The sequence below is a fragment of the Prunus persica genome, chromosome G8 (assembly GCF_000346465.2).
Source record: "Prunus persica cultivar Lovell chromosome G8, Prunus_persica_NCBIv2, whole genome shotgun sequence".
Taxonomy (NCBI): domain Eukaryota; kingdom Viridiplantae; phylum Streptophyta; class Magnoliopsida; order Rosales; family Rosaceae; genus Prunus; species Prunus persica.
In genome coordinates this window covers 19798785-20039957 of record NC_034016.1, presented here as the reverse complement: position 1 = coordinate 20039957, position 241173 = coordinate 19798785, and the positions used below count along the sequence as shown (strand labels likewise).

The following is a 241173-nucleotide window of genomic DNA, read 5'->3' as shown; positions in this document are numbered from 1 at the left end:
TAAATCATGAATGTTAGACTCTGCCAAGTATCTCTTGCTTTTTTGATCCTTGTAATTTCTACCATCAGCTAAAATTGTTTCTTCAATTTTAATTCCATGGTAGTTGTCAAACGGCTTCTAGAATTATAACTTGGTCTTTCGCACTTAGTTATTTCTTAATGCGTGGATGAAGATTGCATCCTAGCTCATGCATACAAAGAGCATGAATCTTTAACACAAAGTAGATAATTAAACTTTTAAAATTTTGATCTGATAACCTTTTTTTTTTTGGTCTCAGTGTTGACTTTGTGAGCTGGTATAACTAATTAATAATTATGCTTTGTTTTTGTGTTTGTGCAGAGGGCGGGAATCATCAGGCAGGAGCTAACGAAACTCAAAAAGGAGAGTGCAGCCTGAGTCTTGAATCTGTACTCTTTTAGTTTTTGCAGCCTTGTTGCAATATTTTTGAGTTGTCTCTTTATGTTTTGATTCGTAGTGGTGGCAGTAACTTGATATTTGGTTAGGTCATAGTTATTATGAGTGGGAACCAGCCACAAGTGATTATCTCTATAAACCTTGTATGGATTTTCTTTGAAATGAAATGGAGCCAAGGAACTTTCCTTCTCAATTTTATCAATATCATGTTGAATCATATATTTGTGGGCAATTTGATAGCCTTCGTATTCCACGTCTTCGTTTTTCGCTCTGGTTTGTAGACGGAGAATTCAACTCCTCTTGTGTAAAGCCTTTGAGGGGCGTGCCAGGGGGTGATGGTAATGTTGTGAAACTTGTTAAAGGTGCTGTTATGCCCACATTGGCTGAGAGAAATTGTCTTTAAAATAAGTTAGAACTGTCAAATTCCGCAGATTTTAAGCGGGACTATTTCTGGACAAGTTGAAAGCACTTTTAAAAGCATTTGGCAAAAAATTTAAATGCACTTTTATGCCAAATCACTGTATAAGTGTTTATGGAGGACACGCTTCCAAGTACTTTTTCAAGAAGTTCTTTGATAAAATTTACAACGGGCTTCAAATAAAAGCATTTCTAAAAAAAAATTGCTTATGAGCGAAAGTGCGTTATATAAAACCTAGAAAGTCCGTAAATCAAATAATCTCCCCCAATGTTCGACTCGTAAGTCGTGACCAATCAGAACAAGAATTTTTATTTTTATTTTTTTGAAGAAAAAAACAACTGAACTTATAAGCGGGTTACCAAGGCTTTGTCCAATTGAACAGAGCATGGCAAAGACAACGAAGCCTCAAACTCCTGCACATTTTCCTTTTCTTCATTCTTTCAATTAAAAAAATCCAATAAAATAAGCTATGGACAAGGTATAAAGCTAGAGAAAGCAACGAGAATAAAATGGTTTGGGGGGCTGTTGGACCAAAATAGAACATCTGAGCAAAATTACAAGGCACTTGAAGTTTACAAAGACATACTTGCCAGCCACCTTGCCTTGACCTACAAGGAGGCACCAGAAGAAAAGCAACCAGATGGTGAGCTGCTTTTGGAAACAATCTCACTCCTGCGATAACAGCATGGACTACTGTTACCTTGTCGATGATTAATTGCACTCTCTGCCGTTGCAAACGAGCGATTCACTGTAGAATTCCAGTTTGTACCTCCTTGAATTTCATGAAAGGGCAAGCTCATTGCCTATCACACAAAATGAGTGCCAAGGTTGCTTGAATACGGTTGATGAAGGTTACATGACCAAGCTTGAGATTTAATGTTGAACAGGACTACAGCCGCTGATGTGTGCCATGGAGCATTTTGACGTAACAAATTATTCTTCATTGAAAATGAGCAACTTTGACGAGGCATCTGAAGCTATCTCATAGGCAACTGCAGAAACAGAAAAACATCAAAGAACTCAGTTAACTAACACACATGATTTTGCTGCTGTGTACAACCTAAACCTAAGAAATACTAACTTCTACAAGGATCATTCATCATCTCTAAGAAAAGAGATGCATAGATTCTACACAACCTTACTAAATGTTTGAATTTAGCAAGTTGCTATGGCACATTCACATTAGGCTCTAAGATCTACGAGACAAGCAAGTGCTGATTAAAAAATAACATATAGCTAACAATTTTTCTTTCTCAATTTTCCACTCTTCATCTCTACAATTGAAATGAATAATTCAAGCCTCTGAATTCACAACAGAATTAGAACAATTTACCAAATTAAGGGGTTGTTTAAGTCTCCCAATGAAATTGCAAGCAATGAGGTCCATCTATTGGATCCTCTGCTCGAGAATTAGGGTAATGACTCCAATTGAGATGCTGGAGAAACTTGTTTAGGCTCAGGAACAAAATATTTTCCGTTATTTCACCACAAAATCTCAAAGTAAAAGCTCACCTTCTTGAACTTAAAAAGGAGCCTCGAGTGATTCATCCCATACTTCTACACTTCCATTAGAGGCATTCTCACCATCTTCTTCCATTGACAGCCTTATATATTCTCTGTGTGCAAAGCGGTCCCACTCTGTCAAAGTTGGATCCTCACGCTCCTGTTCAATCCAAAATGCCAGTGCACCATTATTGTTCCAGAAAATTAAAACAGTATTTTATTTTATTTTAACTTTCTAATGTGTAGTCATTAGTCACTCAATAGTTTAAAACGCCAATTATTGCAAAAATACCTGGCGAATAAGAAATGGATCACGACTTTCAAAAGCTATAAACTTATTAAGGTTGAAAAGGATATTGAAGACATTTCCTGAAAGTTTGCATCCTTTCAAGTCAGCTAGTGTGAGATAATCTTCCCTCTGCAAGTAAGATTTCAAAAGTAGTCCTGTCTAGTGAGTAACTGAAAGCAAGATCTGGCATTCAGTAACATAATAACAATATCAATGATGACGATGATGATGATGATATTTGACCTCTGGTGCAATCATGTCAACTATTTGGCACAAAATATCCTCGAATAGAACAGGTTCTTGGGCCATGCATTCCATACGATGCAGCTGCTCCTCATAAAAGAACTGCAACTCATTGGGTGTAAGGACTCCATTTCCATCCAAATCTATACATTTGAACCTACAAAATAAGATTGGACTAAATAAAAGTGGAAAAAAGCAGACATAGTAAAAGACCAATTACTGGGAGCATAGCATCAGAAAACCAGGTTGGTGAATCAAGGCTTGTAATCACAGCAATGTTTATGGTATATGCATGACTTATCTCCGAGACTTTACGCATGCTAAAATCTCATATTTAAAGAATACTAGCACCCCAACACGCACTTCAGGTATATAAGATTGCTCCTTACATACTGAGTTTTTTTTTTTTTTTTAACGGAAGGTGAGAAAGTTATTTATAATATTTGAATTCAAATGCCTCTGATAATTTCCACGGAAAGTGGGAATAAAATTTAAAACTCATGAGAAGTTCACAGGAAAAGGGAAGTTAGTTTTCCATTTTACAATTTTAATCTGTAAAATACTGAAAATTTATTTTAAACATATTGCAAAAGATTACATTTCAGGGATTTAGAATATTACACCAACTTCCAAGATTTGGATTAACGTATTAAAACATGGATTCACTCTTTTCTTTGTTAGATACCTACTATTTTCACTTAAAAACAGGAACCTTGACTCTGCTTCTAAAATATCAAGACTTCCACGCCATATGAAATTACCAAACGGAAAAAGAACAAAGAAACAAGAAACATATACCAATACTCAAGGCTAGGCTCACACGACTTATCCTCCTCTGACAGCATGAAGTAAACAAAATCCTCATAACCCATCTTCCCTTCAACCTTGCTAGTAAACTTTCTTGGAATCTGGAATGGAATTGAGCAAATACACAATCAACATGGAAACCTCATTTAGGTAAATAATTTGTTCCAGAAGTATGTGGAGGAAGCTAAGTATATATACACCAACCTGCGAAAATACTCTATCAACAATCCTGTAGGTAAGGGCATGGTTACCATATCTAATGAGGTTCTCTTTGTCAATCAAGAAATCATGGTCCGTGTCCAGCTCCCAAAATTTGCAGTATATAACATAAAAATGTTCATAAGAGAAGTACCTGAAATTTGACAAAAAATAAAAACATGGTTTAGTATTTTTGTTATCACAATTTAGTACCTGAAATCTTATATATAAAAATTTGTTGTTCTTAAGTTCCTCCAAAATATCTTTCAGCCACAATTAACTTCTTCCAGGTAAAAAAGGGTCAAACTATTAAGGGACATTCTCTAATAAGTATTTAAGTTAAGAATTGGTTACATACTTCTAATCTCAGCCGTTGGATTGCATCTAAGAGACTACCAACACATTTAATGAATGCAATCCAACGGCCAAGATTAAAAGTATGTAACCAATCCTTAACATAAAATACTTATTGGAGAATCTCCCAACTATTAAAACACTACAAAATCCAAAATAAAAACTTTCAAAAATACTCATTACACCACCGCCCCGAGGGTGGCAAAAGCACACAGCTCACAGGTCATATATATCAACTGTAATTTGTACTTGAAATTTCAAGTTGATAAACAAACCTCAGAACTTTGTTAATGTCCTCTTCCTCATCTGCATGTTGCATGGCAGCAATTAGATTTCCTCGTTTCAGCTCCCTGAGGGTAAGGCGACCGTTTCCTGATCTATTTATGTAGTAAAATATTCTGTATATTACAGTTTCAGCTGGGGTATTGAAAATGAAGCTTATGTAAGAAAATATTAGTATGAAAAAACAAAAAGTAATCTTAAATAGAAAAAAGTGAACCTAATGTAACAATACATGCATTTTATGGCAGTTCAAAGTACCTCCAATCAATCCTATATTACATCTATAATTTGCAATATTTGTTTAAAGCTAAAAACTACTGACGTCAACCAGATTGTTTGCAACAGATTCTGATAAAACTCTTTTATTTCTTTTCAAATTTTGATCTTAACAAATAATTATACCTGAAAAGGGCAAGAGATCTTAACCGGATATAACTATGCATTCAAAAACAGTCTCTATTCTATAATCAACAGAACCATGCAACCAGTTCTGATAAGTGAATTATAAACCTTACTCAGGCATGGAATACATAAAAACAATCAATCATTATTGCACTTACGTAGAAGTACGAAATACATACCATATCTTTCTTGAAATTCAGGAGTTCCATGTAAAAATTCCAACCCTGGATGGGTTGCCACAAGCTCTAGAAGAATGGGTTTGAAGTCTACCTGCATTGACAATACAGACAAATATTTGTAAAAGATACAAATTACGCTGCAAAACCAAAAGGTCCGAAATCAAAGTCACATAACTGACATAAATGGTCATTTAACAGCGCAGAAAACCAAAGTTCCATGTTCCTATACCAAATAGATAATAGTTTTAAATCATACCTGAGTAAGGTAATTGCTATCAGACTGCTTTAGAATTTTAAATATTTGAGTTGCTGTATCCATTGTCAGCATATTGCCATCAACCCAATATCTGACGAATGCATCCCTACAAACAAATTATGCAAATCAGCAAATAATTATATATATATATAAATATAACAAGAAGAAGAAAAGTAAAACATAGAAACAATATAGGGGACTTGTATAGTCGTGGTTCTATAAGTAAGAGAAGCCTGTCTATTAACGAATAAAAAAATTACAACAAAAGGTAGAAGGATTAGAAATAATATTTACAATGGGAATATGTAGGATCAAGCTGGGGTCAAATAAAAATTACAATTGTTTATAATCAAATATAAACAATAGGAAGTGAGCTACAAATATCAGGACTTCATGTTTCTATATTCTTGTCTCCTAGGAGGCTCTATACTTACACCCTTTTCTTTATTCATATCTTCAGGGAGAGAGACAGAGACACAGAGACACAGAGACACAGAGAGCAAGCTGCAGGACATAATCGCCCAACAACAAACACATGAGAAGAAGCATTACATAGATCTTTTCTTCCACAGAGTCAAATTGAGGTCCCATCAACACTAGGTCTAATTGTTTCTGGTAAGCTTAATTATATTTTCTGCATACCTGGTCACTATCCCGCTGCAGCTAGTATCTATCTTTTTAAAGATAGCAGAAGAGAAAAATGTTGGTAGCTTGCATAACTCCTTCGTAACCAACTTAAACTCTGCATAACCATGAAAATAACATCAACTCCTTGCTTTCAATGGTTTCAGTTTCACGAATCTCTAAGAAGTGGAATCACTAGGGGGCAGAAAAAATCGTTAATTCTAAAAGGTGAATTTCTATATCAGATACACATCTCACCGTGAAGTTGCAATCCATCCATATGACCACCGAAAAGGTCATTAATTCTAGAAAGACAATGCTCCTGAAGTTCCTTTGGTGGTGGACGGCCATTTTGAAAATAGAACTGCAAGCATATTAAATCATAAAACATTATGAGCATTAATTCTTCAATCTTGACATCATAAAAAGACCCCAGCATTCAAGTTCACAACTAAATTTCAACCTCACAATATTTACAAAAATAAAATAATAATAATAATAATAATAATAATAATAATAATAATAGAGCAATTAGAACTGAGTTCGACCTGAGGAATGGCTTCTCGAACTGGTTCACTAACCACTTTTAGCGGAGATCGCAGAGAAGAAGGACTAGTTTTCAGCTTTGAAAAGCGAGGAGAACCAGAGGAACTTCTCGGTGAAAGTGGGGGTGTACTTCCAGCCTGAAACATGGAAGGTAATGAATTGCTCCCGGCAGCATTTGCACTTGAAGAGTTCCCAAGGGCATTGATGGGAATGCCTGCGGTTGCATCGTCAATTAGAGATTTCACCTGTCAAATCAAACCGCAAAACACCATCAGATAACATCAACTATTATTACGTCTACCATAATCATACATAAAAAAGAGAGAAAAATACAAACCCTGTACTTTAGTGACAAAAACTATTATTTGTAAAAAGGAAAGTAATGACATCCCTGAGGCAATTACCAACAGCGAAGTACTAAGCTAACAATGGAAACCCTGTACTTATCCAAACAAGAACAACAAGCTATAGCTTTGAGGACCAGAAATGCACATTGATAACAAAAATTGTACATAAAAACAAAAAGTAAGCAATTTACCAATCGACCGGTTTGAGGAAGCGAAAGCCACTGTGCGTACAAATCCTCGGCAATTTGGGGACTAGCTTTAAGCGCAAACGGAGACAATTCCGGGAGCTGTAAAAGCTCAGGATCGAAAGAACCAACATCCCCTACAACCGCGTCTATATCCATTGAGAATTCAACTCTTCAATTCCTAAAATCATCACAATCGGTGACTCTTCAACACTTATCACAATCCTAACCCAGTCGCTTTCTCTGGGGCTCAATTCTCAACACAAAAATTCAGAAACCCTAGGTCGAAAACGAAAAGGCTGAAACAAGAACGGAGCTTTGCTTTGAATTAAAACGAAAAACCCTAGGTTCCCCCCAACAGAATAAGATTCTAAAACCAGTTACCAGTTCTCTTCTCCGATGCTCTGTGCGAGCGAGCACTTTCTTCAATTCTGATTCTCACCACGAATGCTCTGCTGCCGCAAGACTCAGAACCCGCCAAGAAACCTTGTGGTTTCAAGCGGACATTTGCGTCCAGGAAATCGGAGAACCGCGCCCTGAGAGTTCGTGTCTGAAGTGAAGACTTGGGAAGACTGAGAGGGTCTTTTTTGGGCAGAGAGAGAAAGAGGAGAGAGAGAGAGAGAGAGAAATTGTAAGAAGAAGTGAAGAATAAATATTTGAAGGCTAAAATAGAGGGGGCGGCGAGCCTGAGGATGAGCGCCACGTGGGCCTTTATATAACGGAAACTGCCGCCCGGACCCGGAGACTTGCTCGTCAAGGTCTGACTATTAATCTGTTGTTGTGTGAATTGAATGAGTGGGCATGGTGAGACCAAACCTCTCTTCCATCAACTCAAAGAAAGACAAATTTATTTGTTCATGGATTCAATTTTTTGAGTGGTTAAACACATAAATTACATTATTTTATTAGCGTATTCTAAAGAAATGCTAATACAGTAGAAAACATGACAGAGAAAAAACGAGCAGAAAAAAACGAGGAGAAGAGTATAGGAGGATTGTGACACGACAAGCATGAGGAGAGTCACGATTTGAGGTTTGCAGGGAGCCATAAGCTGAATTTTGATCATTTTTCCTTAGCATCTTTCATATGATACACAATACTACATGGAGGAAAACAAAAATGGAGGGCCTATGCCTCCCTCCACCCAGACGATAGGAATAGGGTAGTCAATCTCTTTTAAAAATACAACGTCATATCTAACAGAATAATATAATTAGATTCTCGTATCAATATGAAATAATCATATTTTCCATGAAGGCGTTGCATGTTAGACACGTGGACAACAAATACAAATTGTATCTAAGTATAACGTGTATTTCTATGAACATCGTGAAATACGTGATTGAAGAAGTTAATAGTGGAGTTATGATCTTTCCAACTATACTTGAGATTTTCTATACTACGCATTGGATAGATATAGATAATAATAATTTGTATTCATTGTATCGTGATTGCAATGGCGGTTTAGTAAGTAATTGATATCTCTTGTGCATATATAGAATGATAGGTACAATAGGAAAAACCTAATTACAATGGTTCTTATCCTCAAATAGAATTCGGTTCATGACAATTTTAATATGACATTATTTTTTTCAAATATACAAGGAAGGTTAGCTACTAACGGAAAGAGAGACGTCTTCTTGAAACACTTTTCAACAAATTTCTTTCAAATATATGATCAAATCTTTGTTATGAGTCCACTAACTGAAATGATTAGTAAAGTTAGTCTATTTTCCAATCATTATCATTTGTCATAATAAGTCCCCATTTGAGTCATTACGGTTTTGTAAAATAACAAAAAGATCCCAATATTTTTGGAAGAAAAACAATCCCAATATTTAAATAAATAAATAAAAAAGTCCCCCATCCAAATCCAGGGATATGATTGAAATTTCACAAATCATGAAGGGTCTGCTTGGATATTTACCGCCAAGTCCCTACCTATATAAATAAATAGGAAAGGACCGCAGAAATCTCCACCTTGGTTTGGTCCTCTCTGTCTCTCTGTCCCTCAAAGCTTCACAGCTTGAAGAAGATATCTCCGCGAGTCTCCGTGTGCTTTGCTTTCGTTGCGACCAATCTAACTGGTACCATGAACATCTTCAGTAAGAAACCCACCGCCAAAGGTTTGTGCTTTCTTAATCTTCCGCCTTTTTTTTTCTCTTCCCTGTGTACGATTAAACTTAAATTCAAGCGTTCTTATTTGCATACTAGATCTGAATTATGGGTATAATTTATATTTTCGTAATTTGTTTATATGGGTTTGCATTTTTATCGCAGAGGCTCTTCGGGAGAGCAAGAGAGAAATGGCTAATGCTACTAGAGGTAATATAAATATATATGTTTTTTGGTTTTCATTTCTCAATGTTTGTGATTATAATGATCATTTTCATCATTCATTTTGTGGTAACTGATTTATGACCCTCTTGGACTAATTGAGGCATTGGGCAGATATCGCACTGCTTTAATAGACATTATAGGCTGGATTAGATTTGTGATTAGATGGGTTACTGTTCAAGCTTAAATTATATCTTAATTTGTCCAGCTGACCTGTAATTTTACACCTGATGTGTATATCTTATCATGCTATGAATGGGGCATTTCCTTGATTTTAATTTTGCTCATTTGATATATTTATTTTCTTCCCCATTTTGCTTCAGGAATAGAGAAGGAAATTGGAGCATTGCAATTAGAAGTATGTCAAGAGATTCCTGTTGGTGATCCCATTTTGTTCTTGCATTTTTATCTACAGTTTCATTTAATATATTTTACTATCATGTCAGGAAAAAAAGCTTGTTGCTGAGATAAAGAGAACGGCAAAAACAGGAAATGAGGTATTTTCTGTGTTGTATTTGACTGTTTTCATCTGTCCAGGAATACTTGAGTGACCGTGGCAATTGAATCTTATCAGAAGTAGTCAATTTATATTCTCTCAGGCCTTTGTTTTGCATTCTGCAGGCTGCAACTAAAATACTAGCCAGGCAGCTAGTCAGGCTTAGGCAACAGATATCTAACTTACAAGGAAGTCGAGCTCAAATGAGAGGAATAGCAACTCATACGCAGGTGGACTGTGAAATCATCATATTCTGATTCAACTTTATATGTCGCATTTGTGAGTTGTGCTCTTAGTAAATTCTATTCCATCATGCAGGCAATGCATGCTCAGTCATCAGTTGCTGTTGGCATGAAAGGTGCTAGTAAGGCGATGGCAGCTATGAATAAGGTTTGATTGTAACAATGAAACAAATATTTCATGTAGTTTTCATACTGTAAATTAGACATTAAGATTGCATCTGATGATGAGATTTAGTTTAAGAGAAGCCCTGCCTAGTGTTGTGTTTAGTTTGAAATGTAAATAAAATCCTAGAGAATTGTTCTTTATTATATTGCTTCCTAGTAATTCAAGCTCTTTTTAGTAACTGAATTTGTGCGACATTGCAGCAAATGGCTCCTGCAAAGCAGGCACAGGTGATACGCGAATTTCAGAAGCAATCTGCACAGATGGATATGACTGTAAGATTGGTTCTATCCTTGAATTATTGGCATAGAATTATGTTAATCTCGGCTTTTGGTTACATAAGTGGATCATAATTTAGAGCTTTGAACATGCAGACTGAAATGATGTCCGACGCAATAGATGATGCCTTGGATGATGATGAGGCAGAAGAGGAAACTGACGAGCTGACAAACCAGGTAAGTCCTAATTGCATTGTATACTAATTTTTCATTTAGATGAATATATTCATAGACGATACCCAAGAACAGGAAAAGAAAGCATGCTATTCCTCCGAGATTACATTAATTCCTATTGTTACCTAGGATGTTCCGTATACCTTTCTGAACAAGTTGTTAGTTGAAGTTTGTTTGCCATCTTGTGATTATTTGGTTTATCTGGTAATGAGACAAGAAAGATTGAGAAGGGTTGTGTTAAATGATGTGGAAAGTGTTCATATGAGACTGAGAAGCAGTCTCATTCTTTATAGATGTTTCTCAGTCTCATTCTTTATAGATGTCGTTAACTATTGGTCTGGGTACCAGGAATTGACAGAATTTTTTTTGGTTAAATTGTTTTGAACAGGTGCTGGATGAAATTGGCGTTGATGTCGCCTCACAGGTTGGTATCACTGATTATGCCTTTTTGATTTTTTGTTAGCATCTACTGTACTATTCCCAGTCATTTAAACTGATGTGCTTTGTACATGATCTATTGACAGCTGTCAGCAGCTCCCAAAGGAAGAATTGCAGCGAAGAACACTGAGGGTGTTGGCAGGTACAACCTCCAATCCCTTTGTTATTGTAATAAGTTAAACTGCCTGAAGATTTTTACAGTACAACTTAAAAGTTATAGTCTTTCTGCAAAGTAATTGATGGTTTGGCATACTTTGCGTTTAAGTATCTCATGACCACATATACGCTGGCAGAACAAGAAATTTCTTGTGGAAAGAGCACCTCAAACAAATTAATGTGCCATTTGTAATATGCATTTATCATTGCAGTGGATCTTTTAAACTTCTAATGCTTTTCTTCTTTCCCCTCTTCTTTTCTGTTTTTAATTTGGTTATTTGCTATAACTAACAAACTTTCAACTTCTTACAGTTCTGGCACTGATGAACTTGAGAAAAGATTGGCAGCTCTTCGAAATCCATGAGTCAGAGATCAGAAAGCAGAGATTTTTTTTTTCTCCCCAGAGTTTGATATTAAATTCTTGCTAGGTTGCACATTGTAAATATTTTGTTGCTTATCGCAATTATCCATTTCAGCGCCACTACATACAATGAAGCTAGTACACTTGGGATGTTTTCTGATGTCGATAGATTTGAATTGCTCCTCCTTGTATCGAAAAATGCAGAGCTAATACACTTGGGATATTTGCTATCAAAGTTTATTTGAGTGGACTACTAGACTAGTCAGTTCTTGTATTGTATCTAGCGAATGTAACTTATTTTTTTTCACTTGGGATGTTTGCTGATGTCGATAGATTTGAATTGCTCCTCCTTGTATCGTAAAATGCAGAGCTAATACACTTGGGATATTTGCTATCAAAGTTTATTTGAGTGGACTACTAGACTAGTCAGTTCTTGTATTGTATCTAGCGAATGTAACTTATTTTTTTTCTTTTCAAAGCATTTTTTTTCGGGTCAAGTTTCAAAGCATCTTATTTCTTAACCAATTGGAAAAGACGTTCATTTGAAAATCACAGTTGTCTAGAATTCAGCTTAGCTAATTACTTAACTAGAATCGCTAAATTGTCCCTGCAATGAGCTCGCATCCGTGCATTTAATTTTAATTTGCCATTTACCAACACAAAGTGGAAAAGTTTGTGGATGGATTTTAGAAGACTGCAAGGGTTTGAAAATTTCCAACGGGCCAAGCTCAAGCTAGCACTAGTGAGGAAGTTCTTGAAAAGATGACCATTACAAACAACACAAACTGGTCTCAATTCAAAGTGGGTGTATAATAAAGAAATAGTAATTATTACAGCTAAGAAAAATGTATGTTTCTAATACAGTTACAATGGCCGGAAAGGAAACTCTTGGGAGAGAAAAAAGTGGGAGGAAGAAAAGCCTGGAAATGCTGTCATTAGACATGCAATAAGATCGGAAAACGCAGTGCTTAGGTGATATCCCATGTACAAAGCAAGCGAGTTTTGTCTTGGTTTTTTGTTTTTCTTTTTTCAGTACTCATCAAATAGTACGAGGATTTTTCCATTAGATGACTGGCAAATATCTATAAGGAAATACTCTCCATTACTTCCTGATTGAAAGGAGCTCAAAGCTCCGGAGAGGATCATCACGTGTGCCTCTTGCAGCTGCAGAGCGCTTGGGTTCATACCCCAAATGACCTCTCTGTGTGGTAGAAGGGCGGCTACTGCTTGAGACTAATCGGCTTGTGCGGCCATCACTGTGACTTTGATCACCAGCTGAGGAACTTGGCTTACTGTTTATAATAGCTTTTCTTGAAGTGCTGCCATATCGAGAGGAACTGCGTCCCCTTTCAGAATCATGGTGCTGAAAATACAGCAATAGCATTCCATAAGGATTTTTTCCATAAACAATTGAGAAACAATTGCACCACTTCAACTTGAATACGAGGATAAGTAAGGAGATGGCTTCAATAAACAAAGTACTAACGTTAAAAGTTTGCAACTCTTCCTTTCTTTGACTTTACCCCTAATTTCCAATTCTAGTCTTGTTTTCCCTAAGGAAATTGAGTTGAGACCCCCTACTGCAATTGCTTAGACTTAATAACTTGGCCAGGATTCAACTTTGCTTTCATTGAAATTTTATAACATAGAAAGGAGGTAACTATAAGACCATAGAAAATTGGTCAAAAGAAGTGCACTGATTATAATTATCAAAACAAAGAATAGCAACTTTTAAGTTTAGACTTGAAATTAGTAAAATTTCCAATTGGGTGCTTGAAATTCTTTTACTTGGTGACTTCTCTACACCCAATTTCAGAGAGAGAACAAATCCACAAGATTAACTTCATGTAGAACAAGCACTCACAAACTGTGCGGGCCCAAAGAAACAAGAAAATAATTAACAATACAAAATATTTTGTCAGATATCAAAACTTTACCACATCTTTGGATGAAGGTGCATCCTCAAAAGACCTGTGTTTCAAATGATCCTGACGTGGACTAGAACCTGAAGTATTTCTCCTTGAAAATGCTTCAACTGCACCTGAGAATCTTTCTCGAATCTCTTTCCCTACTGGATAAAACAATTGCATAAGGGTTTAATAATTGTGGGAAACCAAAAAGGAAAATGCTGAGAGTAAAATTGTAGTTTAAAGTTAAATAATGAGCTGAAGAAAGGCTAAAAAATTTTAAAGAGGACCAAGTTCTCAGATACTAAATAAATCTTCAAAAATAAGGGAGTAACTGGCTCCTAGCCCAAAACTTATTTATGAAATCAGCAAGGGTCAATAATCCTTATCGGCATTTAATTCAAATATATTTTTTCAAGAGAGAGAGAAACACCTGAGACTCTTTCTGTTCTTTCCATAGATGGCCCGGCACTTAAACCTGCTTTTCCATTGGCATGCTTAAAACACAGAAATGAACTAAATAAGTAATGTTCTTATGAGGTCAAAATTTGAACATAAAATTTCCAAACACTAACCCATCCTCTAGAGCTGCCACCAATCTGAGGGTACTTCAATACAGTCCAGTCAAATACATAGTCAAATTGATAACCTGCAAGTAATCATAATATTAGCATCCTAACCCCAAAGGGGAAAAAAAAAAGGTAAAACACTCAGCAAGCTTGACTTCTAACAAAACTAACAAAAGAATTAGGAATCTATAAGAAGATAACCAAATTTGTGGCCATTACCTTCTCGAATAAATAAGTCTCGGAAAAGCCTCTTCAAATAAGAATAATCTGGCTTGTCTTCAAACCGCAATGATCGGCAATAATGAAAGTAGGATACAAACTCAGATGGATGTGATCTGCACAGCACCTGTTAAACATATCTGTGGCTATATTACCCATGTTGTAACTAACAAGAATTCCCAGCACAGAATGAAGATCATTAATAGCAGCATGGTGAGTATGTGTGTGCGCGTGTGCATGAATACATATGAACAAACATGATGACATGAACTATCAGGCTAGGCTTGGTTCAAACAACCTCTATAACGTGTTCATGTCCAAACGCAAATATTGAGCCAGCCAAGCAGCTGATCAAAATCAGCGAAAGTGGGTCATCCTAGCTGAGACTTATTTTTGTTCATCGTACAAGCAATGGCAAAGGGGGAGGGACTGGGTTTGCCATCCCTAGCAATCTACATCTGCCCAATTCAAATCTCAGTCCAGTCCCGCCCAATACCAACAGACACACACATACACGTATATATAGAGTTATCTTCTACAATGATGAACACCACAGTAAAAACATAATACAACACACATCAGGTTCATTTATGCGGTACATATGCAGTTGCTAGTAGTAAGCATGCATGCAGGAAGTTGTTACCTCTATAGGAGTTGACATTTTTTTTTCACTGATTTTATCGTACTTTTGCTTTTTTGTGCCAGCTTTTAAACCTTGCCAGGGAAGGCTGATTGGAGGAAAAGAAAAAAGAAAAAACGAAAAAGGAAAGGCGTCAAAAATAGAATAAAATACAATGTTGCATACCCAACATCAGGTAGCAAATGCCCAAAAAATATGAAGAACACAACTACAAGGACTTTATTTTAACCTTCCTCTTAGGAAATACATTAGAACATAACCAAGAGATTCCAGATCATCTCTTCTGCTTTGCTCTGTACGTGCAATAAAACACAATGAGAATTAGAAATGGAGCATAGTAAGTTGGATCCGTTATTATACATTTACTATTAAAAGTTAGAAACCAACACATAACAACATATAATATCTCTCACCAATTCCAAGGTGAGTGTTAACACTTGCATATCGAGCAGTGCCTGTGAGGTTCTTGTTCTCCCTAACAAATGGAAAAAAAAAGGTAATGAACTTTCACAACAACCAAATAAAAACCAAGGCTGGCACAAAGGAATCAAACTTACAAGACTTGAAAAAAAAAAAAAAAAAAAAAAAAAAAGGTCAACAACGATTTTCTATTAACTATAGGTAAATAGAAAAACAATGGTGACAAGGTAGAATATGTATTAGAACTGTTAAAAGCTTCTTTACTTTTTTTATAATGAAAAATATATACTTTTGTTTAAAGAAATAGTTCATGCTCAGAAAATTTATTTATTTTCTTTACAACTAGGTCAAAAGGTTATAGTTTCCAGTGCATTCTTCTTCAAACAAGACATATGATAAGCCGATGCTTTCTTCTTAAAATAAGACAAAACATAAGCCAATGGTTTCTTCTTCAAACAAGACAAATCATAAGCAATTCCTAGAATCCAAATCCCTCCCCCTCCCCCCTTCTTTTCCCCAGTTGAGGCAATACCTAGGCAATAAAAAGTATATCTGTAAGTAGATTCTTGAACCACAAGACAAGTACAACTGTACACAACCCAAAAGCAAATTTATCATAAGTTGTAACTCTACAAAATAATTATAATTCACCTGTATGGTATGTGCCTATGAGTCTGAAGATCCCTATACTTCTTTGCTAGACCAAAATCAATAGCATATACCTGTGACAAGTAATGGCAGATATATTACATTTCCAGAGAAAAAAGTGATAATGGAGTGTTTCTCAATGAAAGATTTGAAATCCCACTTCTAATACCATAGGATATCCCCAATAGCATGTTTTTCAACAATAAATGTTTAAAAAAAATGCATGAATTGCTATAATTTGCTTGCACTAACCACAATTACACAAGAAAAAGATACCTGATTGGCTTTACGCCCTAGGCCCATTAAAAAGTTGTCAGGCTTTATATCACGGTGAAGAAAACCTCTTGAGTGCATGTATTCAACTCTGTTAATCTGAAAAGATGAAATTGAAGGAAAAAATTATTATCCTGGCCATTTTAGACCATATTTGGGGAAGTATAAGTACTAGTACTTACTAATTGATCTGCAAGCATCAACACTGTTTTCAATGTGAACTTCCTATTACAGTAGTTGAACAAATCTTCCAAACTTGGTCCAAGAAGATCAATAACCATGATGTTGTAGTCACCCTCAACTCCAAACCACTTGAGGTGGGGTATGCCCGCTTCATCACAAAATGACAACAGTTGATCAATTACTATATGTAAATATATCTGTTGGGAGAGAGAGAGAGAGAGAGAGAGAGAGAGAGAGAGAGAGAGAGAGAGAGAGTTACTTCCTCCTTGAAGAAGCATATACAATTTTGACTCATAGTGAAGCTGGGGATGCTTGGTCTTCCCAGGTTCCTGAAATTTGGAAAATAAACTATCCCATCAAATGCAAAATGATTGTAGACTAATGAGTTGAATGCAGACAAATTCCAATGAGGGAATATAACAAGGTTGTAATAGAATGGAAGTTCATGAGCTCGAAATGCATCCATAACCATAATAAAGAGAGATTTAAAAAAAGATATGGCTTTGTGTCTCTTTTCATTGATAATAAATGAAACGGAAGATATATAACATGAAGCTTCAGTTGTAACTCGAATAGAGTTTGTCAACTAGAAAATCTAATGTACCATTCTTACTCTTATTCACAAAGATTCAAAAGAGAGAGTATTTGATTTATTCTTTGATCTACTCTAGTGACACCAGTGTGTTCTGAACCTCTTGAACGGAAAAATGACTTGATGAAACATGAAATTAACTTCAATATCCCGTCAGGTATCACATTGAATAATATGTTAGAAAACTTAAGAACGCTTAGAAAATATTTACCCACAAACTAAACATCAGAACAGACTCTACTATTTAAACGTTAATCACATACCAGCTTAACAGCCACCTCCTCTCCAGTTTGCACATTTACACCTGACACCACGACATGAATTTCATTAGAAAAATACCTAAATAAATAAAAAACCAGAATGATTTTACAGAAGAACACTGATTACCATACCTAAATAGAGTTCCCCAAAAGAGCCACTCCCAATCTTCCTCCCCAACTTAAACTTCCCAGCAATCACATGCTCCATGATGCAACAATCTTCAATACAGCTCAACCCAAGAGCTCAAAATGGCTATTTTACAAGGATTTGTGCTAATTTCAGCCTTTATTGTGTGCATAACCCCAAACCCACCAAACAATAAACCCCCAAATCTCGAAAATTTCCCAATTGACACCTCTCCGCAGATCAAAACCTTAACTTTTCCCCAATAACTCGGCCTAAGAACCACACGATCACAATCTAAGCATTAAATTAGCATCAGACAGGATAAATACCGAATCTCAGAAAATCCAATTGGAAAAATCCGACTTTTTCTACAATAATTACAAAATCGTCAAAATTGAGGGTAACTTTTTCCGAAAATCAAGAACCCCCTTTCTCCAACTACATATCCAAAACGCCCCAAATCCGAAATCCTTGATTGCAGACAGCGAATTGAAACCTCAATTACAAGAACATTGACCTACATTGACCCTGAAGCCCTCGAATCATTCTCCAAACTTTTTTTTTTTTTTTTAAAGTAAAAGTACCAAATCAAATGAGGATCAAGGAGAGGTTTTTGTATTGGGATCGGACACAGAAAGAGACAAATCGATTTTAAAATATAGACAGAAAATAGGGAAATTGGCGGAGGAAAAGAAACTGCAGAGAGAGAGAAAATAATAAGGGGGGCAGAAGAAGGGAAATGAGTTTGGGGAGATAATTAGAGTTGTTTTTTGTTTTTGTTTTAATTTTATTGTTTTTGGAAATATTTTTTTGTAATTTAAAAAAGAAATTAGGAAATTATAAGATAAGAACAATAATAATAAAATATGAGGGGTAAAGCGCTACCTTCTCAGATTCTGAGCTGCAGCCTAACACGTTTGGGCTGTCTGTGAGTCTGTCAGGTCCGTCAGGTCAAGGCAAGCTTGGAAAAAATAAATAAATAAATAAACTTTGCTTTGGTTTCAATTTAAAAAAAAAACGTGTTCAACCCAAAAAAAGAAAAGAAAAAAACGTGCCTGGCCTTCTCTTCTTCTTCTCTATCTGTGTTGGCTGGCTCTCTCAGATTTAGTTATTTAATAGATATGTAAGGATCTTCCTGGTCCTAATTAGGGATATTCTCAATCTCTCTCTGTCTGTCTTTTTTCTGATGTGGAAGTAGTGGGCCAGTTTGGTCTGGTTACTATTTTCTTGTTAGAAAATCGAACTTTGTCTCAGCCTCTCTCTCATCTTTGTGTGGTCGAATTCATAGCCCAATTTGGTGTTGGATTTCTCCAGGTTTGTGTGCTGCAGTTTTTGCTTTCGTTTCATGTCTCCAAGAGAACAAATAAAAATAAAAATACCAAAGAGAACTTTATAGCACATTATGGGAGTTTGGGTTGCTCTCTTGGGAAATATGTACTTGGAGAGAGAGAAGTTGCCTTGAATCAATTACCCAATTTTACTGAAATTAATTTTAATTGGGAATATAACAAATTTTAAGAATCCAAAAAGAAAGCAAAAGGATCCAGCCCATCATCTGGTCATAGGTATAGTGGGCTTAGTTGAGTTGGGTTCCGATATCAATTTAGACATTGAGAAATTTTTTGGTGTGTCCGTTAGGTGGTGGCATTACCAAACCCTAATATTTAATGCACGTAAAAATTCAATTTTTTGATTTCCGTCACTCAAGTGGACTTGAAAATATGGGATGTCAGTTGGATATAGCTTAGTTGGTTAAATTATTCTATATCTGCCCACATCCTCTATCCATGCAGACAGAGGTTCGAAACTCTCAAACACCCAATGAATATTTATGTAAGTCTCCTCTCTCAATTGCCTGTCTTAAAAAAAATTAGGATGTCAATGCAAATTATCAACTTTACAATTAGAAATTAAGAGAACCCATCTCACAATTTCCATTTGCTTTGCTTAAGTTAACATAATTTACCTGTTTATGTTGACATGTCGTAGATCTCACGACGACAACTGTTTTTCCCCCCCTTGATGGCCTACGATAACCGTTTTAACACCACAATGTACCGGGAAAAGAAATAACGGCCACATCATCTTTAAATCAACAACACTTAGAATTCACATAACTGATTTTCGGATCTTCACGACGTTTGTCTGTTGTTTTCAAGGTTTGTGTCCATTACCATTTTACGTTTTTCTTGTTCTGTTTTTTTTCTTATCATCCTTGTCCATCTCCAGTTTCGTTGGACGGTGAGGCTTATAGCTTTAATGGTAGAGCATTTTTTTTAATCCCTACACATAGGGTGACATTTTTTAATTCAAATTTCTTCTCTACTAATTTTTAAAAAAATTGAAGTTATGCATCAATCATGGTATTGCATGATTTAAAAATTTGGCTAGTTCTTAACTTGCACGCATCGAATTATGAAGGGAACACCAATATATATTGATTGCCTGATTAGTTGCCAAGTATGACTTATGATGTTTATGCAGAAAATTGAACACAAGAATGGCAGGATCAGGAACTGTTTTCACTTCTGCTTTGGAAGGGACGAACCATGTTAAATCCGAAACGGGAGAGATGCTCACCAAGCCTTTCTTGGATGTATGCAAACACTTGCTGCCCGTTTTAGGTACGAAATTTTTTTGATTCTTACCCTAAAACAGATTGAACTCGATGCATTTTCATGTTGAGAAAACAATTTTTTTCTTCATTCAATTGATTCTTCAATGCACATGCATGAGGACCTGTTTATGTTATGGCAGATAAGTTTGGAGCTGCCTTTGCGCCTGTGAAATCTGATATTGGTAACAACATATCGGTAAGGTGCTTTTTAAAAAAATTTATGGAGAAAACAATGTGAATTTTGTAAGAAGCAACATGTTCCAGTTTTTTAATGTTAGAAATATTTTTCCATGTTCTTCCCCACATTGCAGAGATTGGATTCTAAGTATTCGTCGAACCCGTCAGAATTCAACCTCTTGTACAGTCTAGTCCAGGTTGAGATTGAAGCCAAAAATGCAAAATCCTCATCCAGTTGCACAAATGCTCTACTCTGGCTAACAAGGTATGTCATGTTCATGTTGGATGTTTTTTATCAGCAAGCCAATCCTTATGTTTTTGAGAATTCTCATGTCTCCGTAGGGCCATGGACTACTTGGTGGAGCTGTTCCGGAATCTGCATGATAATCCAGACTGGCCAATGTCCAAGGCTTGTTCCGAGGCCTACGGCAAGACCTTGAAAAAATGGCATAACTGGCTAGCTAGCTCAAGTTTTAGTGTAAGAACTCTCATTTGCTGATGTTTATCTGCACAATGCCATAGCCTCTTCTTCTAGCCTTTTAAAAGATTGTACTTGATGGGTTTTAGTTTAGGCATTGAGGCAGATCAAAGTAGAATATGCATGCTATTTTGCCTCAGCAACAAACAAAAGAAAGGAAAATCTTTTCTTGATGCAATCCAAATGTGATTTGACCAATTTCTCCATTTAGGAAGACCATCTAGCATCTGATTTGAAGCACACTGGTTTTTCTTAGATAATATATGCTTCTACTTTTGGTTTCATGATCATCCACTGAGAAAAAGGAAATGAAATTGTTCTGATTCTCTCCGGTCGAAATGCAGGTTGGAATTAAGCTTGCACCAGATAGGAAGAAATTTATGGACATATTAGGTGGTGAAACACCTGATTTGAATTCTGACATTGGTAAATTCTGCACAAACTTCTCTCCACTGCTCCAAGAGAATCATAAGTTCTTGGTAAGTTTTTCTCATGTTCATACAATATTTCCACTTTTGGTTCAAATTTGCATAATTGGGTTCTAATTAAGTTTTGTGTTTCTAATGTTTCAGGACTCTGTTGGAATGGACAATGTGAAAGCTTGATACATCTAAATGCTTGTTCATTACAAGTTGTATGTGTATTTTAATATACCAAAAAATATATATATATATATATATAATTCCATTGGTTTTCTGTAAGCATTGTTTGATTTGCTACTAAATACAGTTTCATTTTCTTTACCACTTGCCTCAATTGTATAAATCAGTCCTCAAAAACAGAGAGAGAAAGAAATTACAAGTTTAACCTGGATCTCTGGCTAACAAAGCTGTAAGAATCTTAAACCAATTGAGTTACTGATGATTCTGTCAAGTAAAAACTAGAGGTGCAACTCGGGTTGTGTCAGATCAATCCAAATTCGCTCAAATCCAGCCTGAGTTTTTACCGCACGCTAGATGTTATTTACTCTATTTACAATGATGGTAACTTGCAATGGGACATCAGAAATGTCAGTGTTAAGGTATTGAAGTAGACCAATTTTCACTGCTAAGTAAGGCCAACAATGATGAACCAAAGGAACAAGGGGTGTTTAACTTTTACCTAAATTAAGCAATGACTGCATAATTAGCCGTAAATATGGCAATTTTGGTTCACATCAATGATGCTTCATGATCTTGACTGGAGAAACACAAAGCATATCCGTTTGGTAGAGAGCGTTTCTGCTCATAATTGCTTTTTGAAGAAGTGCCCTCATTCAAAGAACATTAAAAAAATTATTTATTAAAAATTCATGTGTTTGTACTGAATAAGCACTTTGACTTTCATGTTTTTCGCATAAGTACTTTTGATGGTCAGAAAGTGATTTTAACCAATCTAGAAGGCGTTCTAAACCGCCAAAATTTACCCTTGCATTCATAACTAGAGTGTGATTTCAAAGAAAAAGTTAATAATCATAACATAACAATAATGGTCAACAGACAAACCTAGAGCAAAATGTAGTTGACCAGTTATGAAAGCAGAAGAAATCCATTGTCTGTTTCATTTTAGTTTATCAATTCTAGTTCCCTATCAGTTGTGTCTAGATCTATCCATTTTCTCCCATGCAATTTGCAACCAAGGAAATAGCCAACAAACCATGGAAAATTCATATGCATCTAACAAAACCATTCATTACAGCCTCTAAAATGACCCGTTAAAACCTTCCCCTATATTTAGCATGTCAAAGATTTTCTTTCTTTCTCCTATATTTTCACACCGAAAAATTCGATTTACTTCTGGTTATGAATCATAAAAAAACAATGCCCTGCCATCAAATGCACGAGATAAACGATAGCTTTACTTTAATTAAGCATACTTTCTTTGTCAGTTTTCATCCCTTTTCTCATCACTGCAACCCTCCATGGCCACATTTGTCAAAAGCTGTTGCTAGTTTTTGAACACCTTTTTCCCTTTCTTCAAAAGTTTTCCCCATCTTGTGCAAAATCAACACAAGAAATTGAATGCATATATGCCCACTTCAAATTTCTGGGCATTCTTTTTATTATTTTGTTTCTTATTTAGGAAATATATAGTTTGAATTAATGCAACCCTCTCATGGGGGCCTCTGTAAATTTTAGCCTTGCAGCAAGGTTTTCCTTCTGAGGTATCATTGGATGAAATGTTTGACTTTTTTTTTAATTTCAATTGTTTTGATCATTGACTTTCTTCTTGCTACCAATATTTGCAGAATTGGGGGGCAAATTTTGGATCCCACTTCAACTAGAGACTTTCCAGGAGCAGCTTAATTGGTTCTTCATTGATAGAGCCAGTATATATCTTCCACAAGAATGGCAAACACTGCAAATAACACAAAGATGAAGGGCCTCTTGAAAGGCCTAAGATACATTTCTCAAATTTTTGGTATGTACAATTTGTGTTCCAAGTAGAAGCAGGCTTCAGAATTAGAGTATTTTTTATCATACACACATTTTATAATGTGGCCTGACGGATTTGCCCTCTGCTTTGGCAGATGATAACAAAGGCCAAGAAATGCAGATTGGGTTTCCTACAGATGTAAAGCATGTGGCTCATATAGGATGGGAGGGTCCATCAACTGCTGCTGGTTCTCCAAGCTGGGTAATTAACCTTTTTTTGTTTGTTAATTTTTGCTTAAATGGTTAATTAGAAGCCTCATGAAAGCCATGTTTGTGGATGATGCTGCATGCAGATGAATGAGTTTCAAGCTCCACCTGGATATTCATCAGGACCTTTAAGCAATGGAGAGACAAAAGAGGATCCTGGGGTCAAATGGGTCTCTCAAGGTATTTCATTTTTGTTTTTGTACCCTAAAATTGTAAATATCCATGCAAATGTGAATGGTTTTGGTTGGATCACATCACCTTATTTACGTATTAACAAGTTAATGTGTTGGATTTTCCAAATGACTATTCAATTTTTGTGTATGTATGTAGATTCAAGCCGGAAGGGTAGTTCAAGGGGTGCTAGGTCTCCGGCACATGACACGCCGGATTTGCCAAGGGCGTCGCCACAGCAAACATCAAGTGGGCATGGAGATGGTGGAATCGACTCCCCTAAGAGGGAAAGATCAGATAAACCGAAGCAAACAAGGCGGTCTTCTAAGAATAGGGACACAACAGATAGTATTACTAGAGGTATCCGGCAATCCATGGAGTCAATTCATGGCAGTGAATCGCCGCAAAACCCGCCAGACATCCCTAAGAAAACGCGGCGAAAGAAATCCAAAGATTCCTCTGTTGGGGGGGCATCAAGAAAGGCTAAACCCCATGCTAGTTCAGAAACATGCACAGATCCTGGACACCAACCTGCAACTACTTATAAATGTAATAGCAAAGACCATCTATCTCAGAATTCTTTTCAAGAGGGGGAAGACAAGGGATTTACATGAATTTCTTCACAAAATTGATTATTGGTGTAGCTAGAATAAAATGTATCAGGGAAGTGAAGCCAAACAATTGTAACTTCAGTGTAATAACATCATTTCAATTTTTGAACATTTTGCTTCCTATGTTTTGCAATTTTTCAAATACAATGCTGTCCAGCCAGTGTATGTGCGCCAATTTCAAAGTACTTACCCTAATTGTCTACAGCTATCCATCCTTGTCCAACAGTAGAAAGACGATTTTCTTGTCTCTCTCTTCATGATTTGTGATCAATTATGCCTTCAATTAGATAAGAGCCAAAACATGCTCGAGACTGAACAGCAACCATTCTGGGAAACTTTCAGATTCTCTCTCCTTTTACCATATCAAATGCCAAAATAGTTGCTTGATCCCCACTCAAAAATCCCACTTCAAAATAAACATTTGCAGAATAGATAGTTGTTTACATACCAAAAAGTTGAGATCATGTCCAACTTTTTCACTGATGGGCAGAATCTCAGGAAATTTGGGAAAATGTGATAAAACTAAACTAAAATGAAATCTAAAATAAAAGAAACCAAAAGCACCAATATTAGAGAGAGAGAGAGAGAGAGAGAGAGAGAGAGAGAGCCATGCTTAAAGATAATGCTATAATTGTTGAAATATAAGTGTGTGAGCTGATATAAATGATGTTAGGCCTCTGATCTGAGATTGTGTATTCACTTAGTCACTAAGATAGGCAAGTGTTAGGCGTCAGTTAAATGGTAAGTGGCTATAGACACGTGTAATGATCTTAGATATCAGTTTTGAATGTAAGGCTGTGATTCTCTAATGATGTAAGAGAATCCAGCTGTGCTTCTAACAGTTAAATTGCTCACACTGAGCTTGCCCAAAAAGAAGCAGAGAATACAATACAAAAATACAGAAGAATTGTTTAGCTGGTCTCTTGGTTTTTCCCTGCATATTGTTTTCTTTTCTTCTCCAAAATCTGTTCAAAACTCTAACATGGCCTCAGAGCCAGGTTGGGTCTCTTGATCTGGGCGTGAAAACTGTGAAGTTTACTGAGCTCAATCGAAGCTCAGCTGAACATCTGAGAAGAGAAGCTGCTGTGATTCAGACCAAACAATGGCTGGATCTGGAAGTTCAGAAGTAAGAACTCCAATCTTCTCCGGTGAGAACTACGAGTTCTGGAGGATCAAGATGGTGACAATCTTCAAGTCTCTTGGGCTGTGGAGTCTGGTAGAAAAGGGGATTTCAGTCTCTGATTCGAAGATGAAGACCAAGAAAGTTGAAGCATCATCGGAGGAAGAAGCTGAAGCAGAGATGTGTGCTGTGCTCATGAAGGATGCAAAGGCACTGGGCATCATACAAAACGCTGTCTCTGACCAGATCTTCCCTCGGATTGCAAATGCCGATTCTGCAAAAATGGCTTGGACTTTGCTCTACAGTGAATATCATGGAGGTGATCAGGTTAGATCTGTAAAACTTCAGAATCTTAGACGAGAATTTGAGTATATGAGGATGCGTGAAGGTGAACAACTTACTGCATATCTTACTCGATTAAATGAATTGATAAATCAAATGAAAACATTTGGAGAGGTGTTATCAAACGAGAGGCTGGTTCAAAAGGTGTTAATCAGTCTTAGTCGAGTTTATGATCCCATCTGTTTGGTGATTGAAAATACAAAGAGTTTGGAGACCATTGAATTGCAGGAGGTTATTGCAATCTTGAAGAGTCAAGAGCAACGTTTTGACATGCATACTGTGGACATAGCTGAGAAAGCATTTGGTTCTTTCTCAATCGATCAAAAGGGGCAGAACAAGAATAATGCTCAGTCTGGTACTGCCAAGTCTCAGAAGAGTTGGAAGCCTAACAACAAACCATGGGAGTCTAGACAGAAGCCACAGCAAGCTGGCACTGGACAGACTTCAAATGGAGCACATTCTGTGCAGCAAGATGGGGTGAAGCCTCAATGCAAAGTCTGCTCTAAATTTCACTATGGAGAATGTAGATTTAAGGGACAACCTAAGTGCTACAAGTGTGAAAGATTTGGGCATTTGGCAAGAGAGTGCACAACAAACAAAAGTGTGCAGAAAGCTAATAACGCAAGCCAAGTGGAAGTAGGAGGAAACCTGTTTTATGCAAATTGTGCTATTTCAAAAGGGAGTGCAAATGAAGAATGGTATGTGGATAGCGGCTGCAGCAACCATATGACTGGGAACAAGGAGCTGCTGATTGATATGAACACAAGTGTGACAGGTAAGGTGCAGATGCCAACAGGGGAACTTATAAACATAACTGGTATGGGTACTTTAGTGCTTAACACAAGCACTGGTACAAAGCATATCAGAGAAGTCATGTACTTACCCGGATTGAAAGAAAATCTGTTGAGTGTGGGTCAAATGGATGAGCATGGTTATCACTTGGTGTTTGGAAGCAATATGTGCAGTATTTTTGATGACTCTTCACTGGAGAAGCTCATCATGAAAGTGGAAATGAAAAGAAACAGATGCTATCCTTTGACATTGTCTCCAACCGACTATGTTGCCTTAAGAGCTGGTGTGTCTCACTCCACGTGGATTTGGCACAAAAGAATGGGGCATTTACATTTAAATGGACTAAACCAACTCAAGGAAAAGGAGATGGTGCACGGCCTGCCACATCTAGAAGCTGTAAATGGAGTCTGTGAAGGCTGCCAGTTTGGGAAACAACATAGAGAATGGTTTCCTAAGAACCAAGCATGGAGGGCAAGTACTCCTCTTGAGTTGATACACATGGACTTGTGTGGGCCTATGCAAAACGAGTCTATTTCAGGTAACAAATACTTCATGCTCCTCATAGATGACTGTACAAGAATGATTTGGGTCTATTTTCTTAGATACAAGTCTGATGCACTAAACTGTTTTAGAAAGTTTAAGTCTATGGTAGAGCTGCAGAGTGGTTTTAAAGTGCAATGTGTAAGAAGTGATAAAGGGGGAGAGTTCACATCTTGTGAATTCAATAAGTTGTGTGAAGAAACAGGTATTCAAAGGCAGTTTTCTATGGCATATACTCCACAACAAAATGGAGTGGTAGAAAGGAAGAATAGGACAGTTGCAGAAATGGCAAAAGCTATGTTGCATGAGAAGGATCTGCCTTATTATCTGTGGGCAGAAGCTGTACACACTGCTGTGTATATACTGAATAGATGTCCTACCAAGGCACTCAAACACAGAACTCCTTTTGAGGCCTATAGTACAAGGAAACCAGGTGTTGCTCACTTCAAAGTGTTTGGGAGCGTTTGTTTTGTACATAAACCAGCTGAAGGGAGACAGAAGCTGGATGCCAAGAGCACAAAGGGAGTATTTGTTGGTTATGCAACTTGTGAAAAGGGTTATAGGGTATTTGATCCTGTTACTAGGAAGCTTTTGTTGTCAAGAGATGTTATATTTGATGAGGAAGCAACCTGGAATTGGAAAGAAGTGACTGAGAACCAAATGCAAGTGCTGAACTATGAAGAGCAGCCTAGAAATCCTGCAACAACACCATTTGAAACACCTGTAGGGAATCAGACTCATGATCTCATGTCAGGGGGTCGTGTTTCACAAGGAGAATCAAGCAAACAAAGCAGCAGGGTAGAGGATACTCAACAGTTTGATCACACTCCATTGAAATGGAGAAAGTTGGATGATATTCTAGCACAATGCAATCTGTACATTGTGGAACCCGAGAAGTTTGATGAAGCTGTCAAGGATGAATCATGGATAAAGGCAATGAAGGATGAGTTGTCAATGATAGAAAAAAATGCTACATGGGAGCTTGTTGACAGACCTTCATCAAAACCAATTATTGGAGTTAAATGGGTGTTTAAAACCAAGTTAAATCTGGATGGTTCAGTGCAGAAAAATAAAGCAAGGTTAGTGGCTAAAGGATACTCTCAGAAACCAGGGGTGGACTACAATGAAACATTTGCACCTGTGGCTAGATTAGACACAATCCGAACTCTAATTGCATTAGCTGCACAGAAGGGTTGGCAGCTGTACCAATTAGATGTTAAGTCAGCTTTTCTAAATGGTGTTTTGGAAGAAGAAGTGTATGTAGACCAGCCGGAGGGATTTGTGGTGAAGGGGAGTGAAAGCAAAGTTTACAAGCTAAACAAAGCTCTATATGGTTTGAAACAGGCGCCAAGAGCTTGGTATAGTGAAATTGATAGTTATTTTGCTAAGTGTGGGTTCACAAAGAGTCAAAGTGAGGCTACTCTTTATGTCAAAACTAGAGGTGAAGCAAGCATCTTGATAGTGTCTATCTATGTAGATGACATAGTATACACTGGAAACTGTCACACCATGATAGAAGAATTTAAGCAAGATATGATGGAGAAATATGAGATGACGGATTTGGGACTCTTGCATCATTTCTTAGGGATGGGAGTAATTCAGACACCAACGAGCATCTTCCTTCATCAAAGGAAGTATGCATCAACTCTGTTGAGCAGATTCGGTCTGAGTGACTGTAAACCTGTGGTTATTCCTCTGGTTCCAACTGAAAAATTAAGTAAGGATGATGGGAGTGGCTCTGCAAGTGAGGAGCAATATAGAAAGATAGTTGGAAGTTTGCTGTATCTCACAGCTACAAGACCTGATATCATGTTTGCAGCTAGCTTGCTTGCAAGGTTTATGCACTGCCCCACAAACAAACATCTTGGAACAGCTAAACGAGTTCTTAGATATGTGAAAGGAACACTTGACTATGGTCTGGAGTATGTGAAGGGAAAAGGGGCAGTTCTAATTGGCTATTGTGATAGTGATTGGAGTGGTTTAGTGGATGATAGCAAGAGCACCTCTGGATATGCATTTTCTTTCGGTAGTGGAGTGTTTGCTTGGGCTTCAGTCAAACAGCACTGTGTTGCTCTCTCTACTGCAGAGGCAGAGTACATTAGTGCCTCTGAAGCAACAACACAAGCTGTTTGGTTGAGATTTGTATTGGAAGATTTCGGAGAGTTCCAAACAGAGGCCACACCACTACACTGTGATAACACCTCTGCTATTGCCATTACAAAGAACCCTGTGTTTCACCAGAAAACCAAGCATATTGATCGAAGGTATCACTTTATTAAGGATGCTTTGCAAGAAGGAATTGTAGATTTGATCTATTGTCCTACGAATGAGCAGCTGGCAGATATTTTTACAAAGGCTTTGGCCAAGGATCGTTTCAGCTATCTACGCGAGAAGCTTGGTGTGAAATCAGCTCACAACTTAAAGGGGAGTGTTGAAATATAAGTGTGTGAGCTGATATAAATGATGTTAGGCCTCTGATCTGAGATTGTGTATTCACTTAGTCACTAAGATAGGCAAGTGTTAGGCGTCAGTTAAATGGTAAGTGGCTATAGACACGTGTAATGATCTTAGATATCAGTTTTGAATGTAAGGCTGTGATTCTCTAATGATGTAAGAGAATCCAGCTGTGCTTCTAACAGTTAAATTGCTCACACTGAGCTTGCCCAAAAAGAAGCAGAGAATACAATACAAAAATACAGAAGAATTGTTTAGCTGGTCTCTTGGTTTTTCCCTGCATATTGTTTTCTTTTCTTCTCCAAAATCTGTTCAAAACTCTAACAATAATTTATATGCACTTTCCATTAAAAAAAAGTCCACAATTACATTAGTTTTTTCCACAGTATCACCACATTGACTGCACATCCAAAATTCATCTCCATGTCAGTATAAAACCTGTTCCTTTCTTAATCTGTTAGATGACCTAATCCCAAGCTCTCTCAAGGAAAAACAAAAAAAACTCAATTAAGTCTAATCCCAGTTATTAAGCAAAGATAAGCATAAACAAAACCCAAGTGGCAAACAGAAGCTTAGAAGGAACAACAACCTGCACTGAAGAAGAAACCACGCTGAGAAGCGCAGGATTAGGTTTATGCGGTTTTCTGCAAACCTTCAATTGCTCCAAACCAGCAGCACTCTTAGTCTTGGAGAAGAAGATGAAGCCATCAACACAGAGTTGTGGGTTTCCAGCCAACTTCAGCTTGTGCCCAAATTTGGCAGAAAAACTGCGAGATAATGAAACCCTACCACTCAGACTATTGTTCTCCAAATTAATCTCATTCACAGATTCCAAGAATCCAAACTCCTCAGGCACTGTCCCTTCAAGCTTGTTATTGTCAAGCCCAAGGTATCTCAGATTCTTCAAATGCACACCCATTGAAGATGGAATTTCCCCAACCAGTCCCATATCTGAGAGTCCTATTCCCAAAAGACCTCCCAGGTTTTTCCATATTTCCGGAATCTTCCCTCCCAGTAAGTTCCCACTCAAATGCACTTGTTTCAGCTGAGGCATCTCAGCCAAAAACAGAGGAACCCCAGAGTTACTAAACTGGTTGAGGCTGAGGTCCAAAAGCTCTAGCCTTTGCATGTTCTTTAAGCTCTCTGGGATTTGACCAGAAAACCCGTTGGAGGTCAAGTCCAGCTTCAACAGCTCCGAGAGATTACCGACCGATTCAGGGACATTTCCGGCAAAATCATTATCACCCAGATCAAGAACCTTCAGTTTCTTCAACTTGGCAAAACTCAGAGAAATTTCGCCGCCGAGTTGATTCCGAGACAGAGTCAACTCTTCCAGGTTGACCAAGTGGGCAACCTCGTCTGGGATGTTCCCATTAAACCCATTTCCGGTCAGAACTACCCTCCTCAAGTTGGTGAAATTACCCAGTATGCCACCGATGGAGCCCACCAGAGACGGGTTGTCCACGAACACGAGCTCCTCCAAACTTGAACCGAAACTCGGCGGAATTTCGGGGACCGAGACCCGCGTTTCGGTGAAGCATTGGTAGAAGAAGAGCTTGCGGAGGTATTTGAAGGACGTGAAGAGAAGTGGGTCGATGGTGGAATTGGAAGAGCAAGGCGGGTTGGGCGTGTAGTCCGAAACGTAACCGAAACTCAGCTCGGTGACGTGAGCCGTTTCGGGGGAAGAAACGTCGGGGTTGGAGAATAAGTCGCAAACGACGCCGTGTGGGGCGGAGGAGCAGAGGTCGTCGGGGAAGAGGGAGCGCCAGGGGATGGCGGAGTTGATGGAGTCGAGGACTTGGTAGACGGCGTCTTGCTCGGTGGAGCTGAGGAGGGGTTGCTGCTGGTGCGAAAGGACGACTGTGGACAGGAGGGTTGCGAGGAAGAGGAGGGCAAATTTGGAAAATGGATGGAACAGAGGAAACTGAGCCATTGAAGAGAGAAGGGAAGTTGGAGAGGTTTTTTGGAGTCTGTGAATAAGTGGGTTTGAGAGAAGGAGGTGGAGACTGGTGGATATAAGGAGAAAAAAGGGAGGGTGTGGTAGGGTGTAGGAATGTTAAGGTGAGGTCTCTTCAATCTCTCATTCTCTCTGAGGAAGAGAAGTGGTTGGATCATGGTGTTTAAATGAGGAGGAGGCTGGCTTTTTTCTGATGCTGCTGCTGGTTCTGCAAATTTTAGTGAATTTACCAACGTGGCCTTGGTTTTGGACTGGAGTAGAAGACCAAACAATTACCAACTTTTCTTTTAAATTAAATATTTCCATTTTGATATAAGTAAAGTTAGGGGAATTTCTTCTTATATACATTTTTAGATTTGCATACAGTATTTATTGCAAGATAATTTTTGCCTTCTTGGTTTTACAAAAATTGCTTTAAGGTTAAGGACCGAAATGCAACAATTGGATGAAGTGAAAAATCGATAAGTGAAAATGCTTGAAATTGTCACATAATTTAATATTAATTACTCATGCATAGTACGTTCAAGTAAAATTTGTATATCACTGTATATAAACGGGACATGACATTGATATGTGTCCAAAAAAAAAATCGACAATCACCATGACTATTACATTTTTGTTCCAAGTTATTTTATTATAAAGAATAAAATTATTCTCACAAATTTTTTAAACTAGATGACCAGAATTAAATTAACCTCCTTTACCCAAATCTCATTTTATTTTCAAAAATAAAATTACACCAACACCCAATAATCATAGAAACTTCGGTCCAGAAAACAATATATCATAGGGATTTTTTGGGGGGTCAAAAAGGGATTGATAAATTTGAAATGACATAAATACAGAATGCAGTTCGCCCAAAAGGATAAAAACTGACAGGGGTACTGCAGACATTTACAACATGGACCGTATAGCTCTCCACCAACCTTCTGCAAATTATGTAAAGCAGAAGACATCGGGGCCAGAAGTCAGAAGACCACTAAGATTTGAACCGGATAAAAACCTCGACCACATCAACCCCGTACCCCAAAGTGCTTCAACGGACACATTCCCGCCCTCGCCGCTAAAAGGCGTTCGACCTTTAACCGGCAGAAAGGCTGGGCTCGGAGGAGTTAGCCGGCGGAGGAGCCGACAGGAACCTGCGCGGACATTGGCAACCGCGAAGCGACAGAGCTGCGCCGCACCCGCCGACTTACTGTCTTGTGTCAGCTGCTGTACCATGAAAGCGACGCCTAACCGATCAAAACGAGGCGCATCAGGGGCACGGCTTGGACCGTGTCGACACGTGGAAGTTGTACGGAGGATCCGTTTGCGGAAATGTAAGAGGCATGCGAATTCCATGTTGGAGACGGGGTCGTTTTGCTCCAATCGCAGCTGTAAGGTCGCGGGAGGGACCATTGGGACCCACATGTTCAAAATGCGTTTTTGCTGTTATTGCTTTTGGGCTTTTGACCTTTTTGCTGCGTCTTGGAGTGGAAGGAAAGCAAACAGAGCCTAGAGGAGGTGGGGCTCTGATTTCTGAAACTAGGGAAAAGAGGGATAGAGAGTGGTCCACATACAATATGCAAAATAACGCTAAAATGGAATCATTGGGATTCATAGGAAAACACTGACTCCATTTGCATACCTTTAGCTTAGGGTTTGTTTTGTTCGCATAATTTTGAGTAAAGAATTCAATGGTAGATCCCAAAATTTAGATATCAAGCGATGGATGATATGACAGTGTTTTATCTGCTCAAAATAGATGATGTTGTTTTTTTTATTTTATAAATTGATTATTATTATTTTAATTTTTAAAAGTTTGACAAATTTAACACATAAAATCAATTTTACAATTGTCGCATCATTTGGTGTTTACGATTACGGAATTGTTTTAACCGGTACTAGTATTTTTCTTTGGTACTCATACTTGTTTTTGTTGGTACTAGATTACAATAACATTGTTTCGTGAACCCGTGAAGTATTTTATACCATTATGATAACGCTACTTGTTTTTATTATTAATTAAAAAAGATGAATATATTTGAACTTAAAACCTCTTTTAACTAGTCGGAATTTTTTAGTACTCTAGGCCTACGATGATCGGCACTTAGGTTTTCTTGTTCGGTTTCGACCCTCCTCCATGCATGAAAAATAAAAAAATATAAGGAAATCTAGCGTTTTACATTTGGGCCTCTTTTTTAATTTTTATCATTTATTCATATATACAAACTTCTGGCCCATTTGATTGGGCTTAAAGGCCTCTGTGTATCACAGGCCAACTTGGGCCTGGGCTAAAAAAGATATACCAAATCGAGGACGGAAGAGTACTTTCCTCGTTTTTTCCCTCCCAGATGTTCATTGACCAGAATCAAACTTCCCTCTTTTCTTCATTCCTTGTTGACTTGAACAAGCAAATCAACATCTTTTGTTTCCTTTCTTATCCACTCAAATAACTGAGATTTTGCTTGGAACAGAACAAATTAAATTATTTAAATAAATAAAAACACACCAGATGAAGAGCAAATAAAACAGAGATTAACTAAGTAATTATCTGCTTATTTATTTGACCACATTGTCCAAAACAATAATGAATCAAACGTGGTGTACTTTAAGCACTGATTGGAAAAGTCCTAATACTTTCGTCTCATGTTGTCTTCCTCTTAAATTGTGCAGCCACTTGAAAGAACTCAACTTCTCTTCCTCTGTTTTTTTTCTCTCTACTTGTGATTTCCCATCAAAATTTTCCCAAGCAAAGCATTCTCACAGAAACACCATGGTGGAGCAAGACCAGAAACCTAAGAAAGTTTCCATGTCTGCTGGGTTTTACAAACGACCTCTTCCTTCTCCTCCTGCAATTGAGTTTGCTTCTTCTCATGGCAAGGTTTGTGGCTTTGTGATTTTAATGTTGTCTTTTAAGTTAGCTTGAATATTGGAGATGTTGGTGTCTCAAAAACACATTGGTGTTAGGTTGGTTCATCGTTTTTAAATGATCTTTTTATGATTCAAGGGGTGTTTAGCATGAAAGTTTAGCTAGGGCTTCACGTAATTACTATAACAATTATTAGATAAAAGCAAATTAGTTTGTCTTAACAAAACGTAAGACTTATCGAGTTTGTATTATTTAGTGAGCTAGAGTTTCATTGTTCTGTTCATCGTATAAAAGCAAATTTTCAAAAGGGTTTGTAGCTCAAAGGTCTTGTGTTTCGAATCTCTCCTTACTTCAACCTCAATTGTGTGTATATATATATATATAAACTTATTTAGTTCGTGTATTATTTAATGAGCTAGAGTTTTATTGTTTTGTTCATCGTATCAAAGTAATTATGAAAGAGCTTGCAGCTCAAAAATTTTGCGTTTCGAATTTTGCAGCTCAATTTCATATAATTTTAAAAAAAATAATAATATGGTTAGTTTTTCAAGTTGTTATATTAGAAGTACGAGAAATATAAAAATGTGATAATCACACTGTTAACTCGTGTTATACTATTAGCCAAAGATAAAATTTGATATGTTTAATCTAAGTTACAGTATCATATAATGGATTTGATAACACCAACATCTTAAGGTTAATGCTTATTTAATAACACACTTAATTTTCCAAATAAGTCCAAATTTGAAAAACAAACAAAATCTTCAATCCACCCACGTTACGTAATCCCCACCTCGTCATCATAGCCATCGCCATCCCATCGCCATCGCCAACGCCAAGTTTGCAGCCCCCTTGCAGCAAAATGACAATCTTATCCTATTCGTTGATTATTCTTCGAAGGGTTTTATTTTTGGACTCATTTGTTGTTTTCTACCACATTTTTGACTAAAACTCTCGCTTTTTGAAACAGTTAATTACGCGGGTTCCTTCCTATTCGCCCAAACAGAGAATTTTCCTACCAAAACCCTAGCAAGCATTCTGCCTCCCACATACAGAAAGAAACCCTTTTGACTTGGACATCTCAATAATTCACATTTCTCAGTCCTACCAAATCATACTCTTATTTGTTTCTTTCTTTTTTTGCTTTTTCTCGGTTTAAATTTTGAAAAAAATAAAAAGAAATAATTAAAAATGGCTATGGCTGGGCTGTATAGGCGAATCCTTCCTTCTCCCCCTGCAGTCGAATTTGCCTCTTTACAAGGAAAGGTACAAGCTTTAGTTGCTTCGTCACTCACTCCCTTATATATCCTTCAAAATCATATTTTCTTTTATGATCCCAATTATTTTATTTTATTTTTTATTTGTTGGTTTGCGATTCTGTTATGCTTTAGAATTAAAGCTTGCAACTTTGTTCTGTAAAATGCTTTTGTTTTTACAAAGAACTCACAGGATTTTGATACTGCAGTCTGAATTTCTTTTTTCGTATATTTTGTGTGTGTGTGTAAAATTTTGGTACAATGTGTTCGTGTCGTACTTACAGTTGATGTAATGTTAGTTGTAGAATGGAGGAGAGGTAAATATGTAGCTAAGCAAAATCTGATAAGAATTTTTCAGTTCACTGTAAGAGTAAGGCTGTGTTTTGGACTGTACTAGTTTGTTAGTCACATTATGTGGGCCTTATGTTTTTCTAGGCAGTGAGTGATTTTTCTGCTTATTATTCCTAACTTTGTTGTTTTTTGAATTGCAGCAACTTTTTCTCGAAGCCATTCATAATGGAACTATGGAAAACTTCTATAGGTTAATTTCTAATTTTCAGACACAATCGGAGCCGGCTTATTGTGGATTGGCGAGCCTCTCCATGGTCTTGAATGCCCTTGCTATTGATCCTGGAAGGAAATGGAAAGGTAAGATTCATCATCTAATGGGTTTGAAAATATCATTTTGTTTTCCATCTGGTGAATGGCATAAGTTTTATTGTATAAGCCATAGATATTTGGCCAATTTTTGTTAATCACATCCTTTAGTTTTATTTGACAACTTAAGCTTACATGGATTTTGAAATTGTCCATGTTGATATGATTTGAACTGTTGATACTCAAACTGTGTTAACTGTTATAATCAGCGTCATTACCTAATTAGTTGAGGGTTTGATGCTTAATATTCAATTGATATGCTACTAATCATCAGCATTTGAGCTTTTGTTGCTCCTAAACTTCTGATACAATATTGGTATTCTTTACATAGTATAAACACATTGTCACAATATAGTAGATGTTGTCTCTCATTATTGACTCCATCATGGTTTGCAAATGTCTTGAATGTAGTAAACTTTTCTGGTCCATGATTTTCCATCCATTTAGATCCTATAATGCAAATGTATTATACACTTAAACTTATCCCACAGGACCCTGGAGATGGTTTGATGAATCTATGTTAGACTGCTGCGAACCGTTGGAGACAGTCAAAGCTAGAGGCATCTCATTTGGGAAGCTTGTATGCTTGGCTCACTGTGCTGGAGCAAAAGTTGAAGCCTTCCGCACAAATCATAGCACCATTGAGGAGTTTCGTAAATATGTCATGAGATGTTCTAGTTCTGATGATTGTCATGTGATCTCATCATATGATAGATCAGTTCTCAAACAGGTATTATTAATTGCCATACTACTGTGCATTTCCTTTGGTGGAACCATTATTTTAAGTTAGCTGTAGATATGCTTGGTATTCTCAGCCTTATGAATTACTATACTGCTATACTGATGATTATCTCATCTAAGGATTCTGCTTAAATTTCCCTCTGTCACACTCTCCAATTCTTTGAAAATTGATCAGGTATTGACTAGTAAGAATCAAATTTTTATTGCAGACGGGTACTGGTCATTTTTCACCTATTGGTGGCTATCATGCTGGAAATGACATGGCGCTTATTTTGGATGTTGCACGTTTTAAGTATCCTCCTCATTGGGTGCCCCTGAAAATTCTTTGGGACGCCATGAATAATGTTGACTTATCTACTGGACAACGCAGAGGGTATGCATTCTTGTGTGCCAGTGAATATTACAGCTAATGGCAATTAAATCGGATATGCATGTTGGAAGCAATTTCTGTATAATTTCGCTAAATTATGAGATGCATTGAATGTAAATTACATTCTCACTTCTTAAGTTCCATTTTCTGCCCAGGTTCATGCTTATATCTAGGCCTCACAGGGAGCCAGGACAACTTTATACCCTGGTATGATTGAATTTGGCAATTTTATGACTTCAAAACCCAAACCCAACTCCCCCTTACACTAACACACAGTACATTCTGGTTGTCTTGATGTGCATGTGTTATTCCCTTTCTTTGAGGCTTATTAATTTGTTTATATGCGTTTTCCTGTCTAGTAGTCAATATGAGTTTTACCTACATTGTGCATTTTTTCTTTCTTTTGTCTTGATGTGCATGTCTTATTCCCTTTCTTTTAGGGTTAGTAATTTGTTTATATGCGTTTTCCTGTCTAGTAGTCAATATGAGTTTTACCTACGTTGTGCATTTTTTCTTTCGTTCAGAATTATAAGAGATGAGTATAATTGAGAAGCAAGGTTGATGTTTTCACTTCCGTATCCTCTTCTTAAGAGCTAATTTTGTTGCTTTAACTGATAGTGAAGATAGTTCCTTGATGAGTGCCTCAATTTCTGATTTTGGACATATCAGAGAGATGAACAGAAGTCTGTCTCTTGATCTCTTGAATTGTCATTATTGTATTCCGTCTCTCCTATATGTTGTGTGTTAGTATGTGTTTGGAAGTATGTTTGTGTACTAGAGTAATCTGAAATCTTGGAATTTCTTACATATTGTATGCTTGCTGAAGATATTTGTCTATGGGGCTTCTTGCAGAGCTGTAAACATGAGAGTTGGGTTGGTATTGCTAAATACTTAATGGATGATGTTCCTCTTCTCTTAAAGTCAGAGGAGGTGGAAGACATTCAGGAAGTCCTCTCTGTTGTTTTCATGTCTCTCCCATCCAATTTTGGGCAGTTCATCAAGTGGGTTGCAGAAGTTCGGAGACGAGAAGATGGTGACCAAAGCTTAAGCCCAGAGGAAAAAGCTAGGCTTGCCCTCAAGGTAATCTAGTCTTCTACAGCTTCTCATTTATTTTTCCGTTTCTTCTTTTCCCCTGTTTTCTGCAGAGAATTGTCTCTGTTTTTACCTTTATGAACGCCATACTATTTTTCTAGTTTATTGCACCTCAAAATCTCAATGCCCAAATTTTTATTTGCAGGAGGAGGTACTGAGACAAGTGCAGGAAACTGGCCTTTTTAAACATGTGGCAGAATTATTATCTTTAGCAAATTCATGCTGCAGAAACTTAATTTCTGGTCATGAAGAAAACTTGCCAAACATTGCTGCGAGTGTTTGCTGCCAAGGGGCACAAATTTTGTCTGGGAAGTCTGCCTCCTCAGAGATGTACTGCTGTCAGGAAACATGTGTGAAATGCTTGAAGGCTAATGGTGAGAAGCCAGTCACAGTGGTGAGTGGGACAGTGGTAAACGGTGAAACTGAGGAGCGGATGGACATGCTAGTTCCTTCATCCCGAAAAAATTCAGGTTGCTCTTGTGGAGGCTCAATAAATCACATTGGCATGCACCCAGCTAGCAGTGATGTTCTAACAGCACTTCTACTATCCCTACCTCCGGAGACATGGTCTGGGATTAAGGAGGAGAAGCTTTTGAAAGAAATAAATAACCTTGTTTCCACTAATAATCTTCCTACTTTGCTTCAAGAAGAGGTAAAATTTAAACTTGTGTATTTTGATCCTTTCTGCAACTTCTCACTTCATTGGTACTTTTCAGTTAGCTTTCTCATTTGTTAGTGTCGTTATTCAGATAAGTTGTTAATTAATTCTACTGTTTATGTACGTTTTTGAAGTTTGGATATCTTCACCCTATATTTCCTGAAGGAAAGTTTGCGTATTTTTCTGCAAAGTTGGTCAATGTATATGATTTCCAATATTTTTTCATGCCCAAATTAATCTTTCTGCTGCTAATTTCACAGACACTTTACTTTCATTTCAAAGATTTCATAACATTAACTACTGGCTTGGCACAGGTTTTGCACCTACGGCGTCAGCTCCAACTTCTCAAGAAATGCCAAGAGGATAGGGTAGATGAGGATCTTGGCGCTCCTTTTCCTTAGAATTCTTTACTAACCCGTTTTGCAATTCCCGTTTCGGATGTACTTATTAATTTGTTACAGAAAGAGAGGCATTGTGGAGGGGCTATATTGTAGAGTTGAATACTTCATGATGATGCAGAAGAGTCATGGTGAAGAGACGATTGTTTCCCCTTGATAAAGCTGCTGACCGGGTCATGTGCGAACTTAAATACTGATGTTAGGACACATACAATGTTAATTTTTTACAGACGAAATTCTTGATCATTACAATTTACATCTATCTGTATGTATTTTTGACTCTGTTGTAGAGAGAGTTTTTATCAAAATTCAAACCATGAATTATTTATTTATTATGTATATCTATGAAAGTTCGAACCTGTGACTGTTCTTCAAGTCAAGGGCGTTTGAATTGAGTTTTTGCAAGGTCCCATTCATAAATGACATATGGTCTCATCTCATTAACAATGAGACTTTTTCTTTAAAAAAAAAAAAAAAATTTATTTATGTATAATATGACCACCCATCACCCAATCAGCTCAAAGCATTGGGCTGACCGCCAAGCAGAGCACTCTTTTTGTCGTATTGTGTATTGTAACAACCTGTGGTATCAAAACGACATGTCGCTTGTAAACATGACTTCCTTAGGTTTCAGTTTTGAATTCTAAAAGGCCAAAATGGAATGGTCGGTACCCTACCCGCCACAAATAAAAAGGAAAAAACGGTCAACCAATTCCGTTTGTCAAATTTTAAAATAACAAAAAAAGAGAATTTATTTGCTGAATTTCTAAGCAGAAGCCCAAAGCAGAGACCTTTGCTCAAGAAATCAGTCTCACTTTCAGTTTTCTCATTCTGATTTTTCAATTAACCTCAAAGCCTCTGAAATCCGAGCGAGAAGGAAAATTTGAATCCCAGAACAACAAAAGGCAGCAGATTCGATGGCAGTGGCTGGTCTCTATCGCAGAGAGCTTCCTTCTCCTCCTGCAATTGAATTTGCTTCCCCAGATGGAAAGGTACGATACAACACACACAACAATTCCCCCCCCCTCCTCCTCTCTCTGTCTGTCTGTGTGTGTGTGGAATTGAACGAGGGGTTTGGTGGGTCTGTCAATGTAAATTTCATTGTTATGCAGAAGCTCTTTACTGAAGCTCTAGGAAATGGAACCATGGAAGGGTTTTTCAAGCTGATCTCTTACTACCAAACGCAATCAGAGCCCGCGTATTGTGGGCTGGGCACCCTTGCCGTCGTCCTTAATGCCCTCGCTATCGATCCCGGGAGAAAATGGAAAGGTAATTAATTTTCTCAGTTTTACTTTATTTTATTTTTGCTTTTTGAGCTAAATTAGGAACTGGATTTTGGGTTTTCTTCAGTTGGTTTTACTCAAATGCACTTGGGTTATAAAGCCATATACTTGTTTATTTTCATGATGTGCCCTGTGACTTTCTGTGAGCTCAGGCCCATGGAGATGGTTTGATGACTCAATGCTGGATTGCTGCGAACCTTTGGAAAAAATCAAAGCCGAAATTACAGTATTGATTTCGGAGTCTGTATATTTTGTGGTAATTGCGTTGAGTATTATTCTATGTATATCCTTTCAATTCCGTTCATGATTTTCGTAACCATGTTATTTCGTGTACTTCTTCAGAGGATTGTCATGTCATCACATCATACCACAGAGGTGTATTTAGCCAGGTTTTGTAACACCGTTCTTTCTGTCACACATTTGTCTCAATATTGGATTTATTTTCCTTTTTATATCTAAGAATTTAAGTTAGATTTATCTGATGTCTTTGAGTTCTATTTATAATCATTAGTGACTTACTGGCATTGTACTGTCTGGTTACAGACTGGAACTGGCCATTTTTCACCGATTGGGGGTTATCATGCTGGAAGAGATATGGTTCTCATTTTGGATGTTGCTCGATTTAAATATCCTCCTCATTGGGTTCCACTTTCACTTCTTTGGAAGGGAATGGATACTATTGATGCAGCCACTGGACATCGTCGAGGGTATGCCCTTCACTTTAAACCTTCCACGTATTGAAGTATGAAATTCAAAGCTTTAGTAGCCAGTTAGGCTTTTTTCCTTCTTCTTTATTTCATAGAATTTTGTTGTTCAAACTGCAGTAGTATTTCTTGCTCACTTTTTGTTCTTTGCATTATGTCCTCCTGGGGTTCATAGTTGTTAATTTAATATGAGTCATTGGCTGCAGGCTCTTTTATACTGACAAATGTCACTTACAATCCGTTTGCATTCTGTAATTTGGCTCTTTCAGGTACATGATTATTTCAAGGCTTAACAGAAGTCCATCTATTCTTTACACTGTGGTATTGCTCTTGTTGGCATATCTGTTTTACGTAACCTAGTTTCTGTTAGCCTTCATGCGAAATTTCAGTATTACACTTGTATCCTTGTGGAAAAACTTAGATATAACTAAATTTGGATCAACTTCATAGGCTTGAGCAAAATTAACTATGATAATTTGACACGAAAACCCTGTCGTTTAATAAATTCATGCATTTTACATTCTATTCTGAACTTCTTTGGCTTTTTATGATTTGAAACTGAGATGTTTAAATTAGAGACTGGAAGGTAAAAGTAAAATCCACATTATTTGGTTCCTTATACATATAAAGGTGGCAGGCTTTGTTTCCCTACACATCTCTATTGCTCACTTTCTCCGTGGTAGTCTGCTAGATATTTGTTATTTTTTGTGGTTGGCACATTTTTGTTTTACTATTCTATTTCCACTTGCCATAAAACATTTAGATCTTGATGTAACTGTGAATTTTCCCCAGAGTTGCAGACATGAAGGTTGGAATAGTATTGCGAAGTACTTAATAGAAGATGTTCCTCTCCTGTTGAAGTCAGAAGATGTAAAAGACGTCCAGAATGTGATCTCAGTTGTATTCAAATCACCACCTGCTGACTTGAGAGAGTTCATTAAATGGGTTGCCGAAGTTCGGAGACAAGAGGATGGGAATCCGATCGTAAACAAAGAGGAAAAAGGAAGGCTAGCTATCAAGGTTTTATTACAGCCTTTTCCTATTTTAATTCATGCATTCTGATTTTCTGCTTTTGCTTTGTAATCCTCAAGGGGGGCAAAGTTTGAAGCACACCTTTTTATCATATAATTCTTTTCCTTCCTTTTTCTTCTTATACTTGAAATGAAAAGTAATATATAGGTGGGGGATCTCTGATTTTGAATTTCTAAAATTGGGATTTCAGGAAGAGGTATTGAAACAAGTAAAAGAAATGGAACTCTTCAAGCATGTAACCAAATGGTTGGCTGCTAAAAATTCACTTTGTAAGGATACCGTATCACTGGGTGGTAAAGATACCTTGCCTGAAATTGCAGCAAATGTGTGTTGCCAAGGAGCTAAAGTTTTGGCTGGGAAAGTCAGTTCATTAGATGGAATGTGTTGTAGAAAAACTGACATGAAAGTCTTAAAATCCAATGGTGAAAAGCCCGTAACAGTGGTCTCAGGAACTGTAACAACTAATGGCATGGAACAAGCAGTTGATATGCTGGTTCCCTCATGTCAAACAGATCCAAGCAGTCTGTGTTCTTTTTATCATGGCAGCTGCGTAGGGATGCATCCATCTACGGGCGATATTCTAACAGTACTTCTGTTGGCTCTGCCTCAACACACATGGTCTGGCATTAAAGAAGAGAAGCTACTTGCAGAAATTAATAGTCTCATATCAACTGATTGTCTGCCCACTTTGCTTCAAGGGGAGGTAAATTCTCTTTCTTTGGAGCCTCGACTCTTTACTACAACTCCAATTTTTCTCCATTGTCTGATCAGTTTAGAACCCAACACCTAATTTTGCCCAACCCATCCTACTACTAGTACTATAATAAGCACTTTCTTATGGAGAACCCTTGAATCCTTTAACACACTTATTTTAAGACATACACACACACGCTGAGAAGCACAGACCTTATCTCTAGTAACTCATGGATTGAATGCCTGTGGCAGGTTCAGTACTTGCGACGGCAAATCCACTTCCTCATGACTGATAATGTAGCAGGTTCTCTTTCATAACATATGTTTTCTTCTTTTGCTTAAGTTCTTAAAGCATAAAACATGGAAACACCCAAAAACAAACCCAAAAAAGTGACAATTTTGGTAAGATTTGGTGAAATTCATATTTTGGTTTTATCATGTAATTTCATTTCAAATTACGATTGCTTTCTAGTCTGTAGATGTACTCATAAGCTATGCATGCCTGTAATACTAATATTCAGTAGAAAAATTAGTTTTATCAATTGGCATTCAGTAGAAAAAATCATTGGAAATATCCAGAAAAGCCTTATTTATTTATTTTTTAAAACAAACAATATTGGGAGAGGGGAGATTGAAACCTATTCTGGAAACGAAAGCCATTAAATCAAATAAACTAGAGAAGCCATGCATTTTTTTTTGAGTTTCTGCTACCAGTAGCCTACATGTACAAAGAAATGCTAGTCAGCAGTGCAATGCTTTGCATGAAGGCCAAAAGAATGACCAAGAACTACCACACACAAAACTTCCACCTTAGAGGAGTGCCTCGTACTTCCTTAAGTAACTGCTCCTTATAAAAGAGTTTCTGGCTGCTACATGGGATCCCTCCCATCTTCTCACACATATAGCGCTTAATGCCCTCTATGGAGTTAAGCCTGATTGTTTCGACAATTTCGAATAAGAACCAAATACCCAAATCGTTGATCTCTTTTTTACATGATAAAACCCTAGGGGTTTCTCATCATCGTCACTATTATATAAGCTCTAGTTTGTCAAGTTGCACTTGAGCAAAATTTTCAAATTAAGGGGGAAATCTTTATTGATATTGCCCTCACTTATGCTCTCATGGACTCCTCTATAAGCTTCTCACCATGGCTTACCACGTAATCATCCAAATCAAACCCTACCGTGCTCTCCATCAATGCCTTCATTTCCCGGCAATATGCCACAGTTTTACTTCCATCAAGATTGGTCCCCAGCCAGGTACCTGGGAAGCATATTCATACCATGTCCACCTTGGGATTGATTTCTTCAGGACCAAAAAAATTACATGAACCGCAGACCAGCTGTCCACGTTGGATGTTGCTAGGGTTTCCTCGTCTTGATCTAGCACCTTGCCACTGTAAACTAGGGTTTGTCGCTCTCCTGAGACACCTTCCTTGAATTGGATCATGTTCATGGCCTTAAGATTCCTGAAAGAATCTGAACTCTTTTATTTGAACAAGGTGATATCTTTCTTGGATGTTGTTTCGACCAACATTTCCTTCTAAGTCAAATTTCAGAAGCTCATAATTTGGTCTTCTCATTATAGGCTTAACATATAGCCTATAGGGTCGATCCTTTTAAAGCCGTAAGGCCCAGTGGCAAACGTTTTCAGCCACCGTCAACAGTAACAAAAAGTAAAAACAATGGCATAGATAGTGAGCAAATTTTCGGTGTTCGTTCCCCCCCAAAACAGGTCTGAGGTGTGAGTTGTCTTGTGACCACAAATGGTGGGGTCACTGGACATTGCCTGACGATCTTCAATCAAATCCATCTGTATGGACTCTCTGTATTGATGGCAGTCTTGCTCATACATAATGGAGACATCACAAACGAATCAGGTTTATACATATGCAAAACAAACTCATTAAAATTACCAACTGCACACATATTATATGCAATGAGTCAAATATTTTCCATACATAATACTGATTTAATTTTGAAACTCAGGCAGGTTGACTTGGTGGTGGTTGTTGAATTTGAATCCTTCTAAAGTAAAGATGTGGAGGCAATCCATAAATAAAAGAAATGTTTGATATGGGTGGGATATTATGCATGCATGGCCCTATTCAGCCATAAGTGCTTCACCAAAACCAGTAGTTGTTCAAACTGTAGCTACACTCAGAAATGGCTAACAACTATTCACAGATCGGAGGCCCATAAAATTTAGCAGTGTGGGGGGGGGGTATGCATCACCATAATAGGTTTTTATTTTTTATTTTTTATTTTTTTTTTAACATTGAATGGGCGATTGACAGAGATCGACCATAACATCTGTCTTCTTAAAAGGCAAAGATATTAATGTTAGATTTTTAAGGCACCTACCTATCAACATATTATCTATATATATAAAGTAAAAGGCAGAGAATGGTAAAACATTCAAAATACCAGAAAATACTCTTGGTTAATGCAAATATTAAGAATTGAAATTATTAATTAAATGAGGATAATATGGTAAATTCACACTCAGATAATGAATCCTATTTTTATGAAACACAACTATCTATTATTATTTTTATTATTTAAGAATTTTACTATAATAAGAGAAATTATAGAATAATACGAATGTACGTAATAATATTTTCTAATTTTCTTTTTAAAAACTGGGAAGAGGGTTTTATTTTTCTGGTATGATCTCCATTTTCAATGCCACTTGTTAGACAAAATATGAGTACACCACCTTTTTTTTAATGAATAAAAGTTAACTTGAAAACTCATATATCAGTTATCTGATCTTTGAATCCATCCTATGAAATCTATAGAAACATTTTTTTCTCTTTTTTGTTTTGTTTTAGACTATGACTTATATTTATATATATATATATATATAAATACAATGATGTTTAAAAGATTTACGCAAAATGAGTATATTATATCTAATAATTTGAACTATACCTCTTGACTATAGGCCCATTTAATGTGCAACTATTTGGTTTATATACAAATCCTAAAATGTTTAAATGAGTGAAGTGTTTGGTTTCAACGTTCTAATTTGTTCTAGACGATGACAAATTAATAATTGTTATCTGTTTGTTTCCGCACGGCACACCATCTCTCTTCTCCTGTTTTTATATAAATTTGGCAATGCTTGTTCTTTATAGAACATACACGAAGCCAAATACACACCCCTACAAGAACAAAGCATCTTCTTAGAGAGAGATGGAGGGAAGAGAGAGCAGTTGCCATCTTCTGTTGAGAGGAGGAAGGAAGGAAAGCAAATTCAGCCATGGTTTCTCTCCAGCTCAAATCCAATCTCTGGCTGCCATCTGTGAAGCTCTGGTACCTCCTTTGTCACTGGAAGACACCATAAACAACAACAATAACAACAAGGAGGAAAGCCCAGATGACCAAGCCCTTCATTCCATCTACAGAGCTTCTGGGTCTCAGCCTCCTATACCAGATGAGGTGAATTTCATGTTGGTTTCTATTGACGTTTATAGGAAAGCTCTTCTGTTCAGTTTTTTATTTTTTTATTTTTATAAATTTTATAAATCTTTTTAGTACAGCTGTAGCGTGTAAGAAACCCTTAAGGTGTCGCAATGGTTCGAACTTGAGAGTTTGCAAGTCAATGCCCTTTATTTTTTTAGTTTAGGAAATATTCAACTTGTTCTGTTTCTTTTTTGCATCAATTTGGTAAACAAACAGGTAGCAGAATTGATGCTGAAGAGGGCTCTACCAGAAGTTATGGAGGGAATGAAGCTATTTCTGAAGATGCTGTCATTCAGATTAGGAACATTATTACTATGTGGGCATCGTTGCCTTAGTTGGAAATGGCCATTCATCCACAGCTTCTCTGAAATGTCTTTGGAGAAAAGAGAAGAAGTCCTCAAGAAATGGTCAAAGGAAAAGCTTGTGCTCACACTCAGATTGATGTTCTTGGTGGTCAAAATCTTCTGCTTCTACACCTTCTTCTCCAGGGTAATCTTGCATCTGATTTTAACCCCCCTCTCCCCACAATGAGTCATACTTCACTTTCCCCGTTTCATTATCCGCTCTCTCTGTCTCTATGCCGGAGACAATGAAACGGACAATAAAACGGGAATAGAGAAGTTAGTTTTTCTCCTCCACTATTACATAATGCAAGTCTTGTCAGACTTGTCAGCTGGCCCTTGTCCTTTCTTTTTGCCTTTTTTCTTTATAATTTATGTTATCTGTTCCTTTCTTAACTCATGGCTCGTTGCTTTGATAATGGTAAGGCAAAGCAAAAGGACAAATATTCTTTAACTCCTACTGACCTCCGTGACACTTTCCAAGTAAAAGAAGAAGAAAAAACTCTTTAAACTAGAAAGAAAAATCAAAGAGACAGATTAGTGCTGTATTTAATAATTTATGACAAGAGGGTCTGAGAATGTCGGTCAGTTTTAAAAAAATAAATTATAAATTCAAAGTGCGGATTTTAGTATATATTTCTGTTTGTTTCTCTTGTGACAAAAATGTGTGACGGTTTGTAGTGAACAGGAGACCGTCTATAATATCTTGTAGCATTCATCTGCAACGTCTATGATGTCTTCAATAATATCTTTATTTAAGGCCCTAACTTTATATGCATTATATATTAGAAATATAATTATTATTTTTATGCTAATCCTTAAATAAGATTATGTTTTCTGAGTAGATGCACGTAAACTCATTCTGCATCTCAACTATTTATATATAATTGCTCAAAACATGATGTAAAATTGCTGGAAAATGTGGATCTAAATAACAAAATCCTACAAGAAATGTCTGATAGAAAGATATATAGCAGAATATATATGTGTTCATCTTTCAATTATAGGAATTGAAGTTTAATATCACTTTGTCTGGTTGGTTGCAGCTTGATGAAAATTCAAGAAACCCAGCATGGAAAGCAGTTGGATACGATTTGAACACCAATAAAAAGTTGATAAAAACTCCAAAGGAGAGACCTCTTGAACAGGGAATCATAGAAACCCTGAATGAGAGTGATTCTACATTTGTTCAATCTCTCACTAAGAGAGGCCTTCAGGTCTCGGATGATACGACTCACAACATCCACAAGATCAAATGTGATGTTGTCATTGTTGGCTCTGGTTGTGGTGGAGGAGTTGCAGCTGCAGTTCTTGCACAGTCTGGCCAAAAAGTGATGGTTGTCGAGAAAGGAAACTATTTTCTGCCCAAAGATTACTCTTCTCTAGAAGGCCCCTCAATGAATGAACTATATGAATCAGGTGGAATTATGTCATCAGTTGATGGGATGATAATGATATTAGCTGGCTCAACAGTTGGAGGAGGTTCTGCTATAAACTGGTCTGCATCGATCAGAACACCGGATACGGTTCTGCATGAGTGGTCTGTGGATCATAAGGTTCCACTTTATGCAAGCTCTGATTACAAATATGCCATGGATGTTGTGTGTAAGAGGATTAGTGTCACGGATAGTTGTACTGAAGAAAACTTTCAGAATCAGATTCTGCGAAAAGGGTGCGACACTCTTGGTCTGAAAGTTGATTTGGTTCCTAGGAATTCCCCGGGAGATCATTACTGTGGTTCTTGCAACTATGGCTGTCCAACAGGAGAAAAGCAAGGGACTGATTCTACTTGGCTAGTTGATGCTGTGAAATGTGGTGCAGTGATTTTGACTGGATGCAAAGCTGAGAAGTTCATATTGGAGAATGACAGTCAAGGAGGAGGTACAAGAAAAAGATGCCTTGGTGTGGAAGCAACATCTTTGAGCAAGAATATGAAAAAGAAGCTGCAAATTGAGGCCAAGGTGACAATTTCAGCATGTGGATCCCTCTTGACGCCTCCTCTGATGATCTCCAGTGGACTCAAGAACCCAAATATCGGCAGGAACCTCCACCTTCACCCTGTTCTGTTGTCCTGGGGATACTTTCCGGAACACGAATCAGAATTTAGAGGCAGAACTTATGAGGGAGGGATCATCACTTCACTCCATAAGGTGGTTTCCGATACCACAAACGTCCGGGCAATCATAGAAACTCCTGCACTAGGGCCTGCCTCATTTGCTACACTGTCTCCATGGATTTCAAGGCTTGACATGAAGGACAGGATGGAGAAGTATGCAAGAACAGCTCACCTGTTTGCATTGGTCAGAGATAAGGGTTCAGGGGTGGTGAAGAGAGAGGGTAGGATCCACTACACACTAGACCAGTTGGATAAAGAGAATCTTCAAGTTGGGCTTAGGCAGGCTTTGAGAATCTTGATTGCTGCAGGAGCTGTTGAAGTGGGAACATATAGAAATGATGGGCAGAGAATAAAATGCAAGGGGACAAAGCATGAGGATTTGGAAGAGTTTTTGGACAGTGTGGTTGCAGCTGCAGGGCCAAGCTCAAGGGAAGAGCTTTGGACCACATACTCTTCTGCACATCAGATGGGAAGTTGCAGAATGAGTGCAAGTGAGGAGGAAGGAGGAGTTGATGAGAATGGTGAGAGCTGGGAGGCAAAAGGGTTGTTTGTTTGTGATGGGAGTTTGCTTCCAACTGCAATTGGTGTAAATCCCATGATTACCATCCAATCCACTGCTTATTGCATTTCCAAGAAGATTGCTGAGTCCTTGGAAAAAGAAAAATACATTTGTTAATAATCCTAATAATATTAGCTATTAGCTTTATCTTGTTCTTCTGCAGCTCATAAGCTCTGAAAAATCATCTCAACACATTGGTATTGTAACTCAGAAATTTTAAAATTGCAACATGAACCCGATTTCCTCGTATAGCATATAATAATATAGGCTGATTTATATATATATACATATATTTGTTTGGGTTTACAATTCTAGAGTTGAATGAAAAAACAGAAAAAGAAAGAGGCAAATATTCCTTATGCAGAAAAAAACGATTATCTTCTTCTTTTCAACTTTCTCTGCATTAATTTCTGCAAACTTTAACCTGACTTCCTCCCAAAATCTTCATCTTTGCAGCATCAATAGAAAATGTTGTATCAAACACTTGTCCATGACACATGAGGAAATTCTATTGCCAGATTTTCTCAGCTCTCAAACTTGTTCCCTTCCAAGACAGAAACTATACTATTCACATAAACAACAGGTCCCTTATATTCTTCATAATATGGAAATGGAAAATCAATTGAATCATCAAAAAGTTTTCAAAAAAGATTGGCATGTGGCAGTATCCTATTGGTTTGGGATAATGAGGTGGAAAACTGACCTGGCATTCAAAGTTTTTTCACAATTACTTCACAAATCTCACACAACAAATTAAAACAACCAATTTAATCCAAGGAAATTAACAAATAAATAAGTAAACCCATTGGAAGCACTTTGTGGTCAGGGGCAAGCCGAACCCTGAATGGGGATTAATCCAACCCTTCGGGTGTGGGGACACCTCGTGGTATTTACCAAAAAGAGAGACATAAAATATATATAAAATATTGACTTATCAAATACCCCCAAGCTTATCTTTTGCTATTCCTCAAGCAAAATTGAAAATAAAAAATAATTTGAAACAAACAGATATACAATGGAAAGAAACAAAATTTAAGGTAAGGTTTGATCATGGAATGAGAGAGAGAAATACAGCATTGAATTCGGATATGTTCTTCCCAAAATCGATGTCTGCCTATCTTTGCATGACATGTGTCTTCAACCTATAATGGAGGTTTACTTATAGAGTGCAGCTAAACGAACTTTAAAATTAACCTAGTACACCATAATACCAAACTATTTATTGAATTACTAATTTACCTTAATATAAAATGACCAAAAAAGATATATTGAATTGTGAAACAAATGTAATTTTAATAAGCATATTCTACGAACGCGGATCCTCTACTTGTTTTTTCTTCTCGATCTGCTTGACTTTTCTTTTAACCATGCCACATCATTTAAAAACTATCTAAAACATGACACCACATATTTTTTTCCCACACTTCTCTTCTTCTAAATCTTAGCATTTGGACAGCCAAACTCTTTTTCCTCTCTTAAAACCAAGCCCACCAGAACCTATTCTCCTTTCAATCACTCTTCTTCTTAAAACGTGTAATTTTTTTTTAATTTTTCTCATCTTTCAATTTAGGAAATTTCCAAAAATATTTGAAGCCCCTTGTTTTCTCCAATTTCCCTCCACAAAAGTAGCCACATGAATTATATTGGGACATATATCAGCTAGCAAGGCAATCAGAGTTTTTTTTTGGTTTTAGATATGGGATTCAAAAAAAAAAAAAAATCAGAAAGAGAAAAATGAAAACAGACAGCATAAAATACTGTGTTTCTTGGGAAATATTTAAAAACCCCAAAGCTGCAAAATTAAGTATTTTAATAAGAGTGATTCCCTTACTGAGTATTACTCATTGTTTGATTTAGGATCAATATCTAAGAATTCAGTTGAACGCTTTTGCATCATTAGTTAGATTTAGGATATATCAATAAGAATAATTTGTCCAGATTGTACGGTTAAAAACTTTGAGAATATAAGTATGGAGAAAAAAGGATCGTGGGGAGATCAATGCATTTTATTATTAGCTGTTAGAAGTAAAAGCATAGATCAGATTCTTTTAACAAGTTCCTTATTGGAAAAATATTGTTGTATTAAACTCGTGTACAACAGTACATGAAACACTAGGAAATTCTATTGCCAGAATTTCTCATCTCTCAAGCTTTGTTGCCTCCCAGGACCTATTGAAACTATACAATTCACATAAACAATCGGCGGATTCCACATAAAAATTTGAAAAGTAGGAAGAGAGACCTTAGGTTTTTGGTACGGAGGTTATAGCAGACTGTACATCCATGTATGTCAAACACAAGAAGCTCATCGCTTTTCCAGAGTGCCAATGCCCATCCGTCCTCCATGAGGTCCATTATGGGGATCGATGTGAGCTCAAAACCCGCGTGTTTTGTCCAAACACAAACACCAAAATCATCATCCATCAGCCACATTCCAAAATATGTAATAACATCACAACTGCTATGCCAACCACAGAGCAATGGAAGATTCATTCCACACTGTAAGCCGCATGAAAAGCTCAAAAAAAGTAGTATCATGGTCTAGCAGCTCATCTGGTAATGCTACCTCATCACTCATGTCAAACGAAACCATCACTTGCCTAATCTTCATATCGAGTTTCCTTGTCATCCACGAATTCCTTTTGTTGTTCAGTTCCCAACCAATAACACATCCCCTTCAAGTATATCTCGAAATGTTCAGGCCAAAGGAAAGTAGTTTATGTTTCCAAAGAGTAAGTCTTGATCTCTCTCCAAGAAGAAGATTCTTCACTACTTCCCAACTTGTACACTTGTACTCTCAGAGGATAAATAACCACAGAATATTTTGTATGAGCATGCCTTTGCGAACCATAAAATATGACGCTACCAACCTTGTAAGCTTTAGATATAGGATCATAGCCAAATCCCGTGGCACTTGCGAGCCGATTATTTAATGGTAGATAAGGGGCACGCTGCTGAACTAGGGACTACCAATCCGTAAAGTATGTCTTCTCCCTCTCATGCCTAAATGGGGCATGAGGCAATGATGCTTCTTACTCCTCCCCCTCTACGGAGTTTTTTTTTGGGACTCACAGGGGGAAGAGAGCGGCTAGAGTTTTTCCCAAAATTTTCCTCAACAAGTGTTAATTAGATAACAAAGTATGTTTAAAAGCTTTTTCCTCTTTTTATGCTTTATAAAAGCTTTCCTAGTTTTCCTGTCCATGCTAGTCTTGTTGTTATGGATGTTCAGTACATGGAGCGGAGAGAGAGGGGACATAGATTTATGCCATCCTTCGGATCTGCGGTCCCCCAACCTCAACACAACACTACATGTGAATTTTATGTTGTTTCTGTTTCTTGCTTTCTTTTATGTCAACAACATTCCATGTGAGTGTAAATTAGTCTAAATTGGACCCATTGATGCTGATTGTGACTTTAGGTTATATATATATATATATATATATATCCTTGGGATGGATCACCCTTCTCCATCGATAGAGATCTTCCTTAATATCTCCCTCCCTCCCTTTCTTAATTAGCATAAATTGTTGAAATATACTTAAAATCGAACATGAAATTCTTGGAGACCATAGTTTTCATGGTTTTAGGTATTGCTCTTTCCTTCAACATTGGGGGAAACATGAGCTGCAATGCTCCTGGACAGTATGACTACTTCCAGTTTGTTCAGGAGTCTCCTTTTCTATTTTGCAAAAATATTAATGGAAAGGGATGCAACATCCTACCTCTGCCACGGATATTTACTATTCATGGCTTGTGGCCAAGCAACTTCACACATCGTCATAAACCTTGCGTTGGTGCACAATTTAGTAGAGATGTGAAATATCTATCATACATAAATACACATACTGAGAATAATGCATGCAACTTTTGTTATGTTTCTCGTGTTTTGTTTAGTTTACTTCTGGTTTTAGTTTTTTGATGTTTTTTTTGGCATGAATGCACGAAATGATATTTAATTTTTCTTTGCCATTGTTATTAGATAAATGAAGCCTCCAATGATGAATTGCGAGCTGATCTGGAGTTGTCATGGCGAAGCTTCATCAGTGGGCGGTCAAATATGGACTTCTGGGAATATGAATACAACAAACACGGCAAGTGCTCCGACGACAAGTTTTCGCAGACGCAATACTTCGACCGTGCCAGGAGTTTGTGGAAGCAATACAAACCTCATGCTCTATTTTCTAATCGCTCGCTTGAACCAGGCAAGTCATATAGTTTTACTGGCCTTGAACAAGCCATCCGATCATTTATAGGCGGGAGCAGACCTCTTCTCCTTTGCGAGCAATCTAAGAGGAAGAAGAACAAGAAGAAGACAAAATAATATTTGCTGGAAGTCGTAATTTGCTTTGATGACAGAGCAATTAATCCAGTGAATTGTCCCAAGAGGATGTCAAAAGAATGTCTTCCACAATCACCTGTATGGTATATGCTATAGCCTATAGGTAGAAGGGTGAATTAAGCTATATTGATATAAATCTAATAAGGATGGAATATATAATCTATGAATTAATGGGTACGTAGCTATGTGACGCAATGAAATAATCATGATCATGATTGTAATGCTTAATTTGCAGTCTGTGTTATATATAATCTATGTTTTGATTTCTTAATGCACATCCCTATGTAGTTTTGCAACAGGCATAGTCATCATGTTTGTCTGGAAATGGAAAATCTTATATGAGTTGCATGCAAATGTCAATCAACTACAAGTTTAATTATATCTCTTTTGGTCATCAACTAGAATGTACATACGTACAGTGAGAAAAAGATGAGAATTTTCTTTCTTAAAAAATCAGTGCTTTTTATTAGTTGTTTGAAATTAGAAGCTTGGATCATAATTGTTAAGATTTTAGAGGGACGGACTCTTGGCCCACCACTAGCAACATCGATATTGTCCCCAACTTAACCATCTGTTTAACAGGTGTGGGGTTTTATACAAAAGGCCTCGATTTTATTAGGAGTGAAACCATTTATTATACGAGACTTTCTATTTTGTTAAGTTTCCGATGTGGAACTTGTGTATTCTTCAACAATAATGTTGTATCAAACTCGTGTACATGACACACTAAGAAATTCTATATTGCCAGATTTTCTCATCTCTCAAGTTTGATGTCTCCCAAGACCTATCGAAACTATACTATTCACATAAACAATTGGCGAATCCATATTCGTCATACAAACTTGTATAGTAGGAAGAGACATTCGGTTTTCGGTGCAGAGGTTATAGCAGATTGTGCATCCATCTTCGTCAACCACAAGAAGGTCATCGCTTTTCCAGAGTGCCAATACACATCCGCCCTCCCTGAGGTCCATTATGGGGATTGATGTGAGCTCAAAACCTGCGTGTTTTGTCCAAACACAAGCACCAAAATCATTATCCAACAGCCACATTCCAAAGTATGGACTAACATCACAACTGTTATGCCAAACACAAAGAGCAATGGAAGATTCATTCCACACTGTAAGCAGCATGAAAAGCCCTAAAAAAGTTCTTTCATGGTCTAGCAGCTCATCTGGTAACGTTACCTCATCAAACACCTCATCGCTCATGTCAAACGAAACCATCACTTGCCTAATCCTTTCTTCATATCGAATTTCCTCCTCATGCACGAATTCCTTTTGTTGCTCAGTTCCCAACCAATAACACATCCCCTTCAAGTATATCTCGAAACCTTCAGGCCAAAGGAAAGTAGTTTCTGTTTCCAAAGAGTAAGTCTTGATGTCTCTCCAAGAAGAAGATTCTTCACTACTTCCCAGCGTGTACACTTGTACTCTCAGAGGATAAATTACCACAGAATATAATGTATGAGCATGCCTTTGCGAACCATAAAACATAATGCTAACAACTTTATAAGCTTTAGATATGGGATCATAGCCAAATCCCATGGCCCATCCGAGCCGATCACCTAATGATAGGTACGGGGCACGCGGATAAACTTGGGACTCCCAATCCGTTAAGTATTTCTCTGAGGGAAGAAGCTTGAATTCCTGAATTGCCGGATTCCACAAAAACACCTTACTATAATTATCTACGTGTACACAAATGATTCCATGACAATGGCCTACAATCTTAAGTTCTTCACCACCAATCATTACACTCATAGAAACTGGAACATTGATGTCCTCCACCCTAGACAACAGAAACCTATGCGCACCACCATCTGCATCCTCGCAAAAAGTAAGCACTGAGAACACATATTCGGTCTCGCTAGCATTCGGGTCCTTATTAGGGACTAATCGCTTCAAAAAGATTGATTGATTGTTGTGCAAGCAATTGGAGAGCTGATTGCCTACGAACCTGGGATTGTTGATCAGCGCATACCACCATTTGGCCGCGCACTTGAATCGCATAAGGGATTTTGGAGGTAGACTTGTTAGAATTTTTACCAATAAATCTTCCCCAATTTTGCAACTGTGTGCCATTAATTTCAGCTATATATATATGTCTCAACCCTTTCCGTCTTCTACCTCTTTTGCACACACAAACAGGAAATAACAAAACAACACCCAGGTTAAAACATAAGGAAAAATTATCATATCTGTATTATATATAAATCAAAGAGTAAAAACAACGTAAGACTTTCTAAAGTGTAATCCACAGAGAAAGTTCGATAACATCGTATTCAGAATAACAAATATTGAAAGGGATTAAAGTATACCAAAACATATTAAACATTACAAAGAAAAATAGGTATATATAGTTACCTTATAATGAGTGGGAAGAGGAACATAGCAAATATACAATGGAAAGAAGCAAATTTAAGGTTTGATCATGGGATGAGAGAGAGAAATGCAGCAGTGATTCCGGATCTGTTCTCTCCAAAATTGGCGTTCCCCTGTGTCTCTGCTTGACATATGTCCCTCAACCTACCGCGCGCTGGAATTTGTTATTCAAAAAAGAAATTACCTGACAAAATTAAACATTAAAAACAAAAAAAAACAAAAAAACTAGGGAAAAGGAACATGGCAAATATACAATGGGAAGAAGCAAAATTAAGGCCTGATCAAAGGATGAGAGAGAGAGAGAGAGAGAGAGAGAGAGAGAGAGAGAGAGATGCAATACTAAGTCTGTATATGTTGTTCTCAAATTGAACTAACAATTTTGATAACAATTTCAATATTAGTTTTTATATTTTTTGTGTTGAAATCTATAGAGAAAAGGGAGAATGGAAGTGAGAATAAGAGTAGAGATGGGATTGAGAGAGAAGATGAGATGAAATTTTTTTTCACTTTTGTTACTCCTCCCTCTCATCCTCTTTCTCAATGTCATCCTCACTTCCATTCTCACTCTCTTTTTCGTCTATACTCTAGCACAAAAAGTAAAAACTAAAAACTAAAATTGAAATAGTTATCAAACGGGCCCTAATATATTAGTCCTTTTTTTAGAATTTAATGTATTAATCTATGTGTGATATCAATTGATATATCACTAATATCATTAAAAACCTTGAACTTTTCCTACATTTCCATTGCTATAGCCTATTGTTGTTCTGGCTGTTCAGAAAGTGGAGCCATAAAAAGCCTTAAAAAAAATAGATTATGAAAAAATATCATCTAAATTTAATTTACAACATTATTTTTGCACGATTGTATCACAGTTCAATGGTGCCATATATTTTATGGTGTGTCTATGTTTTTTTGTTTGTTTTATTCAATTGATATTAGGAGAGGTAACTCGAATCTAGGACATCAAATGCAAGAGTAAATACACTTGAACTACAATACTAGCCCGTTATGGGCATACACATTTTTTAAGCTTGATTTTTTTTAAAAAAAAATTGATAAATATTACTAGGTGTCCCCACATCCGAAGAGTGAGATTATCTCCGATCGTGTTTTGACTTGTTTCTGACCACAAAGTGCTTCCAATGAGTTTCAAACTCTTGTCATTGAGACACTAAATAACTCGCTAATTGAAAATAACAGTTTACCAATCGCACAACCCTTGTGATTTTTAAGCTTGAAATTTTACCAACAAGTAAATGGGACATTGGGATCAAACTGAGAACCGGTTCATTCATAGTAACAGGTTTTGAAAGTCTGAAAAAAAAAAAAAAAACAGGAACCGGAGATCTATGACGCGGCGCCGATCTATTGGCTCACATAAAATAAGAAAAGAAAAACAAAATGAAAATCATAAAATGCCTAAAACGGGTCAAAAGAATATTAAAAAAGAAAATGCACTAGGGTAGGGGTTCTTTCGCATTCTCAGACCCAATCGCCTCTGCGTCCAAAAAAGAAAAATCGCCTCTGCGTCCGGCAAACGCAGTCTCTCTCTCTCTCTCTCTCTCTCTCTCTCTCTCTCTCTCTCTCTCGCTCGCTGTGTGCGTCTCTCTCTCTAGTTGTTGCTTTAGGGTTTGAGAGCTTTAAACAATGGTGAGAGGATTACTGAAGCAGCTTACCTCTCGTTCTCTCTCTATCGCCGGAAAATGGCAGCAGCAACAGCTCCGCCGCCTCAACATCCACGAATATCAGGTCTCTCTCTCTGCATATTTCGCTCACACTTACAATCAAATTCGAACTTTCATATGTAGCTGATCTGTTTCTCTTTTAATTCTCCAGAAACTCTGGAGGGTCAAGAACACAATTTTTCGTTTTATGATTTGTTTATATGTTTCATAGTTATTTTGTTGTCTTTGATTAATTTAATACATTTGTTTAAAGTTAATAGTAGTGATCAGTGAAAATTTTCATCCCTCAAAAATTGTCTTCCTGTGCAACAAAAAAAAAAACTTCAAAATTTTGAAATATACATGTATAGAATTATGTGCCAAATGTCTGTTTTTTTTTTTTTTCATTTATGAGAATGGTGTACATCTTCGAGTCACATTACATCATTCTAGTTGTTGGTTATACTTCTGTGCGAGAGTGAGAATGTTGTTTGAATTTTGAGGATGAATGCCTTGCACTTTGGCTGAAACCAGGGGGCTGATTTGATGAGCAAATATGGGGTTAATGTTCCGAAAGGTGCTGCCGTTGCATCCGTCGATGAAGTCAAAAGGGCAATTCAGGATGTATTCCCCAAGGAAAGTGAGGTAATTATTGGAAATCATGGTCTTTTCATATTCAGGTTTATTTTGACAAGAAGACAAGCACTATTCTATGTTGCTGATCAAACCGAGAAAAAAGAATTATTCATAGCAATATTCGTTTTCTTTTCCAGGACAAAACTTTATGTCTGATTTGAGGATAATTTATCTTCATATTTCAATGGCTGAAAAAGTAAAAGTTGGAATACTGTTATATCTTTTTTTTTTTTAGCAAACTAGCTTAGTGTTCAAAAAGGGGCAATCCTAACTTGGATTTTGGTGCAGTTGGTAGTTAAAAGCCAAGTTTTGGCTGGTGGAAGAGGCTTGGGAACCTTTAAAAATGGTCTTAAGGGTGGTGTTCACATTGTCCCGGCTGACCAAGTTGAAGATATCGCTGGTACTAAAAACCATCTTTATTATATGAGAATGTTTCCCTGGCGTTTTTGTTTTCTTAAAGTTATCTCTGGGCATACCAACATTGGCTCTCATAGAAATAACTCTATCACACCCCAGCTTGATACGTTTGATTACAATGCCTCTAGCAATGCATGCATGTTAGTTTACAATAGTATGTTGTGGTAGTCTTTTGTACATTTATTGTTCTGTATGATTCTGGAAGTTGCTGCTTTCTAAGATGTGATGCTGCTTTCTCCTTTTGGTGCTCTTCTTTATTTCAATTTTGTACTTCTCTTGCAGGCAAGATGCTTGGTCAGATTCTTGTTACCAAGCAAACAGGTCCTCAGGGAAAAATTGTCAGCAAGGTTGGCATTGCACTTTGTTTCATATTGTACATTTATATTAACTTGTAGCATTCAATACATGTTAGTTCCCAAACTTTCATTTTTATGTTAAAGTTTGGAATCCTTGTTGCTGAGGATTCCAAATTTTCATTTTTATTTTATATTTAATAAAACTTGGTGCTAAGGAGTTCCAAGCCTCAAACTTTCTTGAACATACACATCAGCACTATAAATTTTTTACTTATAATTTGGTTTCTAACTTTTGCCTGTACAGGTTTATTTGTGCCAAAAGTTGTCGCTTGTCAATGAGATGTACTTTGCTATCACTCTGGATCGCAAAACTGCTGGCCCAGTATGTTCTCAAACTGACTTCATTATCTTTGTCTGGTGCAAATTACCTATTTTATTTTCCTATGTCTTTGTTAATGTAAGTTTTCTTCAAAGTGAGCTTCCTGAATTAAGATGCATATTTTGATATCCATTTTTCAGCTTATAATTGCCTGTGCAAAGGGAGGAACAAGCATTGAAGACCTTGCTGAGAAATTCCCTGATCAGATAATAAAGGTACTTAGCCTTATCTTTTATTTTTCTGTTTTAGCAACTACTCTTTCCTCTTTGGTATTGTGATTTAACTAGTATCTTCTTACTTTTGTTTTCTTATTCTATGGTCGATAGGTACCTGTCGATGTTTTCACTGGAATTACAGATGAAGATGCCGCAAAGGTTGTTGATGGTTTGGCTCCTAAAGTGGCCGATAGAAGTAGTTCAATCGATCAAGTGAAGAAATTATATAAGCTATTCAGTGAGACTGACTGCACACTTCTGGAAGTGAGCATAATTTTTAGGTTAAAGTAATTGTACTGTTTAGCCACTTCCCCTCCTTCCATTTTACCTATCTGACCCTTGATTTTTGGACAGATCAATCCACTTGCAGAGACTTCTGATAACCAGCTAGTAGCTGCTGATGCCAAGTTGAACTTTGATGATAACGCTGCTTTTCGTCAGAAAGAGATATTTGCTCTTCGTGATCCAACACAAGAGGATCCTCGAGAGGTTTGGTTAATTATCCTTGTGTTTGACCACTTTTACAGCTGATTAGTACCATTCGTTGCAGTTCTGTTGCCACTTACCACCCCATCTTCCTTTGTAGACTTGAATTTCATTTCTAATTGTTTAGGGTTTTTGGGCTCTACCTTTTAATGTATTTCAATTTTTATTTTTTTTCTTTCCTTTTCCCGCCTTCCTGTACAGATTTAAATTTTTTTTGGTTTATATGTATGTGCAACATGTGCATTCCAAATTTGGTGAGGATTTTTGCTACAAGCAGCTATTCTCACACATCTTATGTTGATCTGTAACGGAATTTTTTGTTTAAAATCATGATCTGGGTTGGGCAGGTTTAGACCTGCCCTTTATAGGGGTGGAGGAAGGTGGGGCCCCGAGATACCTAGCGAACCTTTGTCAGCTTTTAATAGGCGTTCCTGATCCCCACTCCCAACAGGAATGGAGGAATAACGGGGCCAATGAAAGTTCCCATATTGTCTACTGGGTATAATATTTCATTGTTATAGTAAAGCCCAGCTGCCACCCATGAGTTTGTTTGTTGGAGATGCTTTATCTAGGTAGTTGAATGTTATCTGATACATTTACAACAGGACGCGCTGTGTCTAAAGTTAAGCGTGCACAACTTGAATGTGAAGTTCTTTGTGGTAGATAACAATCTTTTTTGGTGTTTACTTATTTGCTCTGGTGCCTTTTACCTACTGACAGGTGGCTGCTGCCAAAGTAGATTTGAATTATATTGGATTAGATGGGGAAATTGGTTGCATGGTGAATGGTGCAGGATTAGCTATGGCTACAATGGATATCATTAAATTACACGGGGGAACTCCTGCCAATTTTCTCGATGTAGGCGGAAATGCTTCCGAAAACCAGGTAATGATGGAGTGATAGGAAATGAATGAACTGCTTGTTGGACTTTTTTTCCCCGCTGTTGTCATCGAGTCTTTTTCTTTTTCAGCTTTATTCTTTACTTCTTTGATATCAGGATCCGTTTTATATCTCAATTTGAATGTGGCTTTGGGTTTAAGATGGTTCACTAGTTTGTTAAAAAATTGAGGATGCTCTTTGCGCAATGTGCACATGCATGTCTGAGTGCTAAAGCCGAATCCCAGTTTTTGTTATTGGTTGTACACTTCTCTGTTAAAGAATATGACTGATTTATAGCACATAAGAAACTCAAATTTCTTTCTGTTTCTCTAATTTTAAATTATGTGAAACAGGTTGTTGAGGCATTTAAGATTCTGACTTCTGATGAGAAAGTGAAAGCCATTTTGGTGAATATCTTTGGTGGAATAATGAAATGTGATGTGATTGCAAGTGGAATCGTCAATGCTGCTAAACAGGTGATTCTCCAATTAATTGCCATGTTTTGGCAAATTATTTCCTGGTGGTTTCATTTTACTTGATATCACTTTGGATTGTGCTTAAGAAGGAGATTGAAATAATTTGGTTAATTACTGCTGGGAGATGAATTTTGGGAAAAAAAAAATTCCACTAAGGAAGGAGCATTAACTTTTGTTCATCCATGTTCAAGGTTAAACTAGAAGTGCCCGTGGTCGTTCGTCTCGAAGGCACCAATGTTGACCAAGGAAAGAGAATTCTGAAGGTAACAATTAGAAATTTGGGATCCTAATACATGAAAGTAAAGAAAAAAAAAAGTCATTCATGGAAAATATATTCAGAATGTATATTAGAAACTTTACAGTTCGTTAATGGCTGTGCAGGAAAGTGGAATGGCTTTAATTACAGCAGAAGATCTGGATGATGCTGCCGAGAAAGCGGTTAAAGCACTGAAGAAATAGATCCCTTGATTCTCTTTATAATTACATTATGAATATAATTCTTATTTTATATTTTCCTTTTTCTCTTATGGTGACACTGATGTACTCTGTTGGTGTTTTGTGTATGTCATTACATAACACACCACCTGCATAGTTCGATCCTAATTGAAATTGTTTGAAAGCAAGTTTAGAGGCTATAGTTGTTGTCAACGAATTTTGAATATTGCAGATAATTAGAAAAGAAAATTGTTCCAAAGGGGATCGAGTTCTACTACATATTCAGTATAAGATTGAGTATTTTTAGATATTTTCTTTTTTATCAATGAGGTTAAGGAATTCGATGGGTGAGTATTTCAGGTTGGGGATATATAGGTTGATCTCTTCACACAAGAACGCTAGAAAGCCAAAAACACACTATCAACATGCAAATATGCAATGGTTACTCCCCATTCTCTGGTAATTTGCCAACCCCAACAAAGACTATCCCTCCCCACTTCTCTCTCTCTCTCTGATGTGGGATCACATCACATCACGAGGAGAGAGAAGGAGCAGAGGGTGCCGGTTATCGGGGTTGAGTGACTGTCGAGTGGGGTTCGGCAGCTGCTAGGGTTTTTTTCTTCTTTATTCAAACTCTTCCTTTTTTGTATTTTCTTTATACAGTTAAAATATATGACGAAAGAGGGGATTGCTGGGATGAAATTCTTTATGGTGGATCAAGTCAGCAGGAGGGGGTTATATTTAGACCTTCCCATAAAGACAAAATCCCTCCTACAAAACACCTTACAGACAAAAGAGACATTCGCCTCTCTGCCCCCTCCACAGCTCAAGCTCTCTCACTCGCAGCGCAGCATTTCTCTCCCTCATGCCATGATCGAACCTTAATTTCGCGTCTTCCCACTTATCCTAGTTGACATTTTCTTTGTAAAGATGAACAAGGAGGGTTTTCTATATTGTAGTTGTTGATGATCAAGATATATATAGTTAAACTTGCATTAATATAAGATGCAAAACATATATTTAGATTTTCCATTTCCAGACATGACTTTCTCCTGTTAGGTTGAAGTGAATATAGTCAGCTGATTATAGTAAGGTGGAATGATTGCATTGGTCTTTGTGGCTTGCGTGCGTAGGAATGATAGTAATGGTTTTGAATCATTTGGAATGTGGCTGATGGATGATGTTGCCGTTGCCGTTGCCGTTGCCATTGCCAAGCGTGTTTGGAGAAAACACTTGGATTTTGAACTGAGCCCCATAATGGACCTCAGGCGGTTGGATTGGGCATTGGCATTGTGTGGTTCACGGAGATGGATGTACAATTTGCTATAACCTGCGTACCAAAAACCGTACGTGTCTTCCTATTCGAAGAGTTCCACCCTATTATGATCCATTAAAAAAATCTAATTACTGAAGAATATAATGGACCTGTGAATACATAGTTTCTGTCTTGGGAGGAAGGCAACAAGCTTGGGAGATGAGAAAATCTGGTAATATTTTTTCCTATTGTGCCATGGACAATTGATTGAATTCTTTCAATAAGAATATCGAAATTATTATATTTTATTGTTGAAAATATTAGCGATGTGATGTGCAAGTTATGTATCTATTTCATGCTATTAACCGTAAATATCATACACACATTCATATATATACAATCAAAGTGAAGAACACATGTCAAGCAGAGACAAATGATGAGGACACCAATTTTGGGGAGAACAGATCCGGATTTACTGCCGCATTTCTCTCTCTCTCTCTCTCTCTCTCTCTCTCTCTCTCTCTCTCTCTCTCTCTCTCTCATCCCATGATCAAACCTTAAATTTGCTTCTTTCCATTGTATATTTGCTATGTTCCTCTTCCCACTCATTATAAGGTAACTATATATACCTATTTTTCTTTGTAATGTTTAATATGGTTTGGTATACTTTAATCCCTTTTAATATTTGTTATTCTGAATACGATGTTAATCGAACTTTCTCTGTGGATTACACTTTAGAAAGTCTTACGTTGTTTTTACTCTTTGATTTATATATAATACAGATATGATAATTTTTCCTCATGTTTCACCTGGGTGTTGTTTTGTTATTTCCTGTTTGTGTGCGCAAAAGAAGAAGAGGTAAAAGACGGAAAGGGTTGAGACATATATGTAGCTGAAATAATGGCACACAGTTGCAAAATTGGGGAAGATTTATTGGTAAAAATTCTATCAAGTCTACCTCCGAAATCCCTTATGCGATTCAAGTGTGCGGCCAAATGGGTATGCGTTGATCAACAATCCCAGGTTCGTAGGCAACCAGCTCTCCAATTGCTTGCACAACAATCAATCAATCTTTTTGAAGCGATTAGTCCCTAATAAGGATCCGAATGCTAGCGAGACCGAATCTGTGTTCTCAGTGCTTACTTTTTGCGAGGATGTAGATGGTGGTGCGCATAGTTTTCTATTGTCTAGGGTGGAGGACATCAATGTTCCAGTTTCTATGAGTGTAATGAGTGGTGGTGAAGAACTTAGGATTGTAGGCCATTGTCATGGAATCATTTGTGTACACGTAGATAATTATAGTAAGGTGTTTTTGTGGAATCCGGCAATTCAGGAATTCAAGCTTCTTCCCTAGGAGAAATACTTTACGGATTGGGAGTCCCTAGATCAGCAGCGTGCCCCGTATCTACCATTAGATTATCGGCTCGAATGGGCCATGGGATTTGGGTATGATCCTATATCTAAAGCTTATAAAGTTGTTAACATTATATTTTATGGTTCGCAAAGGCATGCTCATACATTATATTCTGTGGTTATTTATCCTCTGAGAGTACAAGTATACACGCTGGGAAGTAGTGAAGAATCTTCTTCTTGGAGAGAGATCAAGACTTACTCTTTGGAAACAGAAACTACTTTCCTTTGGCCTGAAAGGTTCCAGATACACTTGAAGGGGATGTGTTATTGGTTGGGATCTGAGCAACAAAAGGAATTCGTGGATGTGGAGGAAATGCGATATGAAGAAAAGATTAGGCAAGTGATGGTTTCGTTTGACATGAGTGATGAGGTAGCGTTACCAAATGAGCTGCTAGACCATGATACAACTTTTTTTGGGCTTTTCGTGCGGCTTACAGTGTGGAATGAATCTTCCATAGCTCTTTGTGTTTGGCATTACAGTTATGATGTTAGTCCATACTTTGGAATGTGGCTGATGGATGATGATTTTGGTGCTTGTGTTTGGACAAAACACGCAGGTTTTGAGCTCGCATCGATCCCCATAATGGACCTCAGGGAGGGCGGATGGGCATTGGCACTCTGGAAAAGCGATGAGCTTCTTGTGGTTGACAAAGATGGATGCACAATCTGCTATAACCTCCGCACCGAAAACCGAATGTCTCTTCCTACTATACAAATTTGTATGTCGAATCTGGATCCGCCAATTGTTTATGTGAATAGTATAGTTTCGATAGGTCTTGGGAGGCAACAAACTTGAGAGATGAGAAAATCTGGCAATATAGAATTTCTTAGTGTGTCATGTACACGAGTTTGATACAACATTATGATCCAAGCTTCTAATTTCTAACAACTAATGAAAAGCACTGATTTTTTAGAAAGAAAATTCTCATCTTTTTCTCACTGTACGTACAAGAGTTTTCATTTTTTGTATGTATTAATTGATATATGCATGAAATTCATATATGATTTTCCATTTCCAGATAAACATGATGACTATGCCTGTTGCAAAACTATATGGGGATGTGCATTAAGAAATCAAAACATAGATTATATATAACACAGACTGCAAATTAAGCATTACGATCATGGTCACGATTAGTTCATCGCGTCACATAGCTACGTACACAGGTGATTGTGGATCACATTCACTGGATTAATTGCTCTGTTATCAAAGCAAATTACGACTTCCAGCAAATAGTGTTCCCCCCGACTGGATTGCTTGCAAAGGAGAAGAGGTCTGCTCCCGCCTATAAATGATCGGATGGCTTGTTCAAGGCCAGTAAAACTATATGACTTGCCTGGTTCAAGCAAGCGATTAGAAAATAGAGCATGAGGTTTGTATTGCTTCTACAAACTCCTGGCGCGTCTGCCAAAACTTGTGGTCGGAGCACTTGCCGTGTGTGTTGTATTCATATTCCCAGAAGTCCATATTTGACCGCCCACTGATGAAGCTTCGCCATGACAACTCCAGATCAGCTCGCAATTCATCATTGGAGGCTTCATTCATCTATTAACAATGGCAAAGAAAAATTCAATATCATTTCGCGCATTCATGCCAAAAAAGCACCAAAAAACTAAAACCAAAAGTAAACTAAACAAAACACGAGAAACATAACAAAAGTTGCATGCATTATTCTCAATATGTGTATTTATGTATGATAGATATTCCACATCTCTACTAAATTGTGCACCAACGCAAGGTTCATGACGATGTGTGAAGTTGCTTGGCCACAAGCCATGAATGGTAAATATCCGTGGCAGAGGTAGGATGTTGCATCCCTTTCCATTAATATTTTTGCAAAATAGAAAAGGAGACTCCTGAACAAACTGAAAGTAGTCATACTGTCCAGCAGCATTGCAGCTCATGTTTCCCCCAATGTTGAAGGAAAGAGCAATACCTAAAACCATCGCAACTATGGTCTCCGAGAATTTCATGTTTGATTTTCGCAACTATGGTCTCCGAGAATTTCATGTTTGATTTTAAGTATATTTCAACAATTTATGCTAATTAAGAAAGGGAGGGAGGGAGATATTAAGGAAGATCTCTATCGATGGAGAAGGGCGATCCATCCCAAGGATATATATATATATATATATATAACCTAAAGTCACAATCAGCATCAATGGGTCCAATTTAGACTAATTTACACTCACATGGAATGTTGTTGACATAAAAGAAAGCAAGAAACAGAAACAACATGAAATTCACATGTAGTGTTGTGTTGAGGTTGGGGGACCGCAGATCCGAAGGATAGCATAAATCTATGTCCCCTCTCTCTCTTCTCCATGTACTGAACATCCATAATAACAAGACTAGCATAGACAGGAAAACTAGGAAAGCTTTTATAAAGCATAAAAAGAGGAAAAAGCTTTTAAACGTACTTTGTTATCTAATTAACACTTGTTGAGGAAAATTTTGGGAAAAACTCTAGCCACTCTCTTCCCTCTGTGAGTCCCAATGTTAACGCAGCTTTCCTTTTCTAGCACACACGGAAGTCAACTTCACAATCTCCTCCTAGCAATTAGTTTTTCTTGCTGTAAATCGGATTGTATTCATGTCTATATTATTTCCTACCTTAAGTAGATTTTATGTATCAGTATAAATAAGGACTTTGTATAATCAGTTTAATACAAGGAAATATATTCTCTACCTAACCTAGGGTTTTCTCCCTCTCCCTTATTCGATCATCTTCTCATTTAGGTCCACCTCATGGCTTCGTCTGAATCCACCATCTCCCTCCCTAGCCCCAACTCTTCTCATTTTACCAAGCTTATTGACTCCAACTATCTCCTTTGGCTCCGCCAGCTCAAACCCTTTTTAGTCGATCATGACCTCTGGAAATTTATCGATGGCACTTATTGTCACGCCCTGGATCCGGGGGTCTGTGGAAACCCTGCGCCCAGTGCGTGAGAAAATAAAAACTAAAATAAAATAAAAAGATGCTGAAACAGGATTTAAAATAAACTTCTCTTAAAAAAATACATCTGAAATCTTACAACTTTACAAGAAATAAATAAAGCTCTACTACTCTCATCTAATTCCACCTCAATCGATTTAGTCCTCGTCTAGCCCACTAATTCATCTGAAAAATTAAACAGGATAAAGGATGAGCAACCACTGCTCAGTAAGGAATGAGACCTTACCACAATAGATTGATATAACTAAATTAAGTGACATGCAATCACATAGCGAAATAAAAAAAATTGAATGTCAAGTCAACAACAATTCATGCTTGACAACTTGCCCATGCGTCCATTCCACTTGCCCAGGCTTGACAACAGATGGCGTCCAAGATGTGTTCTTTCCCTTCTATTCTTATTTTAATTTTTCTTAAGTATTGTCCTTTATTTTCACACGCATATTTTTTATGTTTTATTTTAGGTTTTACTATTTTTATTAACTTCTTTATTTTCTTTTCCACACTTTGAGGACAATGTGTGATTTAAGTTTGGGAGTGGGATAGTAAATTTGAGATTTGAGTTTTTTTTTTTTTTTTTTTTTTTAGTCTTGTTAAAAATTTTCATTTTTAAGTTAATATCCATAGATTATTTTAAATGTTAGAACAAATGGACATGGTGAAGATCAATCTCACATTGGAGTCTTTTCTATTTATCGTTGCTTATACGTTAATTCATGAATTATACTTTGAAATTTGCACATCACACCAACATGGTTTGTGGAGAGTGAGATTGAAATACTTACTTTTTGTCCCAGTGTATTTTATTTTTTGTTCCAAAAACCAAAAAAAAAACAAAAAGAGTTAGTATGTGTTATAAAGTAATAATTGCCTTACCCAAAGCTTTTTGTTAGTAACCGGGCCAATCCTGCCTAATCAACATTGATTCTTGAGTCAAACGGTAGAGTTTTGGCATGAGGCAGGGTGGTTGGTTTCGTAGCCTTTTCAGCTTAGAGTTAATAAGTCCTTAGGGCCTAGTGCCCTAAAGTCTTAGTGATTTGGGAGTCATTGACCTAAAGCTCGCTACATGGGTTGAATCGAAAGCTTAAGGGAACCAACATTGCACAACCACCACTATTACTGGAAAAAAATAATAATAAAAATAAAAATAAGAAGAAGAAGAATGATTCTATAAGTGTGTGAAGTATGAATAAAAGGGATGAAGGGTAAAGGTTTTACTTGAGTCTCCTTAACTATGATGGTTCACTTTACACCGAAGGAAGTTTGTGAATTCTTTTCTAATCGATTCTAAATAGCTTAGAATCTATGGTGGGATTAGTTGGATCTAGTGAACAGATGTTCTAATTTTTAAAATTTGCTATGGATTGCAAATTGAATGGAAATTTTGTTTAGCTAGGTTTTATTTAAAGTTTTTAGTTCGTTAATTTTTGTGTTTGTTTTCTAGATTTGTTTCGCTTGAGGACAAGCAAAAAGCAAGTTTGGGGGTATTTTGATGGGTATATTTTATATTATATATTTAACCCCATTCTTAGTATATTTTGGTTAACATTTTGGAAGAATTTTGATACTTTGAATTATATTTTCAATATAGGACTTTCGATTTCATCTGGAGCAAAACATAATCAAATGGATGAATTTTGGAGTGATTCCAGTTATAGGACGTTCGTGAGTCACTTAGCTTGATCGTATCAAAATTTCATATTTTTTACTAAGCAGTTTTTTCCTGGTGAATAAATAAAGGAGCGATGCGCAGTGCTAGAATAATGACATTTTGGGCTTTTATTGCGTTTTTGGAGCCCAAGATGACCTCGGATGGGTTCGTGGCCTTCTGGAGAAGTGTTCAGAATATTTTTTTGTCTTGAAAACAAGCTATCTTGGTTGGATTTGGAGGAGATTTGAGGCCAAAACGTGGCTGGGCAGATTGTGGTCAGATTCTCCTAATCCAATTTGGATTTTATATCATAGTATTATTTTATTTTAACTTAGTTTCCTTGTGGGGATTGGGCAACTAGGTTTTAGGAAGTATTTAATGGTTTTCACAGCAACTTTGGGAGACTTCTTTTTGGCTTTTGAACGTGACATTGTGGAGAGCAATTACTAGGGTTTTGGAGTTCTTGTGACTTTCAGGTGTTTTCATTCTTATTCATTCGAATGATATTTTCTTGGATTTCAATTATGAATATGCTTAACTAATTTTCTTTTACTAGGGTGAAGCCTTGAACCTTAGCATGAATATGTAATTTTTATTTAATTGCTTATGAGTGTGCGCATGCATACTTTGAATTGTTAATCACTGTTTTAAATTATCTAATTGTCTTAATGCCTGATCACCATTAGGATCTTTAGAAAAATAATTTGATGCAATTTTGGTCGGAAGGTTCCCCAAAATTGACGATGGCTTCTTGTGATTAATAATTGTAATTTCACTTAAGATGAACACCACGTCTTAAGGGTTGCATAGTTTTTCAAAGGGTTTTCACAAAACTTAAGGCCATCTCCAACCATAGGGCTAAATGTAGTCCAGGGCTAAAAATTTAGCCCCCCAAAATATTAATTTTTTAAAGAATAGTGCATTGCTAAATTTTTCCATCTCCAGCCATGCAGAGCTATATTTTATGGTCATTCATATTTTATTATTTTCAGAAAGAGGAGTGGGGAGTGCTTTAATGATTGGTTGTTGAAAAGCACATGGATGGGGCCCACTATAAATTTGGCCTAGGCCAAAGCTGGGCTACATTTGGCCCGGTTGGAGGGCTAAAGGGCCAAATTTGGCCCATGGCTGGAGATGAGTTTTGCATTAATTTGGGGTTATATTTGGGATATAGTCCATGGCTGGAGATAGCCTAATGAGTCTTTCATGTTCAGATTTGATTCGAACGTCCGAACGAGTTGCATGTTGAATATACGTTCTATGTTGGAGGTTACAAGTATAATATAAATCAGGAAAACCTAACCTTCAAAGTGGCATGCGCAAATCATAAGTAATTGGTAAAAATTCATAGGATTGCTAGGTGATGGTGAAACCCTAGTGCTGTTATAAATTGGTATTTAAAACTCTTTCCTTCAATTGTAATTGTTTTTGTTTAAAATTTGTTTTTAGTATCAAACAATTTCATAATCATCTTTCTCAACTTTTAATTTTAGGTAGTTAATTGGAACTTGATTTTACATAAATTACTAAATAGTCATTGAGGAGAACGACCTTGCATGAGCATCTATACTACAATAGCCTTGTAGTATTTTATGTGATTTTAATCATATTTGCACAAGTACTAAAATATCCCATCCCATATACAGACAGACGGGATGTGAGGTTTTATTTACACGTATGTATGTATGTTAATTTATAGGCAGATAGGGCGATGGAGGAGGGCGTGGGCAGTCATAGGTGCACCATGCACAAGCAAACTTTGTGAGGAGGCTCTGAAGTTACGCAGGATCCATAGCTACTGGCATAGTGCGAGCATTCTTGCTTGCAAGCTTGGACACTGGTGCAGTCCCACGTGGTTATGCACCGAAGAGGCTCGCCTTCGTCTGATCCTTCTTCTTCACCTGCCACCACTCCCACCACTCCACTAGCTTCAACTACAAAACAACACACAACACAGCAAAAACCCAACACAAATCAAACTCCATTATAAGTATATATGGACCTCCTGCTGCTGCTGCTGCTAGGAGGACTAGGAGGAGGAGGAAGAAGCAAGCCGTGGTGGTGACGGTATGAATATGAAGAAGCTTTGCCATTTATTTCCTTCACAAAAATATATAGGTGGCTTCTTATTCTAATTCTAATTCTGACTCTAAGCATATTTATGGAGTCGTATCAACCTCAATTAGCTTCTATATGTGCCATATGCTGCTGCTGCTGCTGCTGCATTCCTTACTTGATTCCAAACCAATACATATCCAATTTTAGATATATATACATTTTTTTTTTCAAAATTTACTTGGTAAATTAAAAAAAGGAAGAGATTGTGAAGGTTTGATTCTGCCAAGAGGGATGGACAGTACAATTAACTGGAAATTGTTTCATGTATATTACATGATTTTCCCAAATACCAGGACAAAAACACTGCAGTCACCACAAGATTCACATGAGCAGGTAAAAAGAAGTTTATTTATTGCCTTTTTTTCTTTGTTATCTTATTTAAGACTTGTTTATATAGTGCCTAATCCTCTTTTATTTTTCTTTTTATTTAATTTTTTTTCCTTAAACGATCTGAATTTGATATTAACTGTAAGTTTAAAAGGACACTAGATTTAAGAAAATTAATCTCTATTTCTGAGCTCTTTCTGAAAAGTTGCGTGTATTGGTTGAATAAAAATGTACATAGTCAACAAGTAATTATATATTAAATAATGCAAAAACCATACGAAAGGGGATAACGATCTTATTGCGTTTAGTGTATCTTAAACACTTGACATACATACTTAAATTTTATCATGTCTAGCAAGCAAACCATAGCCGCACCAGCAAAAATCTTATCATGTCTAGCAAGCAAACCATAGCTGCAGATTCCACAACCTTTCAACTTTTTCCTGCAAGCTACATTTGCCCTCTTCACCATTAAAACAGTCCCATGATGCCACACACAGAGGCTGCTCACCTGGTTCTCGCATACTCTGTTTCAGCTTCCACAACGCATACAAACACACATGCAGCAATAATCAGTATCGCTTATGAGAGTCACACGTCCTAAGAGGGGAATAAAATGCGTTTGCTTAGGAAGTGAGAGAGAATACAAAAACCAAATTATAACAGTTTTATACAGCCTAGCCTATACATTACAATTGGTATAAGAATGTTACGAAAACAAAGCGTTTAGGCATATCCCAATCGTGAATACGCATGTATTTATCAGCTACCCTATGATAATATGAGTGAATAATAGGAAATTATATATGGACCTGCAGTTGCCAGGAGAACGAGGAAGAAGAAGAAACATGCGGTATGAACTTTGACATTCCTTTGACAAGAATGCATCTTTTCTAATGTAACTTTTTGGGATCTATTGTTCTCTAATTCTGAGCCTATTAATAGAGTGCCTTCACTGCCTTGCCTTGTTTGCAATTTACAAGCCGTGAATTAGTGTAATGATATATCATATCCATGACATTTGCTTCTAGTACAATTGGTCCATATTCCACAAGAAGCTCATGAGTGAAGAATGCATTGAAATTACAGCTAACCAATTCCCACTCTGTACCTAATTCTTTTTATTGTGCAAATTTAGCATCTTGTATAATCACTGACATTGTAGGAGTGAGCTCCATTAGGTTCGTTTCATATAAAAAATTATATCAGTATGGTCAAAGAAAGATATCATCAAACACAAATGACAATAATTCATTACCTAATTAACACCCATTCAAAATCAATACCCAGGGATCATCAGCTTATACCTGCAAATGCAACCTGCTCTCGATTTTGCTCCATGCTTCCAAGCTCTGAATTAACCAATGCTTTCACCAGCGCATAATCTGAAGCCTGGAGGGCAAAAAAACATTAAAACAGATGTTGAAGCCATCAGGAAGAACTCATAATCAAGCTTCAAGCATAAAGAAACAAAAGAAAAAACAAACATTACTGCATTCAGATTCTTAAGTACCAGATTGCCACTAGTAAGGTGGAGATAGCTCCTTGACATCAATCCAGGAAGGCCTCTTTGCATTGTAGTAGAAATGCGCTATCATTGGAACCAATTCTTCTGCTGTTCGAATCTCTACAAAAACAAAACAAACTTAATATCATAGGAACAACTTGCAAAAGTATATGATCCATGCTTTGGTTCTAGCTAAAAAAAAGCACTGATTTTTTAAGGAAAATAACTTCTCACCTTTCTCTCTGTACAAGATCCTGTTTCCTCGTAGAAACAAAATCTGAGGACATTCTTTAACTTTGAGAGCATAAGCCAAATCTCTCTCAATATTAATGTCTATCTTAATCGACTGTTGAATACAAAAACAGAAATTGGAGGTAAAGTTACAATCTTTAACAACAATCATCCAAAAATCATTGCAAAAAATGAAAATGACGAGTCTGATAAAACACACATACCCGAGGAGGCAAGCGATCTTTGGCATCCCAATAGACCTTGACCGCCTTTTCGAGCTCTTTCAAAGCCTTCCAGTTATCGCTTGCTCTGTTGTACCTCTCAAAAACAAGAACCAGAAGCGGACTTGGATGAAATGCAAAGCTTTCCCATTCCAAGCAATTAATCTCCTTCACCCAATTATCTTCAACCTCACCTTCCCAATCAAGCTCAACCCCATTGTCACCCACCACGTTCCTTATCGGGTGATTCTCAAAGTACTCCGAAGCCCTAATCCCCCACCCCACGTCAGCATCCAAAGGCCAATCCCTACTCTCCTCTTCAACCACCATGCTCTTCTCTCTTCCAAAACCCTCATCTTCTTCATCGTCGTCAACTTTCCTCTTCATCACTTCTTCTTTCTTCTCAACAATTTCTGGGTTCTGCTCTCTGATCGATGCAAATGTTCGATCAAGTGACTCCCGCACGTAATCTTCCACCGCCGCCGCCTCGCTTCTACGCCCACGCCGAGGCTTCCTCGGAATCGTCGTCGGGAACGTCTCGCCTTGCTCTTCATCTTCGTCTTCAGAAGTTTCAATTTTTCGGCGGCGAGGTTTCGGTTTTGCGTTGGAGCTCGGTTTAGGATGGGGCTCCGAATCGGATTTTTTCGAGATTGCCAAGCAAGAAAGAGAGTTTAGAGCGCGGGTACGGTGCACAGAGGCGGGAGGCAGTATGGGCGGGAGGCAAGTTTGAAAGCTCAGCATTTTTTGGTGCTTTTTTTCAGTGGTGAATCAGACTCTGCACCCCAAGTGTTTGTGAAAATGCCACACCTAATTCAGCTGTGAATTCCGTTTTTGTTTTTCCTCCCTCGTTTTTCTCTTCTTCCCTCTTCTCCTGTAAAGTCTTGATGACGCCTCAGATGTTGAAGTAGTTACCTGAAAACGGCCGTGTTTTGTTAACCAATTTCAATTTCAAGTACTTGCAATTTGGTTTGCCTGCACCACATGAGCAGATGGGACCCACATCCTTGTTGAATAAAGTTGTGAGTCTCATTTATGCCAACGTCGGCTTTTTTAACATATTATTTGACGGATTCGACCGCGAGGGATAATGCGAAACACAAAATATTGATTTTTATTTTTTTTTGGGTCAAGACACAAAATATTGATATACAGTGTAAAATGAGTCACTTTGTAAGGAGATTAATCATGCTTTCAAAAGGCACTAGAGCAATTAAGCTTATCATAATTTACAACCTTCAATGAAACTCATTTAAATTCGTAACCTAACAAATAAAGTTAGATGTACAAATCGAAACTCAATACATACACATTATATGAAAAATATTACTGTCAGTCGTATACATAGCCACATATGAATTCTTTTCTATTGACGAGGCGCCCACGCATGAATGAAAACTTGATTTTAGCGTTGATGAGTGAGTAAATGATTAATTTGCTTCCGATTGACATCTCACTTGATAATGATAATGTAACTTAAGTGTGATTAGATGTAAATGTTATTTAGGTGTGGCATCTCTATTATTGGTTAAGGTCAATTTCAATATTTACAGATGTTCTAAATATGATGTTATAGCAAAATAATCAAAGAGTAATTGCTCAGAAAATTTCCCATTTCTATTTTAAATTGAAAAGCGATTTTATCAAACATTCATAATGCATGCCTACCTACAACCCCTGCGAGCACATACATACATTCATACATTTTTGCCCGCTACAAGAAAGAAAAAAAAAAGGGAAAAAAAAATGTAATTTCCATATTTGAAAGCCAAAATGCCCAAATGGGTTTCTGCCCTTTTTAGCTCCCATCTGCCTCACAACTGTAAAACGCGAGCGAGCTGAGTTGGGTTGACAATGCCAGCTAAGTGGGCCCCATCCGTCTTCAGCAAATCAGCAACTTCCACGTATCTCTCCAAGTTCTCAAGATTCGGCTCGGCTCCCGAACTCGGCTCGGCTTCATCACCCGGAGGCCCTGGGGCCGGCTCGGCTTTGTATGTGTCCCACGACTGCCCTAGGAGGGTGCCCTTGGTTAGGAACTCGTGCGCCAAATAGCCGGCGAGGAGTTGGTCGGACGAAGCCGGCTCCGGTGGACTGTTGGAGCCGGCTTGAGGCGGTGGGGCCAGCTTGAGCATCTTTGTTGTTGTTGACTGGTGGAGCGCGTCGAAGCCACTCTCCTTCTCTTTGCGCTTGTTGTTATTTGACGCATTGGTCGTCGAAATCCGACGAGGTGGCAAACGCATCGTTTTGGTGTTCATGATGGCTATCTGGGTGCATGCCACGTGTGCAGCAGCAGTTCATGAAACCCACCACAAATCCAACCCAGAAGGAAATTTTTTATGAAAAAAAGGATAAATCTGATAAAACTTGTTTGGTAAGTAGGGGAAAAAAACAAAACAAAACGTCCAAATGGAGGGGTAAAACGGTAAATTAACAGTAAAAAAAAATTAGAAACTGACTGTAGGATGAAAAATCCTAAAAACAAAAGCAGATTTAGGAAAAATCAGGACCCACCCAAAAAAATAAAAAAGAAAAAGAGAACGGGAGGGCAAAGGTTTTGGTGGGAGAGAAGAGACCGTACGGACAATTAACCGGAATCTGGAGAAAGATTGTTGCAAACAAAGAGACAAGAGAGAAAAAGAGAAAGAGGGAGAGAGAGAGAGAGAGAGGGAGAGGGAGAAAGAGAGGAGGAAAAAAATATGGTATAGAGGAATGGGAGGAGGGGTTGAGTTCTCTGTATTTATAGATGTGGAATTGAACGATTGCCCCTTGTTCTCTCACGAAACTACGAGAATACCCTGATAGATAGAATGACAAATATACCCCTAGGTTCTTCGGAGGTTAGGGGTTGGCTAGTCCAAAACTAATTAGATTCCTGTTTAGTCACAATTAATGTTAGTTTGCGTGCCACACCAAAGTTTGTTCATTGTGGCAAATCGATGTGGCAAAAATTCACTTCATCCTTGATAATTCGGATGTAATATAAAATGGGATGAATTTTCTAAAATTTAACATTAAACTCATATTTTTTTCACCATTTATATTGGGTTAGGTTTCACCTAACCTAAGGGTAAGTCTGCACTCAAATCCTAATCAGTTTGGGATAATAATAGGTTTCCTATTAGTAATTAAGATAATTTATCATAGTTATAGTCCAAATGGGATATGGACTTGAGATATGTTAGCATAAATAACACAAATATTGAATGAAATGAATGACTATAAAAAGAAGAATAGACTTATTTTGTCAATGAGGATTGGTTGAGTTGGTAAGGATCATTCTCTTCGCTACCAAGACATAGATTCGAGTTTCACTAACGACAATCCATCTTAGTAGATAATCTATAAAAACTAAAAAAAAAAAGACTTATTTTGAGATTAAAAACATATTTAATTAGAATTATATGAAGATTTTCTTTTAGTTTTAAGTTTCCTGACTTGTTATTGTATGTGTGGTTTTCAAATTGTAGTTTTTTTTTTTTTTATTCCAACCTTTTTGTCATAGACTTATGTAACACGTTTAACTAATACCTCTACCATCAATCATTTGGAACAACTAATCATAGTTTGTGGTAAAAGGATGTAAATGTTTTCAACTTTAATGGCATATGACATGAACCCCGAAAATTCTTGATATAATATCAGTGGTAATATTGTAGAATCAATCAATTCTAAATTGCGAAAAACGAAGGTCGAGTTAACACTTGGGTCAAATTAACCTCACGTTCAATAAAACTACTCAAAAGTCAAATTAACCTTGTGTTTAAGAATATATTCGTGTTGTATTCCTATTGTTCAATACTTGAAAACCTTGACAATTAAATTATTTTCTAAGTAATCTATGTTGCTTTACGACGATTCTTTTTGGCATGTGAAACAACTTTGTCGTTGGAGCGCAAAATTTTGGGTCATCTAATTAATGTTGAGAAGCAAGACATCATCTTTTGCTTGTGACCAATGAAGGAGGAGGTACTTGCGAAAAAATACAATGATGGTAGGAATTCAAGAAATTGCAGGAGAATTTAGAAATAATATTGTACATTCTTTTTTTCCTATTGGGATACTACGTTAATTGGCCATTTTTTTATTTTTTATGTTTATAAGCAATGGAATCCTGGGCTGCAAATTCTATGTTTCATGGCTTTTTTCATGAGCCACAATCACTCCATCATGGGCATGATAGTGGGTGATCATGCGGGCTTTGCCATGTGGCATGAAACATGCTAGCTTTTGATCTTGGATACATGACATGTTTACCCTAATAGGCCTTGGCCATCAAGTCCCACTAATTCCATGATTTCATTCATGTAGTCATTGAGAGAAGATAGAAAATATGTATCTTGATTGCAGCAACTTTCTCAAGGTTAGGATGCTAGTGGATTGATTTCTTGGGAGTAATTTTTGCTCCCACATTTACAAACATACAAAGACATGCTAATTAATCTTAGCACTATGAAGTTTTCCACAAAATATATATCAAGAACGGACAACTTTTAAGACATTTTGGATATAAATGAACTTTTATTTCGTTAATAGATATGGTGATTCAAACTTTTAATATGTTCTAATTTTAAAAAAAAAAGAAGTACCACTTTATCAACAACTCGTTATTGAATATATATGATTTTCAAGTGAATTTATTTAATTCAATTCAATTAAATTGTCTTATTCCTTCTTATTTTCCTTCTTTTAAAATTTCCACATTGTTTTTTTGAAGCCACATTATTATTTGTGGCCGGTGAACTTGAAAAGTTTAGATAACATAAGACAAATATGTGGAAGAAATCTGTCCGTTGTATGCCAAAACAAAAGTTAAGGTTGGGGAACAAGTCAGCGCCACTAGATAACTGAGGCGACAATGTATAAAATCTATCTGCACTTGAAAACCATAACTAGATATATCAGAAGACGGTTAGCAACCACATCTTCATGTTTGATTAGTTAATGATCCGTGATTGTTGATAGTATTATGAAAAGATATTTGGTGGGCAGGATTTGTTCCCCGTTGTATATTTCGTACTCTTATTTAATCATTTGAGTATAAATTTGATTAGAGGTATGAATTTGCAAACTAATAGTCTCAAATTCGAACTCCATGACATCTTAATAACGTGTGTGAGAAAACTCTCTCCCAATTCATAACTTTGGCAAAATAAAAAGGTACTAATTTCACCCACTTTTTAATACCCCATAAATGGCAAGTGTATAATTTATTGTCGCATAAATGGGGTTGATTTAGTCTTTATGTTTGGTTATTGGAAAAAGTCACTTTGACTCATGTAGTTTGTTTAGTTTTCTACTTTGGTCTATGTAATTTTAACTTTGGCATATAGTTTAATTATATCACAATTTAAAACACATACAAATTTTTATAAAATTCCATAAAAAAGTTCGTCCCAAATATCATTCCATGTATGTGCTTATTCCGTCGAAAAATTGAACATGTCTTTGAATTGCAACGTATATTAAATTATAAGAGTCAAATTACTAAATATGCAGCAAACTATAGAGATGAAGAGTGATTTTTTGTCTTTATTTACTTAGAAAAAGGAATATATATATTTTTTAAAATTTAAAATTGTGGTAAACCGGAAATATAAGTGCTTGTTTGATAACCATTTCAATTTAGTTTTTAGTTTTCATTTGTTATGCTAGTAATATAGAAGAAAAAGAAGAAGAATGAGAGTGGAGATGAGATTGAGAGGGAAGATGAGAGGAGAGGATGAGAGCAGGGGCGTCTTTGAGATATTAAGGGCCCTGTGTAAAATGAGTAATGGAGCCTCTTAAAACAAAATCTTCAACAAAAATATTAGAATTGGACCATATATATTGATAGCAAATTTGCAACTAAAACTCACCAAAAGATAGTCACATTAAATAAAAATTATCCGACAAATAATTAATGAATTTTCTTGGATCAATAACTATACTATCAAAGTTTTACCTCAATTTGTCTTGATCTTATAATGATGAACTCGTTGATTTGGGAAATTTCTTCAATTATGATTTAGAAAAAGGCAGGGAAAACTCTAAGTATTTGAGAGAGAGAATTGAGCTTGATTCATGAAACTTTCAAAAAAAGGCCACATGGCTTATGACAGTTGGGGGAAAAGAAAAATAAACTTGAATGCTATATAAGGGTTGGGCTATGTTATATATTATATTAATATATTCTGTATTCAAAGTTTTTGTTTTTTGTTTTGTTAATGTGACTAGTATGGAATTTTTTTTTTCGGCCTGCAAAGTTAGTGGCATATTTTAATGTAGTATATGTTATATTATTAATATTATATTAGTATATTAAACTAATCCCAATATGATATTTTTTTTATTTAAAAGAAAAATCTAGCCTCAATAAAATAATAATATTTCATGCAGTAATATAATGTTTTTGGGGCCCTCTTGGAAGGGGTCCTGTGCATGTGCTCACTTTGCACGCCCCAAAAATCGTCACTGAATGGGAGGAGGAGTAACAAAAGTGAAAATAAAAAATAAAAAATGAAATTTACTTCAAATTGTTTTCACTTTTGTTATTCATTTTTTTCATTCTACCCTCTCATCATTTCTCTTAATCTTCTTCTTACTCACATTCTCACTCATATTTTTCTCTATATTCTAACATCAAAAAATAAAAAATAAAAAATAAAAATAAAATTGTTATCAAACGACTCAAATTAATGAAAAACGGCTCAAACTAATGGAAATATGGTAAAGAAAAGGAGAAATAACTGTTGACTTTCGTACAGTGTAGTTAAATACCGTTAATGCCAACGAAGCGTCTTAAAACGCATTCCACGTGGCGAACAATCAGCCTCAGCCACGGTGGTAAAAGTAAATGAGATGCTACACGCGGCGGGACCCAAAAAGGAATTTCCCAATTCCCGAAAACCCCAACTTTTTATTTTGTTTATTCTGAGTTCCTCAATTTCTTAACCCCTAGAAAATCTTCAAGCTTACGCTTCAATTCAAAATTCCATGCCCTCTTCTCACCCAAATCACCTACTGAAGAAGCAAACAAGGAAAAGAGAAGAAAAGGAAGATTCAAAAGAACCCATCAAAGGAGGGTTTTGTTGGAAATAAAATTGAAGTGATGAGTAATGCATTGCTGTTCATGTCATGTGAGCTCTTAGCCTCTGCTTTTCTGCTTTGCACAAACAAAAGGTGATTGCTTTTCTTTTTCATTGGTTATTTATACAATTTAAGGTTGTTCTGTCAGTTTCTAGGGTTCGGAATTTCCATTTGGCTCTAGTAATTTGTCATGGTTTGTCTTTCTAATTGATGCCATTTGAGGGTTATATGTGGGTGAGGCTGAAATTTGATGATGCTGTTGGACTTTATCAAGTGTGACTGATGGGTTTTTGGGTTTGATAGTTATTGTTTTCTGTGAGTGATAAAGTTAGGGTCTTGGCCTTGAATTTTGGTAAATTTATATCTTTATTATTGAAGAAAGTTTCTTCATGTTAATTTTCATTTGTATTCTCTTTTCCAGTGTTAAAATTATGGTTCCCGAAATTTTTTGTTCCATCATATGTAGGATTAGTTAGTTGTTGGGTTCTCATAATTACTTCTTTTTTAATGCAAAAGTTTGAGCGATTGCCTGATTGATCTTTATCTTAATCTGATCATGGTCTAAAAGTTATCACTTAACTGTTGTAATGAGCATGTTCCAATTTCACTCACAAAGGTTCTGAATTACTGTTGGTGGTTGGTTGAAGATTTTGGACCACTGTGAAGCATTATGAGGAGGAGTAGAACTGAAAAGGGGAGGAGGGGTAAATCTACGCGGAACTTTGGAAAGGTAATGAAGTGCCTCTGCTCTGGAGAGCAATTAAGAGCAGCAGATGAAATGGTTCCTTCAGAAAATGAATCCCTTGCAACCAAGGATCGTACAACAAGTGAGTCTTCATCTCGAGCTGTCGAGGTTACAAAGAAACCACACACTGGCAATATAGAAGAAGCTGAGTCATCTCTGCGTGAGAGTGGATGCTTGAACTATGAGGTTTGTTTGCTTTAAAAATTGCTTATCCGTTGAACCACCTGTTTTCTTCTTTTCAATTTCAATTTCAATTTTTTTATATATTTTTTTTAACTCCCCGGAGGTAAACTAATAAAACTGAAAGGATTTTGATAAATAGACATTAAACTGATTGTTGTCAAACCCAGTTTCCGTTGCCTTTTCATTCTATTATCCTCAAATATATGAGTATTTGGTCATAATGATCAGGATTTCCACATAGACCCTTACAAATCGTTCATCTCCATCATGAACAGAGAGGTGAAGTCATTGCAACTTTTGACAAACCTTCCTGGATCAATGTGTCACTCTGCATAGATTAAGGCTGTTGTTCGGTTCATAAAATAGTCCTACTTTTAGGCCCTTCGCATACTAAAGGCTGTCCGTTGACCTTTTAGGGAGAAAACTAGGTATCCCAGGAGGAGGCTATCGAGGATAATTAAATGCAGCCAATTGTGGTTTTGCATGCCAAAGCATGTCAGTCAGACTCTCACAATGAAAAGCAGAGTTCTTTGCCTTAGGAGCCTGTCTGAAACAATGCAGTCTTTGTATTGGTGACCCTGGAAGTTGTTTGTGTATTTTAAAGCTTAACATTTGAATTTTCAGGAAGCAAGAGCGTTATTAGGAAGATACGAATATCAGAAAGGAAACATAGAAGCTGCTTTACATGTATTTGAAGGAATAGATATTGCTGCATTGACTCCGAAGATAAAAAATACCCTTGCCAGAGTAGGTGAGCGGCGTAGGAGGCGTTCTCAAAGTTTTTCTACCCCGCCAATGTCTATAAATGCTGTAACTTTACTTCTGGAAGCAATACTTCTCAAAGCAAAATCATTGCAGGATCTTGGGAGGTTTAAAGGTACTGTTAATATGCTGGTTTACATATTTTTCATTCTTGCTTGTAGAATCTTGGATTATGTGAGACTGTACATAATTGTAACCTGCACTCATTTATTTTAGTGAGGCGGTTTAGTTTTTGGTCAGTTTACCTTTACTGATAAAAAATTAGTACGCATTAATTTTGTAAGAATATAATAGGCTTTTAAGACATTTTGTAATGATGCCACCGTCAAACAATTTCAATTTAAAATAATGCTCTGTTATGCTTCTTCACCATAATATTGAGTGTTTTACTTGGGATGGGTAAAGAAAAAGAAGGAATTTGTGAGCTTTACCTGATAATCAGAGCATCATCGTGTGGCTTATGTATATCTTCAATCATTCTTGCAGAAGGTGCTCAATCTTGCCAGGTTATTCTGGATGTTGTTGAATCTTCATTACCAGACGGCTTGCCTCAAAACTTTGTTGCTGACTGTAAATTGCAGGAGATTGTAAGTAAGAGTGTTGAGTTGCTCCCAGAATTATGGAAACTTGCTGATTGTCCGCATGAAGCTATCTTGTCCTACCGACGGGCTTTACTCCATCATTGGAACCTTGAGGTAGAAACTACTGCAAAGATTCAGAAGGAGTTTGCTGTTTTTCTTCTTTATAGTGGAGCTGAAGCAAGCCCCCCAAACTTCCGCTCCCAAATGGACAGTTCATTTGTACCCAGAAACAGTTTAGAAGAGGCTATTCTTCTGCTAATGATTCTACTTAGAAAAGTGTGTCTTAAAAGAATTCAGTGGGATCCATCAATCTTGGATCATCTTTCGTTTGCTCTATCTGTATCAGGGGATACCAGGGCTTTAGCTAGTCAAGTTGAAGAATTGTTACCTGGGTTTATGGATCGGAAAGAAATATTCTACAAACTAGCTCTCTGCTACTACGGAGCAGGTGAGCATTCAGTTGCTTTAAATCTACTGAGGAGATTGTTGAGTAAAAGCGAGGATCCAATGTGCTTTCCAGCTTTGTTATTGGCATTGAAGATATGTGGGGAAAACCCCAGTCATGCAGAAGAAGGGGTAGGTTTTGCCCTTAGAGCCATGCAAAGTGTGGATGGTAAGTGTGATCATTTGAAAAGTACCGCCGCTTGTTTATTGGGCATATCACTTTCAGTGCATTCTAAATCAGCGGTTGCTGATTATGAGAGAGTGAAAAGACAGGCTGAGGCACTTCAGGCCCTGGAAACTGCTGGGAGAATGACAACAATGAGTGACCCTATTATTCTTTACCATCTCAGTCTAGAATATGCTGAGCAGAGAAAGTTGGATGCTGCACTTGATTGTGCTAAGCAAATGTTAAAGCTGGAAGGTGGGTCTAATATTAAAAGTTGGTTATTGTTGAGCAGAATACTGTCAGCTCAGAAACGGTTTGTGGATGCTGAAACAATCATAGAGGCTGCTTTGGATCAGTCAGGGAAATGGGAACAAGGTGAATTACTGAGAACCAAAGCGAAACTTCAAACTGCACAGGGTCAGTTTAAAAATGCCATTGCAACATACACTCAACTTCTCGCTTTTCTTCATGTTCAGAGTAAAAGCTATGGTTATGGGAACAAGCTTCTAAAGGTGCATTATTTGATTACTTTTCCCATTTATTAAGAACTATTTGAAAAACAAGTTGTGAATGGATGTCTCTTTCATATACCTTTGATACTTGAATTGTTCCACTGCAAGTAATCTTCTGTTGTTTTATTAAATGACAGAGTAATGGAAATTTTTCTGGAAGGTTGGAATTGGAAATATGGCATGATCTGGCATATGTCTACATAAATCTTTCACAATGGAGTGATGCTGAGATTTGTCTTTCCAAAGCTAAAGCCATAAATGCTTACTCTGCTAATAGATGTCATGCCACAGGTAAATTCAGACACTCACTTGGTTTGTGTGTGTGTCTGTGTGTTTTTTCTTATATCTTTCAATCAGTTCTTTCGTGAACTGCTCTGGTTCCCTGTGTACTAACTATTAGATCACTCACCAATTAATAATTGAGAACGAAATATATGTATCCCTCTACATTTGTGTTTGTGGAAACTTCTCCTGGCATAGTGTGTAGTGCTAAAGATGTGGACCTTTATCGATTTTGCAGGTGTGCTTTATGAAACGAAGGGCCTCTATAAAGAAGCTCTAAGAGCTTTTTCAGAAGCTTTGGATATTGACCCTTCCCATGTACCGAGCTTAATCTCTACAGCTGTTGTCCTCAGACGGCTTGGTGATCGCTCAAACCATTTGTACACTGTTGTCCGAAGCTTTCTGATGAATGCATTAAGTCTTGATAGAACGAACCATTCTGCATGGTATAACCTTGGCCTACTCTACGAATCCCAGGGCACCCCATCTTCTTCATTAGAGGCTGCGGAATGCTTTGAGGCTGCAGTCTTTCTTGAAGAGTCTGCTCCTGTTGAACCCTTCAGATAGCCACACATACGTTCATGCAAACCTTTCTCAACTTCAAAACCATTTCCTGCATACAAAAAGATCCATTTTCTGATTTGGTTGAGTTACCATTCTCAGGCTGCGTCATACGGTCGGGATAAAAGTATAGATATATCGAATCCGGCTACACAGTGATGACTGCATCACCCCAATATAGTAACTATTTTATACAATGCCTTTGCTTGTATGGAGATCTTTGTTCTCCAATGTAGTCTTAAACTATATTGTTGTAACTTTCTTTATTTTTTTAATACCACTTTTTCATATTTATATTTTTTTATACAAGGCTATGGTGCCTGCGGAGAAACCTTGGTTGTAATGTAAAGCTATCTATACGGATACCCAGTGGGTTACTAGTACTTTGATGCCAACAAACAAAAGTACAAGTGAAAAAAAGAAGACACTTGGGTTGTATAAAAGTAACTTGTATCAAAGTTGTATCTTTTCTTTACGTATGCTTATTCACAATGACTATATGATCATATAATTACAACAGAGAAACAATTATTTATGTGCTATTGGGTACAAGAATACATGATTTACAGTCCACAAACCTAATTTCATAATCCCTTTTTTAATTTACTAATCCCCAAGAACATCGAGGAGAGACAGCGCCTTTGTACGCAGGTTTAACATTGTTGCATTTGGCTCTTGCATTTTGCAGTTGAATATTTTGAAGCACAATGCCTTGACATGGAACACTTTGGCTGCAATTAAATGTTATGGCATCAGTTGAAGCACTTGTCCCTCTTATGTTCTGGTACAACACATTTTTCACTTGAACTGCCGACCTCTGCAATATATTACAAATCAAACAAGGAGGGTCGATTAAGTTTCCAGTGTAGGACAAATTAATGAAGGGATTAGATACCAATTAATGAAATTAATTACCTGTCGTGTACAATCCTTGTTTTTGTGGTCACAATAATTTTGGTCTATGATGATAGGGTTAGTCACATCATTCATTTCCACATTCTGGAAAACAATATTGCTTGCACTGCCTGAACCTCCCTGCCATGTCTTGATCCTAACTCCATTTGAGGTACCAGAAATCTTAGCCCCATTCACAAATACTCCTGAAACATGGTCATTTGCATTGTCTTCTCCCAAGCTACCAATACTAATCACATCCCATGGAATCAAAATAATAAAAAATAAAAACCATTAACATTATGTTGATAATATTTAAAATGACAATTTCAATTTTGGGTCTTGAAGAAGTTGGAGTTTAGAGTTGGAAATTAACCTGATTCCATGGCCTGGTCCACAAGTTATGTCTGTAGCTTGCACTCTTTGGGACCCACTTACAATAGAGATGCAATCATCACCTTCAATTCAAACAACATGGTTTAATTAGTTTCAATTGATAATCATATCTGTGTATGTGTGTATATATACAAAAATTCTCTTATGCGGACGTTCTTCGGACATTATTATGTGCGGATGAGAGAATAATTGTATATATTTATATATATATATGTACCTGTTCCTATAACAGAGCTTGAGATGGTAATGTTCTTGGTATTTGTGATATGAATTCCATCAGTATTAGGACTATCTTCTGGTGCAGTTACTGTAAGATGGGAAGCTTCAACATTTTTACAATTTTGAAATCTAACATGCATTTGCTGTGCGTCTTGGATCTTCAGATTCTTCACCACCAAGTTATTGCACTTGTTGAAGGTCACAGCCTGCACCCAAGGCATGGACATGAACAATTTTTAACTTCAAACTTCATTAATGGCACTAATTATAATTAGAAAAAAGCGCATAAATTTTTTAATTAGAGGATTGTATACGTACCGTGGGGGCCTGTTCGTTGCAGGGGGGCTGTGAATCAATTGAAGAGATTCTAATTAGTACGTAAGTTAATTTTACAAGTTTTCATAGTTGAATAGAGCAAATTAATCTAGGGTTTAATTAGTACCTGAGGCTTTCTTTTGCATGAGTTTTCCCACCATCTATTTCCATTGCCATTGATGGTTCCAGGACCTACAACTAACAAGCTTTGGACGTTGTCAAAGATAAGCCAATGCGTGACATCTTTGTAGACTGACCGATCATCTGATGCTTCTATGGTTCCATATATCTGAAATTTTCCAAACAAGCAACATTATGCTTATGGAAACATCCAAAATTAATTAAACACATTAATCTCAATTACCTGCATTGTTAGATGAGATTTGCAGGGGCCCGAGAATTCGATCGGCCTAACAAGATAGGTCTTTTGTGGCACCACAAGAACTATGGCTCCATTGGAAGAACAAGCTGCCTTCCACGCCTTCTCAAATGCCTGAATGAACTCAGTATGTACATGAAGAAACAAATTAAACATTACCTTCAACACAAATTCTATTAAAACAAGCGCATAATTATTTGTACCACGTTTACTAATCATATTTACTCACGAACTCATGTAAAGAAACAACATATTATCTTAATGGGTTGGATATGAAACTATCAACTTTTACAATAATTTCTACGAACATTATTGGTTACATCATTCGCAAAACCAAACAGAAATTGTGACCGCCAAGGTTGTTATTAGTTAATGTGGTCATATATTTATCTATATATATAAGTGTGTGTGCGGCATTAATTACTATATGAATATTCTAATATTAACAAGCCTATAAGCCCATCATCTATTATATTTATACCCGTGTGTCATCGGCACCATTTCCTTTAGCTCCAAAATTAGCAACACTAATCGTTTTGACCGAGCTTGATGACTTGCTGCCGGCCGCTCTTTCGAGCTTCCTCGAACTGAAGAGCTGAGCTCTTGGCTTGATGAATTCCATGAACTTGACACCTTCAATGGTGTTCATGTTTGAAGGATGAGCTCTAGAATTATAGCCAGACTCTTTTTCATGGTCAACAAAACTATGAAGTGAGTTGACCTCTTGGAAACCACTACTGTAACATGAAGCAGCACAGAAAGAGACAACAACATAGAACAAGACCAAATGTTTTTGCAGAGCCATTGTTTGATGCATCCTCTTTTGTGTGTGTGTGTGTGTTTTTTTTCGTGTGTAAAAGAGGGGCAAAACAATCCAAAAGGCTGGTTTTTTAAGCAAATGCTATGTGATGGGATGTCAGAACGTAGGTTTGTAGGCTATGAATGAATATTGATGTTCAAAGTGATGATTTGAATGTCATAAGGAGGTTTAGGTATTTATAGACAACGAGAGAGAGAGAGAGAGAGAGAGAGAGAGAGAGAGAATATTGGCTATGGGTTGAGAGGTATGGGGTCTTGGACATTGAGAGATTGAGACGAAATGATCTCTTCGGGCGGACTATGACTTTTGCTCCATGCAGGCCTCATATAACATAAGGTGAAAAATAATAATATGTTTGGCACCAGTGCCAAATTAGTGTCGATATTTGGTCTACGGATAATATTTGAATAAATGTCGACAATATATAATATACTGTAAATTGGTACTCAGTACTAGTTAATTATTTTTTTTAAAATTTATATTAGATCAGTATAATTAAATAAACAAAAAAAAAAAAATCACAATTTTAGGGTTTAAAGTTGGGGATTTGTGGTTTAAGATACACATCTTAATCCTAACTTTTCCTTCCCAACTTACAAGACATTTACTCATGCATGTAAAACCATGCAAACGCATGCATGCTTCATCATGCAAAAAGATGTGATAGATTGAGCATTCTAGAGCTTGATTGGCTAATGGGTCACGTATCACACATCCATTTGAAACATTAAATAAAAGATGGACATCCACAATTATATCATGCAGCTGAGGATTGAATTACCAATATTATATACTATATATGTTTGTTCGTGACCTCAACAAAACTTGGTTCCCTGTATATGTTAGGGATTTTTGCCCTCTTTTTAAGGTGTTAATCCATAAGTTTAACAGGCACTTTTGCATCTACGTGTTCTCCTCTGCACCTAAAAAGCGTGTGGCTTTAGCATTGCTAGCCTCACAATAGAGCCTTTGAGTTGTCGTCAGATGTTTACTGGCTTGTTGGAATGTTGAGGGATGGGTTTGGATTAATTTGGAATAGAAGACATATTTGCCACAAATTCTTGGCACTTCTTGTTCTGCTTTGAGCTTCAAAGTTTGTAGTTCTAAGTGGTACATATTTAATCTGTATTCGAGGTCTTAAGTTCGATTCCCTCTTTCTTAATAGGGTTTGTATAAAAAGAAGAAAATTTTTTGGTCTTACTCTTCACAGAATTTTGTGACTCTTTTTAATTCCGCCACATGTCATGATTAGTATTGTGATCAAAATGCAAAAGATTTCCAACCAGGGTTTTATTTGGTTTGTACATTTTAGCATCCCACGTACCATTGCCACGTGTCTTGTGTTAGGTTACAAATTAACAAGCACTAGTAAATATACTTTTAGAAGCGTACTAAAATGGTTATCTTTGAATTGAATTTACTCTTCTTGGCCACACATCATAGGTATGAATGAAGCAGAAGAGGATATTTGATTAGGTATTTAACTATCATAAGTGTTAGCATAACTATCAGGTACGTATGTATTTGGCAACTAAATAAGAAAGAAATTACGTACCGCAGACGATAATTATGCATTTTGTGAATCGTTTGTGAGCGTACATTCTTCAAAAGTTAGGCCACATTAAGATTTGGCTTATCGTTAATGAACACTTCAACTGTTATGTTGTTCCAGAATTGTAGCCAAAGAAGATAAATGTTCATTATGTGTTCAAACTTTGATTTATGACGCAAAATTTGTGAGTATTAGGTTGACAAATCCTTTAACGTGAGTCGACCACGTGTCGAAATTTGGCTTCTGTATATAACTAACTGACTTTGCTTTTATATGGAACCCACTCTCTTAGCCCGACCCGGAACAGGTGTAATTTGGGCCCTTCCCATACATGGGTTGGGGAGGTTTAGGGCAAAAAAATATACAAAAATGGGCTTAGAACCCTTGAGTCGGAGTTGGGCCAAAAATGGGTTTGAAATCTTTTTCTTCTTTTCGGGTCTGATGTTGATTTGAAAATTTTCGTTTTTTTTTTTGACAAAAAAGATCCAGTTTATAATATGCAGAGGTGGATCAAACTTTTTTTTGGAAAAGTGGCAATAGTTTAAATTATATGTGGAGGAGATTTCTCGTATATACACTATCAATGAATTATAAGAGTTCGAATTTGATATTATTGATCTGTAAATTAAAGTCCTTTTTTATTGAAGTAGAACCCCATAAAAAAAATTAAACTTAAATATAAAATAATCGATATATTGCCTTGATCAACCGGCCTAATTTACACATTCATTGAGTTTGAAATTTAATAGGGTAAAAAGAAAAGAAAAAGACATTATGTATTATTCAGTTTTATTTACGAATTGACCCCACGGTGGTTTTGTCTCATTGGAAAAGTATTGGAAAATTGCAAATTGGTCCTTTTGCAGTTGAGGATATATTTAAATACAGTGAGCTGCTTCGTAAATGGTCCAGTGAACAGTGGACAGACAGTATAGCCGACAGAGTCACACACAGCAGAGATAGGTATAAAGGGCTCTAGAAGACGACAAAAGTCAGCAGACAAACAAACAGCGTAAGTGTATAAAACAGAGAGATTATACGTTACTTTATACGTATTTTTTTGGCCCTCTTTGAATTGAAACACTTCTTTTGTTCTTTGAGTTCTTGTCCCAACAAATTTCAAGGGGCTTGTTTGACTCTCTGTGTGTGCCTTTTCTACTGTTTGTTGAGAGAGAGAGAGAGAGGGAGGGAGATGGAGCCAGGGTCATCATCAGGAGGGTCTTCAGCTCGTGGTGTTGTGAGTGATCAGGGAAGAGAAGAAAAGCAAAAGGAAATGAGAGAAAAGCTAAGTGAGGTTTGTGGAGTTGGAGAAGAAGAAGAAGAAGAAGATGATGATAAGAGCAATGGGATTGCTTCTGGTTTTGTACCTGGGCCTTTGGTTTCTCTTAAGGAACAGATTGATAAAGACAAGGTTCTCTTTGTTCTTCTCTCACCCCCACAATTCTATTTCAGTCTTTTCATCTATGTTGATTTGAGTCTATTTTACTTTTTCTTAGTTAATGATAGTTTTGTTTGATTGAATATATTTAGGCTTTTTCTTGAACCCAAAAGATGGTGTCTTTGGTAGCTCAGAAAATGCAGGAAAAGAAAGAAAAAGCCTTTTTTCTGGTCTCATTTTATTAGCTGTCTGAATGTGTGGTGTGGCCCCTGCCATTGCCCGAACATTCGAGATTTTAATCTCAGTTATGTTCAGTTGGGTGATGGTAATGTGTTATGCATCTGAAATCATTCGACTACAACCTTTTAGTTTTGATATCACAATCAGATCAATCTTATTATATTGATCTAATTCCGGCCAAATTGAAGTTGCATCTATTTAGATTGGTCAGTTTGTGTGAAATTGGAAATCAAACTGTTTGGAGCCTACCAATTTGATTTTGAAGCTACCTGTGCTTAACAGGATGATGAAAGCTTAAGGAGGTGGAAAGAGAAGCTGCTTGGTTGCTTGGAAAACGATTTAAATGGTTTGTCTTCTTCGTCACACTTTTATGCTTGGGTCTTTATTTGACACCTAGTTTGTGATGGTTTTTGCATCCGTTGTCTTATTCTTGCTAAGAGTCTTTCCATTTGATTAGGCCAAATGGAACCTGAAGTCAAATTCCACTCCATCGGAATCATCTCCGATGATTTCGAGGAAATCAGTACTCCCTTGCCTGTTGATGAAAATCAGATTGACCGTGTCCTGTTTACACTCAAGGAGGGATCTCGATATCAGCTTAAGCTAACATTTAGTGTTCTGCACAACATTGTTTCAGGCCTCACCTACTCCAACACAGTATGGAAAGGAGGGCTCCAAGGTACTAAGACTGTTTGATTGTCTTCTCTAGATGTTTTAAATGCAGTACAGATGGTTGAAAGCTTTTTGAAATATGTTAACAACTTGTTAACCTGTTAGCATAAATACATACTGATTTTGCGGAACCAGTTTACTTTTTTCGTTCAACCCACTGGACTAACAAGAGAGAAAGATTGATCCTTTCAATCTATCTTGTTCTAAGTTTAGGTTGTGTAGTCTTAACAATTATACCAATTTTTTCCCTTCCCTTATGTTTCAGTTGATCAGAGCAAAGGAATGTTGGGTACGTTTGCTCCTAACAAAGAACCATATGTGCACACCTTGGAAGAGGAGACAACTCCATCTGGGTTGCTGGCAAGGGGCATTTATTCAGCAAAGCTTAAGGTGCGTGGAAGCTAGTACATATTTGCAAGCAGCAAGCTCAATTTTTAATTTTTCAATGGTAACATCTGTAGTAATTGCTTGTGGTCGAAGAGACTATTTGTAGCCATTGCTTCATGTTTGCAAAATGGCTTTCGTCCAGAATTGTTTTCATCTCTGTGGTAATTACATAATGGGCCTAGCATTGTTTTCATCTCTGTGGTAATTACATAATGGGTAGTAACTTGTAAATTTTGTTCGTGTATGTACAGAATTATGTAGATTTTTCTGATTGGTTTCTATTTTACAGTTCGAAGATGATGACCGGAGAAGTCACATGGAACTACAATACGCCTTCGAGATCAAAAAGACAGTTAGCTGACTTTTTTCTGGAAGATCCTGCATTCTTAAATACATTTCTTCCATTTGATCCCCCTATTTTCTTTTATCAGTGAACCACACATCTTTGTTATAGGAACAATTAAGCTTTGCCTTGTAGGTATGATACAAATGTAGATTTGGATTCTCATTGCTTGTTTCCTTGATTTGTACAATCACATGCTAATCACATGTGTCATGTAAACCTGGTTGTGTTTGTGCCTCTACTTCACTTAAGCTTTTGTCAACTCAGCAAATTTCCACAAGGGTTTCTCAGAATTACATCAATTTAAAAGGCTTCCAGATAGAGTTTGCAGATTTAAAGATACAAAAGATAAATTATTAGTAATAACTTACATACAAAATCTACAAGAACATATTTCAGTGAATCTTGAAGATATAGCCTCTGTAGTTGAATGCATCTTTTATCCGTTTGTGGCACTAAAGCCTTTACAAGCTATACTTCTCAAGTAAATGAAATACACTTATTGGCAAGAATCTGATAGCAGGCCATGTTAACAATGCATACGCGAAATACTTTCGTGGTGCGTCGAAAAGCTACAGCTTGACAGAGTTTGGGAAGGCTAATCAGGGCTAGAAGTGTGTCTTCCAGTGGCAAAATCAAGCAAAGACAAGGCTGAGGCACCAAGTTAGAGTTCAACCGTCAACAAAATCATCAAGCATTCTGTAGATCTGAGATGCTGTCCCGATTCTGCTTGATACAAAAGGGAATTGCTTAGCTGCTAAAGTTTTACAGGAGACAAAAGTGAGACCACTTGTATGTGAATGGTCTGTGCCTCCAACTATCTCAAATATCGGCAAGGGACCTGAAATATCATCAAAATTGCATAGACTATAGTTAAAAAGCCATTTCTATGGATATTGGAATGTTTAATCAATGAAAACCTTACATGTATCAGTATCACTTTCTTGTGTGATCCCATTGTTTCCACAAAATCACAAGGCCATGTAAGGTAAAGCCCAACAAGGGCAGTAGTATTAAGCTTTCAGTAAGAGATGGAGAAGAAAGGAATACCTCCTAATCTACAAATAATGCGAAAGAAGATTTGCTGAAGAATTCTTCAACCTACAGCTCTGTCCTAAATGAACATCTCCGAAAAGGTATCTGCATCATCAAGGTAAGGTTTTTCTGTTTCTATTTCCTTGAAAAAAAATAAGGGGGGAGGGGTGAAGGAAAATTTAAAACTTTCAGCTAGGATTTATCAGTTGTTTTAAAAGAACAAACCTGTATTCACAGTATTCAGCCCATGCACATCGAGCTTTTCCATAATCCCAATAACAGTCCTCATCCCTCAGAGGTCCGCGCTTGGCTGTTGCAGATTTTATATGTCAGCGACACTGCTTAAAGGAGGAAGTGGAGGAGGAGATAGAAGAAGAGAAGAAACATTCACCTTTAGTAACAAATTTTGATGTTGCATCGGGATGGATATCATGCCACATTTGAAGCCACAACTCTCTCATTAGAACTGGGGATCTAACAATGTTCCTATGATTCGCTACATTAAGACAGTGTCAACGTATTGTCTGTTTATTTAGAATCTGCTATCATTAACTGTTAATATATAAAAAAAATTGTAAAAATGAGAATTGAAGTCTAAGTGAAACAAACCATCGTGTTTAGCTACATAGAATTATATTGTAATAGTCAACATGATTTATCTAGTCATACTTTAAAGTTATTTCCATGCAGAGAAGTTATGCGTTTGTGAGCACTGGTTGAGACCCACACCTTTGTCTATCTCCCAGACTGCTGTCCTTTTTCCTGGTATACTTTCAGAATCTTCATAGTAAGTTATGTACTTGACCCTTGGCAACCTTGTCATGTTGGGCAAAATATCTTCTTCATGATGATGTTCCACATTCAATTCCACTTGTACATCAGAACCATCATGCTCTGACTGCAATTTCAAGAAGAAAAGAAAAATCAAAACTCATATACAATGCCACTTTACTGGGGAAGAAACACATCAAACTTAATGATGATCCTTCCATTTTTGTAAAGAGACTGTTGAAATGAGTCATTGTAGACGAGGTCGCGTGCTATATACTAAACTGAGAGCCAATACCTGAGGAGCCCTAGTTATGTTGACTTTTGGTCCAAGCCAGTTCTTGCACCAAGAAAGAGAATGGTACGGTACCTGTTAATGATTTGTTTATTAAATGCTGAGTATGATACTCATAATAATACTGAAGCAGGAGAATCTAAACATATTCTATTCTTGAAACCATGCTGGCATGTAATAATTTTGAACTCACAGTCTCATCCCCACTTGAAGCTCCTGGATTTCCTTCAACAAGATTTCCTGACCTGCAAGAATATTATGAACTTATCTACTACAGTTAGCGGTAACATCTCTCTTCTTAGCTTACACGAAATCAACACCTCGTGATTTTTTACCAATTAAGCAAAAATAAGATCTCATAATACATTCCACGCTTGCACATAAACCCACACTCATGCATGCACAGGGTTTACTGATGTAGTCTGGAAATATGAAGAAAACTTACCTTGAGAACAAGGAACCTTCAATCTCATAAATCACATCGGTAATGATCCAATTATCAGGGTAGGGCTTGCCACTCGGTGCAAAATAGTAACCAACCTGTTTTTCCATTGCCAAGATACCAAAACTATCATTCACCACAACACCGTTACCAGCTAAATGTAGAACAGGCACCAACAAATCCCTAGTCATAAGAAAGAGATATCTTAGGATGAATATAATCTAGCAGCTGTTCTTATTGTCACTAAAACTGATTGATAAGTTATTCATAGAGAAATTAACCAAAAATAACATAAATGTTATTGAACTCGTGACATATATATGAAGTAAAATAAATTAGTGTATTTAAAAAAGAATCATGTCTGATTCTGAAGAGTAGTTTTACTTATATTACTCCTTTGAAATTGTTATCACTTACAAACTTCAAGTGACAACAACAAAGTGAACCATGAATTCTAGCACCAAGTGCATTTAATAAGCAAATACCATTTAGTAATAATAAACTAGAATTTTTCAAGTATGGGAAAATACTAAGAAATAAAGCACACAAACATTAAATTTCCAAATTCACCACTGTGACACAGAAACCAAAAAAAAAAAAAAAAAAAACCAAGCAATACTAATGACACATAGAAATATTCTATACACTACAAGAATGCAAATATACCTCAGTTTTCAAGTCTGTTCCATAGATACAAAATATATTTTTCAGAGGCGGCCTGTCCCATGGTGAAAGTGGATTTAAAACTGGATCATCATGATATAACCTGAAATACACAGCATCGCAAACACAATCTAGTTGGAAATCTGAATCAGACACAACTTCATCTATTATGCTTGCAAAAAAATTCAAATTATCGAAATAGAAGTACAAAGTTAAGGGGCAACATGCATAACACAACAACTACCATTAAAGCATCTTTATCCATACAAAATTAGGTAACTACAGTCAAGATGGCTTAATCTTGGATGTCCACCCTGTAAAAGAATTGAAAGAGAAAACTAAAGCAATATATACACTGGAAAAAGAACAACAATTTTTTATAGGAGAAAATGTCCTTAACCACTAGCATTAAAAGGTGTAATTTAACCTGGGTGATTGGAACACTAACGCAACAAACTTAGGAAAGTAAAACGGCCATTGAAGGCAGCATTGATTTGTTGACACAAAGATAATGAAGTCTGGAAACTAAGTTCAAAACTAACAGCACAGACAACAGAAGTTGTAATAAAAAGGCATCCAATGTCAGGAAAAAAAACACACAAAATGGTGTTCTTCATGATTATAAACAAACTACCCACGTCTTTAATTGGTGCAAAATCCTCTTGATGTCCGGGTCATAATCCTCTATTGCTTTGAAAAAGGTCCCATCTGATATTTCGCGAGCAGAGAAAGACAATTGGGTAGGGAGTCCACATTCTATGCTAGACAAGTTAGCCTCAGCTATTTCAGTAACTGATGGATAGGCTCCAAATCCTGCCAATATCAGAAGCAAAGAGTACATATGAGCATAATAACAACATCTTAACCACAAAATTTGCATGAGGGTTAAGAATTTACCACGGATTGAAGGAATTTCAATATTGATAATATTTGTTGGCCATCCGGAAAAGTTTAACTGAAATTCCCGCTCATCACAGTGATACATGTTATGACCCCTCTTGTCCATGTTTCCCCCAGAGAAATGTTTCCAGTATGTATTCTCTGCCCTACAGTACTTTGAAAATGGCATCATCCATAACGAAGATGCAAATGAATTGACCATCAACCGAGCTGTCCCCTGATAATGTCAAACATTTAAAATATGCACATGTTAGAAATGTCAAACATTTATCATATGCACATGTTAGAACATGAATTCATATCTAAAAGAAACTATCATGAATCTCCACTATTTCAAAAAAGCTAGTGAAAGCCACATTGCTAGCTCAGTTAGTTCAGAGAAGGTCCAAGTAACCAATGCAATTTAGGTATGAACAATGATATTAACCGATTACCATACCAATTTATATTCTTTGAGTTTTCTGAGCATGATCAAGACAATATCAATTCGAATTTCTAAGTGTATCTGGATATAATGACTGAAAAGATAAAAAGATCGCTTTGCCCTCTTTTTCCATAAGAACAAATGGTTAAATACATAAAAAGAAGAACAAAACATATGTTGAACAGTTAAAAGTTAATAAGAAAAAGAAATGAACTATTGTTGAGGAGAGTAATTGAATAAGAAAAAGGAGGTCACCTCAGAAATAGGAAGGCCAAATGTTAAACCAGAAAGTGTTCCTTTGACTGTCTCGATTGCACCAAGAAGTGGAGCTCCTGGATTCAACTCAACAAAATAACTAGATAAATAACATGCACTATTGTAAGCGACAAAACATTCAAGGTAAACAGACTTTGATGCAAACCAATCATACCAACGGCAAAATAGGCATGAATGTGTTCATCCAGCCATTGGATATAATGTTTCGGTGCAATTTCCTGCTTCAACCACTCCAGAAAGTAGCGGAAGACATGATTACCCAGTGAATGGGCAAACACTACTGAGGGGCCTCCACGAAGTTTTAGTGCCGTTTCAAATGTCAATCTGTATTAACACATCAGTATATGAACATAATTGTGACAATAACTCTTCTGGTACAGAATGTATGCTCAATTTGATTGTTGGTTTAGTTCATTATCAACAAAATATTAATTCTCAGTTTGCCAAATGGAAGCTGACTGGTAAGGCAAATGTGGTAGTAAATAAGCCATGAGAATTAGATAAAAATACGAACTTTAGCTTGTGAAAGTAAAGGTCTCGCTCCTCGAGCATAGACGGTGACAGCCTCCAGTCATATGGCACAGCAATGATAGCATTCGCCTCAATACCGAATTCGATACACCATTTCACCCATTCTTTCCATACCGAAGAGAGAGGACCTGTTGGAAATGGTTCAAAAGAAAGCAAGAAACTTGAAAAATAACAAAAACCTGAAAAATCAAATTCAAAAGACACACATGAAATTCAGAGACCATGGAAAGTTACCAGTAATGTAGCCAGGATCGAGTTCCGTGATCGCCGAAAGACCGCTATCGGGCCGTGACTTGCACTCAGGGTGATCTGTTTGGTTGTACGGGTCCAGAAGCATGCATTTGAGCCAACAGTTCACAGCAGAGAGAAGCTGCGACGCAAAAACGATCATTAGAAACGCAGACAAAACTCTTATTATGCGAAAATCAAAAGCAGAACCAAGCAAAGAGAAGAGAATAGAAGAGACGTACTTTGGTGCTGTCGAGCCAGACCAAATCGAGAGGGTTGAAATCGAGAGGAGAGTAAGGGCAGTCGAGGATCGACCAAGCGCGAAGCTGCGTGGAGGCCAAGCCAGGGATTATGATTCCCGAGAGCTTGGAATAGTCGCCGCTCCAGTCTCCTCCGACGCCATGGCCATGGAAGAGCGGTAGAAGAAGGAGGAGGAGGAGAATCGCCGTGACGTGGTGGTTGTACGACGGACCTCGCATTGCCGTTTGGCGGTTTGAAGAGGAAAATGCAAAAGCTACTGTCGTTTTTATGACACCATTTTTTGGTTGGGAGTTAGAAAGGAAAGACTCTTTTCGGCTATTGGTCCAAAGTCTCTTTCTGTTTCACACCGTTATTCCCTAAACGACGCCGTCCAACCAACTCCGCATCACCAACACGTCGCCGTATCATCTGGTACTGCAACAGAGCCGTTTGCTGAGAGAGAGGAACGAAGAAACCAAAGCGCGCAAATACGAAACGACAAGGAGAGAGCTCCAAAGGCTTGAATTTTCAGAAGCTAACAAAATGACTTCGTTTAAATCCTGCATTGGAGCTTACGTTGTCGTTCGGGCAGTGGAAGACCAGTTTCCATGGAGTCTTCGTCCTCCAGATTCCGATTCAGAGACCTTCCCGAAATGGAGAACTGCACGCAGTCCGATTCCGATTCCGCCTCCGACTTGTCCTCCGTCTCCAGCGACCGAGACGATGAGTCTGATCTTCAATCCATGACTGGAAAGGTCAGTTCTTTTCGTTAATTTCATCAGTTGATTAATTAGTTACCTTCTGTTTAGTTTCCGAGAAAGCTCTGAGAAAAAGAAAGGGACAGAGTATTATTAAGTTCTTTGTTTGCTGTTGATTATGTAGGGAATTAAGCATCTTTGTTCAGAGCTCCTCGAGCTAAAGGCTGCATCCAGTGAAGAATTTCACAAACACATATTTTCCAATTATTCGGCCTTTGTTAGGTACTATACTACGTTTTTTTAAGCATAATTAAAATGTTATCTTTGATTATATACAACATTTTTTTCATAAAATTTGAAGTAAATTTAGTTACTTGACCCTAGGGAATTGAGGTGATGGTTTTGTTTTGTAGAATATTTGAAGAAGTAGGGCATGTGGAAAGTGAGCTGATGCAACTGAAAAACCATGTAGTGACCCAAAAGAGGCTAGTGAGTGACCTTGTAGATGGAATATATTTTAAGGTTTTATCAAAGGAGACTATAGACTTGGTTATCGAAGAATCTGGATGCGAGGAGCTGCTTCCCATCAGCAAGTTAGAAGCTCATGCAAATGATGTTTTAGAAACCTTGGACACTCTCTTGTCTGAGAACAGGATAGATGAGGCACTGTCCCTCATAGAATTGGAGGATGAGAATCTTCAAAGGTTGCGGTTCGAAGAGGATTGTCTGGTGGATGAGTTGAGATTGTTTAGCTCTGCAGTTTCTGAGAGGAAGGCCATGCTTATACTACAGTTGACAATGGTGGCTGAAAATCCAAGAATAGCTGCCCCGGAGCTTCAAAAGGCACTGGTAGGGCTCTGCAGGCTAGGTGACAGTCACCTTGCAACTCAATTGTTGATCAAGTACTACCATTCACGCATTGCGTCTGGGATACATAATTTTCAGGCTTCAAAATCATTCTTACATAAGGTATATATCAGGGAACTCTCTAAGTTTGTATTCTCTATGATTTCTCAAGCAGCAAGAAGTTTTGTGATGTTATATGGGGAAACTTCTCCTTATGCATTGGAACTTATCCAGTGGGCCCGTCAAGAAACAAAAGTGTTTGGTGCTTGTTTTGATAAATATGTTAAGACCATCTCAGAAATAAGTGGTGGATTGTCCACAGCAGTGGAAGCTGTACAGTTTGCAATGTCATTTTGTTCTCTGTTGGAAACTCAGAGATTAGTGCTGCGGCCATACTTGATCAAGCGTATTCGCCCTTGCATGGAAGAGGTTCTAGATAAACACCTAGACCACTTTAAGAAAGTAATTGATATCTTTACAGCGACTGATGCTTGGGTTTTGGGTAGATATCTTGTATCAGGAATTATGAATGAAGGTTGTTCTTCCATGGTTGTCGGGCAACAACCAGAATATTGCTTGCTCACTAACAGCGGCCGGAAGTTTGTAACACTGCTGCAGGTATGTATAATTTTGTCTTTGTATTGATTTTAGACAAAAACCCAGCAAAACTGCTGGGTGATAGACATGCATTGGGTTTTTGTTTATGAGACTAAAGCTCTTGAATGAGAGACCAAATGAGTATAAAGCGTCATGATAGTTTTTGATATGTGTAGATATAAACTATTAATCTTTCTGTTGTGAGGCTGCTATTCTTACTTATAACTTGTTTTTTCCCTTCCAGTCTATCACTGTAGATGTCACCCCATTATTTTCCCTTCAAATTGAAGGATCAATCGTTAGTGGACTTATGAACCTCTTCAAAAAGTATATAGACATCCTTGAAAGAGCCATCAACTGTGAAATAGCTGTTGCAGAAACAAATAATTCGAGACTCTATTTGGCCAATTCAGTGCAACAACAGGTTTCTATCTTAGCCAATCTGTCAGCACTAGAGCAACTCTTCTCCAGCATGGTTAGAAGCATCTTCAAGGGTGTTAGTGATGTCAACTCTGAATTAATGAAAATCCATCCAGTTGAGGTTCAAGTGAAGGAACTTGACAGTTGTATTTCGTTCATTCAAGAGGCTTCTTGTCGGCTCAGAGCTCTTTTCTGTGAGCAATTTATATTGAAAATTATGTCTGTCAAAACTAGCTACAAACTCACTCCTGCAAGTAGCGTTGACGGGCCTGGTGAGTCTTCTATGTTTCATGGAGTGATGCCTTCCCTTGCCTTTCAGGTATTTTTACCAACATAAATGGTAGTTGTAGATGGTTTTTCATGTCACTGCCTCGTTCAGCAGTTTTTCTTTTAATTTTCCTCATGCATTAGTCAATAGACTCGCATTGGTTGATAAAATCTGTAGTTTGTGGACTAGATTTTATGCTGCTTATATGTTGTGATTCTGATGTCTCATCAGGTACTGTTTTTAGAGCTGAGAAAACTGGAAAAACTTTCTGAAGACAATATTTTTGAAGTTGATTGGTTATTGGAGCTATTGAGGGAGCTTATAGAGGCCGTCTTTGTTTGGGTTTCAAATAACAAAGAGAACTGGGATATAGATGGGGAGAATATGACAGTAGAGCTTCCTCTCAATTTCAAGCAGGTCTGTGGCTCATTTTTTCTTTCTTTTGCCTTTTGCTTAGATAAGTGCTAGCAGCCTCATTGTAATCCATTTTATTACGATGCCTGTTCATTTAATATATATAATTTTGTTTATGTTTCCTGGAGCAGTTTGTTTTGGATGTGCAATTTCTGGTGGAAATCTCAAAGTATGGAGGATACTTCTCCAATAACCCCTTGTTTCTACTAAATCTCATGAAATCAGCCTTACTTTCAACTGAACTAGATCCAAGAAGGTATCTCTCTCTCTCGCGCGCGCGTACTCCATCCTTTTTCCTTAAAGGTGGTCCTTTTTTTTCATTTTGTTCTAGCTGTAAGTTCAACATTTAGCATGTGCATCTACTGCCATGCTCAAAAGATTGAGTTTTATATTGATCCCTTAGACGTTACAGTTTCTTGAATCCTTTTGCGCAGAGATGTCAATGATGATATATGGGCTATAGACTTTGCTGCTGAAACAATCCAAAAGCTGCTGGAGAGTGAGAAAACACTGTTGCCTCTGGACCAAGAGCCTGTCAGTGAACAAGAATCAGAGGACCAATCCAAGTATGCAGCTGACTCTTTTCCGGATGATGCTAGTTCTTCAGAGGAGGATGCAGTGGCCACAGACGAGCCAGAAGTTGCCTCTAATGCTGAATCAGAATCATTGAATGCAAAATCATGTGTGAACCAATCCAAGAATTCGGCTGGCTCTTTAGAGGAAAACGTTAGAAGCTCTTTAGAAGATTATGTGGAGCCAGAGGAGGATGCAGTAGCCACACATGATCCAAAAGTTGCCTACAATGCAAAAACAGCATCAGTGGATGCAGGACCATGCATGGACCGATCGAAGATTTCAGCTGACTCTTTTCAAGAAGATGTTAGAAACTCATTAGAAGATTATGTGGAGCCAGAGGTGGATGCAGCAGCCACATATGATCCAGAAGTTGCCTATAATGCTAAATCAGCCTCACTGAATGCAGAACCATGCATGGACCAGTCCAAGAATGCAGCTGACTCTTTTCGGGAAGATGTTAGAAATTCTTTAGAGGATGCAGTAGCCACATATGATCCAGAACTTGCCTTAAATGCTGAACCGTGCAATGGAGAATCAAAGTATGCAACTGACTCTTTTGAGGATGATGTTGTAAGTCCTTCAGATGATTATACGCAATCGAAGGAGGATGTGAAAGCCGTAGACAATGCAGAAGTTGCCCTTAATGAAGAAACAGCATCATTGATTACAGAATCTTGTCCTCAAGGAGGGTCTTGTGGTGTCCTAGAATTGGATTGGAATTCCAGTGACAGAGGTGCTATCGACTTGACGGACACTTCCATAGAATCTCAAACTACTGGTTCTGAAAATTTGTCCAACAAGGCAGTTGATATATCACATATCATTGAAGAAACTAATGTACCATCAACATAGTTGGCGGTAAATAACATTGGTGAGGCCGTGGAGATGGTCTCTGTTGAGGAGGGGAATGACAGTCCATCTGGCGTCCCAAGTTTGTGATGAACAGTCTATAGAGATGGTGAAACTGTGGATTTTACAGGGATTGAATTTAATTCTGAGGAAAACTCTGTTAGACTGCAATAGCAAAATGAAAGAGGTGACATGATGATCATGGCTCCTTCAGTTTAAAATCTGAGGAAATATGAAAATTAAATAAGAACTAATGCACCAATGAGATTATTTCACGAACCTCGAAGAACATGCATTTTGTTTTTTATTTTATCACTTTTTAACAATTGTAATTTTCTTTTGCAATTTTTTATATTTGAATTGAAGAGAGTTTAATATAAAAAATACAATCGTAAAAGGCCTTATGCCTTTATTATATTAACCCACAATCTTTAAATTTGGAAATAACCCATCAAATGAAAAAGCCAAGAAAGGGAAAATAAAAAATAAGAGGGAGACGCAGGCGGGAGTCTCTAAAACCGAAAATGGAAAATGCGCGCGAGTGGGAACGTCAGCGTTCTAATCAAAACAATCACCCGCCCATTTCTTATTTCGCAGAACAAATCACGGTGTCCACGTGTCCCTCACACTCCAACACACCAAGCGAAAAGACCCCCTTATTAATACTCCATGCCCTCCTCCTCCACCGCTGAAACCTTTATGCACTCTTTGTTCTCTTCATCTGTTCGGTTTCAAGAGCCAAGCTTCAATGGCGGATTCTAAGTGTAGTGACAGTTCTACCAGGTCAATGATGAATCCGTGGGTTCTTCATTTTCAGAAACTGGGTCTTGAGCTCAAGTGTTCGCTCTGGTTTGTTTCGCTTGCTAAATTTATCTTCTTTTTATTTTATTTTTTCGATATTTTTTGTTTTGGTTTTATGAGAAACAAACAGGGTTTATCTGACATGGGTTTTTCTGCTTTCGTGTTGTTCTTGTTGTCTGCAGCTTGAGTTTGCTTCATCAGCCAACATTGCTTCCATGCAATCACATTTTCTGCAAGTGCGTCTTCTTCTTCAACTTTTTCCTTTTCCTAATCTCCTTGTTCGGTTACTCTGTATCTCAAGATTCTTAATTTGACGTTGTATTTTGAATTAATTGCAGTTCCTGCATACCCAATTCGACGCATTTTGGAAAAGAGTGCCCTTTGTGTAAAGTTCAAGTTGCGGATCGAGGTAATTAGGGTTTTATGATGGGAGATGGTACTTTTAGTGAAAAAGTTAGTTTCTTTGGCTGAAAAAATTATTGTATAAACTCTAAAAATAATCTATCTAATTAATTTTCTATCTGATGCAATGGTTTTGTGGGCTGGCAGATCTCAGGCCTGCGCCTTTCATGGAAAACATAGTAGCAATCTACAAAAGCTTGGATGCGTCTTTCTGTGCCAACTTGTTGCAGCCCATTTCTTCTGGTACAACCTTTATGTAAAAATACACTTATTTAGATACTACTTTGGAGCTTCTCACCCACTGCTCTTTGTTTTAAAGCTTTGTCAGGCGATAATATTTTAGCTGTACGTGTCAATTGCTGCAGATGTTAGGACAGTTTCGCCTAATATCAGTTTTGCTGGGAAAATGGCTAAAGAATCATTTGACAATGGCCAAGGGGGTAATTCAAACAGTGGGCAATCCATCTATTCATCAGGTGCTAATGAACGAGTTTGGGTTCCATGTAGTCTGAATCGTTCTGTTGCAGATGTAATTGACACGAATTGCAAAGTAGATAAGTGTGTCATGCCAATAGATGGATTTAATGGAGTGGGAAATCCCAATTTGCCTCCAAGCTCTCAAATAAGAGCTGGGGGACTTGAAGAATGTATGACCATAGAAAGAGACATGAATCAGGTAGCGCAGTCATTGCCAGACAGTCCTCCTTCATTTGGTGATACCAAATGTTCAGATAATGATAGCTCTGATCGTCACCGTGAGCAAGTAAGATTTTTATAGTTTCTTGATTTACTAATGCCTTTTGTTGTTTTCTTCAAGTTACAAAAGTGCAAAATTAGCATTCACCTTTGGTATCTTACCCATGTCATGCAAGCTCGATGAAATAAAATCATGTGTGAGAAATCTATGAATTAATATAAATATTTTATTTTGACAGAAATTTGAAAATTCCATGGTTGAATAGAAATTGTGCGATGCATGAGTGTCTACGCGTATATGAACTCTTTTTTATTTTTTTCATTTCAAAGCTAGTTTTATTGATATATTATTTTGTTCTACAGTTATACTACTGTCTTATGATTGTGATTATTTATATCCTCTACTTTTATGTGATTCTTTTTTCAGATTTCAGAAAGTTCTTTGGTCAGGAAATCTATCAGTGAAATTGATGATAGTAGAACAGGTCTGAAGAGGCATGATAGTTCTGCAACTGAAAATGATGGTCATTTGAGGGACCTCAAAAGACAAAAGAATCTGAACTTTGAGCCAGTTTCAACTACTAATTCTGAGCTGGAACATGGATTCAGGACATCTTCTAATACCATTTGTGCATTTTGCCAGTCTTCCACAATCTCAGAGGTTAGTTACTCGTACATGGTTTAATTAATCTTAGTGCCATTTTGTATACATGGTAAAGTGTAATTCAATTGAATTGATGAAATCTTTCAGGTTACAGGGCCAATCCTGCATTATGCTAATGAGAAATTGGTAGTGGGAGATGAGGCAGCTGTTTCAAATGCCATACCTGTTCACAGAATATGCATTGATTGGTATGTTCAAGCAGTAATGTGTCAATTATTTTTTGTCCACCATAGTTAGTAAATATGTGTAAAAACGTGTATGTTTTCTTTTTCTGAAAACATAATAATGTCTTCTATACACTTTCGGTTATACACAAAAGTGTATATATTTCTAAAGATGAATATATAGTGAACATATTTTGGATTTTAAATTGCAGGGCACCACAAGTGTATTTTGTTGGTGAATCTGTTAAGAAGTTGAAAGCAGAAGTGGCAAGGGGTGCAAAGCTTAAATGCAGCAAATGTGGGCTAAAGGGAGCAGCATTGGGATGCTTTGTGAAGTCATGCCGGAGAAGCTATCATGTTACCTGTGCGATTGGAATTTCTAAATGTCGTTGGGACAGGGTATATATCATTTGCTTTTTTATGGAGTAGCATGTTCAATGTGTTAACTGTGGTCCTTTTGTTTAGTATCGTCTTAAGATTTTATTTTTATCTTTACATTTTTGCCGAAGTCCATTAAGCCTTAAATAATAGTTAATGGTTTTTTGACTTCTTACAGGAAAACTTTCTGCTGCTCTGTCCAGCTCATTGTTCTGTTAAATTTCCCAGTGAGAAGTCAAATTCTGAGATTCCCAAGTATGACATCGTTCTTTTTGCTCTTTTGATGCCCAGATGATTAGTTGAAGCAGAATTCTTATGTTTTGGTCCCTTTTATTTTTTAATTATTAGCTCTTCAAGATGCTTAATTTACTTATAAACCCTAAGTCCTTACAAAAGGCTTGTAAAATGTTTCTTTCTTAGTTACATTGTCAATGTTTAATCGAATATCAAATTTTCTGCCACGCAGAATATGTCCACTGTCCAACAGTTGGGTAGCTTCAAATGGAGCAAAAGAATGGATTTTATGCCCTTCTGGTTTGTCTTCTGAAGAGAAGGTTAGTTTGAAAGGAATTGCTCATGTTATTGGCCACTTGGCTCCATGTTGTTATTAAGACATGATGGAAAGTAATCTCAAGTGTCTCAAATCTTGGTAGAGCTCATCTCTGCAATGATATTGATCCTTTCTTTGTTTACCTTGCAAGGACCTGTTGTGGTCAAATTACTAATTTGATAACATTATGTTTTGCAATCTATTTAGACTTATCCTTGGATAAAATTTATAATAATGTTATAAGGTGAATTGTGAATTCTACCGATAGTAATCAATCTGCAATGCCAATTTTCTTTTTATGTGATCTGGAAGATCATGTTCTATTGTATAAACTAAATGTCTTGGTTGCTGTATGAGCAATTTGTATGTTTTCTCTGAATGGTGCAGCTTCTTTTGATCAAGTTTGCCAAGATGAATGGTGGAACTGTGTCCAAGATCTGGAGACCAGAGGTTACACATGTAATTGCAGCTGTGGATGAGGATGGTGCATATGTCCGGACTTTAAAAACCTGCATGGCCATTTTGGCTGGAAGATGGATTCTGAAAATTGACTGTAAGCTTCAATTGCATTTTCTATGGATGTGCTTGAAAGATCTTTCGTGCATTTTTCTGACAGGTCTTTTAGTTAATGTGTTATTTATCATATGGTGTGCGCTTTTTATTCATTTTAAATGTCTAATTACATAGAAAATGGGTGCAGGGGTAAAAGCATGCATGGAAGCCATGCATCATGTAGATGAAGAACCTTATGAAGTTAGTCTTGATAACTATGGGTGTCATGATGGCCCGAAAACTGGCAGGCTTCGGGCATTAAACAAGGTAAGTTCCTCCAAGAAAACTTTGTGAAAATGCATAAACTCTAGTTTACTTTCCAATAATTGCCCTCCCAACTGAAATATCTGCCAATAACTTTAGAACCAATTATGCAAATCTTCTTAAACCTCTATTTTGATTTGAGTTATTGGATTATTTCCTTTGCAGGATCCAAAGCTCTTCAATGGTTTGAGTTTCTATTTTGCTGGTGATTTTGTACTGGATAGACAGGAAGATCTTGAAGATTTGATCATAGCCGCAGGAGGCACTGTTTTTGACAGCACAGAAGAAGCGCTGGAACAAAGTTCTCTTGGACAGGCAGCTTCAAGGACGCTAGTTGTTTACAACCTTGACCCCCAAGAAGGATGCAAGTTGGGGGAAGAAGTTTCAATCCTTTGGCAAAGGTCAAATGATGCCCAGGATATAGCCGCAAAAATTGGATCCCAAATCGTTGGCCACACCTGGCTCTTGGAATCAATTGCTAGATGTGAGTTACAGCCTCTTGTCTGTTGACAAAGCATGCAATGCCAGGGATTTTTCTGTTCATGCCAAGAATATCCATCTAGCAAAAGAAAAAGAATGGGAGCTATTTGATCATATAGATTTTATTTTCAGACTGAATCCCACATTAGATTTCAGTTTGTGGCTAGGTTTTTCATATAAATTTTTTTTCCTTGTTCATATTTAGTTTTGTTTTCAAGCTTGTTTATTTCCAAAAGTCAAATTAAAATTTGAAATTTCTGATACTCTTTTTGTCTGTTCATGTTTAGTTTTATTTCCCCACTCCCCTTATTTTTTATTTTTTTATTTTTTAGTCATGAGTTCTAAGGCAGCCCGCCTTTCAAAGGCACATGTAATATCTTAAATGTATAAAAGTTGAAATATCAATCCAAAATTCTGCAAATAATTATTCAAAATAAGAATACCCCAATATGCATCAAATTAATCCCAACGGCCGCTAGTAATTTTCGTATTACTTTTCAACACATGAAAGGTATATAGTATCAGAAATTTTACCCCCTAAATGATGACTCTAATCGAACTAAACACCCTAAACTAACTTTTCAATCGATTTAGCATCTTAACTTTTATAAATAGTCAATTTAGCCCTTATCGTCAACTTTTTCAAATTTCATTCATTATTTCGTTTAAAGAGTCACATGGCACATGACTTACTAATTTATTTTTAAAAATAAATTTTTACTTTAATTAGTAGTTATGTTTAAATTATTATTTACTTGTGAAGAATTAGTATTTAAATATTTTATTAAATAAAAAAATAAAAAAATTTAATTACTATTTATTAAGTAAATTAAAATATTTAATCCTAATTATTCGCTAGAGAAATAATAGTTAGAACATAATTACTAATTAAAGTAATTAAATCAAGCTAAGTAATGGATAATGCTCAAGACTAGCCTTATCGATAAACAAAAATTAGGGGAAAATAAATTATTATTTTTTTAAAGGAACCCATTAAATTTAAAGCATATCACCGCGTGGCTATACTACTTATTTCAAAAGATTTAAGAGTACTGTCCCCCAGTATAGCTTAGCACTATACTATTTATTTATTTATTTTATTTACAAGGACCCGCATAGAGCCTAGGAGGTCCAATTTATTCATTTATTTTTAAAGAATATAGCCGAGCAACTATACATTACAAATAGAACGTTTAAAGAGTACAGCCGCGCTATAAAAACCATAATATGAATTTCTCTTTTTTAATTACATTAATTATTAATTATGTTTTCATTATTGTTCACTTAGTGAATAATTAGTATTTAAGAATTTTATCAAATTCAAAATTTTTAACAACTAAATACTATTTATTAAGTAATATCACTTATGATGTTAATTAAAATATTTAATACTAATTATTCACTAGAGAAATAATTGTTAGATTATAATTACTAATGAATGTAATTAAATCAAGCTAAGATATTATTTAATTATGAAAAAAAAAACCTCTCGTAAATTACTTGGTAAATAGTAATTAATTGTTTTGAATTAAATAATCATTAAAATACGTGCGTACGTGTACAATACGTTTGCTTTCATTATACCGAAATTTTGTCGGCATAGATATTTTCGTCGGGAGAGGTCTATGCACTTGTGCCGACGAAATTTCGTCGGGAGAGGTTGTGTTCCTTTTTTTTTTTTTTTAAATAAATTTAATTTTTTTTTTTTTTTTTTTTTTTTAAAAAAAAAAATTTGTTTCTTTGCTCTTGCTTTTGGGCCAACTTCTTCAATTCAATACATGTGATTAGGTATACCTTAGCCCTTTTTTAATTACTTTAATTAGTGATTATGTTCTAATTATTATTTCTTTAGTGAATATTTAAATATTTTACTCAATTACTTGGTAAATAGTAATTAATTGTTTTGAATTAAATAATCATTAAAATTCGTTTGCTTTCATTATACCGAGTATTTAAGACGTATACGGAGGTACTATTGAAAAATACGTACGTACGCGTATAATATGGGTATTAAGAATTTTATCAAATTCAAAAATTTTAACAACTAAATACTATTTATTAAGTAATATCACTTATGATGTTAATTAAAATATTTAATACTAATTATTCACTAGAGAAATAATTGTTAGAACATAATTACTAATGAATGTAATTATGAAAAGAAAAAATAATAATAATTTTCAAAAAAATTTTAATATAAATAAAAAATAAAAATAAAAACCTCTCGCGACAAAATTTCGTCGGCATAGGTCTATGCCGACGAAATTCGCCGGATTAGGTTTCCCCCGACGAAATTTCGTCGGCATAGATATTTTCGTCGGGAGAGGTCTATGCACTTGTGCCGACGAAATTTCGTCGGGAGAGGTTGTGTTCCTTTTTTTTTTTTTTTAAATAAATTTAAATTTTTTTTTTTTTTTTTTTTTTAAAAAAAAAAATTTGTTTCTTTGCTCTTGCTTTTGGGCCAACTTCTTCAATTCAATACATGTGATTAGGTATACCTTAGCCCTTTTTTAATTACTTTAATTAGTGATTATGTTCTAATTATTATTTCTTTAGTGAATATTTAAATATTTTACTCAATTACTTGGTAAATAGTAATTAATTGTTTTGAATTAAATAATCATTAAAATTCGTTTGCTTTCATTATACCGAGTATTTAAGACGTATACGGAGGTACTATTGAAAAATACGTACGTACGCGTATAATATGGGTATTAAGAATTTTATCAAATTCAAAAATTTTAACAACTAAATACTATTTATTAAGTAATATCACTTATGATGTTAATTAAAATATTTAATACTAATTATTCACTAGAGAAATAATTGTTAGAACATAATTACTAATGAATGTAATTATGAAAAGAAAAAATAATAATAATTTTCAAAAAAATTTTAATATAAATAAAAAATAAAAATAAAAACCTCTCGCGACAAAATTTCGTCGGCATAGGTCTATGCCGACGAAATTCGCCGGATTAGGTTTCCCCCGACGAAATTTCGTCGGCATAGATATTTTCGTCGGGAGAGGTCTATGCACTTGTGCCGACGAAATTTCGTCGGGAGAGGTTGTGTTCCTTTTTTTTTTTTTTTAAATAAATTTAAATTTTTTTTTTTTTTTTTTTTAAAAAAAAAAAATTTGTTTCTTTGCTCTTGCTTTTGGGCCAACTTCTTCAATTCAATACATGTGATTAGGTATACCTTAGCCCTTTTTTAATTACTTTAATTAGTGATTATGTTCTAATTATTATTTCTTTAGTGAATATTTAAATATTTTACTCAATTACTTGGTAAATAGTAATTAATTGTTTTGAATTAAATAATCATTAAAATTCGTTTGCTTTCATTATACCGAGTATTTAAGACGTATACGGAGGTACTATTGAAAAATACGTACGTACGCGTATAATATGGGTATTAAGAATTTTATCAAATTCAAAAATTTTAACAACTAAATACTATTTATTAAGTAATATCACTTATGATGTTAATTAAAATATTTAATACTAATTATTCACTAGAGAAATAATTGTTAGAACATAATTACTAATGAATGTAATTATGAAAAGAAAAAATAATAATAATTTTCAAAAAAATTTTAATATAAATAAAAAATAAAAATAAAAACCTCTCGCGACAAAATTTCGTCGGCATAGGTCTATGCCGACGAAATTCGCCGGATTAGGTTTCCCCCGACGAAATTTCGTCGGCATAGATATTTTCGTCGGGAGAGGTTATGTTTTTTAAATAACGTAATATGAAATTCTCTTTTTTAATTACTTTAATTAGTAGTTAGTAGTTATATTTTTATTAGTGATAAATATGCGTGTGATGTGTGATTCAATCAAGAACTTGACCGGTTGTGCAATTGTAGCTGTTTTTTTATATACATAAAAAAAAAATTATTAGGGTTAGGTTGGGTAAGGAGAAAGGAAAAGAGGAAAGTGGAAGGAGTCGAGATAAGGGTAGTTTGGGAATAATAGAGAGTCAATGGAGAGTGAAACAACACCAGAAGAGGGAAACAAAAATCTCAAATTGGATAACTGATAAAGTTCATGAGTACATACATTGGAAGGCTGCTTCCATTGGAAGTTTGGCAAATGTTTGACTCACAAGAATGAAGCTTGAGTTGAAATTAGTCCCACATTGGAAAACTAGAGTTCCTTGAAGGTCTTTATAAGACTTACTCTTACAAATTGAGTAGTTTGGATTGTGCTATGCAAGTGGCCCAATTGGGTGGCTTGTAGGTTGGCCTTTGGATCAATGGCTAATTAATTGAGCCAATGATTAATTAATATATATATATATATATATTTAATTAATCAAAAGATGGGCCTTGGGCCTTGGGCCTTGGGCCTCTTGGGCTCTATGATTAAATTAAAGGACACTACAACCCTTTTATTTTACTGTCTTTGTTTAATTTCGTTAATGATTGTTGTTCTTCCAACAGAATGAAGCCTGTTTAGGTTTCAAACCTGGTCTTCCTTTGTGCAAACACAGTAAACATTTTATCAGCTTACAAGTAGAGCATTTGAGGCTTCGGTTTGAGCTTGAGCCGGAGGTTTGTTTGCCAAAGTTTCCATGGCAAAGTCTCCTTTCGGTTCTGTCGTGTCTGCATTGTAAACAAAGTACTTCGCCACGAAGAGGAAGAAGAGCAGGTTGAGAGAGCTCAAGACAGCCAAGAACAAATAGTAGTAGTCGAAATGAGAGATGTTTAGGTTGTCCAAAATCCAACCCCTGCCATGTTGCTTGGTGATGTTTGAAACTGTTGAGAGAAGAAAACTACTAAGAAAGCTTCCAATTCCCAAGCTGGTTGTGAAGTATGAGGTCCCAAGGCTCTTCATGGCTTGGGGTGCTTGGTCATAGAACAACTCTATCTTGGCTGTTTCCACAAAAGAATCGGCAATCCCCAACAAAGCAAACTGAGGAAAAAGAATGAAAATTGTGAGAGGAAGTGTGTCTTTTTCCCCAAACAATTGATGTTCTCTTACGACACTCAGCCTTTTTCTTTCAGCCAACCAAGCTGTGACCATAATCATGACATGTAACACAAGGCCAATGCCTAATCTCTGCAGCAATGTGATCCCTCTAGGGTTCTTCGTGTAGCGCCGGATCCATGGGACGAAGAGGCGGTCGTAGACTACAAGGCTTATCAGCATGAAGATTGTTATGAATGCTGAGAGACATGCTGGAGGGATCTCAAAGTTGGGACCTATGCTTCTATCTAGTGTTGTGCCCTGTTTGATGAACAGTGTTCCTCCTTGAGCTAACATCATGCTTGACACAAATGTTGCTACCAGAATCGGAACCAGTTTGATCATTTGCTTGGTTTCTTCGACTTGCGTCACGGGACATAGCATCCACGGTGAGGTTGGCCCGCTCTTTACAGCTGCTTTGTCAAGAAATCTGCAGGTAATCAAATGCTAGCGATATTGAGGCTTATCAAAATAAAACTATCTATATCGCATTAATTGACTACATTATATAGACCGCATCACAATCCTATTAAAAATGTGGTATATATAGGGTCATTTGGATCTACCTTAATGAAGGGGAGTGGTCAATTCTGAATTTCCCAGACTTTGTGTACGCTTCCAAGCTCAGCTCATGAAGCTCTTTTTGGTCATCTGGGATTGTTACCCTCCACTTTCTTAGAGCAGCCACAATCACATGAGCTATCCTGCTGAAAGGGCTCTCAGAAGGCAATTTGTGCCTATAAAATTTAGTGCCCAACAAAAACACCAAAATAGAGAGAGCAAGCCCAAGTGTTGGAAGCCCATAGCCAAGAGCCCAGCCCACATTGTCTTGTAGGTAAATCAAGAATGTGTTTGAGAAAAGGGTCCCAAAGAAAATGCTGAACATCCACCAGTTGAAAAAGGAGAGCTTTTGGGTCTTCTCCTTGGGCTCAAACTCATCAAATTGATCCGCTCCCATGGTTGAGATGTTGGGTTTGGTCCCTCCTGTTCCAATTGCAATTATGTACAATGCACCATAGAATATGCCTACTTGGAATGGTGAGGCTCTTTTGTCACAATCTTCACTTTTGATTCCATGGCCACATGATGGTGGCCTTAGGGCAGGTAATGACACTGCTAGGGTTAATAGGGACATGCCCTAATTGGTAACCAAGAGGAGCATTATGAGTTTCTTGTATAGATGCAGTGAAAAAATTATGTAATGCATAGATTGTTAAAGCCAGATAGGGACCAAATGGCCCAAAAGCCAAAATTTTCAGCTTCATTTTTCTTAATTATTAGGCATATTGGTGAAATTGTGAATCTGCTTCATATTTAAAATTTTAATGATCAACTAATCTCTTATCTACTTGAGAGCAGTTATTTGATAACTGGATATAGGAAAAGTTGAAGAGGCAGGCAAGTGCATGAGGAGGCTTGTGAAGTGTGATCAAACTACCAATTATATCCCAAAATATACAATGAGAAATACATTGTCTTGGAAAAACATAGCAAAAAGGCCACCATGAATGAGAAATACATATAATGCTTGTGGTTTGTTCAACAATTAATGATCCATATATACTTGTGCATGTATATTGGCATGCAAGTTCTATCATGAGAAATGATAAATTATGTATATGCATGTGGATATAATTTATTAAGTGCTTGGAATTGAGTTAATTCGTACCGCAAGATATATGGCAGAAGCAATAACAAACGTCCAGTAGCGGCCGAGATGAGCATCTGCAATATAAGCTCCCAACAGAGGTGTCATCCACACAGTCCCAACCCAGTTGGTAACGTTGTTGGCAGAGGTTACAGTGCCTTCATGGAGCTTCGTTGTCAAATAAATCACCAAGTTTGATACAATTCCATAGTATGCCATCCTCTCAAACACTTCATACCCTACAAATTAATCAAACACACCCAACAGCAACAAAAAATTCATACATATTGATTCGTCATACTGAGACGGAGGATTGTTTTGACCACGAGACTTGTACTTTTTAACACATGCTCAATCTAGTATCTCCTTTACGCGACAAGTCACGTGAAAAGAGAAATAAACTTACAAACAGATGTATACTTCCGGGATATGTAAGTTCTGCTCCCAGCTAAGGGGCCCTTACAATATTTGAAGAACAAAAACCAGGGAGTTCATTACATACCTACAATGAAGGAACAAGCTCTCCATCTCCCAGTCTTTGATCGTAAAATTGGTCTACCTTTCAGATCCACAGTTCCATCTTGTGTGTGATCTTCTCTTCCATCTGCAGAGCCTTTCTCTTCTACACTTGCCATCATGTGTTTAATCAAATGACTAGGAACTTGGGGCCTTGAAAGTCATGTGATTAGCTCATAGCTTTTTATAAAGTCTTCGGACAGGTAATTAATTAGTTGGTTGGCTCCAACATTTTAGATTTATTTCCTGTCACCTTGTTGGTCACATTTTTTGTTTTTCACCTATAAGCTTTATTAACGGTATAGTGTCTTGTGGGTGATTACTAGTAACTATTAATAAATATAAAATTCATATTAATCAACGGTTGTTAATTATTCACGAAATTATGAACTAGTCGATTTTATTTCAACTCTAATTTGTTCGCCTTCTTTTAAATTAGTAAATGTTTAACAAAAAACAAGAAGAAAAAAAAGCCGACTTAGGATCTTTGTGTTATTTTCTAATATATATTTTTTCTGTTGAGTAATTGGAAAAATTATATTTACTAATATAATTCAGCAATAATTGAAACTATTAATGACCAGAGATAGATGAGTGATGTCGACAAGTACTAGAAGAACAAGCCCTGAACTACAACAAACCATCGAAGGATTTGGATCCTCTCTCTTTTTTTTAAATAAAAATATTTCAGAAAACGATCCTAAAGTTTGATAATACCCATGTCACATCAAAATTAACCAAAAAATTAGGTGGCGAAAAACGAAAGATTATGATCTGCTGTCACCTTTAATTTGACATGTGTCTTTAATTTCATCCTTCTTTTGGTAGGCCACATGTGATTAATCATATTCTAACATTTTGAAATTAACCTCATGCCACTGTAAAGTGTTTGTTTTGTATGGAAAGTCACTTTCATGGAATCAAAATTAGCCGGTCGTGAATATGCGAAATCCAAAAATAATTTTCTTTCTTCATTTTGTTTATTTATTTATATCAATCAATCTACATCAACTTGCTATAAAAAAATGAAATGCATCATAAGAAAAAGACAGACGTATGCATTAGCCATGGTGAAGAATCTGAAGATTTTAAGGAGGCTGGATGCCTTGGCCATTTTTGTATCTAATGCAATTCTAACTCAAATAAGACGTTTTGCATAGATGAGTTTTATATGGGTCTCACTTCTATAAGAGATGTAAACGGTCTCAAAATACTAAGACTTTTCTTAAGAGAAATCGGTTTCATCTTGTACCATGGAAATCTTTGATTGGGTTTACGGAGACCAAAAGAAATTAGTTGGATTTTATTTGATCTTAATTAACTGAGAAGCAAGGAACATATTCGTAAAAAAAAGCTTCTAATCCATGATCAGCTTAACTAGTCCAATCTTCAAGTCTTTACATCTTAAGATTCCACAGCTACCTTGGCTTGAGAGATGTCAGCATTATAAACAAAGAACTTGGCAACAACCAGAAAGAATAGGAAGTTAAGGAAGACTAAGCCAGCCAACAATGCATAGTAATAGTCCAAATGTGAGGCATTCAAATTGTCCAAGACCCAGCCGCCTTTGTGTCCATGTCTTTTGGTCACATCAGAAACTGTTTTTAGAAGAAAACTACTTAGAAAATTCCCAACCGCAAAACTTGTAGTGAAATATGAAGACCCCATGCTCTTCATGCCTTGTGGTGCTTGGTCATAGAAAAACTCAATCTTTGCAACTTCCACAAAGGTATCAGCTACACCCATCAGAGCAAACTGTGGCAGCAGAACGAAAATTGTGAGAGGTACTTTTTCTCCTTTGCCAAAGATGCCATTTTCTCTTGCAACGCTGAGTCTTTTTCTTTCAGCCAAACAGGCAATGACCATGATTATGATTTGCATCACAAACCCAATTCCCATTCTCTTCAGCAGTGTGATTCCTCTGGGGTTATTCGTGTAACGCCTGATTGCCGGCACGAAGAGACGGTCATAGATTGGGAGGCTGACCAACATGGAAAGTGTTATGAATGATCCAAGAGATGCAGGGGGGATTTTGAAATGGGGACCCATGGAAGCATCTAATGTGGTGCCTTGCTTGATGAAAAGGGTGTGTGTCTCAGCTATGATGATTGCAGGTATAAATGTTGTGAGCAAAACTGGAATCATCTTCATCATTTGTTTGGTTTCTTCAACCTGGGTTACTGGACATAGAGTCCATGGTGTGTTTGGTCCGCTCTTCACAGCAGCTCTGTCAAGTGATCTGCAGGAGCTTAATGCAGATCAAGTAAGGTGGGACATCCACTTAGGGGTAAAGGTTAGAAATTGAAAGCACTTGGTTTGAAGACTATGATGAACATTATATATGTTTAGTATTGTCTAAAACTAAGAGATTGTGATATAAAAAATGGTTTTAAGTTACTTAATTTGTTACCATTATTAAAACAAGAATTCACTCAATTAGTAGTTCAAATTGATAATATGATAACATAATATTTCAGACTGTTTGACAAGAGAACATTTTCTCATTCATAAGAGATAGACTTTATTCGAGGCTCATAAATTGTTCAAATTTATAATATAATAATATAATATGTTGGACTGTCTGACAAAAGAACATTTCCTCAATAATAAGAGATGTATGAATTTCGAGACTAAGAATTGAACATAGACATTAAGAACAAGTACCTCAAAGATGAGGTGTGGTCAATTTTGAGTTTGCTTTTGTCTGCATAATATTCCAAGCTCAACTCATAAAGCTCTTTTGGGTCATTTGGGACAGGAACTTTCCACTTCCTAACTGCTGCTACTAGTACCTGAGCAATACTAGTGATAGGACTTCCTGAAGGCAATTTGTGCCTGTAAAATGGGGTTCCCACCAAGAACACCACCACTGAAATCACAAGCCCAACTGTTGGGATGCCATAGCCAAGAGTCCAACCAACATTGTCTTGTATGTACACCAAGAAAGTGCTTGAGAAAAGGTTGCCAAAGAAAATGGCAAACATCCACCAATTGAAGAAGGAGAGCTTGTGGGCCTTCTCCTTGGGCTCAAAATCATCAAATTGGTCTGCTCCCATGGTTGAGATGTTGGGCTTGGTTCCACCAGTTCCAACTGCTATCATGTACAATGCGCAATAGAAGATGCCCACTTGAAAAGGTGAAGCTTTTGTGCAGTCCTCTGCTTGAATGCCATGGTTACAAGCTGGTGGCTTCAAAGCTGGCACTGATACAGCTAGTGTTAAAAGTGACATGCCCTGTTAAGAGAAACCCATATTTTTGTTACTGCGGTTATTATATGAGCTACCTAAGACAATTCATCTGAAAAAAGAAAAAAGTTGTGTCCAAGAATTTACCATGAGATAAATGGAAACTGCTAGAACAAAGGTCCTATATCTACCAAGATATGTATCTGCAATGCAAGCACCTAAAATAGGTGTGAGCCAAAGGGTGCCAGACCAGTTGGTGACATTGTTTGAAGATTGTACAGTGCCTTCATGGAGCTTCCTTGTCAAATACACCACTAAGTTTGCTGAAATCCCATGATTTGCCATCCTTTCAAATATTTCATACCCTAAAAAACACAACAATATATATATGTAAATGTATATATAATGTTATAATTAAGCTATATACATACATACCTACAATGAAGGAGCAAGCTCTCCATCTCCCAGTCTTAGATCTTAAAATTGGTCTGCCTTTGAGATCCACAGTCCCATCTTGTGTGAAATCTTGTCCTCCATATGCAGGGCCTTTCTCCTCTGGATTTTCCATAATGTCAGAGCTACAGAGAGCAAGGAAGACAGATTTGGAGTCTAGTTAGTTTTTTTTCGGTCATGGGAGTCTAGTTAGCTACTTGGTCTTTCAGCTTCCAAACAAAACTATGAATAGAAAATAAAATAAAATAAAATAAAATAATTATATTTTTAGATCTCATTCACTTGTTTCTTTTTGTTTAGGAATCTTATCATAGAGATGGTATTATGGTCATGCAAATTACTTCCACATTGCTTGAAATAAGTACTACATTTAATTATTGGACTTAGGACGTTTGATGGTGGTGGAGACTGGCAGTGGAAAACGTGGTGTCAACTCATGGATTCCATTGACACTCACTGAAAGTGAGTGAAAAGGTATAATTCAATCCAATCTCGCATATAATGCATATGTCATAAGTAATTATGTACGTGTATATATAAAAATATGAGAGATTCTTCAATAAGTATTTTATGTGAGGGATTGATTATATAATTTTAATCTCGACTGTTGGATTGCATGTATATTACATATTAAATTTATTAACACATATAATAAATACAATTAAACGGCCGAAATTAGAAATATGTAACAAATCCTTAACTTAAAATACTTATTAAAGAATTCTCCATAAGGATATACTCATCACTAAACAACAACAAAAAAATGAATTGTAAAGTAAAAGAATATGAAGAACAGTGCAAGCACCAAAGATTAAGGACACACACCCATAATGCAACCAGAACAGACAAATCGAAGCTAAATTCAACGAAGGCAAAGACTCACTCAAACAAACAGCAAGCAAGCAAAAAACAAAACATGAAACAGCAAAGCATTCAAGACAAACACTAAAGTTGAAAACCACCACCAATACCGAACATAAAGATCACAAGCAAATAATATTTGGTAAACTTTCAATGTCTGTAGACCCCATATTACAATAATTGTATGCAATCCGTCTATGGGCAAAGCTCAAAGCTCAACGTCACACTCAAAATAGACTGAGACCGAAGCCCAAAATAATTAAAAGAAATATTTAGAAAGTGATTCCAAGAAACTTAAGTAGGAAGATGGAAAAGATGAGGGAATAAACAGGGGGTGGTCGATGGTGAGCATGCGAGAAAGGAAACAGCTATGGCTTGGCTGGGCTTCTCTTCGTTCAAAATGCTGTGCATATGGAGCTTACTGTTCCCATGACTAACTAAACCCACGTTCATAGGCCCACACAAAAACCCACTGGAAAAAGAAACATCCAGTGCATATGGAGCTAAACTGCTACTGATGATAGATACACATGCATATGGCAATACAAACAGGTGCATATATTCTGACAATGCCATCCAAAAACGATCACCAAGCTCACTTGGTTGTGTTGGGTGACTGTCATCCTTCGATGGACGTAGACCTCACACCTTACATTGGGATTCACATTCTTCAATTGATGACAGTCACCCAAGCATGCGCCAAATGGTGTGGATTCTATGGTGGAGTCCACATATCTATGATTAATAGCATCCAGTCGCGTATTTTAGCCTCACTCACCTTTTGGGCTCGCTTGAAAATTATTTAGAGAGGTTTGGAATTAATTCTTGGATGAGTATATGTAAGGTGTAGTAGCCGGAATTGCAGTTTGGCAATCCCACCGCCGATTCTCTCCGTAACACAAACGAAGTTTTGTTTTTTCAAACAGAAAAAAGGGAAGAAAAAAAAAAGAAAAGAAAGAAAGCCAGTTTTTTGCTAAATTTTGTAAAATGGATCACCAGTGAGTAGTAACGTTCCTGAAAAACATTTAAAAAATCTGTACCAAAAGGAAATCTATATATATAATAAAAGGCAAAGAATTGTAAAACATTCAAAATATAGAAATTGTCATTGATTAATGAATTTAGGGTAATTTTTATTTTAGTACTGCGCGGAAGTTTACTGCGTTTCAGTCTTTGCATCAAGTTTTTTTCATCTCAGTCGCATACATATGAAAATTATCCATGAATTTATTGAGTATTGGAACTTTTCATTAAATAAAAATAATATAGTAAATTAATATTTTTTAACATTACAAAAATTTAAAATAAAAACAGAAATAAGAACTTGGGTTCTATTTTCATGAAACACAATTTCAATATTTTTTTGGTTGGATTATCTTCGTAGTTTAAAATAAAAATCAATTGGCACTTGGGGCTGGTAAATAAATAAAAGAGAACATGAAAGTTCTTAAGCCAAACATTACATATTACGTTTGTTGCCCAAACTGGCGTATTGATTTTTATTTTATTTTATTGAATGGCTTTTTTTCTTGTTGCAATTTATTGAAAGGCTTTGCTACTTCAACAAAAAGCAATCGGTTTGCACAAAAAATTTTTTTTAAATAAAAATGCAAAGTCGGTCTTCTCTCCACCCTAAAAACGATTGTCTACGCTTGTCTCAACCCATCTCTCACTCGCTCGCTCCAAGAAACGAGGATGAAAAACTCGTTGGAAAGCTGTGAACCGGAGGACAACAGTAATGCTGGCCGAAGTGATACTGTATGCATGCGTCTCTCTCTCTCTCTCTCTCTCTCTCTCCTTTTTTTTTCTTTTTCAATATTTAAAGTTATTTTAGTTAAGTGTACGATGTAGTTTGGTTAATTGGGACTTGTCCTGCGTGACTTGTCTTCCTTGGCGGTTTTTGTTTGCTCCCTTGGTTGGTCAACAGCTGCTTTGTTTCTCTTGGCGAAACCCTAAACCTTTTTGTTTCTCTTGGCTGCTTTGTTTCTCAGTTGGTGACTATTTGGGCTCTATTCTTCTAATTCTTAACGTGTCGTCTTCATATAAAAAATCGCAAAGTTCGTCTTCTCAAACCTAAAAAATATTTTTTCTCCACCCATCCATCGTTCCAAGAAACAAGAATGAAAAACTCGTTGGAAAGCTCTGAACCGGAGGAGAACAACAGCAATGCTCTTTCTGGCCGAAGTGATGATACTGTATCTGTATGCATGAAATTTCTCTCTCTCTCTCTCTCTCTCTCTCTCTCTCTCTCTCTCTCTCTCCTTTTTTCACTATTTAAGGTTATTTTAGTTGAGTCTGCGATGTAGTTTGGTTGGAACTTGTCCTGCGTGACTTGTCTTCCTTGGTCGTTTTTTGTTTGCTCCCTTGGTTGGTCAAGGCTTGTCTTGTTTCTCTTGGCCAAACCCTAAATGAAATCACTATTGACCACACACAAAAAAAAAGGTTTTATTTTAGTGGAGGCTTGCCATGAGATATATATGATTAAAGTTACTTTTCATTAGTTCAATTTAGTTGTGAATTCGAATATTTTTATGAATTTGGTTGCCTCTTCTCTTAATTTGAACCAACTTTCCATTTAGTTAAATCTCAGTTTGTCAAATTCCGAGATAGAGAAGAAAATGGAAGAAGTTCCTGAACAGCAGCAGGAGGGAAAGCAGGATTCGAGCCTGTAAAAATCCTCACCCATTTTATTTGGCCTCTATTATTCTTGTAATTTTTAACGTGTACGTCCTCATGTATGATGTGACTATTCCCCCCTTTTTCCCAATTTGAAATGGTTCAACTGCCAATCTGCAGGCCTCTCGATTTTAATCTTGATGATATTGCAAAGTTAAGGAAGTTAGTGCGCCCAACGCGTGATGATCCTAATAGGTTTCCAAGGTTCATCTTCTGAATGATGATGAGCCATCTTGAAAACAAAGATAGTGTATGTTCCTTTTTATTGCTCTAGACACATCTGGGTTCACATGCTATAGCTTGTTTATAGATCTTGTAATCACTTTGGAACTTTGTATTTATATATATGTATATATATTTCAGTTAAGTTGTTGATACATATGTATTTATATATATATATATATAATTTTTTTTTTATTGTTATTTTTACTTTTGTTTCTATTTCTATTATTATAATCTTATATATATATAATTTAAGCGAATAATATACAAATTGATTCATGAATTAGAGGGAGTTTAGTGTATGGCTTATTTATATTCAGTATATGACTGTTTCGAGTATTGGGAAGCTGCAAAATATTATTTTAGAGTTGTGAATATGATTGAGAACATCACGCGCATGAGCACATCACGCGCATGAGCACTTGATTTGATTTGCAAAACACATGGAAATATGATATGATGAATGAATAAGATATTCAAGTACATTATTAAAGGAAAAGAACTACGTGTGGCTTGATCATTCAATAAGGGTATATAGGCAACCTCATGTTACAATATACAGCCGCGAGTTAGTGTGTTTGAAATTGCTAATGTATTAGTAATGATATGAAAGTTGAGATGAATTTTCGATGACATAACATTTATTTGGATCAGAGAGGCCCGAGGCCATAATAAGTTGATGTTGGTCGCTTGAATGGTATTATCATGCATGCTGAACGTTGGGATTATAAAAATTATGTTTTTTTTACAGGTAAAAATTTTGGGAGGGGGGAACCGTCGAATTTTCGGCAGAAGTCAAATTGGTAGAAAATTTGGTTTCTAGTTAGAAGGGTATTTTGGTCTTTTGTGCCTGGCGCCTGCCGAGTGTCGAATACGCACAGGGTTCGGCTCAGATTCCAAAGTGGAATTTGGGTCGGGTCCTGTCACAAATCGTCTCTTTTTCAAGTCTTTATTCTTAGAGATCATCGTTACAAAAAAATAAATAAATAAAAAATAAAAAAAATAAATTGAAAATCATTAAGGCATCTGGTTGGGATCTATAAAATAGACGAACATGATGCTTCACGAAAAGACTATATTAACAACCATCTAATTGAGTGGTGAAATAATTTCGTATTCAAGTTATTTTTTTTACAAAAATGGTTTTTTGAGGAAATATCTACAAATTAGACGGTTGGAATCATTAATATACAATACATATGAAATATTCTTCAACAAAGGAGAATCTTCATGCATCTCTAATCAAAATTGGGGCCTCTTGAAAAGTTAGCCAACCCGATATACTACACAAATCAAGAATGACTCAGATTTCGAATGACTCGAACTGTCAAAGCTATTTTAAAGTTGTCTACTTTCGTGTTTGTTTCCTATTGGGCAACTCTCCCATGAACCAGGAAATACATAAAAGCCGAGTAATGTAACATCACACATCGAGCAACGGAGAGGGGGTGATGTGCCTTATATGTACATGCCCACCTCCATTTAGCATGAGGCCTTTTGAGAGCTCACTCGCTTCGAAGTCATGGGAACTCTGAAGTTAAGCGAGCTTGGGCTAGAGCAATCCTAGGATTGGTGACCCACTAGGAAGTTGCTCCTGAGTTCCCAGAAACAAAATCATAAGGGCAGGGGGCTCAAAGTAGACAATATCATGCTATGGCGGAGTCGATCCCGGGATGTGACAATTTAGTATAAGAGCCACTCTACCGTGTGGTGCGAGTGTGTCGACGAGGACGTTTGGCCCCTAAGGGGGGTTGTCTCTTGGGAGGTGCCGTTCGGCATGTCTTGACACCGTAAGGGATAAGTGTTTCTAGAAGGTGCCGTTCGGCAGGTGGCCTTGGAGCCGTGAGGTTAGAGCTACAGTAAGCATTAGAGCTGCTGTAAGTTGGAACTAGAAGTTGATGCCGTAAGCATGAGAGATGATGTCGTAAGCTTGGAGTTATTGCAGTAAGCTTGGGAGCTGATGTCGTAACGTTATGAGCTACTGCCGTAAGCTTTGAGAGCTATTGTATGGAAGCTGATGCTGTAATTCTTCATGAGGTGCCGTTTGTAACTTTGGATGTGAAGGCACCGTACGCACCGAATGATGTAAGTGTGCTGAAGGCAAATGCCGAATCGTTGGGGGATGTGAAGACATCGCACGCCGAATAATGTAAGGGTGCCGAAGGTAGATGCGGAATCATTTAGGGGGATGTGAAGACATCGTATGCACTGAATGATGTAACTGTGCCGAAGGCAAACGTCGAATCATTGGGGGATGTGAAGACATCGCACGCCGAATGATGTAAGGGTGCCAAAGGCAGAATCATTGGGGGATGTGAAGACATCGCACGCCGAATGATGTAAGGGTGCCAAAGGCAGAATCATTGGGGGATGTGAAGACATCGCACACCGAATGATGTAAGGGTGCCAAAGGCAGATGCTGAATCATTGGGGGGATGTGAAGACATCGCATTCACCGAATGATGTATGATCGAGTGCCGAAGGTAGCTCGCTCGTCAGATGGTGGATGTCTTTGTAGACCCCGGTGCCGAATGCCGATTGTAGGAAGTGCCAAGGGCAGCGCTCACATGGGTGCCAAGGGCACTGAATGTAAGGATGAGAAGGGGTACTTGTTGTAAGGTGCCGAGGGAACTCGAGAAGGAGAACAACATAGCCTTTTGTATCATTTCAAGCTTCTTATCAAATATATCTTTTAAGCCTTAACTCCTAAGTTTTCAATGAAATATAATATATAAATTAAATGCCAAAATATTAAATCTTCAAACTATATAATTTAATAAATACAGAGTTTCACAATATTACTCTATTTGAATTCAAATAAAAATACTAGAAAATTAAATTCCTACCAAATCAAATATGAAAAATCGATTTTTGTGCAAAATACGATTTATGCTAAAAATGATGGCTCATTAAGTCAATATATACTTCATACTAAAATTCCATAAAATCAAGTTTTCTTATTTGATGTGTAAGGAATAAAGGCCGCCAAAAATTATATTGAGAAATGGATTATTCCGAAAAACCATTTTTCATACTTTGCTAGTATTTTTATATAAAACAAATTTTCATGTATGATATGAATGCATGAAGGAACCTAAGGTCAATCTAGGTAAAAAGCCTTAGATGTTTAATCCACAAAGAGTTCTACAAGAATAACTCTTACGTATTGAAGAAATATTTACTTGAATAAGCTCCCCCTAAGACAGTTCTCATAAGGGTCTGAAGTTTGAGAGCTACAGTCCAAAAGAAATGCAGATAAAGTCCAAAATCAAAACGACAACGGACCTGAAAAATGACGTAAAATGCCCTAAAATGAACAGGATTGTGCTAATATATGTCAGCTCTTACGTCAAATAGGACAAGACGCCTTGGGAGGCAAAGAGGATTACGCTAATTTTTTGTTATCACTTTCTTAGAAATATTTCTGATTTGTCTTTTTTTTGGAAGTTGATGCAATTCTCTTTGAAAATAAACATGAGTATTTTGTATGGTTTTATCTATTAACTATGAATTAAAATATTATTATTGTTTCATTTCGATGAGTCTATTTTGTATAGAATATTTTTTAGTTTTTTACATGTTAACCTCCAGAATGAAAATTCATGGATCCGCCACTGATCACGTTCCCATAAAACATTTTAAAAACAAATCAGGAAAGTTCTTAAGCCAAAGCCTATACATTACGTTTGTTGCCCAAACTGACATATGTATAGTAGTTGAAATTAAATAAGAAATATCTTCAATAAAACGCTATACGTCGGTTTGCGAAAATATAAAAAAAGAAAGAAAAAGAAAATTGCAGAGGTCGGTCTTTTTCGAACCCTAAAAAAGATTGTCTTCTCTGGTCTCCACCCATCCGTCGCACGCTCGCTCGCTGGCTCCAAGAAACAAGGATGAAAAACTCGTTGGAAAGCTCTGAACCGGAGGAGAACATCACCAACGCTCTTTCTGGCCCAAGTGAAAATACTGTATCTGTACGCATGCGTTTCTCTCTCTCTCTTTTCAATATTTAAGGTTATTATTTTAGTGGGAGTCTCGAACTCTGATGGATTATCCTCCCTGCCCCCCATCCCATTGGAACTAGTCTGCGATGTAGTTTCGTTGTCTGTCTTGGTTGGGACTTGTCTTCCGTGGTCGTTTTTGTTTGCTTCCTTGGTTGGTTAAGGGTTGTTTTGTTTCTCATGGCCAAACCCTAAACCCTTTTAATGAAATCACTACTGACAAACAAAAAGAAAAAGGTTTTATTTTAGTGGAGGCTTCCCATATAATATATATGATTAAAGTTATTAATTTTCATTAGTTCAATATTTTTTTTTTAATTCGCATATTTTTATGAATTTGGGAATCAATTCGGTTGTCTCTTCTCTTGTGGGCTGCTAATCATACATGGTTTGGCTTTGGTTTTATTCAAGACTGATATAACAAACTAAAAAATTCTATTTGTCTCTTATGTACCTATTTGTTATCTGTATATACATTATATATATATATATATATATATATATATAATTCTATCCAATTTGCCATTCAGCTAAATCCCGAGATAGAGAACAAAATGGAAGAAGCTCCTGAACTGAACAGCAACATGAGGGAAAGCAGGATTCGAGCCTGTAAAAATCCTTACCCATTTAATTTGTCCTCTATTATTCTTGTAATTTTTAACGTGTCCTCGAGTATGATGTGACTATTCCCCCCTCTTTCCCAATTTGAAATGGTTCAACAGCCAATCTGCAGGCCTCTCGATTTTATTCTTGATGATATTGCAAAGTTAAGGAAGTTAGTGCCCCCAACGCGTGATGATCCTAATAGGTTTCCAAAGTTCATCTTCAAAATGATGATGAGCCATCTTGAAAACAAAGATAGTGTATGTTCCTCTTTATTGCTCTAGACACATCCGGGTTCACATGCTATCGCTTGTTTATAAATCTTGTCATCACTTTGGAACTTTGTATCTATGATTGTTGTAGGATGCTGGTGGTGAAGATGTCGGGACATCGATCTGTGAGGAGGTAATGAAATGGATTCTCGTAAGTCCAAGTTTACCTGGTGTTCTTTCGAAGATTTTGCTCTTCGAATTTCGATTGTTTCGAGTATTAGACATATGCTGTTTTAGGCACATAAAATGTCGTTTGCTCGTGAACCATCATTAGGTTCCACTAATCAAATCTGAGAGGAAAGAAAGTGATACGAGTTTGATGCAAAGTGGGAATAGAATAGTTCCCTGAGTCTGAAAATTTGATCTTTCTAGTCCGGTCAGGTGGATACGCTGATTTGAAATGCATGTTATAGTTTGTACTGAAATTTTTCAGGAGCAGTCGGAGGTGGATGTTATGGATCTGGATGAGGATCCTCAATTATGGCCAGAAGAGGTGAGGAAATAAAATCTATGTATTTGATAAACTTTATTAGCTTGTTTTTGTAAATGTAGCAATCACTTTTTTTTTTTTTTTTTGGGTGATGCTCCTTATTCTAATTGGATGATATGTTTATGGAGTAAAAAAGAAAATTGATAAATGCCAAATTGAAAAAATCGAAAATCAAAATAATGCTATGTACTGAAACAGTTTTGTACTGGAATTTTGCAGCTGTATAGAGAGGAACAGGAGAAGATGCGGAAGGGGTTAGAGAGGGTGAGGAAGTAAAATTTGGTTAAATGTATATAGGTGGATTGTTCCAAGAGTCGACGAATACGGTCATCTCTGACTGTTTGGAAATTAATGTTGTAATTCACTTTTGATCTCTGATTGTTTTACTACAGTTGGCTTCGCAGATGGGGAAGCGAGTGGACGAAATTTGGCGGTGAAGACAAGTAAAAGAGACGTCAAGTGGCTGGGCTTCAATATTTCTAGTATTTTTCATGTTCTGAATAAATTAATTAATGCTGACTCACAAATGGAATTGGTTTCCCATTCCATCTGTTCTAGATATGTTTTTTTGTTGTCGCATTTTAATTAAAGTCTTGGAAACGAATAGAGCACCAAGGGCTAGTCTGAGTGTCTGTTCCGTTCATTCACAAGTAATGCAAAAGGAAGTCCTTTTTTACTAACTTGTTATTCTGTTGCAAAAAAGCTCGTTTGGAAGTGATTCTAAATAGGCCAGAATTATTTCGTGGCCAGATGCTTCTACATAGAATCACATAAAACCACTTAAAGTGATCATATAGAGAAGTCATTCTCCAAAGAAGCGCTTTTTGGCTCCCACACAATGATGCGAAAGAGACCACTAATGATGGCTAAGTATCAGGCCAAGGAAACAATTTAATGCATAAACCGGCGCAACCATGGGTGACTATCAACTTTTGATGGATGTAGACCTCACAATCAACCAAGCACGCAACGGTGTTCCTATTAAAACTCTTGTTCCCTTCTATTTTTTGCCTAAAAATTGTGGAGTTTTGCAAGCCGCCAATTGCTGTGAGTTTCATAATAAAATTCACACTGATCTACGCTTAAGCCAAGCCAGCACTATGTTTGTTGCCCAAACTGGCATATGTAGTTGAAATTACGTATGAATTATTCTTCAACTACCATTAATATTCCCAATCATGCAACAAAAGAAGAAAGTATTGTCTTCATGGATCTCTAATCAAAATTGGGGCCTCTTGAAAAGTTAGCCAACCCTATATACTATATAAATCAAGAATGACTCCGATTCCAAATTACTCGAACTGTCAAAACTATTCTGAAGATTTCTACTTTCATGTTTGTTTCTCTTGTTATCCTTTTCCCCTCTTCAATCCTAAAAGAACACTACCGACATCTATAATCAAGGAAAACACATAAACAGGTACTTATATAATCCCATATTAAATGAAACTGAGCACCTAAAACTACCCACATAAACTTTTAGGTAACATACCACCACAAAGACTGGCTTGGACAACTCTGAAACCAAGGCAATGCATCGAGCAACTCCAACCTGAAAATCATGTCCATGCTACAAATCCCATTTATAAAATTATTGCATCCCAGAATTGAAAAGTAGGTTCTCCTGCACAAGAAGTGCAAATCCAGGAGGAAAGTTATTACACATTTCACGAAGAGTGTAGAGTAATCCTATCATGCGGTGCACATATTACTCAGTTGTACTTAAGTTTTACTATATCTACCCTTCAATCACTAGAAATGCAGCAGCCCAGTTGCTTAAATGGACCAGACATAATAAACTCAAAGCATGAGTAACCTATCATGCGGCGCACATATTACCCAGTGCTGCTTAAGTTTTACTAGATCTACCCTTCAATCAATAGAAATGCAGCAGCCCAGTTGCTTAAATGGACCAGACATAATAAACTCAAAGCATGAGTAATCCAGGCAGTAACATCTAGCGCACAGAAACTGAATTAAACTAATCCAGTACCAGGAACAATGAACTATCATGATTACCCACCGGATAAATAAGTTCAATGAGTCTGATCAAGGAAAAAAATGTTCAATGAGCATGAATAATGAAGACAGTAACATCAAATTTCTAGCACATCACAACTGATAAAACTAATGCAGCACCAGAAACAATAACTATCATCATTACCCACAGTGATAAGTAAGTTCAATAGAAACTATCTAGGTCAAACAGAAATGAGAGAGAGAGAGAGAGAGAGAGGGTTGAGTGGAAAGGGGAAGAGGGGAGCTCCAAAATCATAAAGCACGCACAATATAAGCAACCTAGATATTAAATTCTGAAAATTTCAATAAGAATTACTACTACTAGAATGTATTGGTTGTAACTTCTAGCAGAACTGCCAACTACCACCAAGAATTAAGCAATCCAACCAGTCTCTGGATTTAATTTCAACTCTTCTCACGCATAAACTGTCAGACTGGAGAAATGATCACTTGCACAAGGATTCCTGTGAAACAAATTTCAAAATCTGTTGGATCTCCAATGTTAGGCCTGCCTGGACTGAGAACCACCATAGCCACCAGTGGCCTGTGAAGGATCAGATCTCCATGATGCATTAGAGTACCCTGAATTTCCATTGGTGTCGCCATAGCCACTCCCCATGTAGCCACCACGGGTCCCTTGTTGCTCTCCACCGCTAGCACTACCACCAGAGTTGCTAGTTGGGGTACTTCCACCACGCCCACCAGAGCTCCCGTATCCACCAGGATAAGAAGCGTAACTCCCGCCATAATTTCCATACCCATAACCTTGATTTCCGTAACCAGAGGCCCCACTTGGGGATTGACCCCTTGGAGCAGAAGGAGCACCACTTCCACCAGGAGCACTCCAAGGAGCTGCAGCCCCATAACCAGAAGCACCATACCCAGAAGGAGTCTGGTTGCTCCAAGTACTTTTCAATGCAGCAGGTGCCCCACTAACATAGCCAGCATTAGGGGCATTTGGATTTCCATATGATCCTGCAGGACCACCAAAACCAGTATTGGCACTTCCATAACCACCAAGACCATAACTTCCATAACCTCCATAACCAACCCCTGTATTTGCCGCCCCATAACCATACCCTGGCGCACCATAACCAGAATACGGAGGGAAACCACCTGCTGTAGTTTGTGGCTGCATGTACCTATTGCCATCCATGCGGCCATCAAATGCATTTGTACTGGCACCAGAGGCATTGTAACCTTGAAAACCCCCACCACGGCCCCCACCACCAGGATTTGCGTCTTTAGGAAGTGCTCGCTTTACCTCTACAAGTTTACCATTCAACTCATGGTAGTTCTTGTGTAGTACTCTATCAACTGCATCTTCAGTATCAAATGTTATGAAACCAAAACCACGGGGTCGTTGAGTATTCTGGTCATACATTATTACTACATCAGTGACAGTGCCATAATTTTCAAAGAATTGACGAAATCCATCTTCTGTCAGTGTGGAAGGCAATCCTCCAACAAATATTTTCTTGGTCTTAAAATTTCCTCCCCCTCCAGAGCTTCTGGTGGTATTAAAATTTCCACTTCTATTGGATGTCTGCTGTTCTTCTCTTGATAAGGCCTTTTTTGCTTCCACCTGTGTAGTCAAAGTAGAACATTCAAATGATGAAGGGACAAACATATGTACAGACGAAGCAAAGAAATATATTAAACTAGTATACGCCTATCCATAAGGGGCAAGAAACAACCCAATAAAATGAAAGTGGTAGATTTATGTCATTCCTGAAAAGTTGTTCCATACACAAATCAGCTCAGAATCTTTTGTAAGGAGACACAGAAAAGTAGTAATTGAATCTTAAAAACTAGAAGTCAATCATTTTGAGACTCAAAGCTAAAAATTTGTATTTGGACAATTTCACAATTGAAGGCCATGACAGAAATTTATAAAATAAAAGAAAATAATCCAACCTCCCTATGTGTGCATTTGTACGAACTTTTTAACCAGTACCATTAAGCCATGCTTAGAAGAAATAAATTCAGCCATTTAAATCAAGAGTAAGTTGGTGTTGTCATACAACAAAATTTTCTGTAAATTACTGACAGTTTTGGGATTGAATAGTCAAGTTTTTTAATGTTGACAACTTATCTTGTGCTTCCATGAAGCACCCTATGCGTATAATTTCACATCAATGGGCACCCAGAATATAAAATCATAGACAAATCTTCACTAACGAATAAGAAGTAGATAATAATACGAAACCCCCATTAAAAATCATTGCTTGCACACACTTTACATCTTAGAAAAGATGTCACATAAACAAAATTATTTCTAACAGACTAAGTAAGCAATGACAATGGAATTCTCGCCCTAATGAACTTGGTTTTCATCAGTCAAAGACCACAATGAACCCAATAATCACATAACTGCAAGTACTTCTGTAAAGTTCCCCACGAGGAGCTTAACAACCAACAAAATCAGTAGAAAGTCAAAAGATACAATAAAGATACTCTTTAAAAAAAAAAAAAAAAAAAAACTCAATATAAAGATAGATATTATAAGCCAAATAATTGATTCTTTCGCTAACTCTTATAGGTCTTCAGCAAGCAGATGCAAGCCCAACTCAAAATTAGCATTACCCAGTACACATTACCACATAATAAGAGACTCCAGAAAGCAATAACACTAAAAGACAGCTAAAGCATGTAAAAGCCTATCAAAATTAACATCAAAATAGCCAAACCCATTAACACATTACAGCAAAATAACGAAATCCCAGAACGCAGAACACTCACAAGAAGCTAAAAAAACAATTAAACCCAATAAAATTAGCATAAACAAGAAAAGCATTAAGCAATCCCAATCGATGAGCCAATGCAGCTAAAATAGAAGAGGGACAGAGACTGACCAGTCGGCCATCAATGGTGTGCTTGTCGTTGAGGACCCTATCGAGCACAGAGGGATCAGAGAAGACAACGAAGCCGAAGCCCCTGGGCCGGCCAGTGGTCTTGTCGCGCATGATGACGGTCTGGGTGACGTCACCGTACTGGTTGAAGTAGTCGGTGAGCTTGTCCTCTGTGGTGTCCCAGGCCAGCCCTCCTATGAACAGCTTACCTTCGTCTGAGTCCATGGCTGGCTCTCTGTGTGTGTTTTGTGTCTTGGTCTTGTTTCTGCTCTCTGAAACGAGAGAGAGAGAGAGAGAGAGAGAGAAGGAGACACAGGGTTTAGAAAGGGAGGAGGAGGAAGTGTCGAGGAGGGAAGGGCTACTGCCTAGGGTTTGTTTGAAAACGACACCGAATTGGGCACGTGGGAACTGGAAGATAGCCGCGAGGTTTGCCCAACCAATGGCGAGAATGTTATACATTAAATAGGCTTACTGTAGAAGCTAAAACAACAACGGGGTGGTGGCGCAGTTGGCTAGCGCGTAGGTCTCATAGCTTCTGAGTTATCCTGAGGTCGAGAGTTCGAGCCTCTCTCACCCCACTATAGTTTTTCCTTTTTATCATTTTGATAAATTATTTCTTTTGAATAAAGTCCTTCATTTTTAAAGGAAGACCCTTATTTATTTTTTTGATTGTCTATTAGTAATGATGGGGCACTTACCTCCAATTGTGGATTGAGATAACATGAACAAAGAATTTATCATTCCTCGCCTGAAATTGTTTCTAGACACATGAATTTTTTTATTAGTATCATAGTTTAATTTATGATTTTCTAGAAGATGGGACAATTTAGTGGACCAATTACTTCAAAATTGTAGAACTAGGGTAAGTAAAGTAAATTGGTGTGTAATTGGTCAAGCTTTCAATTCCTCTGTCATGCCCATGAAGAAAAACTCTTCGACCCAACACTTCTTACTCACATATTGTGATGATCATAGTTCAAATTTTGCCTTCTTTTTTCTTTCTCGAAGAAAAGAAATACTACATTAATTCATATAATTGCAATTGTAACTAAGTTGCTTCGTGGTTCAACCTATCCTAAACTATTTTAATTAAATTTAACTAATGCCCTTATTATTGTTTGATGAATTCATAAATTTGTGCTTTACAATCTCATTTAGAGAAGTGAGATGCATGATAATTGGCTCGGACTCAATTCTAATACAATTCAAGCCAAACGAGCAACACAAAGTCTATCAAAAATTTCCTTTTTCTATCACCGTATCAGTAAATCATAATAAATTATACAATTTTTTTTAAAAAAAATGACAGGAGGGTGATATAACTGGATAGTAAATATAGAGGCCCTATGATCCCATCCCACTCACTGTAGGGATGCAAGCAATATGGGGATGCTCTAGGATATTAAAACTTCGCAAAACTGAATGAACTCAGAATCAAGTATTCTTATTTCCAATATCCCTCCAACCTTGCAAGAGTCGGTTTCTCATTTCATGAGTATTCTAAACCTTTGGCCCATCGCCCATGGGACCAGCGGAGCGGGTACGAAGGGTCCAGATAAAACATGAGGTAGATGTAGGGCCCACAGGCTACCAATGTTTTCAGTGATCAGTGATGAACGGTGCAGATTAAATAAAGACAGAGTCTGCAACACAGCTTGGCGTTAGAAAAATCCCCAATTTACAGGCTGTGATCAACACACTCATGAATCCCTAACGGTCACTTCCCTTTTCTCGAAATTTAAAGAACCCTAGGGGCGCCCTCTCTCTGTCTCTGTCTCTCTCTCTCTACTGGTAGGGTCCCCAAGCCCCAAATCCTTCAAAGTTTATGACCGTTTTGTCCTTTCCTTCCCTTCCTTTACCTTTCCAAAACTTTCTAATTCTTTACCTACCAACCCAACGGCCACTGCTCTCTCTCTCTCTCTCTCTCTCTCTCTCTCTTCCAGTGGGAAAGATGGATTTGAAACTATGAAAACCCAGAACCCAATTCCTTCTTTTACAGAAAGACGCAATCTTTGAGAGACCCAGAGGAAAGAGATCAATAATGGGTTGCTTTCTTGCATGTTTTGGTTCTTCCAAAGACAAAAAACGCAGGATACAGAGGTACAGGGTTCAGCACCGTGACCATGTAAGTCAGAGTTTCTAAGCTTGCTTTATGGTCATGTTTCCGCCTGTTTGGTTCCTGAGAAAACTGTAGAAAGAAAGACTAGAAACAAGCAAAGTTTTAAACTTTGATTCCTTATTGTTTCCTTTTTTGGGGTTCTAAGTTTGTAAACAGACCAGTCAGTTCTGAGTAGGCCATATTTTGTTGAATTAGGCTCAATTAGTAAGCTTTTCTCTATCTTTTAATTGTTCTATTCAGAAAACTCTTAAAGTTCAGGACTTTGTTTTTTGACTTTCTGTGGATTTATCACCAGCCAAACAGAGCTTTGTATTTAATCTCAACTAATCTCTCTTTCTCTAAATTTGTTTTTGGCAGAGATATACAAGTTTCGAGCCTGTTCAATCTGCAGTCTCTTTTGTATCGGAGGTTCAGGAAACTCCTATTAGCCCCGTATTGGAAGAAGTCCGGTGAGCGATTGAATTTCATGGTTTTTTCAGTTCAATTGCTTCTTAATAATTTTTTTTTTTCCCACTTAGTGGTTTTTTCCATAATTGCATCTGTTTGCTTTTAGATTACACTTATTTTTTTGGTGTTTTTTATATTAAAGTTATGAGTTATGGTCTGCAGGGATAAGCCAGTGGAGCAACTGAGCTTAAATGCTAGAAAGAAAGTAACTTTTGATTCTAATGTCAAAACCTACGAGCATGTCCCAAGCAACGAGACCTCGGATCCTTTATTGGATACTGAAGAGAGTAGGAAGAAGGAAGAGGGGAAGATTTTGGAAAAACCATGCCAATCCAAGTCTTCCTCTGACGATAGTTCGATCACTTCGAGCTCAGGGTCATACCCTCCTAATCATAGGTACCAGAATTGCAGGGATAGTGATGATGAAGATGAACCATTAGACTCTGAAGACAGTGATCTTGATGATGAAGATGAGGATGATTACTATGACGATGATGGGGAACTAGAGTACGAAGATGAAATTGTAGAATCGAATAAAGGGGTTTCTATACCTCAGATAAGTACCGAGGATTTTGATAGTCCAATGCCAATAAAACCAACTGGTTTGAACCACAATGCACGTGATAGGAGTGGTTATGTTCATTCCGTGCTAAACCCTGTTGAAAATCTTACACAGTGGAAAGCTGTCAAAGCCAAAGGGACATCACTAATGAAGCCTCAGAAAGAGAATTTCACACTGGATCAAGAGCCCCGGATTTCATTCAGTTCGGAACCAAGTTTGAGCTTCAAATCCAAAGCTGATCAACACAAGAAGCATTCGAAGAATCCTCACCAAGAAGTGGCAGTTGATGCTAGCCTCTCAAACTGGTTGGTTTCATCAGAACATACACCTGTTAACAAGACTAGCACAATTGCTTTGGACACTGGCACACCCGAGAAAAGCATGTCCCACGGATCAAACTCAGCGAGAAGCCAAGAAGATAGACCAATTTTAGGTGCATTAACTGTTGAAGAGCTCAGACAGTTTTCAGCTTCCTCTTCACCAAGGAAGTCGCCAACTAGAAGTCCCAACGAGATGCCCATAATAGGGACTGTTGGAACCTACTGGAATCACTCAGCTCCTCCTGCCAAGGGTTCTTCTGGTGCTTCTTCTTACAAAGGAATACCAAATACCACCAGCAAATACAGAGAGGTACATTGGAAGTAAGATTTGTGAGACTCTTTTCCATTAGGTCTTGGTGGGTTCTGATAAAAATTCATGGGTTTGCAGGATAAAAGAGTGAATTGGCATTCTACCCCATTTGAGACAAGGTTGGAAAGGGCTTTGAATAGAGGGGGTGCTGCTGAAGCTTAGTGTTTGTATGAGATTGTTTTTCTTTTTTTGGAGGAAACAAGATTGGTTTGTGATTATGTTCATGATGTCCATTTTTTTAATTCTTTTGTGAATTATGTATTTATTTCTGTGTGACGCTTGGCTGTTGTAAAATTTAGTGGTTGAATGAAATAGACTTCTTGCTTACCCATATTTCTTTCTCCAATGCTGAAAAATGGAGATTCCATATTTGGTCGGTTGCCAAGTTCACTAGTAGGTTCTCTTCTCTGGTAGTTTTTAGTACGCATACCCAGAAATATTCTCTATCATCCACATTTTAAAAGATTTTAGGGACTAATTGTCCCCTTTTAAAATAACTTCGAAGTACTTGCCTTAAATAATAAAATACTTACAAAAAATAATCGAAGGAATATCCGTAGTCTTAGTTGTTTTTGGGCTTTTGGGGAGAAAAAAAGAAGAAAAAACAGCATTTTGGGGTGTGAAGAAAAGAGATTCATCTCAAACTCTTGAATCAAGTGACTTTTCTAGTAGTATGTCCATGAAGTAGGTAACAAGCTTATAATAAAAGTTATATTTTACTACAACATATCCATCAAGTTCCTTAATGTGAGCGTATGGAAAGATGCAGGTGGAGACATATGTGTGGATGCTGCTGAGAGTTGAGCAGCCACTTGATGCATGGTGGGTCGAGAAATGGGATTTTCATGAATGCAAGCCAATGAGAGGCTGGTAGCTAAGACCAGACTCTGTTCAAATGGACCAGCAGGTGGTGCAGGCCTCTTGTCAAGGACATCAGTTAAGAGCATGTCTATGTCTTCTCCAGATTGCAGACTTAGGAGGAGTTCCTGAGGGTGCTTCCCCATGAGTAGCTCTAAAGAAACTACGCCGAAACTGTACACGTCACACTTCTCTGTCACCTTCATTGTAGAAGCAAGCTCTGCAACAAAAACAAAGGAACAAGTACAAGAATTTAATGAGATTATATATCCTTTTGGACTTGGGACTTTTTTTTCTTCATTTAAATGGGAAGTTTGAGTTCGTGGTTTCAACTATATAATGGTTGAATTTTGTTGCCTTTTAAGGACAGAAGTGTTGCTCAGTTGTGGGTGAATTTGAGAAATACCTGGTGCCATGTAACCGTATGAGCCAACAGGAACTGTCCAGTTAGACTCATTCTCTCCCAGCAACCTTGCTGTTCCAAAATCCGATATCTTGGGCTCCAAGTCTATGTCTAATAGTATGTTATTTCCTGTTATGTCTCGGTGCACGATTCTTGGGGAACAGTCGTGGTGCAGGTAAGAAAGTGCATGTGCCACTCCTCTGATAATCTTTAACCGGATTTCCCAGTTCGAAATCTGTCCCTCCTTCTCCTCCTGAATTACCTTGTTCAAGCTACCCCTTTCTACATACTCGTACACGAAATACATGGAGCCATTGTAGGAGCTGAATCCATACAGTTTGATAATATTTCGGTGTCGGATTTCAGTGAGTGCATGCATTTCAGCCATGAAGTTCTTCATCTGGTTTTCCTTGGGATTTTCACTTTCATCAAATGGTTGAAAACGCTTCACAGCAAAGATGTCACCTGTAGGTAGCGTTGCTTTGTACACGCTTCCTTGTCCACCCCTTCCTATGCAATAATTGTCATTGAAATTCTCTGTAACAGCAACTATGTCTTTAAAATCAACTCTCTTCATGTAATTCCATACAGAAAATGTGGATCTTCCTTCTATATTATTGTCCTTTTTATGTTGATTAGCCCTTGATCGACGACATAACATAATGTAAACCCCAACCAAAGTTAATAGAAGGGCTAAAGCAGCCACTGACGTAGCTATGGCAATAATCAATTTCCTTCTGTTGTTTTTGTCTTGGTTTTTTGTTGAAGACTCTGCATTGCAGGGGCTCAGTCCTTGTCTCTTCTCTCCACACAGACCAGGGTTGCCTGCCACTGACTTTGCTGGAGCTTTTCGAAATGCCTGATTCTCGGGGAGAGGACCTTCAAGATTATTATATGACACGTCAACATCTTGAAGACTTTGTAGATACTGAAGACCATTAGGTATTGAACCAGAGAGATGATTGTGAGAAAGATTCAATATTTCTAATTTTATTAAATTCCCAATTTGTGGGGTTATCTTTCCTGTGATTGAATTTTGACTGAGGTCTAGGAGATACTGCAACGCCAAAAGATTTCCTAGCTGAAATGGCATTGTGCCATTTAGTCTATTTCTACTCAGCTGCAAGTATAAAAGTTCCTGGCAGTTCCCAAGCTCTTCTGGTATTGGTCCACTTAAATTGTTTGCTGAAAAATCCAAGTACTGCAGCTTTACCAATGCTCCAATTTTTGCTGGTATCCCATCTGAAAGCTGATTGTTGCTCACATTAAGTTTGAGTAGAAGCGAAGAGGGACCGAATAGCTCCACGGGGATTCTCCCAGTAAGTTGATTATCAGAAAGGTCGAGATTTTGCATATTTGGCAGTTTTCCCAGCCCTGGTGGGATGTTACCTGATATCATGTTGGAAGGTATCCGGAAGTCTGAGAGATTTGTACATTTTTCCCAGTTGGATGACAAAACACCATAGAGTTGGTTATATCCCAAGTCAATAAATTCCAGATTCGGGTATACGCCAAATGCATCTGTGACATTTCCATTGAGAAGGTTCTGCTCCAGCCGGACTCGGTTCAATCCTGTACAGTTCCTAAGACTTCCTGGAATAGGTCCCACTAGTTTGTTATAGTTGGCTGCTATGTAAACAAGGTTCCCTCCATTACAAATTCCAGGAGGAAGCTTTCCTGAGAAATTGTTTGTGGAGAAACTCACATTTCTCAAAAGAGTGGGACCAAAATCTTGAGGAATGCTTCCTGACAAGTTGTTAGATGTAACATAGAATATGGTAATTTTTTGCAAGCTGGTTATTGATGAAGGCAAAGATCCCTCCAACTTGTTGAAGCTGAAGTCCAGTTCTTCTAAGTTTTCCATCCTTCCTATTTCAGGAGGAAGGTTTCCACTGAGCTGGTTTCCATAAAGGCCTAATTTGACAAGCTTGGATAAATTTCCAATGGTTGAAGGGATGGTACCGGTGAAAGAATTGGTGGACATTTGAAGCTCTAACAAATTTGACAAATTTCCTATTTCTGGAGGCAAGAGACCTGAAAACTGGTTTTCATAAAGATAGAGATAATTGAGCTTTTGGAGTGAACCAATTTCATGAGGAATGACTCCAGACAGTTTGTTATTTGGGAGTTGCAACGAAACGAGTTCTGTCCAATTCAATAAAAGGGATGAATGGAGTTCACCAGATAACTGATTATCTGAAATTGCCAGCTGTTTGATCATTGTTAAGAAGGCCATGGAAAGAGGCAAAGAACCAGTAAGGTTGTTTTTGGATAGATCAAGAAAAGTAAGGTTCACACAGGAACTAAGTTCTTTCGGGATGCTGGAATTCAGGCCTGCACTATGAAGATTCAAATTCTGAAGCATCTGCAGATTTCCTATTGAGGATGGTATTGGTCCCTGGAACAAATTTTCTTGCAGTTCAAGCACTTCGAGGTTCAACAAGAACCCAATTTCATCTGGTATAGTACCATTCAGCATGTTTATTCCCAACCTCAGGTGTCGAAGTTTAGAAAAATTCTTAATACCTGCAGGAATTTGTCCCTCAAATGAATTCTGGGTCAGGTTTAGGTACTCAAGGTTCTTAAGACCTGTCAGTAGTTGCACTGGAACCTGACCTGTGATCAGATTGAGGGACAAATCTAGAGATATTAGCTTTGGACATTCTGACACAAATGAGGGAACCTCCACCAAATTGTTATAGTAGAGCCAAAGGTCTGTTAAAGATGCCATCCCCTTAAACTGAACATTATCAGGATTCTCTAAATAGTTTGCTCCTAAACTGAGATTCCAAACTTTTTGTAGGTTGCTAAGTTGATATGGGATTTGACCTGTGAATGAATTGTTGTAGAGAAGAAGAACTTGGAGTTCTGAGAGGTTCCCGATCTCCGGGGGAATCGGGTTTGTGAAGTTGTTACTTCCCAGATCAAGTAAAGTGAGCTTTGTTGCATTCCCAATCCCAACTGGGATTTCTCCCACAAGATTGTTGTAATTGAGATTGAGGGAAGAGAGATTAGGAAAGGCAGAGAAGTCGAACCTGTTGAGTGTTCCATCAAGGCCTGAATCCACCAAATTTATTTCAACAATGCTGCCAGCTTCATTGCACTGAATTCCAGTCCAGTTGCAAGGACTGCTTCTGCTGCTAGTGAGAGTCCATGATGTTAAAGAAGAAGACCTTAAACTGATTTTCCAGTTTAGCAGAGCTTCTGCTTCAGTTTGTGCATGGATTGCTTCAAGAAGACAGAACAGAAGAACAAAACAAATAAGTCTCTCTGATTTCTTCATGCTCTTGGAACAGAACTAATTGAATTCAGAGCTTTTTTTTTGTTCTCTGAACAAGATTTGAAGGAAACAATGGCATGCAGAAAATGCATTAAAGAATATATTGAATTGGTTATTATCTCTTCTTTGACCGTTTACTATTTTGCTTAATGTGCGAACATCTTTTCAAGCTTCCCCACCAAAGGTTGGGTGGGGTGTTTGAAAAGTCCAGCCTTTCCTTGTAGGTCCTGTGGATGGAGGTTGGGTGGGGCGTCTTCTTGCAGTATCCAAACTGAGAAAATATACAGGGATATATTTCCCCACTCTACCTTTCTTCATTTACACTCCCTTTTGCTTTTTAATACTTTTTAATTAATTTTGGCCATTCTCTTTCCTATTCTACCCTAACTCTACATTAATTTCTTTTTACTTCACTTTTATATTAGTTCTTTTTCTTTATACTTAATTTTCCAACTTGTACTCCATTTAAAGTTATTTTTTTCTTTTAATTCAGTAAGAAATTAAGTTTTTTTTTTTCCATTTAATACTGAAAATGGAGCGTAAGTTAGAAAATTAAGTATAAAAAAAAATATAAAAGTGAAGTAAAAAAGAAATTAATGTAGGGTAAGGATAGAATAGGAAAGAAAAAGAACAAAATTGATTAAAAAATATTAAAAAGCGAAAGAGAATATAAATGGAGAAAATGAAAGTGAGGAAATTAGCTCCCATTATATATTATGAGTGAGCTGAGGAAGTTAAGCATGGCCCAGCCATTATTCCAAACTGAATAAAAGTCTAGCCCGTATGTGAAGACTCAGAAAAATATTCACAATTGTTATCAAGCAGTCAACTTCAAATCTACAAATGAAAGAGAAATTGCCTTAGTCATTTCTAATCACCATAGTCAACGTCAGCAAATCTTAGGAAATTGCCTAAGTTAACCAAATATTGTACCCACATATAGTCATATACCAATATCTTCTACTTATGAATTCAAGCACCCATCATATGCAACAATTATTAGACAGTAAATTAGAACATTTCCAAGGTGCCTAAGTAACCAAAAATATTTAAAAAAGGGGTTTTTAACTTCAGTGGTCCTTAAACTTGTATCCGAGTTTCAATTAAGTCCCAAAACATTTTTTTAAAGGAAATTAAATTATCCAACTTTCTAATTCGTTCCAATTGAGTCGTTCCTCACATTTTGACCATCAATTTAATTTTTACTTACCAAGGATGGGAGACGTCATGAATCAGGGAATTTAGATGGGGTAATCAAGGTATGAGAATCGGATCAACTACTCCCTCCTAGTTGATTTCATTTCCAATTTTGAGGGCATTCGATTATGAATTTTAATGTGGAACCCACATAATCTTTTATTCCTTATGTGTTAGTAAACGCATGGGAAGTCATGAATTGAAATCATTCCATGTGTTAGTAAACACAAAAAAAGTAGGAATTTGAATCATTCCAATACCCATTCTTTATAAGTAAACATGCCATAAGGGTTAAAGCAATTCATTTCAACTAAAATGTCAAGAAGACAGAACAGAAGAGCTTAAACTGATTTTCCAGTTTAGCAGAGCTTCTGCTTCAGTTTGTGCATGGATTGCTTCAAGAAGACAGAACAGAAGAACAAAACAAATAAGTCTCTCTGATTTCTTCATGCTCTTGGAACAGAACTAATTGAATTCAGAGCTTTTTTTTAGTTCTCTGAAAAAGTTTTGAAGAGAAACAATGGCATGCAGAAAATGCATTAAAGAATATATTGAATTGGTTATAATCTCTCCTTTGACCGTGTACTATTTTGCTTAGTGGGTGAACATCTTTTCAAGCTTCCCCACCAAAGGTTGGGTGGGGTGTTTGAAAAGTCCAACCTTTCCTTGTAGGTCCTGTGGATGGAGGGTTTTTTTTATTTTTATTTTTGTAATTTGTATTAAATATGGGTGTAATAGGCTTATAGAGTTCAATTTTCTTATGAAGTATTAATGATTTATTTTTGTTACAATTGAAAGATGGAGATGCTTATTGTTTTTAATGAATATATTATCTTCCAATTGCTAGTCTATCTATATCACAAGTCTCATTTCAATACTTGAAGTTGAAAAATATTGTCTTCAATTAATTTCCTTGATTTGATATCTTCACGCTGGAGAAAATTAGAAAAACCCTATTGACTTTATAAAAATATGTATTCTTTTTCTTGTAAAATATTTTACACATACACAGTTAGAGCAGCCTTTTTTTGACTAGATTCCTCAGCATTAAGATATTTTTTTTAGTGAGAAATTGAAAGCTGGTACAACAGGTTTGATGAGAGAAGATTCATAGCAAATGGAAGGAAATGGATGGATGCCTAATGAGATGGGAAAATTGTACACCATCTTCTACATATGCTTCTCGTACAAGTAAACTTCAAAAATTCTAGCATTCTCTAGCTGCACGTATTGACTCGCGATCGACATTTTATTAATGCTGCAAGAGACGATAAGTAATAAACATCACACAATTTTATGGACTCTGCAATTTTATCACTTGGGCCAGCATTGCTGTTGTTCTCTGGTTCAGAGCTTTCCGACAAGTTTTTCATCCTTGTTTCTTGAGCGATGGGGAGAGAAGAGAAGACAATCTTTTTTAGGGTTTAAGAAAAAAAACTGTGCCTTTTATAGAGAGTTCAATAATCTCTCTGGCATTAATTATTATTTTTTGTTTGTTTTGATTTAAATATGGGGTATAATAGGCTTGAAGTTAACTTGTAATCGAAGTTACCTTTTATTTTGAGCAAAGAAGAACATTATCTTTTAGGATCCATATAAAAAGGCTTCAATTATTTGCCTCATTTGATATCTTCCCTTCACGGTGGACAAGAAAAGTAAAAAACCCTGTAGGCTTGAAGTTGACTAGAGATGAGAGTACACATTTTTGTATGTTGCTTAGAGATTTCAGCATTATTTCAAACGACACAGAAAACTAAAAACGACAGGAAGGAAAGAAATAGATATTTATACAATCTTGTTGGTAAATAACATTCTTGGAGAAGGCCTTCGTTCTACCTACATGATTATGCCACCCAGATGTCCTTTACATCAACAATAATAAACCAACACTAAGATGCCCAATGAAATGGGAAAATTGTACAACATCTCTAAATATGCTTCTCGTACAACTTCAAAAATTCTAGCATTCTCTAGCTCACTTTGCTTCCTCAAGCCTTGCACGTATGGACTCGGGATCTGACATTTTATTAATGCTGCAAGAGACCATAAGTAATGACATCAGACAATTTTATCAAGTGTTTATCCTTTTAATAGAAGATAAATACATCTGCACTAGAAGCGCATGATTTGTACTTCTAACTATAGAGAAAACTCACTGGATCATAATCAAATCAGCTTCAGATGATAACTGTTTCTCAGAAATCCAATCAGGAACCAGCTCTAGCAACAATTTTAGCTGCTCTTGAACTTCCTCTGTGAAAAGAAGAAAGAAAGAGTTAGGCTTACCATGAGCTTTCATAGAAATATTACAGGCTTTTATTCAAAGACTTACTTCTGTCAACAATATCAAAATTGGTCCAGATTAGCTTGTGAACAAGCTCCTCTTTTGTGATAACGGAACGGTTCATAGACTGCAATAGGAAATGAATCATATTGAAGAGCTTAGGCAGGCTGGAAATCATCTGGCGCCGCCTCTTCGCTTCTGAGATGGCTGGATTTTGCTCCTCTATTGCCTTCCTCTCCTTTTCTCTAATCTGCAGAAAGATATATTCTTCTCAGAATTACAGTTCATTATGTTCAAGTTCAGGTAGTACATGTAAAGACATGGAATAAGCAGGATTGAAGATTGAGACTGAAGTACATTTCCAACCACATAAGAGTTTCAACTATAACATGGTTCCCAATAACTTTCAGGACTAAATTGAGCAAAATTAAATGCATCTGTGTTAAACACAAACAGTGAGCACAAGAACACATTGTGGGCTGGATTCAGGAAATATTTGTTTAAATATGCTACACCATTTTGGCAGAAGTAAGAAAGCTTTCTTGCAATGTATGCACATTGTTCCGAACACATGCTGCCATAATTAATGGTAAAAGCACCAAATGATGATGGCATACGTCCAGTCTACATTTAAATGTAATCTGCTCCTTTTGGACATTTCATTTGAGACTAAAAAAAAAAAAAAAAAAAAGATGAAACTTTTATGCAGGTGGATTAAGGTACGATGGAATTAGTAAGCTCCAACAGCTTTCACAGAATTCTAGACATAGAAGGCATGCTCAATAAGGGAAATTTTTTTGGAGAATTCATGATAGACATACCGATTGCAAAAGATCCTCTGGAAGAATATCGTGGCTGTCAGTATCAATTGATGCACCGCCCATATCAGGAATTTCATCCTCAACATTTTTATTCTTCACAGGAGTGTCAAATTTCAAAGACCTGGAGCGTGGAGGACGCCTAACCAACTTGTTTGGTGAGCTAGTAGAATTATCATCAGGGCTCATATAACATCGCTTTGGTCGGTGCAATGCAGGCGTGTCAGCCATCAACCTAGCTGGAGTTGAAGCAAGCTTTGCTGGAGTTGACTGAATGCTATCACTTTGTGTGGGCAACCTATCGTCATTTTCTATGGGGTCTATGCCTTTGGTTGGAGTTACAGGCACTTGGCCATACAATGAAGCACAAGTACTCCTTTCCCCAACAGAGCAAACTGTATTGAGGTTTGATTCTGGAACTTCATCACCCTGAAGGCAGCTTGTTGACACTGCTGGCTGCTCAACTGTGTGTACATCAGTCAATATGTCACCAGGAGATGATGAAAAGGGAAGCTTGCCTGTATCTGATTGCATATCTTGCTTCCTAATATCGAATGGCTGAGGCAAAGTTTCTTCTGGAATTTCATAATCCTGAAAGCATGTTAAGCACTTTTAGACTACATGCTATTAATAGTTCAAAAAATAAATTGTTAAATTAATAAAAATAAAACGTTGAAGTCCCAAGTACAGGACCATAATCTAACTTGATATTCATAAAACCTTTTTGAATACAGGAACCCAACTGCAAGAATACCTTTTTGAAAAAACTAAATAAACGAAACCATGTGCATATAGTTATTTCTGTTACATCAATTAATACAGTATTATATTCTAAATCCTCGTGTCCTTTAAAGCCTCTGCACGCTCAAAGTCATGCCAGAACACCAATAACTTTCCAGATTCCAGATCAATTTAATAACAAAGAATACTTTAGAAATTAAACCATATTAGTAATGTTGTATCAGAAACTGAGTATTGGTACCTCAGGATGGGATTTTGAAATATCTGCAAGCCGTTTGCGGAACGTCTTCCTCAAATGCATACTCCCACCACCTTCAGATTTCGCCTTGCCATCACTCTCTAGTGCATCAACATTGATGGTGACATGAAGATCAGGCTTCAGACAACTGGTTCTCTCATCCTTAACAAGAACTTTCTTTATCTCAATCACCTCAGGTAAAACAAACTTCAGCTGAGCCAAGTGACCACATGTAAACCTCCTAAAAACCGAGATAAAGAGACGATCAATTTCTATAATAGCCTAATTTCATTTCTTCAGCAACCAAACAATCAATTAAAAAGAAAATTTTATTTATTTTTTGAAGTATACCTATCCGTCAAACACTCGATTTGGGGGCAAATATTGGTAAAACTGGGCTTCAAACCCCTCAACCGCAACAACCGAATCGAAGTGTCCAAGCCATTCAAAAACTCACTCAATATTTCATATCTGCAAACAAGAAACAAAAAGAAGAAATAAGCCAACCCAGAAATCGAAGAAATCAAAATCAACCTAGAAATGCAGGAGCAGATCACGTAAATATAACAGACAACTGAGATTTACAAAAGCTTACTTTTCCGGTAGCTTCTCGGAGCGGCCGACGAGTTTCTTCTTTGGGCTTTCGTCTGGCCAAGAATCGATCTGGTCCGCCCGTCGCTTCTGGCTCGACTCGCTGAGGCTTTTGGTGGCGGCTCTTCTGATGTCGCCGATGGAGAGCGCGACGTTGCCGTTTCGGGCTCGTCCAGAGAATTTTTCGGATTTCTGAGGGGTTTTGGTGCTCAGTGTCTCATTGCCTAAGATTTGGGGCTTTGGGTTTAGGGCTTTCTTTTCTCGGCTTCTGGGTGTCTGGGATTTGAAGGTTCCTAAGGAACTCATTGCAGAGATCAAATAGAAATGCGAGATTTGGAATCGATCGTAAGGTGAGATTTTGCGGGTTAACAGTCTCACAGAGAAGAAGAAGAAGAAGATGCAATGGCCATTTGGGGTTTTCCTGTATTTAGCGGGGTCTCTGGCGGGAAAGATGAGCTGGCACTCTCGCGTGACCCGTTGCTTCCCGCCAAATAGATCCGTTGGCGAGCATCTTCTCTGGGCTAGTGGGCTATTGGAACACCCGTTGTTTATTGGGCCTAAGTCCAAATCTCATATCCCAAATTACCAAATTAACCAAAGATATTTTTTTGAAGAAAATTGAGCAAGATATTTAGATAACTATTAAAAGTCTGGTTAAGAAAATGAGGAAAAAAAATCTACTCATATTTTAAATTAATAAAATTTGTTTTCATAGAAATTATTAATAATTAAAAATATTAAAAAATATTAAAGTATAATATAACTCACCCATATACATACTAGTAATAAATTGACCACCAAAAAAAGAAAAAAAAAAAGAAAAAAGAAGGATTGCTAGTAAATGAGTCACACATATAATCAAAAGATTAGATATGAGTAATTAGGATGGTGCAGATTTTTATTTTTTTAGAATGGATGGTGCAGATGTTAATGTTAACATACATAGTATAAGAATTTCTCTTACACACAGAAAACTTTCCAACTAGTTTTATTTTTTATATCCCCATCAGCTTGTTGATGGTTAGCATGCCAAATGGTTCAGGAAGGGAAGGCAGACTACGAGCTGATAGTTTTTGTGCTACATAAAGCATTGTAGGTCGAGACCCGGGACGTGTACATATACAAGCCAAGGCTAAACTCATCACAAGCACCACTGCCCTTGCTAATTCATTGCTTGGAGCCTCCAGCCTTTGGTCTAACAAATCCTTCAAAAACAACTCTGCATTGTCCTCCTTCATTGATTGTGATGATTTTGATAGCTGGGATTCTAGCAGATCCCCCGGGTGCCTTCCCATCATAACTTCCAGCGCCACCACTCCAAAGCTATACACATCACACTTATCCGTGACTCGCATTGTCAATGCAAGCTCTGCACATCAAGAGAAAAACAAACAAAGTTGTCTCAAAACATATCTCTGCCACCAAAACATGATCCAAAAATGCACAACGTTAAATTGGTATGTTACCTGGCGCCATGTAGCCAAATGAGCCAACAATATGGGTCCAGTTGGATGAATTGGCACTAATCAGTCTTGCTGTTCCAAAATCGGAAAGTCGGGCTTCGAAATCTGACTCCAGCAATACATTGTTGACAGTTACATCACGGTGCACAATTGGTGGAGAGCAGTCATGGTGCAAGTAAGAAAGTGCATGAGCTAATCCTTTCACAACTTTGACCCTTGTAGCCCATCCAAGTTCAGTTACCCCTTCAACCCCATACAATGCCTTTCCCAGGCTGCCTCTCTCTAAATATTCATAGAGCAAGAAGATGCATCCCCTCCTTGAACAGAACCCATATAGCTGAATGATGTTCCTATGTCGGAGATTTGTTAAAGTTCTTATTTCATTCTCGAAACTTTGGAGATTGATTGCTGGAATGTCGTTAGAGTCTGACATGTTAAGCCTCTTAACTGCCACAACTTGACCTGATAGCAACTCTGCCTTGTATACTCTTCCAAATCCTCCTCTTCCAATGCAGTACTTCTCATGAAAATCGTCTATGGCCTTTACAACTTCCCCAAACGTAAATTTTACTTCTTCTTGCAATATCATTGACTCAAAATTCTCAAAGTTTTGAGCACTGTGGATTTTCTTAAGAACACGCCTGGTTTTCTTATGGAACATAAGAATCAGAGCAATTGTAGTTGCAACCACTGATAAACCACAAACAGGTACAAGGACACCAATTATAACTTTCTTGTTATTTTTTTTGGAATTGCACCCTCTAGATAGGCCCCTAGCATCTCTACACAAGTCAGATTTTCCAACAAAAGTATTGTATGTGAAATTATTATGAGACAAATAAAAATTCCCCAGGAGTGGGAAGGCAATCTCTGTCGGGAATGAGCCATTGAGATTGTTGTTTGAAAGATCTAAGCTCTGAATATGTGCAAGGTTGCCTAGTGTTAGAGGAATTGACCCAGAGAGCTGGTTTCTCGAAAGATCCAAGTAGGTGAGGCCGAAACAAAAACCAAGCTCAGAAGGGATTGAAGAGTTTAAGGAATTGTTACTAAGATCAAGGTGCTGGATATATCTGAGTTGGCCTATAGAAGGCGGAATCTTCCCTTCAAGGTGATTGGAAGTCAGGTCCAAGTAGGTGAGGCTGGTACAAAGACCAAGTTCAGATGGGATTGAAGAATCCAAGGAAATCATGTGAAGATCAAGGTACTGAAGTTCCCTGAGTTGGCCTATAGAAGGTGGAATTTTCCCTTCAAGGTGATTGGAAGCCAGGGCCAAGTAGGTGAGGTTGGTACAAAGACCAAGCTCAGAAGGGATTGAAGAATTTAAGGAATTGTAACTAAGATCAAGGTGCTTGAGCTCTCTGAGTTGGCCTATAGAGGATGGAATTTTCCCTTCAAGGTGATTGGAAGCCAGGGCCAAGTAGGTGAGGTTGGCACAAAGACCAAGCTCAGAAGGGATTGAAGAGTTTAAGGAATTGTTACTAAGATCAAGGTGCTGGATATATCTGAGTTGGCCTATAGAAGGCGGAATCTTCCCTTCAAGGTGATTGGAAGTCAGGTCCAAGTAGGTGAGGCTGGTACAAAGACCAAGCTCAGATGGGATTGAAGAATCCAAGGAATTCATGTGAAGATAAAGGTACTGAAGTTCCCTGAGTTGGCCTATAGAAGGTGGAATTTTCCCTTGAAGGAAATTGGAAGCCAGGGCCAAGTGGGTGAGGTTGGTACAAAAACCAAGCTCAGAAGGGATTGAAGAATTTAAGGAATTGTAACTAAGATCAAGGTACTGAAGCTTTCTGAGTTGGCCTATGGGGGATGGAATTGGCCCTTCAAGGGAATTGGAAGACAGGTCCAAGTAGGTGAGGTTGGTACAAAAACCAAGCTCAGATGGAATTGGCCCTGTGAAATAGTTGCCACTAAGGTTGAATTGGGTGAGCTTGAGAAATGGGGTGAAGTTGAAATAGGTTAGAGTTGCAGAGATGTCGAAGTTGGAGAGGTCAATTTGGGAAACTTGTTCGCTGCTCTGGTCACAAACAATGGCAGTCCAGTTGCAAAGATTGTTGGGGTTAGTGAGGGACCATGAACTGAGAGAAGGTGGTGCAGGAGCAAAGGTGTTCTTCCAACTTACCAAAGCTTCTGCCTGTGTTTTTGGTGATGAAATGGCCTTGAATGGAAGCAAAGCAAGCAGGAAAATATGAAGGAGAAGAAGAAGATAAGTAGGCTTGTGAGCAGAGAAAACTCCTCCTTCCATGGTGGTTTGAGGAGTTGATGTTATGTTCCAAGCTTTATAGAAGGTTGATTCTTATTGTTATCATTTTCGTTCTTAAAATTCACTTGTAATTTGCATATTATTTATTTTTGGTCGAAAGCTTTATTTTAATTTAAGTTAAGAATGTTGTAAAGTATAAAGTAGTGGAGCCCACTTACTATTTGTTTGTAGACTTTGGTGCATGAGTTTATTCACGGGTGAATAGTGAATAGTGAAGATGAATCACGGGTGCCATTTATCAATGCCTATAAATAGGCAACCTGCAAAGTGAAAGGGGAGAGAAGAAAAGAAAAGGGAGAGAAGAAAAGAAAAGGAAAGAAAGAAAAAGAAGAGGAAAGAAAAAGAAGAGGAAAGAAACAAAGAAGAGAGAAGAGAAGAGAAAAGAAGAGAAAGGGAAACGGAAAGAAACAAAGAGAGGAAAGAGAGAAGAGGAAAGAGAGAAGAGGAAGAGAAGGAAGAAAGAGGAAATAGAGAGCAGAGAGAAAATTCAGTGAGCACACATAATGTAAACACTAAAAGTTGTAGCCATATTATTTTACATAGTGGAAAAGTTACTACTGCTGCTCTCCGGGGACGTAGGCATAGCCGAACCTCGTTAAATACTGTGTCTCATCTACTTTACGTGCAGCTCAATATTCGCACATATTCCAGGTCATTTCATAACAAAGAAGAAATTTTAGTTTTTTGAACTAATAGCTGTTGACTGGCGTGGTTTAGTTTTTCCGGACATTAAAGTCTCGCCCCTATGTTAAGTTAGAAATTTCACTTAACAAAAAACAGAAAAATAAAAAAAAGGGAAACAGAAAAATATAAAGTGTAGCCCCTATGTTAAGTTCTATTATGAATATGAGGTGAGGAAGTTTCCTAGCTCTGACACAGTCTAGCTATAAGATCCAAAATTGTGAAAAGAGCAAGAACATTCACACACTTTTAACTATACTAATGTTTCTTTTAATCTTTTTTAACATGCTATAAGCCAAATATTGGGCAATAGTAATTGCTCTGCCTAACATGCGATGCAAGGGTAAAGATGATTACAGTCAACAAACTTAATAGCTTAAAGCAGAGATAGACATCAAGCACAGGTTTATAAAGTTTATCTTAAACATAGAATACTTTCCAACTAGTTTCACATTTTCTTCTATTTTTGTATCCCCATTAGCCTGTTGATGTTAACATACACCATTGTAGGTCGAAACCCAGGACGGTGCACATGTTAATGTTAACATACATGGTAACAAAAGTTGTGTGGATGTAAGGTTTCCTCCACTTGACTGGCCTGGTCTAGTCTTCCCTTCCCTTCCCTTGGCCCCAGCCATTTGTTGCTCTACACACACACAAAATACAACCCCACATTATAGAGTTTTTATCTGGTATTTTCATTTACGTGCATGTGAACGATTGTCGTATTTAACATCACAATATAATAATTACATTTCATTAAAACATGTTGTTGCCTAGGTGTAAGGAAATTTGTAATTTAAGCATTACTGGACCAACATGCTATTCATAAACAAGTACTACAAGAAAAAATAATTTGTAAATTTGATGAAAAGAAGACCTTGAAGTCCATCTCTTAGGGTGTGCTAGTGAAACACTTTGGGAGAATTTGGATTTTTTTTTCTTTCTGAGTGTTATAATCACATCGTTATGTAGTGTTATTAATTTACCTGTTAAAATATAGATGGATGATATGGTTCATCTGTCATAGACTTATGGTATAATATTAATAAATAAATACAAATGTTAGAATTTAGTAGATTAGTAACACCACATGCCGGTGTGAAATTTTAATTAACTGTCTGCATGCCTTTCACATAATCAGAGGGATTATTGCCACCAAAAGTGTTTGGTTCCAGTGTTTCCTCGACTTCACTGGTGTGGTCCGGAGATAATATAAAGTCTAGCCCTTATGTTAAGTTAGAAATTTCATTTAACAAAAAACAGAAAAATATAAAGTCTAGCCCTTGCGCGCATAATCGTAAATATTTCGAAATGGGATTTTTTATAAAAAACCTGGTTCTCTCTCTCTCTCTCTCTCTCCCCCGCGGGTCTCTCTCTCCTCTCCCTTGAGCGCGACAGCCGGCCACGTTTTGGCCGGCCGTGCTCTCCTCCGGCCACCAATGGCGACGGGACCGGTACCAAAATGACCGGGCCGTCGTCCTCTTCCTACTCCAGCCAGCCCCCGCCGCCAGCCCCCGCGGATTCGCCGGAATTTGGTGATGAAGCGGCCGACGTCGTCCAAACTTCAAAGCCGCCGATCTCCCTCCTCCGGCCACCAATTCCGTCGACCCAGGTATGGATTTTGAACCTCTCGAGCTGCTCTAGCTGATGGTTGGGTAGGATTAGATCGATTCTTAGCGTAGATCACTCGATTTTCGAATTGAAAATCGGCCGAAACTTCGACCGCTGTGATCGGCCATTTCCGGCCACTTTTTGGGGTAGGTCCAAGAACAAAAGTGGCTCCAAATAGGGTGTTATACCTAGGGTAGGAGTTTGGAGCCGTGGTTTTTAGATTTTCCGGCGTGTCGACAGACCCCATACGTGGCGTTGGTTGTACCGGCGTATGGGGAGATTTGTGATATGATATTGAGGTCCCGCGTGGCGTAGGTTATCCGGCGTTGGGACAGACCCCATACGTGGCGTTGGTTGTACCGGCGTATGGGGAGTTATGTGATATGATGTGCAGGTCTCGCGTGGCGTAGGTTATCCGGCGTTGAGACAGACCCCATACGTGGCGTTGGTTGTACCGGCGTATGGGGAGTTATGTGATATGATGTGCAGGTCTCGCGTGGCGTAGGTTATCCGGCGTTGAGACAGACCCCATACGTGGCGTTGGTTGTACCGGCGTATGGGGAGATATTATGATAGTATGGCATGGTCGCACGTGGCGTAGGTTATCCGGCGTGTTGACAGGCCCCATACGTGGCGTTGGTTGTACCGGCGTATGGGGAGATTCTGTGAAATACAGAGAAATGAAATAAGGTATCGCCCAAATATAGAATTGGGTTTTTATGGAAGAACTACGTGTGGCTTGATCCCTCAAGGAGGGTACGTAGGCAGCCTAAGGTTATTAGGCGCAGCCGCAGACTAAATATTAGTCATATTTTGTATTTGAATTGTTTGGTAGTTGTTGGAGAATTATTGGAAGGCCGAAGGCCATTTGTGTGAATTGCATGAAATTATATTGTGCATGCTGCCAGTTGGGGATATTAAATGCGTTTTATGCAGGTATAAATTTTGGGAAATGTCCAAATTATAGGGGAGACTCTGCCGAAATTTCGGCAGGAAGTCTCGGTTTTTAGTAAGTGGGCCTGGCATCAGGGTGATGTCAGGAATTCCAAAGGGTTCGTCTCGGATTTTGAGAAAATTCGGGGCGGGTCCTTAAACAAAGATTGTTGAGGTTAGTGAGGGACCATGAAGTGAGAGAAGGTGGTGCAGAAGCAAAGGTGTTCTTCCAAGTTAGCAAAGCTTCTGCCTGTGTTTTTGGTGATGAAATGGCCTTGAATGGAAGCAAAGCAAGCAGGAAAATATGAAGGAAAATATTAAGTTAGAAATTTCATTTAACAAAAAACTGAAAACCAAAAAAACAGAATAAAAGCCAAGACCGTATGTGAAGAATTGTTATGTTACGTTGATTACTGAGATTTCACAAGTCAACATAAAGTCTAGCAATATCCTTGAATGAAAAATAAAGTCTATATTAAGTTAGAAATTTCATTTCACAAAAATTAGAAATTTCATTTCACTAAAAACAGAAAACCAAAAAAATGAAAAATAAAAAAGGGAAATAGATACTTCTATATCTATAATCATGATGTAAACCTTCTTCTTGCAATATCCTTGAATCAAATATCTAGCCCAGCCATTATTTTATTCCAAACTGAAGAAAAGTCTACAAATGAAGGGACATTGCCTTTAGGAGAATTTGGATTTTTCTTGCAATATCTTTGTATCTCTTAGGGTGTACTAGTGAAACACTTTAGGAGAATTTGGATTTTTCTTTTCTTTTCTGAGTGTTATAATCACATTGTTATGTAGTGTTATTAATTTACATGTTAAACTTAAAATATAGGTGGATGTTATGGTTTATCTGTCTTAGACTTATGGTATAGTATTAATAAATAAATACATGTGTTATAATATGGGTGAATTAGTAACACCACATGTCGGTATGAAATTTCACTTAACTATCTGCATGCCTTTCACATAATTGGAGGGATTATTGCCATTGAGATATTAATGCAATTATAACTCAACCCAAAAGTGTGTGGTTCCAGTGTTTCCTCGACTTGACTGGCGTGGTCTAGTTTTCCCTTGGCCCTAGCCATTTGTCCAGACATAATATAAAGTCTAGCCCCTATGTTAAGTTAGAAATTTCATTTAACAAAAAACAGAAAACCAAAAAATGAAAAATAAAAAAGGGAAATAGATAGTTCTATATCCATAATCATGATGTAAACATTTCCAAGATGCCTGAGTAAGGAAATATTGGATAAATGTATACCAAATCACCATATAAAAAAGTCAGGAACAAATCATATGCATATAGTTTTATATCCCCATCAGCTTGTGGATGGTTAGCATACCAAATGGTTCAGGAAGGGAAGGTAGACTACGAGCTGATAGTTTTTGTGCTACATAAAGCATTGTAGGTCGAGACCCGGGACGCGTACGTATACAACCCAAGGCTAAACTCATCACAAGCACCACTGCCTTTGCCAATTCATTGCTTGGAGACTCCAGCCTTTGGTCTACCAAATCCTTCAAAAGCAACTCTGCATTGTCCTTCATTGATTGTGATGATTCTGATAGCTGGGATTCTAGCAGATTCCCTGGGTGCCTTCCCATCATAACTTCCAGCGCCACCACTCCAAAGCTATACACATCACACTTATCCGTGACTCGCATTGTGAATGCAAGCTCTGCACAAGAAGAGAAAAACAAACCAAATATCCTCAAAACATATCTCAGTCACCAAAATATGATCCAAAAATGCACAAAATTAAATTGGTATGTTACCTGGCGCCATGTAACCAAATGAGCCAACAATATGGGTCCAGTTGGATGAATTGGCACTAATCGGTCTTGCTGTTCCAAAATCAGAAAGTCGGGCTTCGAAATCTGACTCCAGCAATACATTGTTGACAGTTACATCACGGTGCACAATTGGTGGAGAGCAGTCATGGTGCAAGTAAGAAAGTGCATGAGCTAATCCTTTCACAACTTTGACCCTTGTAGCCCATCCAAGTTCAGTTACCCCTTCAACCCCATACAATGCCTTTCCCAGGCTGCCTCTCTCTAAATATTCATAGAGCAAGAAGATGCATCCCCTCCTTGAACAGAACCCATATAGCCGAATGATGTTCCTGTGCCGGACATTTGTCAGAGTTCGGATTTCATTCTCGAAACTTTGGAGATTGATTGCTGGAATGTCGTTAGAGTCTGACATGTTAAGCCTCTTAACCGCAACAACTTGACCTGATAGCAACTCTGCCTTGTATACTCTTCCAAATCCTCCTTTTCCAATACAGTACTTCACATGAAAATCGTCTACGGCCTTTACAACTTCCCCAAACGTAAATTTTACTTCTTCTTGCAATATCATTGACTCAAAATTCTCAAAGTTTTGAGCACTATTGATTTTCTTAAGAGCACACTTGGTTTTCTTATGGAACATAAGAATCAGAGCAATTGTAGTTGCAACCACTGATAAACCACAAACAGGTACAAGGACACCAATTATAAATTTTTTGTTAGTTTTTTTGGAATTGCCCGCTCTAGTTACGCCACTAGCATCTCTACACAAGTCAGAGTTTCCAACAGAAGTGGGAAGGCAATCTCTGTCGGGAATGGGCCATTTGAAATTGTTATTAGACAAATCAAATTTCTCCAGGAGTGGGAAGGCAATCTCTGTCGGGAATGGGCCATTGAGATTGTTGTTGGAAAGATTTAAGCTCTGAATATATGGAAGTTTCCCTAGTGTTAGAGGAATTGACCCAGAGAGCTGGTTTCTCGAAAGATCCAAGTTAATCAAATTTGATAGTCTCCCTATATCTGGTGGAATATTCCCACTAAAGCTGTTATGTTCAAGTTCCAAAGAGACCACTTCGGTCCAATTGGAGAACAGAGAAGGCAAGAGTGGACCGGTAAACCGATTAGCAAATAAACTCAGACTGATGATGTCTTTCAGATTGGAAAAGGACAGAGGCAGTTCCCCATTGAGTTTATTGGAAGCCAGGGCCAAGTCGGTGAGGCTGGTACAAAAACCAAGCTCAAAAGGGATTGAAGAGTTTAAGGAATTGTAACTAAGATCAAGGTGCCGGAGCCCTCTTAGTTGGCCTATAGAAGGTGGAATTTTCCCACTGAGTTTATTGGAAGCCAGGGCCAAGTCGGTGAGGTTAGTACAACGACCAAGCTCAGAAGGGATTGAAGAGTTTAATAAATTCAGTTGAAGATCAAGGTATTTAAGCTCCTTGAGTTGGCCTATAGATGATGGAATTGGCCCTTCAAGGTAATTCCCAGCCAAGTCAATATGCTGAAGACCAGATATCAAACCAATATCTTCAGGAATTGGACCACTGAAGCTGTTCCGTGCTAAATGAAGGTGTTTGAGCTTGCCCAGATTGGTAAATACCACTTCTGGAATTTGACCAGTGAAAGTATTTTCAGACAAGTCCAGGAATGTCAAGTTCAAACATTTAGATATAAATTCTGGGACTTCTGAATCAAGACTGTTTGGAGAAAAATCAAGGTATGTCAAAGAAGGCATGCCTGAAAATTTAGACCAGTCAGGAGTTTCTAAGTAGTAGTTGGCTCCAAGATTCAAAAACTGTACCTTTTGGAGATTGCTAAGCTGATAGGGAATTACACCAGTGAGACTGTTGTTGAAGAAATTCAAATACTGAAGCTCAGTCAACATGCCTATCTGCACAGGTATTTCTTGACTGAATAAGTTGGTGCCCAAGTCCAAAGTTGTGAGCTTGGAGAGTTTGCCAATGGCAGATGGCACAGGCCCTGTGAAATTGTTGCCCTTGAGTTTGAATTGGGTGAGATTGAGAAATGGGGTGAAGTTGAAATGGGTTAGTGTTGCAGAGATGTTGAAGTTGGAGAGGTCAATTTGGGAAATTGATTTGGTGTTGTGGTCACAGACAATGGCAGTCCAATTGCAAAGGTTGTTGAGGTTTGTGAGGGACCAAGAATTGAGAGAAGGTGGTGAAGAAGCAAAGTCGTTCTTCCAGGTTATGAGAGCTTCTGCTTGTGTTCTTGGTGATGAGGCGGCGTTCAATGGAAGCAAGAAAAGCAAGGAAATATGAAGGAGAAGAAGAAAAAGAGGAGGCTTCTGAACTCCTTTCATGGTGCTCTCAGTCGACTATGTTTAGGCTTCTGAACTCCTTTCATGGTGCTCTCAGTCGACTATGTTTGATATTTGAGTTGCATTTCTTGTTTCATAAGTGAGATATTATTATGACAATGAAAAGTTGTGTGGTTCCAAATGTTTCCTCAACTTGGCATGGTCTTAGTCTTCCCTTGGCCTCTATTTTCCGTTTGAAACGTCTATAGGCACAAGGTAGAAATGAGAAACAAAATCACTTCACTTTAGTCTTCCCTTGGCCCTTATTTTCCGTTTGAAATGTCTGTTTGCATTTATTTCACAAAAAAATAAAAAACCGAAAAAATATAAATTGAAAAAAAAAGAGAAGGAAAATAGATGGTTCTATAGGGATGCTTCTTGACAAAAGTGCTCATACTGACTCGATGATTAGACCTAATTTGGGATGTTTAATTTACATAAACAATTGTCAACGGGGTATAGCCTAATGGAAAATGGCCTTGACTTAAAGATTAGAGGTCTCAAGTTCGAATCCCCATGACATCATAGTTTAGCCCCTATATTAAGTTAGAAATTTCACTTAACAAAAAACAGAAAAATGAAAAAAGGAAACAGAAAAATATAAAGTCTAGCCCCTATGTTAAGTTCTATTATGAATGAGCTAATACTTAGAGGACAACTAGATACGTAGCACCTTGAGTTTTCTTCATTTTCAGTTTTATAGAGTCTATAAACATAATTTACCATTATTGCATTATATCATTTACGCACGTGCGAACTACTGTCGTTACATTCTCTTTGAACATGTTGTTGCCTAGGTAGGTGAAAGGAAATTTGTAATTTAAGCATTATTGGACCAACATGCTACTCAAAACTAGTACTACGAGAAAAAAGATTGTAAAATTGAGGAGAATGAAATCCCAAATAGTAAGTTCAAAATTTTATTAATTAGTTAGTAAACTATACAACATTTCCAAGATGCCTGTATTGGAGAAATGTATACCAAATCACCATATAAAAAAGTCAGGAACAAATCATATGCATATAAATAACTGAATTGAAACTCACAAAAACCTTACTTTTCTAGTAGCTTCTCGGAGTAGCCAGCACTTGCCTTTTTATGGGTCGACTCGGTGACACTTTTGCCGGCTCTTTAAATTGGACAAAGACAGAGGCAGTTTCCCCCATTGAGTTCATACGAGTAGTTTGATTGTTTTATTATCACCAAAATTCAACATTATCACATCTCCATAATGCATGTGTGGGTGTAGGATTGCTAAGTAATAAAAAAAGGATTGCTAGTAAATGAGTCACACATAATCCAAAAAGAATAGAGCTGAGAAATTAGGATGGTGCAGATTTTTATTTTTGTTTTAGACTGGACGGTGCAGATGTTAATGTTAATCCATGGTATAATGAAATGACGTGAGGGATAGGAGAAGTAAGATATCATGCAACTTGGATAGGAATTTGCAAACAAAATATATCAGTCGTACAGATCAAGTTTCTCTTACACACAGAAAACTTTCCAACTAGTTTTATATCCCCATCATCTTGTTGATGGTTAACATGCCAAATGGTGCAGGAAGGGAAGGCAGACTATGAGCTGATAGTTTTTGACTACATTGAACCTTCCGTTGATCTTCATTCTCAGTTTCACATTAGTTTCTTTCTTTACATAGAGAAAGAAAAAACCCCAATCCACGTTTTAGAATTTCTAACCATAACCTGGTATTCCAATTACGTACGTGTGAACGACTGCCATATTATATCATAATATCATAAGTGCATTTTCCTTCAACATGTTATTGTCTAGGTGAAGGGAAAGTTGCAATTTAAGCATTGTTGGACCAGCGTGCTATTCAAAAAGGTTCTTATATTGATAAAAGGAAAATCTTTAACTGCTATTCAAGACATAGAATACTTACCAACTAGTTTCACATTTTCTTCTATTTTTGTATCCCCATTAGCCTGTTGATGGTCAACATACCAAATGATTTTTGTATCCCCATTTTCCAGTTTCGACCTCTGTCCCGATTTTGCTCTGTAACCTTCCAATTATTAATCCAAATTTTATGTTCTTTATATGATTGGATTCAACATGAAAAAATAAAGAACCTAGACCAAATGTAAAAAAATAGATACAAAAGTAAGCAATATAATATGTCTTGTTAATATCTTCATGTCGGAGAAAATGAGGGAAAAAAGAACACCTCTACTCATTTTTCAAATTAATACAATCTATAGAGAAATTTTTTTACTTTATCTATCAATATAATATTATGAAGAGGATACTCTTTCTCAACCGTTTTTGCTAAGTTTCAAATATATTAAATGAAAAAACCTTAATATATTAAGGGTACAACAATAATTCACAATTGATTTAACAAAAGCATATAATTCACCCAAATTTTCTCTCACTACTTTATTTTTCCTCTGAATTATTTTCTCATGCATAGCTCATGTGTAGATTGCTAGTAACAATATCAAACGTTGACTAAGCATATGGGGTTATAGGATGTGATGCGTGTTAGAGACACGTGTTACAAATAATCCGAAAAGAATATAGATGAGATGAGTAGGGATATTATTACTAGCATAGCATCGAAGAAACATTTGGTTCTACTTATCATGAAAATATGAAGGACAAGAAGAATAAACGGAGGCGGCTTCTCAACTCCTTCCATGGTGTTGAGTCTGTTGACCATGCTTCGTTTCATAATCAAAAGTTGTGTGGTTGTAAGGTTTCCTCCACTTGTTGCTCTACACACACACAAAATACAACCCCACATTTTATGGCAGAGTTTTTATCTGGTATTTTCATTTACGTGCATAATTTACCATAATTGCGCTCATGTAAACTACTGTTGTTACATTCTCTTTGAACATGTTGTTGCCTAGGTAGGTGAAAGGAAATTTGTAATTTAGGCATTATTGGACCAACATGCTACTCAAAAGTAGTAGTATGAGAAGAAAGATTGTAAAATTAAGGAGAATTAAATCCCAAATAGCAAGTTCAAAATTTTATTAATTAGTTAGTAAACTACAACATTTCCAAGATGCCTAAGTAAGGAAATATTGGAGAAATGTCCCAAATCACCATATAAAAAAGTCAGGAACAAATTTCATATGCATATAATACACAACTGAACTGAAGCTCGCAAAAACCTTTACTTTTTTGCATAGCTTCTCGCAGTGGCCAACACTTGCCTTTTTATAGGTTGACACGGTGACACTTTGGGCGCCGGCTCTTTAAATTGGACAGAGGCGCGAAAAAAAAAGAAGAGGATTGCTAGTAAATGAGTCGCACATAATCCAAAAGGAATAGAGCTGAGTGATTAGGATATTGGTGCAGATTTTTATTTATTTTTAAATGGATGGTGCAGATGTTAATGTTAATCCATGATATAATGAAATGATGTGAGGGATCGGAGCAGTAAGTTATCATGCAACTTGGGTAGGAATTTGCAAACAAAATATATCAGTCGTACAGATCAAGTTTCTCTTACACACAGAAAACTTTCCAACTAGTTTTATATCCCCATCAGCTTGTTGAGGGTTAACATGCCAAATGGTTCAGGAAGGGAAGGCAGACTCTGAGCTGATAGTTTTTGTGCTACGTAAAGCATTGTAGGTCGAGACCCGGGACGCGTACGTATACAACCCAAGGCTAAACTCATCACAAGCACCACTGCCTTTGCCAATTCATTGCTTGGAGCCTCCAGCCTTTCGTCTAACAAATCCTTCAAAAACAACTCTGCATTGTCCTCCTTCATTGATTGTGATGATTCTGATAGCTGGGATTCTAGCAGATCCCCTGGGTGCCTTCCCATCATAACTTCCAGCGCCACTACTCCAAAGCTATACACATCACACTTAGCCGTGACTCGCATTGTCAATGCAAGCTCTGCACATCAAGAGAAAAACAAACCAAGTTGTCTCAAAACATATCTCTGCCACCAAAACATGATCCAAAAATGCACAACGTTAAATTGGTATGTTACCTGGTGCCATGTAGCCAAATGAGCCAACAATATGGGTCCAGTTGGATGAATTAGCACTAATCAGTCTTGCTGTTCCAAAATCGGAAAGTCGGGCTTCGAAATCTGACTCCAGCAATACATTGTTGACAGTTACATCACGGTGCACAATTGGTGGAGAGCAATCATGGTGCAAGTAAGAGAGTGCATGAGCTAATCCTTTCACAACTTTGACCCTTGTAGCCCATCCAAGTTCAGTTACCCCTTCAACCCCATACAATGCCTTTCCCAGGCTGCCTCTCTCTAAATATTCATAGAGCAAGAAGATGCATCCCCTCCTTGAACAGAACCCATATAGCTGAATGACGTTCCTATGCCGGACGTTTGTCAGAGTTCGGATTTCATTCTCAAAACTTTGTAGATTGATTGCTGGAATGTCGTTAGAGTCTGACATGTTAAGCCTCTTAACTGCAACAACTTGACCTGATAGCAACTCTGCCTTGTATACTCTTCCAAATCCTCCTTTTCCAATACAGTACTTCTCACGAAAATCCTCTATGGCCTTTACAACTTCCCCAAACGTAAATTTTACTTCTTCTTGCAATATCATTGACTCAAAATTCTCAAAGTTTTGGGCAGTACTATTGATTTTCTTAAGTGCACACTTGGTTTTCTTATGGAACATAAGAATCAGAGCAATTGTAATTGCAACCACTGATATACCACAAACAGGTACAAGGACACCAATTATAACTTTCTTGTTATTTTTTTTGGAATTGCACCCTCTAGATAGGCCCCTAGCATCTCTACACAAGTCAGAGTTTCCAACAAAAGTATTGTATGTGAAATTGTTATGAGTCAAATAAAAATTCCCCAGGAGTGGGAAGGCAATCTCTGTCGGGAATGAGCCATTGAGATTGTTGTTTGAAAGATCTAAGCTCTGAATATGTGAAAGGTTGCTTAGTGTTAGAGGAATTGACCCAGAGAGCTGGTTTCTCGAAAGATCCAAGTAGGTGAGGCTGAAACAAAAACCAAGCTCAGAAGGGATTGAAGAGTTTAAGGAATTCATTTGAAGATAAAGGTTCTGAAGCTCCCTGAGTTGGCCTATAGAGGATGGAATTTTCCCTTCAAGGTGATTGGAAGACAGGTCCAAGTAGGTGAGGTTGGTACAAAAACCAAGCTCAGATGGGATTGAAGAGTCTAAGGAATTCATTTGAAGATCAAGGTGCTGAAGCTCCCTCAGTTGGCCTATAGAGGATGGAATTTTCCCTTCAAGGTGATTGGAAGTCAGGTTCAAGTAGGTGAGGTTGGTACAAAGACCAAGCTCAGAAGGGATTGAAGAGTTTAAGAAATTATTTCGAAGATCAAGGTACTGGAGTTCCCTTAGTTGGCCTATAGATGATGGAATTTTCCCTTCAAGGAAATTCCAAGCCAAGTCAATACTTTGAAGACCAGATATCAAACCAATATCTTCAGGAATTGGACCACTGAAGTTGTTCTCTGCTGAATGAAGGTGTTTGAGCTTGGGAAAGTTTGATGGCAATGGTCCTTGGAAGCTGTTACTAGTGAGGTTGAGATATTCAAGCTTGCCCAGATTGGTAAATACCAGTTCTGGTATTTGACCAGTGAAAGCATTTTGAGACAAGTCCAGGAATGTCAAGTTCGAACATTTAGATATGAATTCTGGGAATTCTGAATCAAGACTAGCCCAGGAAAAATCAAGGTATGTCAACGAAGGCATGCCGGAAAATACAGACCAGTCGGTATTTTCCAAGTAGTTGCCTCCAAGATGTAAAAATTGTACCTTCTGGAGATTGCTGAGCTGATAGGGAATTGTGCCCCGGAGATAGTTTCCATAGAAACTTAAATACCCAAGCTCTGTTAAGTTGGCTATCTCCGCTGGTATTTCTTCACCAAAATTGTTGTAGCCCAAGTCCAAAGTTGTGAGCTTGGAGAGGTTGCCAATGGCTGATGGTATAGGCCCTCTGAAATAGTTGTTGTATAGGATGAATTGGGTGAGGTTGAGAAATGTAGTGAAGTTGAATTGGATTAGTGTTGCAGTGATGTTGAAGTTGGAGAGGTCAATTTGGGCAACTGTTTTGGTGTTGTGGTCGCAGACAATGCCAGTCCAGTTACAGAGGTTGTCTAGGTTGGTGAGAGACCATGAATTGAGATCACCATGTGGTGGTAAAGATGATGAATTATGAAAGCTGCTTTTCCAGTGTATGAGAGCTTTTGCCTGTGTTCTTGGTGATGAGGTGGCGGCCTTCAACGGAAGCAAGGACAAGAAGAAAATATGAAGGAGAAGAAGAAGAAACGAAGGAGGCTTCTGAACTCGTTTCATGGTGTTGAGTCTGTTTTGACCAGTTGGTATGTTTGATCCAATCCAAGCTATATATATATATATATATATATATATATATATGTAGTTGAGTTGCGTTTCATAATCAAAAGTTGTGTGGTTGGTTTCCTCCACTTGACTGGCCTGGTCTAGTCTTCCCTTCCCTTGGCCCCAGCCTATGTTACGTTTCAAATGTCTTTTTTATTTATTGGTTTGGATTTGAAGGTTTTTGTAGCAAGTCGTTGCAAAGACCAAGAAAAATTTGGCAATTAATCCGTTCTTGAAATTCCGTTCTCTTATATTTCATTTCTTTTTTCTCTTCTATGTATTTTTCTCAGAGCAATGAAGTAGGCGTAGTCATATTGTTATAAATTTGGTCTTTGCCCTTTTCCTTTTTCAATCGTTCCTTTTCAGCCTTTCTACCTAAAGGCCTCTCCAAATCAACAAAGGTTGATGTCAAATTGTATTCTTCTACTAATATTGGAGTGAATGGAGAAGTTGTTGTAGCACTTTTAACTTTCTCTTGGATCTGTTTGGCCTTCTCTTGGAATAATCTACCAACCATTTAGGATGGTGCTTCAATTCATGCCAACAATGCAGAAATGTGAATGATTGACCAATTATTTTCTCATAAAATTCCTTGGCTTGTAAGATCTGCAAAAGTATAAAATGAAAAAAGTAACTGAATTATAAAATGAAACTATATATATATATATATACATAGGGGCGGATCCATGTAGGGATGGCAACGGGTCGGGTAGGGGCAGGGTATGACAATACCATCCCCATCTCCGCTCTCCATCCCCACCCCCATCCCCGAATCCATCCTCGTTTATTAGGTTTCGGGGAATCCCCGTCCCCGTCCCTGTCAGGGGCCTATCCCCCATACCCGCCCCGAATCTTCGATTTTTTTTCATAAAAAAATATTTATCATACATTTTAACATTAAGTTTCATATTACATTATCACAGTCCCGATCTCTTGGACCACAGGAGTCCAAGAGATTTGTGGTCGCTCACTGTTGGATGTAAATTCAACGGTTCATTAGGAAGAATTAGGAGAGGGAAGTTAACTTAGAGTTAAACATAAATATTATAGTTATATATTTATTTATTAAATATAAACATATATATTTTCGGGTAAGGTTCGGGGATGGGGACGCCAATACCATCCCTTCCCCATACCCGTCGGGGATTTTTCAAGTTCGGGGATCCCCGTACCCGATACCCATTTAGCCCTGAAATCTCCTCCCGTTAAGGTCGGGGATCCGCCCCTAAGGGGATTTTTGCCACCCCTAGATCCGTGGCACCATATTTTTGACACGAGTTTTGACACAATTTTTGGGTCATTAGATTACTCCATTTTTAGTGGTTGAGATTAAATCTAATATTGCAAATAGTTTTAATGTTTTAAATAAACAATCATTAATTTTATTTTCTCTCTCATAAAAATTAAATAAAATTATTTTCTCTCTCCTCCCTTTTTTTTTAAAAACGTAATCTCTCATCTTGGTAATATCCATTTTTTCTTGTTAATCTAATCTCTCTCTCTCTCTCTCTGGTATTGATCTGGTTCTATCTGCCTATATTGATCTCTAAGTTCTCAGTTCTTTAATTAAATCGGCAAATGAAAATGATATGAAACCAGTCAGGTCTGCCTATAGCTTTGATCAATGAAGTATTTCACTGAATAAATTCTCTGATGACAATCAGGTCTTTCACCTCTTAGACAGACATTAAAAAAAAAAAGTGAAAGGAAGAAATTTAGGAGGAAAATGAATATGAAATGAAACCACAATGCAAATATTAATTAAGAAGCTGATTTGGAGACGAGAGAGGAGAAAAGGAGGAGGCGTCAATTCTGTGTAGAAGAAAAAGAGAGAATTAATTAATTAAGGATAATTAATGAGATGAGAGAGAATGAATTCTTAATTAATATGGTATCAGAATTTTAATCCCAATGTATAAATATTAATTAAAGAAAAAAATATTGTTTTGCCTTGTCATGTTTAATCTCAACCATTAAAAGTGGAATAATCTAATGGCCCAAAAATTGTGTCAAAACTTGTAATCCGCCCTATATATATATATATATATATATAATTTCACATATAATGTTACCTTATCTTGTTCATTGAGATCACTTTGATGTTTGTTCAATTTGAGCATACCATCCACAAAACTTATTCACAGCAAGTTGAATTGTTGGCCAACAGTGCATTAAAGAATTGGCAGACCGATCACTCACAAAGCTTTTGTATTCATGGAAGTATTCCCAAATTATCTTCCAATATGTTCCACTTTTTTGCTCATTTCTTGGTACCGCATTCAAGCTGACGTTGAACCAAGCTGATACAAGGAGATTGTCTTCTTCATTGTGAAGTTGCGAGATCGTTGCTTTTTTTTGTTGACTGATTGAGTTTGCAACTCTTCATTTAGAGTAATGCTACACGTACTACATTTTTATCCCACATTTCTATACCACATAATGTGGCATGTCCATATCATATGCCACATCAATTAAATTAATGAAGTGTATTTTAATAAGGAAAGTTTAATGAACAGTTTTTTTTTATTTTAAAATTTTAATAAATCATAAAAGAAAATAAAATATTTAATAATTTTAATTGATATGGTTGTTCACCTCAATTGCCACATAAAGTGGTATGAGAATGTGGTAAGAGTAGCATTATTCCTTCGTTTATAGATTGATTGGCCATGTCATCCGTTGAATGTTGATTATCATTAAATAAAATGAAGAAAAAAAATTATAAAATTAAAGACATCATTAAATAAATGTTTAAACTAATAATAAAATACAGTAGCATTTAATTAAAGAGAGTCACTAAGGGTCCCTTCTTCTCTCTCTTCAGATTTAGGAGCTCCTAGAGGTCTCCCTATTTTAGCATTTAATTAAAGTTACAGTTGGAAACTTTCCAACTAGTTTTGTTTTTTTTCTTCCTTCTAGTTTTTATATCCCCATCAGCTTGTTGATGGTTAGCATGCCAAATGGTAAAGGAAGGGAAGGCAGACTCTGAGCTGATAGTTTTTGTGCTACGTAAAGCATTGTAGGTCGAGACCCTGGACGCATACGTATACAAGCCAAGGCTAAACTCATCACAAGCACCACTGCCTTTGCCAATTCATTGCTTGGAGCCTCCAGCCTTTCGTCTAACAAATCCTTCAAAAACAACTCTGCATTGTCCTCCTTCATTGATTGTGATGATTCTGATAGCTGGGATTCTAGCAGATCCCCTGGGTGCCTTCCCATCATAACTTCCAGCGCCACTACTCCAAAGCTATACACATCACACTTATCCGTGACTCGCATTGTCAATGCAAGCTCTGCACGTCAAGAGAAAAACAAACCAAGTTGTCTCAAAACATATCTCTGCCACCAAAACATGATCCAAAAATGCACAACGTTAAATTGGTATGTTACCTGGTGCCATGTAGCCAAATGAGCCAACAATATGGGTCCAGTTGGATGAATTAGCACTAATCAGTCTTGCTGTTCCAAAATCGGAAAGTCGGGCTTCGAAATCCGACTCCAGCAATACATTGTTGACAGTTACATCACGGTGCACAATTGGTGGAGAGCAGTCATGGTGCAAGTAAGAAAGTGCATGAGCTAATCCTTTCACAACTTTGACCCTTGTAGCCCATCCAAGTTCAGTTACCCCTTCAACCCCATACAATGCCTTTCCCAGGCTGCCTCTCTCTAAATATTCATAGAGCAAGAAGATGCATCCCCTCCTTGAACAGAACCCATATAGCCGAATGATGTTCCTGTGCCGGACATTTGTCAGAGTTAGGATTTCATTCTCGAAACTTTGGAGATTGATTGCTGGAATGTCGTTAGAGTCTGACATGTTAAGCCTCTTAACTGCAACAACTTGACCTGATAGCAACTCTGCCTTGTATACTCTTCCAAATCCTCCTTTTCCAATACAGTACTTCTCATGAAAATCCTCTATGGCCTTTACAACTTCCCCAAACGTAAATTTTACTTCTTCTTGCAATATCATTGACTCAAAATTCTCAAAATTTTGGGCAGTACTATTGATTTTCTTAAGTGCACACTTGGTTTTCTTATGGAACATAAGAATCAGAGCAATTGTAATTGCAACCACTGATATACTACAAACAGGTACAAGGACACCAATTATAACTTTGTTGTTTTTTTTTTCGGAATTGCGCGCTCTAGTTAGGCCCCTAGCATCTCCACACAAGCCAGAGTTTCCAACAAAAGTATCCTCGGGGGCTTTTTGGACATCCTGTGTCAAATTGTTATTAGAAAAATCATGATTCTCCAGGAATGGGAAGCAGATCTCTGGCGGGAATGGGCCATTGAGATTGTTGTTGGAAAGATTTAAGGTCTGAATATTTGCAAGGTTGCTTAGTGTTAGAGGAATTGACCCAGAGAGCTGGTTTCTCGAAAGATCCAAGTATGTGAGGCTGGTACAAAAACCAAGCTCAGAAGGGATTGAAGAACTTAAGGAATTGTTACTAAGATCAAGGTGCTGGATATTTCTGAGTCGGCCTATAGAAGGCGGAATCTTCCCTTCAAGGTGATTGGAAGTCAGGTCCAAGTAGGTGAGGCTGGTACAAAAACCAAGCTCAGATGGTATTGAAGAGTCTAAGGAATTCTTGTAAAGATCAAGGTACTGAAGCTCCTTGAGTTGTCCTATAGAGGATGGAATTTTCCCTTCAAGGTGATTGGAAGTCAGGTCCAAGTACGTGAGGCTGGTACAAAGACCAAGCTCAGATGGGATTGAAGAATCCAAGGAATTCATGTGAAGATCAAGGTACTGAAGCTCCCTGAGTTGTCCTATAGAGGATGGAATTTTCCCTTCAAGGTGATTGGAAGTCAGGTCCAAGTAGGTGAGGCTGGTACAAAGACCAAGCTCAGATGGGATTGAAGAATCCAAGGAATTCATGTGAAGATCAAGGTACTGAAGTTCCCTGAGTTGGCCTATAGAAGGTGGAATTTTCCCTTCAAGGTGATTGGAAGTCAGGTACAAGTTGGTGAGGTTGGTACAAAGACCAAGCTCAGAAGGGATTGAAGAGTTTAAGGAATTCTCTCCGAGATTAAGGTATATAAGCTCCCTGAGTTGGCCTATAGAGGATGGAATTGGCCCTGATAGCTGGTTTCCAGAAAGATCCAAATCTATCAAATCTTCCAAGTTTCCAATCTCTGAGGGAATCGAGGCAGTGAACTTGTTTTGGAACAGATAAAGGACCTTGAGTTTTGTCAAAAGCCCAATTTCTGCTGGAATATTCCCGCCGAAGGTGTTGTTTTGAAGTTGTAAAGAGAACATTTCAGTCCAATTGGAAACCAGAGAAGGCAATAGTGGACCAGTAAATGAATTCCCATATAAATCCAATACAACAATGTTGGTAAGCTTGGACAAGGACACAGGCAGTTCCCCACTGAGGAAATTGGAAGCCAGGTCCAAGTAGGTGAGGTTGGTACAAAGACCAAGCTCAGACGGGATTGAAGAGTTCAAAGAATTGTTTCGAAGACCAAGATATTTGAGCTCCCTGAGTTGGCCTATAGAGGATGGAATTTTCCCTTCAAGGTGATTGGAAGCCAGGGCTAAGTAGGTGAGGTTGGTGCAGAGACCAAGCTGAGAAGGAATTGGCCCTTCAAGGGAATTGGTACGCAGGTCAATTCTTTCAAGGCCAGATATCAAACCAATATCTTCAGGAATTGGACCACCGAAGTGGTTCTGTGCTAAATGAAGGTGTTTAAGCTTGGGAAAGTTTGATGGCAGTGGTCCTTCGAAGTAGTTGTTGGTGAGATTGAGAAACTCAAGCTTGCCCAGAATGGTAAATACTTGTGGTGGTATTTGGCCAGTAAAGGAATTTCCAGACAAGTCCAGGAATGTCAAGTTCAAACATTTAGATATAAATTCTGGAAATTCTGAATCAAGACTGTTTAGAGAAAAATCAAGGTATGTCAAAGAAGGCATGCCTGAAAATTTAGACCAGTCAGGAGTTTCGAATAAGTAGTTGGCTCCCAGAATCAAAAACTGTACCTTTTGGAGATTGCTGAGCTGATAGGGAATAGTACCACGAAGAAAGTTGTTGAAGAAACTCAGATACTTGAGCTCTGTTAACTTGCCTATCTCCACAGGTATTTTATCGAAAGAGTTGTCGCCCAAGTCCAAAGTTGTGAGCTTGGAGAGGTTGCCAATGGCAGATGGCACAGGCCCTGTGAAATTGTTGCCATAGAGGTTGAATTGGGTGAGATTGAGAAATGGGGTGAAGTTGAAATGGGTTAGTGTTGCAGAGATGTTGAAGTTGGAGAGGTCAATTTGGGAAACTTGTTTGGTGCTGTGGTCACAAACAATGGCAGTCCAGTTGCAAAGATTGTTGAGGTTAGTGAGGGACCATGAAGTGAGAGAAGGTGGTGCAGAAGCAAAGGTGTTCTTCCAAGTTAGCAAAGCTTCTGCCTGTGTTTTTGGTGATGAAATGGCCTTGAATGGAAGCAAAGCAAGCAGGAAAATATGAAGGAGAAGAAGAAGATAAGTAGGCTTCTGACCCTGAGCAGAGAAAACTCCTCCTTCCATGGTGGTTTGAGGAGTTAATGTTATGAAGTCTAGCCCCTATGTCAAGTTAGAAATTTCATTTAACAAAAAGCTGAAAACCAAAAAAACAGAAAAATATGAAGTCTAGCCCCTATGTTAAGAAAAAAAGAGAGAGTTCTATAATCTTTCTTGCAATATCTTTGAATAAAGTATCTATTATGAATGAGTTGAGGAAGTTAAGACCGAGTAAAATATTCACAATTGTTCTGTTAACGGAGTTACAAATTGAGATATTAATGCAATTATAACTCAACCCAAAAGTGCAAGGTTGATTACTGAGATTTCACAAGTTAACAACTTGGCCATATGAAGTTCATCATCTAGAAGAGACATTATGAGATGAGATTGCGGCTACGTTTCAAGTTATCAACTAGACTTGTGCCCTGCAAATTCTCTCCATTTTCGGGGCATCACACTCAGCTTCCAATCCTTGAATTTATTTTTGAATTGGTCAAATTTTTCCTTCTTCCATTCCACATAGTTCATTCTTGTCCTTGTCAGTCGAAGAAAAAGCAGGACACTCAACGGAATTAATGTATATAGACATAATAGAAAGTCTATCCCAGCCATTATTTTATTCCAAACTGAAGAAAAGTCTAGCCCGTATGTGAAGACTAAGAAAAATATTCACAATTGTTCTCAAGCAGTCGACTTCAAATCTACAAATGAAGGGAAATTGCCTTGGTCATTTCTCATCACCATAGGTCCATAGTCAACGTCAGCAATCTTGGCAAATATTGTTCCCACATATACCAATATCTTCTACTTATGAATTCAAGCACCCATCATATATGTAACAATTATTAGATAGTAAATTACAACATTTCCAAGGTGCCTAAGTAACCAAATAAGTAGCAAATCACAAACAAAAGGAGTCAGGAATAAATCATATGCCTATAAACAACTCAACTGAAACTTACAAAAACCTTACTTTTCTGGTAGCATCTCGAAGCGCCCAGCATATGCCTTTTTATGGGTCGACTCGATAAAGCTTTTGGTGCCGGCTCATTAGATTGGACAAAGACAGGCAGTTCCTCCATTGAGTTCATAGCAGTAGTTTGATTGTTTTATTTATGTTGTTTTAGTTTCTTTACATATTGAAAACTGGCCTAGGTTAATTATGTTATAAATATTGTTCCGAAAAGCTCACAACTGTGGTAATTGCTGAATGGTACAAAGGGTTCACAACCTAAATTTGATTTCTTTTCTTTACAACATTATCACAAAAACTCAATGTTGTTTAGTTACTGCTAAAATTTCGATCTAATTTTCTTTTAAATTGTTCAGTCTTACAGTATACAATACATATATAAATATAAGCAACCTTTGATGATATATAACCAACAAAATTAAGAGCTTTCAAGCAGAGATAGGCGTGGATGAAACGTTGAAATTTGCAAACAAATTATTGCCCTCACAACTTAAACACAAGTTTTTGAATTTTCCTACTAGTTTCACATTTTTCTTCTATTTTAGTACGTAGCCCCCATTAGCCTGTTTAATGGATCAGGAAGGCGAGGTAGGGAATGAGCTGATAGTTTTTGTGCCACATAAACCATCGTAGGTCGAGAATGGGATGCGTACGTATACAAAGCAAGGCTAAACTCATCACAAGCACCACAGCCTTTGGTCCAATAAATCTTTCAAAAGCAATTCTGCATTGTCCTTCATTGGCTTTGATGATTCTGTTAGCTTGGATTCTAACATATCCCCTGGGTGCCTTCCCATCATAACTTCCAGTGCCACCACTCCAAAGCTATACACATCACACTTATCTGTTACCCTAATAGTGAATGCAAGCTCTGCACATCAAGAAACATAAAAATCAGCCACCTCAAAACATATCCCGGTCACCAAAAACATGAAGAAAAAAAATGCACAAATTGAATTGTGTTACATTACCTGGTGCCATGTAGCCAAATGAGCCAGCAATATGTGTCCAGTTAGATGAATTGGTACTCAAGAGTCTTGCTGTTCCAAAATCTGAAAGCCAATGCTAGAAATCTGACTCGAGCAATACATTGTTGACAGTTACATCACGGTGCACAATTGGTGGAGAGCAGTCATTGTGCAAGTAAGAAAGTGAATGAGCTAGTCCTTTCACAACTTTGAGCCTTGTAGCCCAACCAAGTTCAGTTACCCCTTCAACTCCATACGATGCTTTTCCCAGGCTGCCACTCTCCAATCCAAATACTCATAGAGCAAGAAGATGCGGCACCACCTTGAACAGAATCCATGTAGCCTTATGATGTTCCGATGCCGGATATTTGTCAATGTTCGTATTTCATTTTTAAAACTTTGGGGATTGATTGCCGGAATGTCATTAGAGTCGGACATGTTAAGCCTTTTAACTGCAATAACTTGGCCTGATTGTAACTCGGCCTTGTATACTCTTCCAAATCCTCCTTTTCCAATGCAGTACTTCTCATGAAAATCCTCTATGGCTTTTACAACTTCCCCAAACGTAAATTTTGCTTCTTCTTGCAATATCATTGACTCCAACTTCTCAAAGTTCTGAGAAATTTTGAGTTCGTCAGGTTTTTTGGATTTCTTACGAAACATAAGACTCAGAACAATTGAATTCGCAACCACTAGGAAACCAAAGAAAGATAAAAGAACAGTAGTTAGAATATTGTAATTGTCTTTACTCGTTTTGGAATTTCTAACGGAGGGATTGCATTCAGTAACTCCTTGCAGATCTCGAATCATGCCAGAGTTTCCAATAAAGGCATTTGCCGGTGCCTTTGGGAAAATACCACAAGTTGAGATTGGCCCTGTTAAGTTGTTGTAAGAAAAGTCATAGCTATTTAGACTAAGCATGTTGAGATCTAAGTGCCAAGCTTGAAGGTATTGCTCCTGAGAGTGAATTGCTGCTGAGATCTAAGTGGTAACAAAAATCTAAGGCCTCAGGTGGTATTACCCCTATCAAATTGTTACTATGAGGGATCACTCCTGTCAAGTGGTTGTAAGACAAATCAATACGCTGAACACCAAATATCAGACCAATATCTACATGAATTGGACCACTGAAGTTGTTTTGTGCTATGAAGGTGTTTAAGCTTGGGAAAGTTGAATGGGAATGGCCCTTGGAATTGGTTATTGGTGAGATTGAGATATATTTAAGTTTGCCCAAATTGATAAATACCTGTTCTGGTATTTGGCCAGTAAAGAAATTTTTAGACAGGTCGAGGAATGTCAAGTTCCGGCATTCAGATATAAATTCTGGAAATTCTGAAGAGAAATGGTTTCCAGAAAGATCAAGGTAAGTCAACCAAGACATGCCTGAAAATTTAGACCAGTCAGTAGTTCCTTAAGGCGTTTTCTCCAAGAAGCAAATACTGTACCTTTCGGAGATTGCTCAGCTGATGGGGAATTGTACCATGGAAACTGTTGTACAGACTTAGATACTCAAGCTCCGTTAACTCGCTTATCTCCGCGGTTATTTCTTGGGTGAAAAAGTTGTTGCCGAAGTCCAATATTGTGAGCCTGGAGGTTGCCGATGGCAGACGGTATAGACCCTTTAAAAGAGTTGCCATTGAGGTTGAAGTGGGTGAGATTGAGAAATTGGGTGAACTAGAACTGGGTTAGAGTTGCACTAACTCCCAAGTTGGAGAGGTCTATTTCGACAACTGCTTTGGTGTTGTGGTCACAGACAATGACAGTCCAGTTGCAGAGGTTGTTAAGGTTGCTGATGGACCATGAAATGAAATAAGTGGATGAAAAAGCAAAGTTGTTCTTCCAACTCAAAATATTGGGTGAATAACATGATAAATCATGTGTAAAAATGAACCCAACATAAATATAAGCAACCTTTGATGATAAACCGAGGGATTTACCTCAGTGGTAAGGTACATTCCCCTGTCACCAGTTCGAATTCCAAGAAAAGTGCTCCCCCTCCCCAATTGCTGTAAATAAATAAAAAACTAAAAAATTTAATCCCGTTCGATAACGTTTTAAGGGGTTGTTTTCATTTTCAGAGAATAAAAATGAGGCAAAAACACGTTCGATAGCCCAAAAACAGAAAACACTAAGAATGTTTTCATAAAATGAAAACAAGGTCATGTGTACTTACAGAAAACAGAAAAAAAAAAAAATTATTTTCATTCTCATGGGAAACGTTTTCATAAAAATAACTCATACATTATTATTATTTCAAATTGTACTACCAGACACATTTTTATAGTTTTTGTTTTCTGAAGATGTTTTCTAATTAATCTACCAGACGCATTTTCATTTCCTGATAATGCAAAATCGTTTTCTTATTCTCATTCTCTGAAAATATTCCAAAAAAAAATTCTCCGAAAACGTTACCGAACGGGTTAATCTCTCAATATCAAAAAAACCGTTGAAATTTGCCAACAATTTTTAATTTATTGCCCACTCCGTGTCAATCTCAAAAATGAAACACAAATTTTTGAAGTCCCCCTTAAAAATCATAGAAAAACTCCTACTAGTTTCACACATCTCTTCTATTTTTGTTTTGTAGGCCCCATTAGCCTGTTGATGGTCAACATACCAAATGGTTCGGGAAGGCAAGGCATGGTCTAAGCTGATAGCTTTTGTGTCACATAAAGCATTGTAGGTCGAGACCCCGGACACGTACGTATACAAGCCAAGGCTAAACTCATCACAATAACCACTGCCTTTGCCAATTCATCGCTTGGAGGCTCCAGCCTTTGGTCCAACAAATTTTTCAAAAGAAATTCTGCATTGTCCTTCCTTGATTTTGATGATTCTGATAGCTGGGATTCTAGCATATCCCCTGGGTGCCTCCCCATCATAACTTCCAGTGCCACCACTCCAAAGCTATATACATCACACTTATCGGTTACCCTCATAGTGAATGCAAGCTCTGCTCATCAAGAAAAACAAACCAAGTTGCCTCAAAACATATCTCTGTCACCAAAAGTTTATCAAATAATGCACAACATTAAATTGGTAAGTTACCTGGTGCCATGTAGCCAAATGAGCCAACAATATGGGTCCAGTTGGATGAATTGACACTAATCAGTCTTGCTGTTCCGAAATCTGAAAGTCGGGGTTCGAAATCTGAATCGAGCAAGACATTGTTGACAGTTACATCTCGGTGCACTATTGGCGGAGAGCAGTCATGGTGCAAGTAAGAGAGTGCATAAGCTAGTCCTTGCACAATTTTGAGCCTTGTAGCCCAACCAAGTTCAGTTACCCCTTCAATTCCATACAATGCTTTTCCCAGGCTGCCTCTCTCTAAATATTCATAGAGCAAGAAGACGCAGCCCCTCCTTGAACAGAACCCATATAGCCTTATGATGTTCCGGTGCCGGAGATTTGTCAACGTTCGGATTTCATTCTCGAAACTTTGGAGATTGATTGCTGGGATGTCATTAGAGTCGCATATGTTAAGCCTTTTAACTGCAACAACTTGGCTTGATGGTAACTCAGCCTTGTATACCTTTCCAAATCCTCCTTTTCCGATGCAATACTTGTCATGAAAATCCTCTATAGCCTTCACAACTTCTCCAAACGTAAATTTTACTTTTTCTTGCAGTATCATTGACTCAAAAGTCTCAAAGTTATGAGAAATTTTGATTTCCTCTATAAAGAGCTTGGGATTCTTACGCAACATAAGAATCATAGCAATTGTAATTGCAACAAATGATAAACCACAAACAGGTAAAAGTACACCAATTAGAAATTTTTTCTTTTTGGAAAGTCTGCTAGAGGGATTGCATTCAGTTGGTCCATGCAGATTTCCAAACATACCAGAGTTTCCAGCGAAGGCATTAGCCGGTGCATTTTCGAAATGGCACAAAATTGGGATTGGCCCTGTCAAGTTGTTGTAAGAAAAGTCATAGCTATCTAGACTAAGAATTTTGAAAAATGCTGATGGAATATCCCCTGATAAATGGTTGTGTGAGACATTGAAAACCTTTAAGCTTGTGAGCTTTCCCAAGCTTGAAGGTATTGCGCCCGAGAGTGAATTGCTGCTGAGATCCAAGTGGTAAAAATTAGCTATGCCTTTTAATTTGTCAAATGTGCCAAGCTCAGGTGGTATTTCTCCAGTCAAATTGTTATTTGACAAATCAAGAACCTCAAGCCGAGTCAATTTGCCAATATCTTCAGGAATAGCACCACTGAAGTTGTTTTGTGCTAAATGAAGGTGTTTAAGCTTGGGAAGGTTTGATGGCAGTGGTCCTGGGAATTGGTTGTTGGTGAGATTGAGATATTCAAGCTTGCCTAGATTGGTAAATACCTGAACTGCTATTTGCCCGGTAAAAAAATTTGTAGAAAAGTCGAGGAATGTCAAGTTCCGGCACTCATATATAAATTTTGGAAATTCTGAAGAGAAATGGTTTCCAGAAAGATCAAGGTAAGTCAACGAAGGCATGCCTGAAAATTCAGACCAGTCAGGAGTTTCTAAGTAGTTTGCTCCAAGAATAAAAAACTGTACCTTTTGGAGATTGCTCAGCTGAGAAGGAATTACACCAGTGAGATTGTTGTTGAAGAAACTCAAATACTGAAGCTCAGTCAACATGCCTATCTGCGCAGGTATTTCTTGATTGAATAAGTTGTTGCCCAAGTCCAAAGTTGTGAGCTTGGAGAGGTTGCCAACGGCGGATGGTATAGGACCTGTGAAATTGTTGCCATTGAGGTTGAATTGGGTGAGATTGAGAAATGGGGTGAAGTGGAAATGAGTTAGTGTTGCAGTGATGTTGAAGTTGGAGAGGTCAACTTGGGAAATTGTTTTGGTGTTGTGGTCACAGACAATGGCAGTCCAATTGCAAAGGTTGTTGAGGTTTGTGAGGGACCAGGAATTGAGAGAAGGCGGTGAAGAAGCAAAGTCGTTCTTCCAGCTTATTAGAGCTTCTGCCTGTGTTCTTGGTGGTGAGGCGGCGTTCAATGGAAGCAAGAAAAGCAAGGACATATGGAGGAGAGGAAGAAAAAGAGGAGGCTTCTGAACCCCTTTCATGGTGCTCTCAGTCGACTGTGTTTGATATTTGAGTTGCATTTCTTGTTTCATAATTGAGATATTATTATGACAATGAAAAGTTGTGTGGTTCCAAATGTTTCCTCAACTTGACTGGCATGGTCTTAGTCCTCCCTTGGCCCCTATTTTCCGTTTGAAATGTCTGTTTGCATTTATCTCACAAAAAAATTAAAAAAGGAAAAAAAAGGAAAATAGATGGTTCTATAGGCATGCTTCTTGACAAAAGTGCATCATAGATGATTAGGCCTTCCAGATGTTTCGTTTACATGAACAATTAATTAATCAACTAGTTAATCAAATCCCCACAAAACTCATGGAAAGAAGAGAGGTAGCAAAGGGCATTACCTATAAAAACATTAGGGGTTTTTATTTTTATTTTTATTTTTAAATTTCTCGGCTTCTGGGTGCCTAGGATTTGAAGGTTTTTGGAGGAAGTCGTTGTAGAGACCCAAACATATTTGGCGATTTGGAATCCATCCAAAGGTGAGATTTTGAGGATGACAGTTTTCAAAGAAAAGACTTCCCGCCATATAGATCCGTTGGCTCCTGCATTTTTCTTATGATGTTGGGCTAGAGTGGGCTAGTTCAACATTCGTTATCTGGGCCTTCTGTAAGCCCAACCCAAAAATGTAAGCAAACAAATCGTAGCTAGTGAGAACTTTTTTAATTTTGAATTCAAGCAATAGTCTAAACTATAAGCCACAAAGGGATGGAGTTTGCTCTCACACACTATCAAAGTGTCACGAATTTCGAACCTGAAACCATTGAATTGCAAGTCAAAACCCTTTTTTCATGACTCGATGGTAGTAGGAACTTAGAAAGTGCAGGGTTTGCAGGCTTTCCAAGAAGAAACAACACTAATAACAACCCATCTTTTGTTTTGTTTTGGTTTTTTCGTTTCTCTCCGTACGGTCTTCATAATAAGTACTTGTTGTACTACCAGGAAACTTCGAATTGCTGCTGAAGGCGTGTAAATTGAGAGTTTACTGTATTCAACTAACTTTTGACAACTTTTGAGTTGTTCTTGATTTGGAAAAGCGGCGCAGCTACACAGCTTACTTTCATATCTTGATTTGAACCCACAACTTTTGAGGTGAAACACTCCTTGTTCTTTGGGACTCAAGTTCAAAGAACTTTGGGCACTTGGAAATGGTTTTAATGCAATGTGTTTTATTAAATTTGTAAGATCATATAGTATTTTATCTACCTACCATAACATCTTCTACTTATGAATTCAATTCAGGCACTAATTGGTGATATTGGGATTTTGATTAGGAATTTTGTGTGTGTGTGTGTGTTTACAGTCATATCGTAATAGTTATATGGTGGTTAGGGGTGGCGCCACAGCAAGGCCTATGCCGTGGCCTGGCCCCCCATTTAATTTTCAATCTCTTGTAATATATTATAAATTATATGATATAGCAATATAATTACTGCAATTAGATTAGTGTTGGCCCTCTCAGTTGAAGATGAAAAACTTACGTGGAAATGATTTTGAAATTTTGGCCCTCCATGCTAAGAATTTTAGCTCCGTCACTCACATGTTAAAATAAGAATTCTAGCTCCGTCACTCAATTGCTTCATACACTTTAGCTACTTAATGTTTGTTTAACTTGATAAGCTAGATAATGAGTAATAGTAATTCCACTTAACTGGCTGCTCTGCCTTTTACGCTTTAAAATATGTAAGCCAAAGCTTCTTTTATGCTAATAATTTTTTGGACGGTTACCACTTTATAGACACCGAGTCCAAATTATTAAGCGAGTTTTCACATGTGAAATCCAGTCCCAAATGGAACTCGTGCTTCTTCTCTATATAAGCCGAAATTGTGCGCGTGAAACAAATTAGGGGAGAGTCCAAGTGAGATGTGTAACTCGTGCTTCTTCTCTATATAAGGAAGCATGCATGCATCTAAGAAATGAACCATCCAAACTTTATGTCACAAGTTGACAAACTCAAATCAGATCCAACACTAAAGCAAATGCAAGTCCAAACCATGCCAATGATTCAGAAACCTCTTTCCCTCCTCTTTCACATTTTCCTGTTTTCCTCATTGCCACTGATCACAACCGCATCATCATCCCCAACACCAAGAGCACAGGCAGAGGCCCTGATCAAATGGAAGAGAAGCTTTTCTTCTTCTTCTTCTTCTTCTTCTTCTTCTTCTTCTTCTTCTTCTTCTTCTTCTTCTTCTTCTTCTTCTTCTCCACCACCTTCACTTCTCCATTCATGGTCCCTCACTAACATCAACAACCTTTGCAACTGGACCGGCGTTGCGTGCGGACATCACACCACCAAAACCAGAACAGTCTCCAAAATAGACCTCTCCAACATGAACATCACTGGAAAATTAACCCGATTCGACTTCATCCGGTTTCCCAATCTCACTCACTTCAACCTCTTCAGCAACAATTTCAGTGGACAAATTCCATCTGCCATTGGCAACCTCACCAGCCTCACATTCTTGGACTTGGGCAACAACGTTTTTGATCAAGAAATACCATCTGAGATAGGCAGGTTAGCAGAGCTGCAGTACTTGAGTTTCCACAACAACAGTCTCTATGGTGCCATCCCTTATCAACTAAGCCATCTCCAAAAGGTATGGTACTTGGACCTTGCATCAAACATTGTTGAGTCTCCTGATTGGTCCAAGTTTTCAGGCATGCCTTCATTGACCTACCTTGATATTCATGATAATATTCATCTAAATTCAGATTTCCCAGATTTCATATCCCATTGTTGGAACTTGACATTCCTTGACTTGTCTCAGACTAATATGACTGGCCAAATACCAGAAGCAGTATGTAACAATCTGGCCAAACTTGAATATCTCAATCTCACTAACAACCTGTTTCAAGGACCGTTTCCAAAAAACATTTCCAAACTTTCCAAGCTCAAACACCTTCATGCACAAGTGAACAAGTTCAGTGGCCCAATTCCTGAAGATATCGGTTCAATATCTGGTCTTCAGAGCATCGACCTGCTTCAAAATTCCCTTGAAGGGAAAATTCCATCTTCTATAGGCCAACTCAGAGAGCTGCGGTACCTTGATCTTCGAAACAATTCCTTAAACTCTTCAATCCCTTCTGAACTTGGTTTTTGTACCAACCTCACCTACTTGGCCCTGGCTTCCAATAAACTCAATGGGGAATTGCCTCTGTCCTTGTCCAATCTGAACAACATCAATAAATTGGGTTTATCTGAAAATAATCTTACAGGTCCCATCCTGCCTTCCCTTATCTCCAATTGGACTGAAGTGGAATCTTTGCAACTTCAAAACAATAAGTTCAGTGGGAATATTCCAGCAGAAATTGGCCTGTTGACAAAGCTCAACTACCTTTTTCTCTACAACAATAACTTCTCTGGATCAATTCCCTCAGAGATTGGTAACTTGAAAGATTTGACAGGATTGGCTCTTTCACAAAACCAGCTCTCAGGGCCAATTCCCATGACACTGTGGAACCTCACAAATATTAAGACAGTCAACCTTTACTTCAACAATCTCACTGGCATGATTCCACCAGAGATTGAAAATATGGTGTCACTGGAGGAATTTGATGCAGACACTAACCACCTGTATGGAGAGTTGCCAGGCACCATTTCTCGGCTTACTAAATTAAAGTCATTCTCTGTGTTCGCCAATAATTTTTCGGGAAGCATTCCAAGGGATTTTGGCAGGTACAGTCCTAATTTGAGCATTCTGCGCCTTTCGGACAACAGCTTTACAGGAGAGCTGCCACCAGAATTGTGTAGCGGTTCTGCTCTGGAAGAATTGTCTGTAGCTGGTAACAACTTCTCTGGGTCATTGCCAAAGTGCTTGAGAAATTGTTCAAAACTACAAACAGTTGCTGTTGGTCACAACCAATTCACGGGAAGCATTACAAATTCATTTGGTATTCATCCTAATCTTACCTCTGTTTCTCTCAGTAATAATCAATTTGTTGGTGAAATCTCACCAGAATTGGGAGAATGTGAAAGTCTCAATCGCTTATTGATGGATAGAAATAAAATTTCTGGTCAAATCCCACCTGAGCTTGGGAAGTTGAGCAAATTGGCAGAACTAATCCTGGACTCTAATGACTTGACTGGATATATTCCGGCTCAGTTGGGAAACTTAGGCCTACTGTACAAGCTCAATCTGAGCAAGAATCATTTGACAGGAGACATCCCCAAGAGTCTAAGCGATTTGACTAAGCTCGAGTTGCTTGATTTATCCGAAAACGATTTGATAGGAAACATCCCCATAGAGCTTGGTAAGTTTGAGAAGTTGTCAACTTTAAGCCTGAGCCACAACAATTTATTTGGTCAAATACCACCAGAGCTTGGTAATTTGCCCTTGCAGTACTTGTTGGACCTCAGCAGCAATTCACTCTCAGAACCGCTTCCTGCAGACCTGGCTAAGCTTATACGGCTGGAGATTCTTAATGTCTCACATAACCATCTCTCAGGGAGCATCCCAGAAACATTTTCCAGAATGGTTAGTCTAGTTGACATTGATTTCTCTTACAATAACTTAACTGGTCCAATCCCAACTGGTGCCATGTTTCGGAAAGTGCCTGTAAATGCCATTCTTGGAAATGATGGTTTATGTGGAGATACCAAGGGTCTAACTCCATGCAACACAAATCCCGGAAAGTCCAACAAGATTAGCAAGGTTCTACTTGCTCTCCTGGTTTCCAGTTGTGTTATATTAGTGGTTGCAACTACAAGTACTGCTGCAGTGCTAAAGTTCAGCCGGAAATCCAAGCTTAAAGACACCGAAAGTCCTAGGATGTCTGAGAGTTTTGATTTAGGGATATGGGGAAGATATGGAAAATTCACATTTGGTGCAATTGTGAATGCGACGGAGAATTTTGATGAGAAGTACCTCATTGGAAAAGGAGGATTTGGGAGTGTCTACAAGGCTATGTTGGGCAGGGGAAAAGTGGTTGCAGTTAAGAAGCTGAACATTTCAGACTCTAGTGACATTCCAGAAATAAATCGCCAAAGTTTTGAGAATGAGATACGAACCTTGACAGAAGTGAGGCACAGAAACATAATAAATCTCTATGGGTTCTGTTCATGGAGGGACTGCTTGTACTTGGTGTATGAATATGCGGAGAGGGGTAGCTTGAGAAAGGTATTGTATGGGACAGAGGAAAGAGAAGAAGAACTTGGATGGAGCACAAGGGTGAAAATTGTGCAAGGGCTAGCTCATGCAATTGCTTACTTGCACAATGATTGCTCTCCTCCAATTGTTCACAGGGACATAACTTTGAACAACATATTACTTGAGAAGGGTTTCGTGCCACGGTTATCGGATTTTGGAACTGCAAGGTTGTTGAGCACAGATTCATCAAATTGGACTACTGTAGCAGGATCTTACGGTTACATGGCTCCAGGTAAAATCCAATAAACTAATATTCAATTTATACATGACTTATATTGACACATTGTTTATGATAGAAAAATGTTTGTTGATTTTGTTGTTTTGATGTGCATGTAGAGCTGGCTTTCACATTGCGTGTGACGGATAAGTGCGATGTGTATAGCTTTGGAGTGGTGGCATTAGAAATAATGATGGGAAGGCATCCGGGGGAGCTTTTAACTTCTCTATCAGTCTCATTACCAGAAAATGCAGAATTGCTTTTGAAGGATTTGTTAGACCAACGGCTAAGGCCTCCTCCCAGTCAGTCAGCAGCGGCAGTGGCTTCTGTGGTAACCTTGGCTTTGGCTTGTACGCACACTAATGCAGAGTCAAGACCGACCATGGATTTTGTGGCAAAAGAACTATCATCAGCCAGGACCCAGGCTAACCTCTCTGTACCATTTGGCATGATCACCATCAACAAGTTGGCAAATTTTCAAAACCAGAAGAACTTTTAAATAGAAGAGGTCCACACATATATGAATACTAATCGTTTATGTATTGATGCAATGTTAAGGGTTGTAGCTCTATCCTGTCAACGTGAACGGTTGTAAACGTTGATTTATAACAATTATTTATGTGTATGTGACGACTCGTGTTACTAATATTCACGAATCAATTACTCATGTAATCCAATCAGATTCTGTTAAAACTTCTATGTTATAAATTTGATTAAGTTTTCAGCTACCAACAAAAGTAACACTTCCGACCTACTAACAACCAAAGTGTTGTCCAGAAAGAAAAGAACCAAAAACTAGTTAGCAACCACCAAACTATTGGGGCCTAAAAAGAAACTGGCCCCTTAAAGTGCTTGAAAGAATGTTAAAAATTTCCAACAAGGTGATAGATTGCTGAAAAAAGTGTAGGGTAGGGTCCAATATCTGTCTGTGTATACAAATGTGAAATTGAAAGTGAAGTTTGAAGACGAGCAGATTCTCTATTTATGTATTGTTCTATGAGACTCAAAAGGAATTCATCTTCATGATCACCATCTTTCAAAATTAGCCTTACCTACTATAAACAGAAAAAAGAAGCAGAAAAATATTACAGTTTCGATTAAAATTTCGACTAGTTGCCCTGCAAAATAAGAAAAATGTTGAAATCACCGCGAGAAATACCAAAGAAATACAGGGACCACTGCAAGTATGTATCAAAACCACACCAGTGAAGTCTTTTGCTATGCTATGGAAGGTACAATTACAATATTTCTTAACCAAAGTAAGTCCTTTTAAAATTGGAATAATTAAAACTTAAAAAGGCAGATATTGCCATGTTCAACTTTGGAATAATGAAGCTGATCAACTTTGAAAAGCACCTGGAGACTTGTCATTGTCCCACTCACTAGATTTTTTTTCTTCTGTCTTGTCATCCTATTCTCACTAGGAGGACTAAGCAGCAACAGCAGGCAAACTTCTTCAATCTTCATTTTCAATTTCGCAGTTCTCTCCACAGACTGATACTCACGTGATTAGCACGTGAGTAGAGAGATGGAGGGAGCAGGCAAGTGTTTTTTGGCATAGCCTGGTACCACTACTATGTTGGTGAAAGTTTTAATACTACTTGATGCCTTTTAAGGGGCTGGTTCCCTTCTTGGAACCTACGTGGCATTATCCTTGGTAGTTGGGAAGTTCATGTTTCGGTTGGTATAGTTGGAAATTAATCCAATACATAACATAGAATTTTTAAAATAATTTTGTTGTATCTTAGATGTTCGTCATAGTTCGTTCATACGTCGATCTATAATTCTTATCAGTAATTGTTTATAATTTTTGAATTTACACGTGTACGATTGTTGTTAACATTTCTTTTTTACTCGTGTGTTATATCTATTTTATTAATAGTGTACAAATGAATCTAGATGGTCTTCCTTTAATTGCCAAAAAAGAGAAAGTAGATATCCAAAAAAGACTAAGAAGTTGAAGCATCTAGTTTGAATCTAGATGGTATGACTTATCAGATTGTTAATCTGTCTTCTCTTTATTTTTTTATTTTTTTTATAAGTACTTTAATTTTCTATGCCAAATGTTTGGTGAAAAAATTCCACTTAAAAGGGTGCTCCGCATTCCACGCTCCAAAATATATTAGTGCCCAGATTTTTAACCTCAACTAATCATCCATTTGGCTGAATAATCATTTTTGCAATTAAAATATATAAGTGCCGTAATTCCTAACCTCAAATAATTATCCATTTGGACTGAATAATCATTTTCCGTTAAAATATTTTAATGCAGTAATGTAAGCGGCCCCTCTATTTTCTAATCGATCGTACACCAATTTCATTTTATTTTCATGATTCTGTATCGATGGGTACAGATAAAATTGTTTTCTATACATTATACATTTTTTGCATTTTTTTTCCTTTTGTTTTTGGTTAAGATTATATATATTTTGTATGGTGTGCAAATATACTCCATAGTAAAGCTAATTAAAAAAAAAAACAGACATGGGTTTAGTCAAGTTCACTATAGCGGTTGTGCTTCACACTCTGCACCTGAGTTTGAATCATCTTTCCTGTAATTTAGATTAAATTAAACTATAACATTTTTTATATTAAAAAAAAGATGGTGGACCACTAGTTTGGTTGGTTTGGGTATTTAGCATTATTTACAACAATCTTCATCAAAACTGCAATATATATTTTAATTTTAGCATTAGCTATGTGTCTCTTTGAATGTGTGTAAGTTTTAAAGAATACATATACAGCGCATGTCTTTTAACCTTTTTCATAGAAGTGTCTTTCTTAAAACATTCATTCCAACTTGCAACTCAGAAGAATCAAATCCATCCAATGCATATGCATACAAAACCATGAGCATGACCTTTTAAGTTGACCTATCTTTTTCCTGTCATTTTAATATGAAGAAGTTAATGGACAAGTGGACCCACTATACCTCTATAAATCTTGGATAAAATTCATACATAACATTAACGCGTCAAACCACCATGGAAGGAGGAGTTTTCTCTGCTCAGAGTCAGAAGCCTACTTATCTTCTTCTTCTCCTTCATATTTTCCTGCTTGCTTTGCTTCCATTCAAGGCCATTTCATCACCAAAAACACAGGCAGAAGCTTTGCTAACTTGGAAGAACACCTTTGCTTCTGCACCACCTTCTCTCACTTCATGGTCCCTCACTAACCTCAACAATCTTTGCAACTGGACTGCCATTGTTTGTGACCACAGCACCAAACAAGTTTCCCAAATTGACCTCTCCAACTTCAACATCTCTGCAACACTAACCCATTTCAACTTCACCCCATTTCTCAATCTCACCCAATTCAACCTCAATGGCAACAATTTCACAGGGCCTGTGCCATCTGCCGTTGGCAACCTCTCCAAGCTCACAACTTTGGACTTGGGCAACAACTTATTCATTCAAGAAATACCTGTGCAGATAGGCATGTTGACTGAGCTTCAGTATTTGAGTTTCTTCAACAACACTCTCACTGGTGTAATTCCCTATCAGCTTAGCAATCTCCAAAAGGTACAGTTTTTGATTCTTGGAGGAAACTACTTAGAAACTCCTGACTGGTCTAAATTTTCAGGCATGCCTTCTTTGACATACCTTGATTTTTATCTAAACAGTCTTGATTCAGAATTCCCAGAATTTATATCTAAATGTTTGAACTTGACATTCCTGGACTTGTCTCAAAATGCTTTCACTGGTCAAATACCAGAAGTGGTATTTACTAATCTGGGCAAGCTTGAGTTTCTCAATCTCACCAATAACCAATTCCAAGGACCATTGCCAACAAGCTTTCCTAAGCTTAAACACCTTAATTTAGCACTGAACCACTTCGGTGGTCCAATTCCTGAAGATATTGGTTTTATATCTGGCCTTGAAAGAATTGAACTGCTTAACACTTCCCTTGAAGGGCCAATTCCATCCTCTTTAGGCCAACTCAGGGAGCTCAAATACCTTGATCTTCGATACAATTCTTTGAACTCTTCAATCCCTTATGAGCTTGGTCTTTGTACCAACCTCACCTACTTGGCCCTGGCTTCCAATTTCCTCAGTGGGGAACTGCCTCTGTCCTTGTCCAAGCTTACCAAAATTGGTGAATTGGGTTTATCTGGGAATTCATTTACTGGTCCACTATTGCCTTCTCTGGTTTCCAATTGGACTGAAATGGTCTCTTTACAACTTCAAAACAACAGCTTCAGTGGGAATATTCCAGCAGAAATTGGGCTTTTGACAAAACTCAAGGTCCTTTTTCTGTTCCAAAACAAGTTCACTGCCTCGATTCCCTCACAGATTGGAAACTTGAAAGATTTGAAAGATTTGGATCTTTCTGGAAACCAATTATCAGGGCCAATTCCTATAACACTGTGGAGTCTCACAAATCTTCATAGCCTACAGCTTTTCTACAACAATCTCACTGGGACAATCCCGCCAGAGATTGGAAACATGATGTCATTGGCTACCTTCGATGTCAACACAAACCAACTTCATGGGGAGTTGCCAAAGAACATTTCTCTTCTAAGTAGCCTTCAGAGTTTTTCTGTGTTCACTAATGAATTATCAGGAGACATTCCGAGCGATTTTGGGAAGTACAGTCCTAATTTGGTGTATGTTAGCTTTTCCAACAATAGTTTCTCTGGAGAATTGCCACAAGAATTGTGCAGTGGGTTCGCTTTGCAAGTTCTCACAGTCAATGGTAACAACTTCACAGGGTCATTGCCTGCGTGCTTGAGAAATTGTTCAGGATTAATTAGAGTCCGGTTTGATGGTAACCAATTCACTGGAAACATTACAAATGCGTTTGGTGTTCATCCCAGTCTTGAGTTCATTGCTCTTAGTGACAACCAGTTTGTTGGTACTCTCTCACCACAGTGGGCAGAATGCAAAAATATCACTGCTATGGACATGGCTAGAAATAGAATCTCTGGTCAAATCCCACCTGAGCTTGGGCAGATGACACAATTGCAATCTCTAAGATTAGAAGCTAATGATTTCATAGGGCAAATTCCGGATGAACTGGGAAATCTAAGCTTACTCTTCTGGCTCAACCTGAGCGGCAACCACTTGGCAGGATCAATCCCCAAGAGTGTAGGCAAATTGACCAAGCTCCAACTTCTTGATTTGTCTGATAACAATTTTACAGGGGCAATACCAATTGAGTCTGGCACGTTTGACAGTTTAACAAGCTTGAACTTGAGCCATAACAAGTTATCAGGTAATATCCCTGCAGAGGTTGGAAACTTAGAGTTGCGGTACTTATTGGATCTTAGCGGCAATTTTCTCACTGGAGAAATACCTTCAAACTTGGCCAAGCTCACTCAATTGGAGGTTCTCAATGTCTCAAACAACCATCTCTCAGGGTCCATCCCATCAGCATTTTCCAACATGCTTAGTCTAAACAGCTTTGATTTTTCTTATAACAACTTGACAGGTCCAGTCCCAACTGGTGGGATTTTCCAAAAGGCGCCTGCAAATGCCTTTGTTGGAAACTCTGGCTTGTGTGGAGCTTCAGAGGGACTAAGTGCATGCAGTTCTTCAGGCAAAAAGTCCAACAAGAACAACAACAAAATTCTAATTGGTGTTTTTGTTCCTGTTTGTGGTTTATTAGTGATTGCTACTGTTATTGCTCTTATTCTTATATTCCGAAAAAAACCCAAGTTGCTTGATGAGGAAGCCAGAAGTTCTAAGTCTGAGAGCTTTGAGTCTAGTATATGGGAAAGAGAAGTGAAATTTACGTTTGGAGAAATTGTGAAGGCCACAGAGGACTTTGATGAGAAGTACTGCATTGGAAAAGGAGGATTTGGAAGGGTGTACAAGGCAGAGTTGCTATCAGGCCAAATTGTTGCAGTTAAGAGGCTTAACATATCCGACTCTAGTGACATTCCAGCAATAAATCGCCAGAGTTTTGAGAATGAAATAAAAACTTTGACGCATGTCAGGCACCGCAACATCATTAGGTTATTTGGGTTCTGTTCAAGAAGGGGTTCCATGTTCTTGGTTTATGAGTATTTAAAGAGAGGCAGCCTAGGAAAAGCATTGTATGGTGTGGAAGGAGATGATGAACTTGGATGGGGTACAAGGGTCAAAATTGTGCAAGGACTAGCTCATGCACTTTCTTACTTGCACAATGATTGTTCTCCACCAGTTGTGCACCGGGATGTTTCTGTCAACAATGTGTTGCTTGAGTGTGATTTTGAGCCACGCCTCGCGGATTTTGGAACAGCAAAACTGTTGAGCTCGGATTCAACTAACTGGACCAATGTTGCTGGTTCTTATGGCTACATGGCACCAGGTAATCTTACTGTGTAGTTTGTTCATTTTAAAGGCATTTTCGATCTTGAGAAGTATTGTAAATGCTAGTGTTTTTGACTAAATACTTGGCGAAGGTGACTAATTTTGTTTTTCTTGATGTGCAGAGCTTGCATTCACCATGCGTGTCACAGATAAGAGTGATGTGTATAGCTTTGGAGTGGTGGCATTAGAAATCATGATGGGAAGGCACCCAGGGGAAATGCTTGAGTCCTTATTAGAGTCATCAAAATCACTGAAGGACAATACAGAGTTGCTTTTAAAAGATGTGTTAGACCAAAGGCTGGAGCCTCCAACCGGTGAACTGGCAGAGGCAGTGGTGTTTGTGGTGACCATAGCCTTGGCCTGCACTCGTGCCCAACCGGAGTCACGACCCACGATGCGTTATGTGGCACAAGAACTATCAGCTCGGACCCAGCCTTACCTCTCTGAACCATTTGGTGCGTTAACCATCAACAAACTAACCGGCCATCAAAAATAGAATAAGAGATTGAAACTAGTGGTAGTGTGTATGCCAACCAAATCTTAGTTCAAAATGTAAATATATAACTAGCTCTTTCTTGGTGTGTTTGTATTGTGTGTACATGCATTGAGCCTAGTAACAATGTTGGTTCTTGATGCCCCTGATGCGTGCTAGTTAAGAAAATAATATTTTGGTTTAACCCAAAAGTTTTGAATCTTTTGGCACTTGTAGTATTTAGTAGTGGATATAATGTAGTTTCATTTGCAATCGACAATTGTCAACTTTTCCATACTTCATCTGCTAAACCTTTAAATGCTTTAAATTCACCAAATTGTCTGCAACACCGCGTTTTTCGAAACGGGTAAGACTGCTTTTTTGTTCTTTTCTGGTGCGGGTTCAGACGTAGCTTTCAACAGCTTTCTCACAGCTCACATCATCAATGGCTTTTGATGCTTATTAAATACTTTCCAGCCAGACGAAGGTTCTGTCTGTGTTGTTGACTTTATAGCTATGTTTTAAAATACCAGCCCATAGACACTGAAAAAGGGCCAGACTTGCAAACCAGCTATTAGGTTGGGACTCTCGGGGCATCTTAGTTGATTGTGTGAAAGAAAATTTTCTTCTTCTTTAATTTAGATTATTACTTGTACTAAATATATATATATATATATAACAGCCAATAGTCTCAATAAGAAAAAAATTCGAGGATAAAAATAATAAGAAACACATTTGTATTGTAATTAAGTTTTATACATGTGGCAGTGGGTCCCTGGTCACACAAGTAAGTGTCAAAAATCTCTCTTAATAATATATCATATACGTATAGTGTCTACACAAATGACCTTTGGAAACCAAGAACATTTGAAGACAAACAAGCAAAAGTTGCATAACTACGAAGACAATCAATGAAGAGAAAGTTGAAAACCCCAACAGCATAGCATGGCTAGCATTCCACACCACATTGTTTAAGAATTGGTCCAGTTTGCTTGGGCAAGAAGGGATCAATTCTCACCCAAATCAATGAGAAGATGGAAGCAAGAAGAACTGACCAAAGGATCACAATGGTAGGAGTTCTGTTTTGCCTTCCCATCAAACCTTTGAGGAAGGGGTAGAGATGAACAATGACCCAGAAGGAGAAAAATAGCTTTCCGAACAAAGGACCCCACGAGCCGTAGCCATTGTTAATGGCATCAGAAATTCCAGCTACTACTCCTACCATGTTCAAGATGATCAGGGTGGTTGGTGGTATGAGAAGAGTTGTCCATTTGAAGAGGTAGAGTTCACCGAACTCTGCATCCTCTGCTGCTTTTGATGTTACAGTAAAGTTGGTGTCAACTCCAAACAGGACTTTGAGGAGGCCTTGAAAGACAGCAAAAAAATGTGCAGACACTCCACCAATCACCCAAAATTGCTCGTTACGCCACCAGTCCTCGATGCTAACATTGCTCCATCTGAGCTCTAGGATGCCAGTCGCAATGATGGAGAGGAAAAGAGCCATGAACCATATGCTAGCAAAGTTATTAAGCTGCAAATAATGAAATTCTGATTAGAAAATATGATTCATGAATTGGCCAATTTCCTTTGATCTTCAAACAAAGTAGTCTTTAAAAGTAAGAGTACTTACAGTGGGGATGATGAACTTTCCGGTCAAAAGACAGACTGCTGGAACAGTGCAATATGCAATTAAGGGGATGGAAGTGAAAGGGTAGACTATGGTGTTGATGTAAGCAAGCCTCTCCAGCCATTTCAATTTTCCTCCATAGGCATACCATAAGGGGCAGTGACGACTAAGAAAGATTTCAACAGAGCCAAGAGCCCATCTCAGAACTTGGTGCAACCGATCTGATAGATTAATAGGAGCAGATCCCTTGAAAGCTGGTCTTTTTGGCATGCAGTAAACTGACTTCCATCCTCTACAGTGCATTTTGAAGCCGGTCAAAATATCTTCTGTAACTGAACCATAAATCCACCCAATCTGCAATGAAAAACCAACCAAATCTTGAGTTATTATAGTTTTTGTATCAAATCCTGACGTAAAAAGAATAGAATACTAGAAATGCATAAATAGTTAAGTAGTTCATCATAACGCTACTCACCTCTTTTCCCCATTCAGTTTTTTCTTCATAGCCACAACTTATGACATGAATGGCCTCCTTAACGAGTGTTTGGCTATTATTCCCTTCAGGAAGCCCACCATTTTCCATAAGAGTGGAAGCAATAAAAACAGGAGATTGTCCAAAACGTTTCTCAAAATTTTTCTGTGACATTAGTGATGATTTCTCCAACTCATCATAGCCTTCAAACCCTTCTTCAATCTCTTCAAGATCAAACATGGGGGCACTCCCTTTCCTTACGTAGTTTTTCCCCATCATTTTCTTCTTCTTGGTGTAAATTCCCCCAAGAAGACTTCTTATCCCATGCTTCTTAGACTTAGACTTAGACTTCTTTGAACCGCGACAACAGCCACAGAAGCACCATGAAGGCCAGCAGTCACATGTCATCTTAGGTCGCTTTTCAGACACTGGAGGATCATAGCCATACAATGCTTGTCTATTGAAGACACATCCAGTACCAACATACACTGGTCCTTGGATCCCATCTAGTCCTCTCATGTTGATCTATAACCAAAAACAAAGTCAAGGCATTGAGCTAAACTTTTACAGGCACAGAATTCTGTATTGTAAGAGAATGTGTTAAGTTAAAGCTCTAGTGGCACTTACATCGAAGAACACAACATTTCGATTAGCATATCTATCATGCCGATCAATTCCATCAAACCTTTGAGGAAATTGAACATAGCATAGCTTCTTCCCGAGTTGGGGATCCATTAGGAAGCACATAGCTTCTCTTACAGCCTTGCTGTTGTTGATGTAGTGGTCACAATCAAGATTCAACATGAAAGGTGCATTAGTAAGCACTGCAGAAACTCGAACCTGTTGATCACATACAACATTTAAGGTATAAACATTACTGTATGAACCAATCTTGCCTCAACCTAAATACACACATTTAATCAACATTAGCTCACCAAAGCATTCATGGCACCAGCTTTCTTGTGATGTTGATAGCCGGGACGTTTCTCACGTGAAACATACACAAGACGAGGCAATTCCTTACCATCCACATCTAGTGCTCCCTCACTTCCCAGATAAACCTGCAAAGCAAGTAAAATATCCACAGGTCATGTCAACAGTGCATTTCCTATACTTTTGCTCTCTCTCTTTGAGAAACTAATAAATCCTAAAAATCAACAAGAGCTACATTGGATGACATACGGATTTAATGGGAAGAAAACATAATATCAAACCTGGATCATTCCCGGATGATCACGAGTGTTGTTCCCAGGCCATGGAGTACCATCCTGCATTACCCAACCCTCTTCTGGTTTCTTCTGAGCCTTTGACACCAATGCATTAATCCTCACTTTGAATTCTTCGTACTCTCTCTGCAGTACCACACAAATAAACCTTTAGACCTCATTTCTTTGTCGTCAAAGTGTTGCAACAAAATAACTAAAGAACAAAAATTAATATATGTTTCTCCTGTATCTTTTAGCTTACCTTCATGGCTCTACGCTCCTTCACAAAGTTTGGGTGCACCTTGTCCTTCAAGTAATCAATCTTCTGAGAGAAATAGAACTCAGGGGCCCTAGGCTCAATGTTATGCTTTTTGCAAAATGGCACCCATCTTCTTGCGAATTCAGCAGTCTCTGATAGGGAATCAAAAAGGAGCATTGAAGCACCATCATCCGATACATAACAGCAGATCTTGTCAACAGGGTAGTCAACAGATAAGATCGATAGAACCGTGTTTGCAGTAATGATTGGAGGCTCCTTGAGAGGGTCCACTGTACTCACATACACATCAACTGATGATAATGTGTTAGGCTCACCCTCACGCTCAAACCTTATGGTCAGGCGGTCTAGGTAAGTCTCACGGTTGATGGGGTTCCACTTGGGGAACTGATCAAGTATCCAAGAAAATGCAAACCATATCTCACAAATTACAGATATGATCCACAAAGGATAAGCATCATATGCCGGAGTTAAAATTCGAAAACGGAAGAAGAAGGCCAGAATAACAAGCCGGCAGACAATAACTATGCGGTAAGGGCTGATTTTGCTTGATGAGACGGGTACTTTTCGCCACAGTGGTTGCCGGGCTTCAGCCAAACTACGAAAAGTCCAGATTCGAACAAATGAGACACTGCTACATCAGTTGAGAAGCATAATTTGGTACACAGATTTTGTACAAAACCAACTTACAGGAAGTCATCTTCGTAGCCTTGATCATCATTTCGGTCGTCTTTGTTCACCAAACCTTTCTTTTCTTGCCTTACTTTCCATTTCTCCACTCTGTCTTTCCACTCTGCATTGCTCAAAACTTCTTTCTCACCTTCAAAATCCTTACCAGCAACTACAGAAACCAAAAATGGCATAAATTAATACATCCAATTCCCAATTAAAAAAAAACAAATATATAAGTTGAATTGAATATTATCCTTACCACTTCCTCCAACAGAGAAAGGTTGATCGTTGTGATGCCACTGCTGTTGAGTGTGTTCTCCATTTTCCTGTAAAACTCAACAATTTTTAATCACTTGGGTGCCTTAAGATCACTTCCTACTCCTCATAACAACTTATTATAGATGAAATTACCGAATGATTAACGAAGTTATTTTTTTCTGTAGACTCGTCATGGTGATCAATCTTGATCTGAAACTCATCATCAAAATCATCTGCATCAAAGTCTTCCTCATCTCCAGCAACTCTAGGACAACCTGCACATTATAAACGGTACGCGTTACATAATTTAAGGCCTAGGCCACATATAACGACATATGCATATACAATATTAATTTATGAGAGAGAGAATTAATTAAAATGTTACCTTTTTGACGCTTATAACGAGTGTTGCACTGAGGGCAGCTCTGGTTGCCTTCACTCCTTTCATAGTCATAACAAGGCCGACAAACTGGGAAGCCGCAAACATGACATGCCACAAACAACTCCCCATCTTCTTTGTATCCAATTTCATCCCCACAAACCCTGCACACTTTCGATGAAGACACCGACTGCCTTGTCGGAGGCCGGTTCTGCATACCATTTGTCACATGGAGAAGGTTGTGAGTTCAGATCTCATGGACAAAGATTGTGTACTAAAAAAGAGATGAAGCTATACATTTTATGCATACCTCTTCAGTGCCATTCACAACATGGAGTTCATCTCGGGCGTGAGAACCAGTAAACAAGCCGGCCATGGTGTTTGAAGCCATGGCATGCAAACCAAAACGAGATTGTTGAACTTGAAAAGATGGTGCGAGGGGAGAGAAGGGAAGGAGGGTATTATAATGAAATGTTGGGGTGTAAAGAGAGAATATGATAATCAGGTGGAAGTGTGAGAGTCAGTTGTGCACCTACTGTGAGTTGGGAGGTCGTATGTTTGAGTCTAAGAAACGTTACTGAGCGATAGGTGAGAGGGAGAGAGGGTTTGCTTGCTTGGTATGGCAAATGCTCCATGGCTCGCTTCAACTCAAAGGTGTCTATGAGGCTGACGCCAAACTTTATTTTTTTATTTTTTTATAAATAAACCAACAACAAAAATAAATACACACCTTACCTTCTCCATGTGTCACGTACCCACCTCAGAAAATTCTCTTTCATCAACGATATAGAACATAAATCTAATTACAAACTCAATAGAGTTCCTTACTAAAATTACAAATTATTCCTTAAACTAAAATTCCTTGTTCATATTAGTCATTTTCTATTTTCTGTTTAAGAGCCGCACTACACTACCCGGAGAAATGTTTATGACAGTAATACCACGTGACATGACAACTTAGTATTGCAGATTACATAGATTATTATTTAATTAGATTCGTAATATCATCATCACACACAATAGTGTTTCCTTTTGTAGAAAAGGTTGAGCAGGGGTAGGCCATGTTAGGGTCTTCCAACATTTCCATGATTGCAGTCCCGAGGATGAATGATGGATCCAATTTCGTGATTCCAATGAACATTATTATTGTTAACAGCATCAAAGTTGAGAACAGAGACGAGGTTCAAGAATGTTAAGATCAAAACTTGACTAATTAGCTTAAAACTATCAACTAGGCAGAAAAAATCACATACGCATTATTCATGCCCACGAGAATACGATGAATATTAAGTCAAAAAAAAGCTCTTTCCATAGGCACCGGAGCCCATCTTAAAATGGGGACCTTCTATAAATCAGGAACGATTGGTCAGTCTAATACTGATATAACAGATGACAACCTTATTCTTTTATTTTGGCACGCTTTGGAGGTTGGGAGCTGGACACAGAAACATCTAGCTCAGGATCCTCAGGAGCTTCTGTTTCAGGCACCTTCTGCTTCCCTGACAGCTCCAGTGAGCCTTCTTCAGATTTGGTGTTGGCTTTAACTGGATCAGTTTCAGTCTTACCAAGGTCCACCTTGGAGGGCTCCAGTTCACTTTTGTCAGGACAAGCTTGCATTGCATCTAAAGGGTCAGCGGGGTCGTCCAAATTCGATGATGAAGCCTTCAGCGTGTCGATACCCGTCTTGCATTGCTTCTCAAACATCATTTGAAGATACTTGCCTTGTTCTTCTATCCGTAATTGTAGATTTCTTTGAATCTGCAGAGAACGGAAAGTTACAAATAGTGCATAGCAAAATAACCAATTGAGAAACACACAACAAAAGAAAAAAGTAATAAACAAATAGAACCGGGGCATGTACGCAACAATCAAGGAACATACGAATTTGAGGTTCAAAGTTTGACCAAAGCCTAAACAGTACAACAGTGCTATAAATGTTTCTCAAGCTTTGGCAGCAGAGACAAGTCAAGTTATAACTCAAAACAAATTCATACCTCAAGCTGTTCATGCAGCCGTTTTTGAACTTCCATCTGCAGCCGCAGAGCTTCAGTGATCTCGATACCCCTGTTACCCAAATCAAATGAGCAGAGAGTTTCTGAAAAATTTAACATGATAATGCAACCAACAATGAGATAAGAGTACACAAATCTATTGGTAGAAGGTTGAATCATTTGACCCTTTTCCCCCACTTAGACCCCACTCTAGGATTATCACATTTAAATAGTGAACAGTTAGCAGTACATTCCAGGTGCTAAATTTAACAGTTCGCAGTATCTGACAGGTGCTAAAGTTAACAGTATCTTGGTCCTATCAAACCCTTGGTCCTATAAAAGAATAATGATTAAAAATATCTTCCAGGTGCTAAAGTTAAGCAATTGAGGTAGCTCATATCCTCCTATTCTGCTTATAAAGCCTCTTTCCAGGTCATTTTTCCATTATGTTTTTTCTTCCCGAGGCTGACTTCCCAAGTTATCACGAATTAATCAGTAATTGACTTACGTTTTCAAGTCAAGAGAAGTCATTTCTTCAATGGGAGTTAATTTCTTCTCCGAGGACCCTGCATAGAAGATTGTTTAACAGCACATTACATTAACTAATTAAGAAATCCTTATATGTAAGGTATAAATAGTAAATGCGGTCAGCATAGGCATGCAAACTCAAGGAGATAAACAAGCATTTCTGCACAAATATACCTCAAGGATAATAATTTCAGCATCCTGTACGGTATTGGTGAATAGACTAATAAAAAAACAGAGATAAATAATCTGAAAACATCAAAGAATAATAAGAAAATTCAAGTATTCACCAAAATACAGCCTGCTCAGAAATGATACGGGAAAAATTAATCAGACGATTTGGAAAATTTTACAAATAGTAAAAAACTGAAATACTGCAAATCAATTTCTGGGAAGAGGGGCATTATAAAGGATAACAAAATAAGTCAGAAGAATTTCTCATTTGATGGAATCAAAAACAAAAATACACAAAGGGTAACACTGCTAAAGATCATAATTTTTCTCTAGACCACACAATCTCCAGCACCAAAGCACAGAAAATTAAGTAATGAACAAGAAATATAGTTTTCAAAGAGAAAAAAAGATTTTGAATCCGACTTTCATTTGTCACAAATTTGGTGCTTAATTATGTCGTGTTTTATCCTCCGTTGCCAAAAACATCATACAAAAGCTTCAGCAACATAGCAGATTCACATCACAATAAGAATAAGAGATTCCTTATCCAAAAACATATGCACTTCAGAGATTCAATTTTTACCCCAGAAAAACTAAAACAAGGGGAATGCATACTTAAAACACCCCTCCATTCCCCCTTGTATATCACTTTAGGGAAACAAGGAAAATGCAATCGAAAAGAGGCCGATGCAGTGGGATAAAATATTAAAAGAAGAATCAGAATGAGAGCAAAATCATGCCTACATAATAAATACAATCAACATATACACTAAATAGATATATGCAATTATGCATACATACACACATCTGGATAATATACATACAAATGTACACATGTATAAACATGGAGGCACATGCTATATACCTTCAGATGACTCTGGTCTGTACCTAGCAGTCCTGTATTTCTGCAATTCAAAATGAACTCCAGTAAAAAGAAAGTTCTCACAAGCACACATACACACAAACAGTTTCTATGTGAAACTATCTATTGGTGAAAGAAATACGCGTACCTGCAAATGACTTTTCACATGATAGATAGTCAAGCTTTCAACTTTCATGAGCTTTAGCACACCCTTAGGAGTTGCTCCTGCGAGAAATAAAAACTTAATTGAGGTAGAAGTTTGTATCATACGCTAAGAATTCAGTAAAGCCCGAAGAGTTACACACTTTCACTACCGCCAAGTTGGTTCACAGCCTCCACAAAGGCTTCATGGAGTTCTGGTGTCCAACGCATGCGCGCCTTGGCGGGGGCACTATTAGCTGAGGAAGGAGCAGTAACAGAAATGATTTCCCTAGATGGAGCTGGAATGAGTTCTCTAGAAGGAGCAGGAATGATTTCCCCAGATGGAGCAGGTTGTTGCTGATGAACTTGGGGCTGCTGAGCTGAAAAATTCGAAGATGGTTTGGGAACCTGATATTTTATCTGAAACAACATAATCACAACCCAAATGGTTTTTCTTTTTTCATAACAATGACAGATATTATTCAATAAACTTGAAAATCTATATCAAGCACCAACTATACGAGAAGATCTCAACCTTTGGTTCCAGATCTGTAACATTGTTGTCAACAAGAAGCTCATTCCAGTTAGAAGTCAAAGCATCATCATCAGTAATTAGCTGGTCTGCCCATTCCTGCCAATCATTTCGCTTAACAAATTCTTCAGCAGGCAAAATCCCGCTACAACTACTGCTCTCTACTTGACTATTCTCGATATGGTTATTTACAGGAAAATCAAGGAAACCTGGCAGTGAATCTGTACACCAGGAACCACTGTTTCCTTTGGAATAAGGACAAGACGATGTAGATTGAAGAAACCCTGAATGAGAAGAATGGGGTAATGGCAAACACCCAGAACTCGATGACTGAGAAATGAAAGGATTGTTTTTTGGCTGTTTTTCATGAGGTGAAAGAGCTGAGTAGTGAAGATCTGTTGAGAATCCTGATGATGATGAAAATATGTGACCAACTACTCCACTGTTGGAGGTTAAGTGACCTGCATGCACAACAGGCCTTGTCATAAGTTCTCTTTCCATGGACACCTGTTGGGAGTCAGGCAACTTGGGATATGTCTCTTCCATAGAGGTTGGAAGGACTGGTAAAGATGAAGACATTGCTGCAGAGACCCCCAGGTGAGTAAACTGTTTTGCAGCTGATCTCTGAATGGACAAAGCAGGGCGTGCCTCCATCAATAGCCCTAAAACCAGAAAAGGAGCATCAGTAATTTAGTCATTAAATATTAGCTTAGCTTGTGATAGTGATGATAATTACCAACTTAAAACCTACTGAAAGCACACCTTTTTCTTGTTATTGATACCAAAATCACAGAAAGGGGTCATCAATTTTCACCTGTGAACAGAAGGATAAATCCATTAGTGCAAGACACCATTAAAACCAACCATCATAAAATGAAAGCATTTTTTGGCATGAAAATGATAAAAACTCTCCCAGAACCCTGAAAATGTTTTCAGAAAAAAACCCACAAGAATGAGTTTACAATTGCATCACAGTGTCATCAGAACATGCCACTGCAAGCCGTGATTAAATGAACCCTTTAAAACTATGAGTGGAAGAGCCCTATTATCCGAAGGAAACTTATCCAAAAAAGAAAGCAGAACGTATAAAATAAAAAGCTTTCGGTATTAACTTTTTTTATGAGGCAGTTGATCATGTAGTTGCAACGCTACATAACACAATCAAAAGTTCACATTCATCAGCACAAAAGCAATTATTTGTCTGACTTTGAAACACCCTACAGAGTAATCCAACTTATGTCAATCAAACAAAACAGGAAAAAAAATGCCAGAAAACAAAAATATCTACAAAAATACTTAAGTTACCGAATATAAGTTCACACTAGCTTTCACTCTCTCTTAAAACCCTACTTCAGCTATAAGCCATATTCTATAAAACAGCCTCCTCCACTGAACCCCAACAACACGATCACAATTCAAGTGATAACCAGCTCCAACAATTCAAATTTCATCAAGACATGCAATCCATCTAAGTAAAAAAAAAAAAAAGCAGCTACAAAGAAAAAAGCATTGCACCCCACGGTCCATGCAAAACAATTGCTATATCCAAACGAAGCATGTCCACCAAAATTGAAGAATAAAAAGAAAACAAAATATCCACCAAAAAAAAGAACCAATACAAACAAAAAAATACCACTTCAATCGAAACCCAACAATACCAATTTGGAAAAAAAGCAAAATTCAATCAAAACTCCAAATGGGCATTCCACAACAAGCAATAAAGCCTGAAATTCCAACCGAAAAACCAAAAAATTGAAAAACTTTATCAGAAGGGTATATCGAGCTCGTACCTAAAACTGATAGAGCGCCCAAGTAGGAAAATTGGAGCCCGAAACACGCAGAATCGAATCAAAACCCAGAATTTGGCGCAGGAGGAGGGAGATACGTCTAAAATAACAGGCGGGTGTTTTTAAATTCCGTCACCGGCGTGCCCAGGAGCGAAAGGAAAGGATGCGAACGGTGACGAGTCACACGAGTGCGCTTTGTTTTTGTGTCCCCTTCGGCTTTGGGCCTCGTTTGGGGCTCGCTCTCTCTGCATTTTTAACGAACAGTGGATGTCTCCACGCGCCTCGGCAGTTCGTTTAAACGATTTCTCGTAAGCATATGCGTGGGGCCCACAGTGGTGGCGGACTGTGATTGGTAGGCAAGGTAAATATCTGGTAAGGTGCACGTGGGGCAAGCGTGACAACTGAAATTGTTCTTTGGAGTTGCCCAAAAGCCCAACGTGGCCTAAGACAAGACATTTAACGTCCTTCGTTTTTCTTTTTCTTTTTTCTCTGTGTTTTCTGTTTTTGTGGGCTTGTCTTGGGTCTTTGCTTCTCGGACCCAAACTTGGTCCATATGGGATGTTGAGTGGACACGTGTAAGGAACCCAGATGGATAATTAGAAAGTAAATTTAGGTTTTACCCATAAAAAAATTTTCACTTTTGAAAAAAGCCAAAGCTTTTTCAAAAAAGACAGAAAAACCTCTCAACTTTCAAACAAAAGACATGCAAATGTAAAGGATTCCTTAGGAAATCAAAAAATAAATAAGGGTAATTTTGTCCATTTTGGCTTCTTTTAAAATTTTTCTCTCTCCTTTGGGCTTTTCCAAAGTCTCCCTAATTAGAATGTTTGGACAAACTGAGTCAACACTCTAAGAGTGAAAAATGCCCTAGGAAAATTCAATACTCAAAATGGGATTCCGTTTTCATGGCCTAACACACATGGGATTTGGTATTTATTATGCAGATTTGCGATGTTAATGACCTTCTTAAGCTTGCTTCCAGCTGTTTAGGTAAGATTCTGAGCATAAAAAGGTTGTAAATGATGAGCAATTATTTTTACCTATACTCAGACTTTAATAACAATTACGCGGCATAGATCATTCATATTTCTTATTAAGATAACGTAGTAAGTTTAATTTTTATAGATTTGACCAAGTTACTAATAGTAAAATTAAAATGTTTTTTTGTGGTTGTTTTTTTCTATCTACATAATTGAAAACGCTTGAAGAAGTAGAACTGTGTATTGTTGGCGTGACTTGTGAATATTGACTTACTTTCCTTACACACCAAGAATTCCTATTATAATTGTAATTGATTTACTTTAATTCCTGATTTCCTACTGCAAATAGATTTAGGAATTTATTATTTACTTGCCCATTCAGGTTTCGTTGTATTATAAATATAACCTCCTACAAGGAGAAGAATACACAGAAAATTCCCACAAACAAATATTCTCTCATAGTTTTAATATTTTAGCATGGTATCAGAGCCTGGTTCGATCTAGGGACCTGTGCTTGTGTTCTTCTTGAAATTTAAGTGCTCTTCTCCCCCCTTAAGGGGGGGGGGGGGGAGGGGGAGTGAAAGGGATATGTTTATTGACCTATCCCAATTACCTTGACATATTTCCATGAAGATGTTGCTTATTTCTTGACTCCGACGACCCCTTCTCTTCAAGGGGAGAGGAGGATTGAAGAGAAGTTGTGTATGAGTGAATTAGCTAAAGTTTATATGGAAGAATTTATTGTTGCCATTGTCTCTACTGCCGTGCTCATGGGGTTTCGGTGTTCTGCCTTACCTATTGTCGTGCTCACAGGGTTTCTGTGTTCTGCCTTATCTACACCCGTGCTCACAGGGTTTCTATATTTTGCTATGTGCCCTATTTTTTAGGGTTTGCTCTTGTGTTTCCGCTGTGAACTTTGTTTTAGTTTGTCACTTGTTTCACTCGTGGTTGACTAAAAGATCTTCTCTACAATTGTTACTTCTCAAGTATGGTGTTCTGTGACTCGCTTGTCAAGTTGAGCCTGCGAAATATCTTTGCCCAACTTGAGGGGGAGTGTTGGCGAGTCCTTATTTCATTAGAATTTTGGTTACTTACCAATTATATTTTGTCCTATTATAATAGAGATTATTTTATTTAGTGTTATGGGGGTTGATGATTTTTTCAACCCTCATAGAGGTAGCACCACCGACTCATTCTCTCATTCTCCACCAACCATCGTTGAGTTGAGTGCCCAGATGGCTCCGCTCCTACAGATGCAGACTTTTACTCCGAACCCGATCCAGAATCAGGATCCTCTTTAGACGACCTCGACCCCGACCCCGACTCCGACTCCGAAGACGACATCGACCCCCACTCCGATGATGACCCCAACCCCGAATTTGGCTCTGATTCAGACCCTGATCCCGATTTCAACTCTGACTCCGGCCTCGACTCAGGCTCATATTCCGATCCCAATTCCTACTCAACTGTATCCTATGCATCTTCCGCTGCACAGATTATGACTTCTCGACTAACGACCCCGACACATGGACCAGATTGCGCATTTTGTGAAATCCGAGGATCAATTGGCGGATATTTTGACAAATGCGATTTTCAGTAAAGCATTCCACAATTCACTGGATCAGTTGGGCATTGACGACATCTATGCACCAACGTGAGGGGGAGTGTTGGCGTGACTTGTGAATATTGACTTACTTTCCTTACACACCAAGAATTCCTATTATAATTGTAATTGATTTACTTTAATTCCTGATTTCCTACTGCAAATAGATTTAGGAATTTATTATTTACTTGCCCATTCAGGTTTCGTTGTATTATAAATATAACCTCCTACAAGGAGAAGAATACACAGAAAATTCCCACAAACAAATATTCTCTCATAGTTTTATATTTTAGCATGTATAAAATAACAACGTGTACCTGAATTGAGCCATTTTGAGTCCAATTTCAACAAGTAATGCCATATGCTATAATTAGCCCAGAAGAAAGCTTCATTTGTTTTGGGTTAAGAGATGGAGAGGTAAAGGGAGACAAAGTTCCAAAAGAAATCAACATCTAATGATGCCATTTCAATAATTCAATGGATTTAAAAGGGGAAAAAAACATCAAGTTGTCTCCTGGACTTTTGAGGTACTTTCCTTTGAACATGCAGGAACTTCAAATGCAGAAGCACTCAAAACCCACTACTTTGCAATACAACGCAGCAGAGCATACAGTTCATACCCACCAACACCACTAACATTGAACTGAGAAAGGACAAAAGTGCTTTTGTTTTGGCTAGTCAAATAAGTGCACAAAGATGCAAAGAGGAACAGCAATATTGTGCTTTATAATTTATAATTTATGGACTGAAATTTCATGCTAATTGTAGTACATGGAATTGGGTAATTTGAATGTCCTTTTTGCAATTGGAAGGCCCTCAAAGCTGCTCCATTGATCTCCAATGATGCCCCAGATGAGGTAGCCTTCATCAACCAATCTGTGCCTTGCCTTCGACTTGTATTTTTGCACTTCCATGAACTCATCTTCAAGACCCCTGTATTCAAAACAACTCCTGTTAAAGTTTTCAATTTCAGGCAAGCTTAATTATACAGAAATAATCAACAAAAAGATGGATTTGAAAGCCCTGGTGATAGTTCATTATACCTTAATATAAGACCAGTCCATCCATGGTATCCAACCTTAATGAGATTGTCCACACTTGAGGATCTAAGGTTTTCCCTTCTTGAAGAGATTAAAAATATTTTAAGTCCTCTGTTTTTGATCTCATGGAAGAGCTTCAGTGTGTGCCCAAGAGCTGGTGCCTTACTCTCTCTCATCCGTGCCTCCATAGAAGTTGCATTGATCTTCTCTCCCCTAGTTTGAGATTTCCAAATGCAAAAATACATTTTACTCAGGTAACTAAAATTTTACCCCAAGAAAAACACAGTAAAACTCACTTACCCAAAACCATGTGTCTTGAAGTAAGGAATGGTGGAGAGAAGTGTATCATCAACATCAAAAATCCATGCATCTTTGCCATCACCTTCCAATGTGCAGCAGCTGCTCAAGTAGAAAGTGACCTCCTCCAAGGCCTTCTCTGAATCAGCCTTGTACTGAGAGGATGTCATGTATTTCTGAATGTACTGGACACATTCTTGGGGCACCACATCAAAACCTCTAATGTTGTTCACTTCCACATTGATCCTCCAACTCTCACAGTACTTCTTCAAGCCATCTCCTACCCCATTGTTCTTGTTTTTCTGGTTTTTCAAAATGTTCCAATCTGCTGCAACCACTAGGCCTGTGAAGAGGCCTGAAAAAATTAGAAATCCTGTGAGTTTTCCCATTGCAAATGTGATGACAAAAAAGAAACGGAGATGGAGAAAATTATGGGAGAGTTGAGTCTAGATTGGGGGTAAAGAGAAGACATAATTGAGGGTGGCATGGGCTGTGGGGCATGAATTGTCATTGCCTTTTACTGGAGATCACATGGTGTGTAATCAATTAAGTTTGATAGCTAGTAAATTGATTGTTGATTAATGAATGTGTAATGGACAACTGGACAAAAGGAAAATTTAGAGTAATGTTGGAGACGCAACTTTTGAACACCAATTATGATCCAACGTTTCATTTGTTTCCTTTCCGAACTCACTCGAAAAAAATTTTATTTCCAACAAATAAAACATTGTCACGTCAATTAGTGTCCAAAAGTTAGTGTAGTAAGTTGATTTCTAATATTTATGCTTTACAACTCATGAAAATTGTTCCCTAGTGAGTTGTGCTCTTTGAGCATCATCACTTTAAAAACGCATCAAATGGATGCTTAATTAACATGGTCATGCATAGTTCTGGTTTGATCAATGAATCTTAGCCGTCTGATTAAATGTCTTGTGGGCTTTGCAAGGAGACTCATAGTTCATGAATCTCCAAAGTGAAGTAATATAAACATAAAAGAGGAGAAAGCATCCAATGGACCAAAAAGAAAAAGCATCCAAGGGCTAGCCTATTTGTCCTATTTTAAATTTGAGTTGCAAAATTAGGCATAACAAACGGATGGCAAAGCAAGAAGTTTTGGTAGATAGAAGTTGAGCAAAACAAAATGTAGGTGTTTGATTGATAATGGTCATTCTAGTTTTAGGGAATTCGTGTATGTTTGTCATGTCGATAGTCAAAAAAGATCAACTGGGTGTTGTGAATGTGAAGTTTGAATTCTCTGGCATTTTAAAAAGAGAAGGAAACAAAAAAATTAGGTCAAGTTTGTTCATGGTTGCAATCTTGGTTGGAATGCAAAAGAAACATGCAATGAATTGTGGACCCCAAAACCATCTTTGTGAATTTACCTATCTTTTTTACAAGCAAAGATAGAAAGATTGAAAGAAGAATAATGTTTGCTCCACTCCACAAGAAAGAGGAAACAGAAGAAATAGCAATTGTTAAGATCCCTTTTTTCCAACTATTTCAAGGTTTGGTTTCCTTTACATTATCTTGCCATGATATAAGTCTCACTGCAGAGAAACGAAATAGGTTGAAAATGAAACAAAATTTGGTCATGCTATTATTATTAGCCAACAATTTTGAATGTAAATCTAAGTTGCATGACTCAAAGGAAAATATCTATACATCTCAAAGGAAAAATTGTCCATATATCCTTTGAGAGGACAAAGCATCACCGGAAACTATGAGGTGAAAGATGGTCATCGAAACCGTTGTCGAAGTTGAGAGAATAGCTTTGAAGATCATAGGTGTAATGAGTGTAGCTCTTTCGCCATCCCACAGCTTGTTTCCATTGTGACTTCAACTTCCAAATCAACTTCCTCAAAAGATAGGATACATGGCAACAACCAGTTGATGCTCTTCTTTCAATGCTAACAAGTGTGACCGCAGATCCGGTGCTTGCGATTCCCTTCACCAACTTCAAACACTGGATTTTCCAACAGCTAGAGACGCTAGAAACTTTCATTTTTAAGCTCCTTATCCACCTTGGTCTGTGTGTTGTTTTATAGCGAGCTCATATGAAATGAAGCAAAAAAGCACCAAGAATAATATACGGTTGGCAAGAAAACAAGCAGATGAAGCTTTCAAGTATCAATTCCCACTAGCAGGCATCATCAACGAGATGTCACAATCCCATTGGTGGAAGTTGATAAACATATAATCAAATAGTCTATTCAACTTTTCTTTAAAACAATTCCCAGGTCCCATAGGTCCCAGTTTGGAGAAAAGATTGACGACTTGCCTCTAGTGATGTAATGTCAGTCAAGTAATACAAAACTTTTTGAATGGATCGTCTCTAAAAAGTTGCTTGTGCTCATCTGTTGTATTTGGCTTCTGTTTCAATTAAAGGCTCTTGATAGTGAACTTTCCTGGAAGCATATAAGTGGGATGAGGTCGACTCTTACATCAAAAGTTCCCACCGGCCATACCTACATGAGCCATGTAGTAAACAGATTAATCAAAAAAATTGTGAACTTGCCCATTTATGACATGGTTGATCACACTTTACACAGAAAAGGCCCACAAAGATCATGACAAATTGTGTTGTGCATATTTTTTATACTTATATTATAAAAGGAATTAATCAAAACTGTGCTAACAAAGCATGTATCTAAGCAAAATATAGCAAACCCTACTGCATTTTTAGAATAGCTACCTAGTAAACCATGAAAACCACACAATCTTGAGAGAGGAAAAAGTTTTGTTTACCCTTTGGAAAAGGAAAAAGAAAACCCTGGATTGATATCAAGAGTTCATCAACATAAAACAACCATATTTTTAATAAATTTTTGTGAACTTTATGTAGCCTTTTCATCACATGGTTGATTATACTGCACATAGAAGGGCCACAAAGATCATGAGAAATTGTGTCATGTAGATCTTTGATACTGATATGGATATAAAGTGAATTAATAAAGATTTTGCTACCAAAGCAAGTCTCCATTCAATGGATCAAGCAAGGTGTTGATTTCTCTTTTTCAAATCAAGGTCTTCTAACCAATATAACTGAAGAATAACTATGACTAAGAGAATATTTCACAGAAAAACACCACTGCATTTAGAGTAGCCACCTAGCGAACCAGGAGGAGGAAAAAATTTGATGTTTGATCCATAAACTTACAGTTTATAATTCACTTTCACCCTTTGGTAAAGGAAAAAAATCTTGAAATGATATCAAAAGTTGATCAACATAAAACAAACATTTTTATAAATAAAGCTAACTTTAGTGAGTTGTACCATATATCTTACAAAATCATGACCCACACAACTATTCAGTCACAAGTTTCCAAAATCATTATAGTTTCCTTCCAACTCTAAACTATTTATTAAATTTCATCCTATATATTTATTACTATAAAACTTAACCCTGCATAGAGTTGCTTTACCTAACATATTAAAAAAATGGCATAAATGACTAATGTTATTAATATTAATTCAGCTGCATGGAGGATAAACATTCTTACAGATGACTGGCCTGATACTTTCAAGCACCATCGCAACTTCAGACAAACAGGTGGGAGCCACAAACATGAAAAATGTAAAGGCACCAAATTCTCTCAGCAAGCTCACCTGGAAAAAAGTTCATATATTAATTCTAGCATTTCCTCTATTTCATTTCTAAAACAGATGGGGGACGGGGAAGGTTGACTGCAGAACTAATTGAATATAAATACTCACAGTCATTATGCTCCTTCATATCATGAGCACAGCCACAGCATCTACAAAACAAAATAAATGTGAATTGCTGCCACAATCATAAATCTTGACAAACAGTATCATTAGGGTTACAACACAAAACCTCATAGTTGAAAACTCTCCTCTAAACTGAATCTGAATTTCGCTCAAATAAAGTCTAAACAAGGGTGACCTGCAACACCAATTAGCAAAGGGGGAAAGAAAATCATTCAAAACCTATGATTCAGTCAGTTCCTGTGCAAATGAGATGATTGATTCAAATCAAAGTAAAAAAGACGTCCAAACATTGCATAGAATGGTATAGGAATACCGGGATGGAATTGCAACGGCCACAAGGGATGGGGACATTTTCCACAACTGATGCAGCTGACTTCCCAGAAGTCCACTCAAATATTCAAGAATGTTACTTTCCTAGTTCCACCACAAAAGCCAACCATGATTACTAATACAAAAACATAAAGCATGAACAAGCAAAGAAGCATGCATGTCTACTTATCAGCATTAATTTTGAACCTCTGAACTCACTGCTTCCTGTTTAGATATAGGAGCTGTAGATCTTCCATAAAGTAAGTTGCACACTTCATGATATTGCTCCGAAATATTTTTGCAATCATAACAAACTGACACCATATATTCGATTAGAGAAGTCCATCTGCTTGTAATGCACCCTACTAATAAGAGCTCCTGTTTCGAAAGGGAAAAAGGGGAGCACAATTTCTTCATCAACAGTACAATTTATTTCCTAAAGAATGCAAGGGTACAGAGATGTGTAGTTAGCCACGCAACCATTGAAATACAAAATATTTATTGCTGAAGAGAATCAATCCTTCAGATTACAAACGTAAAAAAATTCACAATTCATTCCAATTTATTAATTGAACTGAACTGACTTACAATTGTGCCTGAAAAAAAAAACTGACTTACAATTGTTTCGCGCAGACCATCATCACTGCTTCCTGCTGAAACATTCAAATTCAGCCGTCCAAATATTTGTACCCACTGAATCTTAGGGGCAGAAAATATCATGCTGGCACCGGAGACCAATTGAATAGTTCTCTTATCAAGAAAATAGGAGATATTCTTTGATTTCCAGTGATTCCATGTCAGAGAACCAACCAACCACTCTACAATGCTGAAGAAGGAACCACAAGATATTCAGTTCAGGTCAAAGTAGTGAGATCCTGAAAACATACAACAGTAAAATTTTGATTTTTCATGTAAACTCCTCTAAGTATCTACAAAAACACTCATGACTCAGCTAAATGCATCTCAGAAAAGGAGTTTATTGTGAGACATACTATCTTCTAGCACAAAGAGACTAGCCACTCACTCCTTAAGCCAGACGCATACAGCCTTAATACAACTCCTCAGACTAACGCTTGCACATAGAACATAATTCGCTTAACTTCATTCACACACATTATTTACTCTTCTATTACACATACGCTTGTGCACACACATTTCCCACTTACTCTGGAGCATTTTCACGCTTTAGTTGTTCTTTTAACAAATTATCATCAAACTCGCTCCAACTGCTATGTCTGATACTATGAGAAAGAACATCTAAGCCTGCCTCAACCGCTGACATTAAAGAAATTTTAGACCACCGCTTCAAGAGCTCTTGCACCACATACTTGGTGAAACCATCACCAGCGCAATTTTCAATCTTTGTAGCTGATGCAATGCTTCGGTGAAGCGATGTATTCTGCAACTTCAACTTGTTGAAGTATGCATTCAGAAAATCATGCTCAGTTTCTGATAGCTCTTCAAGATCCATCTCTACAGTTGCCATCAGCAAAGCTCTGAGATGTGCATCCCTCAACGGTAAGGTATGAATGAGATGGTCTAATACAAAGTGCCGTGCAGTAGTAAGATTAGCAGATGAAAGAAGTGCAAGCCCCTGCTTTATCAAATACAAGCATACAACTAAGCTAAGCAGGCTACACTTTAAACCTTGTCATAAGCAAAAACTAGTTAATTCATGGAGTCAAACCAATAAAAACTACAAAACTATAACCTTAGGAAGAGAAGCAGCAGATGTCATTTCAGATAGAGCTGCATCAAGCTCCTCCATAGATCCCCCATAATCATCTGAGCAGCCAAAACTTCCAAGGACCTAACAACACTAAAAGAAAAATCTCAACTTACTGAACCCAACTGAAAGAGGCATGAAATTCAGAGATACCCTTTCCACTCAAACCAAATATGATTGGGGAAAAGCAGTGAAAGCCGACCTTCTCAAAGAAGAGGCCCCATTGGAAGGCTTTTTTGATGTTGTTGGAGTCCCATTGGGCAAGTCGACCAGAAGATTGATACCCAGAAAGCAGAAGCAGTATATCTACAAACCCTTTGATCAGATTTAAGAGTTGCTCCAAGGAGATGTGTGGGTGGTTCCAGCCCATCGTCTTCTTCACTAAGCCACTGCCCAAGCTTACGATAGGAAATGTGAAATGGAAAGGCCCTCAAGCGGCGGTGTCTCTTTGGCTTTCTGGTTTTCCCGCCCTCCCCAACCTTTTTCTTTTCATTGGGAGGCTAAAATCAATAATTTTTGCTTTGTATTTTAAATATCTTTGCTTTTCCTTTCATTGGGCGCCACGGCTTCTGCTACCCCTAGATGGCGCCAAATCAGTGCTTACGACGCCGTTTCAATACAGAAGACACGGACATTACATTAGCATTGATTTTCATACGACGTGTCGTCTGAAGGGTGATTCCCAACCACACAGGACGACACATTCATCATCAGTCAGCAGCTGAACTGAAAAAAACCCAGCATTTTGAGATGTCGTGCACTTCCCTCCTCAGCCCTCCCAACTTCCCAACTCCACCGCCGCTGAAGAAGCTCAGCACCGCCAAATGGGCCAGACCCAAACCCATCACCTGCCACGTCAGCACTAAAATGTCCAGCAACCAACCGCCTGACCCAACTTCCCTCCTCTCCTCCGCCGCCAAGCTCCTGTGGGGCCCCTCCCTCCCTCCCGGGCTCCTCATCTCCACCGTACGCACAGCCTGGAATTCCACGTGGCGCATCATGATGTCCCAGCTCGCCCCCTCCGACCCCACCCTCGCCTACACAAGACCCCCCTCCAAATTCCGCGCCACACCCAATCAAATCCCCCGCCAAGCCCAAACCTCCCTCCACCTCTACGTGGGCCTCCCGTGCCCCTGGGCCCACCGCACCCTCATAGTCCGGGCCCTCAAGGGCCTCAACGACGCCGTCCCGGTCTCAATCGCAGCCCCGGGCCAGGACGGCTCGTGGCAATTCAGCAGCACGCCTATACCCGATCCGAATACCCTCGTCCCCGGCCCGGATAACGCAAACGGGTTTAAAACCCTGAAAGAGGTTTATAAATCGAGAGCAGGAGGGTACGATGGGCGGTCCACGGTCCCAATGCTTTGGGATGTGAAGAAGAGAGAGGTGGTCTGCAATGAGAGCTACGATATAATCCAATTGTTCAACTCGGGACTCAATGAGTTGGCTCGGAATCCGGGTTTGGATCTCTCGCCGCCTCCATTGAAGCAAAAGATTGAGACTTGGAATAGCATAATCTACCCAAATGTCAATAATGGGGTTTATAGGTAATTAATTAGTAATTAATTAATTAGTGATTTTAATCAAGAACTGTATATTTATTGGGATTTTCCATTTTGCAGATGCGGGTTTGCTCAGTCTCAACAAGCATATGATACGGCGGTGAATGAGTTGTTTGATGCGTTGGACATGGTGGAAGATCATTTGGGTAGCTCAAGATTTTTGTGTGGAGATGATCTGACGCTTGCAGATGTTTGTTTGTTCACAACTTTGATTCGGTTTGATCTTGTGTACAACGTGCTGTTCAAATGCACCAAGAAGAAGCTGATTGAATATCGTAACCTTCATGCTTACATGCGTGACATTTACCAGGTACTGCCAATGCCATGGCTTCTTTTCACCGAAGCTAGTTAGTGATTTTCTTTTACCAAGTTCTGAGACAGCTTGGGTGTTCTTGCAGATTCCGGAGGTTGCTGAAACTTGCAATTTTACTTCAATCATGGAGGGCTACTACAAGACCCTTTTTCCGCTCAACCCAGGAGGCATTCAACCCGTCATGCCCTCTGGGTCTGAGCATGAAGTCCTCTGCAGACCTCACAACAGGGATTCACCGTCAGTAAAAGAAAAAAGTGCAGCAGCGCTTTACATTTCTTGAGTGATACGGCAAGCTCAGTTAAGAACTTCAGATATGCAATGGCATTGAGTTTCTTCATCTGCCTTCACACTCAAGGCCTTTTTCCTTATATTTGTACACTTGGGTGCACCCAAATATGATAATAAAAGTAGAATACACATTTCTGGCTACATATTCTATTTATAAAACACACAATATCTAGCCTTACATAGCAGCAACCATATATAGAACTTTTGAGTAATTTTAGCAGTCTAGCCTCTGCCAACATCGAAAGCTGTGGTGTCTGGCTTTTAAATTATCATCGATAGCATTAGACACCAAATTGGCTATACATGTATAAAACCCTGTACAAAATCATCCAACAAGATCTATCCCCAGTTTTACACCTATCCTTGATATTGAACCAAAAGAGAAGGTAGCCACTACCCACTATCCATGAACTGATCCTCCGACGTTCATGCTGCAATTGATGCAGATCTAGATCCTGTTGGATGCAGACATCAAAATGAATGTTAGCACCAGGAGCAACATGTAGTTCGCATTAAAAAAATGATTGTCACAGATAAGGATGTGCAAATTTGGCGTCTTAGGGGACAGAAATGGAAAATACACTTACTATTTGAACGTTTCATGTTCCTGCAAAATTTACTACCACATCGGCACTGGAACACCTTAACAGGATGATCATGGTCGTCAAAGTCAATGCCATAATCCTGCAAACAGATCCCGTATCGCACGGCGTAAGAACAGCCACATTATCCATAAAGTCAGTTATACATTAACTCATTCAATATCTATATCCAGAACCCTGTCATCGAAATTATACAATAATACCAAGTAATGCAGTCCAAAATGGAAATTGCTGTACCATATTGTGCTTGAACATTTCTAAAGGATGAAGCTAAATGTTGTCTTCGGGATAAAGGCACGCTAGCATACCATATTGAGATAAATTGTTCTGGTCAAGGCCTCAAACATCACATACAATTATAATCTACAAATCCTTCCATGTGGCTGTAGGTTCAAAGTAGGTACTCAAGCATCACGTATATTTAACCAAACAATATCAATCAACCTGTCCTCTTTATGCAGTCTTATTTCAATAAGCATGAAGCCTTTCACAGAAAATAGATAAACAGGTTTACCAAACGTCAATTTACCATAGTTCGATGAAGCAGAAATGACTCAATTGAACTAGAAAATAGTAATAAAGATCACTTGTAAATATGGAATTATATGTACATATTGCCATAACCTATCTAGCATAGTAAAATCATACATAATTTATAGAATTCACCAGTCTGGTGAAATTCATAGATAAAAAGCATCTAATTAAAGTGGAATTAGTGGACAGTGGATTCTATGTTGGCAAAAGAGATCGTAGTAAGACTTGGCTGAATAAATACAAGACTAAAAATAGAAATAAATTTCATATGCATAAGAATTTCAGCATTTTAACAATCCACATGAAAAAAAAAAGTTCCATTATGATACATTCAAGTTTTCAGAATGCTGATATTAAAATATCAACATTTCTCCTCATATGGGAGCAGCTATGCTTATTCCATTAAAAACTAATTCCGAAAGGACAAAACAATTTATGCCATATGCATACCACCAACAATACAATCTAATAAGATAAAATATACTCACCCAATTAAGCTCTTCCAAAGCATCCACTTTTCTTGTTGTGAAGAAAGCAATCTGCACAAGAGAACATATAAATATGTCTTCAATCACCAACAGAATTGATAAACTATAACTATGCAAATGAAGGATCAAAGGCTCCATAACTTCACATACATGATAGTAGCAATGATCCGGGGTCTCCACTTCAACTGGGATTTCAACCAAGTTTGCATCCAAACATCTAGTAAGATACGAAACAATATATCAGATATTCTGAAGCCTAACTCAATTTAACAGTCAGACGTTTCTCCACACCACAGAATGTCATAGAATGAATCTGACATGAATCAGCTCCTTCTGCTAGCAACCCTAGCTATGACGGGCAACAAGTTCAGGGAACAAATTCTACAGTTCAAGCTCTATTTTAAAGCAAGTTGCCACTTTCCCTAGACACTCAGGCACAAGACCAGTAAACTTTCTTAAGGCGTGCAAGCTTTCCAGCAAGAGCCTAACGGCTTTGCTACTGATACAATGCTAAAGCTCCTGGTGCATAAATTGCAGCTTCTCTCATTTCTACTCTGTTAACAAAAGAGTAACATGAAACTGTATTTTAACCCAACAAACTCTCAACATGCATTGCCTACTGCTAATTCCCTTTTAACTTGGTAAGTTTCCTTTTTGGCATCCTCAGCAAGAGTCAGGTTACTACAATTTGCAACTACATCCTACCATCCTAATATATTTTCCTACTATACTATTTCTGATCCTAAGTATAAAAATTCCATGCATATGCGGAAACCAGAAACTTATAATGCCCCAAAATTTACAACTTCCGTTCGGAAATATGCAAAATAGATCCCAAAGTTATAAATATCTTAGTAAAAAAGAAGATTAACACATCATATGAATTGACTATTAAGGACATGATTAACCGAAAGTTAACTTTGTCAAGCAAACAAAAAATTGGCTGTGGGCTAGAGGAAGTGAACTTCAAAAGTTTACCTGTGATTAATAAACCTAGCAACATTTCCATATTTTGTTGCATCCAAACAGAGAGCTTCTTCATTCCTCAAATCCGCTTTCAAACCCCAATTTGCATCCAGGAGCACTGGATAGGGACGTTTCCCACTTCTGGCGCTTTGAATGTTCCTCTCCTGTAACTCTTTGCTGGTTAGCACTTCTCCAACATACTCACACACAAAGGCGCCTTTTGGCAGGTCCTCTAAGGTTCGTAGACCCCAACCTTTTCCGTCAGAAGTAAAAAATACCTGGAATACAAAGTGCAAATTAAACAGAGAAGCTGTGAGAACAGACAAAAAGTACCATAGAAGAAAACTTTATTGCTTACATTATAACTTCAGACAATATAACTATTAAAATTTATGCACAAGATTTACATCAACAAGAAAATAAATACACCACTCCGTCAAATAATGACAAACTAAGAACATTTTCACATAAATTCCAACCTGCAACTTGCAATTTAAGCCTCTCTGGACCACTCGATTGCCACATTGCATGACGCAGCCACATTTGCTCCAGCATTCTTTGATAAACTTCCTCCTTGAGTGGCCTTTGCATGGTTCTAAACAATCATCATTCTTTACTCTTTCAAGTGGGCAGCTTTTACAATATAAGGGATGATGTTGTTGAGGACTGCGAGTCATAGAGATACACTCTTCCAAGAAATCATCCTTAACAAGGCCTTCTGGGGTGTAAGCAAACTCCCCCCCAGTCTGACATGCACAAGCACAACGTACAGGCACTGATAAGCAATCACCTAAGCAAGTTGAGCAGCAATCCCCATCCCCAATACCAGAAAGACAGAAGTTAACATCAGCGTCTTGGAAAACAAGGCTTCGGGAGATGTAGAAGAAGGATAGTGGACACTCGCTGTTCATTTCATTTACCCATGGTATTGTGACTCTTTCTGCTCCTTTAGTTATGTCATTTATATCATGATAAGCCCTTAAATCATCAGTCGTCAGATCAGACTGTTGAACAACAACCAGATCACGAGAGTCTTCCAATCCACCTTCCTTATTAACCTCAGAAAAACCATTAGAAGCAGTCCTCCCACAGGCTTCTCTGCATTCACCAAAACCATTCAAAGACAGGGGAAGTCTTGGAACTTGAGGAGCAGTAACCACAGTAGGGTGTTCAATACTAACAGATCCGTTTAAAGAAAATGACTGCATACATAATAGTTCCTTAGTTCCACCACCAGCATCCCAAGCAGTAGTTTTTCGCAATGCATCAAGATTTGGCGCTACACTAATTGATCCATCCTGTGATTCACTATTGGAATTAGATCCCAATTCCAAAAAGCTCTCACACATATGCGCCAACAGATTCTTTAGAGAAAAGTTTGGGTCAATAATTTTGTATGAGTGCAGACATTTTTCCTCCGTCAATTTTATAACGGCATCTAGATTAGGCATATGAAAATCTGGTCTTCCAATAGCTGAATTACAACTGAAAGAAAGCTTTACCTCTCCTAAGGGTGAAGAGGCAATTTCTAAGTTAGAAGGAGATTCCTCTTCAATGGTTGCAAGCTCAGAGTTTGTATTCCCCTCATTATATGAAGCTTGAATACCATTTGTTGTACTTTCTTTCTCTTGGGATGCCACATGTTCTTGACCATTCTGTTCCACGGTTGCACCATCTTGGAGTATAGGGTTTTCTTCACTTGAGGGATCTGCAGAAGAACAAAACAACAATCATTCTACGAGAAGATTATTGAAGGTAATAATAATATCCAAAAGAATTTTATTCCATAGTATTATGCCTTTGATGCTAATAAATGACGATCTTAGTTATATTCCATTCACAGTTAAAGCAGATTTTTAGGTTCCTGGTTCCAACTATCCATCCACTGGGATATCGATGATAGTATAGTATAAGGCAAACAAAGATGTACCAGGTAGAATGGCTGCAATAGGAACCTCATCTTGTGCCATGTCATCAGTGAAGGGCTCATCTTTAGGCTTCAGTAATTGATGAGTGTTAATATTCTGTTTAGGCAAAAGAATGATGCCTGGTTCTGCCACCACCAGCTCCTTAAAGCGTACTCCGTGAGGTGCCAAGGGTTTAGACATAACAGGTTGCTTGCCTTTGTTTTTATTACCAATATGGGGTGAAATTGGTTGCTGCAATTCTGCCCTTGACTCAGGTGACCGTGTAATGTCCCGTGGCTGCTGGGGAGAACGAGTACCAAGTAGCTCATCTTTCTCAACTTTTGGTCTTACCGATGAAGTATCACCTAACATAGGGTTGCAGGTATTTGGGAATGGTGAAACCTGACCCTCATGACTTTTTCGCAACCTTTTAAGGGGACGTTCCCGCTGATGAGGCAGCGGCAATTCTTCCTCCATATCACTCTCCAGCTATAGACAATAGGCCAAAAGGCATGTTAACAGATATAGGTAGACGGGTGAGAATGCAATAAACACAAGCAAGGGAGTCAAGTCTACAGACATCAGCATTTGTGGATTTCTTCTTCTGTGATGAACTCTCATGACCGCTTGAATGTAACCTTTTTGAGGTACGACTAGCTTCATGACGCACTTGAGGTTCTTCCTCCATATCTTCCTCCTGATAAGTAAAAGGCCATAGATATGTCAGAAACTATAGCCAAAAGTGTGAGAAAAAAAAAACAAGAAATCAGAGCACCAGAACCAATGGAATTTAAATTACATACATCGTAGTTCCTGCAATTCTTCTTCTCTTCCACAACCTAACAGAAGAAATCAAAATCAAGCAGGCATAAGTAAAGGGGAGGGAGGGAGAGAGAGAGAGAGAGAGAGAGAGAGAGAGAGAGAGATAGATAGAGAGAGAGAGAGAGAGAGAGAGAGAGAGAGAAGAAGAATGCCTGGAAAAAGGAAAAAAATATAAAAGTACACCTCATTTTCCTCCTCATCAAATATAGCATCTATAAGCACTCTATAATTCTCTGCTTCGATCAGTTCCCAGTTTTTGTCAAATAACTTAAAAAGTCTCTTCAACACTGGTTTGACCTGTTTTTCATTAATACCAAGCTCTGCCATTGCTTTAAGGGCTGCCTGAACTTTTGGTTTTTGCGCCATCACTGTCCGCTCACCCCTTATTCTGATTATGAGCTGCCCAATGCCAAACTGTACTACATATTCCAAAATTTCTCAGAGAAGATGCTCAATAGGAGTCTAAAGAAGTGGATATGTGAGTCCATTATAAAATTAAAAGGCTACCACCGTCGAAACCTTGTAACTAAAATACAATCAACATAAGAGTATTAGAGCTTGCACTGTCTCACTGAAAAACAATTGGATGTTCCAACATCCTTAACACTGCACAAGCAACAATTTTTTGGAAATCCAGACAAAACGAAAACAGATTCAACTAATAGTGTCCTAGTGGGACATATATCAATTTTATTTATTTCCCATTTCCCAGCCTGCCCAGCATAAACAAAAAACCAATTTGAAGTGTAAGGAGGAATAGCATGTTTCTACTGGAAAAGCATCAGATCAAAAGGATGGAGAACTGGACTCTCTCTCTCTCTCTCTCTCTCTCTCTCTCTCTCTCTCTCTCTCTCTCTCTCTCTCTCTCTCTCTCTCTCTCCACACAAGAACTTGAAGCCCCAAATATACATGCATGCAAAACATAGCACTATTATCAACACAAGTCTTACCTCGAAAAACCCTTGGAGCTCGATTCAAGCTATCAAGACCTGAAAATTACCCATAAACAGAAAAGAGTGAGAAACTAGAAGAGACTATTTCGCCTACAATTTTCCCAAGAACCAAACGACCGAAAAAGAAAAAGAAAAAAATATGAAACAGAAGTTTCAGAAATATACTCTCAAAACAAATTAACAAAAAAACAATCTAAACCAATGTACCAAGAAATTCGTGGAAATAAAAACCCAGAACACAAAACTTGGAAACATTTTCGAGAAAAAAAACCAAAAAAATTTGAGAAAATTGGAAAAATGAGAGGTCAAAGGATCGAAATTGTTTTCAGAAAACAAAAATTGGAAGTGAGGGTGATGAGCTTACCAGCATTTCGAAGAAATTGAGAGAGCGACAGTGAGAGACTGAGAGTGTTCTTTTCTTTTTGGAGTAAATAGGGTTTTAGAAGAATGGAAATTGCTTTCGTTTTACATATTACTCTGTCTATTGGGTTGTTCTTTAATCTAGTAAAGTGATTCACTGTGAGAGCCACTTGTCATCAGTTACGGGCGAGTACTTTGTCGTCTGGGATATTTGGTTGACAATTGAAAAACTTGGATTAGTGCTATGCTATCATGCGCCTGGAGGGTGAAGAATCAAAACCTCACTTTTGTAATTTTTTTGGCTCTTTTGTATAATTTTAGATGGTGGACACGAACAGCTTATCAGTTTGATTAAAAACAAACACAGGATGTATCGAACAGAAGGTTATCTAATTAAACATGTAATCTATAAAAGGAACTTTAATCTAAGGGGAGTTTTATTCAAGATAATTGTAATTTGCACTCCTGGAAAAAAGTGCAAAAATGTTGACGCTTACAAAATCTTTCTTCTATGATCATTTGATTTATGCACAATTGCCTTTTTAATCTTAGAAATGAACCTTTGATCCACACTTCTTTAATACGTCTCTGATTAAAATAAACATTTAATTTTAGAGAAATTCTATTAATGATAACATTCTCGCAGTGTACCAATAAGCGAAGTTTAGACATACAAAATCTATCTCAAGTAATTACTTAATTTAAGTGCAATAACCATTTTAATCTTAGAAATTAACTTCTGATAACCATCCTCAATTGAACCAAGCCAAGTGCTGGAGGAATGCCCCAAACACAAGTTTTACCTTGCATAGCCAAAGTCATAAATCTCTCTGTAAGTTGCCCTGCAGCTGTTCTCTGCCTCTTGTAGTTCTAGGAACCCTCTCTTCAGAGCAAAGAGGCTCATCTGGCTCAAGAGCTTTAGGTTTTCATCCCATATGTTGAGGCTTTAGTTTCTAATTTTTACTAAATCTTTCTACTTCTTGAAAATTACAGCAGCAAATTTACTATAAAATGAAAGGTGGCATACCCAATTTTCCTTCTGTCAGAAGTTCAGAGCCACAAAAAATAATATTTAAGCCAACTGGTTCTGCAAGGCAAAGAAATATCTTCTCCAACAAGGTACCTCCAGTACTTTAAACTTCAATCATGGGAAATATATATAAATCAAGGAAATTCAGGTTGAACAAACACAAAAAGTGTATAAAACAGCAACCAAAAACTTCTTTGACCCTCAGTCTCTCAGAGCAAACTTCTTTGATACAGTGCTTTGAGACCTATACCTTCTAATGACTTTGTTATACTTTCTGTAAAATTTGAACCAACCTCAAGTCGAAATACCGATATATTTCATGTATCGAAAAGTATAAGGTAAATTTAATGTTTAAACGTGAATCAAATAAGCTTAATTATGCTTAAAAATCAAATCTTTCTTAAATACAAGAGTGCTTTATCTCAATCAGATAGTAGATGTTATTCTCTCTTGTTAGTTGCCAGCAACTATTTCGAGCCTCTATTCTAAGTCAAATTTGCTGAAGCAAAAATGGAGGCACGATAATTTTGTTGCTTGCCCAAAGTCCACTTTGAGGACTAAACCCAATCCCCATATTGATATCTTCTTTGAGAATGGTTCTTTTTTTGGGGCTGCAACTGCTAAAACATACACAGCATGCATGGTATGTGACAGCAAAGCGTTACTAATTGCAGTCAAAATGTCCAGCTAAGATTCAGAACCACTGGTCAAAAAGTAATCCAATTCCAGGTTTTGCAGCAGAATAAAATCGGTTCAAAATTAAAAGGTAAGAACAAGGGAAAGGGGTTAGGAAGCACCGAAATTAAAAAGGGTTAGGAAATTTCCCATTGTTGATCCCTTAAAGCTCAGATTTTTCTGATATATATTCTCCATACTTACAAAAAAACGAAAGTCCGAACATGACCAAACGATTAAGAATATAAAAACACATGTTTAAATAGACTTCTTCATTCCAAATAAGTAAACATTATTCGTGAAACTACCCTTTGAAGTTTACCGTCAAATTCATTTAGTCAAATAGTGACAAACCAAGATACCCAATACTTTTAAGCTTTAATCCTAGTGCTTAATTTTCTTGTTTTCGAAAAAAAAAGTACTGAGTTTGGAGGAGCATAAATTTTGTGCTGCATGATCAGTAATAAAAGCTCCAAAAACAAAACCGGCCCAAAAGGTCCAAAACCCCACAAGAAACAGCCAGGACTCTTTATAGCAAAACCAAGCTCCCTTATTTTCAACCAAAACCGCTCTCTGGAAAACTCCGATAGCAACTTCCTCCAAAAGTTACCAAACCCCCTCTAAAACCTTTGACGGTGTGATCAAATCTCCCATCTCAAAAAATGGGTTTGCCCACCAAGCTATCTCCTTTCATGTGCTCTGCTCTGCTTTTCTACACAGTCTTTGCTTCCTTTCCCTTTGCCATCACTTCTGCTGATTTCACAAACTTGGTTTACAAGGGCTGTGCAAACCAAAAGTTCCAGGACCCAAGTTCTTCACAAACCCTCAAATCCCTCTTTGATTCTCTGGTCTTACAATCTTCACAAAAGACTTTCTTTTCAACCACTTCTGGTGAAGGCCAAAATGCCATCTCAGGCCTGTATCAATGCAGGGGAGACCTCACCACCTCCCAGTGTAACAGCTGTGTGAAAAAGATCCCAACTTTGGTCAGCAAACTCTGTGGAGAAGTCATAGCAGCTAGAGTTCAGCTCGGTGGGTGTTACTTGCGCTATGAGATTGCTGGGTTCAAGCAGGTTTCTGGAACAGAGTTTTTGTTCAAGATCTGTAAGTCAGATCAGGCAAGTGGAAGCAGTGGGTTTGAGGAGAAGAGAGACTCGGCCTTTGCTATGGTGGAGAATGGGGTGAAGAATGGAACTGGTGGGTTGTTTTATGCTGGGACCTATCAGTCTGTGTATGTTTTGGGGCAGTGTGAAGGTGATTTGGGCACTGGGGATTGTGGGGATTGTGTGAAAAGTGCTGATCAGAAGGCTAAGACTGAGTGTGGTGATTCAATTTCTGGGCAGATATATCTTCAGAAGTGCTATATTAACTACAGCTATTACCCCAATGGTGTTCCAAGCATAACTTCATCATCAGGTAAACTCAGACAGAAGACACTGATTTTTATCAGATGCATTTTTGTTTTGTTTTTATCTACAAGGGTTTATACTTTAGGACTTTGTTTTATTATGCAATTTCTTTTTAATATTTAGTACCTAGTTGTCTTTTTAATATTTCTTTGTTTTATAGGTGGATTTTAAAGTAATCTTTTTGGTCAAATATGATGTGGGTTCTCTTTGATTTATTTATTTCTCTTGGAGATCATAATAAATTGATATGTTTCGCAAAAAAAAAAAAAAAATAATAAATAAATAAATAAATAAATAAATTGATATGACGAAGAATGAAAAAGAAAGAGAGAGAGAGTGCTGGACTTTGACACATAAGTTTTCAAGTTTCCATCTGTCATGAGTAACTCTATCACTTACTTTTTCTTCATTTTTCTTTTTTTTTTCTCTGACATTTACTGGGTAGTTTTTAGTTTCAACTTCAAGACTAAAGATTTGTATAGAATTTTCGTGTTTATCAAATCAAAAATCTAACACCTGTGATGTGCTTACTGTGTGTAGGGACTGTAGGGTCTAGACATCATACACAAAGGACAGTGGCGATTGCAGTGGGAGGATTGGCAGCTTTTGGGTTTTTAGTGGTTTGCTTGATGTTTGTTCGGCAGCTCATGAAAAAACATGGTGGTAAACATGGAGATTACTATTGAAGATTTGAATGCTTCTCAATCAAGACAAGTAAACGTTTTGTACAGCTACTATAGTGGAGAGAAGGCCAATGATTTAGAGCAGATTATTGAGGGCATTAGATGGGTTTTGAAGATTGAAATGCTTTTTCAGATGGGTTGTATTGAGATTTAGGTATCAACTTTTGATCTGATCAAAAGAAAGTTAGTATGCACTTACTCAAATACACACTTGATCAAAAGTTAGTATGCACTTACTCAAATACACACTAACTTTTGTTAGGGTTTTGTTTTATGTACTTGCCAGATATGGGTCCTCAAGATTATACTTTTTAGCTTTTGATTTCATTCTCTTCTTTGTTGTTTTTGCATCAATCATTGAGAAAAAGAAGTTTGGCATGGATCTTACTTTCTTCCTTTTCTATTTCGGCCCTTTGGATGTTTATGCCCTAATGGCAATTCAAAATTTAAAAAATATAAGTTTGATGGTGAGGTGCGAAGCATTTGTTGGTCGGTTTCCTTAACCACACTTACTAAAACACGCTTTGCATGATTAGAGTTGTGCTATTCTCGATAATTAGTCCACATATTGTTGCATTATTAACTAAAGATAATAAAAAATGTTATTCCTGTTGCATGAGAGTGTTGTTCCACCAGGGATAATAAAAAGTCTCGACTCTTGCTGTTGAAATGTTTATTTGGTTCAATTGGTCTCCATTTGATCTTTTTATCTTCCAATCCCTAGTTGCCTATCAAGCAGATTTGGGGTCCATCTAAGAAGTGATAGTGCTACGTGCCCTTTTTCTTTCTTTGCCATTTAGCTTTACCCATTAATGCTGATGGCTGGCTAGCTGAGCCAACATTGTTGCAAAAGTATTTCATCGTTATATCATTAGGTCGCAACAATATTTAGAGCCTTCCTAACTAAGCAATCAAATGGGTCACAGTCTTTTTTTCTTGTCTCTCTGTGTTGGGAATGGGGATTGAAATTAGAAAATTTGGTAGTTCGGGCATAGAATGACCACTATTTTTAAAGTTAAATGATGAGGTGAAATATTAAGGATCTATTTGATACCTATTTTATTTTTTATTTTTTATTTTTTATTTTATGTGCTAGAATATAAAGGAAAAATATGGAGAATAAAAGTGAGAATGAGAGTGGAAATGAGAAATTGAGAGGGAAGATGAGAGGGGAGGATGAGAGGGAGGAGTAATAAAAGTGAAAACAAAAACTAAAAACAGAAATATTTTTTAAATTATTTTCACTTTCAAGTTGTCGTTTTCACTTTTGTTACTCTTTTCCATCATCCTTTCTCTTAATCTCATACTCTCTTCCATTCTTACTCTTGTTTTCTTACTTTAACACAAAAAATGAAAAAGATTGTCAAACGGGCCCTAAAATTTCTATTCAACTAGAGAAAGATGGTTGACCACGATGTGACGCACACTTAAAAAACTTCAAGTGAAGTCTTGAATTGTGGCCTAACAATGTTAGCTTTAGAGGTTATGTTAGGTTCAGTTTTCACTTGTAATTACACAAGTGAAAAATGAAAACAGAATTTGGAATGTATTATTTGATTTTCGTATAAAAACATGGTAATCTTTCAACTTTCGTGATAGAGACTAAAAATAAACAAGCTTCAATTGGGGGAAATCCACGTGGTTAATAACCCTACTTATTTAATATTTATAAATCTCTTGTTTGAGAGACAGTTCAAACTTCAAAATAAAGCCATTCTTTTCTTTTTGTTTTTTCTTTAATCAAAAGCTTACACCTTTCCAAGTATTATATTATATATTAAGATAACTACTCAAAATAAGACGAAGAGGAAAATTCTACCGTTCTTCAATTTATGGATACACCAAAGGATGTGCAACCTTCGATTGAGACAAAAACACATGTTCCATTAAAGTACTTCCACCTATGGGTTTTGCCATGGCAAAAAGTCACCTGGGCTAGCAAAACCCATCCCACGCCCACTAAGTATTTCCAGTCCGGACGAAGAGGCAGGGTCTATCAAGATTGGGCAAGCTCAAAAGCAAGATCGGTCCGAGCTTGAATTTAAAGGTTCCTGAATCTTGATGAGCCCAACTTTTTTTTTATTTCGTTAAAGGTTCTTGCAATGGATTGCTTTGCTTCTCTTATCATGTTCATAATTCTATATATCTATGGAATCCCTCAATCAGAAAAATCAAGACACTTTCTCCCATTCCCATTCAAGACACAACCTATACTGTCAATATCATTGCTCTCCGGTTCGGGTTTTCATTGTGCAGGAAAGGTTGTGAGGGTGATGATGTTTGCACGCAAATGCAGAGACAAAAAAAGTAAGTTTGCGGTTGAGGTTTACAGCCTTAGACTGAAAGCTTGGAGAAGTAGTAGCTAAGTTCCTTCCGTTTCAAATGATGTCCATGTCTCAACGAGAGACAGATGTCCATTCTTGAATGGAGTTGTGTACTGGATTACAATGGAGCCTAATTCCTCTCACTTCATTCTTTCTTTTGATTTTGACAGTGAGGAGTTTAAAAGGATTATGCTACCTCATCAAGTAACCCACAGTACGTGGTTTTCAAACAAACTCCCCTGATTATTCGACTGTTGGAGAAATCACTTCCGTTCTTCCATCAATTTTGAAGACAAGACGATGAGCAATTGGGTTCTTTTTATGAGGTATGGATTCTTGAAATAGATGATAATCGGAAATAAAGATTTCTTTGTAGTTCAGATTAACAGCCCCGGATTGGATGCTTGGAGAGCAATTACCGTTTTGTTATACTACATCGTAGTTATAATCAATCTACTTATTGGCTGGAATTCTCCCCCTACGGAAACGTGATGAGAGATAAAAAGAAGAGTCCACCACAACCTTGACGGGGAAGTTATTCTGCACCCTAAGGCTCAAGTCTAGAATCTAGAGGGGCTGGTGGTTAGCAGCAGACCATATCCATCAACGTTAACTAGGAGGCTCCTACAACATTTGAACTGTTGAGATCTTAGCAATTGTTTTTCCTAGTAGAGACCGATTGTTTTCCCACTGAAAGTTTTGAAATTGGTCTCTAATCTAACAAAGGCCATTCATCTGAAAATAATCATTATCTATCTCTCTGCTATTGTTGCTTCATTCCGCAAGTTGGACTATGCCAACATAAGTTCCAGCTCTGTCACACCAATGAGTTCCGCAGTCATAAAACTGTACAGACAGTAATGCATCCATGCTGTTCTAATAAGCCCCAAATTCGCAATCTTCTATTAAACTACCACTTCCTATCTCATATTTCACCATATCACCATTCTGACTAGCAAGCCAAGACCTCCTAGAACACGTACACTAGCCAATCATTTCCTATTTCATCCCTCACATATCATCATTCTGTCTGGCAAACCCAAACCAGCTACAACTACACTTACAGATCAAACAAAGGTTTTGAAACTGAAAAATGGTGAGGCCTGTACAAGAAGATCTGTCCATATATAGCCACCATACCACCAACTCCGAATGATAAAATCAAGCACGTTGAATTCAATAGGTATAAGGGTCATAATGCATAGCACAAAACCTTTAAAACTGTGAAGGGGTGCCTACTGATTGTTTTAAACCTTAATGAACTCCCCACAACCACAATTTTACTATACTGTAAGTACTGACTTCTGAAAGTCAGGGAAGGAGATGATGTGAATATGTTTGTGAAAGATACAAAACAATTCACCATGTATTTCCAAACCAAGAAGAAATTGCAATTGTCCATGCACTACGCTGAACATTCTAATAAAGCAATGACCAATCACCCCAGAAATAGTCACTGATCCAGACAAAACCAAAAGTACTATGCTACGAAGCTCTCAGAAGTCAAAATAAATAAGGTTCAATTCATAGAATATATTCAAAACCTGTGTGTGTTGGCCAAATGAACGACCCTCGACCAATGCCAGAGAGGATTTAGTGGCTGGCTGATGAAAGACATCCCCCGAATCCCCCCTCCATGCCATATACTCTTAAAATGCATGGTACAGATCAGAATCAACGTAAAACAAAGTTCTAGCTGCCCAGAAAAGGGTATGGCTTATCTATATTGTACCATGAAACACCCTAGATTTGCAAACTGTGCCCAGGCCGATAAAACACCCTACATAAAACAGAGCCTCATGGCACTGAAGAGTCTAAAAGTGCCGCCATAAAATTAGAAGCCACACCTCACCAAGATGCTTGGCATATGAAAGTTTAGACAATCACAACATAAAAACACTGGTTCTTAGGCATAGTGCTGAAGGACAACATTTGTTGAAGAAAAATCCCAATATTTGCAAGCATGACAACTACATTTGTACACGAGAAAATTCTTTTAAAAGCTATGAATTAAACAAAAGAGAGCACATACAACAACAAGGGATTATTATGAATAATAAACACTAAGCCAACCAGCAAAAAATATTTCTAATATCGAAGCAAATTCAGCTCTAAACTTGTTCATGCCCAAATAAGAGACACAAATGCACCGTCAGGCATTTCAGTAATTCATTGAACTTCCATTCTCCCAAAAAAAACAAAACACTAAAACTCTCGAAATTATTGCAATTCCGAATCGAATCTCACTAACCCTAGGAAATTACGCAGCCATTATAGAAAGCCCTCCCCAAAAAAGGTTCACCAATCTCAAACCAAATCGATACAGAATGGTTATGAAAGAGGGGGAAGGTACCGGTGTATCCGACCCGACCCGGCCTGGCCCAACTCACTTAGGAGGCGGGGCTGAGGTGCCGAGGATGTTGGCCTGCTGGAGCTCAAGCTCGTTCAGCTGCTGCTCGCGGTCCATGGCGATGATCAATGGCACAACCAGTATGAGGAACGTGGTGCCGGCGATCCAAGCGGCCTTGCCGGTGCTCTTCATGAGCTTCTTAGTGACGAATGCGGCGTCGTTTGCGGCCTGCTTGCCCCGAACGACGACTTGGGACTGCGAGAACTTCGCGATCACGCCTTCGTCATCCTTCTTAGGGTTTCGCCTTTCCGGGAGGGAGATGCCTCCTTTTCGAGCTTGGGCCGCCATTAGAGAGAGAGAGAGAGAGCGTGGATTAGGGAGTGGATGGATGGACTGCGAGTTTACACTGGGGAAGGAAGGAGGAGGGTTTGGGAGAGTGGACTATGTAATGAAAGTCTTACTTCTGCAAAACGATACGTCGTTGGATTTTTGTTTTACGACTTGGAATTGTAGTTGGCCCATGAGTTCTCTGAGCCTGTCCACAACTTATAATTGGGCTCACCTGATCTATACTTAAACCCAACTCGGTTGCACAAATATAAAAATTTTAACGGTATCGCCGTGCGGCTATACTATTAAAATATTCGAATATATTTAATGAGTATGGCCGGACGGCTAGACTCTTTAAATATTAATATATTTCAAACGTATAGCCGTATTAAAATATTTGTATATATTAAAGAATATAGCCGGGTTAAAATATTCGAATGTATAGCCGCGCGGCTATACGCTTGCTGGACGATTAAAATATTTGAATATATTTAACAAGTATAGCCGCGCGGCTATACGCTTTTAATATCAATACATTTCAACAGTATAGCCGCCCCGCTATACGCTTTAAATTTTAATATATTTCAAACGTATAGCCGCACGACTATACGATTAAAATATTCGAATGTATTTTACTACTATACCCTTTAACTTTTAATATATTTTGAACGTATAGCGGCATGGCTATACTCTTTAAATATATACGAAGAAAAAAAAATGAGGAATTTCAACTCCTATAATAACAGGAGAATGGTAGATAATGAAGAAGATGAACCAAATTCATATGCGGATCAATAAGCAAAACAAAGAGATCATTTAACCAATAGTTATTCTCTAACACCCTAAGTAAGCATAACCAACTTCAAACAGCAAGAATCCAATATTTAAAGTACGGCCACTTCAACTTCAAACGGCATGTGATTTATGGATGGAGATGAGTAAGACTACAAATTTTGGTTGACATACCAAACTTTAAACCCATATTCCTCGAACATATCCCCTAAAATAGTTAAACCTTTATCATTGTGACTAAATAGGAAAAGGGTTTCATCACATATTCTGCCAATCAGTGACAGAAGAATCAATTCTGCTTGCTTGGTTTTCAAGTCAAGATATGAAGATGGCATCATTCAGTTTATCATATGTACTTGTGTTGGACTCCAACTCGGGTTACTTGATTGACTGTATGCTTGAAAACCCATCAAAGATTTCTTCAGGCTCTCCATGCCTGTTCTCCAAGGAAACCAACCTTAAAGGGCAAAGCCATTCAAATTTGAAAACAGACAGCAAATTCCAAAAAGTGAGGTTTCTTCCATGCCTACCTTTCTTCTTTTGAGCTTTTTGTCTCTTGCTTTCTAAACAAACCTTCTGTTAACCGTCTAATTCTAACGTTCTCATATTCTACTTGTGGGCAATCTTCGTTTTTTGCTGTAGAAGCACAAACAACAAAACAACCAAGTGAGTAATTCTAGATCAGATTTTTTTTTGTTCTTTAATTTTTCGGGTTTTTTTCATGAGCTTAGTTTTGTGTGTGATATAATGTAATTTTCTTTTGCTTCTTTTGGATTTTGAAGTGTATCCTAAAGTGAAGGTGAGGCTACAAGAACAAGATGATTATTTTGCCCCACAAAATCATCACAGGACATTGCTGTTGACAAATGCCTCTGATGAATCTGTCCCTGGTAAAATTTCTAAGTAAGAAACTGTTTCCATCTAACTTAATATTTGAAATTCTAAATCAAATACATATATATTTTTGCAGGGAAGGAGACTCACAGCTGTTCTCCCCCATCAATTGCCATAACCAAGAAGGCTTATGTCTCCAAGCTACAGGGACACTCCATTTCTTCATCCAAAGGTTTGATTGAACCTTAACAAAGTTCACCCTCAAACATTCAATTAACACTCACATTTATCTGAAAAATTGAACATACTTGTCAAGGACAGCAGAGAACAGCAGAAATCCGGGTAAGGCTACAAAACCAGCTGATGCTAGATCTTGTTCAATCCTTCGTCCCCGTGCCGTCTTATCTAGCCCTGGTAATTTCATTTCTGATTTTCCTTACACCAAAATTTAGTAGCTCATGAGATAACAGGAAGTTTTACTCTCTGATGTTTGGTTTTCAGAAAATGATGGGATGATTGGAAGCAGAAACAAGGTGGTTGATAAAAACTCATTGGCTGTCAAAGTGCATAACACAAAAGAGAAAGTGGCAGCTGCCCAAAAGCCCCAGCAACCCAAGATCGTCCAAAGTCAGGTGAAGAAGGCGGCAAGGCCTGTGAACATGACCAAAAGGCTCCAACAAAGCGTTGATAAAAAGAATGGGGTGGTGCAGAGTAGAATTCAAAAACCCATGATGGAGAAACAGCAAGCAAGCCTTGGAATGAGGAAACCAAGTTTTACTTCAACTTAATGTTCGACATATCACATTGGATCAATTTGGATGTGCCAAATGATCTGTTTCTTTCATGAATTGAGCTTTCTTAAGGTGTGATGAGTATGAATTTCAAGAATTTATATATTTTTATCAGTCCTGTTTTCATGGACCTACGGTCCAAGAGACTTGTTGTCACTCACCCTTGGATCTAATCTAAGGATTGAAAAAAGAGAGTAAAAAATCAATTTTATTTTACTTTTACTACATAAGATATTAGGCATAATCTGATTTTCTTTTTCTTTTTTTGCAGACCTTAATAGTTTTTATAATTTGTGCTCTTTCACTTTTTCGGTTGCTATAATTGGTTTTCTTCTCTTTTAGTGGTTAATATGATTTCTATGAATCTCAGTCTTTCTTTTTTATCTTTTCTTTTTATCAAACAATGAATCTTAGTCTTGGCTTCTGGCAACAATGTTGTTCGTCATTGATAACATGTAGTCCCGTTCTTCTCGACTCTATGGTCCAAAAGATTTGTGGTTAACTACCGTTAGATCTTATTTAAGAGTTAAGAAAAAATCAATAAAAATTAAAATATAGCCTATTGAGTAATATATTTTAAAAGTATGGCGCGCGGATACTCTTTAAATATATGCGAAGAAGAAAAAAAGAGGCATTGCAACTCCTATAATAACAGGATAATGGTATATAATGAAGAAGATGAACCAAATTCATATGTGAATCAATAAGCAAAACAAAAAGATCACTTAATCAATCGTTCTTCTCTAACACCCTAAACATAACCAACTTCAAACAACAAGAATTCAAATTTTGGAGGATTCCAATATTTAAAGTACGCAGCAGCACGTGCTTATGCATGGAGATTAGTAAGGCTACAAATTATGGTTGGGACATACCAAATTTCAAATCCATATTCCTCAAGACTATTTTGCTTCCCTCAAGATTATACCTTTTAGCTTTTGATTTCATTCTCTTCTTTGTTGTTTTTGCATCAATCATTGAGAAAAAGAAGTTTGGCATGGATCTTACTTTCTTCCTATTCTATTTTGGCCCTTTGTTGTTTTTGAACTTAGAATATCTTCGAAATTTCTTTCGTACTTGAACTTCAATTTCTAATACAATCCCATCCAAACAAGTAAAAATGGATGCTAAATCATTATTGTTAAAAGTCATCTAATCATATGATAAGTTTTCTCCTCCATACTTAATTCCACAATCTCAATTACAATTACGGGTGACAATTTTTCGACACAATTAAACAAATAATATGGTAAATTTTCTCCTCCATATTTGTAATCACAATTTGACATGTATGTATCGAATTTTATGTGTGTGTTTTTGATGAATTATTTTTGTATATTTGTTAAATTGTGATTTTTAAGAAGCAGGAATGCATCCTTTCAAAGGAGGGAAGCATGGAAGAAGTGTACTTATATTTTTGGACTGGGCTATGGTCATTCACAAAATGCCCTAAACGTCTTTATCCACAAAATATGGACGCGCCTGATCAAAGCCCAGGCATCATCATCTGTGCAGCCCAAATCCAACATCCAAGAAAAGCTCCACGTCATTAAAAAGAAACTAATAAATTAAGAAAAATAAAATAAAAAGAGTCACCTGCCCTACGCCAACCACCGCTTCAAGTTTCCTCTGTTCTCTCGCTTCTGCTGTTTCGTTTTACCACCAAAAAGTTTTTACTTAAAGGCTTCAAAATCTTCATCTTCCTCGAAGCTGAGCTGAACTCTCTCGAAAACGACGCCGTCTCTGGCCTCAGGTACCTCCTCTGCGAGTTCCATTAACCGCTGTTTCCCTTCCTTCTTTGTTGCGCTTTCGAATTAGGGTTTATCCTGCCAAACCCTAGGCTTAATCCTGGTTAGGTTTCTCGTCTTTTTTGATTTGCTGCTAAGCGTGTAGTCTGTGCTTTGCTTCTTTAATTTGACTATAATTTCTTTAATCTTCAATGAGTTAGTGGCCTTAGTGGTGTTAGTATGTAGATTGTATATCAAACACACATAAATTTGGTACAGTTCCTTGTTTTAGGTTCTCTTAGAAAATTATAATTTCGATTATGAAATTAAAGAGTGGTGCAACATATTATTGTTTATTGGAAAAGGGAGAATTCATATAAATTGTTAAAATTCATCGAGATTGCTTGATTTTTTTTTATCCTATCCAATATAAAGTGTAAATTTCAATGCAATGAACCTAAACTTCGTTTCCCCCAACGCATTTATATGGATTGGGTTCTTCTTGTTTTGATTGATTAGATTGAAGTCTTGAAAGGATTATTTGCACACTTGTTCTGTCCAAACTGTTAGTGAGAGATGTATTTAAGTGTGCCACTCTTGCTGTCTCAATTGTTGAAGAGCTTATAAGTTTTTTGTTTATATTCTTGCAGTTTGCACGATACTAGAGCAAAAATTTGATCGTCAAGTATGGGGGATAGTGAGACAGTTGTTGCTCAAACATCTGCAGTGATGGGATATACATCAGCAGGATATACCACGACGGGCTACACTGATGCCAACTCAAATATTGCTCCTGATACTGGTGCCTTGCATTCTAAGGAGACCACAGAGTTTTCTACTTCTGCTGCTCCTGCAGATGCATATTCTGCGGATCCCAATTCTCTCATTCAACAATCAGATAGTTACACGACATATGAGACTAAACCATCTGTTGGAGTGACAGATGCCGGTAATGAAAATGAAGCCATGGAGTCATCTCATGCTGCTAGTTATGATTCTTCTGTGAATGGTGTTGCTGCTTCTGGAACAGGAACTGTTTCATCTGTTGATAATGGAGATGCTACAGATAATGTGGCCGGATCTGTTGATGTTCAACAATTTGGAGATGGTTCTGGTATGCTATTTCTCTTTGTTTTTTCTTTTTTTCTTTTTTAAAACTTTTGTTTACCGATTGACACCATTGACCATATGATTTGATCTGTTTGCTATTTTGTTCCTCCTTATAGATTATGCGTCTGAAAATCCGGATTCACTTCATTTAACTTTTTTACATTTTTTCTTATATTTATTTATTTATTTATTTCTTTCTTTTGCTCAAGCTATGTCTGCTGAAGAAGAAAGACTCTGGAACATTGTGAGAGCTGATTCCTTGGATTTTAATGCCTGGACTGCTTTAATTGAAGAGACAGAGAAAGTTGCAGAGGTATGTTAGCTTGAATTTTGAGTCATTAGATGAAGCATATGGTTGAATGTTCCTGTTTCTCTTTTTCCCCAATGCAAGCACATCAAGAGATGGCAGTGGGATTTTCATGGGTGTTGTAGAATTGTGAACCTAATAGTGCCTTGTGAGAAACTCTCTTTATTCAAGTATGAGTCATCTGAGATTGCAGAATTGTGAACTTAATAGTGCCTTGTATATGTTCTTAGATATTATATGAGATCAGTTCTCTTATTATGCCATGATGTTCCCATGGATTTGCATAAGTGGGTATATGTAAGCAGCTACCTTCGAATACATATGTTACTTTCTTGTTTGTTTTTCTATAGTGACACTAATTGTTATTACTGTAGGTCTTGTTGGTTACTGTTTTGTCACAACTTATTGCTTTCATAATTCATTGTCTATTTGAATTTCATTTGTATTTAACACCTAGCACCTCTTTGGAATTAACATTTGCTCAACATTCTTATGCAGGATAACATACTGAAAATTCAAAAAGTTTATGATGCGTTTTTAGCAGAGTTTCCTTTGTGTTATGGTTATTGGAAAAAGTATGCGGATCATGAGGCACGTCTAGGTTCTATGGATAAAGTTGTGGAGGTTTTTGAACGAGCAGTTCAAGGTGTTACCTATTCAGTTGACATCTGGTTGCATTACTGCATATTTGCCATAAGCACATATGGAGATCCAGACACTGTTAGAAGGTAATAGCTGTTCATTTATGCATTCTTATTGTTGGTCTTTGTTTTGGTAGTTTATGACTGCATGCTTTTCTCAGTTGCAAGAAACTGGTGTTCCTGCTTTCTAACGTCATTTCAGTATGATTGCAACAGTGGTTCTTCACATGTATTACGGAAAGGTTTGATGGGAATGCACTTTAGAAATCCTTTTCTGATGTGCAATCCCTTGATTTTGAGGCTGCTGTACTAGTGTAGCTTTTTGTTTCGTTTTGTGTTTATAAGGATCTGATACCATTTTTTGGCCTCAAATATCCATTCAAACTCCCATACCATGAAGACCTGCATCTTAGTAATTTAGTCAATGAATTATGGCTCTATTTAACTTTGACACTCTGAAGTGCATCATTATGCAAATTGCTGCTGAGAAGATCTCGTCCAGTTAAGGGCTTAGATGGCCTCTATCACTGCTCCATTTGACGGACATAGTATGGTTTATTTCAGGAAGGTAAATGCAGCGTTGAGAAGTGTCATATGGTGTTAGCGTGAATTGTGCCGGTGTCTCCCTTTCATGGATGTCTTTAACTCATATGTATTGATACTTGTACTCATCTCATCACAATACTTCCTTTTTTATGGTCCTCCAGGCTTTTTGAGCGAGGATTAGCTTATGTTGGAACCGATTACTTGTCTTTTCCTCTTTGGGATAAGTACATAGAATATGAGTACATGCAGCAGGAGTGGGGCCGCCTTGCCATGATCTATTCACGAATATTAGAGAATCCAAATCAACAACTGGATCGGTATTTCAACAGGTGATGACTCCTAGCAAATTTACATGTTTGTTTATATTTATAAATCTACACTGGGGTTCTCTTTTATATTTTTCTTTGTTTTTTATTTTTGGGTTATCATAATTGGGTTTTCCATGCCTAGTATTGCATTGAAAATTATGCCAGAGGTGATTGCCTGTTCTTGTTGATGGTTTCTGAATTGTTTGCTTCACAAATTAGGGGACTGCTTTTATCTGTATGTGTGATACATTGCTTCCCTGTGCTTTTTATATCATGTACTCATCCATGAATAAGTCTAACATTGTTTGGAGTATATGCATATGCAAAATCCTGAAATTTAGTGAAGAACTTAGGAAAAGATTTCTATCTATTCTACCCTTTGCATTGAACATCACATCCTTTTTGTTTAAATTTTGTTTTGGAGCGTCTGATTCCAAATTTGTTGTCCCAGGATGTATGACCATAGTTAATGTATGCTCCCTGCAATGCGAGTAACCCTAATACTATAAAGGTGTTCAAATACAAGCCACACGACCTCTACAGGAGCTTTTTTGTATTCTACTTTTCATCAATTTAGGAATGTGTGTCATCATTTGTGATTTTTGTAACAGTATACAGGATGCACTACAATTGTATGAGTGCTTTGACATGCATAGTTTTAAATGTCCTTTTATGTGTATAAATATTTATGCGGATAGTGCAACATCCCATGCATAATATTGAAAATGGGTATGTATTCATGGTGCCAATGTTTTTAACAGCTTTAAGGAGTTAGCGGGAAGTCGGCCACTCTCAGAATTGAGGACTGCTGAAGAAGCTGCAGTTGCAGCAGGTGCACATTCGGAGGGTGGTGACCAAGTAAATGGTGAAGAGGTTGGATCTGATGTTGCAGAACAGTCTCCTAAACCTGTAAGTGGTGGCTTAACAGAGGCAGAGGATTTGGAGAAGTATATCACCATTAGAGAAGAGATGTATAAGAAAGCTAAAGAGTTCGATTCTAAGATCATTAGTTTTGAAACAGCTATTAGGAGGCCGTACTTTCATGTGCGGCCCCTCAATGTTGCAGAGCTTGAAAATTGGAACAACTACCTAGACTTTATAGAAAGGGAAGGCGACTTTAACAAGGTATTTTCAGTGAGTTTGGTTTCCTTTTTTGATTTTATGGCCTGTAGTTTTTAGCTTTCCTGCTTGTTATACATTAACTCACAGTTAAGTAATATTTGCTGCATCATATGCTTTATTGGCTAAATCGTTGGATGAAGCAACTTTTAAAACGGGAATTTGAACTGAGACTAAAGCATGGGCCTTCGATTTGGTTTCTTCGAGGCTAAGTATTTCAAACCCTCATTTGTCAGTGCACGTTCTAGGTTCATGATGTGTTTGTTAGTAAATTTTATTATTTTTAAAGTTCCAATGTTATGCATGCAGGTATCTTCTTATCTTCCTAACCATCTGTCTGTCAGGCAAGGAGGGTCCCTCCTTTCCTATTTGAGGGGCCTCTCTGTTCTACTAATGGAGTATTTCTTGTGCATATCTCTTTTGTGTTTTGTTTTATCCATTGGTTACTATTGTGGTGTATGAATGCACCTTTTTGTAATTAGCTTTCTGTTTTTGTGAATCAGGTGGTCAAGTTATATGAAAGATGCCTAATTGCTTGCGCTAATTATCCTGAATACTGGATTCGATATGTTCTTTGTATGGAAGCCGTTGGAAGTTTGGATATTGCCAATAATGCTCTTGCTCGTGCAACCCAGGTCTTTGTGAAGGTTGGTCCGTGTAATTTATCTTCTTGTATGCTATCAACTTTGACATCTAGAGCTAAGAGATGAATGAGCTTCTATAACTGTTTATTTTGACAGTAATGATAATAAAAACCACGCCTTGCTTTTTTCTCATCTATCTGGAATGCATGTAAGTAGTTTGGTTAGTGGAAAAAAAGAAAAAGAAATCTAGTTAAAGGGATAGATTGTGTCGAGAATTGAAGTCCTAAGGTAGTTGAAATTTGGAAGTTGTCTTTGAGATGGTTATGAAGTCCACTGTTGTGCATGAATTCCCCAAGTTTCTTTGTCTAGAATGGAGTTTATATTGACCTGTCACAGTTACAAACACGAGTGTGAACTTATATTTCAAGTGTTGAAACTTTTGTAGATTATTGGATATTGAACTCTCAAAAGGAGTTTGATTGCTACAGTATATGATAAACATTTTTCCATGCCCTTCTTTTCCTGCTATCTTTTTCCCCTCTGTTATGTTTGTAACCCTTACCTTTCCTGGATGAGGAACGGGCAATCTGTTTACCCCCCCCCCCCCCCACATTATATTATATACAGATAGATAACAGGGACCTTTTTGTTTCAGATTATCAGCCTTGCACATGGGTTACACTTGTCTTATATTGAATTTGAGGGTGTATTACCATATGCTGATTTAAATAGAGTAATGTGTGGAGTTGATATTGCTATATGAACTACATTTTGGAGCTTGCCTCCCTTATGTTATCACTTGATTGAGGAATATTTCTTTTTCTCTGGGAATGTCTAATGTATGACTTGTTTGTCTTGAAATGGCAGAGAAAACCAGAGATTCACCTTTTTGCTGGTCGGTTCAAAGAGCAGAGTGGGGATATACCTGGTGCTCAGGCTGCCTATCAACTTGTACATTCTGAAATTTCACCCGGGCTTCTTGAAGCAATTGTTAAGCATGCAAACATGGAACACCGCTTGGTGAGATGATATAAACAAGTTGAACCTTACCAGTTTCCTTACACATGTTGCATGTTTGAACCTGATTGTTTCTTTATTTTTCACAGGGAAATGTGGAAGCTGCCTACTCTTTATACGAACAGGCCATTGCCATTGAAAAAGGAAAAGAGCATTCACAGACATTACCCATGTTGTTTGCTCAGTACTCTCGGTTCACATACCTGGTAGGTTGTTAGTTAATGTCTGTCTTTTTTATGGATTACTGCCAAAATTACTTAACTTAATTCAAGTGAACTAGATGTCCTTTCATGATATGCATCCTTGAATTTTTTGTGCCATTTTAGGATATGCTTCTGTGAACTAAATGTTCGCATCTCGTTGCTTTTTCTTTTCATTTGTTCCTAGGTATCTTTGAATGCTGAAAAAGCTAGAGAAATTGTAGTTGAAGCGCTTGAGCATGTACAGTTGTCAAAACCACTACTTGAGGTTCTCTCTCTCTCTCTCTCTCTCTCTCTCTCTTTGCATAATATATATATATTTATATATATATGTATATGTATTCCATTTTCTCTCTTAGAAAATAAACTAATTTCACGTTTTTCTTTAATTCTACTTGCAGGCTCTGATACATTTTGAGTCAATTCAGCCACTGCCAAAGAAAATTGATTATTTAGATTCATTGGTTGTGAAGTTCATAGAGCCCAGCTCAGAAAACCCCAATTTCGCGAGTGTTACCGACAGAGAAGAGCTATCTAGTATCTATTTGGAGGTATAAATATTTTATGTTTTCTTGTAAGATGAATATTCAAAGAGGTGTTTATATATAAAACCATACTCCTTGAGTTGAGTTACATGATTTTTGACCGGATCCTCTCTCTCATACTCACACATTACACGCTTGAAACTCAAGGGAATATGTAAAGTGCCTGAGAGTTTCTATGTTGGTCAAGCTCGGGAGGTTAATATTGACCCTGTTTTTTGTTAACTGGAGGAGTCTCTGATGTTTTTGTTCTTGAGGAGTAGTAGACTTCCTCTGGAAGTGGAAAGGTTTGAGGTTTGTTCTGCTTTGTGAGTTTTATTTGGAAGTCTTGTGGTGCTTTATTACTACCTGAGTGCTTGCGATGTTCAGCCAGTGATGAAATATCTTAGTTGTTTCTTTAATATCTTAATTTCCATTTGTCCTTTGTGCCTTTGAACACAAATTTTCTGTTTCTCTTGGATTTTGGCCTCAAATTCTGATGTGCTTGGAAATGATTTTGCAGTTTATTAATCTATTTGGAGATGCACGGTCTATAAAGAAGGCCGAGGATCGCCATGCCAAGCTCTTCTTACCTCATAGGAGCAGCCTGTCAGAGAAAAAACGTCAAGCTGAGGACTTTTTATCTTCCGACAAAGTAAAGATGGCAAAGTCTTACTCTGGCGTTCCTTCGCCTGCCCAATCTATCATGGGAGCATACCCAAGTGCACAAAGCCAGTGGCCAGCTGGTTATGGTGTACAGCCGCAAGCTTGGCCACCAGCTACGCAACCTACACAGGGACAACAGTGGACCCCTGGTTATACCCAGCAGGTAGTTTTCTGACGTGATGCATTTAGTAGGGAGAGATGTCTCCAGATAACAATTTGGCTTCAAAATTGGATTTGGTCCTCATTTCAATTAAAAAAAAATTATTTATCTGATCTGTTTATTCAAATTTTCTTTTAATAGCCGTACAATGCATATGGTGGTTATGGAAGTGGCTATGCCAATCCACAAATGCCCACAACGACGCCACAAACTGCTGCTTATGGGGCATATCCCTCTACATATCCTGCTCAGGTATACAACACATTATCGATATCTTCTAAATTGTTTTTTGTTTTTTGTTTTTGCTTTCCTTTCTTCTTTGCCCCTCCCATATGTTTTCTGAGCTGATAGTTTAATTACAATTTCAGCAGGCCTTCCCTCCACAAAGTTACGCGCAGCCAACCGTGGCAGTAGCAGCGGCAGCTACAGCACCAGCCCCGCAACCTGCTGCAGTGCCTCAGGCGTATTATGGGACTTACTACTGAGGTGGCAGGACTAGCCTGCGATATTTTGCCCATGTAATCTAATTTTCTCCTTTTCTTACAGAACCCAATCGACACAAGTTTTTTTTGGGGGGAACATTGGTTTGTAGCTAACAAAGATTTTTGAAGAGACAGGAATTAGTGATCAGTTCTAGTCGTGTATGGCAAATGTATTTTAGATAATGATTTTCAAACATTTTTACGCTTAGAAATTTCTCGATCTTCAACAATGCTATTTATTTGTTGCTTACTGAAAGCCTACAAATTTTCTGATCCATTGTTCCTCCAACTTCAAGGTAGACAAAATGATTCTAACATGTAGGGTGTCATTTCATTTCAATAAATTAGAAAAAAGCTAGGAAAGGAATCTTGGAAACCAGCAGCCTTTCCTTGTTGAAAGCAAATTTCTGTTTACCTCCTCCTTTTAGCTTTTTGTGGGCCGGTAAACATCTCTTTGCCTTATTTAGGTAGTGGAAAATCAGACTTGCCCAACTCCTCACGTTATGGTGTGATTGACAGTGACGCTTCGGGAATCAGTTCCTCCATTAACATTCCATCCATGTTCTGTGTTTGGCCATAGCCAATCCAAACACATGACTTGAACCCAAATTGTCAAACTACACCGTACCTCTCCTTCCTACTAGATTGCACTCGGTACTCTTCTGAGACTCAAAGGCAGAAAATTAGGATACCTTTGCCCCACGTTAGCATATCCGACCAAAAGATCAAGTGGATCATCTCCTCATATGCTCGAGAAATGCTTTTATGTTTTCGTTTCGTTGTCCTCATCCCTTCCCTCTTTTGATAGGTGATGTAAGGATAGGGACGGAGAAAGACAACAATGAAATAAGGATACGAAAGATTTTCTCCATATGCTCATCCACAACTACTTTCTCGCGACACAATAAAAACTTGATTTTTTTAAGGGTGATGCTAGGGAGA

The 241173-nt window shown here is 37.6% G+C and overlaps 43 protein-coding genes, 1 non-coding gene and 3 pseudogenes across 64 annotated transcripts in view; 22 read left to right on the top strand and 25 right to left on the bottom strand.

Annotated features, from left to right (window-relative positions):
* Window positions 1-618, top strand: part of LOC18767838 (60S ribosomal protein L14-1) — a 1870-nt gene extending 1252 nt beyond the window's left edge. Inside the window, exon 4 of the mRNA XM_007200650.2 lies at window positions 340-618. Within this exon, the coding sequence (XP_007200712.2) occupies window positions 340-396 (57 nt within the window). The 3' untranslated portion in view covers window positions 397-618. The remainder of the gene's footprint in view (window positions 1-339) is intronic.
* On the bottom strand, window positions 1119-7844 carry LOC18766629 (serine/threonine protein phosphatase 2A regulatory subunit B''beta). Of its 4 annotated transcripts, none has more exons than XM_020570421.1 (14): window positions 7432-7844; window positions 7054-7228; window positions 6551-6760; window positions 6228-6333; window positions 5988-6087; window positions 5346-5451; window positions 5090-5180; window positions 4502-4643; window positions 3879-4026; window positions 3666-3775; window positions 2868-3024; window positions 2628-2753; window positions 2345-2495; window positions 1119-1824 (listed from the first exon to the last, which is right to left on the bottom strand). In XM_020570421.1, the coding sequence occupies exons 2-13, from the start codon at window positions 7204-7206 to the stop codon at window positions 2355-2357; spliced, it is 1590 nt and encodes a 529-aa protein (XP_020426010.1). In that variant the 5' UTR covers window positions 7207-7228; window positions 7432-7844; the 3' UTR covers window positions 1119-1824; window positions 2345-2354. The 4 variants fall into 4 exon arrangements, with proteins under 4 accessions (XP_020426010.1, XP_020426009.1, XP_020426011.1 ...); XM_020570420.1 differs by having other exon boundaries at window positions 6518-6760; window positions 7432-7843; XM_020570422.1 differs by having other exon boundaries at window positions 7054-7844.
* Window positions 9042-12189, top strand: LOC18768393 (vacuolar protein sorting-associated protein 2 homolog 3). Its single transcript, XM_020569929.1, has 11 exons — window positions 9042-9173; window positions 9328-9372; window positions 9708-9742; window positions 9831-9881; window positions 10006-10110; window positions 10199-10270; window positions 10489-10560; window positions 10660-10740; window positions 11126-11161; window positions 11262-11317; window positions 11644-12189. The coding sequence occupies exons 1-11, from the start codon at window positions 9140-9142 to the stop codon at window positions 11693-11695; spliced, it is 639 nt and encodes a 212-aa protein (XP_020425518.1). The 5' UTR covers window positions 9042-9139; the 3' UTR covers window positions 11696-12189.
* LOC18768069 (casein kinase 1-like protein 7) lies at window positions 12436-18673 on the bottom strand. 2 transcript variants are annotated; one of them, XM_007199771.2, is made up of 15 exons: window positions 18416-18673; window positions 17536-17802; window positions 17407-17447; window positions 16811-16880; window positions 16551-16699; window positions 16372-16467; window positions 16099-16169; window positions 15441-15502; window positions 15257-15320; window positions 15031-15115; window positions 14388-14514; window positions 14175-14248; window positions 14033-14096; window positions 13630-13763; window positions 12436-13055 (listed from the first exon to the last, which is right to left on the bottom strand). In XM_007199771.2, the coding sequence occupies exons 2-15, from the start codon at window positions 17609-17611 to the stop codon at window positions 12795-12797; spliced, it is 1374 nt and encodes a 457-aa protein (XP_007199833.1). In that variant the 5' UTR covers window positions 17612-17802; window positions 18416-18673; the 3' UTR covers window positions 12436-12794. The 2 variants fall into 2 exon arrangements, with proteins under 2 accessions (XP_007199833.1, XP_007199832.1); XM_007199770.2 differs by lacking the exon at window positions 18416-18673 and having other exon boundaries at window positions 13630-13760; window positions 17536-18368.
* On the top strand, window positions 20011-21609 carry LOC18767032 (glycolipid transfer protein 1). Its single transcript, XM_007201790.2, has 6 exons — window positions 20011-20154; window positions 20288-20343; window positions 20459-20589; window positions 20667-20802; window positions 21147-21281; window positions 21375-21609. Exons 1-6 carry the CDS (start codon window positions 20031-20033, stop codon window positions 21405-21407), a joined length of 615 nt encoding a protein of 204 aa, XP_007201852.1. The 5' UTR covers window positions 20011-20030; the 3' UTR covers window positions 21408-21609.
* Window positions 22919-24316, top strand: LOC18768258 (CRIB domain-containing protein RIC7). The gene is made up of 4 exons (XM_007199254.2): window positions 22919-23202; window positions 23312-23418; window positions 23510-23603; window positions 23754-24316. The coding sequence occupies exons 1-4, from the start codon at window positions 23130-23132 to the stop codon at window positions 24206-24208; spliced, it is 729 nt and encodes a 242-aa protein (XP_007199316.2). The 5' UTR covers window positions 22919-23129; the 3' UTR covers window positions 24209-24316.
* On the bottom strand, window positions 29763-31725 carry LOC18767465 (piriformospora indica-insensitive protein 2). The gene has a single exon (XM_007200177.2). The coding sequence runs from the start codon at window positions 31384-31386 to the stop codon at window positions 29980-29982; it is 1407 nt and encodes a 468-aa protein (XP_007200239.2). The 5' UTR covers window positions 31387-31725; the 3' UTR covers window positions 29763-29979.
* On the top strand, window positions 33979-39808 carry LOC18768401 (glutathione gamma-glutamylcysteinyltransferase 1). 2 transcript variants are annotated; one of them, XM_007200912.2, is made up of 8 exons: window positions 33979-34273; window positions 36009-36165; window positions 36666-36904; window positions 37125-37288; window positions 37441-37492; window positions 38138-38365; window positions 38523-39029; window positions 39350-39808. In XM_007200912.2, the coding sequence occupies exons 1-8, from the start codon at window positions 33980-33982 to the stop codon at window positions 39434-39436; spliced, it is 1728 nt and encodes a 575-aa protein (XP_007200974.2). In that variant the 5' UTR covers window position 33979; the 3' UTR covers window positions 39437-39808. The 2 variants fall into 2 exon arrangements, with proteins under 2 accessions (XP_007200974.2, XP_020409280.1); XM_020553691.1 differs by lacking the exon at window positions 33979-34273 and adding an exon at window positions 35199-35527.
* On the top strand, window positions 40170-43687 carry LOC18768506 (glutathione gamma-glutamylcysteinyltransferase 3). Its single transcript, XM_020569775.1, is given in 9 exon segments — window positions 40170-40425; window positions 40546-40702; window positions 40869-41007; window positions 41009-41105; window positions 41260-41423; window positions 41690-41741; window positions 42213-42440; window positions 42643-43155; window positions 43398-43687. Coding segments are annotated over 9 exon segments (1491 nt in total). The 5' UTR covers window positions 40170-40350; the 3' UTR covers window positions 43464-43687.
* On the top strand, window positions 46042-49913 carry LOC18766560 (long-chain-alcohol oxidase FAO2). Its single transcript, XM_007200432.2, has 3 exons — window positions 46042-46589; window positions 46830-47102; window positions 48001-49913. The coding sequence occupies exons 1-3, from the start codon at window positions 46344-46346 to the stop codon at window positions 49744-49746; spliced, it is 2265 nt and encodes a 754-aa protein (XP_007200494.1). The 5' UTR covers window positions 46042-46343; the 3' UTR covers window positions 49747-49913.
* LOC109946267 lies at window positions 51642-53100 on the bottom strand (annotated as a pseudogene).
* On the top strand, window positions 53180-53950 carry LOC18769002 (ribonuclease S-2). Its single transcript, XM_020553597.1, has 2 exons — window positions 53180-53419; window positions 53609-53950. The coding sequence occupies exons 1-2, from the start codon at window positions 53180-53182 to the stop codon at window positions 53948-53950; spliced, it is 582 nt and encodes a 193-aa protein (XP_020409186.1).
* Window positions 54730-55980, bottom strand: LOC18768923 (F-box/kelch-repeat protein At3g23880). The gene has a single exon (XM_007199944.2). The coding sequence runs from the start codon at window positions 55978-55980 to the stop codon at window positions 54730-54732; it is 1251 nt and encodes a 416-aa protein (XP_007200006.2).
* Window positions 57773-62440, top strand: LOC18767888 (succinate--CoA ligase [ADP-forming] subunit beta, mitochondrial). Of its 2 annotated transcripts, XM_020569774.1 has the most exons (13): window positions 57786-57915; window positions 57946-58104; window positions 58554-58664; window positions 58944-59055; window positions 59355-59419; window positions 59673-59750; window positions 59888-59962; window positions 60074-60226; window positions 60317-60451; window positions 61169-61333; window positions 61681-61803; window positions 61995-62066; window positions 62185-62440. In XM_020569774.1, exons 2-13 carry the CDS (start codon window positions 58003-58005, stop codon window positions 62260-62262), a joined length of 1269 nt encoding a protein of 422 aa, XP_020425363.1. In that variant the 5' UTR covers window positions 57786-57915; window positions 57946-58002; the 3' UTR covers window positions 62263-62440. The 2 variants fall into 2 exon arrangements, with proteins under 2 accessions (XP_007199847.1, XP_020425363.1); XM_007199785.2 differs by having other exon boundaries at window positions 57773-58104.
* On the top strand, window positions 64394-65702 carry LOC18766663 (annotated as a pseudogene).
* On the bottom strand, window positions 72128-74814 carry LOC18768074. Of its 3 annotated transcripts, none has more exons than XM_020553797.1 (5): window positions 73922-74814; window positions 73701-73812; window positions 73473-73586; window positions 73267-73351; window positions 72128-72559 (listed from the first exon to the last, which is right to left on the bottom strand). In XM_020553797.1, exons 1-3 carry the CDS (start codon window positions 74657-74659, stop codon window positions 73483-73485), a joined length of 954 nt encoding a protein of 317 aa, XP_020409386.1. In that variant the 5' UTR covers window positions 74660-74814; the 3' UTR covers window positions 72128-72559; window positions 73267-73351; window positions 73473-73482. The 3 variants fall into 3 exon arrangements, with proteins under 3 accessions (XP_020409386.1, XP_007200435.1, XP_020409387.1); XM_007200373.2 differs by having other exon boundaries at window positions 72128-72495; XM_020553798.1 differs by having other exon boundaries at window positions 72128-72486.
* On the bottom strand, window positions 75504-76632 carry LOC18766836. The gene has a single exon (XM_007201796.2). It carries the CDS (start codon window positions 76168-76170, stop codon window positions 75730-75732), a length of 441 nt encoding a protein of 146 aa, XP_007201858.1. The 5' UTR covers window positions 76171-76632; the 3' UTR covers window positions 75504-75729.
* Window positions 80791-85659, top strand: LOC18766986 (protein NPGR2). Its single transcript, XM_007201713.2, has 6 exons — window positions 80791-81073; window positions 81628-81911; window positions 82533-82785; window positions 83157-84373; window positions 84511-84664; window positions 84894-85659. Exons 2-6 carry the CDS (start codon window positions 81651-81653, stop codon window positions 85220-85222), a joined length of 2214 nt encoding a protein of 737 aa, XP_007201775.1. The 5' UTR covers window positions 80791-81073; window positions 81628-81650; the 3' UTR covers window positions 85223-85659.
* On the bottom strand, window positions 85628-88446 carry LOC18766628 (polygalacturonase). Its single transcript, XM_020570482.1, has 8 exons — window positions 87901-88446; window positions 87405-87533; window positions 87168-87329; window positions 87044-87070; window positions 86724-86931; window positions 86487-86568; window positions 86132-86360; window positions 85628-86033 (listed from the first exon to the last, which is right to left on the bottom strand). Exons 1-8 carry the CDS (start codon window positions 88234-88236, stop codon window positions 85815-85817), a joined length of 1392 nt encoding a protein of 463 aa, XP_020426071.1. The 5' UTR covers window positions 88237-88446; the 3' UTR covers window positions 85628-85814.
* LOC18767612 (rho GDP-dissociation inhibitor 1) lies at window positions 90832-93074 on the top strand. Its single transcript, XM_007200336.2, has 5 exons — window positions 90832-91202; window positions 91692-91755; window positions 91867-92088; window positions 92347-92471; window positions 92758-93074. Exons 1-5 carry the CDS (start codon window positions 90984-90986, stop codon window positions 92827-92829), a joined length of 702 nt encoding a protein of 233 aa, XP_007200398.1. The 5' UTR covers window positions 90832-90983; the 3' UTR covers window positions 92830-93074.
* Window positions 93152-98910, bottom strand: LOC18767923 (phospholipid--sterol O-acyltransferase). 3 transcript variants are annotated; one of them, XM_007199686.2, is made up of 16 exons: window positions 98616-98910; window positions 98380-98515; window positions 98129-98273; window positions 97769-97938; window positions 97594-97670; window positions 96912-97131; window positions 96653-96827; window positions 96018-96117; window positions 95355-95449; window positions 95103-95154; window positions 94913-94984; window positions 94576-94744; window positions 94238-94342; window positions 94072-94156; window positions 93862-93951; window positions 93152-93652 (listed from the first exon to the last, which is right to left on the bottom strand). In XM_007199686.2, exons 1-15 carry the CDS (start codon window positions 98850-98852, stop codon window positions 93870-93872), a joined length of 1920 nt encoding a protein of 639 aa, XP_007199748.1. In that variant the 5' UTR covers window positions 98853-98910; the 3' UTR covers window positions 93152-93652; window positions 93862-93869. The 3 variants fall into 3 exon arrangements, 1 of the variants encoding a protein (XP_007199748.1); XR_002272903.1 differs by lacking the exons at window positions 93152-93652; window positions 94238-94342 and having other exon boundaries at window positions 93863-93951; window positions 94072-94184; XR_002272904.1 differs by lacking the exons at window positions 93152-93652; window positions 93862-93951 and having other exon boundaries at window positions 94238-94332.
* LOC18766448 (exocyst complex component EXO84B) lies at window positions 99080-103522 on the top strand. Its single transcript, XM_007200737.2, has 7 exons — window positions 99080-99368; window positions 99496-99593; window positions 99725-100775; window positions 100999-101493; window positions 101674-101859; window positions 101988-102112; window positions 102291-103522. Exons 1-7 carry the CDS (start codon window positions 99222-99224, stop codon window positions 103282-103284), a joined length of 3096 nt encoding a protein of 1031 aa, XP_007200799.1. The 5' UTR covers window positions 99080-99221; the 3' UTR covers window positions 103285-103522.
* Window positions 103759-108496, top strand: LOC18767121 (BRCA1-associated RING domain protein 1). The gene is made up of 13 exons (XM_020553678.1): window positions 103759-104130; window positions 104265-104318; window positions 104421-104491; window positions 104632-104727; window positions 104850-105247; window positions 105608-105841; window positions 105932-106032; window positions 106221-106407; window positions 106565-106641; window positions 106853-106940; window positions 107324-107489; window positions 107637-107755; window positions 107918-108496. Exons 1-13 carry the CDS (start codon window positions 104030-104032, stop codon window positions 108260-108262), a joined length of 2037 nt encoding a protein of 678 aa, XP_020409267.1. The 5' UTR covers window positions 103759-104029; the 3' UTR covers window positions 108263-108496.
* LOC18768374 (protein NRT1/ PTR FAMILY 5.2) lies at window positions 112686-115494 on the bottom strand. Its single transcript, XM_007199392.2, has 4 exons — window positions 115359-115494; window positions 114878-115095; window positions 113775-114346; window positions 112686-113638 (listed from the first exon to the last, which is right to left on the bottom strand). Exons 1-4 carry the CDS (start codon window positions 115492-115494, stop codon window positions 112744-112746), a joined length of 1821 nt encoding a protein of 606 aa, XP_007199454.2. The 3' UTR covers window positions 112686-112743.
* On the bottom strand, window positions 116717-119260 carry LOC18768951 (protein NRT1/ PTR FAMILY 5.2). Its single transcript, XM_007198989.2, has 4 exons — window positions 118993-119260; window positions 118705-118922; window positions 118037-118605; window positions 116717-117611 (listed from the first exon to the last, which is right to left on the bottom strand). The coding sequence occupies exons 1-4, from the start codon at window positions 119123-119125 to the stop codon at window positions 116777-116779; spliced, it is 1755 nt and encodes a 584-aa protein (XP_007199051.1). The 5' UTR covers window positions 119126-119260; the 3' UTR covers window positions 116717-116776.
* On the bottom strand, window positions 130255-133423 carry LOC18768485 (heterogeneous nuclear ribonucleoprotein 1). Its single transcript, XM_007199805.2, has 2 exons — window positions 133010-133423; window positions 130255-131739 (listed from the first exon to the last, which is right to left on the bottom strand). Exons 1-2 carry the CDS (start codon window positions 133229-133231, stop codon window positions 130657-130659), a joined length of 1305 nt encoding a protein of 434 aa, XP_007199867.1. The 5' UTR covers window positions 133232-133423; the 3' UTR covers window positions 130255-130656.
* Window positions 133500-133584, top strand: TRNAM-CAU. The gene is given in 2 exon segments: window positions 133500-133537; window positions 133549-133584. It is a non-coding gene; the product is annotated as a tRNA-Met (tRNA).
* LOC18766484 lies at window positions 134693-137097 on the top strand. The gene is made up of 4 exons (XM_007199810.2): window positions 134693-135131; window positions 135483-135574; window positions 135735-136764; window positions 136843-137097. Exons 1-4 carry the CDS (start codon window positions 135048-135050, stop codon window positions 136924-136926), a joined length of 1290 nt encoding a protein of 429 aa, XP_007199872.1. The 5' UTR covers window positions 134693-135047; the 3' UTR covers window positions 136927-137097.
* LOC18767139 (probable leucine-rich repeat receptor-like protein kinase At1g35710) lies at window positions 137251-141350 on the bottom strand. Its single transcript, XM_020570519.1, has 2 exons — window positions 138029-141350; window positions 137251-137842 (listed from the first exon to the last, which is right to left on the bottom strand). The coding sequence occupies exons 1-2, from the start codon at window positions 141306-141308 to the stop codon at window positions 137484-137486; spliced, it is 3639 nt and encodes a 1212-aa protein (XP_020426108.1). The 5' UTR covers window positions 141309-141350; the 3' UTR covers window positions 137251-137483.
* LOC18766467 (CDT1-like protein a, chloroplastic) lies at window positions 144213-147560 on the bottom strand. Of its 2 annotated transcripts, XM_020553800.1 has the most exons (8): window positions 147179-147560; window positions 146935-147054; window positions 146587-146824; window positions 146096-146195; window positions 145608-146032; window positions 144835-145036; window positions 144659-144755; window positions 144213-144535 (listed from the first exon to the last, which is right to left on the bottom strand). In XM_020553800.1, exons 1-8 carry the CDS (start codon window positions 147478-147480, stop codon window positions 144478-144480), a joined length of 1542 nt encoding a protein of 513 aa, XP_020409389.1. In that variant the 5' UTR covers window positions 147481-147560; the 3' UTR covers window positions 144213-144477. The 2 variants fall into 2 exon arrangements, with proteins under 2 accessions (XP_020409389.1, XP_007199851.2); XM_007199789.2 differs by having other exon boundaries at window positions 145608-146195; window positions 147179-147559.
* Window positions 147675-151215, bottom strand: LOC18766505 (MDIS1-interacting receptor like kinase 2). Its single transcript, XM_020553799.1, has 2 exons — window positions 148641-151215; window positions 147675-148543 (listed from the first exon to the last, which is right to left on the bottom strand). Exons 1-2 carry the CDS (start codon window positions 150880-150882, stop codon window positions 148170-148172), a joined length of 2616 nt encoding a protein of 871 aa, XP_020409388.1. The 5' UTR covers window positions 150883-151215; the 3' UTR covers window positions 147675-148169.
* Window positions 155431-158861, bottom strand: LOC18767725 (MDIS1-interacting receptor like kinase 2). Its single transcript, XM_020569722.1, has 2 exons — window positions 155923-158861; window positions 155431-155825 (listed from the first exon to the last, which is right to left on the bottom strand). Exons 1-2 carry the CDS (start codon window positions 158255-158257, stop codon window positions 155455-155457), a joined length of 2706 nt encoding a protein of 901 aa, XP_020425311.1. The 5' UTR covers window positions 158258-158861; the 3' UTR covers window positions 155431-155454.
* On the bottom strand, window positions 161698-165056 carry LOC18768910 (MDIS1-interacting receptor like kinase 2). The gene is made up of 2 exons (XM_007201151.2): window positions 162238-165056; window positions 161698-162140 (listed from the first exon to the last, which is right to left on the bottom strand). Exons 1-2 carry the CDS (start codon window positions 164555-164557, stop codon window positions 161767-161769), a joined length of 2694 nt encoding a protein of 897 aa, XP_007201213.1. The 5' UTR covers window positions 164558-165056; the 3' UTR covers window positions 161698-161766.
* Window positions 167503-171325, bottom strand: LOC18766935 (MDIS1-interacting receptor like kinase 2). Its single transcript, XM_020569709.1, has 2 exons — window positions 167996-171325; window positions 167503-167898 (listed from the first exon to the last, which is right to left on the bottom strand). Exons 1-2 carry the CDS (start codon window positions 171126-171128, stop codon window positions 167525-167527), a joined length of 3507 nt encoding a protein of 1168 aa, XP_020425298.1. The 5' UTR covers window positions 171129-171325; the 3' UTR covers window positions 167503-167524.
* Window positions 172536-178122, bottom strand: LOC18768849 (annotated as a pseudogene).
* On the top strand, window positions 180060-184137 carry LOC18768345 (MDIS1-interacting receptor like kinase 2). The gene is made up of 2 exons (XM_007199368.2): window positions 180060-183494; window positions 183599-184137. Exons 1-2 carry the CDS (start codon window positions 180095-180097, stop codon window positions 183976-183978), a joined length of 3780 nt encoding a protein of 1259 aa, XP_007199430.2. The 5' UTR covers window positions 180060-180094; the 3' UTR covers window positions 183979-184137.
* Window positions 186438-190517, top strand: LOC18768824 (MDIS1-interacting receptor like kinase 2). The gene is made up of 2 exons (XM_020570273.1): window positions 186438-189770; window positions 189895-190517. Exons 1-2 carry the CDS (start codon window positions 186464-186466, stop codon window positions 190266-190268), a joined length of 3681 nt encoding a protein of 1226 aa, XP_020425862.1. The 5' UTR covers window positions 186438-186463; the 3' UTR covers window positions 190269-190517.
* LOC18768913 (cellulose synthase A catalytic subunit 4 [UDP-forming]) lies at window positions 190959-195680 on the bottom strand. The gene is made up of 12 exons (XM_007199617.2): window positions 195445-195680; window positions 195141-195345; window positions 194909-195030; window positions 194757-194823; window positions 194516-194666; window positions 193811-194423; window positions 193558-193695; window positions 193279-193404; window positions 192971-193183; window positions 192347-192868; window positions 191875-192225; window positions 190959-191775 (listed from the first exon to the last, which is right to left on the bottom strand). The coding sequence occupies exons 1-12, from the start codon at window positions 195523-195525 to the stop codon at window positions 191194-191196; spliced, it is 3171 nt and encodes a 1056-aa protein (XP_007199679.1). The 5' UTR covers window positions 195526-195680; the 3' UTR covers window positions 190959-191193.
* LOC18767378 (protein PHOSPHATE STARVATION RESPONSE 1) lies at window positions 196246-201417 on the bottom strand. Of its 3 annotated transcripts, none has more exons than XM_020570282.1 (9): window positions 201150-201417; window positions 200122-200173; window positions 199363-200021; window positions 198992-199235; window positions 198835-198911; window positions 198690-198729; window positions 197634-197691; window positions 197129-197198; window positions 196246-196892 (listed from the first exon to the last, which is right to left on the bottom strand). In XM_020570282.1, the coding sequence occupies exons 3-9, from the start codon at window positions 200011-200013 to the stop codon at window positions 196533-196535; spliced, it is 1500 nt and encodes a 499-aa protein (XP_020425871.1). In that variant the 5' UTR covers window positions 200014-200021; window positions 200122-200173; window positions 201150-201417; the 3' UTR covers window positions 196246-196532. The 3 variants fall into 3 exon arrangements, with proteins under 3 accessions (XP_020425871.1, XP_020425869.1, XP_020425868.1); XM_020570280.1 differs by having other exon boundaries at window positions 198992-199247; window positions 200096-200173; window positions 201150-201416; XM_020570279.1 differs by having other exon boundaries at window positions 198992-199247; window positions 201150-201416.
* Window positions 204163-205600, bottom strand: LOC18766358 (acid phosphatase 1). Its single transcript, XM_007201315.2, has 3 exons — window positions 205070-205600; window positions 204773-204982; window positions 204163-204662 (listed from the first exon to the last, which is right to left on the bottom strand). The coding sequence occupies exons 1-3, from the start codon at window positions 205453-205455 to the stop codon at window positions 204488-204490; spliced, it is 771 nt and encodes a 256-aa protein (XP_007201377.1). The 5' UTR covers window positions 205456-205600; the 3' UTR covers window positions 204163-204487.
* LOC18766556 lies at window positions 206520-211355 on the bottom strand. 3 transcript variants are annotated; one of them, XM_020570285.1, is made up of 10 exons: window positions 211033-211107; window positions 210816-210923; window positions 210271-210698; window positions 209723-209930; window positions 209312-209482; window positions 209109-209209; window positions 208902-208970; window positions 208781-208821; window positions 208567-208672; window positions 206520-207531 (listed from the first exon to the last, which is right to left on the bottom strand). In XM_020570285.1, the coding sequence occupies exons 2-9, from the start codon at window positions 210870-210872 to the stop codon at window positions 208605-208607; spliced, it is 1143 nt and encodes a 380-aa protein (XP_020425874.1). In that variant the 5' UTR covers window positions 210873-210923; window positions 211033-211107; the 3' UTR covers window positions 206520-207531; window positions 208567-208604. The 3 variants fall into 3 exon arrangements, with proteins under 3 accessions (XP_020425874.1, XP_020425872.1, XP_020425873.1); XM_020570283.1 differs by having other exon boundaries at window positions 206522-207531; window positions 210816-210914; window positions 211033-211355; XM_020570284.1 differs by having other exon boundaries at window positions 206522-207531; window positions 209324-209482; window positions 210816-210914; window positions 211033-211355.
* On the top strand, window positions 211505-213159 carry LOC18767599 (glutathionyl-hydroquinone reductase YqjG). The gene is made up of 3 exons (XM_007199818.2): window positions 211505-212377; window positions 212453-212702; window positions 212791-213159. The coding sequence occupies exons 1-3, from the start codon at window positions 211581-211583 to the stop codon at window positions 212983-212985; spliced, it is 1242 nt and encodes a 413-aa protein (XP_007199880.1). The 5' UTR covers window positions 211505-211580; the 3' UTR covers window positions 212986-213159.
* On the bottom strand, window positions 213127-219797 carry LOC18768096 (probable inactive histone-lysine N-methyltransferase SUVR2). 3 transcript variants are annotated; one of them, XM_020570276.1, is made up of 13 exons: window positions 219630-219795; window positions 219263-219301; window positions 218496-218726; window positions 218294-218329; window positions 218071-218187; window positions 217514-217979; window positions 217086-217291; window positions 216063-216881; window positions 215596-215861; window positions 214768-214834; window positions 214618-214668; window positions 213581-213677; window positions 213127-213448 (listed from the first exon to the last, which is right to left on the bottom strand). In XM_020570276.1, the coding sequence occupies exons 3-13, from the start codon at window positions 218676-218678 to the stop codon at window positions 213420-213422; spliced, it is 2337 nt and encodes a 778-aa protein (XP_020425865.1). In that variant the 5' UTR covers window positions 218679-218726; window positions 219263-219301; window positions 219630-219795; the 3' UTR covers window positions 213127-213419. The 3 variants fall into 3 exon arrangements, with proteins under 3 accessions (XP_020425865.1, XP_020425864.1, XP_020425863.1); XM_020570275.1 differs by having other exon boundaries at window positions 216063-217291; window positions 218496-218731; window positions 219630-219797; XM_020570274.1 differs by having other exon boundaries at window positions 216063-217291; window positions 219630-219796.
* Window positions 221577-223804, top strand: LOC18767735 (cysteine-rich repeat secretory protein 56). Its single transcript, XM_020570290.1, has 2 exons — window positions 221577-222746; window positions 223280-223804. The coding sequence occupies exons 1-2, from the start codon at window positions 221993-221995 to the stop codon at window positions 223423-223425; spliced, it is 900 nt and encodes a 299-aa protein (XP_020425879.1). The 5' UTR covers window positions 221577-221992; the 3' UTR covers window positions 223426-223804.
* LOC18768490 (mitochondrial import receptor subunit TOM9-2) lies at window positions 227738-228549 on the bottom strand. The gene has a single exon (XM_020570293.1). It carries the CDS (start codon window positions 228442-228444, stop codon window positions 228133-228135), a length of 312 nt encoding a protein of 103 aa, XP_020425882.1. The 5' UTR covers window positions 228445-228549; the 3' UTR covers window positions 227738-228132.
* Window positions 229591-231068, top strand: LOC109950643. 2 transcript variants are annotated; one of them, XM_020570291.1, is made up of 6 exons: window positions 229591-229726; window positions 229861-229884; window positions 230001-230108; window positions 230189-230284; window positions 230374-230466; window positions 230554-231068. In XM_020570291.1, coding segments are annotated over exons 2-6 (585 nt in total). In that variant the 5' UTR covers window positions 229591-229726; window positions 229861-229883; the 3' UTR covers window positions 230841-231068. The 2 variants fall into 2 exon arrangements, with proteins under 2 accessions (XP_020425880.1, XP_020425881.1); XM_020570292.1 differs by having other exon boundaries at window positions 229591-229884; window positions 230377-230466.
* Window positions 232259-240504, top strand: LOC18767355 (pre-mRNA-processing factor 39). Of its 3 annotated transcripts, none has more exons than XM_020570277.1 (14): window positions 232259-232596; window positions 233221-233684; window positions 233890-233993; window positions 234486-234715; window positions 235336-235503; window positions 236244-236607; window positions 237105-237248; window positions 238053-238205; window positions 238292-238408; window positions 238590-238670; window positions 238804-238953; window positions 239447-239752; window positions 239891-240001; window positions 240118-240504. In XM_020570277.1, the coding sequence occupies exons 2-14, from the start codon at window positions 233258-233260 to the stop codon at window positions 240232-240234; spliced, it is 2472 nt and encodes an 823-aa protein (XP_020425866.1). In that variant the 5' UTR covers window positions 232259-232596; window positions 233221-233257; the 3' UTR covers window positions 240235-240504. The 3 variants fall into 3 exon arrangements, with proteins under 3 accessions (XP_020425866.1, XP_007199707.1, XP_020425867.1); XM_007199645.2 differs by having other exon boundaries at window positions 232259-232694; XM_020570278.1 differs by having other exon boundaries at window positions 232264-232596; window positions 240121-240504.

Bases quoted from the DNA above. Each gene is read 5' to 3' on its own strand.
- LOC18766836 (XM_007201796.2), bottom strand. From the start codon at position 76,170: ATGAACACCAAAACGATGCGTTTGCCACCTCGTCGGATTTCGACGACC.
- LOC18768490 (XM_020570293.1), bottom strand. From the start codon at position 228,444: ATGGCGGCCCAAGCTCGAAAAGGAGGCATCTCCCTCCCGGAAAGGCGA.
- LOC18766986 (XM_007201713.2), top strand. From the start codon at position 81,651: ATGAGGAGGAGTAGAACTGAAAAGGGGAGGAGGGGTAAATCTACGCGG. The intron at 82,786-83,156 runs GTACTGTTAATA...TCATTCTTGCAG, and splicing joins GGATCTTGGGAGGTTTAAAG to AAGGTGCTCAATCTTGCCAG. The intron at 84,665-84,893 runs GTAAATTCAGAC...TCGATTTTGCAG, and splicing joins TAATAGATGTCATGCCACAG to GTGTGCTTTATGAAACGAAG.
- LOC18767735 (XM_020570290.1), top strand. From the start codon at position 221,993: ATGGGTTTGCCCACCAAGCTATCTCCTTTCATGTGCTCTGCTCTGCTT. The intron at 222,747-223,279 runs GTAAACTCAGAC...TACTGTGTGTAG, and splicing joins AAGCATAACTTCATCATCAG to GGACTGTAGGGTCTAGACAT.
- LOC18766556 (XM_020570283.1), bottom strand. From the start codon at position 211,200: ATGGGCTGGAACCACCCACACATCTCCTTGGAGCAACTCTTAAATCTG. The intron at 210,699-210,815 runs GTTATAGTTTTG...TTGATAAAGCAG, and splicing joins CTGCTGCTTCTCTTCCTAAG to GGGCTTGCACTTCTTTCATC. The intron at 208,673-208,780 runs GTGAGTATTTAT...ACTTTTTTCCAG, and splicing joins TATGAAGGAGCATAATGACT to GTGAGCTTGCTGAGAGAATT.
- LOC18768913 (XM_007199617.2), bottom strand. From the start codon at position 195,525: ATGGCTTCAAACACCATGGCCGGCTTGTTTACTGGTTCTCACGCCCGA. The intron at 195,031-195,140 runs GTAACATTTTAA...TATAATGTGCAG, and splicing joins TCGTTATAAGCGTCAAAAAG to GTTGTCCTAGAGTTGCTGGA. The intron at 192,226-192,346 runs GTGAGTAGCGTT...TTTTCATTGCAG, and splicing joins AAACTGAATGGGGAAAAGAG to ATTGGGTGGATTTATGGTTC.
- LOC18768824 (XM_020570273.1), top strand. From the start codon at position 186,464: ATGGAAGGAGGAGTTTTCTCTGCTCAGAGTCAGAAGCCTACTTATCTT. The intron at 189,771-189,894 runs GTAATCTTACTG...CTTGATGTGCAG, and splicing joins TTATGGCTACATGGCACCAG to AGCTTGCATTCACCATGCGT.
- LOC18768401 (XM_007200912.2), top strand. From the start codon at position 33,980: ATGAATCAAACGTGGTGTACTTTAAGCACTGATTGGAAAAGTCCTAAT. The intron at 36,166-36,665 runs GTAAGATTCATC...CTTATCCCACAG, and splicing joins TCCTGGAAGGAAATGGAAAG to GACCCTGGAGATGGTTTGAT. The intron at 37,289-37,440 runs GTATGCATTCTT...TTTTCTGCCCAG, and splicing joins TCTACTGGACAACGCAGAGG to GTTCATGCTTATATCTAGGC.
- LOC18768258 (XM_007199254.2), top strand. From the start codon at position 23,130: ATGGCAAACACTGCAAATAACACAAAGATGAAGGGCCTCTTGAAAGGC. The intron at 23,419-23,509 runs GTAATTAACCTT...TGCTGCATGCAG, and splicing joins CTGCTGGTTCTCCAAGCTGG to ATGAATGAGTTTCAAGCTCC. The intron at 23,604-23,753 runs GTATTTCATTTT...GTATGTATGTAG, and splicing joins GGTCAAATGGGTCTCTCAAG to ATTCAAGCCGGAAGGGTAGT.
- LOC18767923 (XM_007199686.2), bottom strand. From the start codon at position 98,852: ATGCGAGGTCCGTCGTACAACCACCACGTCACGGCGATTCTCCTCCTC. The intron at 95,155-95,354 runs GTAAGTTTTCTT...ATATTCTTGCAG, and splicing joins GAAGGTTCCTTGTTCTCAAG to GTCAGGAAATCTTGTTGAAG. The intron at 94,157-94,237 runs GTGAATGTTTCT...AATCTGCAACAG, and splicing joins ATCAAAATTTGTTACTAAAG to CCAAGCGCGGACCTCTGAGG.
- LOC18769002 (XM_020553597.1), top strand. From the start codon at position 53,180: ATGAAATTCTTGGAGACCATAGTTTTCATGGTTTTAGGTATTGCTCTT. The intron at 53,420-53,608 runs GTTGGTGCACAA...CATTGTTATTAG, and splicing joins CACATCGTCATAAACCTTGC to ATAAATGAAGCCTCCAATGA.
- LOC18767465 (XM_007200177.2), bottom strand. From the start codon at position 31,386: ATGGCTCAGTTTCCTCTGTTCCATCCATTTTCCAAATTTGCCCTCCTC.
- LOC18768074 (XM_020553797.1), bottom strand. From the start codon at position 74,659: ATGCTGAGCTTTCAAACTTGCCTCCCGCCCATACTGCCTCCCGCCTCT. The intron at 73,813-73,921 runs GTATGTGTGTTT...TGTATTCAACAG, and splicing joins AAGATCGCTTGCCTCCTCGG to TCGATTAAGATAGACATTAA. The intron at 73,587-73,700 runs GTGAGAAGTTAT...TTGTTTTTGTAG, and splicing joins GATCTTGTACAGAGAGAAAG to AGATTCGAACAGCAGAAGAA.
- LOC18766935 (XM_020569709.1), bottom strand. From the start codon at position 171,128: ATGGAAGGAGGAGTTTTCTCTGCTCAGGGTCAGAAGCCTACTTATCTT. The intron at 167,899-167,995 runs GTAACATACCAA...CTTGACGTGCAG, and splicing joins ATTTGGCTACATGGCACCAG to AGCTTGCATTGACAATGCGA.
- LOC18767121 (XM_020553678.1), top strand. From the start codon at position 104,030: ATGGCGGATTCTAAGTGTAGTGACAGTTCTACCAGGTCAATGATGAAT. The intron at 106,408-106,564 runs GTATATATCATT...GACTTCTTACAG, and splicing joins CTAAATGTCGTTGGGACAGG to GAAAACTTTCTGCTGCTCTG. The intron at 107,756-107,917 runs GTAAGTTCCTCC...TTTCCTTTGCAG, and splicing joins GGCTTCGGGCATTAAACAAG to GATCCAAAGCTCTTCAATGG.
- LOC18767032 (XM_007201790.2), top strand. From the start codon at position 20,031: ATGGCAGGATCAGGAACTGTTTTCACTTCTGCTTTGGAAGGGACGAAC. The intron at 20,155-20,287 runs GTACGAAATTTT...ATGTTATGGCAG, and splicing joins ACACTTGCTGCCCGTTTTAG to ATAAGTTTGGAGCTGCCTTT. The intron at 20,590-20,666 runs GTATGTCATGTT...ATGTCTCCGTAG, and splicing joins GCTCTACTCTGGCTAACAAG to GGCCATGGACTACTTGGTGG.
- LOC18768951 (XM_007198989.2), bottom strand. From the start codon at position 119,125: ATGGAAAATCCAGAGGAGAAAGGCCCTGCATATGGAGGACAAGATTTC. The intron at 118,606-118,704 runs GTAAATTCTTGG...TTCTCTTAACAG, and splicing joins CAGTTTCCATTTATCTCATG to GGCATGTCACTTTTAACACT. The intron at 117,612-118,036 runs GTACTTGTTCTT...AAGCTCCTGCAG, and splicing joins GACCACACCTCATCTTTGAG to ATCACTTGACAGAGCTGCTG.
- LOC18766629 (XM_007199719.2), bottom strand. From the start codon at position 7,206: ATGGATATAGACGCGGTTGTAGGGGATGTTGGTTCTTTCGATCCTGAG. The intron at 4,027-4,501 runs GTTTGTTTATCA...GTCAAATTTCAG, and splicing joins GACATTAACAAAGTTCTGAG to GTACTTCTCTTATGAACATT. The intron at 2,754-2,867 runs GTCAAATATCAT...TCTTACTTGCAG, and splicing joins TTGACATGATTGCACCAGAG to AGGGAAGATTATCTCACACT.
- LOC18768096 (XM_020570275.1), bottom strand. From the start codon at position 218,678: ATGGCGCAAAAACCAAAAGTTCAGGCAGCCCTTAAAGCAATGGCAGAG. The intron at 217,292-217,513 runs GTACATCTTTGT...GTTCTTCTGCAG, and splicing joins TATTGCAGCCATTCTACCTG to ATCCCTCAAGTGAAGAAAAC. The intron at 214,835-215,595 runs GTAAACTTTTGA...GTATCTTACTAG, and splicing joins GCTAGGTTTATTAATCACAG to ATGTTTGGATGCAAACTTGG.
- LOC18766484 (XM_007199810.2), top strand. From the start codon at position 135,048: ATGGGTTGCTTTCTTGCATGTTTTGGTTCTTCCAAAGACAAAAAACGC. The intron at 135,132-135,482 runs GTAAGTCAGAGT...TGTTTTTGGCAG, and splicing joins GGGTTCAGCACCGTGACCAT to AGATATACAAGTTTCGAGCC. The intron at 135,575-135,734 runs GTGAGCGATTGA...TATGGTCTGCAG, and splicing joins CCCGTATTGGAAGAAGTCCG to GGATAAGCCAGTGGAGCAAC.
- LOC18766467 (XM_007199789.2), bottom strand. From the start codon at position 147,480: ATGAGTTCCTTAGGAACCTTCAAATCCCAGACACCCAGAAGCCGAGAA. The intron at 147,055-147,178 runs GTAAGCTTTTGT...TCTTGTTTGCAG, and splicing joins TCCGAGAAGCTACCGGAAAA to ATATGAAATATTGAGTGAGT. The intron at 145,037-145,607 runs GTATGTCTATCA...ATCTTTCTGCAG, and splicing joins CAGAGGATCTTTTGCAATCG to ATTAGAGAAAAGGAGAGGAA.
- LOC18766448 (XM_007200737.2), top strand. From the start codon at position 99,222: ATGGAGTCTTCGTCCTCCAGATTCCGATTCAGAGACCTTCCCGAAATG. The intron at 99,594-99,724 runs GTACTATACTAC...TTTGTTTTGTAG, and splicing joins AATTATTCGGCCTTTGTTAG to AATATTTGAAGAAGTAGGGC. The intron at 101,860-101,987 runs GTCTGTGGCTCA...TTCCTGGAGCAG, and splicing joins TTCCTCTCAATTTCAAGCAG to TTTGTTTTGGATGTGCAATT.
- LOC18768910 (XM_007201151.2), bottom strand. From the start codon at position 164,557: ATGAAACGAGTTCAGAAGCCTCCTTCGTTTCTTCTTCTTCTCCTTCAT. The intron at 162,141-162,237 runs GTAACATACCAA...CTTGATGTGCAG, and splicing joins ATTTGGCTACATGGCACCAG to AGCTTGCATTGACAATGCGA.
- LOC18768485 (XM_007199805.2), bottom strand. From the start codon at position 133,231: ATGGACTCAGACGAAGGTAAGCTGTTCATAGGAGGGCTGGCCTGGGAC. The intron at 131,740-133,009 runs GTCAGTCTCTGT...TTGACTACACAG, and splicing joins ACACCATTGATGGCCGACTG to GTGGAAGCAAAAAAGGCCTT.
- LOC18766628 (XM_020570482.1), bottom strand. From the start codon at position 88,236: ATGCATCAAACAATGGCTCTGCAAAAACATTTGGTCTTGTTCTATGTT. The intron at 87,534-87,900 runs GTATAAATATAA...GAGTTCATTCAG, and splicing joins ATGGTGCCGATGACACACGG to GCATTTGAGAAGGCGTGGAA. The intron at 86,361-86,486 runs GTTAATTTCCAA...GGATGTGATTAG, and splicing joins GGACCAGGCCATGGAATCAG to TATTGGTAGCTTGGGAGAAG.
- LOC18767612 (XM_007200336.2), top strand. From the start codon at position 90,984: ATGGAGCCAGGGTCATCATCAGGAGGGTCTTCAGCTCGTGGTGTTGTG. The intron at 91,203-91,691 runs GTTCTCTTTGTT...TGTGCTTAACAG, and splicing joins AACAGATTGATAAAGACAAG to GATGATGAAAGCTTAAGGAG. The intron at 92,089-92,346 runs GTACTAAGACTG...CTTATGTTTCAG, and splicing joins ATGGAAAGGAGGGCTCCAAG to TTGATCAGAGCAAAGGAATG.
- LOC18768923 (XM_007199944.2), bottom strand. From the start codon at position 55,980: ATGCGATTCAAGTGCGCGGCCAAATGGTGGTATGCGCTGATCAACAAT.
- LOC18767725 (XM_020569722.1), bottom strand. From the start codon at position 158,257: ATGAAAGGAGTTCAGAAGCCTCCTCTTTTTCTTCTTCTCCTTCATATT. The intron at 155,826-155,922 runs GTAACATACCAA...CTTCTTGTGCAG, and splicing joins ATTTGGTTACATGGCGCCAG to AGCTTGCATTCACAATGCGA.
- LOC18767378 (XM_020570280.1), bottom strand. From the start codon at position 200,013: ATGGAGGCACGCCCTGCTTTGTCCATTCAGAGATCAGCTGCAAAACAG. The intron at 198,912-198,991 runs GTGTGTAACTCT...TATTTCTCGCAG, and splicing joins CCAACTTGGCGGTAGTGAAA to GAGCAACTCCTAAGGGTGTG. The intron at 197,199-197,633 runs GTAAGTCAATTA...TTTGGGTAACAG, and splicing joins ACTTCTCTTGACTTGAAAAC to GGGTATCGAGATCACTGAAG.
- LOC18767355 (XM_020570277.1), top strand. From the start codon at position 233,258: ATGGGGGATAGTGAGACAGTTGTTGCTCAAACATCTGCAGTGATGGGA. The intron at 238,409-238,589 runs GTAGGTTGTTAG...ATTTGTTCCTAG, and splicing joins ACTCTCGGTTCACATACCTG to GTATCTTTGAATGCTGAAAA. The intron at 240,002-240,117 runs GTATACAACACA...TTACAATTTCAG, and splicing joins CCTCTACATATCCTGCTCAG to CAGGCCTTCCCTCCACAAAG.
- LOC18768069 (XM_007199771.2), bottom strand. From the start codon at position 17,611: ATGGAGCATGTGATTGCTGGGAAGTTTAAGTTGGGGAGGAAGATTGGG. The intron at 17,448-17,535 runs GTATGGTAATCA...TCGTGGTGTCAG, and splicing joins TTTTGGGGAACTCTATTTAG to GTGTAAATGTGCAAACTGGA. The intron at 15,503-16,098 runs GTGAATTATAAT...TCCATTTGTTAG, and splicing joins CATAGGCACATACCATACAG to GGAGAACAAGAACCTCACAG.
- LOC18767599 (XM_007199818.2), top strand. From the start codon at position 211,581: ATGTCGTGCACTTCCCTCCTCAGCCCTCCCAACTTCCCAACTCCACCG. The intron at 212,378-212,452 runs GTAATTAATTAG...TCCATTTTGCAG, and splicing joins GTCAATAATGGGGTTTATAG to ATGCGGGTTTGCTCAGTCTC. The intron at 212,703-212,790 runs GTACTGCCAATG...GTGTTCTTGCAG, and splicing joins ACATGCGTGACATTTACCAG to ATTCCGGAGGTTGCTGAAAC.
- LOC18768393 (XM_020569929.1), top strand. From the start codon at position 9,140: ATGAACATCTTCAGTAAGAAACCCACCGCCAAAG. The intron at 9,373-9,707 runs GTAATATAAATA...ATTTTGCTTCAG, and splicing joins AATGGCTAATGCTACTAGAG to GAATAGAGAAGGAAATTGGA. The intron at 10,271-10,488 runs GTTTGATTGTAA...GCGACATTGCAG, and splicing joins CGATGGCAGCTATGAATAAG to CAAATGGCTCCTGCAAAGCA.
- LOC18768374 (XM_007199392.2), bottom strand. From the start codon at position 115,494: ATGATGGCAAGTGTAGAAGAGAAAGGCTCTGCAGATGGAAGAGAAGAT. The intron at 114,347-114,877 runs GTACGAATTAAC...GTTACCAATTAG, and splicing joins CTTCTGCCATATATCTTGCG to GGCATGTCCCTATTAACCCT. The intron at 113,639-113,774 runs GTAGATCCAAAT...GATTACCTGCAG, and splicing joins GACCACTCCCCTTCATTAAG to ATTTCTTGACAAAGCAGCTG.
- LOC18767139 (XM_020570519.1), bottom strand. From the start codon at position 141,308: ATGAAGAAATCAGAGAGACTTATTTGTTTTGTTCTTCTGTTCTGTCTT. The intron at 137,843-138,028 runs GTATTTCTCAAA...TTTTTGTTGCAG, and splicing joins ATACGGTTACATGGCACCAG to AGCTTGCTTCTACAATGAAG.
- LOC18766358 (XM_007201315.2), bottom strand. From the start codon at position 205,455: ATGGGAAAACTCACAGGATTTCTAATTTTTTCAGGCCTCTTCACAGGC. The intron at 204,983-205,069 runs GTAAGTGAGTTT...ATCTCAAACTAG, and splicing joins TTCAAGACACATGGTTTTGG to GGGAGAGAAGATCAATGCAA. The intron at 204,663-204,772 runs GTATAATGAACT...TTTTGAATACAG, and splicing joins TGGACTGGTCTTATATTAAG to GGGTCTTGAAGATGAGTTCA.
- LOC18766505 (XM_020553799.1), bottom strand. From the start codon at position 150,882: ATGGAAGGAGGAGTTTTCTCTGCTCACAAGCCTACTTATCTTCTTCTT. The intron at 148,544-148,640 runs GTAACATACCAA...CTTGATGTGCAG, and splicing joins ATTTGGCTACATGGCGCCAG to AGCTTGCATTGACAATGCGA.
- LOC18766560 (XM_007200432.2), top strand. From the start codon at position 46,344: ATGGAGGGAAGAGAGAGCAGTTGCCATCTTCTGTTGAGAGGAGGAAGG. The intron at 46,590-46,829 runs GTGAATTTCATG...GTAAACAAACAG, and splicing joins AGCCTCCTATACCAGATGAG to GTAGCAGAATTGATGCTGAA. The intron at 47,103-48,000 runs GTAATCTTGCAT...GGTTGGTTGCAG, and splicing joins TCTACACCTTCTTCTCCAGG to CTTGATGAAAATTCAAGAAA.
- LOC18768345 (XM_007199368.2), top strand. From the start codon at position 180,095: ATGCAAGTCCAAACCATGCCAATGATTCAGAAACCTCTTTCCCTCCTC. The intron at 183,495-183,598 runs GTAAAATCCAAT...ATGTGCATGTAG, and splicing joins TTACGGTTACATGGCTCCAG to AGCTGGCTTTCACATTGCGT.
- LOC109950643 (XM_020570291.1), top strand. The intron at 230,109-230,188 runs GTAAAATTTCTA...ATATTTTTGCAG, and splicing joins CTCTGATGAATCTGTCCCTG to GGAAGGAGACTCACAGCTGT. The intron at 230,467-230,553 runs GTAATTTCATTT...TTTGGTTTTCAG, and splicing joins TGCCGTCTTATCTAGCCCTG to AAAATGATGGGATGATTGGA.
- LOC18767888 (XM_007199785.2), top strand. From the start codon at position 58,003: ATGGTGAGAGGATTACTGAAGCAGCTTACCTCTCGTTCTCTCTCTATC. The intron at 60,227-60,316 runs GTGAGCATAATT...ATTTTTGGACAG, and splicing joins CTGACTGCACACTTCTGGAA to ATCAATCCACTTGCAGAGAC. The intron at 60,452-61,168 runs GTTTGGTTAATT...ACCTACTGACAG, and splicing joins CACAAGAGGATCCTCGAGAG to GTGGCTGCTGCCAAAGTAGA.